This window comes from Thermobia domestica, chromosome 4, assembly GCF_964235325.1.
Source record: "Thermobia domestica chromosome 4, izTheDome1.hap1.1, whole genome shotgun sequence".
NCBI lineage: Eukaryota > Metazoa > Arthropoda > Insecta > Zygentoma > Lepismatidae > Thermobia > Thermobia domestica.
This window is the reverse complement of record NC_137457.1, coordinates 123009015-123297372: the sequence shown is the minus strand read 5'-3', so window position 1 is coordinate 123297372 and position 288358 is coordinate 123009015. Positions and strand designations below refer to the sequence as shown.

The 288358-nt window shown below is 34.4% G+C and overlaps 1 long non-coding RNA gene across 1 annotated transcript; it reads left to right on the top strand.

Annotated features, from left to right (window-relative positions):
* Nucleotides 1–52143: 52143 nt before the first annotated feature.
* LOC145683353 (uncharacterized) lies at nt 52144–264245 on the top strand. Its single transcript, XR_014131059.1, has 3 exons — nt 52144–52276; nt 196574–196596; nt 264090–264245. It is a non-coding gene; the product is annotated as an uncharacterized LOC145683353 (long non-coding RNA).
* Nucleotides 264246–288358: the final 24113 nt, after the last annotated feature.

Sequence of the window (288358 nt, the reverse complement as noted above, 5' to 3'; positions counted from 1 at the left end):
AATTAGTGATCATCGAGGTCAAAGGTCAAAATATTTAAAATCTAATAACTCTTAAACGGAGCAACGTATTGAGGTGCTGTTTCCAAATCTAGTAATAGATCATCAACTTGTACATGTTCCAAAATAGTGACCATCGATGTCAAATGTCAAAATGTTTAAAACCTAATAACTCGAAAACGGAGCCAAATATCGAAGTGGTGTTTCCACATTTAGTAATACGTCATCAACTATTACAATTTTCAAAAATAATGACCATCAAGGTCAAAGGTCAAAAACTCGAAAGCGGAGCCAAGTATTGAGGTGGTGTTTTCACATTTAGTAATTGGTCATCAACTAGTACATGTTAAAAAAGTATTGACCATCAAGGTCAAAGGTCAAAAACTCGAAAATAGACACACATATTCAGGTGCTGTTTCCAAATCTAGTAATAGATCATCAACTAGTACATGTTTAAAAAAGTACTGACTATCGAGGACAAAGGTCAAATATTTAAGCCTTAATAATTTGTAAACAGCGTGTCGGATAAAAAACTTGTGTGACCTATTCAGTTTTGTACCAAGCAAAAAAAGTAAAGAATGAATCAATTTGAGTGGTTTATTTGCTATTTCACTAACGAAAAATGCCATTTTGTACTACTGAAATAAACGAAGGAATAAATTTGTATTAACCTAAGAAAAGCGAAAATTACCCATTTTAATTAAACGAATCAATAAATTTATACTAACCAGAAAAAAGCGAAGAACGACCATTTTGTACTATTCCAATAAACAAAGAAATATTCAGTTTTGTACCAACTAGAAAAAAGGACCATGGTTACTATTTAAATAAACATAGGAATAAATTTGTATACCGAGGAAAAGCAAAGAAATAGTCTTTTTTGGAACTCAAATAAACGAATGAATACATTTGGATAGAGTATTTACTTTTGTACCACCCAGAAGAAAGAATAAAATTTAAGGGGTCTATTCTCTTTTGTATCAACTGGAAAATGAAGAAGAGCCACTTCAACTATCTTAGAATTTTATATCATTAGGTACTGTTTAAACAAACGAGAAATGACAATTTTAACTTGCTCAGAATTGATGTAAGAAAAGAACAAATTTGAATGTTCAGTTTTTGTATCAAACCAGTAGAAACCTAAGAAGGACCATTTTAACAAGTTCATAAATTCTGTACTTTTTCGTGCTATTCAAGTGAAGGAAAGAAATAATTTGTGTCCTCAAAAATGAAAGTTCAATTTAACTCGCTGAGTAATTTATATCATCTTGTAGTATTTAAATATACGAAGAAATAAATTTGAGTGACCTATTCAATTTTGTACCAACAAGAAGTGCCATACTTAACTGGCTCAGAATCTTACACCTTTTGTACTATTTAAACAAACGAAGGGATAAATTTGTGTGGTCTATTTTCTTCCGTACTAACGTTACAAGAGGCGAAGAAGGGCTATTTTAACTAGCTGAGTTTTTTATGTCATTTTGTACTACTCAAATTAACGGTGGAGTATTTAGCTTTGTACCACCAAGAAAAAAGAAAGAAATTGTACCATTTTGGAGTATTCAAAAAACAAAGGACTTATAATTTGTATGAGCGGGAAAAAGCAAAAAGTACCATTTTATATCATTTTGAACTAGTCAAATAAACAAAGGAATAGAGAAAAAACGAAGAAGGATCATTTTAATTAGCTGAGTGTTTTATACCATTTTGTACTACTCAAATAAACGAAAGAATAAAATTGTACTAACCAGAAAATGCGAAGATGGCTCATTTTAATTAAGCGAATCAATAAATTTATACTAACCTTAAAAAAGCGAAGAAGGACCATTTTAACTAACTTACCATTTTGTACTACTCCAATAAACGAAGGAATAAATTTGTACTAACCGGAAAAAAGCAAAGAAGGACCATTTTAACTAACTCAGATCTTTATACCATTTTGTGCCATTTAAGGAAATGAATATATACATACGGATGTCTTATTTCGTTTTGTAGCAACGAGAAACATTCATAACAGGCTTAGAGTTTTATGCCTTTTTGTAATATTTGTACCAAGCAGAAAAAAGCTACACAAATAAACAAAGGTATAAATTTGTACTGACCAGAAAAGCGATGACATTTTTAAAAAAAATAATAAATTTATTTTTGGTGTTCTATTTCCTTTTGTACTAACGAGAAGGAATTTCTATACCTTCGTTTGTTTGAGTAGCAGAATATGGTATTTCTTTGTTTTCCTCTGGTTGGTACAGAAAGTAGAATTTGAGTAGTACAAAATGTACATAAAAATAGACCTCCGCTCTTTTAATTGCAAACAAAGTTTATTCATTCTTCAATAGGTCACTCAAATTTAATAGCACAAAAAGGATAGTTACCATTGAACTTCTTTGTTAACGCCACTCAAATTTATTCTTTCGTTTGTTTGAGTTAGTACAAAATGTTAGTTCTTTCATTTTTCTGCTTGTTACAAAAGTGAAGAGGTCACACAAATTTATTCCTTTGTTTGTTTAAATAGTACAATATGGTCAAGATATTGGGTAGACCAAAAGCACAAAATTTATAACATATATATTTAAAATGATCTTTCTTCGCTTTTTTTGGTTAACACAAAAATGGTATTTCCTTGCTTTTTTCGGTTTGGTACAAATTTTTACAAATAGGTATAAACTTCTAAGCCAGTTAAAATGGTTCTCGTTGGTACAAAAGGAAATAGAACACCCCAAATAAATTTATTATTTTTTTAAAAAATGTCTTCGCTTTTCTGGTCAGTACAAATTTATACTTTTGTTTCCTTTTCTGCTTGGTACAAAACTAAATAATCCATACAAATTTGAGTATTACAAAATGATATAAAATTCTGAGTTCATGTTCACTTTCTTCGTTTGTTTAAATAGTAAAACATGGCCTGGAAAAGAGATTTCTCGTTGATACAAAATTCTGGACCTTTTTCGTTTTTTGTGGTTATTACAAATTTATTCCTTTGTTTATTTGTGTAGCTTTTTTCTGTTTGGTACAAATATTACAAAAAGGCATAAAAATCTACAAATTATAAGTCCTTTGTTTATTTGAATACTCCAAAATGGTACAATTTCTTTCTTTTTTCTCGGTGGTACAAAACTAAATACTCCACCGTTTATTTGAGTAGTACAAAATGACATAAAGAACTCAGCTAGTTAAAATAGCCCTTCTTCACCTTTTGTAAGGTTAGTACAGAAGAAAATAGACCACTCAATTTTATCCCTTCGTTTGTTTAAATAGTACAAAAGGTATAAGATTCTGAGCCAGTTAAATATGGCACTTTTTGTTGTTACAAAATTGAATAGGTCAATCAAATTTATTTCTTCGTATATTTAAATACTACAAGATGATATAAATTACTCAGCTAGTTAAATTGAACTCTCATTTTTGAGGACACAAATTATTTCTTTCCATCACTTGAATAGCACGAAAAAGTACAGAAATTATGAACTTGTTAAAATGGTCCTTCTTAGGTTTCTTCTGGTTTGATACAAAAACAGAACATTCAAATTTGTTCTTTTCTTACATAAATTCTGAACTAGTTAAAATTGCCATTTCTCGTTTGTTTAAACAGTACCTAATGATATAAAATTCTAAGATAGTTGAAGTGGCTCTTCTTCACTTTCCTGTTGGTACAAAAGAGAATAGACCTCTTAAATTTTATTCTTTCTTCTGGTTGGTACAAAAACAAATACTTTATCCAAATGTATTCATTCCTTTATTTGAGTTCCAAAAAAAGACTATTTCTTTGCTTTTCCTCGGTATACAAATTTATTCCTATGTTTATTTAAATAGTAACCATGGTCTTTTTTTCTAGTTGGTACATAACTGAATACTTCTTCGTTTATTGGAGTAGTACAAAATGGCCCTTCTTCGCTTTTTTCTGGTTAGTATAAATTTATTGATTCGTTTAATTAAAATGGGCAATTTTCGCTTTTCTTAGGTTAATACAAATTTATTCCTTCGTTTATTTCAGTAGTACAAAATGGCATTCCTCGTTAGTAAAATAGCAAATAAACCACTCAAATTGATTCATTCTTTACTTTTTTGCTTGGTACAAAACTGAATAGGTCACACAAGTCTTTTATGCGACACGCCGTTTGCAAATTATTAAGACTTAAATATTTGACCTTTGTCCTCGATAGTCAGCACTTTTTTAAACATGTACTAGTTGATGATCTATTACTAGATTTGGAAACAGCACCTGAATATGTGTGTCTATTTTCGAGTTTTTGACCTTTGACCTTGTTGGTCAGTACTTTTTTAACATGTACTAGTTGATGACCAATTACTAAATGTGAAAACACCACCTCAATACTTGGCTCCGCTTTCGAGTTTTTGACATTTGACATTGATGGTCATTATTTTTGAAAATTGTAATAGTTGATGATGTATTACTAAATGTGGACACACCACTTCGATATTTGGCTCTGTTTTTGAGTTATTAGGTTTTAAGTATTTTGACCTTTGACCTCGATGGTCACTATTTTGGAACTTGTACTAGTTGATGATCTGTTACTAGATTTGGAAACAGCACCTCAATACGTTGCTCCGTTTAAGAGTTATTAGATTTTAAGTATTTTGACCTTTGACCTCGATGGTCATTGTTTTGGAACTTGTAGCACCTGATGACCAATTACTAGATTTGGAAACAGCATCTCAATATGTCGATCCGTTTTCTAGTTATTAGGTTATATGTATGTTGAGCTTTGACCTCGATGGTCATTATTTTGGAACTTGTAGTAGTTGAAGACCAATTACTAAATGTGGAAACACCACTTCGATATTTGGCTCCGTTTTCGAGTTATTAGGTTTTAAGTATTTTGACCTTTGACCTCGATGGTCACTATTTTGGAACTTTTACTAGTTGATGATCTATTACTAGATTTGGAAACAGCACCTCAATACGTTGCTCCGTTTAAGAGTTATTAGGTTTTAAGTATTTTGACCTTTTTCCTCGATGGTCATTATTTTGGAACTTGTAGCACCTGATTATCAATTACTAGATTTGGAAACAGCATCTCAATATGTGGATCCGTTTTCTAGTTATTAGGTTATAAGTATGTTGACTTTTGACCCCAATGGTCATTATTTTGGAACTTGAAGTAGTTGATGACCAATTGCTAAATGTGAAAACACCACCTCAATATGTTGCTTCGTTTACGAGTGATTGGGTTTTAAGTGTCCTAAAAAGGGCGTATTCCACATAAACTATAAAACATAGGTAAAAATAAATATGATATTCGTAATAAGCATGTTCGAAAAACCCCATATACCGAGTTTCATCCAAATCGATAAAATTGACATAAAAAGGGCGTATCCCACACAAACTATAAGACCCAGGTAAAATTAAATATAATATTCGTAATCAGCATGGTCGAAAAACCCCATATGCCGAATTTCATCCATATTCTCATAAAAGGAAATGAATACATCCCTGCTTTGTTACATAGGTATTCATTGTCCTCTAAAATAGGGGTTGAAATAATGCTCATAAAAGGGGTATGAATACACCCCCTAAAAATGAACTATGTTAAAAAAGGGTTTAGGAAATTAAGTCACTGCTATGTTTAGGGGTTGAAAAAGTGATCATAAAAGAGAACGAGTATACCCTTGTTATGTTATGTGTTATCTGATCTGCCGTGTGTTACGTAGTCTTCTGTGTTATCTGCTCTTCTATGCGTTTGTAATCTTATGTGTTATCTGCTATGTTAAAATAGGGGTGGAAAATATGCTCATAAAAGAGAACAAGTACACCCTTGTTATGTTACGTAGTCTTATGTGTTATCTGCTCTTCTATGTGTTACGTAGTCTTATGTGTTATCTGATATGTTAAAATAGGGGTTGGAAAATAAGTTCATAAAAGAGAATGAGTATACCCTTGTTATGTTATGTATTATCTGCTATGCTATATGTTTCGTAGTCTTATGTGTTATCTGCTATGTTCAAATAGGTGTTGGAAATTATGCTCATAAAAGGGTACGAGTCTTATGTGTTTTCTGCTATGTTTAAATAAGGGTTGAAAAAGTGATCATAAAAGGGAATGAATATTATGTATTCTCTACTATGTTAAAATAAGTGTTTGAAAATAACCCATACTCTTGTATTAGCTCTGTTATGTTACATAGTCTTATGCTAAGGGGTTGAAACGAATACACCCTTGCTATGTTATGTGGTCTTCTGCTCTTCTATGTTAAAAGAGTGCTATGTGTTATCTCCACTTCTATGTGCTCGTAATCGTATGTGTTATCTGCTATGTTCAAATAGGGGTTGGAGGAGTACACCCTTGCTATGTTACGTAGTCTTCTGTTCTTCTATGTGTTCGTAATCTTATGTGTTACCTGCTATGTTAAAATAGTGCTATGTGTTATCTGCTCTTATATATGTTCGTAGTCTTATGTAATCTATGCTATGTTCAAATAGGGTTTGAAAAGTGCTCATAAAAGGGAACGAGTTCACCCCTTAAAATGTGCTCATAAAAGAGAATGAATACACCTCCTAAAAAGTGCTCATAAAATTGCATGAATACGCCCCTTAAATGGAGGTCGTAAAAGATCGTGGGTGAACGGTGCGTGGGTCATAGCGTATCGTGCGACACTGGAAAATTGAGTACTTGATCTCATGAGACCATGGAAAAAAAAGACGATTTTTCAGCTACCGGGTGTCAGGTGACCACCATCTACTTACATACATAGCAAAGTATTATTATATATATATATATATATATATATATATATATATATATAATAAAATATACGAAACTTAAAGGTAATTTTACTTTTTCTTTAAATAATTACTTTAGCAAACAAAACTATTTTAATGTAATATATTTTTGACTTCTGAAACATTTTGTTACTTATTCATATGTAATCACAAAATTATGGTAATATATATGTGAGATTTTAAGGTAACAAATGTTAACATGTATGGGTGTTCAAACGACAAAATCTTATTTACTTTCTTCCTCAAATCACCTTGAAGAAGTATTGTTTGTTTAGAACGTTTTAATGCATCAGGGACATTTACAGTCTCGTTTCCGTTTTCACGTCTCACCTTTAGTTTTGTTCTTTGATACACTGCAGTAACTACATTTCATTGAGTTTGAGATCTGACTGTTACGGAGAGTTTTACACGTTTTATGGGTTAAAATGATACACAATATTGTGAACAAGAACGTAAGAGTTTTACTATTGTTTTTCCAAACTTTTTCCCGAAATTTAATTATAATAAGAATAATATAATAATAATATTTTTCATGTTTTCGCTTTCTTCTGCAGTTTAAGTGATAGAGAGAAAATGTTATGTAGAACAAAATTAACTTGATCTTTAGTATTTTTAAAGTCATTATCATCCACTTGAGCTTTTTGTTCATGTTCAGAAAACATTTCATATAATGTTATTTTGTTTATTACACAATCTTGCACTGAGAATGTTCTTCAAGGAAATAATAAACTTGATTACTCGTTTCTGATCCTACGTCTCATCACTACTTTCTTTCCCAAGGTTCGTGAAAATGTTTACACGGTTCAGATAAACTTGCAAACTCAATTTCTTTCTTTCGTCTTATCTTTACATTTCTTTCTTACGAAGAGAAAAAATCGAAAGCACTGAACAAACGTGCCCCTGTAAAAATAATTAACTCAAAATTAAGAGTTAATGTATCTTTCCTTGTACAATCTTTCGTTTTTTCTTTATTATTTTATTCTATCATTCATTCACATACACCCTTCTCCTACTATGTTTTCAAAATTCCCAAATTAAAAGTGTAATCCTATGAGCCCCTCTATCATCGAAGAGAACAAATACGGCGAGTAACTAATCTGACGGCATACACGTGGTAGTACTAACTTTTGGCATTTTTTACTCATGAAAAGCAGCTATATGGACAATGTGTAATGTTCTGAATATCCTCCTTATTGTCCTAATTTATAATCATATATCATAAGCGGACTTTTCATGATTATGATTAGAAGTTAACAACAGATAAAATCATCTCCTTTTCACATTGCGTTTGAACAAATTGAATCAAATAACAGTTTAAAATTGCTTGTTGTATACTGTTATAAATATTTATAGTTAATTACTGTATAACATTTGTTTGATGTTACATTTTAGTGTATATAGTTATTATAAATTTCCCACAATAGAACGTCGCTCAAAGGTAATGATCTCTGTGACTTCAAGGTTAAAGTCAAGTCTCCTCTTCAACAGTTATTGTTCCTTACGTTTTATACTTTTTCTTGTTTGTCATGCCTCCATGACAATATTTCCATGAAGAAGATACTTCTCATGAAACTCCACCCAACATCATTGTTTTATGAAAATGTTCCACAATCTTCTCTGTGTAAGAATGCTATTACGGATTTTCCCATTACTCCTAATAATGTTTCCACAGTTTTTCTCGCGTGAAATTATGCTGACTGGTATACTACTCCCTTAAAATAGACTGAAAATTTTCATTATTAACCTCTTCTTAGATTTCCTACAAAAGAAGTTGGTGCACACACAACTAAAAACATTTTCATTACTCGCGAATCACTAGAAGAAACTCAATTAAGACTGCTTTGACTTCATTTTCATATTGTAGCACTTTTTTTCAGATCAGATATTAAATCAACCCATTCTCTACAAAAAAAAAAAACACTCTCTTTCACTTTGGGACCTTACCAAAAGTAATTTACACATTGCCGTGTTCCTTCACGTTTAAGATTTGGGCAGTGTCGGCTGTTCTCATATTTTCCCGAGTTTATCTTACGTCATAATACAGTACAGGATAAATATATATCATTCCTATATAAAATGAAAACAAATGGTACAAATAATACTTAACCTCCTAAAATCAAATCTACTGGAAATTCTACTGATTCTTTCTACAGTCATGCCAATATATATGCCAATATATCATGCCAATATACATGCCAATGTAGTATATATGAGTTCAAACTATTATTTTCTTCGGAAAAACACTAACGCAGTCTCAATCTTTGATCCTTAAGAAAGTTAATTTACCTTTATTCCCTCCGAACTTCTTAATACTGAATCTTACGAAATGAGTAGTCAGCACCATGTACTTCCTGTATGAAGTACAATAATTTCCGACATGACAACTCATGACTACATACATTCAAAATATGTTAGACATCATATATTAGCCATTTATCATAGGTCACGGCGGTCAACGCACTCGCAGCTGAAAAATAAATGAACCGAACCACAGTCAAAATCGTCTACAATTTACAACTCTCGCGTTTTGAGCTAAGTTCAGAAGTTATCATACTCGAGAGTAAATTTTGTCCAATCCAAATAGTCAGCTACGCTATAAAATATACGTATCTTATTTATACACTATACCAACAAGATTGGTGAACCCATAATCTAGTCAAATTTAATGAACAAAATTAATATTATCTCTTATGTTAATTTTTCTATACTGAGTAACTATAGATGCCAAGAATTTAAAAATCAAACTAAATAACAGCCGATAACCATCTATGGAAGCCACAATAATATCACATTTTCATCTTTATTGTACCTCAGTGCTGAGCGCTTCTTTGCAATTTCCTTACACAGTTACGAAATAAAAAGAATTAATTATTTAGCATACTGTAAAAATATTTACCTTATCAGTAAAAATGAAAATAATAGCTGAGGGATCTGTGGCCCTTCTACAATCCGCTTTACGAAACAAACTTGTATTATGAGCTGTGCCTCCTTTCAACTTTTACGATAAATACGACAGTAATAGGAAAGGCATCCGATGTATTCGAACAATATAATGAAACAAATTTATTATACCATAATAAGGAAAATCTTGGTTCGTTCTTATTAAAAAAGTCCCTAGTTATAATTTAAAATGTTGTGCGAGACTAGGACAAATAGAAATTCCAAAGGCAAAGAAAAATGCGGAAACTAAATGGGTAATATAATTATTTAACGTTATGTTTGCAACATTAGGATATAATTAATTGATATTTCAACTTGGTTATTCCTATGTATTTTACTCATCAGTCACCAGGGTGACCTAGATGGTCACAGTGACCTGTAGAGTTGACATTTAATGGGAGTAGCTTACGTATTGATTAATTCATGAAAGGATCAGCTGATGGAGTGACTGTGAGGAAAAACAAGAAGAAGAATCCTTCCAAAACCCAAAAATTACAGTATAAATTAAAAACAATGCTTCCTTAGTTCTGGGCACGTCTTGTTTTACACACATCGACAGCAGTGTTATAGACATCACGGAAATTGTCGCAGAGACAAAAAAATGCATATTATTTCATTATTCGACATGTCATACTTACAAGCAAAGCTATAAAGCAGAACGTTTTTATTCCTTTCCGCTGTATGCAACATTTCCAAACCTATGCGAATGAGTCCTTACCTACTTGGTCAGCGGTAATGAACTTTATCAAGAATCAATAACAACAGTAATCGAAAAGAAAAGACAAATCTCTCAGAATGCACTGTTTCTGCACGATTGGTATACGGAATGTGGTTCTTGTGTCTGATATGTTACCAGCAATAAAACAAATAGCAAACCAACTTCAATCCTAGAAATCATATACTCCTATAGGTACTGATCATTTAGTCTACCTAATTAAAACCTAAATTCCAAGAAGAGACCTTAAATTAAACCGTGGATACAGTTACAAAACACCATACAGACAGAGAAGCAGTATAATGCACAAACAGGAAATTAATTTGGAACTTTTGAAATAATAACTTTTTCCATTAGAGCTTAACACGGCCGTTCCCCAATGAGTGAGAGTGGTCATATGAAAAACAGTTACGTGTATCTGCATACGTATATCTATACAGGTCAGAGACGCAGCAACAGCTATAGAAATTGAAAGAATCTTGTTTGTTAAATTCTTTTCGACTTACAATTTCATTCTTATAAAACGTACCTTTTCAGCTTTAAAAAGTTATATAAACTAAATGAGTATAAGACCTTCTTCTTGTAAAGGATTAATGGATCAAAAGAGTTATCGCCCTAATTTACCTTATAGAATTTAATTTATTAAGGCAAGATTAATATATTGATTTTAATTTAGAATAATTGTATACAGATTAAAGATTCAACCCCTAAGATACTTTCTGCCAGATCAAATATGGCATATTGACTCAAACGTTTAAATATAATAAGAAAAATTATTGAGGGAAACTGTTGATGACCACGTAGATCTTTTAAAATTTCTCCACTTCAGAAAAAAATATTTATGATATATTTTCAAATGTGATTTCTCTGATCTTCTAACAAGAACATTGTTGACTTCAATGAGGGAATGTCTCATTACGTTACCAGAAATTAATCTTGGAAGGCTATGGGGCAAACAAGCAACGAAAGCGTTGTCTTTAACCAGCTTAATAAGAGGAAATGGTGGGGTAAAGTAGAGTGAAAAAATATAAAACGATTTTTGGTGGTTTGATACCAGGGAATGTTAAAAAAGTCATTTTCGTTAATTGAAATCATGAAGAAATGAAAATCACACCTGTGATAGCAACACTCCGGACAAGTAGGAAAAGTATATAATATTGATATAATGATTTAATATACAATATTGATATAATGAGCATGTCAAATATTTGTCTTATTAAAAAAAATGGTTTATATTGAATAACATCTGCCGGAGTTTTCCGTAACAGGAAAATAGGCCTGTGTTTTAAAATATGTCAGCTCGTTAATGCATTCCTTATTCCATACAAATGACATTTCTTCATTCTGTTGGACGTAAAGCTCATGCATACTCAAGCCAATATAGATTCAGTTAATATAGGTCAATTTTATCATACACATTTGATCATCACTTTTCTTAAAGTGAAAAAAATGAAATGAAATCTTTGAGTTTTACGTCCAACGCTTATGCCGGTTAGGGAAAAGGAGACGGTGATTATGAGAGATGAGTGAAATTTTGGAATGAAGAAAGCGGGAGGAAACAGGAGAACCCCGAGAAAACCCACGAGCATGGTGTTTGTCAACCACAAATTTCAATTGGCGTGGGCTGTGACCGAACCCGGGACTCCAAGCGCCAGATTTGAACGCTCTACCACTGAGCCACCGCGCCCCTTCTTAAAAATGATTTTTCCAATGTTGTACAAATGATATTCAACCAAGTGATATGAAGTAAGTGGTGATATTCAACCAAGAAACTGAGGTAAGTAAGGAATCGTGGGCTTTAACATACTGAAACATTACCAATCTCCGGATAGGAGAAAGGGTAATGTTATACTTATTTAGCTGACATTTTATAACAGACAGACTCTAATCTTAACTTGTAACACTTATAAATTAGTATTTTCTTCATAACTATGGGATGTAGCTTGTATTTACTAATTTTAGAAATAAAATGCAATTCGAATTGATTTTTTAATATTTGGCACAGCAAACGTTAAGAAAATGGTTAAGGCAAGATTTGACTTTAACAAACTTAGAAAGACTTTTGGTGTATACGTTCCTGATTGTTTCTGCGATGAATTACCTTTTGAACTTGATGTAGTTCCATCATGCGAAGGGAAGGAACGAACCCTGAGCGTGCGTTGTCTCCTTCAAGCACCTTTCGCCAAGACCCCGATCATTCCGCATCCTCCTGATTTTGTTCATCTTTCATTTCCGGGGTTTGGTTGAAACTCCGCCTCTATCCTCCTCCTATTCCGAACATGGGACGATGGTGTCCAAACTGGCACCTCTCACATTCGTCATGAAGCCCAACGTCAGCTTGATCTTTTGAAAAACGTGTCCGGGGATTGACTATACAAGCGAGCAACAAACCCGGTAGAAATTTTGACACTTAAGCAAGAAAAACCTAAATGCAGCATCACATCATAAATACGGAAGACACACAGCTCAGCAAGTTATGTCTTCCTTGTAGGCAAGCAAAACAGGAACTTTAGATCAATACTTTAGCATTTCTTAAGAATGCAGACCTACAGGAAAGTTAGGACAGACACGAAGAGGATAAAGGAATCCAGAAATGAAATATTAACTAGCTTTAAGCTTGGGTAGAAAAGGACATTTGCCTTGTGCCATCATTTATTATTAACACAAAAAAAGGAGAGAAATTACAGCGTGCTCTTCGAGCCTTGAGACTACAACAATTATTGAAAGAGGAAAAATAAATAAATAAAATCTTCCTTGTGTACATCGTGGGGAATCGAATCCGGAACATCTAGGATGGGTTACGGAACAATACAATCGTATGTAAAGAAGATAACTGACAAATGCAGCAAACGAAGACCAATTGGTTGCAGCAATTTCCTGTCAATAATGATGAAATATTTAGAATAATGATAATTACATGACCTAAGAATCTGAAGTGATTATTATTGCAGAAATAAGAACTTCTACTTTATGGTTCTTGTACTGATGACTGTTTTATTGACAATTGCCCTTTATTGTTACTGATAACTCATTTGAGGGTGGCTTTGTTGTAAATCCAACAATTTAGTAGATATCATAATTTGTACTATCAAGACATATTTCTGTTGAACGCCTTTATATTTTTGAAAAAAAAAATGTTCTACAGCTTCTCTAAAAAGAATCCACATACTTTTCCAAATGAAAAGCAGTGCGATTTTTTGAAATTCAATAAAGAGTATATATTTCTGAATTACCGCGTGAAGTAATTCGGAATTATCCTATTTGTAATGAATACGTCAAACATAGTTTCGTTAAATAAAGTTAGAAAATATTTGTTAACTGGAGTTACGCTAATGAAACATAATGTACGAGACGATGCAGAAGAGATTTCTTTTTACAATCAATGAAACGATCCATTTTATTTCTTTATAAAGGAAATGCGCCTCGACAGAAAACCAAAAGTTGTGAGGGATTCGTTGCTTGCCCTATGCCCATTGAGCGAACAATGAATTAAATAGGACTGCGATGAATTTCAGAATTTTCTTTCTGTCTGCAATTTGTTTTGTTTATGTCTACGATTCCAGAATAACTTCTTTTCCTACTGGTGGAGTATCTCTTAGGGTACCTTTATTAATCTTAGCTAACCTGGATATGTAGAAAACATGAAGGAAATTAGATATTTTAACCAGTAACTTTAGTAATTAAACTAATGTAATTATGCACCTTTAAATGGCATTTCTCATTTGTTGTTTTCTCATAAAACTCGGTTGATGATACAGTTTCTATATAATAATCCAGCCTTCCAAGGGAAGATTTTTTATTTGATGTAACCTCCGTTAATATTAACTTTTGTGATGTAGTTTTTTTTCTATTAGTGTGGCATTGTCCTGAGAAATGTATACACAGCACACTCTTCCTTTGGGATTTCTCTGTATTCATGACATTAAAATATTGCTTCCAATGTTTTAATGAATACAAAACTCTTGGGGAAAGTGGTGAATATTATCAAAACAAACATTCATAGACGTTAGAAATCTCATAAATGTATGATTTCGATTCCGTCTTGCGCAGACATCAGAATGTAGATACAATATTGTATTTAAAGAATTCATAATGAACCTGAAAATAGAAAAACAAATATAATGTATAATATAAGTTTTTGTGCTTGAAAGGGAAATCTCTTTAAATTTTTACTCGAATATGAGTAATGATTACGTTATTTCATGATTTATTTTCGTACGATGAATTCGTACGAAACAGCTGTAAGAACTATATAGCCCAAGCAATACTCAGGAAATGCAACAGCTATTACCACATTACCAGTTTGCAGAATATTAACGATTAAAGTAATATGTAATGTGATTAATATGTTCACAATTGTTAAATTGATTTAGAGTTTGCTGTTTGTCATGCATTCTTGTATGATTATATTCAAACTGAGCTATGTATACTTTAATCTCCATTTAGGCATTTTGCGCGGATAAGAAATTTATTGTTGTGAATATTGAAACATATAAATTTCGTCAGATTATAACATCCATAAATTTTTATATCAGATGTTTCACCTAACATTTGTCAGTAGAACACTGTATTCTTCTATATAAAACATATGCATTTTCTTCACGACATTTTCCACATAGATGAGATTCGGACCTGGGGTGGTTTTTATCATTTCACTTTTACGAAAGAACTAGGGTTGGGAAGTTTAAGGGGGAGATCTAAAAATAAATAAAACTTAATAGCTCTTCACCAAATTTTCAACATAGATGAGGTTGGGACCTGAGGTTGTTTTATCATATAACTTTCACAGTAAAACAAGGGGGAGAGGATGAGATAGACCTATAAAAATAAATAAAACTTAATAATTCTTGAACCAAAGGACCGATATCGATAACATTTCCAGCATAGATGACGTTCAACTCGCGGAATTTTTTCATAACTTTGACGGTGCAACGTAGGAGGGAGAGATATACTTAAATATAAGACAATAAAATGACTATCTTTGTAACTTCATCACTCTTCAACCACCTGGCCGGTCACGATCAAATTTTCAATATAACTGCGGTTCGGTCCGTGATTTTTTCAATATTTTTTTCCTTTCACTTTAGAACCTAGGAGTAGGGAAAAGAGAGGGGAGAGTTATATATAAATATAAATAACATTTAACTAGTGAATCCAAAAACCGATCTCGATTACATTTTCAACATAGATGACGTTCAATCCATTTGAAATTTTGACATTAACTTTGACGGTGAAACGTAGAGGAAGGGGGCAATAAGATGACTATCTTTGTGACTTCAACATACTATTCAACCACTGTAACGCACATTAGAAAATAAAAATAATCTATACAAAAGTTGCAGTTGCACAGAATAGAATATTAGCTTCAGGTCCTTTAAATCAGGATAATTGTTCAGAATAGGAATCTAGCTCTGCTAAATCGGGGGGAATTATTTTTAGTATTATTATTTTAAAAATGACGTGAATTTATATCCTATCGAAAAAGTAAATAATTACTCATCTAAAGTTCAAAACGTCAAATACAAATGTGCTAACTAAGGTTTATATAGTGATTAATTATATAAGAAAAGAAGGTAATTCTTACTGTATGATTTATATATGGTCAAATAGAGTTGAATACAAAAATCTAAGCAAGTGACTTGACAACTGATAGGAATTGAATTACAACAATCTTCAAAATAGATACAAAAATATTAACCTTAAATATATAAATATATTTAAGAACTTACCAATTTACTGTATAAATTGAATAATAGGAGATCTTCCAAAATTCAATAACGAAATACACCACCTTAAATGACCGATTATCACATGTTGATCACAATCAAAATGGTCACTAGTAATGAAACTTACTTCCAAATCCTTTTTCTTACTCAAACACACTTCACGATAAAAAATATATATATTAACTTCATATTAGGATTTGCTCTATATAACAATTCTGGTAATAACTTCACGATTAATTATACTTGGAAATCTCAAACATTGTAAAGACATTTTCTCCGCCGATTTTTACTTCACTTATTAGGTGGTGTTGCACCTTAGCAATTCCCAACTATTATATTTAGCCCAACCCGGAGCTATTCAAACGTAGAAGTAATAGTTCCAAAAATGACCGTTGGCGCTGACAACCAAGCGTACGGAGAACGACACTAAGCTTCCTCTCGACAGTAGCTGAAAGCATTACAGGGTAGGAAACTAAACCAAATTATCCGGACTCTCGGGAGACCTTTTTTTTTAACTACGGTATAGAGATTTAGATCTCTAACCGTTACACACATCCCTTCGTCCATTTAAAAAAATGCAATATTTTTTTATAATAATAATCTAGTTTCTTAAGTCTAATGTCACTAATGTATAACAACCTGTAAGCTACATGCTATTATGAAGTTATATTGTTGTCGAATAATTGTTAATTACTATTAACTACTATAAACTAACCCAAAATAAGAAAACCAAAGGAAATTAAATAAAATTAAATGCAAAACTTAAACAGAATAGAACTAAAGAAAATTCCCAAATAATAACTATGTAAAATAAAAATAACCTACTGTATGACAACAATATACATTCATAAATTATATGTACATAACCAAACTACATATCCAAAAGTATAGAAAATCTGCTCTATACATATATATATTCTCTCCTGTTTTATATATTGATCTATCAATTCTATATATTGATCTCCTATTTTACAATAAATAATAAGCTGAATAATATGTAATATAAATATATAGAATTTTATCATCATATATAACTTCAAATATAAGCATATATATTTGTCTTATTAACAGTAGACAAATTTAATTCTTTCATTTATTTCAAATCTATATATGTGTGAGTATTAATAGTTATCTTGATGGTAGATTTCTTCAGATATTTCCAATTTCTCAATGACTAGATGATAAATTATGAGAGTGATGAGCTCATTCATTCCATTACATCCACATAATAAGGCCAAATACATAATTATGGAATAGTCGAATCAGCGACTTTACATCTTCCAATTTACATTAAGGTCTTTGTTATTCCTGAAAATAAAAGTACTTTAGTATATGTGTACACATTAATTTAAATTTTTACAAGATAGAAACATACAAATTATAACAATCATACTACAATACCTAATGACTGAGTTCCGGAACAATACAAATAAATAACATTTATACAAGAATGATATCAATGATTTGACTATATACATATGTAAAAATGAACTATGAAATTATGATGTATTCATATAGAAATATCTACCAATACCATCAATTTTACATTAAGTTATCTCACTATAACAATTTACAGATTTGTAAACATATATCTTTATGATCGTGTTACCCTAAATTTCTTTGTTAAAGAGACGTGACATTTCCTAATATCACGCTCGTCCGAATCATTTTGTACCTGGACTGTATTTTTCGTTAACAGCTTAATAACAGTGTATGGCCCTAGCCATCGATGACATAAGCTTTTCGTAACCTTATCTGCAAGGGAAGATTGGAATTGGGACTTAATTAATAATTTATCTCCCACTCGATATGATGACACTACTCTGTTTTTGTCGATTAGCTTCTTTCTACGCAGCCATTCTCGTTCCATATTCCGCAAGGCATTCAACCAGATATCTGGATCCCTGTGTCGAACATCAAGTGAATCAACATTCCATTTCACATCTAGTGGATCAAACACTGGATATGTATATACTAATTCCATCGGACTGTGTTTATGTTCTGAGTGGACAGATGTTTTCAGAGAAAATTCAATTTCATGAATGCCTTTGTCCCAATGATGTTGTTTCGTTGCAAAGTATGCTTTCAAAGAGTCCTTGATCACTTGTATCGAAAAGTCACTTGCTTAGACACTAAATTATTAACTTGAAGTTTACGTGATTTAAAAATATGTCTCTTGTATGTAAATATACAAATAGAAACACCTTCTAACTGACATTCTGACTGCTCTATCTTAACAAGGACACTGATTGCTAATATCATTTATCCTTACGATCATTCTCTTAAATAAATTTAAGAAAACTACTCTTATAGCACTTATACAAGGTCTATCCAAAACTTTGGTGCTTGTAAGAAAAGATAATAGTTCGGAATTTAACTGTGTAACGCACATTAGAAAATAAAAATAATCTATACAAAAGTTGCAGTTGCACAGAATAGAATATTAGCTTCAGGTCCTTTAAATCAGGATAATTGTTCAGAATAGGAATCTAGCTCTGCTAAATCGGGGGGAATTATTTTTAGTATTATTATTTTAAAAATGACGTGAATTTATATCCTATCGAAAAAGTAAATAATTACTCATCTAAAGTTCAAAACGTCAAATACAAATGTGCTAACTAAGGTTTATATAGTGATTAATTATATAAGAAAAGAAGGTAATTCTTACTGTATGATTTATATATGGTCAAATAGAGTTGAATACAAAAATCTAAGCAAGTGACTTGACAACTGATAGGAATTGAATTACAACAATCTTCAAAATAGATACAAAAATATTAACCTTAAATATATAAATATATTTAAGAACTTACCAATTTACTGTATAAATTGAATAATAGGAGATCTTCCAAAATTCAATAACGAAATACACCACCTTAAATGACCGATTATCACATGTTGATCACAATCAAAATGGTCACTAGTAATGAAACTTACTTCCAAATCCTTTTTCTTACTCAAACACACTTCACGATAAAAAAATATATATATTAACTTCATATTAGGATTTGCTCTATATAACAATTCTGGTAATAACTTCACGATTAATTATACTTGGAACTCTCAAACATTGTAAAGACATTTTCTCCGCCGATTTTTACTTCACTTATTAGGTGATGTTGCACCTTAGCAATTCCCAACTATTATATTTAGCCCAACCCGGAGCTATTCAAACGTAGAAGTAATAGTTCCAAAAATGACCGTTGGCGCTGACAACCAAGCGTACGGAGAACGACACTAAGCTTCCTCTCGACAGTAGCTGAAAGCACTACAGGGTAGGAAACTAAACCAAATTATCCGGACTCTCGAGAGACCCTTTTTTTTAAACTACGGTATAGAGATTTAGATCTCTAACCGTTACACCACCCGAACGATCTCGATCAAATTTGCAAAATAGAGGGGGTTATGGCCTGGAATGATATTTATTCAGTTTGACAATAGAACTTAGAAGAGGTAGAAGGAGGGGATAAAATTTAAATAAAACTTAATAACTCTTGAACCAAATGATAAATCTTGATCAAATTGTCTACATAGATACGTTTCCAGCATGAGATGTTTTTCATCATTTCACTTCGGCGGTAGAACTCACGGGAAGGGAATACAGGAACAAATTTACAACTTGAATGATGTTTGAACTTGAGGGTTTTTTGTCATATCACTTTCAGCCCAGCAACTTCACGGAGGGAAGATATCTAAAAATAATCGAAGTGAACAATATCAGAGTCCAATTCATAGTTTTCAGCGTCGCTGAGATGAATGATGAGCGATGCCGTCCCTCGCAACATGGGGATGGGAGTGGGATATACAAAAGTCATTGAAAATGATCAATATTAAAGAGCTCTTCAGTAATAGTAAAAGATGACTGGCAGGAGGAATATAATACTACTTTTCTTAATTTAACGCAGCGAAGCGGGTAGTTCATGCTAGTATCATATAAATGAGAATGAAACGTGCTGTTTCAACATTTCTCATTTTCTATGTATAGTAATCAAAAGCATACTACTAATCATAATACATTTGGCCTTACCTGTAACCTTCGCTATACATCTCTTAGAAACATATTTGCGTTTCTTTGCCATTAATTATGATATAGATGACTGTGTTCTCGCCATTATCATTTTATGCTACTCATAGCATTTTATCCCTCTTCCTTCTCTTGGTCATACCGTCTAAAGAACTATTGTCTGAATAAGCCTTTTTATAAAGAATCAGGTATACAAAGTATTTCGTTTTGAATAAAACTTCATGCCAAATGGCTTCCATTTGATTCAATGTCATGCCATCTGGTGGTGTATTTGCAAGTTTTTTGCGGACAACAAGCCATCCCAAGATATACAATGTCTTCAAAGTTTTAAAATAAATTGAGGTCAATAATTTATGTAACAAGTGGTGAGAGATGACTTGTTTTCAGAATAGATATGTGTACACATCTTTTTATCTGGGAATTACAGTAGTCTCAATTTCGTCAATATGTAGAGATGGCTGTAATTTTTAAACCCATCGAGTCTATAACGATTTTATTTCTTCAAGCTGTCTACTTATCATAGGTAAACACCACCCCAGAAAAATTGGTTACTTTACTAAGTAGTACTTTGTGTTTTGTTGAAAATCTTATTAACAGTTCTCGAACACTTTGTTTCACATTATAAATATTTAGAGAAAATTAAAATAAGAACGGAATGATACGCGCTTAAACTTGAAGTACAAGAGTCATACATGTACCTGTGGAATGTTAAAGGAAAGAAGATCACAGCAACTATTTCTGTTCGTTTAGCCAGTTTTTACGCTAGCGTGTGAACTTAATGTATTTGGTATATTATTTACTTGATGAATATGTTAATCTCTTTCCTATATGTATGGATAATATACAACCGTCGTTCATGCTTGCAAATATGGTTTTACGCTTAGCAGTAAGTCCAAGCTCGATTTAGCACTGGTACTGATAATGACATTAAATTTAAGAAAAATTTAACTTATTTCAATACTTGAATGCTCTTCTATAAGATACTTTAAGAAAAAATACATAAATTTACGCCAGTGACATCCATATAATTTGATAAAGGGATGATGATATGGATAAGATTATTTCTAAATACTATGATAAATATAATAATAATGATAATAATAATAATAATAATAATAAAGCAATGTCCTTTTTTGTTTCGAAAATTACATACATTCCTGTTAGAAGAGCTCTTTCTCGTGTAGTGTATGGTGGCAATAATTGTGTCTCTTCTCTTCTTCGGTGCAAAGATTAATTTTATTTCTGATATAATCTACGATAATTTTTGGTCATTATTCATATAACATTCCTAATTGAAATGAGGTAATATCCCTGGTGCCTGAGCATACATGAAGGTGAATCACATCAGAGAGACGAAAATAATTATGAAATAATTCCATGTTTTTGAAATCGAAAACGAAAGGAATTAATTTTGGGATAATTAAACGTCCTGTCTCGGCTATTAGAAAAACCTTAATATTTTTTCTAAGTTACTTCGAAAGAAAGGAATGTACAAAATCAGATAAAACTATCGGTTTGAAAGCGTTTACCGGTTTCCCATTGTGTAAACAAAGTAGAAATTACCTGAACATAATTTTAACCCCTGTTTCATTAACTTACAAAAATAGTGACTTATGAACGCTTTATCGGATATTTGTTTATACACAAAAGAGATAAACACGCTTATGTTGTTTTCTTACTTATGAAGTTCATACGAACGTCAGTATTTGTGCACATTTTCTATGATCTGCAACTGTAGAATGTATGTGTTCTATATTTCCGTTGAATCTCATAATCACGTGTTGTTATCCAGTGATATGTTAGCTAGAGCATTAATTCCTCGTCATAATCAATACTATACGAGGCCTAATATTATAGTTTATAATAGAGTCGGAACCAAATGAGTAATTATATGAAATCACACCCAAATTATATGATGGAATATAAACATAGAACAGGTGAGTGTAACATGTGTCTGGATTTTAGAAAACTCGGAGAAGAATGGTGGTCTTCTTTATAAGAAACTGAGTTTTGTCCTTTTAATACCCTTAATTATTAGGTACATATAATGAAAAGAGTATAAGTAATTGTCCCATAATTTATAAAATGAAATATATTTCTTTTGAAGAAGTCAATACCTGTTACAGATCGTGAGTCGACTTTCTGTGCGGGGGCGTCGTGGCTCAGTGGCAGAGCGTTCACCTCCGGAGCTTCGGGTCCCTCGTTCGATCCCAGCTCGTGGACTTTGTGGTGGACAAACACCGTAAACGTGGGTTTTCTCAGGGTTCTCTTGTTTCCTCCCACTTTCCTCACTCCACTATTTCTTTCATTTCTCATGATCTCAGTCTTCTTTAGCCTAACCGGCATAAACCTGGGACGTAAAACTTAAAGATTTCATTTCATTTTTCGACTTTGACTGGAAAATAAATACTGTGTCCATCACGATATAATGTGAATCCTAACCTATAAGCAGAATAACGCGTATCTATTTAATGTGTAGTTCTATAACAAATTGAGTATCCTGGCTTTAAATAGAAGATAGCTTGGATATTTATAGTATATTAGCGTAAGATAGCGACACAAAAAATAGCAATAAATTGTTGTAGCATCTGTCGAGGCTTCTTAGGGTGAGAATAGGACGAAAACGTTTCTTTTTCAAATTGTGACACATTCCTATACTCGAAGAAATACGGTACTGTTCTTTTTGATAGTAATAAAGTATCGGGTTTTTGCAAATATTCGTGAAATTGATGGCAGTATGGAATTGATGTCTTAAATTTCTTGACAGTTAAAATTTTTAAGCATTACTGATCAGTCTTCCCCTCACTTTTGACCGAATTTCGACGAATACTGAAGACTTAATGCAATTCCTTTAGTTAATTCCTCACTAGTGCCAATTACTTTATTTGCTGGTAAACTAAAACATATAAAATTACAAATTTAAGTTTAAAAAGCTTTTAAAGAGTACTGAATTGGATGTTCTTTATTTTATTTTGTTACCTGCCTCTAAGTGCTCCGTCCTGGGCCGCTGCTTATAAAAACCAGGACAATTTTCGGTTTATGGGATTGGTAATTTCAAAGAATAATGGACATATTTGAAAATTAGCATTTGAATATTTCCGTGAAATACTTATCGGGTTTCATTCTAAATTTATAGTAAAAATTTAACTAGAACTAGCTTAAATACTTCCAAAAAACAGCTGTTATCGTCCAAATTAAAATTGTGAAAACTAGGTAATATGGAAAATTGAAAAAACTGATTTTCTAACTTGATAAATTTTATAACAAACTTTGTGGAAAAATAAATATACAATACAGAAATATTTTCAACAAAATATAACAAAATTAAAGCTATATTGAAAATTTAGAATATTTATCAAAATTTAATTTGCTTTTTAAAGATAGGTTGAATGGTACTGTGATTCTTAACAACAAGAATTACCCCTTATTACAACTTTCGATAATGAATCTAATAAATATAATACCTGCTAAATTATATCAATCCAATAAGAAATCTACATTTGATCTGTAGGAAATATAACATCATAAAGAGAATATTTTATAATGAAAAATAACACTCACCCAAATAATTAAGTATTGAACAACCATTTCCGGGAAGAGTTTTTCGATCCGCCTTTTATAACCCGAATATAAATTCACACCAAATATAGAAATTTTCGAAAATTTAAACAAATAAATTGATTGATATTTTAATAACTATTATCAATTTCACAATATTCTCGATTTTGAACACTAATTTTTAAAACTATACAATTTCCATGAAGACAGTTATAGATTCACAATTCAAGTAGAGATTAACCTTGCCCAGTTTGACATATCGTTTCGAAATGTCCACTAGAGACGCTCGAGTACCCTGTGGTTCAGGAACTGAAAGCATTACATTCTAAGATACCAAGGATCATATTAATTTTTTATATTGTTTGATAAATCATCACACGTAACAAATATCGCCCTCCCGGCTATAAAAATTGAAACAACTTTTTATTTCTATATTTAACCATAATATTAAAGTATTCTAATTCGAAACAATTATCAATAGATAGATTCAGCAACCTTTCTAGGGCTTTATTAGTACTAACTTCCACCTGCTAATTATTCAACTACTGATTCTAACTATACAACTACTATTATTATTTCCACCTTCTAACAAAGTTCTTTCAAAAACTTTATATTTCCTTTTTGGAACTTCGGACCTCTCACTTTCAGTTTTTAACTGTAACCGTCAACTATTCCGGGCAAAGCGTCGTTTATCATTGCCATCATTATATCTAAACTGTTTGTTATAAGTACCCGTACTTTGTAATTCATTAGTCTGAACTCCGGTTCCTATTATGTGAGTAGGAGCCCTTAAACGGTCCCTAATAGCTGCAGAGCGTCTTACCGAATTCACATCCATATTCAATTTTACTAACCTTTTATTTCAAGGTACTGTATGTTAGAAGCACAGTTTGCAATGCGATGTTGTTCAGCACAAAAATGACTCTTAATTTTATTTCTTTGACTTTTACTTTTTTCCGAATTTTCCACCAGTGCAGTATACATTTCTAAATTACGTTGATATTTTTCGTATTCCATAATATTGCCCATAAGATCATCTAATGACATTAGATACCTATATCTATATATTTCAAATTTAATTTGAAGTTGCATCCCCCCATAATAATGTCTAACAATTCACTAGATCTACTGCCATTAATAGGCCCGTAACATATTTTATAAGCATCACAAATATTATTAACCCAATGAAGCAAATTTTCTTTAGGTGTTTTCATTACTTTCTCATAACGATTTATGAGTTCTCGCCTACCTAAAGGGGTTATTAATCTCCGAAACAAAAATCCTGATATTTGCAACCAATTATTAGTTATATCATACAATAGTAGGGGTGGGGTGGGGATTCTGCGCCACTTCATCATTTCCAATAACAATCTAGCACACCATCAATAATAATAGCGCACCCCTAATAACAATAGCGCATCCCCCTACCTCCAAATAACTTCTAAACTACCCCTAATAATTTCTACCGCACTCCGTACTTCCCAAATAACTTCTATCACATCTCAAATAACTTCTATCTTACTCATAATAACTTCTAATGCATTCTATCACTAAATCTAGTTACAAAAATCATTAAATCTGGTTATAAAAAATCACTAAATCTAGTTACAAAAATCACTAAATCTAGTTACAAAATCACTAAATCTAGTTACAAAATTTGGTTATAACCGGTTTTGACTTTTAAAAAAATCACTAAATTTGGTTACAAAATCTGGTTATAACCGGTTTAGGATTCAAAAATCACTAAATCTGGTTACAAAAAATCACTAAGTCTAGTTACAAAAACAAACAAATTACTAAATCTAACAACATTTAACAAGAATAAACAATTGCATTTTAAACTCTGATACATACTCTTTTAAATGCCGTTTGAATTATCAAAATCGGATAAAAAATAACGAATTTAGCATTTTGCCGCCTGTATTTATACAACCCAACACAACACACACGCACACATTTACAATTCAGTTTCCTTCTCTCTTTCTTCTGAGTATGTAATAATAACAACACCAAAACTGTCCGTCCTGGCTGTCTGTCCAGGCTGTCTGTCCTAGGTGTCACGGCTTCTTGTCAGTCCCGCTTTTTTCGATTCACGGTCATCACTTTGAAGAAAATTCTTGATACAAAATCTGTCCGCAAATCTCTAGCTTTTATAATTCTGAAACATACCGCATGCCACACCATCTATTGAGTAGGTGAGTAACTTTTTGATCATAGTCACCTAGGTGGTAAATATAGCTAAAACATTAATGTTCAAAAAAGAAAAAGTCAGTGTATCCAACTCCATATATTTTTTCGGAACGTTCCAGGATTTTAATTTTTCAAGATATCGCTTTAAAACATATAGGGATGAATTCACACCATAACTAATAAATATGATAATTGTTAAAAATGAGTTGGCAACACTGGAAGTCACACCCCCAAATAACGTTATTATTTTATACCTCGGAGTCCTAATTAACCGATTTCAAAAATTCAAACGGCAAATGAATACTAATAACATATCCAATTTTTTTAAAATGCATAGATGGTTGCATAAACCAAAGGATACTTTTCCCATTTTCAATATCTCCACAGACTTTCAACAAATCGAAAAAATAAAAATACTACCATAAGTCAAATAAAATTCTAAGACTTTTTTAAAGAATAACATTTTCCCGAAAACTCAAAAATAAACCCGTAAAAAATTCCCGAAATTTTGAACTTGCTATAAAATCGTCAAATATTAACCGATTTTCAAAATTCAAACGGTAAATGGTTTCTATTTTCTTATAATTTTTTTCTAACGCGTTACTGGTTGTCTATGTCTAAGGATAAAATTATAAAAAAATTAAAAATCTTCACTATGTAAGAATGTATTAAGGAAATTTAAACAGGACATAAATACTAGACTACAAAACAATTATTTTCATGTATTTACTGGTTGTCTATGTCTAAGGATAAAATTACAAAAACAACTTTTATGACTTAAAAATATAAATTTTATCTAAAACTAAACTATACATTATTACTCACTAACACCTATCAACTACACCACACATAAAAGTTAATTAAATTTTACCTAAAACTAAACTATACATAAAAGTTAATTAAATATGACCTAAAACTAAACTATACATAAAAGTTAATTAAATATGACTTAAAAGTAAATTACACCACACATAAAAGTTAATTAAATATGACCTAAAAATAAACTACACCTCACATAAAAGTTACTTAAATATGACCTAAAACTAAACTATACATAAAAGTTAATTAAATATGACCTAAAACTAAACTATACATAAAAGTTAATTAAATATCACCTAAAACTAAACTACACATAAATACATTTTAACTATATCTTATAATGCCCCCAAGCTAATGTACTTACACCACCCTCTAATATATATCTTTTATCATCATTCGAATCTAAAGCTAATTTATTTACAGCTATGGTATATACATCATGCTTACAACTTCGAATTAGATTTATATTTTTGTATGTTTTCACATCATTGAATAGGGTTTGCTTATAATCATCAAATTGTAACTCTTTTGATACTACACATTTTGTTATTCCTTTTGCTTTTTTCTCCTCTTTATTTTCAACTTTAAAGGCATACATTTTCGACCATAACCCAATAAATTCTGTCATTATTTTACCATTGTTTTCATCCTTCATCTTTCCTAATACTTTTTTGTTTACTAATGGTATTCCATATTGATTATCCTTTCCATAATCACTTGTATCAAATAAATCAATCATTTCATTTAAGTCTTTGTAGAAGTCATCTGTCCCAATTTCATATATAAAACTATCAGTATCCGTATAACATAAGTTTATATCAATATCATATTTAGGTTTCATAATGTTGTAATGGAAGTCATAAATTAAAATTTTTGATAAATCTAACACACTCATACCAACATATATAGGTTTGTTGAAGATCAATTTTTCTTTTTTCATATGTATCGCACACAAATCTTCAGTAAATATTGTTCTATAATCAAAGTTCGGTTTCGCTATTAACTTTTCCACCCTCATTGGATCACATTCTAAAGTAATTGATGGCCTCTTTCTAATGTTTTCCATTGTTTTACCAAATACACTATTATTCATTAACTTGTAAAAATCTTTCTCGAAATTATTCTTAGCTTGCGTTCTCATATTTGTATTTAGATCAATATATTCCTTTAACCAGTTTGATTGCTTGAACTCTAATACTCGGTGAATTTTCTTTAATATCATTCCAAGTGACATATATAATTTTAAATTTCTATAGTGAATAACATATCTTTCTTTATTGTAAAGCGTTGTTAATAATTTTGATTGTTTCGATCCTGGTGGGCACATATATTCTGGAGCTAATGGTAGATCTGTATGTTTATCATGTAAGTATTCTGGATATTCTAAATCAACTTCTAATATGTAGCCAGTTTCTGAATCATCTGGAATATTCATTATGTTTATGTAAGGTTGAACCCATTTAAAGTCTTTGTAAGGCCTGTATTGACTCATTGCCCATCGATAAAAAATATTTGCATCTAGATAAGTTAAATACTTTGAAAGTTCATCTTTATTATAACTTTTCATATACTTATTATTTGCTTTTACATACCTCTTAATACATTGTGAAATTCCACCTCTTATACCTTTTTCAATCATTAATATTTTGTCATAGTCAGTTAACATTTCTAGTTCGATTTTAGTCACCTTTAACATTGAATCCCACGATAAACCAGGAGCAGTGAAATACCAAGCAGGATCTAAACCATATGCCTTTAAACACACATCTCTAAAATTTTCAAATACATCGGCTAATATTAATACATCTGTCCTGTTATAAAGTTCTGTATATTCACCTAGTTTTTTAATATTGAATGACTTCCAAACATTTTTCCATGCTCATAATCTTCATCACTGATGTGGGTGTTAGTAAGTTTATTAAAGAACATTTCTTTCGAAGGTAGTTTTGTTTCTTCTAATCTTTCAATTAAGTCAATATAATCATATGGGTACACACCTTTTTTAATTACTAAATCTAATAAATCATTTGTGAAATACTTTGACGTTTCTCTATATTGTTCTTTTGTAAGGTTATTTGCTAGTTCTGCTAAACCCCTTGACTTAAACCTAAATGAATCTAGAAATCGTAAATTAATTCCATTCTTTTTATCAACCTTCACATATTTTGAGTATGTTATATATTTTTCCTCACTATTTGCAATTAGTTTTATTTCATTCTTATCATAAGCAAGTTCTTTAACAAACAGGTGAGTATCATAACCACTTAAATTGTGAATAAATACTCGAATAAAATTAGGATTTCGATTGCTTAAGTTACAATAACTGTGAGCTGCACCTCTAAACTTTCCAGTTAAATGATCATGATCTCTTACTTTTGCTTTATTTATATTTATATTTTTCAAACATTTACCTAATTCATGTTTCCATTCTTCTAGCTTTTCAACCATGCTATCATTATCTTTAGCGAATTTTATTTTCTTATTTAACATATTTATTTGTTTTTCAATTGCTGGTGGTAAATCATTCAAGTTTCTCTCACATATATGACAACTATTGGAATTATTATATCTATTTTCCTCATCTTTAGTTAGGTCAACCATTTCAACTGTTTTGTTATATATTTTCTTTATTTCTATTGCTTCTTGTTTTAACTTCTCCACAAACACCTTTGCTGCATCTAAACCAATATAACTAACAGGACTTTTATACACACCATTTAAGTATTTAATTTAATAACAGAAACTCATTGGTAAATGCTTTTGATACTTCACAGTTTTGGAACAATTATGGTCTACATCCATTTTACATAACAAGCATTCAAAATCGGCATATATCGCAAATGGTACCCTCAATGATCTATTATAATTTTGAAATTGTATTTGATTGTTATATGGGTTTGGAAGTTCTATTCTGACAGATTCATGCTCCTTACAATATAGTTCATGTTCTTGTAATTGTATCTCATTTCTAAAATGTCTTGTTAAACACCTATCACAAAAGTATAATTTTTCCTTATGCTTTGTTACTTGACTTATTATTAATCTTGATAAATCTTTATCCAACAAAAGTGATCATTATTTTCATCTCTTACATATAATAAATTGATGTGTTTATCCTGCTTATTTTTTGTGATTTGAAGTGGGTATATATTATATTCATCATCATAGGTATACACGTTAATGGATATGTTACTTCTTTTTTCAAACTTTACTATATCTTTTAATTGTACAGGAAATTCAATACCCTTACAATATTTCTCTTGTAATTCATCCACAATTTCTGTATAGTTTGAAGGCCGTTGAGATGTGATTGATGATCTATAGCAATAAATAACATGCAATAGAATATAAGAAACATTTATTATCTTTATTTTGAACATTAATCACTGCTTTTTTATCTTTAATTGGTTTAGGAAGGTCAATATAGGAAGAAGCTCGTAATGGTACATATTTATTTAATCTGATTTCTAAATATTTAATTTGATGTAATGACCAACCTGAACCTCTTCCTTGAAATTCCTCCATCTCTCTACATAGTTTTTGTTTAGCATTGGTTATATATTCATCTAAGTCAGTTGATTGTAATATTCTTTCATTCATAGTTTTAAAATTGCGTTCTTGTACTTCTTTATCTTTAATATAATCACAAATGAATACAAGGTTGACTTTTAATGGATGGTGCTTTAATTCTTCCTTGATTTTATTAATAACTACTTTCCCACTTATATTTAAAAACTTCACCGGATCCTTATATCCTCCTATGTTTTCGATTGTGATAGTTTGTAATCGTTTCTGTATTGCTGTTTCCTTTGTTTGTACTTTAATTAGTATTCGTTGTGGTTTGGATTCCTCAAAAACATCTTGTTTAAATGGAAATATGTTTCTAATTTGTGATCTGTTTTGTTCATCTTCATATTTTATAATACGGTCAATAAGTTCAGCCTTTCTTAATTTAGAATAACCTTTTATCCCCTTCCTTTTACAATGGTTTTTTAGTTCATCAACTTTCATTGTGTATATAACTTTCAATTCATCTTGTTCATTTTGGTAATTTTCGATTTTTTGATTAATTCACTCTTATTTAAATAACTATAGCAGCGGATTTTCTTGACTTTACATATTTGTTTTAGTTTTGTAATTGACATCTCCTTCATCTCCTCACCAGTAAAATTAACATTATTCATACTCATTTTATATGGAAAAACACTGTATCGTAATTTTATATTCACTAAATTTTTTAATTCATTTTCATAATATTTTTATACCAACATTAGCATACTTATTTTTCTAATACAGCTGTTAATGTTGACATTAAAAAAATGATACAGTGTTTTTTCATATAATAACACACCTTATATGAGAAAACACTTTATCATTTTTTATATTCACCAGATTTTTTAATTCATTTTCATAATTTTTTCATGTTTAAACAAATTAAATTACATTACAACATTTATAATATTATATTATTTTTATTTATTTAATTATTATGCAAATTATTAAACCCTAACCATTTAATAAACTCTAATTATTTAATTATTATGCAAATTATTTATTTAATTATTATGCAAATTATTAAACCCTAACCATTTAATAAACACTTTATTACCTTTTATGAAAATATTTATAAAAGTTAAACACATTAAATTACACTACATTTATAATATTATATTATGCAAATTATTAAACCCTAACCATTTAATAAACTCTAATTATTTAATTATTATGCAAATTATTTATTTAATTATTAATGCAAATTATTTATTTATTATTATGTAAATTATTAAACCCTAACCATTTAATAAACCCTAATTATTTAATTATTATGTAAATTTTTAAACCCTAACCATTTAATAAACCCTAATTATTTAACAAACACTTTACTACCTTGTATGAAAATATTCATAAAAGTTAAACACATTAAATTTACACTACAACATTTTCTTTATCTATCCAACTATTATTTGAATTATCAAACCCTAACCATTTAACAAACACTTTATTACCTTTCTTTCTCAATATTTTTTCAACCAAATACTCATCCTTATATTTAGTTTTCAATAATTCTGGTTCATAAAATCTTCCTTTAACTTCTTCATTGTTTAAATCTTTAATTTTATATGTTGGTGGATTAGATGGTATAACCTCATTAATAACAAACACTTCTGTTGACCAATTTGGTGTATAACCTTTCTCAAACAAACCTTTAATTTTACTTATACGAACATAATCACCAATTTTATACTTTAACTTAACAGACTCATATTCTTTCTTATACACTTTTTTCAATATCGCATGCTCATTTTTCTTATTCACTTCTACAGGTTTCACACCAATTGTTCTATGTACTTTATTATTATATTCATCAACCAAACCTTGCAATATTTTTAACCACTTATAATTACCTTGAACAGTAAATTTTTTCCACATATTTTGTTTAAGTGTTTTGTTAAATCTTTCAACAACAGAAGCTTTTTTACCACTATATGTTGAGTAATGATTGATATTGTTTTTTCCCATCAAATCTTCAAATTCTTTATTATAAAACTCTTTACTTTGATCAGTTTGTAAATTGTTGGGTTTTCTTACTTTTAGCACTGATTCAAATGCTTCTGTAACATTTTTCCCACTCTTATCTTTAACAGGAACAGTAAACGCATATTTTGAAAACACATCTATAATTGTTAGTAAATACTTATAACCTTTATTTAATTTTGAAACACCTTTTAACATACCACTATCCATTTCCACAAGATCAGCTTGCCATAAATCATCTATACATTTAACAATAACACTTAACCTAGCATAATTCTTTCTAGATGGTTTATGAATTTCTTCTATAATGTCTTCTCTAATACCTTCACCTTCATATAGTCAATCGGGCTTTTTAATGAATTGGGATTTATTAGTACCACATACAACACATATACCTTTCTTAATATATCTTCCATTATTTGTTTGTTCTATTCTAATGTTATCTATTTTTGTATCTGTTGATTTCTTACACTTAACACAATACATCATACTATTTATTATATGGAAAATTATTAACCTCAATCTATAATTCAAACACTATATCAACTAACAACATAATTCTAAAGATCGGCCTAATTCAAACTATAATTCAAACTATAATTCAAGCATATGTTTGTTTGATGCTGTTGCCGATATTTGATGATTAATACTATAATTAACGGGTGTTGATATTTGATGTTTAATACTATAATTAATGCTGTTGTTGATTAATACTATAATTAATGCTGTTGTTGGTATTTGTTGATTAATACTATAATCGTTCATGAACTTCAATCTATAATTCAATCTATAATCAATCTATATAATAACTTCTACAATTCAAACACTGTTCATCTATATAATTTAATCAATATAACATTCTATAGTTTAGTCTATAATTCAAACAATAATTCAATCTATAAAACAATTTATAATTCATCTGTATAATTCAATTTAGAATGTTGTTATATAGATTGAATTAAATTGTTATATATATATATGGATTGAAAAAGAATGTTATATAGATTGAATATAGCAAATGGTTTTATGAAAGTTCTCTTTCTATATACATAATAACTTGCAATGGTTGCCCTTCTTCCATAGCTGAATTCTTATTTGCTTGAAACATAATTATATCACCCTTTTTAATGTTTACAGGTAAATTTTCAATCAAAGTATCACCTAAATATATCTCTAGAAAGTATTTATCCAAACTTAATTCCATGTGCATTATTTTCCCATTATATAGAAATTTGTAACCATTAGAGAGATTAAATATTCTAAAGATTGGTTCCTTAACATTTTTAACTCTCAATCGACATATTAGGGGTATAGTTTCTTTCTGCATAATCAATTTAGTAGTATCCATCCTAATCTTTTGAAAATCATCTTTCTTTATATATGTGTCTTGCAATGTTTTTAATACATCTTCAAATTTGTTTCTATCACCTTCCAATTGACTATTAACATTACTATTTATTGAATCTAGCTGTTGTAAAGTTACTACATCTTGTTGGTCAATTGCATCACTTACATTAACAAGTCTTTTGTTTTTGAAATCAACCCATGTTATATTTGATGTAAAAACTTCACTTACATGATTGAGGTTTGTAGTCCTCGTTTTAGTACTACCAAATATATCCATATTTATTATATAACAATTTAAATTATTTAACAGTAATAAAACAGTTATACGAGCTCCACCAAAATCAATCAAATCACCATTTTCATCTTTAATTGAAACTTTCAAATTATTAAATTTATTGTGATGTATTGGGAAAAATATCTTTTCATTAGGTTCATATATAATTGGTTCTCTAAACTCTGCATTTGTTCTAAATGTTGCAATTAAGTCTGTTTCTTTGTGTGTTGTATCATTGTGTTTTAAAATCATACCTTCTGCTAAATCACAATGAATATTTATAGTATCAAATGGATGAAACCTTGGTGGTTTATCTCCAATATGTTCTATGTTATTAGCCAAGTTTTTATCACTAAAACCTAATACAGTGTTAATGGTATCTAAGGTTATATCACAAACCTCACTAAATATTTTAACTCTATTTCTTTTCCTGTCTTCTGTAATTTCAAAAGTATCTTTGAATTCATCAGTGTAGAATGGAAGGTTTGATTTAATATATTCTTCTAATTCTTTTAAACTATATTGACCAGGTTGAACTATGGCTTGTCTTGTAACTTCAGGTTCTTCAGTGCAAAACGTTAATTTATTGTTCTTTTCTGTAATGTTTGGTGTTAAGTATGTTGTATAAAATCCTGCAACAGCTACTTCTAAATCGTTTTCAAATGGGTAGTGCAAAGACATGCTTAATACAGATGAATAACCATTGAAATTAAATACTTTCATTTATTATATAATAAATAATTAAAATGGATAATTCGGATATTAAAGTAAAGTTAACAGAAGAAACGGCGAAGAGTAAGAGGAATGGAGAGTTGTTACCTGATGATATAAGATGTTTAATAGTTGGGTCTAGTGGATGTGGTAAAACAACTTTTTCGAGATATAGAACGTAATATTAAAGACACAATAGCAATAATAAAAGGAAACAATGAAGAGATTATTCCATTGGATGAATGTGAGGAATATTCTGTGGTAGTATTTGATGATTTCATTTTAGAAGAACAAAATCACGTTAGAGAATATTTTACTCGAGGTCGTCATAAGGGTTTGAACTGTTTCTATCTTGGACAAACATATTCTAAAGTGCCAAAACAATTAATTAGGGACAACTTAAACTTTCTTTGTATATTTAGACAGGACAATGTAAATTTAAAACATATATATGATGAATTTGTTGCATCTGATATGTCGTTTGAAAAATTACAATTATTATGTAGCAAGTGTTGGAGTGAAGAACATGGTTTCTTAACAATAGATATGACTAGGAAGGTGAATAATGGTAAATATAGAAATAAAATTAAAGAATTTCTAAAAGTGTAAACAAAACGTATATGAATGCAGGTGAACGTATATATTATGTTATGTTATGTTATGTTATGTTATGTTATGTTATGTTTTTATTTTTTTCTTTATATAATAAATGGATGTTAATAAAGCTAAGAAGTATATTAAGTTAAAAGAAGAACTTATTAAAATATTTAAGGAAATTAAACAAAGTAATCGAAGTAAGTATGAAAAATTTAAAGAACAAGATCAGCATGTTATTGATGCAATTAAAGATTTAGGGCAAGATATGTCAAAAGTGGCAGAAGAAAATAAAAATCTAATTCAAGAGTTAGTTCCAGTTGTACATAAAAGTGCTAGAGTTGATTCAAGCTTATTAGAAACACCGCCTATGTATGATAGTTCTATAAATGAAAGTGATACGCCTATAACAGAAGAAATAAAACACACGAAAAAACAAATTAAATATAAAGTAGAAGGAATAGAATCTTTAGCAACAACTCATTTTGGTAAGATTGCCTCAAGATATTATGCAACTAGAGATGATAAAAGTTTTGGAATACAACCATATGATGAAGATGGGAAAATTATACATATGATAGGAAATGCGGAAGTTAAAATTCATGGTGATGATTTAGTTATTAATAATCGACATTATACAGGAACAGAAGGTTTATGGGAATTATTGACAAAACATAATCCAACAAATTATAATGATGATGATCTAGAAAAATATAAACAAATAGTAATTGATTCTAGTGTTGCATTTCATAATAATGATCCAAGTACAAGAAAACAAAAATCTAGTAAAGGTAGAAAATATAAAGAAATTATCAAACCTATTTGGGATGAATATATAAACCAACAACACCTTCAAAAAAGACACCAAAATCTGGAGAAGGAATAAAGGTATATAACGAATTATCAAAAGAATACATATGGATGGATGATGTGAGAAAACTGATTGATCGTTTGATTGTTATTGATGGGGAAGAAAAATCTGGAAATGATAACTTTTATAATGAAAAAGTAGGTATTATGGATATGATTAATTCTAAACTTGCACAATTTATTCCTAATGATCCAAAAGGTATATGTTATTTGATTAAGATATGGAATACGCTGCCACCAAAATTTTGGAATAGTGAAAAGTATGGAAAAGGATTAGTAAATGATTTGATTAATAAACTTCCATTTGAGTTGCATATTCCAGGATTTAGATTTTGCGGGCCTGGGACTAAGTTAGAAGAAAGATTAGAAAGAGGTGATGAAGGTACTAACAAATTAGATGAGTCTTGTAAAGAACATGATATATACTATAGGGATAATAAAGATACAGAATCAACACATATTGCAGATAAGGAATTAGAAAATAAAGCTTGGGAAAGAGTTTTTGATAAAGATGCTAATTTAATAACTGAAAAACTACCTGCTCTTGGAACTGCTTTAATGATGAATACAAAAGTAAGATTTGGTTTAGGTTTATAAGTAATGAAAGTAAGATTAGGTTTATAAGTATTTTTTAGATTTAGGTTTATATATGTACTTTTTATGGAATTTTTTCATAAAAAGCTTTTAATTTATATAATAAATATGCAGTTAAAAGGTTTTACATTTACGATTCCTAATCAGGAACTTAAACAATTAAATATAGATCACATCTTAACTAACAAACAACTCAAACAAAAGGAGGCAAAACTAAGTAAAGGACAATGTATGTCTCTATCTCTTTCTATACCACAACTTAAGAAAATAAACAAAGAAATGAAGGCAAATGATAATAAAGTTCATTATGGTGGTTTTATATTTACTATTCCAACGATTTTAGCTTTAATAGGTGCTCTAGGTTCTGTTGCTGGAGGTGCGGCTGCTATTGCTAAGACTGTAGATGATGCAAAAAAGAATAAAATGGAATTAGAGGAACAAAAGCGACATAACTTAGCAATGGAAGAAAAACAAGGTGGTAAGCTTTCAAAAAACGTAAACTCCAAAACAGTAAAGAAAAAGAACAAATTAAACCTTTAAGTAATTTAGGTCTAATACAACTTGTTAAAAAACTTAAGATAAGAAACTTTAGAGGTATATTTATGAGTGATGAATTGCCTAAACAACCAAGGAAGAATGAGTGTGGTATTGTTAATTTTGATACGTCTAAAAATATAGGAACGCATTGGATTTGTTATTGGAAAAAAGGAAATAGAAAGTATGTGTTTGATTCATTTGGAGGTAATCCGCCAAAAACACTCCTAAAATATCTTGGTCATAATATAAAGTACAATAGCAACCGTATACAACATTTTAACGAGGTAATTTGTGGACATTTATGCATTACAGTGTTAAAAATTTTTACAGATGGGTATAGTTTTTCAGAAATTATTAGTCAGGTGAGTAGGAATAAGGATATTTGGAGAAGTTACATTTTAAGTTTTTATGGGTTTATTTTATGGGCTTAATTCATAAAGGGATTATAAATATTTTTTATAATAAATATGGATAAGATAGAATCATATGAATTACAATCCTTTAGACCTAATCAAAAAACAATCGAGAATTTAAATAAGCCAAACAGGTCTATTAAATTTGATATTGACGTGGGTGATGGCTTCATACATCCTTATTATGCTGATATTTATGTAACCTTTGAAATTAGAGGTAGAGATGGTGATGGGGAATATACTACTGGTCAAAATATTAGACTTATTAATAATTTCTTCCCACATTTGTTTTCTCAAATTCAAGTTAGTAAGCATGGTCAGATATTAGATATTATAGATTATCCTGGTTTAACTTCAACACCTATAAACACATGTACGATTTCAAAACCAGAGGCAAATCACTATGATGAATGTGGATGGGAAGGAATTACGTGGGCAAGAACAGATGAAGAAATAGTGTTTTTGCTAAGACTTTTGCCAGGATTTTGTTCAGATTTTAAAGATATTATGTGGAAAGGAGGATTGAAATATACATTTAAAAGAAGTGGTTCTGATGATAATGCATTTGCTATTTGGAAAACAAAAAACAGGATGGAACATATGAGAATGATCAACCGCATCCAGGTAAAATTAAGATTACAAATATGGAGTTAAGAATGCCTATTGTTAATTATGAACCTAACTATGCCACCTTGTTAAGATCTAATATGTTAAAAGAAGGTAATATTCCTATTTCATTTAACAAGTATCAATGTTTACAGAAGTCAGTTAGTGGAAAGTATTTAGAATTCGATTTAACCACACAATTTAACTCAAGTGAATTTGATATGCCTAATTTTGTGATTGCCTTTTTCCAAACTGATAGAAATGATAATCAAGAAAGAGATTCAAGCTATTTTGATCATTGTAAAGTTCAGAATATCCATTTTCGTAATTCTAGAAATGAATCTTTCCCATTAGAATCTTTAAACTTAGATTTTGCAAAACATAAGTATTTGAAAGTTTATGAAATGTATACGGTATATAAGCGAGCTACAATTGGAAATACTGAGATGTTTTATTATCCTAAAGAGCTTTTAGAAAATAGGCCGATGTTCGTAATTAACACAAGCAAGCATAAATCAGTAACTGTAAGTGATAGAACTATTTTGAAACTGACTGTTAATTTTGAAAGCGATGTATCAGATAAAACAATTTGCTATGTTGTTATGATTGGTAAGAAAAATTTAGAGTATGATGTTGAGAAAGAAAAAAATTGAGAAGATATAAATCAATTATATAATATGTTTATTAGATTTGTTTAGTTTGTAAGTGTTTTTATGATATTATCATAAAAACTTATTTAATAAAATGACTATTCCAGATAACATTCCACGTGAGAATTTAATTGTGTTAATTGAAGATACTATATTAAATATTTAGAAGTTATTAATAAAAAACAAAAGAAAGTTTAAGAGAATAAAATGTGTTTATATTACTCTTATTACGTTATCAATTCTATTATCAGCTTCTACAGGGTTCATCAATGTATTTATTCCTGTTACAGTGTATTCAATAATTACAACTGCATTTGCTTCGGCTTCTGCTGTTATCACCGGCCTGTCAACACGGTTTAATATAGCTTCAAAGAAAGAATATTATAAAAATATGGTGAATCGAATTCGGCTGTTTAAAGATGAGCTTAATGTAATTAAGCTCATGAATGGTGAATTAACAGATGAAAATGTAAGAGATATTGTTAACAGAATCAATGACATACTTAATGAAATTCGAGGCTATTAGAAACTGATTTTTAAAAAGTTTTAATATAATAAATACGATGGCGAGTCATATTGAACTTTTAAATAAACTTGGAAGTCTTGAACAAAAACAGGTTATTGGATTAAGAGAATTAGAATTAAATACAGAATATAAGATTGTGAAAATGGAAAAGATTAAAACTAAGTTTGGAAAGAGCATTTTAGTTGAATGTGAAGAGTTTAAGGTATTTCTTCCACCTAGATTTACAAAACACTTAACAGATAAAATGATTGATGAGATCGTTAAAGATGGAATAAAAATCAAATACACTGGTTTAAAAGATAACTATCCAACTGTTGAGTTCTCTATGTGAACCCAAAAAATAATAAAAATGATCAAAAATATGTTGTCAGAAGTAAAAAATGGAGTGAATAGAAAGAATCCTCAAAAGAAATTTATACTTACTAATAACTTCAATATAATTGTGAAAAATGTGCAAACCGAAGTTCAAGTTGTTTTTGATATTAACGGCTGTCTATTCAGTTTGAATTATGATCAGTGGACAGAGTTTAAGAAGTCATTGTTTCCTATAGAGAACGAGGTTAGCAGACGATTCAATTATCAGTATCCGAACTTGTAACTATAAATATACTAATTTGTAAGTATTATGTAATTATGTAGAATTTAGTTAACTTTTATGGTAAAATCATAAAAGTGTTTTGTAATTTTATTTTACTAAATTTAGTGATTTTTATAACTAGATTTAGTGATTTTTTTGGTTTTTGTAACTAGATTTAGTAATAGAATGCATTAGAAGTTATTATGAGTAAGATAGAAGTTATTTGAGATGTGATAGAAGTTATTTGGGAAGTAGGGAGTGCGGTAGAAATTATTAGGGGTAGTTTAGAAGTTATTTGGAGGTAGGGGGATGCGCTATTGTTATTAGGGGTGCGCTATTATTATTGATGGTGTGCTAGATTGTTATTGGAAATGATGAAGTCGCGCAGAATCCCCACCCCACCCCTACTTACAATGATACTAGCTCCTGATTTAAGCGACCATCGGCTATACTTAAAGCTGCTATCAAAACAGACTCAACAGGGAATATTATCAATTTAATTATTCTAAGAACTGCTACCAGAAATTGAAACAACTTTATATCATCAGTTCCATCTGTACTTGGGATATAAAGGTATTTTCACATTAAATAAATTAATAGAAATACTTCCATTTAATTTATCAGCCCGTATTTGAAATGGCATAAAACTATTTATCAAAGGTTCGCTACAGGCATTCATTTCTTTAATTCTGTCGAGTCTTTATCTGCAAAGGGATTTGTACTACGATGTTCTTCTTTTTATTTTCTACCAGCTGTTTGCCCCTTGGTCAATGAACGGGTTTGTGTCTGCGCTGACACAACTTGCACTATCTACAGACATAAGCTGTTGGAAATCGTTATGCAATATTCCACTTCTGCTAAACTCGCAGTTGTGTTGCTTGCTTCAGACGATGACTCAACAATTTCACTGAGTTTACCTACCGCAGAAATATGTAACGATCTTGACTCCCTTCCGTAATCTAAATATGATAAATCCCATCGCTGACTAACAGCCTGCGGTACGACAACTCCCAAATTTCCATTTTCAAATCCATTCAAAAATAAACGTGTTTGATTTCTTTCTTCCTTAATTTACATATTCATTACCAAACAAACAAAAAGAGTTATTTTTATGCAATTTAAATATCGAAACTAATTACTATACCTTACGGTAAGCGACAACCCATTAACAATCACTGACAATTTTATTTCTATAGGCTATATATTTAACGTACTACAAAAATTGTGACATTTAATCAATTCCAACTGATCTAATTTTAATACCCTCCTTAGCATAATTCAAAATAGTTATATATGTATATATATATATATATATATCCTGAAAAATGTTAATATATTTATTAGCTTATTTAACAAGCTTCCCACCTTAGTCAGATTTTGCCATATTAAACCCCGCAATACTAACACGTATTTTACTTCTTTTTCGAAGTTAATTCAAAACAATATGTTTGTTACGTGCCCCTAAGTGCTCCGTCCTGGGTCGCTGGTTATAAAAAGCAGGACAATTTTCGGTTTACGGGATTGGTAATTTCAAAGTATAATGGACATATTTGAAAGTTAGCATTTGAAAATTTCCGTGAAATACTTATCGGGTTTCATTCTAAATTTATAGTAAAATTTTTATTAGAACTAGCTCAAATACTTCCAAAAAACAGCTGTTATCCTCCAAATTAAAATTGTGAAAACTAGGTAATATGGATAACTGAAAAAAAACTGATTTTCTAACTTGATAAATTTTATAACAAAATTTGTGGAAATATAAATATGCAATACAGAAATATTTTCAACAAAATATAACAAAATTAAAGCTATATTGAAAATTTAGAATATTTATCAAAATTTAATTGGCTTTTTAAAGCTAGGTTGGAGGTACTGTGATTATTAACAATAAGAATTACCCCCTAATACAACTTTCGATAATGAATCTAATAAATATAAAACATCCAAAATTATATCAATCCAATAAGAAATCTACATTTGATCTGTAGAAAATATAACATCATAAAGAGAATATTTTATAATCAAAAATAACACACCCAATTAATTAAGTATTGATCAACCATTTCTGGGAAGAGTTTTTCGACCCTTCTCTTATAACCCGAATATAAATTCACACCAAATATAGAAATTTTCGAAAATTCAAACAAATAAATTGGTTGATATTTTAATAACTATTATCAATTTCACAATATTCTCGATTTTGAACACTATAATTTTTCAAACTATACAATTTCCATAAAGACAGTTATAGATTCAAAATTCAAGTAGAAATTAACATTGCCCAGTTCGACATATCGTTTCGAAATTTCCACTAGAGACGCTCGAGTACCCTATGGTTCAGGAACTTAAAGCATAACCTTCTAGGATAACAATGACCATATCAACTTTTTTATAGTGTGATAAATCATCACGCGTAACAATTTTGAGAGATCGTCAGTCTATGATTAACTGAATTTTCACACAACATTTTTGTGATATGTTGAAGACGAGTAGTAAGTATAGAAATGGTGCATTCACTATAAATTTAATGATCACTTACAATCTTGGCACCATGTTCCAAAAACAATAAGCTTTCTCCGATATAAAAATAAAGTGGATGAAGGTTGAATTTTTAGGGATAATAACCCTCAACAGTAACTACAATAGCAAACTACTATAAATTTTTCTGATTTTAGATGTGAAACTTTTCAAGTAAATTTATTTTATCTAAGAAAGTGATTTATTTCTTACTATATTGTAAATCACAGTTGTTAATTTCATTTTTTCATTTTCTTTCTTTCCAGATAGAAGGTATGGATCCGAAGGTCAAGTAACATACTTGTACTCATAGAAAGATGTATATTCACAACTTACTATTGCTTTGTACAACTACAACTTACTATTCTCTTATTATATTTTATTAGTATCTTTTCATTCCTAATGACTTATTTCTAAGAAACTATGTACCACCCTATTTTCTGCACGTACTACTTGTGTAAACATAGCACTCAATTTACTCCACAACTTTTTTGTCCCAAAAAATGAGTTGACTAAAAGTAAGAGGTTCTTGATGCGTTAAGTCTTCTAAACGGACAGGCACTAGTGGGTTTTAATCTAAGAATTTAATTTCTAGGAATGATCCGGATAGAGTTGTAGAAGTCGAATCACTATAAGTAGGTAAACACCTATCTTCTAGGACAATTCTCTTCTTCTCACATTTTCTCATAATTGCAATTCGTAAAGTGTATTCCTTAATTTATGTTAAGGAGAGTGCTCTGCGCATAGGCTTTTATAATATCCATAAAAAATATATATCTCAAACTATTACTAAACTACATCTAAACTATAACTATTTCTCTTATATCTTATATTGGCCCCATGGTAGGGTATTTATTCCATCTTTTAAAGCACATCATTTATCATCTATACAATTTAATGCTGACTTATTTGCTTCTATACTATATATATATCGTGCTTATAACTTCTAATTAAATTTATCTTCTTATAATTCCTTTGGTTGAATAAACAGTCTTTACATTCGTTCAGTATATGATCTTTATATACAATACTCTTCTTAATACCCTTAGTTTTGTACCACATTTTTCCTTATGGAACTTGAATTTAAAGTGTTTGTTAGATAAATCTAAGGTGATTTTATTGATTACATCTTACTTCTAAAACCTACAAACTCTTCTATAATTATGTTTCTACCTTCATTCTCCATCATTCCAAGTATTGACTTAAATATCCGTGGAATCTTGTACCTATTACCTTGAGTTTAATCACTTGCGTCACAGTGATCATTAGATTTTTTCACGTCCTCGTATATATTTTTATTTGGATGTAGTAAATATAACTATCCGTGTCTGTATAACATATTTCGATTTTGTTTTTATATTTTCTCCTGTATCACATTATTATGGAAATCATACATCAAATATTTTGTAAGATCTAATCCAACATATATCAGTTTATTGAACGCCAATTTGGTTTTATTCATGCTTTTTCAAATAGATACTCTGCATAGTCAATTTTATCTTACAATTTCGAATTAGAAGTAAGTTTTTCTACTCTCACTGGGGTAGATTCTATCTCAATAGGGTTGAATTTTTTCTAAAATTTTCCATTGTTTTTCCAGAGTTATTCACGAGATTAAATGTTGCTTTAGTTCTCATCTGTGTGCTAAAACGTATATAATTCTCCAACCAATCTGATTCCTTAAACCCTATAGTTTTCCATAAGGAATCACATATTTTTTTTTTATCATATAGGGTTGTTGATAGCTTTGATGGCTTTGAACAAGGTGTACATATATTTAGTAGAGCTAATGTATAGTCACTGTGATAGTCATGTAATTCTTTTGGAAACTCAAAATCTACTTCTAATATGTAACCACTATATGATTTATATAGTACGTTTGGTTATCATTTTCTTGCTTGGTTGGCGGTTAATCATAATGTAACCCGTTGACCCACCAACATTTGTTACGTTTTGTGTGTTTGGTTTATGCTGTTGTTGCTGTGTGAGTATGATTTAGAAGCACCACAAACTATACTGTAATACAAGAGAATAATTTCGATGTAATGAACCTATACTTTTCCCATTTAAAGAAAGACGTCAGAGAACTCTCCCTTGTATGGGTGATTATATTACAACTTCTCTGTCTCTCTCTCCTACGCTTCCTCCTAGCCGACGGATTTTATATTAATCCGCGATTAGCCTCGAGGTGAGCCAACAAATCATTAAATGAGTTCAATAAATAAATAAATAATAAATAAATAAATAAATAAATAAATAAGAATTACATAGAAAGGATTTATTACAAAATAGTTCAAAAAGAAAAGAAATGCAACACAGTTATATAGAGATTAACTACATTATTCACAATATTACACAATGCTTGATTGAAATTGCATCATTTTACGTTATGTTTTTCTAACCTATAGGCTCGCGAAGTTACCCATAAAATTCATATATTTTGTAAAAAAAAACACGAGAAGAGAAGAAAAGAAAAGACATTCAAGAAGTACTTGGACTCGACCAGCAAGTAAGGTCTTAATGCTTGCTTAACCCATGGCGTGCTAGGCATGTTACCACTTTGGAAATATTTCAAGTTAAAACATGTTGACGACGAACTAAGAAATAATTTCTAAGTTCATCAGCAGACCTGTGTCTTAAGTAGTAGTACGGCTGCTGTTACTTCGACGGATGATCGCCAACTGGAGACAGGACTAACACAGGATGACTTCAGGTCCAAGACAGGATGTAGGCAAAGTCGGACTCACCTATTATATACTCTCGCGGCCGCTGCTATTTCATCATATTTCACCGTGTTTTATCTTATTTTACCATTTACCATATTTCACCTTATTGCATCATATTCCACCACATTGTTCCACGCGTGGATAGATAGTCAACGCCAATCTAGCTTCTTTCCACTGTCTCACCTACAAGGAGTAGGTGGGCAGATAGCCAAGGAAAAGCCAGCACCTTTCAAGGTTCGCTCGGAGGGAAGCTGCACGTGGCAGGAAGTAAAGCACAAGTAGCAACGAAGTTGCCCTAGCAGCCAAACGTGTTACTAGCCCATGTTAGGCTATAAACTACGCAGCGAAATCCATATTTCTATTGAAAAAATGTTTTTATTTTTATCTATTTTTACAGGTGTACTTGTTAACTGTTTCTCGTTTTGCCATCATGGATGGCAAAAGACTCTTTGTTTCGCCTTTTATATTTCTGTTCGCTGCTCTCCGGTCTTACAGCCCATAACAGCCAGGAATACTGTTTAGCCAAGCAGAGTTTAAATAAATCATTCCCGGAAGGATGTTTTCTCCCATGCTTCCTGTCACCACATTACTGCCTCTCTCTCACATTCCAAACCACAGAATCGAAACAAGGCCATCAGTGTTATAGTCTACTTGAGAAGTCAACATCTGCCTCAACCTTTCTTTAAAAAACAATATAATACAAACAATATAACGTTATACGTTTATGAAAGTTTTGTTTTTCAGTAACATGCCACATGCGGCGTCAAAGCCTTAAGCTGTCCGGCAAGCTTCAAACAAAACAAAAATTCTTAAAATAACTTGTCCGATTCGTTGGAAGGATATGTACTTTTCTAATTTGCGAAGTAACAAACCTCTTACAAAAAGAATGATTGTCTTTAATAAGGATTGTATTTAACTGTTGTTACTTCAGATAATTACATAACTCTCTCATGTAGTGCACCAGAACTTGATAATCAGATATACTTGAAACCAGACTAAATCATATTAGATTTAGTGTTTTTTATGAGTTTGTACACTTTTATTTTTTACTTCGGAACAGCCGTGGCGATGAGAGTTCAAACATAATATGTACTCTGGGATGAGACACCAAACCTTATTACCTGTGGGTCATGTATCGAAACTCTTTTCTCATTACACTATAATTTCCTTTTACATAAATTGTGGTTACCATCATTTGAACTAGGCTATTTAAATCCTTGAAAGCATAATCAAGTAAACGATTGTTAGCGACAAGCAAAGGTTTTAGAATCACAATTAGAGGAAGTTAATTACTTCTGTGATTAGTATGAGACAATAAGTGATATTATGACCCATTTGATAAGAATTGAACATTAGAGGATAACTTGAAACCAATTACATCACTGTATTTCCTTTCTCATGATTCTATCTTCTTCAATTTACCTTCCATCAACCATTACAACCAATCAAGAAATTGACACTTCAATACCCTTATTTTATTTATTTTCCTTCTATAATACAAACTCAGGGACTCTGGTTAAGGTATAATCAAAAACAATACTACCTAGGATGAGAATTGATCAATTATTCGGATACTAGTCCCTGCATTTATTTCTTGCTATTGTTTTGTACGTAATCTTAAGCGATAAAGGACGAAACCTCAAGGATTGACATGCCAATGCTTGAGTATGGATGTGTATTGATAGCTATTATAAAGAGTAAGTACCGATGGGCATTACTGAAGGGTATTTTAATACATAAATATTTGCTTACGTTATACTAAGTTTTCCGGATGTTGACATTGTAAGAGCATTACTATACATCATACTGGTGAAGGACGGTTTATGTTCAATTTACAATACTACCTTGTGAAATTAAGTTATATAGAATGTATGACTCTGTATGAACGATACCGTTAGGCGGGTGATCCGCTTTACAGTTAACTTTTAAGTTATACATAGGCTGAATAAAACTAACTACCATATGGCGACTTTCGAAAGTAAGGCTATTTGAATCATGCGAGAAGTTATTGCCGAACAGGAAATTTACATGAATTTGGATCACCAGTCGCATAGATAATCATATAACCTTACTTTTCTTAGTTTGGTTGTTCTTCTTTGAACCTCATTAGCATTCTGAACATTACTGAATTGAAGTTATCGTAACAAGAATTTAATTTTTGGATAAGTTTTTAAAGCTTACATTGAACTAGTAGTTATTTTCATGTTTCAATAACCTTTGTATAAACACCTTATATGTGTAGTGAGACGGAGTCGATTAACGAATTAATGGATTCCTTCTCTATCAGTGCAAGCTCTATGTTCAAAATAGAACCTTTAACCTTAAAACGAATAATAATAAAACCAATAGGATGAAAATGATTAGGGTTTAGTTAGCAACATGACTGGTTTAATATTCATTCCATTGTTATTTTTATAAAATATTAAGTGGCGTATACGAGTGAATCAGCTTCGATCCCGTGACCACAACTTTTGACACCTAGGCGGCAAAACCCTATGATTAGTGCCTATTAACATTTTATATACTATGTTTTTCATCAGTAAGCACTGTGGGAAGGTATTCCCACCAGTAAGTCCGGGGTTCAGTTCCAAGTTGATTCTCTCGCATGGAAAAGAGAGAAAAAATAAGAGCGGAAACAGTTCTTAGCACACAAGTTACTGCGGTTACAAGCAGGATGTAGAGTTTCCGCTTCATCGACTAACTGCTATCCAGCAGCTACAAAAGAAAATTTTTAAGATACTTATTTTTTATAACTTTGCCACATTAAAAAGATAATTGCAAAATACATTATAATATAAATTTTACGTCTTTTGCCTCTTATTAAACAAGGAAAACGAGATATCTGCAATGATTGATTCAACCCTAATTTCTATACATAGTGAGATAGTGGTTAATGATGCATATATGAAAAGTTCCGTGTTCAATGCCCGGTTAACATAGCATGAGGCTCTTAGTGATGTAAACAAAAAGACAGATACATTATAAAATTTTTATAACGTTACCCTCATAGGGTAACGTTGCATTACAACTATAAAGAAGTAAGATAATAAAAATAGATAACAAGACAATAGAAGAATAATGACACGCTTTGATATACAATACACAATATTACATTATTGACAAATGGCGTACAATATACTCATTCAAATTCGGTTTAGTTCACTGTCCTTTGCTTCAGCATCGAAGCTGTACAAGATGCGGAAAGGTAGTTCTATGTTGCATTCCAACCATTTTGGGTGCAACCTGATGGGTTTCTCTCCTGGGTTTGATAGTTCGTAGAAGTAACTATAACTGGAATATTTTGTCAACAAATTGGAACACTGGAAGATTAGATTGAAATATCCTGAATATCAGTTCCTTTAACTGAGGGTCTAATTATGAAGTTGCAAAACACTGATGAAAGTAGTTGTCCTTGCATAGTTGTTTTTAATAAATGATATGATTGAATATAAAAATAATGTCCACTTCCAGGGATCGGTTACTAGACATCTTACTATGTTATAAAATTTTTCACGGGGATGATTTGGCACTGCTACTTATTGCCTTTATTATTATTTTTTCCCTTATGTTCATAACAGAAGATATACAGTGGATATGGTGGCTGGGTATTATTTTTAGAGCATAGCGTTGTTTTCCCTTCTGTCGGAAATTTAGAGTTTTGAATTCTTTTGTCCTCGATAGGGAAAATATAAGTTCTGGCGTAAGGACGTTTTAAGTTTAGAGTATACTGTATCAACAGTATTAAGGTTTGTAACTTCTGCAATGCATTCAGTAGTTTGGACTGGTTGGGTTTTCAAGTATGAGAATGTGTTAAACTTTATTAAAGTCCATCACCGCTGATTCAGCTAGCATCTGTTAACTTTCCTACTTCGCACAAGTGAGAAATTCTTTTGCGTACTGAAGGGTTGTGTTGTATTGAAGAGAGAATAGAATTGTCACAGTCTCTGTCGACGAATATCTGCTTCCTTGGTTAGCCCTTTGATGTGCACTAGTCAGACGGACGGTGATAAACGTTTCTGCTCTGCTACCCTGGAACTGTCGCAGAATCTCAGCTTTCTAGACTCTAAGTTCGGCGGATCATCTAAGGTCCTGGAACCTTTAGGTCACTCGGCAGTCATCCGGACAGCTCAATGGAATGGTCTCCTGAAACAAGGTAACTTGTAACATGCGTACTGTCATTGGTCTTAAGTATCGAGTGCTGGAGAGAAGAGAAGAAAAGACCCGTGAGATAGCTACTATTTTACTCGTTGGATTAACTGATATTTAATAGTTGTGGCTATTACCACCAATATTGTATGCGATTGTTATTGTTTTTCTTTGTGTGACAACTTATAGGATCATTACGGTACAAGTATACTCATATAAAAATTTGGTTAGTTGAAAATCATCAGTGTGGTTAGTATTGCGACAAGTCCGTGCTTTTTGAGTTTGGATAGAAACGTATAAGTATTCTGTGTAATCAGGAGTGCAATTTCTTTAACGAATGTAAACACAATCTTGGACTGCCCCCAAGACTTAGATATTGTGCGAAAGAAGGAGGTGCGTACCACACATTAGTGCGAGGCTATTAACGAAGTATTTATATAGAAAGATAACGATGTTAGAAGGAGAGAGTTTAATTAAGTTGTTTGTCTTTCATTAACCACAGATGAAAGGTGTTCTCACCACACATCGTTTTAGGGATGTCAATTTTACTTCTCTTGGACAGTAAGGCTTACTATACAAAGTGAAGATTTTGTTTTGCTTTTCTGTTAGAATTATCTTTGTTTGAATTCAAAACAATGTGCTGTGCACACCTTACTCATGAGATCTGAGTTATGTTAGTTCTCTTTTCAAGACGTGTGTAGGAAAGGAGTGATTTCTTTCTTAACCTTTCTTTATTCCTAACGAAGGATAATATTTTGATGGTAAAAGATGCGGTGACCACTCGCCGTTTTGTGAGGATCAGATTATTGTGTTAGTTTATTTCGGACTTCAACTTAGGTGGACAAGAAGAAGAAGAACAGTAAATTTTCCGGCATCTAACCAAGGTAATTCTCGGTATTTATCGATCGGTGCAATGGGTATATTGGAGGGATGAATTCCGTTTTCGCTCGATGCTCATGGCTGTGAAGGAAATTATTCGAATTAAGTTAGCCGGATTGATTTCCATTTGGGCCGGCTGCTCCCATAAAGAAAACGAATAGGTTAAGTATTTGTCTGCTTATTCTTTAGATTGAGCGGAAGAAAGGGAATTCGTCCACTGAATGTGCAACTCATTCACCTATTAACAAAAACGGAATAATAATTTCACTAGCGGTTAATGTAACTCACCTCACTTAGGTGCTCCAGTATAAGTCTTCACGGATAATTTAAATGAGATCACGAGGCCCAGTTTGAGAAACCATCCCAAACTGAAGTTAAAAATTATAACTTCCGTTAGTAGGAGAAAAAATATTTACGCAGCTAGCAACTAGCTTATCTGGTCTATGTGTGTAGAAACAAGTTTGCTCATTAACATTTTTTGTGGTGGAAAGATTAGTGTGGGTCTCACAGAGAGATGCGGGGCAGTGTTTTAGCAACTTCCTGGGGCGGTTCCCCCATGCTGTTAAAGTGAGGTTCGCAAGTAAGGCGTTCTCATTCTTCTGTAGCAGCATCCGTTAAATTTAAATTCTCTCATCTCTTTTTGTATTTTATAGGTTGGATCTTAGACTAATTACTTTATGCTATTCAAGTTTGTAATCATTCCTAATCATTAAGAACCTTTCATAGCTATTTGTATCTCTTTTTTCTTTTCAAAAAAAAAAAAAACAAAAAGCTTGCTTGAACTATTTGAACTTTGATATTTCTTATTAATAAAATAAAATATTCAACATTCACTTTCGTATGAAACCAATCTTCATTATGAAGCAACATTTAATACCCTGAATTTAACAGAAATGTATTAGAAGTAAATTTAAAATACTCTATCTGGCTTCCAATATCTAGTTATTGCAAAGTTTAACGCCTAAACCGCGTAAAATAGATAAACTTTATTTTCTTAGTATTTGCTGAGCAAAAGTCGATCAGAGAGACAAAACAAATTAACATATATACATTGCATTATACCATTTATCCAGTCTAGCAATCGTGAATTCTACCGTAGAATTACATTTTGCTTTCCATTAAATTTCAAAACACATCTATCTTTCAATTATTAATTTGTATAGAAGAAGAAAAAATAAACGTGTTATACTTATTACATAATTCCTGTAATTGGTTAGGTGAGCTTCCTTATCTGAGGTCCATGGAGCCTATCACGGTTTTGTTCACCTCTGTATTCTTTCTCTGAAGTAGGTAATCTGTAAAGACACTTACTCCTAGGCAATTTCAAATAACATCTAGTACAAAATTAGCGATGAATAATGATTACCACTATCCCCTCTTTCTTTCGGTATTGCTTACCTTTCAGGTTATATTTATCTCGTTACGGAATCTGTTAGGGGTAGTTAGTTAATCACTTAAAATATTAGGATTAGCGTTAATAATAGTATGAACTGAGGAACCGAATACTTTGGTATCGTGGTGCGTTTTTATTAATATTATTATTGTCATTATTATTATTATTATTATTATTATTATTATTATTATTATTATTATTATTATTATTATTATTATTATTATACGACTAGACAATACATTCATGATTTAATTTCCATACTTCTGTTAGCGCAGTTCTTCATGATTCAGTTTTTTTTTTTTTTTTGTTAACTTCGTTCGAGTTTCTGAAAAGTTAATATATTACACATTTTCTCCAGATGCTTGTTCAGATAACTGATTGTCGTACGGCTTGGCCAAGCTTGAAGTTCATATGTAATTATTCCATGCTATGTTAGTTTTCAGCATGCTTCTTATGCACTTGCTAGAATAGATTTTTAATTGCATATTGTAAATCTATCAATATTAGACTTTGGTTCTCTGTGGTTATATTTTTCAGATTCGCCAGCAAAAGCTGGGTTCAATTCTCGGCGGAGTTCGACTAGGTGTAGACGGCTGATTTATCCAGGTTATTTTTGATCATTTCATGGAAGTTTTATTACATCGCCTCAGGGGGAGACATGAAAAAGCGTCCAGGTGAGTATTACTATTTTACTTATCGTTATTACAAGTGTTATGGTTCTCTGTGCCATACAAAGCCGTGTCACGAGAGAGTTTTCCAGGGAATTGTGAATTGGATTCCAATTTTCCAGTGAATCGTGATACTTCGGTGCTTGTTTTTGTGCCGTATGATTTCGTGGCAAAGAAAAGAAATAAAGTGCGGAACGATTACCATTCCTAAAACTCATCTAAGCCTATGGTGGGAGTTGAAGGAGGGACAGTGGCGGACAGTGATTAGTGTTTTGAACATAGCCTCATGTCAAAGGTAGTCAACTATTTGTATTTAGTGCAAGGTCCATTGTGTGGTTGTACACCAATTATTTCGAATAATGATAAGTTCGACTGGTGGAAGGTCCTTATAATTCTGTAAGCAATTGAAAACTAAAATGGCTCAGTGTGCATTGGTGATTTCTTACTAAGCCTATGTGTTTCTCTTTCTGATAACGAATCACTCTGGAAGCATTCTAATGAGTGCTCTAAAAAGAAGAGAATACAAGTTTTTTTAATGCGGTGGATGTGGTATAGGTTCGTCTTTCGTAATAAGGGAAGAGGATGTTTGTTACCAATTGTAACTAACAATACCAAGATTTGAACGCCGCTGGCTTACTTCTTTCTGGACGGAATGACTGACTTCGCGGTGCGTTAGTGCCATAATTTATAACCTTTGTGAATTGAAATGAAACAGAGTTTATAAAAAGACTGTATCGGTACTAACAGAGATTACAGTCGGCCATACATTAGACTGTGCAGGCCTCGAAGGGAGTCCCTCCGAAAACAAAAATCACCGACTCGTGACAATGGATACTTTTGTCAGTACGTATAATTCCGTGAAGTAATAATACTTTGCATGAATTAAAAAACTAAGAATCGTCTTGCTCAATTGTGAAAGTTTAACTTGGACATTAAGATAAGAGAAGGGTCCAGTTGTGGGTCGAATGCAAAACTACCGGTTTGCTAGTACCGTTGGTGTAGCGCATAGCTAACAGCGGAATTCAGTGATCTCTTCCTGAAGCCAAGACTTCACTATAAGCTTGAAAACAATTTCGATAAGAGTGTCACGATTTATTTTTTTTTTTCATACATAATCGGAGCCGCACGTATGGACCCTCGATTTTTGGATTATTTTATGAAGTACTAATTCAGTTGGATTAGTATCAAACTTCGTCATATTCTAGTGTGTTGAATATATTGTTACTAATACATGAGGAGTGAGCCAACTGATGGCACGCATCATTCAAGCACTGTCCCTAGGATGAAGAGGTCTCGTAAATAGTTTCTAACATGCCATGGGGTTTTCCATTTACGATTAAGACAGCATACTGTGTGTTTCTGACAATCAAACAAAATAGGCTCTTAAGTCAACATAGTGAAATGGTAGGGTAGAGAAGAATAACAAATGGTAATTTTCTTGAGCTTTCCTACCAATTGCATAGATGTGTTTTTGGTTATTCAGAGTTTAATAATTTAGGTGCTTTTCTTTCCTTATATTCTAAGACTAGGTGTTTATTATTCTTGCATCACACATTGAGAAGCCACATACCTGCTACATGCTTATAGCTAGTCAATAGGGAACATGACAACCATGGAACTTTACGAGTCATAAGATTAAAGTTTGAATCCTATAGTTCTAATAGTAATTCAAGGTGGTTTGAAATTTTGGGGAGCGAGCTGGACATCCCCTCTATTTTTTAAATGCATGCTACAGTTTAACATTAGACAATTTTTATTGAGTTTATTCAAGGTTTAATAACTTATATAGTAATGACTATTGACCTCGGTAATATAGACTACGTCCTTGATTAATCGTAAATAATTCCTGTTCATTGGTGTTACTCCACTTCAACGAAACTATATTAAACTTTACGTTTGTTGTTTTTCTATATAAGTTTCAAACTTTATACTTCGTGTTGGACTCTGGATTTATCAAGGGTTACTGCGCACTCTAAAGCGATAGAAGTGAGCGAATGCTCCTTCTTGGAATTAATTTCAACCTTTTGTTTTGTTCAACCACAAGAACCTATAACTTGATGATATGATTGGGGCAGTTGCACGCTTCTGTTTATTAAGTCTTGACACATTTTATATACTACTTCTGTTTACAAAACAGGGGGTACCAAATGCTTAATATTTTTCGTGCCCCCCACTAGTTAAAGTTTTCAAAAACTTGGGTATCACTTATTATACCGAATTTCTTCATTCAGTATTTACTCTCTTTTTATTTTTACCTATAATAGTTATATATAGTCTAGTAAATATGAATTTATTTAATATATGGGGTGTTCTTTAATATGCATTAATGAATAGCTTTTACCTCTATATTTCTAACTTTACATATGTGTATTAGTAACTAGCTGTGGTCTTGATAATATCCATCAGGTAGTACGTGTCATAATTAATACAACAATTATAATTGGTATATAACAAGAATAGCCCTTGTTCGTTATTATTAGTATTTGATTTATTTGTTTATTTATTTATTACAAGTCAATCACTAGAGTGCGCATATGCCTGCCTCACTCGGTGGGAAAAAATAAAAAAATAATAATATGAAATAAAAAGAATCTAAAGGAGAATCTAAAACATCTGGACAAGGTGCTTCGACTTATAGTAAACAAAATGTGAATAAATATAAATATACATGGAAGCTAATATAATAGAATAATAATAACACAAAACGTCTTTCGAATACGTATGAATATATTATGAATATATGAAATAGAATAAGAACTAATGTAATAGAGTAAACTTATAAACTAATATAATGTAGTATGCAACTGAAATATTCAGTAAAATTCAACGTATGTTCCCGAGAACATAACGTACGTCTTCCACCTAGGAAAATATTGTAAACACACAAAATAAATATGCTCCCGTAACATCATAAAATATGTCTCTGCAAGACAAAATACATGAGACCTAAAAGCATGGGACACAAGCACAAAAGCACAGTCAACGACAACCTTCTGGTCGGCTGTAATATCAAAATTAAATTCCCTACAAAACAGTTATGTCATACAACGTCAGTTAAACTTTCTTCGCTATAAAATAATTAAAATGGTCTTAGTAACACATTAAAATTCAGTCATTGAGCATATGAAATAAATGACAAAGTAATTCTCATAAAACGTTATGGCTTCATGCTGTAGGAAAGAAAGAAAATAAGTTTATTTTTCGGGATCTATATCGATATCTCTGAGACAGCTGAAACCTTATGTCGATTTTTGAAGAATGATGGTATGGCTGAAACCTAAAGATTTGTATTCAAATTCTTTTGCCATGTTTATTTCTTCAGGAAATCCTCCCTTCTGTTAGTTATGGCTGAAACCTGAAGACTCGTATTAAGAGTCCTTCGGCCATTTGATTTCTAAAAATCCTCCATTTCGAAAGCAATTTATCTAAAAAATTTCCGATAATTTTGGGACATACTGAGACTAAAAGATACATTTCTCAAAATTAATATTTAAAAATTACAACACCTTAGCATACAAGTAAACGATATAGTTATGACTAATAAAGACTAAAACATTTACCGGGATATTACTAACCGATAAAATCAACTGAAAAATTTAACCTAAAATATACATGCTTAGATACGAGTTACTATAAAGGAAGAAAAAAAGATATTCAAATTTTATATTCTATGCATGAGATTCCATACTGATTTCAATTACATGTATACAAAAGTATATATAATTAAGAACTTAAAAATTTCTCATCCCGGGCATCTCGATACATCGTTTTTAAGGATTCTAAAAAGAAAATCAAACATTAATTGTGAATCATATGTAGTAACGTAATTAAGAATTTTAAAAGGGGAAGTGATTCTAAAAATAATTTAAAAATTTAGATCACCTAATAAAATATAATATAAGACCAAAATATCTCTTACTAGCTAGAGATACGGAACTGCGCCAGTAGTTAGAATTGTTTTTGGATAAATTCAATTTCCCTACGTGCGTAGAATGCGAAGATTTCTACTAAAAACCCTAAATTCAAACATCTGAAAAAAATTAAAGTAAATTAAAAATAAGTTATTAATAAGTTTTGCAACATTATAACATTGGTATATACTTGAGTGTAAGAAGTACGACACTGAGCAATAATAAAAAAGTAAATAATCAATCAGATATGTGTCGCTCATTGTTAGTGAGGATAAATAGGTGGTCGAAAATCCTGCGGTTGTCTCATGAAAAAAGAAGAAACACAAACATTGTAGCTGCTTTCCGTTGAACAGTTACAAGCTAAAAGCAAGAAGAAGAAAAATGAATACATGTTTATCACCTAGGAGTCGAAAGAAATATTAAAAGAAATACGTCGTTTCCCTGGAAGAAAAAAATATATCAATATACAAAGTCTCGATTACCTTTTTTCTTTTCCTATGATTACTGTTTTAATTTTGATAATTACAGTTGGTTTGCCTGTTCCTACAGCGGTTACCTCTATGTACAAATCTACGTTTAATATTGTCACACAAGTTGCAATCCCTGTCTCATTTGTGATAACTGATATTACTTGAACGTTATTTAGTACTCCTTTTATTTCTGTTATTGTCTTTCCGTGGGAGGTCTAGGTTCTTATTCCCTTTAAATTTCATATTGTTTACCTTCTGGTCTGCGTATCTTTGCCTATTGCTATGATTATAACTTCATTTGCGCTTTCTCTCTCTGTGGTTAGTGGTAGTAGCTGTTTTAGACCTCTGTCGTCTAAAATCATAAGTTCGTAATTTTCACTATTACTACTAGCGGTGTCACTAGATTCTGAATAAACGGAATTGTTAAAATATCTATTACGAGGATGATTCAAAAATCTCCCTCTGTTTCTGACTCGGTGCTTCGTTTTCGTTAGGAGTGTCAGTATTTAGTTCAAGTTCCGGTTCTGATGTTTTGTTTACACTAGAAACATCAGTCACTAATTGAGGCTCAAGTTCCGTTGTTTCGTATCCAGTAGGAATATCTGACTATAACTGGGGTTCAGATTCCGGTCTTCTGTTTCCGGCGTTCTCGGTTTCTTGGCTTTTTTCACGAAACACATCTTGTAAACCGTCTATCTTCTGACTTAATTCACTCTTTAACTCTATAAAATTATCTTTTTTCCCTGTTCTAATATATCGAATCCCTCTTCGTTTTTATTTACTTTTTGCTCTGACCTGGTGAAATTCTCTGTAAGATGAGAAAAATTCTCTTTAAACTTAGCACTGCGCTTCATATTTTATTTATATATTCCCTAATCGTCTCTTCAAAAAATAACTTTAGTTTCAGGATTATATCTTCCTCGTTCTATGCCATTTTGAACAAAATAAAATAACCTATCACTAAAACATATTATTAACATCACCTGGAAGAGTTTTTTTAATTCTTGGTAATTAGCTGAAAAGGAAATTGTATATTAAAATCGGGCGTCATTGATTTATAACCAACTCGTGGTCCAGTCTCTGTTCGGTCTGCCATTTATTTGTAACCAACTCGTGGCCTCTGTTCTGGCGGAATTTATTTGTAATTGCCCAGTGTCGCTGTTCCTGGTTCGTTGTCCTACCAATAAGTATTCTCCTGAGACCTAGATTTACCTGGGTAGGACGATGAAGGAACTTTCCAAGGAGGGATTACACATTGTTTCCAAATCGATCGTCGGTCTCAATGATGAGATGAGCATTAGGCGCCGAGAGGTTCAGATGTATCATCTCGAATACCTCACGGACGATCAGGCGGTCATCCAGACCATAATGCACATAAATACCATTCACACATACAACGAAAACTCACTGGATGAAATAAAACTATACTTATTTAATAGAATATTATTAAAGAAGAAAAATAACTAAGAGAAATGATCACAATACTTAACCCAGAATATGTATAATTGTCTTCATTACTAAAATCACACTTTCCCTTTTTAATGCACTGTAGCCCTTTATCACTTTGATTTTTGTATATGAGATTTCAACTGAGATTTCACTATAAATACTTTTCTCACACCATTGACGCACTTGGCGGATTAGCGCTGGGGAAAGTTGCCGGGATGATCCCCCGTAGAAATCTAGTTGCTGCTCCAAACAATCCTGAAGATCTGAGATGAGTGTTCAGAAAGTAATTCTCCAAATTGGAATGCTAATGTTGGAGGGCACGTTTATAATTTACATGTACGCACAACTTATATACACCTGGGACTAGCCGTAAGATAACGTCCTTCACCAGCTACTAGCTTGTGCCCCTTAACACAATGTCATACATAATTACCGACGCGACGTGCGTGGTTACGGCTTCTAAACTCGCAGTCAAACTCCTAGAGCACAAAGAATCGAGCTGCAATAGTTGATTGATGAATATTGGCAGTTCGTTCTAAAAGTCACTCAGCTAAACCATTTTTATGGACATGCAAACAGAATACGAAAAAGAATTTATGTTAATTTTTGTCCACTCCCACGACCGACGAGACATTGCGATAACTCGGGCATGAGAAAGTGCAGATAACGAACAGGAAAACTGATGAGGCTGGTGCCATTCCAGTGCACGATCATCGGGACAGCTAGTATTTCCCTAAATTATTATAGAAAGAACTTAATTCACTTCCAAATAACTGCAGAATATATATTGTGCATATTAATATGTCAGGGGAAAACACTGAGAAGGTTCGTCGCTTACTAAAACGTTCTCGGCAAAAAGCATTATTAAATATATATATATATGAAAAAGCAATGAGAGGATTCTTTGTCCAGTTGCGTGGGAGGGAGGCAATTCCCACAGAAACAATAATATATTTGCGTCGCAGAATAAAGTATAAATCGAAAAAATAATCACTGTCTTTACGAAATATTTAGAGCGTCCACAAAAAATACTTCTATAAACTGGTGGTGGTTATAGGTTCATAACGAGTATACTCGATCTACGGATCGTCTTCCGGCAAACACTTATGGATACCCAGACCGTAGTAGTAGCAGACGACTGCGTCGCCCATTTCAGTGTAAAAGAAACCTGCAGTACTTAATGCTTCCAGCTCTTCTTGCTTCTTTGTCTTAGGCTCGCGAGTCAAGACTTAAGAGAATCTAAACGTGATTGTTCGGTAACATACTGACGATATACAGAACCTCTCACCAGTACTTCACCATTTCCAGACGTAATCTAAGTTCGAAATGTAGGCTTCCACACACAACATGACCTGTTCTATGAGAGGTTGATCGAGAGATCAAGGGTGTCTCCAATCGAGAACCCGCGGAGGAAGAGCAATATGGTGACCAGCGTGAGTTGGCCTTTTGTGCAGTATCCCCTGGTTCAAACGAGCCAATCTCGAGGTTACAGAAGATGCATTTTACGTAGTCGGGTGTACGTAAGAAGTAGAAGCTAGTACGAAAACCTGGCGAGATAAAAGTTAGTAAAGGTGAACAATCGAACTCGTTCGTCCTTGATATCTTGCGTTGATGGAGAGGGTGCGTCCGGGTTGTGGTCAACATCCATGATCTGTATAGTTAGAGAGAACGGAATGTTTGTGCTTGCCAGCTTAGTTTGTACATAATTGGTACTGATATACAACAAACCCGTAACACTTAAATAGTGAGGAGGGGTTGGGGGTGAGGTTCTTTGGCATTAGGGTTGTCTTCGACGGCGACGCCGATGAAGTGCACGTCTATGGAGTGTAACGTCAGTTTTAACAATGGCTGATGTACCAATAATAATTGAAATGAGTACCAAGATGATATTAATAATAAAGATAGTATAATAATCATTTGGCATGAACGACTGATGCCATGTATGTGATTTCATTACTCATGCTACTAACAAATGTGTAATATGCTTCAACCATTGTACTGGAATGAGGTTCACTACTTTTGTAGCTTATCCGTGAGGAACTTTTGTAGCTTATCCGTTATACGAGGATATATCAGGTTGGTGCGTTATGCTTTGTAGTTTTACTGAACATCTACTCCCAAGATTGATTAAGAAACTGCAATAGTTGTCCGATGAAAACATATTTGGGATATCTGCTGCTGGATATAGAATATGAGTCGATAATTCACGACGTGCTAATATGGTTACGGTAGTGAAGTTTAACCTATGAAATAACTCTATTTCTGGTAAATATTGACAAGTCATAGGACAAATTTTTTGACTTGAGGAATACTTAGAATGAATGAGAACCGTGAGCCATGGTAGTGTGTCAAATTCGTGTGGATGAAATTTGCGAGCAAGACGGATGGATTCTTGCGAGCAATGAGAATCCACTGTTAAAAGTTCCTCCTCCTGTTAAAAGTGTAAACGTAGAAGTACTTGGCGTATCGGTAAGTCGACATGACGGAGTTGTTCTTCCATTCAGAAAGGGATAAGTCGGAGATGCAGTAGTTCTAACGTAGATCTACGTTGTCGCAAGGGTAGTTTAATAGCCATGACAACTTTTGTTGGGGCTATTATACACTCACTGAACTTATACGAGTATACAATCGAAATATCAGATTCAGGAATAACTAGTTAATGAGTTGTTGATTGTAGCTTTTTGTCGAGCTCTAATGTTAGGTTATATAATAAACTCGGGGTAAGCATCACTGGTCTAAAATTGTGGGTTACATGGGCTGATACTAGCTGATTCCAACTAGGAATATCATGAACCTTTCTCAAAGTTTTCCTAGGGATCATGGATGAGAGTTGCGCTAGCCGCAATTGAGTAAGAAAAGGTTGTAATTGCGAATTAGTAATCCAATTTTGTTTGACATGAACTTTGGTAACAAAACGAAAAACATAACATTGTTGACTCTGATCTTTCGTCAAAATTTCTAGGTCATTTTGGGCAATTCATTCCAGATGTTAGTTAATGGTGGAATAAAAGATACATATTGGAATTCTAGGACTAAAGGCAATGATGAATCATATAGTACGTCATGTGGATCATGTTCAGTAATGATACTGCGATGAGCGCGTGTTGGGAGTTCTAAGATGTGAGCGCTATTGAAATGTGCCATCATAATAAATAAATCGTAAGTAGCCATAAACGAGTGTTGCGAAGTGAAAGAGTTGGCCGACTTTCTGAATTTTAAAGTTGTTCACAAGTTGAGGGAGGCAAATTAACTCTATTATGTAGAAGTGACATTAAGTTCACCCATCCTTGTAGTAACAAACTAGTATTAGCCCCAACAATGTGAGTCCGATCACGACATATGCTATGGGTTCTGTCCATTCGTGGATAATGCCTTGAACTTTAACCGATGTAGGGATTCTGAATATAAACGGCAATATGTACGTTCGTAGCTAGAAGGCCTAATGATAGTATTCCAAACAAACAAAGTAGTTAGATATGGTCTTCCCTTCATATTTGATACATGAAGGTCGTGAGATAGTGTTAATAGGATTTCATTTTCTGTTTTTATTGGAGGACTCTAATAATTTATCCTCACAAACCAATTTTGATTCAACGTTGTGATGAAGTGCGTAAATTATAATTCATCAAACAGGTTCTTGGGTAGTTTAACAGTTTCAAGGTAACCATGTCAAGTGAAATAGTCGTTTCACTGAGGATTGATTGTATATTGAATCTTGAGAGCAGAGAAACCTTTCAGGAATACGTAACTGTTGTGATATCTCTAATGCACATTTACACTTAAGATTGATCTTAAGAGATTCAGGGTTAATTGGATTCTGTCTGATAACTTAAGTTTTCTCTGGACATGTTAGCGTCATCTGGGGTGGCGGAATAGTGATGGGAAAGTCGTCTTACCGAATAAGCATACAATTGTGACACCAGTGCGTAAACCAAAAATACGCAATGGTGTCACAATTGTATGCTTATGCGGAAGACATTCGAAAGCGCAGAATTGATATCTTTCTGCCACAGAAGATGTACGCCATAAATGATAGATACAGTTAGGAGCATGAAAGGAAGGAAGTATAATTTCAGGAATCTTACAAAGACCATCAGAGCGGTTTAAACAAGATGTGATATCATAGTTGGTTAAGATAATATCTGATTCAGAATTCGTAACTATGATAGCCTGCTCATATGTTATTTTGCATGTTTGATTCTGGTTAAGAAACGGGAGAGAATCCAACGAAGTTACTTGAAGGGCATTTCCCTTTTAATTATGGGAACTTTAACAATTTGTTTCACTCTATTGTCTACTAAATATCAAGTTGGTATTTGTAAATTATAATAGCGGAACAATTCTGTACGAGGTATGGCCAAAGATATTCCTCTTTTCGTAGTCGGATCTCACGTTTTTGTAGATCATGCGTAAGTTGTATTGGATTAACTTCATTTAAGGATGTAGTACCCTCAAAGCCGGAGGAGTGAATATCCTTGTTTTGTCGTTCATACTGCATGGTAGCCAAGCGTTTACTCAGAACATGAGCTTGCAGTTAAATGTAGTATTGATTTCTGAATTCTTGTTCGATTACACAAGTAACTGCTTTCTGGAGTTACTTGACTTTGGATTGAACAGCTTGTAAGGCGTTATTAATTGAACTGTCAGGTTCCTAGTCGAATCTCGTGATAGCAGAATATCCCGGTGATCAAAGTGTACCTGGTTAATCAATTGTTTCAGTATTTCTTATATTTGTCTTTGATTAATTACGTAGTTCTCAAATGTACTTTTGGAGACGGTGTTACAACACCATGACAGAAAATTACCGATCAAATCCAGGATTGCGTTTTTTTGGTTTACTTACGATTCAACATTGTCTACTAAAAAGATAACAACTTGAAATGAGAGCAGACATCCGAATCTGCTCTTTTAGGTAATACCAAATACTCTGAAGACTATATTAGATAGTCGTAATGCCGGTGCGTTAGTAATGAGGAGGATTTATATTTTCTTTAATTTTTTTATTTCATAATTCATTTGTGGTGGTGGATCGTAAGTGAGGAATTACTAATTACTCTTGCTCTTGACTTTACAGAAGTTTTAAAACATGCTCTGTCCTCTCACATGTCAATAGGGTTAAAGGCAGTTCTTATGCAAATTATGTTAGAAAACTAGACTATTCGACTTCGTGAGCGGCTCATCATGTGTCGAAAAGAGGTTTGGCCGAGACCTGTTTCTTTCTTCCGGCACTCAAACGGACAGATCAGTCCAAAATTGCAACTTTTAGATTAGGTAAGATTTTGTAATGAATATTTCAGTCTTGGCACTCAGGAAATAGGGGAAATTAGGTCGCTGGATTCATTCGGTTTACAATGAAATACGTTCTTCTTCTAGAACTTCGTCCAAAGTTCCGGTCTAGATTCTACTTGCAATTAAAGTGATTTATCGATTGTATCCATGACAAGATACAAACGATAAAAGCCGTAGGTGGCACACACTTTTTCATCCGTCGTCTGGTTCTAGATCCGAACCCACGTAACAATGCTTTGAAGAGAAGGGAGTTTCTCCTTTTAGAGAACTTTAATGGGAGATAACATCGCAGATAATAGCGGAAAAAGGGTGGTAACATTATGGATGCTTGCCGGGAGGTATAAAAGCGAAAAGTTGTTCCCAGAGTTGCCTTTCCCTAAAGTGATATATTCCCATATATTCCCAGTGCGATAAGACTTCTTTTATTAATTGTAATACGGGACTTCTGATTTCCAAAACTGGAACTCGTAGGAGTAGCCATTTTCTAATAGAGATAGCCAAACAATGATACCGTAGCCACTGACCTAGAGTGGACATGCTGGATACTAGTTATGATTCCTTGGGCCAGTCTACTGACAGCTTTCGTTAACTCGTCTACAGACAGGTCTCTGCCTTCAAGACTTCTAAAAATTACTTCAAGGAATCAAAAAATCATGCGTTAAGTGGATATACACTAAGTCTCATGAAAGCCTTCGATTGATGGTTGTAAGAATATTAGCAGCAAAATATTTGGCAAAATATTTAAGAGAGTTCATACGCGTTACAAGCTATATGGAGAAAAGAAGTCAGGTCACGTTGTACCTGACTTCGTGGTACCGTGAAAACCGGTGACTTTCTGTGGGTCTTTAAAAAGGGAAAATAAAACTTGAATATATTAGATTCATTACCGATTTTTTTTAATTCTAAGATCTAAGTTAACCCATTAACGCCAAAATTATTTTTTGTTTTTATTGTCGGTGAAATTTGTAATTTTGAGTTATTTAGATGTAAAGACCATTTACGAGAAATTTTAAGTTCGTGACGTAAGCGGTTTTGTTGGGGTGCCCCGTGATCATATGAACACGCTAGGCGTTTAAGTACTTTTGTATATCATGATTAAGTGGATGCCCTGTTAAATTATTAACACATATGGAAAAGAAAAGAGACATTTATTGTGTTAGAAATTTTACACTTTAGAAGACAAAAATAAACACAGCATTTGGACTATGGTATTGTCAGGTTATGGAGCCCAATATCTATGGGACTTTATGGAAATTGAAAAAAAATGGTAGGCGCACAAACCCATGCTACATTTGAAACATTTCGTAGGTACTGTGTTTGAACACAGTGTACTTGCACAACGTTTACGCTTACACCGAACAACTAAGTGGTTTCTCCCATAAAGACAAACGTCATCCCTTACATGGTGTTGTTGACTGCTGGACTCAGAAATATCTGGAAGCCCTGCATCAAATAAAATGGCTTTATAATTTTGCAAATAAGTTTCTACATTATGACTTGCAAATTCTAAGTGTGAGATGCCTGTTCTAGCTTTTCTCAACATTAGCCATGCGATTCCTGCGATACATCAATCATCCAAGAGAGAGGCGCCCACCACCACATTTTGGACGTGATTCTAATTATATAATATGAGATATCCTGGTCCATTTGATCAGTAAGTTTCATCCCCCTTTATATTCGGAGTAAGTAATATTCTCCGAATTCATACGAACGAGTACTTTCTATTTTCAGTTTGGAAATTTTGCTCATTAAAAACAGGTTGAACTCCGTTACACGTAATGAAGTTGTAACGACAGAGTTGTTACATCATCTTCACCAAATCGAGTATTATCTGTAAAAACAACTTCAGCTGACTGGTAAGTTGGCGCCCTGTAATTTCGTCCATTTCCATCCCCCTTTCCCGAATCTTCATCCGAAAAGACGTTAGGTCTCGGAGGTTCAGCATGTCTTGCATGTCATGCATGTCATCCGATTTTAAAATATCAAGAATTTGTTGAAGTGAAAGACCTGTGTATCTAAAGGGAAAACCATACAATTACCAGTAACAGGAGTTGCAAAATAATAATAATAATAATAATAAAGTAAAAAGAATAGAGTAAGTCAACTAAAAGCATGTACAAACTGTTCTAAATTGATATACCTGCAAAATTGTACTGTATTATTGACACCTATACGTACGTACGTAAGAGAGAAGAAGCTACTTAAACGCCTTGCGTGTTCATATGATCACACTGATGGAAAACGTCAATGGCAATGACCCAAATATTTTCAGATGAGTGAAATGTAATCTGTAACAACTTTTGACATCTCTAAAACATAAGCCAGCCGAAAATAACTTGAAAGAATAAGATATAAGATTGTATTTTAATACTTACTGCGAGGACGATGCCATTTTTCTTGTATTTCTGGCGCGTTGTGGGTATTTGTACCTCTAGGTTACATTCACGCAGCAATGTGGAATTTGTTTAGTCTGTATATCGTTAACAGAACCTTCTCCTAGTAGTCAACACACAAAGCGTAAAGAAACCACTGAAAGTATGTTATACAAGGCTTATTTTCATAAATACTAACTGCTGTGATCATATGATCACGCACGGCGTTAATGGGTTAATGTTAACTAAAAATTACAAAGTGTTCGTCAAATTTCGTTTCACAACTAGTAACATATATGCCATCTTATAAAGTTTGATTTTTGGTTTTTTAATACTTGTAATACAAAAAAGAAACAAATTATAAGTATCAAACTAGGTGTCTCTGAGTTGGTCTCTTTCCATATTCATTGATTTATTCCGCCCCATATTCAAGAAAGGTCAACGTTTAGTTCAGAAGCCGGAGGCTCCATCAACGATAATTGAGATACGCCTTTATTGGTAACCTGTGCTATTAGGAATAATTTTATTTCAAGTATTAGGTTTGATTTTCAGATATATTTCTGCTAGTCCTTCGTGTCAGCAATTTTTTTATTGATCGAATCTGGACATGCGGCAGGATTTACCCATGAGGGTAACCCTGACCTCTGCATATACCAACTGTAAATTCTCATAAATTTGCCAACTCCACAGCCATATTGTGTAAATTGATTTGGTGAGTGCGGACAAGGGATAACTGGATCGGGCAGTTACTCCAAAGGTAATAAATGGCTTCAGGTCCATAACGAACAGTTATGGAAATGATTACCTTAAGGTGACAGCTGTTATCTTACCGCTAGTGAATATAATGGATCCCATGGGGATACGAGGTCGTATATCCTCGATGACTTTTTCGAGCTAACACTCCCCTTGTTCATATTCTAACGTATAAACCCTTTCATACACCAAACGGTAATTTTTCCGCTGGTGTGAATTGGTCGAAACCTATATAGGGTTTTAACGTATAATTAAGCTTATTCATTTTGAGTTCCTGGTCGTTAAGCCGCAGTGGCACTAGCAACACTGACAGTTTTTTCAATATATAGACCCCATGTCTTAATTGCAAGCTTTCGAGAGCGAAGAAATAAGCGGGTGCTATATAATATCTCTCGTTCGTGCTTATGTTCTCCTCTCACGTCGCGTCATAATCGTCCAAGTAAAAATCCTCATATTCTTCCATCGCCTGTGCCATTTTAACTTTCTTCTTTCCTTTTAAATCTTAAGAGAACCACAAAATTGTCCTCTGTTGATGCTTGCCTTAAATGTTACTTAACTTAAGTCGTACTTATACTAGTCAAGACATAAATCAATAAATTTTCAAAACCTTCCTTAGGTGATTGCTTAACATTTTTTTCTTTTAATAAAGCGAATAAATTACTGTCCTACCACATATGATTCCATCTAGCTCATCATGTTTTTTTAATCTTTCTTGTTTTGTGTTGCTGGAGAAGTAATTTGCTTATCCATCGGTTGAGATCTACCAGGTTATTTTGGTCGCTGTTGATCTTGGAGAGAACGGTTAGAGAAAGATTGCTTGTTCCTATTAGGAGCAGTTAGCCAGTTATTGACGCCATTAGTCTTAGAACCGTTTGTTTGCGGTTGCTTTGCTGGTGCTTTATCTGTTAAAGATACACAAGAAATGTAGGTGTAAGCCCAGCATTGAGCTCGCAACTGCTTAGTACGTCCACATCTGAAGCACTGTAAAGGACCTGTACTTTAGATTTTTCGACCCAAATTGTTGGTAATTTCCTGCGGGTTGCTTTGGGAGATGGTTTTCGAGTGTACGGAGATCTTGATGCCCTAACTGAAAATTTAACAGCAAGTGAGTAAGATGTCGGCGGTCGTCGAATTGTGAGTGAGGGAGCGCTCTTTCATAAAGTTCCAGAGCGAGTTTGTATTCCTATGGTGCATCACAACCCTTTGCAATGACATAAGTGCGTTAGTTGTAACCTCCGTGACAAGTGTTGGAAATTATCCTCATCCCTCATATTAGGAGATACGCACTGACAATGTTTCATCATTCCAAAATAATACTGTGAGTACGTTTCTTCAGGTTTCTTCATTCTACTGTGCAAACTCGCTTAACTGTCTGAAAGTTTATCTGTATTACCAAATGCTGTGCAATGCTTACTTACGCCCTCCACAAATTTTGCAAGAGATTGTAGTACATCGCAATGCAACTCATAGAAGTTGCGAGCAGGTGCGTATAAGTAAGCTACTAGGTATTTGATACAATCCGTGTCATTCCATTTATACAGCTTTGCGTCTTATTTAAACATCTGGAGAAAATCTTCCAGAGATTTTCACGGTGTTCCAACATAACTATAAATTTCGATCGTAGGGACTTTTGGTGGCATAGTTACTGACTATTTGTAGCCATGCCAATTAATTGTCAAACAGGCAGTTCATGCAAAATTTAGCCAGATTTTGCACTGTTTTAAATTTACTTACGTGACTGAGAAGGCTAACCAATATTTTCAGCTTTTCAAACCGTTGAAGTTGTCCTCGAACAAAAATAGATTTTCCTTAGCCAATATAAACATAAACTGTAAGGTTAGATTTAGTAGAAAAATTTGCTTACTAATACTCTTATTTGGGCTTGTAGCCTAATGGATTTAGATTCATAATTTGTTTCTTCGGTAGTGTCACTGACTTTACTCACCATACGGAATTTAGTTAATGATTGTAAGGTTTTAGCAGGTATAGCTGTCCAATTATTTAAGAGAATCTCCTTGGGACTGTAGTCCTGTTAGACAGTTAACATTGATGTTTTACCTTTTTCGGTGACTTAGATTTGTTTGCACAATGAGCATTTTAAATTCCAATTATGACCAATTGTGGGTACCGTATTCCACACTATTTTTGGTGCCTTGTCACATTCACACAGATTAGCTGCCGACAAGTTTTTCCAACATCAAAAATAGAAAGGAAAAATTCAACTTTCAGTTAATAAATTGAATTGGGATGTGCCATTTAAGAGTAGTTCTGGTTCCCGAGTAGGGACTTCGAGTATGGTGAGAAATGGGCCCGTTCTCCACACTCAAGACAACTACACGGTAACTTCGAATGGTCTATGCTCTTGACATTTACTGCTCGTCACTATCACTGGTCGTGTTGCCCACAGTTGGCGAATATCGATTATAGTATTTCTTCAAAATCTCAATTTTAACTATCTGGGTTTTATTTGTATTGGCTGCAAGTTCAATTTTACAAGCGTTCGTGGGAGAGATATTTCGTAAGTAATAAGGCCCCACAAATTTATGTGCTAGCTTTTAGCTGATACCTTTCTTTGGATGATAGTTTCTGCACAAGACTAAATCTCCATCCTATAGTTTAATCACTTGTCGATTCTGGTCTATACGTAATGCTTGTGTCGTTGTGCTTCTGTCATAGCCTGTTGAGCTAATCGTCGTATTAGACGTAAGTACCTTTGATGTTCTTGTATCTTTGTAAATTGATACTGAACATCAAGCTGATTCGGAAACCTAGCTTTCTGTCCGAACACAATCTCGTAAGGAGAGTACTTCCGGATAGGTGAAGTGGATATTGTAAGCTTATACGCATAACCGTACATACTCTGCCCATTTTGTCGGTTGTTTCGCACTATACTATGCAGGCGCTTTCATGTTACGTAACGGTACTAACCGGTAAAATGGCTAAGATACTCAACCATAACTAGTATGCATATGTAATCTGCAGTCGGATGAATCGGTCCAAACAAATCTAAAGTCCATCTATGAAAAAACTCATCCTTCACCGGCAAAGGAATAATGAAATCCTTTTTTTCCTTCGAAATATTCACTCGCTGACATTCATCACACGAGCGGACATAATCCTTGAAAATTCTTCCTATATTCGGGAAGTAATATCGTTCATTAACTTTTGAAAACGTACGAGAAAACCCTGAATGACCTCCGCACAGGGGTGAGGTATGAACTTATTGTAAGATGTCGGTAATGGCTTTTTCTGGTACTACGAATTTATTTGCGTTATTCATGACTCGGTGTAAGATTCTGTCGATTAAAACATAAGGTTTAAGACGTGATCCGTGGATTTATCCTTCTTCTTCTGGATAAGTTCTTGAATCCCCGAATCTTCGTGTTCAATTTCTTCCCGTTAATTTTAGGAATTAGCGTGAGGTGACATATGTCTACACTGTCTTCATCCTGCCCAAATTTAGATCGCAATCCTGTCTCAAAGGAGATCTTGAGAGAAAATCGGCTGTAACATTGTTTTTACCGCTTACATGTTTGATAGTGAACTGATTTGACTGTAATCATATCACCCAACGCATAAGATTAGAGATTAACATTTTGTTCTCGTTCATCATTGTTCTTTAGATAGCAGATTCCAAAGACGTCTGTTCTCACTATAAAGGGTCGTCTGCAAGCAGAAAATCGAAGTGTAAGATAGTTTTTGTTATTGACAGTGCCTCCAAATCCGGCACGCGGTAACTAAGTTTTGTTGGACTTAATGATTTCGAAAAATACGCGATTGGATGATCTTTATTATTTTCCTTAACTTGGGCCACATAACCTCCGAGGCCGACTCTGCTGGCATCTGATAAACAATTATGTCTTGCTTAGGGTCAAAGTGTGCGATAATTGTGCATATATATGACATTGCTTAAGAGTGTCCCAAGCAGCTTGCTGTGTCTCGTTGAACTCAAATTTCGCACCTTTTTTAGTCAGAGCTGTAAGAGGTTTCCGTATTTTAGAAAATCCTGATACGTAAGACCGGTAAAAAGAACAAAGCCCGATAAAACTTCTCTCCTCCTTAAGTGTTGTAGGGTAGGGTACTCTAGAGATAGCTCCTACTTTAGCGGGGTCTATGCCAATGACATGTTTGCCGGCTATATGTCCGACCCCAGATGCTTCCTTATAGGCAAAGAAACACTTCTTATGCTTAAGTTAGAGATTGGCTTCTCTTAGTCGTGTTAGGATAGCTCTTGTCCTTTGTAATAGAGCTGCAAAAGGTGAACTGTGTCAAATAAGATCATCTAAATATACTATTAAATATTTCCACTTCAAGTCAGAGAACACAACTTCCATCATATTCCGGAAAAGGGCTGGCGCTGTCGCCAGTCCAAAGGATTGCCACAAGAATTTGAACTTACCCCTGCTACAAACAAAGCAAGTTTTCTCTACGTCGCTAGGTTTTACTAGCATTTGGTGGTATCCCGATTCAAGATCTAATGTGGTATTGAGTTGTGTACTATTTAGGAAGGATGGGACCTCGTCTATGAGCGGAATCGGAAAAATATTAGTTTCAAAATGGTGTTAGATTTACTGTAGTCGATACAGAATCGGAAAGAGCCGTCCATATTGGATCTATGATTACAGAACTTGAATACGGGCTCCTACTGCGTCTGATGATTTTGCTATTGCTACCTACCGTTTTCCTTGGGTGCTGGCTCCTGAAGAACTTCCTGAGAAAACAGCTGATAACAATTTTGGTCCAGGCTCATATTCTGTTTGGGCGCAGATTGATAATATTGAAATATGACAAGTGATTTGACATGAGCCACGTTGGTACTTTTGAGACTCAGATTGTATTATACTTATTTTTGCGCATGCACACGAATATATATACGCAACCGGCAAGTCGTCTGCTCGCAGGAATTCACGCACACATGAAGGAAGACGATAACATTTACTTAGGTAAATTCCTATTTATTGAATATGGATATATGTGGATACGGAGCGGAATAAGAAATATATATATATTGACAACGCACAAAATTCTCACTTTACAGAGCTAAATGCTCAAACAGAAGAAATTGCACTGAGGCAGTCGAATGAACGAAATGAAGAATAAAACACTTAATCCTGCGTGTTAAATGTAGATACGCAGACACTATATACAAACACTAGAAACGTAGCCTTGGTTTAGATATAACTGCACTATAAATTTGCTATTAGCACTGAGATAGGAATTTCACTGCTTGATAATGACAAGGGGAATGGGGAAATACAATTGATGAAGTTTCTTGACTTCACAAATATGTTACATGTCCACGGGGTACTCGTTCGCTTTTTTAGCTTCACACCCTATATAATAATGTGGCGACACTATGTTCTTCATACTATCCCCTCCTACGATGTCTTGCACTGGCTCTCTCTACGACGAACTTTTGCTAACTCTTCTTACGACGAACTCCTTTAGCTTCCGTTCTACTCACGCAGGGGAACAACCCGTCCGCTAGACTTAGGGTTGACAATGCATTATGTAAAATAATAAAGAAATGTAAAGTTTTCTGCATTCATACACAAGGTCAATAGGTCGATGTTATAATAGAGAACACTGGCAACATTTCTTTTAGTCCCGTGAGAGTGAAGCTTGGAAATAATAGTTGAAAAAAGTGTGGCAGTTTAAATTAATAGATTCTTCCCATGGTTATAGGATTTTTATACACTACTGTTATACGTAAAATAGTTCAGTGGAAAGGAGCGAACGATTGTAATTGTGTGTATGAGTCATTTCATCTACGACTCCTGCAGGGCATGAACACTTGTTCTCACGGCAGGAAGGATAACGTAATATGAGTGCGTGAGAACACGACAAACACAATATCATTCACACACAATATCAACTTCGTGTCCAAAAATATTCCCAATCTTAATAAATGTTGTTTACAAGAAAGTATATGCGGAACAGTTATGGTGATGAAGACTATAAGTTGGAAACTATTTTAGGGAAAGAGAAAATAAGTTTGCTGCGACGAAGCAACTGGCTAGACGATAAGCGTTGCATTGAAAAACAACTAGTTCTTTGTTCTATCGTGAGAAACGATAAGAACTGCCGAAGAACACCTGCGTACCCAGAAAAAGTTGAAATTCTCACCAAAACAGAAATAGCTTTTCATTTCTATGAGTAATTAATTATTTTGTTGCATGATAAAAGTTGAAAAGAAATACACTGGTCGTCCAAAAACATAGTTTTGTGGCCCGGCAGACGGTCACACTATCCAGAATTTTCTGGACCCCAGCCGCGATTATTTCTGAAGGGCACATAAATTTGTCAGTTGCAGACATGAGACAAGATTTATCCCATGCTACAACGTAAGTAAACTCCATACGTAAGTCAAGCAATTGGTCTCTTTCGTGAGGTTCTCAGTTTGTTCCTATGTTGAGAGCATTATCCAATTCGTCCTTAGTTAGAGGTACCTTCTAAGGTGTGTCAGGTATATCCTCGTCATCCTTTTCTTCCTTGTAAGTAAACCGTATAATGTCGTTAATTACATGACTTTCATCGCAGGGAGATTTGTGCAAGAACTCCGCATGGAGGATAAGCTTTCCTAAGTGTAGATCATTAGGCAAAGTTTTAGTGCGAACAGAACTGGTAACAATAGACAGATAAATCTTCCCTTTCTCATTAAAAACCGGTCCGCAAGGGATCATACAGGAGGACCAGTACTGGAACTCTTTAGAAGGTATAAACTCCCATAATTCAATGTCTAGATCTGGCGCCGTAATTTCAATATCATAGCATGTTGTAGCCGATACACGCAAGGTGGATGTGAGGTAGTTTATAATCTTTCTCAGGGTAAAGTTCAGACACATCCCCACCTACGCCGAGAGGGCTCCCTTCTCGGTTCTTTCCAGAGACGTCTAGAGACGAGATTCCTACTGACGTGGGCACTGTAGGTTTAGTATTGTTCGTACCATACTTTGAAGGTAACTTCCTTACTTCAAATCTTACACCTTTTTCAGGTTCGAGAGACACTTGATGATTACCAGAAGTAGCCTCTGTTTAGAGGTTGAGAACAGTTATTTTAGGGGGTGTAACAAACCATCCTCTATTTGTCACTTCTTATACGTAGTTTCTGACATTAAGTCAGCTTTATTTACAAGCTCCGTTTTACGAAAAACTCTGGTATAAACTGCTGGTAGAAGACGTCTCTTCTTTTTTAGAAGAAGAAAGGTTATCTTCCCTGAACACCTATAGAAACATATGTTCATTATAAGGTAAAGGTACACATGAGGTCATTTTGAGCTTCTATGCAGTTTTAATGTTTTTTTACCTATTTTAATATTTAGAAATATCGTAAAGCAATAAAAAGATTAAAGAACATTTAAATTAACAAACAAAGATTATTAGACATGATTGATAATAAATATATTACAATCTTCAAACCTTTACAAAAGTAGAAACATGTTATTATTGAAAATTATCGAGCATTGACATATATACTGGTGTAAAATATAGTTCACAAATTCCCTCAGTACATATATTTCCAGGTTGCACTTGATGCATTCGTGCTACCTTGGTGCATTTTTATTACTTTCTGATGGGCATTTCTCACATGTTTTCCTTTTCCGAGATCTATCATCAGACACGCATTCAATCTGGGGAGCTGTATTGTTTTGCGATATTCTGCGTGGTGATAGGGGCAGGGAAGACAGGAAGGTATTGTGAACGACGAGCGCCAAAATCAATCAGTGTTGCCAATATCAGAACGTAAAAATGCCCATCGATCAAATTGACAGGTGTGTACTTATAAGTGTTAAGGTAGACGGGCGACCGCCCTCCGGTTCATTAGCATTAACGCATTGCCGGTTAATCCTACGCCCATGAAACTTCTTTCGTTTCGACAGGTATCTGGAAGAATTACTTATAGGTTCCCGAAGAGGCGTTTTAAGAGCTCCTCTTGAGCGTACAAATTAACGATCTGTGATTTAACTGTGGTGGAAGGAGCTATTCGTTTCCATTTTCTTCGACTGTTATCAAATTGTCGTCCCTTGGGACGATCAGCTGTTAAGTTAGAATATGATTGATTAACCTTGCCGTTATGTTTCTCGATCCCTAAATTTTCTTTTCTCAGGGTGTTCCCGAAAGTAATGCCCTGTTCACGGTTAGTTGTTCTAGTTTACTAACATTTTGACAGAACATTACCGTACCTATTAACCTTACGCTTGGTACGGGTATATTTCTCAATATGAGTTAAATCTGTGTTCTGTACTACTTTCCTCCTCGAGTTCCTAAAATCTCTCGGTACCTCGAACCACAAACCCTCGACATGTTTCCATTCCTTGTCTGCTAGAGAAAGGTACCTGGGGTGAATAGCCATCACGCATTTATGATGAAAATCAGCCCCCAAAATTACGTCGTAGGAAGAACTCCCATAATTGATAATGGCTGCATCGATATACCTCCTACGAGTGGTTTTTAAATGATCTTTAAAGTAACAAGATGTAGTACGAAACAAGAAGTAATTACGGGGAGATAATCCCATGTTGCAGAGACTACTCCTTTTATCTTTACGTAGCCCTTTAGTCTGTCAGAAGTATATTTATTGGACACACACGTTATTTGAACTTCACTATCTATGAGACAGGACGGCAAAACGATCTCTTATCTTGATTCTAAGCATACTAGGCTGACCTTTACACCGCCTGATTCCGTAGTCATTAACGTGGGTGTTCTGATAGCATTTCCTGTTCTTTTCTATCAAAATGTAGTCTGAAGAATATTAACAAATTTGGACGAGATCGGGACACGTTTTCTCCTTACATTTCTGCCAATCCGAACGCTCATTTCTCCAAAGCATATCTTCTCCACTATTAATTTGCCTGGCTCTTTAGGTTGATTCATACTTCCGTAAACAATCCTCATACTGATCTAATTTATTTGCATATTCGACATTTAACATTAGGTAGTACAACACATCTGGTAACAGACTGGCCCTAAGTTTGCCTAACAATTCCATTAAACCTAAATGCCCACGAACTTATATTTATGTCCTTCATTAACTTGTACGAAACCGATATACTATATTCTAAATCTGCACGATACGCAATGTCCGGAAAATTAATTTTAATTTATCCCTTATTACAAAGTAACTCATTTCAGGTTGAAAACTTATCTCCACTAGCACTCAACCGTATGCATGACCTGTAAGGCAACCAGGCATTATCCCGACATTATCCCGATCGTATGCTAGCTACCCATTCGTAGGATTGTAAGAAAATATCTACCAACTCATAACTACCGGACGAAAAACGCGGTATCTTAACATTCGAATAGATACGAAATTCTCTAATTTGATTCGTAGTAGCTCTAGGAGTTTTATCATGGCCCTCGGGCGGAGAAGAACGAGTATGATCTGTCAATAGTAAATTTGCAAAATGAGATTTTTCTAAACTAGGAGGAAAGGGCGGCCTACTGGCCGGATTACCTTTAAATTCTTTCTTGGATTTTAACAATATACCAATTTCTGGTAACTGTAACTTTCGTCTGCATATGACATATGTTAGAAGGTGTCATTTTTCATTTCTCTAGGGTGTTTCGGAGAAGTTCAAGGCTCGACGTAATTCCAACCGGAATGAGTTCTTAAATCACTTAAATCTGTACTGTATTTTGAAATGAAATCTTTGAGTTTTACGTCCCAGGATTATGCCGGTTAGGCTAAAGGAGACGTTGATAATGATGGATGAGTGAAATGGTGGAATGAAGAAAGTGGGAAAAAACGGGAGAACCCCGAGAAAACCCACGAGCACGGTGTTTGAGCACCAAAAAGTTCAATTGGTGGGGGCTGGGATCAAACCCGGGACCCCAAGAACCAGAGGTGAACGCTCTACCACTGAGCCACCGCGCCCCCTGTACTGTATTTTGAATTAGAGGCGAAGTTTGCACCTCATTAGTTTCCATTTCAGTGGGGGGCCGACTGTACAAACTGGGGAAATGAACACAATTCGGGAGCGACCGTGCCCTTCTATCTCATGCTATTGTTTTAATTTCTTTAGTTGCTGGAAATATTTATCAGTATGTTTAGAACTTGTATTACTCGTAGATGATAAATTATTACCTAAAGAGGCTAAATTCCAACCTGTAGTATTTTGATCTGTATTAGTTATATTCTGACGAGGAGGGGAGTGCTGAAGATTTTTCTTCCTCATTTTCTAATAAGCAAAAAGACTCGCCATACTTGGCATAATCGAATATCCTTTGTATATTGTCAAGCAATCGGCTTTCGGAAGACGAATCGTTATTTTCTTCTTTTTCTACGTTCACTCTGCAAATCTGGCTACTAGTACCACGGTGAGTGGGGATAGTATCCCTCTCTTCTTCTTTCTCTTGGGAAGCAAAACATCGATATCTTCTTCCTTATCATTGGGTAAAAGTCTTCCATCGTTCGTTGATGTGTTGAGGAGATCGCTGGATCCCAGTAATGATATGTGATATCTTTCTCATGGCTTCCTACAGAGAATGACGTTTCATCGCTATAAGTTAGTATCGGTGCCATGATTGGACAACTTGCAGGTAGATGCTCCGTTTGTTCTTCGGGAAGCGAATTTTCTTTTTCCAACTCTTATAGTTCATAACCTAACCACTTGTCTTGGAAAGACTGATCAACGTCCGAATCTTCACTACTAACGTCGCCATTTGACCATCTAACGCCATTAACAGAACTAAGTAAATTACCGATTTCGCCTAGCTGCTCTAATTTATGTTCCAAAGGGATGTTTTTTTTTCAAACGTAATACCACGAGTTTGCGAAGCGACGGAACGCAGAAACTTAAGATCGGAGTCCGTTTCAGTGCCTATCATTTTATATTAATCCGATTTTAAAACCTCGATCTGAGCGCTCTCTTCGGCCACTAGTCTGGAATTAAGTATCTGGTACCTTATTGAAAGAGAAATAAGATAGAAGTTCGTAACTCAGAAGTTTAATTTTAAGACTATACCTGAATGGCTCGGTACAAATGTGAGAATTCTTAGCTTGCATTAGATGAGTCCAATGAATACATAAATAATTAAATAAGAATTCCATAAAAAAGGACATATTACAAAAGAATGCAAAAAGAAAAGAATTACAACACAGTTATATAAAGATTAGCTTGATTATTCACAATATTACAAAATGCTCGAGTTTGATCAACTTACGTTATGTTTTTCTAACCTATAGACTGCTCATAGACTCGCGAAGTTACCCACAAAATTCCTATATTTTGTAAAAAACTGTGAGAAGAGAAGAAAAATAAATAAATTCAAGAAGTATTTGAAATCGACCAGCAAGTAAGGTCTTAATGCTTGCTTAATCCATGGCATGCTAGTCATGTTACCACTTTGGGAACATTTGAAGTTAAAACATGTTAACGACCAACTCAGAAATAATTTCTAAGTTCATCAGCATACCTGTGTCTTAAGTAGTAGTAGGGCTGCTGCTACTTCAACAGATGATCGCCAAATGGAAGCAGGATTAACACAAGATGAGTGCAAGTCCAAGACAGGATGTAAACAAGGTCGGACTCACTTCCTTTATACTCTTGTGGCAGCTGCTATCTCATCGCCATATTTCATCTTATTTCACAATTTACCATATATCACCTTATTGCATCATATTGCAACACGTTGGTAGACAGTCAAGGCCAATCTAACTTCTTTCCATTGTAATTACTACCTCTATCCCTTCTCCAAGGAGCGCGTGGGCACATAGCCCTTTCAAACCAACACCTTTCAAGGAGCGCTCGCAGGAACCTACACGTGGCAGAAGTAGAGCACAGACCTAGCGGCCAATCCTGGTACTAGCTGCGAAACCCTTATTTCTATTGAATAATTTTTTTTTCATTTTTATTTATTCTTTTAAATGTTTCGTTTTAACTGTTTCTCGTTATGCCATCATGGATGGCACAAAACACTTTGTTTCGCCTTTTATATTTCTCTTTGCTGCTAAACGGTCTTACAGACCACAAAGACCAGGAACACACTTTAGCCAGGCAGTGTTTAAATAAATCATCCCCGAAAGGATGTTTTCTCCCATGCTTCGTGTCACCACATTACTGCCTCTCGCTCACATTCCAAACAAGAGAATCGAAGCTCGGTCATGAGGATTACAGGATACTTTAGATGTTAACCGTTTGTAAAATCTATTTCTTTTTATTTCTTCCTTTCTTAACCATCTAAATCCCTTATACTAGAGATATTGATCGCAGCCTATCCATATAAATTATTGACGTCTAAGCACATAATGTAAGACTCTTATTTATTCTCATCGTAATCTTCCATATATTTATTATGCACTTTTATGAATCTTTTGAAACGTTGACAAATCCCACGTTTCTACCTTTCTCTATCATCAAGACCATATCATAATAAGTTGATAATTCTATTTTTTTCTTTTTATCTTTAACATCGCATCCCAAGCTAAACTTGGCGCCTTATTATACTAAGCTGGATCAAGACTATAAGCATTGAGACATGTTTCTCTAAAATTCTAAAATACATCTTCCAACAACAACACGTCAGTTTTTACATATAAATCATGGCGTTGTCCGAGATTAATTTTAAATGTCTCACAATTTCTTTCCATGTCCCTAGTCCTCATCACTTATATATGAAGGGCTCGGTGCAATAAGGAGCTAACCCTCAAAAAGTTGTTTCCGAGATAATAGCTTTTGAAAGTTTGAAAAAATCCATAAATCGGAATTATTATTTTTATGTTGTGCAGTTCATTCGAAAAGCTTCACTAAAGTTTCTAGTTTATATAAAGACATACAATTATGTACAATTAAAATGAAAAGAGGTTGAATTTGTTCTTTTTGTAATTCAATATTACTCATTGTTGGTTAGCTCCTTATTGCATCAGAATTTTAGGAGTCAGTTCTGTGGGATAACAACTAACATAAATGCACAAGAATTATATTGTGAACAAAAAATATACATAATAATGAAAAATCAAACTGATGTATGTAAGGAAAACTAAATACTTTACAAGTTTAATGAATATGTAAGTCAGTCACAATGCTCTTAGCGCTGACATGAAATAGTGGCATATTATTGCAGGTCACAAATTACATTGAATTCAACCAAGGTTGACCCTTCTTATGCATCAATCATCAAGTCCATCCAACATTTCTACACACTCTTCTCCAGCTACTTCCGTCGGAACAAAGCTACGATAAAAATTATGGTATATTGGGGGGATCCATTCCAACAGAGACATTAGATCAGAGTATTTCCGGATATCTATAGGAATTCCTTCCTGGTACTTGCATGGCAAATCGTTGAGGTTCACTTCTGGCTGTGGGCGGCCTCGTTTCTTTAGGTTGTACGTAGTCCATACAGGTGCTTCCTTCTGGTACGAATAGCTTACATGCAAAACATAGGGAGTAGCTGATTCCATCTTAAACACGGCTGCATCTGAAAACTTGAGAGGCTGTTTGGTGTCTGTGGTTATTTTCTTGGAAATTGATGACACAAGTGGTGTGAAATCCTTGAAGTCGGTTTGCTGCATGCGAGTTACATGAAATACTTCTTTCTGTTGGCACTGCTGATTACATGTGCCCAATCATCTGTTGTATACACAATGGGGTGATGCCTACGTGCGTACAGTTCTTTGCGGCCAAAATCACGATCGCATGGCAGTTGTGTGTGGCCTACGACTGGAAAATGATGAAAAATTTTCTTAAATCGTCCACACCAAAGCAGTGCTTCATATAAGGCAATCAAGGTCCAATTCTTATTTTGCCCTTTGCAATTGTCACTAATAATATGAAGTTCTTCACTTTGCACGTTATTTCCCATAATGTATTTAAGTATGCAACTAGAAATTTCAGAGGAACCGCGTTTAGCTATATTTTCACTCCAGAGAAACATAAAGCCAATGTCCGAGCCACAATCATGAACTGCGAAATTATAACTCCAGAGTTTTCTCTTGTAGAAAGCAGGACCAACCGTTAATTTTGGAGTTGGGAGTGTCTTTTGTAAATCAACGCAGATTACATGATATTTCGTAGGATCTGAAGAAGCAAGCTGTGAGAGATAGGTGAGTTTCTCCTTAGCGGCTTCTGCCCTAGCTATGTGTAGCGCTCTACTGGCTTCTAACTGTTTGGCTTCGTTTTCGTCATGTACAGATTTAGCATGATCCAAATTTATTTTATTCGAGTCGCAAAAGGAACAAGTGTCTGACTTAGGTAATTTAAACCCTATACAAAATTCCTCACAAAAAAGCCTTCGGAATCTGTCAGAACTAATGGACGTTGTCTGCTGAGATGCACACCACGGAATATACCTTGTCTCATATAGAGAATTTATCGTGAGATCGCAGTCCAGGTACTGCTTGTTCGCGTTTTGGCTCCGGCTGTAGTGACTGGCATATTTCGGTATGGATGTTATAAACTTCCTTGCAGATTCCAAACTGGCTTCTGTAAAAGCATTTGGCCGGTTGTGATGCCTACCCCTTCCATCACTATTGGCTGTGATGTTTCCACCCTTGATTTGTTCCTGAAGTAGCTGTATTCGTTTTCTGCTGCGGTGAAGTCCATGAACTGCAAGAAAGGCCTTCTTGCACACACTAACATCTACACCATTAATTTTCAAATTATAAGAAAACGTGAATGATCTCCTCGAAGATTGTCCTTTTGTGTAGGAACGTTTCGTATTCTGAATTCTCATATTTTGCATGAGGTAGGTCTTTTGTGTTGCATAATCAGCCAAGTCCCAGAATGAATGAAAAATAAACTCTATGTCCCCTTTAATTTTTTTCCAGCAATTTTTTGGACATTTACATGGTTCACCCACTTTCCTGGCTGAAACAACATCCTTCGAATGACTGGAGGTATATTGCTCCTCTTTATTTCTTCTTCTCTTACGCTTCACTCTCTCCCAGTTATCCCTCTCACATCGTCTCTTTCTGGCTGGAGGACGTTTGATTGGAGATCCCTCTGTCGTCCTTGTGATGTGAAGGTCATTCTGAAAAGGATAAGAGTACGATTTTAATAAATACACACTAGGTTCTTTACAACAGGAAATTAGAAATACCTAATGAAAATATTCTGGCCATAGTGCTATTGAATCTACTGTATTTCTAAACCGATATGACGTCTCAACCCCACTGCTATTCTGCGTGCGCGAAATTTAGCAAAAATCCTAGTCAGTAACAAAAATTATTTCCATTTGATGAAAATTGTTTCGTAAATAACTTCAGAATGTAAGGGAAATTTGAATACATTTTTAGCAAATTGAAAAGACTGTAATTTTCTGTACATTCCAGCCACACTAGCATTATTCCCAAAATAATTTTACGAAATGGAAAGAACTTTTATCACTGACTGTACAATCCACTCGAAAATCATAAATATTCGAAACAAATTCATTATTGAAAATGACAAAACAATTCTGATCATTTATCGTGACACAGTGTTGTCACACTTGGTGCAATTGTACCAAATTCAGCACTTTGTCATTCAACGGCCCATTTTCATCCCCTTTTGTGAAAAAGTTGGTACAATTGTACCCAATTGTACCCAATGTAACAAATACTTCTCACATTTTCAAAAATGTCAATAAGACTTTTCCTACATTTTACAGTACTCATACTGTGTGTTGGACTCTTAAAAAATGCTGTTGGACATTCATTCTTTGACGTTGCATCGCTTAACGCTAGAAACTATACCAGGAAATAAATGACGATACATTGGCGCATCCGAGCCCCGTATGAACTAGACGAGAAAGTAACAGTGTTGTGGAAATATATTCTTAAAATAATAATAATAATAATAATAATAACACACAAATACGTTGAACCAAGTGTTGAATATTCTGAAGAAAACCAGCCTATGCTCAAATAAGTCTATAATTTATGCGTCGTTGCAAAGATTTTACACCAAACGAAAATAGCACGAAAAATATATTGACATAATTCCTGCCTTACCGCGGTAAGTTGTTTCTAATTACGCCATATTGACGTATATAAAGATACCCGAACATTTCTCCGTTTTATAGATCTGTATCGACGCGTTGATTTGGACCCTTGAAAGAGGGGGGGAGGTCTAGAAATTTACTTATTTTAGTTTCGTGTTACAGAGTCATGTATTACACTGGAATAAATTCAACCCTTTTTGTTTCAATTTGGTACTATTTTTCAGCTCCCTTCAGACCTAGGACTGTGGAAACACTGTCCTGACATGATTGCTTTATTACCTTTCTCATTTCATAGCATTTACAGCACCGTTCTTGACGCTACATTGTCAGAATTTGTCATAATCAGAGAAAAATGTACATGTGTAATGTCGCTTTCTTTGTGGTTAATTATTTCAGCAATATGGCGCTAACCAACATTCATTATATTAGCAGCTGTTGTCATCAGAAAAAGTTCAAGATTTTTCTGTACCAACTCGCTAGAGTCCTGACGAATGCATAGGGAATTGATTTGCGTATTAAGATGCACGTAAAAACTCACACTTAAAGACCGTTTTTTACAAGCCTATATCTGAGGCAATAAGGTGTTAACCAACATTTTAACAAAATAACAAAAATAAAACTCGTTTCTTACCTCAGAGTCGGTGCTGTTGTTGCTTGACACTCCAAACACATACTCTGGGTCATCAAAGCTGTTTTCACCGAGTAGGGGGCCATCTTCTTCATCAGAAACACTAATATGTGCGGAGGTGCTCTGCATAACATTCTCGATAACTGACATTTTCCTGTGGCTTAACACCTTGTTGCACACAACTTTCCGCTTGTACGTTTCTTCTCAAGAAGGATATCACGTGATTGCGCGCGATGACGACACAGCACAAGCACCATCTGTTGATGAATGAAGCAGACCTTCATGCCTAATGTAGTACACTGTTTATCTCAATTTTGACAAAAGTGAGGGTTAGCTCCTTATTGCACCGAGCCCTTCATATGTGTGTTTATAAGCTTGTTGAAGAATGTTCTCCTTTGTGATATTTGCCTGTCTAAACTTATCCGAGTCACCAACAAAATCATAAAAGCATAAGTAGAGTATGAATGTAGGTTCTGCAGACAACTTCCCCCTCCCAATATTTTTCGACCAACAACAGGAAAGCACAGAACTTTTAACATAAGGTTCAACTAACTATACATAGCGCAAAGTATGTAGATGAGAAGCGTGAATAAGATAGAACACTTTAAGCCAACACACTTGATGTTGAAAAAGAAATAAACAATCTACACCTGATACAAGAAATCACTAAATCTAGTTTAAAAATTACAAATAAATCACTAAATCTAGTTACAAAAATGAAAAATCACTAAATCTAGTTACAAATTTTAAAAAAACCACTACATCTAGTTACAAATTTTAAAAATCACTAAATCTAGTTACAAAAATGAAAAATCACTAAATTTAGTTAAAAAATCACAAAATCCGGTTATAACACTGGCTTACAGTGGTTTTGGTGCCGGGTGTTTCTTAGCTGATTTGAAGTAGAATTGGGACGCTGAATCCAAATGTGGCGTTAGTTTTCCCCTAACAGGTTTAGTTTTTGAGATATAGGAATTGCAAGACTGACCTGCTACAACGTTGAAAATTGCATAGGTGCTGTTTTACTGTAAGTGAAAAGAAAACTATGACATTTAAATCTGTTATTTGGAACACTTTGAAAATAATGAAAACCATATAAACACAAACATCAAGTACATAATAACTCTGTAACTACATTTTATAATAGTTTTTATGAATAAAAAATCAAATAATTTGTTCAAAACGATCTATTCAACACTTCGGAAGCTTCGTTTTCGTGACATCCTTGAATGTTTCTTTGCACAGTCTCTTTTTAGGTTCCAGCAGTAATCTGCCATCATATGGGCATCCCATTTTCCTTGGTAGCGGTCCTCCATTGTTTTAATATCTTGGTGAAATCTTTCACCTTGTTCTTCACTCAGACTGCCTACGTTGTCTGGGAAACGGTCCAAATGGCTGTGCAGGTAATGAATTTTGATACTCATATTACATCCAAGTTTTTGGAATGCATTAAGCATCTGGTTCACTAGCTCAACATAGTTATCAGCTTTATTATTGCCAAGGAAATTCTTGATAACTTCTACAAATGAGGTCCAAGCTCTACGTTCAGTCTCATTCATGGACTCCACGAAAGCCGGATCTTTCATGAGTTGTCTTATTTGGGGACCATCAAATATTCCAGCTTTTAATTTTTCTGTGCTGATCTGAGGTAGCTTGTTTCCCATGTAAGCAAAGCACGGCCCGTCCTTATTTAGCGCCTTTACAAACTGCTTCATCAAACCGAGCTTGAGATGTAGAGGTGGCAAAATGATTTTGTCACACTCAACAATAGGCATGTTAATAATATTTTTCTTACCAACAACCATGTCGTCTCTCTGCGGCCACTCTTTTTTTGACCAATGGTTTGCTTTGTCTCTGCTATCCCACAGACATAGAAAACAAGGATATTTTGTGTAGCCACTTTGCTGTCCAAGAAGAAAGTTCGCCATCTTTAAATCCACACAAATCACCCACTGATGGTCCTGATATTTAATTTTTTCCATAACCAAAGCAATTGCTTCATATTCTTCTTTCAGTCGTGTTGAATGAGCGATTGGAATTGAGCCATATTTATTGCCATTGTGTAGAAGGACGCATTTTAAACTTCGCTTGGAGCTATCAATAAACAGGCGCCAATCATCTGGATTGTATTCTGGAAGACCCATGTGTTCTAGGAGACCTCTAACATCGTGACAGAATACGAGATTTGTGTCTTCAGTGAAAAATGGTAAAAACTCCTTTTCCCTTGTTCGGTAGCATGTGATTTTAGTTCCTTGTTCTAGTACGTTTTTCTCCTTCAATCTGTAAGCAAGTAATTCAGACGATTCTTTTGAAAGATTAAGGTCCCTAACTAGATCATTTAGCTCATCTTGATTAAACTGTTGAGGAATTGTTGACATTCCCTCATAATCACTGTCACTTCCATCATCCATGTCACAAGAATGTTCACTACGTTCGTTTTCAGTCTCACAAAGCTCTGGCAAGTGGTGAAACGTTGGGATTGGTATTTCATCGGAATGAACAACTGGACGTCTTGCTGAAGGCAGATCAGGATATGTCCACTTGTTCCGGTTATTTCTATTCATACCCGTAACATTTACCAGGCAGAAATAACAGTCATCAACATGGTTTGTGGGTTCCCTCCAAACCATTGGAACACCAAACTTAAGACGTTTTCTTTTTCCAGTTGTCCACTGTCGCAAGTGTTCAGTACACATTTTACACACAATATGTGGAGCCCACGTTTTATCTTGGTCCCCTAGGCGTACACCAAAATATGCATGATATGCTTTTTTTACAAAGTCACTGATATGTTTTCTATTGTCTTTAAATGTGTACTCACCACATATGTAGCAAAACACATCAGGATGGTTAACACAACTTCTTCGACTTGATCTCATATTATGTTCAGGCCACTAACATGGATGTTAAATATAAAGCCTTAGTATACGCGATACAAGTTATGATTTCAGAACAAAACTCACATATTCCAACATGTCACTCCACCTGCAAGACAACAACTACGATCCACTAGCCAAGTAGAATACCAATGCAATCTAGTGGACGTTCCTGGAACTACTATATGACTAGTTTCCGTTTAGTACCGACAGATAGCAGCACTAATGAGAAAAGAGCGCCGTTCTTCCAAATAGAAATCTCTATAGAGCACAGTAGGATTTATTTGAGTTGCAGAGTTTATAAGATCATATTCAAACTTGTTATTACGAGAATATTTGTATTTCTTTTGCTTATTTTGTATACTATTGCAAGAAGCATGCACAAATAGTGGTTACATCATTTATAATTTACATATTTATTTTGGATTGTAATATTTCTTCCACATACATTGTAACGTAAATAACACTACTGGTACAGTAGCCTGTATCTACCAAAGTAGAGCTGATAGAAAAAAACTGCTTACATTATTGGATTCAGCGCCCCACACATAGTTAAAATCAGCTCTAAAATTTTAGGCACCAAGAAAAATTTTTTTCTGTAGGCCTGTGAATCGGTTTTGACTTCAAAAAATCACTAAATATGGTTACAAAAAATCGCTAAATCTAGTTAAAAAAATGAAAAAATCACTAAATCTGGTTACAAAAAACATTAAATCTTGTTATAACCGGTTTTGACTTAAAAAATCACTAAATCTGGTTATAAAAAATCACTAAATCTAGTTATAAATTTAAAAAATCACTAAATCTAGTTATAAATTCAAAAATCACTAAATCTAGTTATAAATGAAAAATCACTAAATCTAGTTACAAAAACACTTTTATAACTTAAAAATAGCATAAAGTTAATTACATTTTACTCAAAACTAAACTATACATAATTACTCATTAACACCTATCATCTACACTACACATAAAAGTTAATTAAATTTTATTTAAAACTAAACTATACATAATTACTCACTAACACTTATCAACTACACTACACATAAAAGTTAATTAAATTTTACTTAAAACTAAACTATACATAATTACTCACTAACACTTATCAACTACACATAAAAGTTAATTAATTTTTACTTAAAACTAAACTATACATAATTACTCACTAACACCTATCAACTACACTATACATAAAAGTTAATTAAATTTTACTTAAAACTAAACCACACATAATTATTCACTAACACCTATCAACTACACTACACATAATAATATTTTAACTCTATCTTATAATGACCCCAAGCTAATGTATTTATACCATCTGAGGAATCTAATGCTAGCTTATGAACGGTTATGCTAAATATATCGTGCTTATAACTCCTAATGAGGTTTATGTCTATATGTTTTTACATGTTTAAATAAACTTTCTTTTTAATTATTAAACTGCAACTCCTTGGCAACTACACATTTAGTTACTCCTTTAGCTTTTTTCTCTTCTTTATTTTCTACTCTATAAGCATACATCTTTGATCTCAATCCAATAAACTCTGTCATGCTTATGAACGGTTATGCTAAATATATCGTGCTTATAACTCCTAATGAGGTTTATGTCTATATGTTTTTACATGTTTAAATAAACTTTCTTTTTAATTATTAAACTGCAACTCCTTGGCAACTACACATTTAGTTACTCCTTTAGCTTTTTTCTCTTCTTTATTTTCTACTCTATAAGCATACATCTTTGATCTCAATCCAATAAACTCTGTCATTATCATACCTTTATTCTCATCTTTCATCATACCTATTACTTTTTTGTTTATTAGTGGTAGTCCATATATGTTATTTTCCTTGTATTCACTCGTGTCAAACTGGTCAACTATTTCTGCTATATCTTTATAAAAGTCATCAGTTTCAATCTCATATATAAAGCTATCAGTATCCGTGTAACATAAATGTATATTTTTTCCATATTTTGGTTTCATAGTGTTATAATGAAAATCATACATTAATAGTTTTGATAGTTCTAATACACTCATACCAACATATATTGGCTTATTAAATGCTAATCGCTCTTTTTTCGTATGTATAGCACATAAATTCTCTGTAAATATTGTTCTGTAATCAAAATTAGGTTTTGAAATTAATTTTTCTACTCTTTCAGAATCACATTCTAATTGTATGGGCTGCCTATTTCTAATATTTTCCATAGTGTTTCCAAATTCTGAGTTATTCATAAGCTTATAAAAATGTTCTTCAAACTTGTTTTTAGCTTGCGTTCTCATATTTGTATTTAAATCAATGTATTTCTTTAACCAGTCTGATTGTTTGAGTTCTAATATTCTATGCACTTTCTTTAATCTCATTCCAAGTGACATATATAGTTTTAAGTTCCTATAGTAAATTACATATCTTTCGTTATTATAAAGTGTCGTTAATAATTTTGATTGTTTAGACTCTGGTGGACACATATTTTCTGGAGCTAATGGTAAATCAGAATGTTTGTTGTGTAAATTTTTCGGATATTCTAAATCTACTTCTAATATGTAACCAGTTTCTGAATCATCTGGAATGTCCATTATATCTGTGCAACGCTTAATCCATTTAAAGTCTTTATAAGGAATGTATTGCCTCATTACCAATCCATATAAGTTATTTGAGTCTAGATATGCTAGGTATGTTGAACTCTCATCTTTATTATAATCTTGCTCATATTTATTGTTAGCTTTTACATATATTTTACTACATTGTGAGATTCCTCTTCGTATACCTTTTTCTAGCATTAGTATTTTATCATAATCAGTTAACATTTCTAACTTAATTTTAGTCATCTTTAACATTGCATCCCACGATAAGCCTGGTGCTGAATAATACCATGCAGGATCTTATCCATATGCCTTTAAACACACATCTCTAAAGTTTTCAAATATATCTGTTAATTGAAAGACATCTGTTTTGTTATAAGGTTCAGTTAAGTCCCTCACTAACTTCAGATCGAATTCTTTACAAACTCGCACATGAAGCTTATGACGTTCAGGACTCATTTTTTTTCCTGTTAATCTGTTTGTAAATTTGTCTATAGATAATGGAACACATTCTTCTAATTTTTCAAATGAATCAACATAATCAAATAGATAATCACCTTTAGTATTAACTAGATCAAGTTTATCAATCGGGAAAAACTTTAATGTTTCTCGAAATTGTTCTGGCTTTAAATTACTAGTTAACTCTGCTAAACTCTTTAACATTAATATAAATGAATCAACAAATCTTAAATTTATTCCACCTTTTTCTAGTCCTGCTTTTACATATTTTCATATGTTATGTACCTTTCTTCATTATTTGCGATCAGTTTAATTTTCTGTGTATCATAAGCTAACTCCTTAATAAACAAATGCGTATCATAGACAGTTAAGTTGTGAAGAAGTACAGGAACAAACTTGAGATTTTTATAATTTAAATTGCAATAACTGTGAGCTGCAGCTCTAAACTTTCCAGTTAAATGATCATGATATCTTACTTTTGCTTTATTTTTATTTATCTTATACAAACATTTTCTTAATTCGTATTTCCATTCTTTTATTTTTTCACTCATATCATTTCTATCCTTATAGAACTGTATTTTCCCCTTTAATTAATTTATTTTTTTCTCAACAGCTGGTGGTAAGTTATTCAAGTTTTTCTCACATATGTGACAAGTATCCGAACTGCTATAAGCTCCTATTTCCTCCTCACAAAGCGGGGTCATATCAACTACCGTGTTATATATTTTCATAATTTCTATTGCTTCTTTTTGCAGCATTTCAATAAATACTTTTGCAGCGTCTAGACCTATATAACTAACAGGGGCTTTATAGTCCCCATTTGAATATTTGTCATAGTAGCAAAAACTCATTGGTTCATGCTTTTGATATTTTACTGTTTTAGTACAATTATGCTCTATTTTTAATTTGCACAAGATACATTCAAAGTCGGCAATTATCACAAATGGAACTCTTAATGATCGATTATAATTTTGAAATTCTATTTGATTGTCGTATGGTTTTGGAAGTTCTATTCTAACCGCCTCATGCTCTTTACAATATAGCTCATGGTTTTGCAACTGCTTCTCATTTCGAAAGTGCCTCGTTAAACATCTGTCGCAGAAGTATAGTTTTTCCTCATGTTTTGTCACTTGACTTCTTTTTAATCGTGATAGGTTTTTATCCAACAAAAATGACTGTTTTTTCATCTTTTACATATAATAAATTGATATGAGTGTCCTGCTTATTTTTTGTGATTTGAAGTGGATATACATTATAGTTTTTGTCATAGCTGTTAACATTGATGGAGATATTACTTTTTTTCAAATTTTGGAATATCTTTTAATTGTACATGAAATTCAATGTTATCACAATACTTCTTTTGCAAATCATTAACAAGCTGTTTATAATGTGAAGGTCTTTGATACTGAGAACATCTGTCTATAGGTTTTAAATAGCTTGCAATAGAATACAAGAAACATTTATTGTCTTTATTTTTAATATTAATCACTGCTTTCTTATCTTTAATTGGTTTAGGAAGTTCAATATAGGAAGAAGCTCTTAATGGTACATACTTGTTTAATCTGATTTGTAAATATTTAATTTGATGCAATGTCCATCCTGAACCTCTACCTTCAAATTCTTCCATTCTTTTAAATAGTTTTTGTTTTGCATGATGTATATATTCATTTAAGTCAGTTGATTCTAATATTCTCTCGTTCGATGTTTTGAAATTGCGTTCTTGTATTTCTTTATCTTTTATATAATCACAAATGAAAACAAGGTTTACTTTAACTGGATGAAATTTTAATTCTTCTTTAATTTTGTTAATAGCAACTCTCCCACTTGTATCTAAAAATTTTATTGGGTCTTTATTGGGTCTTCGGTCTCCTGTGTTTTCAACTTTAATAGTTTGTAAACGCTTCTTTAATGCTGTTTTTTCTAATTCTACTTTTATAGGTATACGTGTTGGTTTTGATTCTTCAATCACAGCATCTTCAAATGGGAATATCCTTTTTAATTGTTTACTTTTTACTTTTGATTCTTGTTGTTCTAGCTTTGTATTTTGAAAAATGTCTTCATTATTTTTCTTGATTACTTTTCTTATAAGTTGACCTTTTCTTAACGTTCTATAATTTTGTATATTTAATTTTTTCGCTTCTTGTTTAAGCTGTGTTACATTCAAGTCACTATAGTTATTGACATTGTAGAATGGTAGTTGTATAAGGTTGTCATGTTCAATAAGTTTGTCAATAAGTTCTGCTTTTCTTAATCGGGAATAACCTTTTATCCCCTTCTCCTTACATCGTCGCCTTAACTCCACTACAGTAAATCTAATATAATTACTCATCTTTTAATATATATAAAATCCTACTACTCAATTTTTTATCTTCGCCGTATTATTTATGTTCATTTTTGAACTATTTTTACTTCCATTTATCCTAATACAACACTTAACATTGTACATTCCTGCCATTGTCTACATATTACGCGTTGTATTAGAACACGACTTTGATGAGAATAACCCATCAAAATTACATATACACATATTAAAATTAAATCATTTTGTAAACTTACTCATCATCGTCATAATCATCACTACCATATTTATATTCATCATCGTCATAATCATCACTACCATATTTATATTCATCATCACTACTCAAATCAGATGTTTTTTGCTGCATTATTAATAATTCTTTTTCCTCTAACAGTATTTGCTTCTCTAGTAGTGCTGCTAAGAGTTTAAGATCATGATGAATTAGTTTAAGTCTATCATGTAATAAATCAAAATCTTTCTCCATATTTATTATATAGAAAACCAACAAAAATGAGATAAATTTTAAAAATCTAAGAATAAAAACGAACTTGACTAGTGGTAAGGAAATATTATCTTACAAACCTATATTTGATTGTGTATGTAAACATTTAGATATTGGTGGTTATAATGATGAAGACAAAATAAATTTTAGCGTATCCATAGGTATGTTAGATCATTTGTTCAAGAAAGCCACTAAAGAAAACAACTCATTTCTTATACAAAACATTCTCTATGCAAACGTTATGAATTTGTCTGATGAAATATTAGATTCACTGACTGATGAACAATGGTTATCTATAGGTTATGATGACTATGAGGAGGAATATAACTATGATCACATTACAGAAGATTCCATACGCAAATATCAGGAGAAAGTTAATTTGATTGAAATATGTTCATGGAAAGAGTTATCAGAAGAGTTTATAAGAGAAGTTTATAAGAGTTTGATTTTGTTGCTATATCTTATGGAAGAAAACTCTCTGAAGCTTTTATAGGAAAACATGCAGATAGAATTGATTGGTGGAGCTTATGTAGGACTCAGCAATTATCAGAAAACCTTATAAGAGATTATGCTGATAAAGTTGATTAGGAGAATATTTCAATATTTCAAAATTTAACAGAAGAATTTATTCTAGAGCCAAAGACCGCGTTTATTGGGATAACGTTTCAATCTATCAAGACCTATCTGTAGAGTTTATATATGTATTTAGACACTTTGTGGATTGGAGAGTTATAATAAGAAAATATCGTAATAATTCTGATTTAGGTAGTATATTGAATTTAGCATTCGATGTTACAACAGATAGTTTTGTTTAATGTTTAACTAATTACCTTTTATGACTATTATATCATAAAAGTTGTAACCTTAATTATTAATTACCTTTAATCTGTTCGAGCCTTTTATGGTTATTATTCCATAAAAGACAACATTTATATATTTACATAACAACATTACTTTTATCTATCCAGCTATTATGCGAATCATCAAAACCTAGCCATTTAACATATACTTTATCACCTTTCTTTCTTAACACTTTTTCCACCAAGTATTCATCTTTATGTTTCGTGTTTAATAGTTCTAGTTCATAAAATCTACCTTGTACATCCTCTTCTTCTAAACCTTTAATTCTATATGTAGGCGGATTAGATGGAATAACTTCACTAATAACAAATACTTCTGTTGATAAAAAATAATAACAAATACTCCTCGCCTTTCTCAAATAACCCTTTCGACTTATACGAACTTGATCACCTAACTTGTATTTGGGTTTAACACGCTGATATTCTTTCTTATACACTTTTTCCAATATTGTTCGCTCATTCTTTTTATTAACTTCTAAAGGTTTTAAACCAATTGTTCTATGTACTCTATTATTATACTCACTAACGAATGTTGGTAATATCTCTATCCATTTATAATTTCCTTGTATTGTGAAACTTTTCCACATGTTTTGTTTAAGTGTTCCATTAAATCTCTCAACAACAGAAGCTTTCTTACCACTATAGGTTGAGTAATGATTAATCTTATTTTCTCCATTAACTTCTTAAATCCTTTATTGTAAAACTCTTTACCTTGATCAGTTTGTAAGTTACTAGGTTTTCTTGTTTTTAATATGGATTCGAATACTTCTGCAACATTCTTACCACTTTTATCTTTAACAGGAACAGCAAACGCATATTTAGAGAACACATATATAATCGTTAGCAGATACTTATAACCTTTATTTAATTTGGAAACACCTTTTAATACTCCACTATCCATTTCAACAAGATCAGCTTGCCAAAGATCATCGATACCTTTAATCACAATACTTAGTTTAGGACAGTTTTTCCTGGCTGGTTTATGAATTTCTTCTATAATGTCTTCTCTAATACCTTTACCTTCTTCTAGTCAATCGGGCTTTTTAACAAATTGAGACTTAGTAACACCACATACATAACAAATACCTTTCTTAATATATCTTCCCTTTTTTGTTGGTTCTATCCTAATGGTATCTTTCTTTGTATCTGTTGTTTTCTTACATTTAACACAATACATTATCATTATTTATTGTATCGAAAATCAAGAAAATAATTAAAATTTACCATTACCTAATACTATATTTTTAATATCTCTTTCTATATACATAATAACAAACAAAAATTGACCCTCTTCCATAGCTGAATTTTTATTTGGTTTTATCGTTATTATATCATTCTTCTTAAAACCAAAAGTATATTTTCAATCAAAGTATCACCTAAATATATGTCTAAAAAGTATTTATCCAAACTTAATTCCATGTGCATTATTTTCCCATTATAGAGAAATTCGTAACCATTAGTGTGATTAAATATTTTAAAGATTGGCTCCTTAACTTTTTTAATCAATCGATATAATAAAGGTATAATTTCTTTCTGCATAATCAATTTAGTAGTATCCATCCTAATCTTTTTAATATCTTCTTTCTTTATGTATGTGTCTTGTAACGTTTCTAATGCATCTTCAAATCGTTTTCTATCGTTCTCTAATTGAGCTTCTATTGATCTAAGTTGACTTACGCTAACAACATCATTTAAATTCTCCAACAATTTTAATTTTCCTTCACTAATATTAACATCACCTTTTCTATCTTTAACATTACCAAATATATCCATACTCATTTATTATAAAGAAAATGTCCATTCTAAGTTTTCAAAACATTTCTTTAACATCTCTATTTGTTTAGGTGAATGTTTAAAATCAATATCAACATGAACATCAAGCTTTTTCAACAGATGGTACAATACACATTTTAAGTAAATAAACAATACTCTTTTCGGATACAGTTCTTTAAAGGTTTCGTATAAGTTTTCGAAGTCGTTTATAAGTGTTTCTTCCATATGTCGTAAGTTTAATGGTTTTTGATCGGTAAGGTGATAGTGTATTAAATAGACATCATCATAATATTTTCTGTATTTGTTTTTTTAGTACTTCTGGAACATCTTTTGTTAATATTAAATCTTTTGATACATCTCTAAATTCATCATTTAACACCTTGAACACATCTTCGGGGATAATTCTATCCTGTAAAGCTTGTAAACGAGTTAGCTGTAACTTAAATCTTTTTATAGTATCATACCATGGTTTTCTTACACAAGCAGCTCTCATTGCTTCACAAGTACTGTAAACCCAACCATTCGCTACAGAACAATAATCACAAATGTAACTGCTCATAACTTTTGTTAATGACTTACTACCACAATTACTGCATTTTAATTGTCCGGTGTTATAATTTGATAACATATCCTTTAAGATAATTATTGGATATAACTTTACCAACTCTTCTTCCGTGTACAAATATTTAGGTATTAACATTTTCCACAACTGAACAACTGTATATGCGTTGTTTTTATCTTTTAAGTCTATCTTACAGACATCCCGAAAATACCAATTAAAATTAAATCTAACTAGTGCATCTAGTTCATCCTCATGCTTCTCAAAATAATCTAAAAACCTATTGTGTATAGCTTCCATATTTATCTTAAAACAAAACTTTTATGAATATAAATCATAAAAGCACTTAAACCTAATCATATCAATCATATACATAACATCACTAAAAGAATAACCTTGATTTAGAAGATTTAAAACCTTAACACAAAGATGACCACATATAACTGAATTAAAGTCTTGTATTCGTTCGTCATTGTAAAGTAAGTTTTCGGTACCAAGATATTGTACCAGTTGTTTAGGAGGAACACCAGCATAAGAATCGAACACGTACTTCATGTTGTTATCTTTCCAATAGCATATCCAATGAGTACCAATGTTTTCTGATTTATCGAGGTTAACTACAAAGCAGTCATTTACATAGGTTTTTTTGGAAGTTCGTCACTCATAAATACACCTCTAAATCGTTTTATCTTTAATTCTTTAACCAACCTCTCTATATCGAAGTTGGTCAATGGTTTTAGTTTTTTGACTTCTTTGGTTTACCTGCTCCCTGCTTTTCCTCCATAGCCATATTGTGCCTTTTTTGTTCTTCAAGTTCTTGTTTATTCTTCTTAGCATCAAGTACAGTTTTAGTAATCGCTGCTGCACCACCTGCTAATGAGCAAACTTCTCCTAAAGCTGCTAAAATGGCAGGAATTGTAAAGATAAAACCGCCAATATGCTCTTTCTTAATCTTTTTCATTTGTGCAGTAGTTAAAGTTAAATCCATTCCTTTACCTTCTTTAATTTTCTTAGATTTATCGTTAAGTTGTTTCTTTGTTAATACATGGTCGATATTTAAATCCTTTAGTTCGTTATAAGGAACACTAAACATACAACCTTTAATAGAACACATCTTCCTATTTATTTAAGAGAAAATCTTAGTTTGTAAAAGTACAGTTGTTGTTGCTTCACCAAATTCAATTAAGGAATCATTCTCATCTATTATCCTTATTTCAAAATTGTCAACCTTGTCTTTGGATATAGGTAAAAATAATGGATAATTATGCTCATAAATAATACTATGTTTAAACTCGGCATCTGTTTTAAATGATGCTATAATTCCTGTTTCTCTATGTGTGTATTCTGTATCTTTAACAAACATACCATCTGCTATATTACAGTGAACATTAATTGTATCGAATGGGTGAAACTTTGTTATCCTATCTCCAAAATATTCTGTGTTTCTAACTAACTACTTCTCACTAAAACCTAATACAGTGTTAATGGTGTCTAAGGTTATATCACAATGCTCTCTAAATATTTTAACTCTATTTTTTCTCTGTCCTCAGTAAATTTAATATTTTTAAAAGCATCACAAGTGTATGGAAAATTTGATTTAATATATTCTTCTAATTCTTTTAAACTATATTGACCAGGTTGAACTATGAGTTGCTTTGTAAGATTAGGATGACGGTTACTACAAAATGTTAGTTTATTATTTCTTTCTGTAATGTTTGGAGTTAAGTATGTTGTGTAAAACCCAACTAGTCCTATACTTAAATAGTTGCTACTGTAGTCTAATACGTAATGCAGTTTCTTCTTTAAAACAGAAGTACCACCCGTTAACTTAAATACCTTAGCCATTTATTATATAATAAATGAATGAGTTTGATATACCTAGAGATATTCCAAGAGAGAAAGTAATCAAGTTAATAGAAGATATCATTCAAAAGTTAGAATACAGTTTAAAGAAGAAAAAGACAAAACTACGACTTGTTAAATATGCATACTACACTTTGATTACGTTATCAGTTATACTTTCTGCAACCACTGGGTTTATTAATATTTTTATACCTGTAACAATTTACTCAATATTAACAACGCCTCTTGCAACTGGAAGTGCTCTAATAACAGGTTTGTCTTCTAAATTAAACATAAGCAAAAGAAAAGATTTATATAAAACCATCGTCACTTGTATTAACTCATTTAAAGAACAGTTAGAGATGGTAATAACATTAAATGGTAAAATAGATAACGAATATACAAAAGATACGTTGCTTAAGATCAGAGAACAACTTAAAGATATAAGATCATAAAAGGTGATGATTTTCTTTATAATAAATGAGTAAGAAAACTATTAATTAGGATGTAAAAGAGATGATAAAAGAAACAACAGCTAAGAAAACAAATGGAGAACTTATACCTGATGATATTCGATGTCTTATTGTGGGTACATCTGGGTGTGGTAAAACTTTTTTGTTATTTAATTTTTTATTACAGCCAGGTTTGTTAAACAATAATTACTTCTATATATATTCTAAAAGCATGAATCAGCCAAAGTATGAGCAGTTAAAAGATCGATTTGAAAAAGCAGAACTAATGTTCAATAAACATATAGCAACGTTCTTAAGCGGTAACGATCGTATTGTACCTATTGATGAATGTAAAAAATACTCTATAGTTGTGTTTGATGATTACATTTTAGAGAATCAAGATACTGTTAGAAATTACTTTAGAAGAGGTAGACATAGACATTTAGACAGCTTCTATCTTGCACAAACATATTCAATAGTGCCTAAACAGCTTATAAGAGATAACGTTAATTTCCTATGCATATTTAGGCAAGATTATATTAATCTTAAACATGTGTATACTGAGTTTGCTGGAGGAGACATGTCTTATGATAAATTTAAAGAGATATGGTCAAAATGTTGGCAAGATGATTATGGTTTTATAGTAATTGATATGAAAAGGAAGGTAAACAATGGTAAGTATAGGAACAAGATAAAACATTTCTTAAACGTTTGACTTTTTTCACGTTTATTGATGTTCTTTGACGTTTATTGATGTTTGTTCGTTTTCTATATAATAAATGGATGAGAAAGATATTAATAAGAATATCAAGTTAAAGGAGTTCTTGATAAAGGGCTTCAAATCTTGGAAGAAAGAAAGAGCAGGTGTATATGATAAATTTAAGACGCAAGAACAGCCTGTAATTGATGCTATTCAAATCTTGGGAAGTGAGATCAAAGAAGTAGCATATCAAAATAAAAATCTAATAACTGAACTTTTTCCAGTTTTACATAAGACGGCTTCAATAGATCCTAGTCTACTAGCAACACCTAAAAAGATAATTTATGATAGTTCCCCAAGTAGTAGTGATACGCCTATAACAGGAGAAATAAAACAAATGAGAAAACGAATTAAAGATAAAGTCGAAGGAGTAGAAACTTTAACAACAGCACAATCATTTGGTAAGATTGCAACGAAATATTATAGTAAAAGAAATGATAGTGTATTTGGAATAAGAACTGTAGAAGAAGATGGAAAAATAATAAATAAGATAGGAAATTCTGAAGTTAAAGTGAATGGTGATGATTTGATAATTAATGGTAAAACGTATAAAGGAACAGAAGGTCTATGGGAATTGTTAACGATGAAAACTAATAAAACCATTGAAGATTATGATGATGATGATTTTGAACAGTACAAGGAAATAATAATAGAATCAGATGCTGCCTTCCAAAAATATAATCGAGATAAAAAAGTAGCATCTAATAGAGGTTCTAAGTACATTAATATTATCAAGCCTATTTGGGATAATTATATTGAACCATCTTTACATCCAACTTCTAAAAGGACTGGTGAAGGAATTAAACAATATACAGAGATACCTAAAGAATATATATGGATGGATGATGTGTGAAAGTTAATTGATCGTTTAATAGTTATATATGGAAAAGAGAAGGCTGGTAATAATAACTTTTATATAAAGAGAATGTAGGTATGGTGAGTATGATTAATAATAAGCTTTCACAATTTATTCCTAATGATCCAAAAGGTATAGGTTATTTGATTAAGATCTTAAATACGTTACCACCACGATTTTGGAATGATGAGAAGCTTGGATAAGTATTAGTAAATGACTTAATTAATAAACTTCAATTTGAGTTCCATATTCCTGGTATGTCGTACTGTGGTCCGGGAACTAAGCTACAAGAAAGATTAGAAAGAGGTGATAAAGGCATTAACCCATTAGATGAGGCTTGTAAAGAACACGATATATAATACAGAGACAATAAAGATACAGAGTCAAAACATATTGCAGATAAGGAACTAGAAACTAAAGCATGGAATAGAGCATTTAGTAGTGATGCGTCAATTGGTGAACGATTAGCTGCTTTTGGGGTTGGTACTGCTATGACTGCTAAGGTTAGGTTAGGATGGGGATTATAAGTTTTTAATTGTTATTATGTATGATTCTTTTATGGGTATATCCCATAAAAGCGTTGTTTCAAGATTTTCTTTATAATAAATGGATAGTGTTTACAGTTATGTGTTACAGAGTTTTAAAGCTAACCCGAGAACATTTAATAATTTGAATGAAGCTAACAAAGATATTGAGTTTGATTTCGATGTGGGGGATGGCTTTACACATCCACACAAAGCAGATTATCATATGACTTTTGAAGTTGTTGGAGCATCAGTTGGAGGAACATTTGGTGCAAATGATGCTATAAAACTTGTAGATAACTTCTTCTTTTCTTAAATTGAGGTTAGAAAACATGGAGTTGTTATAGATAAGATTGAACTGCCTGGAATAACATCTACAGCTATCGGAACATTAAAGATTTCCAAACCAGAAGTTGAATATCTAAAACAAGCAGGATTTGAAACAGATAATAAACTTGGTCTAAGAAAGGACTTTAGCGTTTTGTATCCATTAAGATTAATTCCAAGCTTCTTAAGTGATTATAAAGAGGTTATGTGGAAAGGTGGATTGAGAATAATATTTACAAAAGCTAACAACAATAACGATGTCTTGTACAAATGGACTAGATCAGGAGTAGGTGCAGCAGATCCTCATGATGGAAAAATAACAATAAAAGTATGGAGATAAGAATGCCTATTGTTGAATACGAATCTAATTATGAAAACAAGTTAAAGTTGAATATTCTTAAAGAACCTAAAATCATGTTTTTATTCCATACTTATCAATGTGTTCAGAAGACTGTTGCAGGTTCTTTCTTGGAGTTTGATGTTACTACTCAATTTAATTCTAGACAATTTGATATGCCTGATTTCGTAGTTGTAATGTTCCAAACTGATAGAAATGGTAAACAAACAGCAGATGCAAGTAAGTTTGATCATTGTAAGGTAAAGAATATCTATCTTAAGAATGGAAGGAATGAGGTATTTCCAAAAGAATCAAGAAACTTAGATATTGCTAACAAGGATTATTTTAAGTTGTATGAAGATTATACTGCATTTAAGAGAATAACATGTTGCACTACCGAAATGTACTATGATCCTAAAGAGTTTATAGATAACAGACCAATGTATGTGATTAATTGTAGTAAGAGGAAGAATGTATCGGTAAATGAGAGAACAAACATAGAGATTGTAGTAGACTTTGCAGAAGCTGTGGCTGCTGATAGTATATGCTATGCGATTTTAATTGGACAAAAGAACTTCACATATGATCCTAAGAATGAGAAAGTAGTAAAAGAGTTTTAGATAGTTACATGTATTTTTGTAATGTTTATGGAGAACTTCCATAAACATTACAAAAATAATTAAAAAGTTTATAGTTAAAGATAAAAATAAATTTTCTATATAAAAAATACGATGGCGAGTCATATTGATTTTTTAAATAAACTTGGAAGTCTTGAACCAAAACAGATTATTCAATTAAGAAAATTAGAATTATATACAGAATATAAGATTGTAAAAATGGAAAAAGTTAAAACTAAGTTTGCGAAGAGCATTTTAGTTGAGTGTGAGGAGTTTAAGGTCTTTCTTCCACCTAGATTTACAAAACACTTAACAGATAAAATGATTGATGAGATCGTTAAAGATGGAATAAAAATCAAATAGACTGGTTTGAAGGATAACTATCCAACTGTTGAGTTCTGTATGTAAATTTCAAATGAGGATCGGTTTTGTGAATCCAAAAAATAACAAAAATAAGCAAAAATGTGTCGTCAGAAATAAAAATGGAGTGGATAGAATCTATCCTCAAAAGAAATTTATACTTACTAATAATTTCAATGTAATTGTGAAAAATGTGCAAACCGAAGTTGAAATAGTTTTTGATATTAACGGCTGTATATTCAGCTTGAATTATGATCAGTGGACAGAGTTTGAGAAGTCATTGTTTCCTATTGAGAGCGAGGTTAGCAGAAGATTCCATTATCAATATCTGAACATGTAATTTTAAGTATGTTTTAAGTGTAAAAGTGTTTTTGTGGTTTCATTATCAATATCCGAACTTGTAATTTTAAGTATATAAGTGTTTTTATAGCATCAAGACTATAAAAAACTAAGACCTTTGGGTAAACAGAACAATGCCGTTTAAATTTTAAAAATATATTTATAAATAAGGGATGTATTTGTGTTTTTGTAAGTATATCCTTAGAGTTATGCAACCTTCAAAACATTCGATAGATATTAAATTTATTTGCCTATTGATTGCCGTTTGAATTTTGAAAATCGGTTAATATTTGATGAAGTTATATCAAATTCGAAATTTCGGGAATTTTTTACGGGTTTATTTTTGAGTTTTCGGGAAAATGTTATTGTCTATAAAAGTCTAAAAATTTTATTTGAATTATGGCAGTATTTTTATTTTTTCGATTTGTTGAAATATTGTACATATATTGAAAAAGGGAAACATATCCTGATGGTTATGCAACCATTTGTACATTTTATAAAATTGGATATATTATTAGTATTCATTTGCCGTTTGAATTTTTCAAATCGGTTAATTAGTTACGAAGCTATTGAATTTTAACGTTATTTGGGGGTGAGGCTGCCAGTGTTGCCGACTAACTTTTAACAAAAATAATATTTATTAGTAATGGGGTGAATTCATCCCTATATGTTTTAAAGCGATATTTTGAAAAAAAAAATCCTGGAACGTTCCGAAAAAAATATTGAGTTGACAACCTGACTTTTCTTTTTTAAACATTGATGTTTTAACTAAATTTGCCCGGTTAGGTGACCATATTTAAACAGTTACTCACTTATTCAATATACGGTGTTGCATATCATTGTTTGTTGATGGGAAGGAAAGATAGAAATTTCGACTCGAGAGATATTTCGTCACTGATTCAATGACGTCATGTATTGCGTCGTCTCCCCAAAGGAGACTGCGTCATTGATATACGGCGCCCTCTCGACTGCTAGCTAGAAGTTCTGTTGAAGGAAGAGAGGCTAATGTGTATATATGTATGTTGATGTGAGGAGAAGGAAAGAGAATCGGATTAGACGGTCCTGTGCTGGTACTGCAATCGTTCAAATGAATCAGTGACAGATCACCTATTCCAGTAAATTCTATTTTATTATACATTCCTTCTCATCAACTTTTTAAAGTTAATTTTTAACGGATTTTAATGTTTCAAGTGTCAAATGAAAGCTTAGAAACACGAGATTAAGATGGAGTAAATATACTTTGTGTAGGATTCCATTGTAATATTTTAGATTGTAAGTTTTTATGATTTTAAATATAATAAAACAGATGTTTATTTAGCTTTACTTCCAATTTGAATAAGGCATCATCCTTACCATCCATTTTAAAAATGCATTTATATAATCAATCCACTTCTTGTTATTAATATGATTGATAAAGATATGGTGATTATTAAAACTGAAATAGTGGTCTAAATTCTTATAGGGTATTGCATTATTCCACAGCTCAGCTCATTTATTTTATTAGGATGATGTTTTGCTCTTTCATCAAGTTGAACTTTTCCATTCTTATAGTCGATGTAAAATTCTAAAAACATTAGTTTGATATAATTCAGTTCGTTTTGTAAGTCTATAAATTATTTTTCAGATAATTGTTCAGGATTTACAACATGATAAGCAAACAGCTAACAGCTTCGTGTGAAGAACAACCTTTCTCATGTTTATCTAATGCATCTTGTGAGTAAAGGTATAATAAACATTTATCACATAAATATTTTCTTGATCTCCATTTACTAAGTTGACTAATTACTAATCTACTTAAGTCTTTAATGTGTTCTTTTCTTCATTTACTTATAATAAATTAACATATTTTTTGAGTGATATAAAATGTACATCATATGTTTTCCTTTATACGAATATGCATATATGTTAATGGATATATCGAATCTTCTTTCAATTTTTGCAACACCTCTTACTTTTGCAGAAAATCAATAATTTTTTATTTTTCTCTAAGTCTACACTAACATATTGTACATTGATGGTCGTTGGAGATTTTTTTCAGCAGAATATTATCGGGAAGCAATTGAATGTAAGAAAAACACTTTATCTTTGTTCTTTACATTTTTCATCTGACTTTTTCCTTTTAATTTCATCTTGTAATTCTGTGTGATGAAATTTTATAAAATGCATATTTATTAAGAGTTAATTGTAAATAGTTTGTATTTATTAGAGACCATCCAGAGCTTGTAGCTTTTAACTCATCCTTTCTTGTTCTTAATATTTATTGTAGCATTTGTTGCATTGTAGCTTTGTATTCTTGTAGCATTGTATTTCTTTTAGCATTGTATTCGTAGCATTTGTTAAGAATTAATTAGATTGGTTGTTTGGAATACCTCTTTGTTATTAGTGGTAAAGTGAAAGTTCTGAATTTATTTGTCTTTCTTATATTGACAGTTAGATAGTATTAAATATTAATGTTCCGTGTTTCTGTAAACTCATTAATTTATTTAAGCCTTTGATGTTGGATTCATATATTGTTCTCGATGATAATGTTCTCTAAAACCTGCTTTAGATCTACATGTTTGTAACTGTGATCTAATTGCCGAATTTTCGAGGTTTATGGTTGTGATTTACGTCTTTCTGGTTCTGGCTCTTCAAATTCCTCTTGTTCAAGTGGAAATAACCTTTTAACATGTTGTGGTATTAATTTTGGTAATCCTTGTGCAACCTTATTTCTGTTGATTAAGCTTTGAGTAAATGGGAATATTTTTAGAAAATGTTAATCTGTCCTCAAACATTTTAATACAATCAGTAAGTTCGGCTTCTCTTTATCAAGAATAATCTTTTATCACCTTCTCTTTCCGTATATAATTTAACTCTACCACAGTATATTTAACTAAAAATTTCATTTTCGTTTTGTCTTTGTAAAATTTGATATAATTCCATTTGCATTTTATCTTTCCTAACAATACTATTAATATTTAAACTCATCTTTTTTGTCCTTGCAAAATTTGATCTGATTTTATTTCTATTATATCAATATTAACAGTACTATTGCCACAATCAATAAGTTCTACTTTTCTTAATCGGGAATAACCTCTTATCCCTTCCTCGCAAAATTGATCTGATTTCATTTTTGTTACCAGCACTCATCTTGTTTATTATAGGAGACTTTTACGAGATTATTAGCTAAAAGTCATAAATAATTACGTTTTAAACCTTATATTTAAAAATCTACCTAATCATGACGTTGCACAAATTCATTTTGTTTATCATTATCCCAATTTGAAACTACTGTACTTCATTCTAATGCGGCATTTTCTTTGCCATATCTCTATTTGTTTTAACAACATTTCTTCTTTTTAATTCTATTGGTTTTTCTATTAGGCCCGTTATATGTTTAAGATCTTTATGTATAAGGTTTAGTTATCATGTATTGAATCATAATGTTTCTCCATACATATTATATACAACATCATTAAAAATGAAAAATATTTTTATATACTCAAAATCGTAGTCGAACATGTCACTTGCTAAACCAACATTATTTGTTGCACCTGTATTCAATCAAGTGTGATATTATTTAGATTTTGATTTAATTGATGTTAGGTATGATAGAAATTATAGTTTGTATAACGTAGATAGTTTAGATGACAATAACACTTTTGGAAATACCGTTTTAATTAATTTCTGCATTGCTGTTGATATGTTAGATCATTTACATGAAAAACTGTTCAGAAAAGTAAACACCTTATACAAAATATTATTAACAACCATATTAGAATTTTTTAGATTATATCTTAGATACACTGTTAGATGAGCATTGGTGCAATATGCGATTTACTGATATGTTACAGAATATCTTATACGTAAATATAGGAATACGATTAATTGGGAAGACCTATCATACAAAGACTTGTCAGAAGATTTCATTACAGAGTTTGCAGAAAGAGTTATCTGGATGAGTATAACATACAACGACTTATCAGAAGATTTCATGAGAAAGTTGGCTGATAAGCTTGATTGCGAGATTATATCATTCACCAAATTAACTGAAAACTTTAGAAGAAAGTTTTCTCATAAGGTGGATTGACAAAAATTTATCACATGTTTAACTTTGTCAAAAGATTTTATTAGAGAGTTTGCTGACAAACTTAATTGGGATCGTATATCATAAAATCAAACCATATCTGCGAACTTAGTAAAAGATTATACTGATAGATTATGCTAGATAGGGATTTCAAGAGACTACGTTTATTAAACATTATTGTTTAAGATAAGATTCTTAGAGATTTTTTTATATTTATTTACTATTTCGATTAAAGGAGATGTTAATGTTTTTATGTTTGTTATTCAGAGAAAATACACAGACCTATGCTTTGCGAGGAGATTTAAACAGGTCATAACCAATCACATAATTTTCAATTTTCTTCAAATATGTCTTCGTACCACGGTGGTGTCCAGTTTTTCTTCAGGCTATACTTGTCTAATAATTTTTAATTTTTAATTTTCTCATTCACTCTTCTATTTACCCATTTTATTTTCTTATATGTATATACGTATTTAAAAAAGAAATGACAATAACTATAAGCGATAAGGGAAAGGAGTATACACTCGTTTATGTTTGGTTTATTCTACCTAAAAAAATAAATCCTCCTCCTCATCTCGAAATGGAAATGCACATTGATAATATTTATAAAACACTGTACATAGAGAAACGTAATTCAGAATGTAATATTAAAACATTGTGTATATATATTTGTAAACGATCATTTTTAGTTCTCCCTTGTATTTCCTCTTTTTTCTCTGTTTACGTTAAATCAAATTTAGGATGCCGATGAAGCAAAATATACTCAGAAATTGACTTACTTACACGGGACACTACCAGTATCATACGCGTACTAAAAAGTTTTTTTATTTTTATTTTATTTTTTTTTTTTTTTGCTTCTGCGATCGTGATGAATATGTTTTTGATTGAAACAATAAAACGTGAAGGGAACAAGTGTATGCTCACAGTTTGCTTCAAGTGCGTTTTCTGGCTGGACAAGAAATCTGTGATGTTGTTACAGATTACTTCTACTTTCGTTGTGTCCACGTGTTTCTCTGTAACGCAGTTATATGATTACCTTTATTAATCATTCAATTTAAGCAGAGATTCAATGATAGAGCGTGCATCTTTGGTGTATATCATTCCTGGTTCAATCACAGCACAGAATTTTAAAGCGAGCAAACACCATATGCGTTTAATTTCTCATTTCACCATTTGGTTCGTCAAAATTATCACCTTCTTCCTTAGTTTCAAAGAATAATCGTTAAAATATTTCTAACTAGTATCCTAATGATAAACATGAAGCGAGAAAAATTTGGATTTGACACTAATATCAGTCATTGCCAATTATTATTTTACATGTCACGAAAACCCATCTATTAAGGCTGTTCCTTAACTCTTAGCACACTAAATTTCTAAATAAACGTGAATTTGAGTTTCACCCCGACAACTATGGATTTCAAACTAGTATCACTCTTTTTGAAATATTTTACATGTATCACCACACAATGACCACAACTAGACCGTAGCCAAATGTGCTGGATCCGATCGCAGTTTCAACATTGATCTCAGCGACCTCGAAAACTATGAATTTTATATTAATATCGGTAATTTGGCTTTATTTTTACTTGTTACGGTTAACACCCAGCCAATCCTCACGCTTAAGGTCTACTGATTCGAATTTTTAAAAAAAAATCCTTCGTCCTGGTCTAGGGAAAGAATCAAGAACACCTGACGAACATTTGATAATCTCGATTCACGCACACAGACAGACAGGCAAACATACAGACAAACAAGCGCATTAGATAGGTGCTGGGATCGCGGTTTCAGTGTTACAGCATTGAACTCTGGTGTATCAGGTCCCAGTTCTCACGAAGTGCGTTTTTATGGATGAACTTTCTCTCTATTTCCCCTTTCACTCTCCGTCTCTGTCTCTCCATCTCTCTTCCTTTTCTTTCCATTTCCTTCCTTCCCATCCTTTCGTTCGTACTAACTATAGATTTGGCACCAATATCGGTCATTTGGTATTTTTACATATCTCGGTATCACCCTATTCCCTCCGGTTACCACCGACCCGTAGCCGAATGGGACAAATGCGGTTCGGGTTTCACCATTGATCTCAACTACCCAGAAAGCTATGAATTCAATACTAACATACGTCATATTCTACACCGTATCACGGAGTACTCACATTTCATCAGTTCTTCTAGCATCATTCATGTTCCTTAACGATTATTTCCCTTAGCAAAGGCCTTCATCATGGGACGATACATCAGTACAAACTATCTTGAGAGAGCTCGGACTATTTACCCCATGCAATAGATGTAAGCGCTGGTCTGTCACTGAGCCACTGTGGCCTCCAGCTAACAAGTACACTAGATGTATATCTGATTCCTTCTCTCTTCTCTGAGACTCGACGATATGATGCTATTAGCAAGTTGATATTCAACTTAGAATTCATATATCAACTTTTAATAAGTTACTGACTTCCCACTGAAAACCGCCACTGTATCGTGGAGTACTTTCCTACAATTTATTTAATTATTTCATTCGTTTTTCACCATTCACTTGCTTCAATCTCGTCTTCCATAACATTGTTGGCTTTCCACTGAAAGCCGCCAATGTATCATAGTACTCCTATTGCGTTTCTCTTTCTTATTTCATTAGTTTTTCAACTGCCATTCAGTTCCTTTAATCATCGGTTCTCTTAGTAAAAGGACACGATTATGGGACGTTACATAAACTTTTATAATATTAGTGTCTTCCCTGAAAGCCCTCATTTTATCAGACAATTCATTTTGGTCCAGCAAATACTGTTAGAATGTCGAGTATTGGCTCGTATCCCAATAATTTGAAGTAATTGAAACCAGGCCCGTGGTGGGATGCTGACAAGGGCAGTGGACAAGTCTACCAAGAGCGCGCTCATATAAACATTAATACGTAATTATTTTTATAAAAGGCACACAATAGGATACTATTTTGATATATTCACAATACCAATAGAGTTTTGTAGTTCAGTTCTAAGGAACGGTTTGCTGAGTCCAAGGAGGAAGAAACACTCCTCAAAAGTACACTTGGAACAAGATTCACATAAGATATATATAAACTGATGTATATGTATGTTTCAACATAATTCTGATATGTCTAGACCAATTTAAGCATACTTCGTACAGTCTGGAAAATAGTACTGTCGGAATACATATCAAACATGCTAGAAAAGGATCGATATTAATATCGTATCCATACCTTCCTGGTCGCTTAGGTAAATATTTCTAGTTTCAACTAAAGTTCAATTGAGCTCCCATTAGCACCCAGGGAGTGCCTACGTTGCGACATAAAAATATTGAAATCAACCGGTATTGGAGTCGATCCGTATGTTTTCAGAGTCGCGAACGGTATTGCTTTTCCTGTTAGTCCAACTAGGCCCGTGCCTAGAAAGCAACATATTTGCTGAGCGCAAAATTTAAAAGTTGAATAATATTTTGATTTCTTCGTATAAAAAAGTTAAAAAAAACAAGAGCAAATGTACTATTCATGAACAGTCGTCTTTTACTATGCTAATAGTTTTAATGATAGCCCAAGAAATCTAAATATAATTCAGAACATGTTTCACATTTATTCTTTTTTGATACATAGTTGTAGCATCTAGTGAGTGTTATTTAACTGTAATAAAGTAACTAATTAGGCACATTCGAATTAAGTTTTATTTTTAAGTTAGTGATTAAGGGGCTGAGAAATATGTAGTTATTAGAGGCGCCGAGAGCAAAAGTGCGTAGGGATGCCGAACCTCAAATTCCGTACTGGTCGCTAAGTTAATTGGTAGAAATTTAAGACCAAATTTAGTTCAAGCGGTGGCAGTATCCGTTTGTTCTTCATGGAGGAATTAAAGGGACTGACATCAAAATTATAAGAAAAAGACCAACATTAGTGTCGAATTTTTAATTTTGGGTGTCGCTTAGACAAAGAGTTGCACGCCAGGTACCAGGTAAGTTAAGCCCGCTTTATCACGCTGAAGGGGTGTGTCAAATTGTGACATGTAAAGGTAAATGAAAATGATCAATGTTAGTGACGAATCTATATCTTTCGTGGTTCCCAAGTTCATTTGGAGCAGTTCTCATGACCTTTAAGTATAGGTTCTACTCCCAGTAGAAGTAAGATCCGCTACCACATCTAATAAGGGAAGTCAAAGATAGTAGCATATAAAATCATTCAAAACGACCAATATTGGTGTAGAATCCATAGCTTAGTTATCACTGATACCAATAGCAATACTTCTAAACTAACATGCCAGCTTGATTTTGAATATACAGGAGCATCATCGAAGGGATTGCTCTCAAAGCTCTAAGTATTTTAATATTTCTATATACATGTATATTACAGGGTAACTCCGGAATACCTGTGGCAACCTTTACCAAACTTTGGAATCATATTAATTTTAATCTAAGAAGAAAATATTCTGGTAGTGTGAAGTAATGGGTTAGGAGGTGTGACATGTAAAAATAATTTAAAATGACTGATCTTAGTAACTTTATCCGTAGTTGTCTCGGTCGTTGAGATGGATAGTGATGCGCAGATTGGAGTTTACACCCATATTCAGCACCATCTTTACAGTATGATCTCCTTGGAGAGCTAAAAATAGTCTCAAAACTTACTGAATTCTTTGTCGAATTCATAGTTTTCGGGGTTGAGAAAGCGTTTCTAATAGCTTTGGAATGTAGTTGTACTAACTTCAAAATGGACGTTTTAATCATATAAATTTCTGACCATGAGAGAAAATGACCATATCAACTATTCTATAAAACAAACCTTTACAATTGAGGAAAAATGGTGTGGACATATGATAAACGAAATAAGACATATCAAAATCAAAGATAGTCCCACTTATGTTCGCACTTCGGCAATTTTTACACTTTTTATCTGTTTAGCAGCTGTTTCTGTCGTCCTTCATTTACACTAACCACTATTCGTATTCACAGCTCGTGTTCTCAACAATGTCTTATTCAGATTAGAATTGTCTTCTTGCCGCTCAGTAAACTTTTGATTGATTTAATTCTCATAATCACCATGGCTGGAGCGCAAGACGCCAGACTCAAACAACAGGTGTACTCCACTTTCCTGACAGACTGTACATATTAGAATCGAAAATTAATTTTTGCACTGATATTAATATTTATAGTGAATAGTACATATTACTATAAAGATTGAATCCTTGACAGATATCATGAAATTGTGTTTGATAACTTTGGTTCAATACACAATAAACGCTACTATTTTTTCAATCAAAAGATTCGTATTTTATTTATAACATAATGAAAACAAACTGTTTTTTTGCTAACATAAAACAAATACAATGTACTACTATGAGCAAAATAAATGACGCGTCTCTTTATTTTGAAGTTTTTTGAAAATATCTCCGTTTTCTTTATATGTTGGAAATTTCGGGAGGTTTCCCCAGCAGGACAGGTTAATAACAAACCCATTTTTAATATTTGTGTTAGATATTAGCTTAAAATAAATAAATTAGAAGCAAAAAACATTAAATCCACAGAAATCTTAAGAATTACCAACTCTGCTAAAGTGGGAAATTTTCAAGAACGCGAGGGAATTCTGCAGTTCAACACAAAGCAGCGACATCTATGTCATTGAGAGAAGCGTGGATTAGATCTACAAACGAAAATTTTAACGAAATATTTCTAATATGTCTTATTATATGCATTATAAGCGAACTCCAAATTCAAGACCTTGGGTGTAAAAAGTGATATCCCACATTTCATGAAAATTTTAGTTCTGTGCATTAACAAGGCGACAAACCTCTTCTCCGTCTGTTCCAGATGATAGATCTTTGATTTTTGTATGTAGATGGCAGGAAAGGGCACGGTGACATGCCACTTTGTCGAAGTTTACGCACGTAAAAGGTGACAACCTGTAGTGAAACATGGCGTCGTGCTCAAGGCAGCATACTGTTCTATCAAAAGAAATTGCCGATATGGTGGACATTTTAAGTGACATTAGTGGTGTGAGTGATCCAGGCGATGCGGATTATGTTCCTGAGATGAAAGCGCAATCATCAGCATCATCTGAAGCGAATTCAGTAAATATTATTGCAAATCTTATATAATGTGGATTATCACAGTTTACATGCACGAACTGTGATGGTTATCTCCTTGTACATGCAGAATATGTAGCTAGTTCATAGTTCATAGTTCATAGTTATTGGCATATAAAGATCATTAAATTTTTGTTATTTTAAATCGCGTACAAACATTAGCTATGAACATACGTGTAGATGCATAATGAAAATACATTATTGTATTCTACCTTTTTATAATTTCTTTGCAATGAAGAATTAGTCATAGGAGAACGTCCTGGGGTCTGCCAAAGATTATACGTAATATAAAACAAGTGGTATGTTCAGTAGCATTCAACTGTTGGTATGTTTCCCCTTGGTCCCTCTGTAACGTGTCGATCTCAAACCTAGCCCACGAAACGATAAATATGAAGCAATGACGTCATGAAAACACCGTAGGAGGAAGTCATTGTTTTGCGGTTGAAACTACGTGGGCTATTATATCGATGTGCTGTTTAATTTTTGAAGAATCACAATCAGCTATTTGTAGGTCTTGATTTGATTACTACATGATAAGCGCGTTTTATTTCACACTTGCAATCAATGATATTTGTTCTTGTGGGGGTAAGAGAGGAGAAAGTGAGACAGGGGAACAGTGAACAAAGGTAATAAATATTCGAATGATCTTAAGAAGCAATATGTGAGATGGATATGGTTGTCTGAAAATTTTCTTCTCCTCCAACTAGGTTATGCTTCTCTGTTGAGAAAGAAATAGAATGAGAGAGGTAGAAAAGGGTCTCTTTCTGAGAGGCGCACTTCCTTCGTGCGTGGGCAAATAATGCTTGCTTGCTTGTTTGTAGAAATGATTCAGTTTCATCAACAAGAATGATTATTGCAACGTGTAAAGTGCATTGGAGTTATGTTGGTATAATAGGATGAAATAAATTGTACTGTTTCCGAGTTAGAAACTCTCATTGGGGTCACTCCAAAATGCAATTTGTAACTATTTGTAACGTTTTTGTTTCTTTTACTTTCTCTCCATTTTTACGAGATACGTGATGTAGTATTCTTGATATCTTATGGCCTTGCTATAAAAATAAGGTATGATTCATTATTTTGTACGTTAATTACTGTTGCAGCTGTGAATTTGATTTTACAAAATGGAAGTATTGTAAAAAAACGCTGGAAAATAAAATTCCGCCAATATTTACAAAATATATTTTTAACCCTTGCGGTGCGAGGTCGGTTCGTTGAGCTCACAACCAATTGAATTGCGAGTTGTGCTTTTGTGCTTCAACAACAAAAATTCTAATTCTAATTCTAATTCTAATAATAATAATAATAATAATAATAATAATAATAATAATGTTTCTGAGAATGAATGAAAGAACAGAATCCTACTTAAATACTATCTAAATGACTATCGGTTCACTAAGGGGTTTTTAGGGTTTCACTCAGTCTAATCAGTCAAATGACATTTTTATACCCACAAAACTAGGGTTTATAGCCACTCGGTACATCAAGTAAATGCCGAGATGGACCTTCAAATAGATCAGAGCTGATTCCTTTCTCCTCTCTATCCCGATCTGTGTCACAGGTACTTACAAGCGTTAAATAAAACTTCAAATTGAAACATCAATAAAAGTATTTTTCTTATAAAAGATAATAACTAACAATGCATATGCACGTAAATGGTGATAACCATCAATAAGTACAAACAAACTATTTTAATTTTCTTTTTGTATAATTCATAATTCGAATGCTAAATTGACAGAAATTTAGAATAAGCAGAAGAGATACATGTTCTTCAGGAAGCTGTAAACTTAGTAGTTTTTTGCAGCAGATTAAGTACATGCAATGCTCTTAAACATTCAATTCCATTTTTCCAAAAATAAGGGAACTGGGTTATCGCCTTATACAGCAGAGGTCTAGCTAGGTATTAACGTATAGATAGAACAGAGAGTGGAAATTACCTATGGAAAAAGGCAAATTGCCACTACTTTACAAGAATATAAACCAAATACGTCAGAAGAAAACGCATTATGAAATTTATTTTTGAAGCTCGTTTTGGCGCCGCTCTTTCTCTCGCGCCCCGGGCAGTCGACCGGACCTTGGTCCGTCCTTGAAAGTACGGACGCATAACTAAGTACTGCGGAGGAGAGGTTAACCTTCATGTTATGCCATTGGTTTGACTTGTTTGAAATGTTCAGTAAGTGATCGTTTAGTGAAATAATTTCGACGGTCACTGATGTTTAAAGTTTAGGTAAGAGAAAGCTACCTAACCAAATACATTTGATATCGCGATGTCACAATTTGATTCATCCTCACATAAAAAAGATAAAAACAATAGTAATAAAAACCCTCACTCGTACTAGGCTCGAATTCGTACAGACTAGTTGCTCTGTCCAACTGAGTTTCGATTTCTTACTAGAAAGAACTCTGTTATATTAAGAGGCATGCTTTTCATTATGAAAATTGTTCGAAGTAATACGAACATGGCTCTTGAACAGAGACGGAACTGAATTACCACTCGCTTGACCTTGAGGGAAAATTACCCAACGGTAGTTATAAACAAGTTCAGCATGCATTTCTGTGGAGTTATGTTCAGTATTCCTATCTGCCAGTCATGCTTGTTCTTAGGAGTAATATTTTGCAAACCTAACCTTTCGATAGAGCACAATGGCAGAGAATCAATGGAAAGGAATTATTGCCCTTGTGAACGTGGGATACTACCATGTGCAATAAAACTGACGCGTCTCCTTGAAGTGATATTTCATCGAAAATAACTCGTTTTCTTATATACAGTCTATCCGAAGTTTTTGAGGGTTTCAAAATGAGGAAATTATACTGACAGACAAGGACGCATTTAGGGGAGGGTGAAGGGGCTCCGGACCCCCTGAAACCCCAACTTTTCTGTAAATTTAGCCTAATTTTGGGGATTATCTTTTAAAATTTTATTATAATTTATTCTAATATTGAAGTCGGACCCCTCCCCAAATAAATTACTGCATACATTTCAATATATTCGTTAAATAATAAAGTAAATTAACTAAATTAGGAGAAAAAAGCTTCAACACGGGCTAACTTTTGTCCACTGCCAATGTTGTTAGAAGGGATATTAATAGCAAAAACTGCTAGTCAATGCTGTACCTTGGAACGTCATCCCGAGCAAGAAGCCTATTATTGAGAACTACATATGAAACATGTTATCAAAACTTATCAAATTTTTATCTGGCATGAAATTATTATATACACCAAAATTCACTCTCCTAAAATGTGTATCTAAACATTGCTCTACATATCTACGAAGCAATGATTTTTTTTCGGAATATGTGAGCAGGAAACTCGAATAGCCAGCCATTTTATTTAAATCGTAATAAACCCTGTAACCGTGTGTTACCATCTTACCCACGACTTACACATCGACCTGACGTCAAACTTGATTTTACCAAAAAGGAATATATGTTAATTGCTTTACTGGCTTTATACATATTTGAAAAAAATATTATACTCTTTACCTGTTTTCTGCCAACAGCACCTGTGTGAATGTATAATGCACAAACTGGTATACAGAAGAATTTTAAATATAATACTAAAATAATTTTACATCCGCATTATTTTAGTATTGTAGCAGTGTACTCCAACAGTTATTATATGAATTAACTATACAGAACTGGTACCCAGAAGAACAATTAAAACTATTTATCTATCATGCGATGTTTCGCAGGGCGCTCTACGCGCAGGGAGCATCGGACCCTCCACGAATTCTTTATTAATAGCAACACTATACATTTTTTGTACAGAACTGTGCTACACAAAGGAAAAAATAAAACCATATATCTTTGATGTGGTTCTGTAAGTTCGCCTTATGTAAAGTGTATACTGTTCTTATCATTGGTTCTTTACGAATAACAACTCTAAGAATTATTTTTTATAAAAATAACATGTATCTTTATTTATAATGCAATGTTTTGGAGGGCTTACCGGGACATATCCCGGTGTCCCAGTGGTCCAACAAGAGTATTCTTCAAACACATCATTTCTGTGAGATTCCAACTAGTTGCTCTTGTTTATGTGGTGGAAAGTGTTTCCTGTGTTTTCTATCAACTAGATGAATCGTAGTTACAGAAGACTCGAATATTACATCACCCATAGGCTAAAAAGGAGACGTCCATCCCATTTCATTTGTCATATCACATATTTCCTTTAACGTAAATGACATAATCATGGAATTTGAAACTGAAGATTTCATCTCATTTTCGAATTGCATAAGCTCCATACTATATGCAGAGCTTCTTCTTCATCATATTCTAAACAATTCTTTGCTACCAATCAACCAGTTGCCATGCGAATTCAACCAACCTAACATATTTCGCTTTATCATATCTTTTCTGAAGCAGTTGTCCCTTCAGCGTTCTTTCCATTTGAGGCGACAGATATTGGAAATAATAGACGAAATCCTTATACGAAGAAATGCAACTGAAAATGTTTCTTAAGCATTGTCCAGCAGATTTGACCAGGGATTGAGTAAGCAGTTATAATTTGTCCCTTCCAGACAATTTGAGTAACGCAGTATATTTCTCAAAGCCTCCGGAAAAACTAACTGGGTCGGCATTAACTTGCCCATCATACTTAAGAATATCCCGGATATCAAGATGTTTTAAATGATATGACTCCTCATAACAATCATCCGCATCCATTGTACGTTTACGCAAATTGGCCAACGAAATATTATCATGCATACGATTAGTGTGCATTTAATAGTTTCTGCAATCTTCGTGGGACTTTTGTTCCCAGTTGTTCTTATCGGACTTCCTAAATTAGTCATAGTCTTATAGGCGTTTTGTGAATTTATTCGAGCGTTACAATGACAATTATCTAGTAAGCCATTAACAAGAGATGCATGACGTCACATATCGATATGCATGACGTAACAATGACGGGAATATTATTAGTTCCGTTCGCGGCTGAAACCAAAGAATAAAAATTTCCAATAACCGCTTTAGAAAGGCAAATTAGCAACAGTAATATTTGCACATATATGATGGTTGGAACTAAAGCTTCTACCAAAATTTTCCTTGATAATAATCCATTCTGGCCAGTTAGATTCTCGCCAAGTTGCTCTATCTCCTTATAAAAACTACATATTCTTTCAGATTCATTATCCAAGACGGTCTTAAAAGATTTTATTCCCTGTTCATCTGTTTTTGTAGCTTCTACTTTTGTTGTATCTATAGCTTAGTTTGGTTCCACTAATTTGAAGGTCAGTGATTGCAGTCTTCAGCTTAATAAATTATTCCTCCGTTTCCCTCTTCAGTTTGTCATTCATCACATCCATAGCCATTTCTAATTTTAATATTGCATTTGTTTGTGGTCCTTCCATTCGTTGAATTCAATCCTGGTTTTATCCCGTCCCTTTTTATCTGTTCCAAAATATTTCTTACACTGGCGAATTACGAAAAGTTTTCATCTACATGTTTATCCAACCATTCTGCTAATAATCTAAATTCAGGCGTCACTTACACACTTTCAGATAACGCTGCTTTAGTTCGAAAATGTTCACCATCATTAACATGTACTAGAAAAACTGATTCATGAGACTGTACTACATCGAGGTGAAAATTTTGACATGTTCATGGACATCCTTGCTTCGATAACTGTTCATATATTTCTGGTTTCAAATCTAAGCAGTCTAGATGAAAAATACTCTTTTCGCACTGAGACTTTGTTTGCGGACCTACAAGGATAACAACTACATCCGCATTTGTTCTGGGTTTCAATATTTCTAGGAACAGTCTTATATCTTTTCAATTCATCACTCTTTCAAAAATCAGGTTCCCCAACTATTTTTCGCTCACAGTTTTGCTTAAGATCTTCACAAATCCATCTATACAATTATCAATAACCAACATAGGATTACCAACATCAAGGAAGGTCACCCAAATGTCTCAGGGTCACCTGCCGATATCAAGGCTGGGTCTTAATTTTTGTTACCCAACGGCCTTATCCGCACATGTCGCCTTTCCCATACAACAAGCAAGTGAAACTCTAGACTAAACGTTTAATATAAAAATTAAAATTTCAAGATGTCGTATTCAAGGTCACACAGATGTGGTTTTCTTTGTGTACAAGGTGTCCTATAACATATAATTCTAATGCCTAGATAAACAGGATGTAGATGACGTAAATCCAATATAACTAAGCTTTAACGCTTGAGTAAATATAGGCAAAACTGTGGATGACGGCTATACATTGAAATAAAGCTGCTAACTTTTGAGAAGTACACACCTAGGAGATGGAATCTATAACACGACAGTGACAACACAGAAAACATGATTACTTTTTGACACAGATATGATTAATGAAGAGGATAAAAAACACGACATTCATGGAAAATAGTTCGGTGCGTACTTAGCTGGAACTATTAATCTACAAGGCAGCTTCCTTCCACAAAAATATCGTGACGACATAAACTATACATCAACCTTATGAGTTGCAGATGCTAATTTATAGACCTTTCCTGTAGTTAACTCATATATGGCATTTAGTAGAATATATCACGACGTCATCATACTCACGTTAGTATAAATGCATGATAGTTAACTGAATAAATTTTTCAGTACAGATATCTACAATGATGGTATAAAGGATTTGAGCGTATCGTTAGGTGAGATTTTAGCAGCTGGGGGCCCTGCATTTAAATTACAACGATTAGAGCATATAGTTAGGAGAGCTTTTAGCAGTTGGGGACTCTGAACTTAATTTACTCAAACATAGTTTCAATTATGTTAATCATTTTGAGCTATATTTTTGTATTTTAATAATAAAATATAAATTCACCCTGAAGGTGTAAGTGTCTTTAATTAACTTATAGCATAGTTGTAACATCCGTGAAAATCAACAAATAACTCGAATAGTGTCAGACAACTCGGAACTATGTATATATCATCTTACATATTCGACGACGAAACATCTATATATCTTTTAGATTCATCTTCTTAACGTTAATTAAATTACTGATTTATATTCTTTTGGAAAAAATACTTACTTAACATATTGTACATATGAAATCATTGTAATGAACGAAATAGATTTTATAAAGCATTTTTTTATAAATATTGTACATTCAGTGTCTTGCACACTTTCAATTGTGTTACATCTTAAAGATAAATATACAATTTTTTACTAGTATGTAATATTTTACATTAGATAAATAATGACTGCCATAAGATACTAAATTTAATATTTTCTTATTTCTCCCGGACAGGGCTACTCAAAGAAATGTCTGAGTTCATTTTTCAGCAATGGAACTAATCTAAAATTTGTTTTTTACATTGCAAGACTACGAATACTTGACGGTGGTCGGTGCTGTCTGGAAGTGAATTGGCACAGGAGGAGCGCATTTCTTCGGGATCAGTATTCCGCATGATAACACAAGATATTGGCATGTTAAAAATTACAGCAAAGTGGTACCCAATGGTCTGATCGAGGTTAAAAATGGCATAGGTGAAAATGTGTGCGTTACAATGAGGAAGGTGATAACTTCTTGCACTGCTTTATTGGAAATGACGAAATGTGGGGAAGATCCTACGAGCCTAAATTAAAACGTCAGTCTAGTAAATGGTGATACAAACAATCTCCACGAACGGAAAACCTTAGCCAAGAGACATCAAACGTGAAGGTGATATTGATAATGCCATACGACAAAAGAAGCATTATCCTATGTTTCAACGTTCCAGCTGGTGTTATCGTCAACGCCGCATACTATACTTCTATGCTTCATATCTCAGAAATCATTTGCGGTCAATATTGCTGCGCAAACGTCCACAGCTCTAGAGTCTGCAACAATTCACCTACACGACATCGTCAGATGATATACAACCCATCCAGTACAGATTCTGTTACGACGATGGGGTTGGGAGGTACTGGAGTACTCGCCATAATCCAAAGATATGAGCTCTGTGACTTTGTTCTTTTCCCAAATATGAAAGAATCTCTCACGATCAAACGTTTCAGAAACATTAGCAGTATTATTCGTGCCATAGGGCGCACTGTCAAAACCCTGTCACAAAGTGAGGCTTTGACAGTAATCAACGGTTACCAGGCATTTGGCGAAGGGTTCAACAGGCTGGCGGGGACTACATCGAAGGTCTGTAAGTTTCTTGCGTGATTCACTACATTGAACTTCACAAATATGTTGCCACTTCGAGTTGCCACGCTCGTATTTACGGTGGGAAATAGTATGTCAGTTCATGCACTATGAATCTGGTTTGTCATCTATAATATTTCCACCAACATATTTTATGCCTTTTGTCTTAATAAAATCTATAAGGGAGCAACATACCTACTACAGAAAAGTAGTCTGATGACTGTGTTACTACATTCATGATTTTACATACAATTTTTGCATGTCCACGACTGAAAATCAGTTTGAAGTTTATCGTACATAATGTCATGAAATTTGATGCGTCAGACTCTAGTTCAAGAATCAAGGTCCATATCATATTGTACCCTGTTTTGATTTTATGGTACTAAGGTAATAACTGCCAGTCATATTCCCATAGTTGTTTCTTTATATGTTTTAATAGAATTGGCTTTCTATTCTGTCACAATATGATCAGACGAGAAATGCATTTGTTTATTATAATCCCCTTCGTATATTGTTTCACTTTCTGCCTAATTAATTTGCTGTTTTCCCATATCGTATCTTAAACGTTGATTTACTTAAATCATGTACTTTCACAAATAGTGAAATCACTTCTCTCAATTATCAGTATTCCTCTCGCCATCAAATAATGCAAAGTCTATGGCAACAGACCCATTTACCCGTGCTGAGTTTGTTTACATACTATAGCTACTGATTTAATTTCCTTGTTTAATTAGTAAACCTAAGGTATATTACTTCAACCTGATCACTGTCGTCTGATTTAAGTCGTAGTATAAATAAAACCTGAACGGAGTAGGGGCAGAATTGTATTTTGGAATTCAATTTGTCATAAGGTTTATTAGGTTGATTAGCTATATATAGCAAATATCAATTCATTCATGGGCATGTTATAGAGGCTGGGAATTATTAGTTGGTTTCAGTTTGACTCCCATCGTACATAAGATTTATAATTTAATGTGTCGTGAAACAACTTTTAACTCATTCATACCTTTTGCGAAAAATATAAATTTTGATAATAGTGTATAAGTGAAAATTTTCAGATTACAGGTTTCGTTATCACCTTCAGTAGAAGGAGAATATAAATGATTTGTGAATCAGACTCTTGTTATCTTTCTGGGCTTATTTGCGACTTCGTATCAAAAGTTTGCTTTATTTTAAAATACCTTTCAGATTATATGCTGAAATCCTTTCTATGCAGAGACTGGTTTCCTCGGTTTTGAGAGCTATTAATTGTTTGTTATCTTTCTGGGCTTATTTGAGACTTAGTATCATAAGTTTGCTTTATTTTAAATACCTTTCAGATTATATGCTGAAATCCTTACTATGCAGAGACTGGTTTCCTCGGTTTTGGAAGGGATTACTTGTTTGTACCGTTTTCCTACTCTGTTGAGTGCAATGTGCATAATCTCAGTTTATTATATAACGACCTTTCTTTACGTGGCGAGAGTTTGAACTTAGTAGAGATTTCAGAGACACAAAAATTCTTATTCCAAGCTTAAAACTGATCCATTACATCATAACATACGAGGGTCAGTCACTATGAAAATTTTGAGATAGGCATTGTTGTGGCACAGTATTTGAATTCCAACAATTGCGTTCGGTACTGGTACCCAGAGCGAAGAAGCGAAGCAAGTTTAAACTCGCCACGCTTATCGGCGTGGCCGTATCGCCCTTCACTTGTTTGTTGATGTGAGCAGTATCCGGCTGTCTAGAATGGAGCTAGAAACGGAATATTTTCGGGCAATGATCCTTTACGATTTCAAAACTGGTTTGAACGACACACAAAGCCATGACCGTTGCAAGGGGGCATTTGGGGACCTTGGTCCTTCGTGTGCTTTAATTTTTCGGTGGTTTGGTGAATTCAGAAAAGGCGGGACATCAACTAAAGGTGAAGAGAGAGCTGGACGTCCGGCAACAGCTGTGTCAGATGAGAACATTGCCGCTGTGGAACAAATCATTCGAGAAAATCCTCGAACAACTTTCAACGACATTGAATTTACTGTGAACATTGGATTGTCAGCAGTAATAAAAATTCTTCATGTTCATCTTCGGCTCAGGAAGGTTTCATCTCGTTGGGTGCCTCACACTTTGACTGAACAGCTGAAGCGCATGCGTGTGGAATGGCGTGAAGAAATGCTTGAGAGATTTGATGGAGGCAATTCTCGAGAGGTCTCTGACATTGATATGGTGATGAGACTTGAATCTATCAATCTGACCCTGAAAATAAACGCCAGTCTATTTGGATCTTTCCAGATGAAATTCCACAGACGAAAGTGAAGCGACCGCGAAGTGTGGGGAAGAAGATGGTCGCAACTTTCTTCTACATTCTGGCCATGTTGCAACTGTTCCACTTGAACAACAAAGGATTGTTACTGCTGAGTGGTACACCACTGTTTCCCTAACAAAAGTGTTCCAGAAGCTTCGGGAACAGCGTCCAAGAACTGGATTGTGTGGGATCCTGCTTCATCAGGACAACGCGTCCGCACACACGGCCAACATCACAATTCAGTTTTTAGAATCTACGGAGGTCAAACATATAACTCATCCGCCGTATAGCCCTGACCTCGCCCAGTGTGATTTTTTTCTGTTCCCCAGGATCAAAGATCACATGCACGGGAAGAAATTTTGCAGCCCTGAAGAATCTGTAGTTGCTTACGATAATGTACTTTCAATACTTGAAGGGAAAGACTGGCAACACTGCTTCCAAAAGTGGTTTTCGAGGATGCAAAAGTGTGTACAGTGAAATGGTGAATACTTTGAGAAAATGTAAGTGTTAGATTGATTTTAAGTATGTAAGTTATTTCACACCTCAAAACTTTCTTAGTGACCCTTGTATTGCCTTCGTTAAGTGAACCAACACTTCTAACAGGATTAAAAATATCGTATGCGTTGGATTTTGTTTCCTTCTTTTTCCTGTTTCTTCATTAACTTTTAGCTCGTGAATCATTATGGATCTGGGAAACCACCACTTTCAGTTAACGTTAATTTACCGCTAATCACGCTAACTTCTTGTTGAGGAGGCGTGACAAATAAATATTTTCCTTCGCTGAGATGTGTGAAATTTTCGTGGGGTTTTTTAATCCACGTCATGATCGTTTAAGAAAGACACATCTGGAAATTGTATGTATCTCCGTGACTTAATTATGGTATTGGGGATTAAAGGGTATTTAGGACTAATTTCCTGCTTTTAGTGTCTAGCTTCCTTTCTAAGCAAACACACTATTCTATTAGTTGTCAGCTAATTCCCAGAAGAGAAAATCAGTGTATGCCGTGAGTTTTTCTCAATGTCATTCTTCTGTTTCCCCAGGAATAGAATATGAACTGTCGAACTATGATCTTGAATATTTAATACTACTCATCATTTTAATTTGAAGTTAACAAGCTTCAGATGGGAATATTATCGTTTCTGAACAGGTCTGATGACGGAGTTCTACCCCAACATATTTATTATAAAGTAATTGAAATAGATAAAAAAAATATCAGTCGAATATAAATAAAGAGGATATGGTCGAAAGATTGTTTAACTTAATATTAGTTATAATGAAATATTTTTTCCGTGTTAATGAAGTAAATTGTCTCAAGTTTTTCAACTCAACAGATTATTTGTTTGAACGTAACTAATATTTTAAACCAGATTATTGTTTTTCCTTTTTTAATAAATTTTTTTTAACTGAGAATAGTAATCGCAGAACATAACTATCCAAGTGTAGAATGTTGTGTATGTTAAGGAGGATAGCTGAAATTACGAGAGAAATCTACCTATTAGCCAGTATCTCCATAAACCATTTCCACGAAAAGCACATAATTTCCAATTCGGTTATTGCTACAACGGGTTCTCCCCATCTTGTGGAAAGCAATCATTTGTTAGCAGTACCAGTTAATGTCTCAACTATTCATCCTCAAAAACTACATCCAAAGACATATTCTAGGAATCGTTCCTAGCTTCTATCTGAGATCAAAAATTAGGGGTCTTTTGAACTTACTTGACCTTTTGAGGCGGCGTAATCCACTGTGCTGCGAAGTGGTAAATAGTTCGGACATACACGAACACATACACAGACACACACTTACACATACACATACTCGTATACCGGAATTTGCCATTGGTACTGGACATGTGCAGTGATTGTGTAGTCGCTGTCTGGTATAGCGTTGTATTTTTAAGTTGGAGTTCAGACATCATAGAATTTGGTCCACGTGAAACTCATTACTTAATAGATATACATTTAGGAACTGAAGCATGTAAATTTTGTCTTGGGTCCCATATGCTAGACTACTATAGTGTCTATTGATTATTTTGAATACATTAATATATATTTTTCAATTCTCGTTCCCCCTACAAAAATTGGATATTGTTATGATGATTATTTTCAAAGCCACTTTTTTTGGAAGTACCGTTTCATGTTTGTATGTAACAGCCTTAAATTTATTCTTGGTGATCTTTGAAGTGAAAGTGTTTAGTTGATATTTTCTCCCCAATGAAGCCTCTGTTCGTTACTCCGACATCTTTTTTGTCAAAATTACGTTGTGGAAGGTATTGTTTCACGTGATGTATGTGTGTGCGTGATTAAATCTTGTATGAGATTAATCTTCGTTATTAGTTGATGAAGTCTGCTCGTTTGAGAAAGCTTGTTTCTACGTCTTTGTGATACGAATAGGTACGTATAAGTGATAACTTAAGTTTCATATCATATATCATAATATTGAATTGCAACCGAACAAAGGACTTACCCAAACGTGTATCAAAAATAATGAACGTATGTTTGCTCATGAGAAAAAGTTCACTTAAATGCTTGTTCGTGGAGGAGAAGCAAAACTTTTCTGGTTGTAGTTGAAGAAGAATGAATGGATGAGATTCAATTTAGCGTTTAAAAAGACACAAAAGCATTGTGTAATTTGAAGAATACAATACGAGATTACTGAATGTCTGGCTGAGATTTCTCGTTTCACATTTAATTGACAATGCAACTCGTTTGTAGCTACTGTATGTGGAACGTGTTATTTTGACAATACGATACCTGTACACATAGAGAGAGAGAGAGAGACGCTAATATCTTTCTCAATTGTCATATGTTAGTATAAATCATTACTATAATATGAATGAATATATATGTGTTTTAGCTTTTATAATATCTAAACATTGATCTTATTAAGCTAAAACCTTATCCTGGATCTTAAATCTTCAAATATTTCATTTAATTTTATTATATCTAATATTTAAGAACCTGCCACGCGTCAAAATTGTATCAACCTTACGTTCGACCCAAACTCGAATATGCGATTCATGTATGGAACACATATACCAAACTTAACTCACTACAAATAGAAAAATCAAGTCCAAATTTCTTAGATATCTTGTATATAAGGAAACAAACATTTTCCCAAGAATTGAAAACTCTAAATCATTAAATACGAATTTTGAAACTCTATCTCTCAAACAAATGAGAACGTTATCTGACATGATATTTTTATACACGATACTTAATAATAAGCTAGATTGCAACGGATTACTCTTGAACTATCAAATAAACGTACCAGGTAGAAAACACGTCCAGAAAACGACTAATTTTTTATTGTTCAAAAGCAAGCACGAATATACTAAAGAAGTCATGGAAATGGAGGATTAGCACGACCTGAAACAGACTATTAAATATATGAGATAATATAGATATATATTCTGATTGCCTCACAAGGTTTAAAAGGGAAATTGCAAATATATTATTTCATGAAAGATCAGCACTCTAATTGGTATAATACCTGTTATGTTCTGTTTCAATAAATAAATAAATATGAACAAAAATTCTGATAATACTCATCAAGCAAAAGAGAATAAATCATTTAGTTTTACGTGCGACAAATATTACCTTTGCACTAATTGGATGCATGATTAAGGCAACGCAATGACGATGGAGTAATTTGTGGTATGATAATGGAAGTAGAGTATCCTGAGAAAACTAACGGATACGATGTTGTCCAGCAGAAATTTACTGGCTCGGATATCGAACCAGGGACGCTAGCACCAGAGGTAAGCAGACGGTATCATTGAGACACCGTGCCCCTCATTAAGATTAGTTTGTCTGTTTCATGATAGAATTGAATCATGAAAGCGACACAATATGTACTATTGATGCTGGAGCTTATATGATTCGAAAATGAAATGAAATCTTACAGTTTAACGTTCCATGATTATGTCCTTTACGTTAAGGGAAATATGTGAATACGCCAACGGAAATAAGATGGACGTCTCCTCTTTAGCCTACGGGTGATGTAACATTCGAGTTTTCTACTACTACTATTCATCTAGTTGAGCGAAAACTAGGGAAACGCTTTTCAGCACATAATCCAAAGCAACTAGTTAGAATCTGACAGAAATGATCTGTTTTAACCAAACCGTGCTGGCCCACCGAAACATCATATTATAAATAAAGGTATAGTTTTTTTTTCATAAAATTAATTCTTATAGTTTTTATTCGTAAAGAACCAATGATAAGTACAGTATGCTCTTTACATAAGGGCCCTTGCAGAATCGCATCAAATATAAATGGCTTCAATTACTCTTCTGTATAGCACAGTTCTGTACAATAAATGTATACTACTAGTGTTAAAAAATCCGTGAAGGGTATTGTACGCCCTGCGCGTAGAGCGCCTTGTGAACCATCGCATCATAGAAAAGTGGTTTTGTTGTTCTTCTGCATACCAGTTCTGTGTAGTAAATTCATATAATAGCTGTTGGTGAATAACCTTCGCCCATATAAAAGGCGGCCTGGAAAATATCAATTTAGTAATATTTTTAAAATTCTTATTTATACCAGTATTGTATTATGCATTCACATATATACTATTGGCGGAAAACAGGTAAAGACTACAATCATTTTATGAAATATATATAAAGCCAGTAAAGCAATTAACATGTATTACTTTTTTTGGTAAAATAACATGGGAGTTTTTTCTGTTACTAATCATTCATTGTCGAAAAACTTTCAGCATCTAAACGCAATTGATAAAATGCAGTTTAAACAATTCAAAATTATTAAACATCTTTAGTCAAATTGATTGTTCCTGTGTTTTTAGAGCAGTGTCCGAATAATAAACGGCATTGTATTTCTAAATTATAGCTATATTGGTTTATTGGTGTATATTTAGCTTCACAAAAAAGCAAAACATTGCAGATATATTTAGCTTTGACAACAGTTTATTATAAGATCCAGAAAGTGTTTCCCTTGTAAAGACGTTTTCATAGGTGAGATATTTACACTAATAAACAGATTTGGTGGTTTTAGTACATAAAATGGGAACTTTATACCCAGAGCGTGTAAATTAGTTAATCCTTTCACTATAAGTGTCCACGTGATGAGACGCAATATTTAACGCTCATCATTATAGCTCTTGCTCGTATATCCACCCTTCACATAAAATGGGACATGTAAAAAATATTTTGACGCGATTCAAGCATACGAGAACAGAATGATCTGGCTCCGTTATATTGAACTGAAGATGGCGGAGGGTCAGAAGAAAAAGACAGATACGTTGCATGTAATTACGATATTGAAAATATGCATAATAAAATTTTTTAATATATGTTTTTGGACTGCAAATTAAATACCCCTTCTTTGCTTTGGAGTATAAAATATCTACAATTAGTATCGTTTTCTTGTTCGTTTCATGGAATGAAATACCATTTCCGTGGAGGGGACATAGGCAACAACAGATTTTCACAGAATATATTACGCAATGCATGCATTTTTCTTCAGCACGTCTGAGAAATATAAAGATATACACTGATCACTAGTTGATTATAAACATATAGCTACCTATTACCGTGTAGCTCTTTCTTTCGATGTGATAACGGCAGCTGCCCACCGGTCATGGACTCCAAGAAGCTCCACATTGTTGTTGTAGCATCTTAGTCAATATCTGTCGCAAAGTCTCCCACAGAAACCGCAAGTCGATCGGAAGAGGTTGTTCAGCCCGAAGGCGCCGGTCCATGGAATCCCATATGTGCTCTATTGGCATTTAGGAGCAGTGAATGTGATTTCCAGGACGTGTTGCCAGATCGCAATAGTGGTCATCAAATCTGTCAGATACCATCCTTGAGAGGTGGGCCAACGCATTGTCCTGGTGAGAGGTGAGGTCACCACTCGGAGTTGCGACTAAGCAAATAACAGGACATGCTCATCCAGAAGTTGGCCTAACGTTCAACTGTGAGCGACCATGTCATAAGTATTAAGGAACTCATTTCAGTCCACGTAAACACGCCCCAAATGAAAATACCATCACCACCAGCTCGCACAACTGCCTTCTAGCACGATAGATCCGTTGACTCGTGCGGTTGTCAACACACCCGTACCCGTCCATCAGTCTACACCAATGGGAAGCCTGACTTATCTACCAAGGCAACCTTTTTCTGACAGTTCCACTGTCCAGTGGCAGTGTTCCTTTGTCCAAGGTAGACGTTGTTTACTGTGTTGTGGGGTTGAAGTTGTACTCTTGTGGTCCAACAGCTTCAGTACCCAATGGCGAGCAGTTGGTTATGGATTGTGTAGCTGCTATCACGGTGTTGTTGTACTGCATTGAACTTCTCCGCAATTTGACGCACTGTGGCCCACCTATAGAACCTTAGGTTGCGGGCCAGTTGCGGTTACCTATATGATTGACATGCCATGACCGCGGCAGTTTGCCTGTGCCGGTGAGGTTTTACCGAAAGCCTGGTACTCACGATACTAAATTTACAGTGTTGCCTTTGAAAATATGGGTGCAGCGGCCACTTTGGAAATAGAGCCACCCAGTCGTTAAATGTTTCAAACCTAAATGTGAATCGAAATGACTATAAGAATATTAAAATTACGAACATTAATTTCCTATACACATTATATTACTTTTATATTAGCAAAAGAACACAGTTTGTTTTCATTAAGTTATAAATACAATACGAGTCTTTTTAAAGAAAGAATAGTAGCGTTTACTGTGTATTGAACCATACTTACCAAACACAACTTCGTAATATCTGTCAAGGTTTCACTGTTAATAGTAATATGTACTGTTAATAGTAATATCAGTGCAAAAATTAATATTCTATAGTAATGTGTACTTTGCTATGCATACATAATGTTGTCAGTACAATATTCTAAGGCGATGAACATAAGAACTCTGTCACAAAGGTAAATGATTATAGTATTCCTAAATTCCATGCCATTTTTTCTATTTAGTACTAAATTTCCATTTACTACCAATGTCTACCAATCAAGTAGAAGATTACAACAATCAAAAATAATACTACACCGTTCAAGTTAGAAGAACACGTAGAATTCAAAAGACGGAGATATACACATATACGATTGATCTATTTTTTCTGATAAACTCTTGGAAAAAGTAGTTAAATGAAGCGAAGTTTTTAAGTTATCTTCTAGGTGACGGACGATAAATTAACGGCTACCTGTCTAAATTAGGAGTATGTGAAAATGGAAAAAATAACTTTGATTCAGATTAGGTTTAAAACAACTGTGTATAGAAGTGTCGGGCGGCATTTGAAGAAACATAACATGTAGTATCCAAAACTGAAAGTATCCTATGCGATGAATAACCAAGGGATTCTCCACACGACACAGAGTTTCCCAAATATGCATGAATACATGTTGGGCAAAAGTGAAATCGATTTATTGGTTTTCTCCTCGTAATATGTAATTCTGTGGAATATGATACTTCGATGCGCAGAAGCAACAAGGATGGGCGAAACACGAAATGTTCATGCATTTTGCATAATGATACAAAGAAATGCGAAATGCGCTGGGAAATATATATATATATATATATATATATATATATATATATATATATATATATATATATATATATATATATATATATATATATATATATATATTCATCCTCACGGCATTGTCAAGGCTCTATATTTGTATTTTACATTTATTATTGCAACCGGGTGTTTTTGACTTCCGTATACGGTAGCCCGATCATCACCCTTGCTCTTCGCGCGCACAGTCATTCGAAGAACTGAAAACGTACTCTGTACACAAACAGTTTATGGTTGTGAACTCGGAAAGCCTGGTACTTCTGCTTGTCAAGGTCAAAAAGTGGGAGAAAAAAGGATGTGTAGAATGTAAAGAGGGTGCAACAGTGACTGATGCTTGTAAGGGAACATATTCATTTGCAGTTAGTGCACATTCCACCTGTAGCGCTACTGTGGCACAATGTATATTGTAACTATATAACTCTTGTACACCGCTTGTAGGTCTATTGGCGTATGTGACGACCGAAACTATGTTGTCAGCTCTGACTGCGATAAGGCACTGCCGTGCTGCTTTTGCTTTTCTTTTTTTCCCCTTTTTCATTTGTGAGACGCCAAACATGTTGTTTTGCTTGTCGCACAAGCTGAACGGGTTCCTGCGAGCTAAGTATTTAAGAAGTTGACTACATATTCTTGTTTGCGATAGTTTTAAATTGGTTATATTTTGAAAAATATACGAAAATAAAGCTGTACTTGTTAAGGTTTGTTAGTCGAGGACGTAGCTACTGACAGTGTTGATTACAGATTTTGTCGAGGAAGAATTTAATTACAGTAGAGGTGAAAAGGAGACGTCCATTTAGACAGCCCCCCCCTTTTCAGACTCAATCGGAAATGGTCTCAATCGTTTGTACACAAATGTGCAGGTGAAATTTTCGTTTGTACACAATTAGGGGCGCCGTCAGAACGAAAACAAAGTGGGGGCTCTCTAAATGGTAGCCCCCCACCTATATGTCCTATTCAATCACAAATTGTCCCAATCGTTTCTACATCGTTTGTACAGAAATGTGAAGGAGAAATTTTCGTTTGTACACAATTAGAGGCGCCGCCAGAACGAAAACCAATTGGGGGCTGTCCAAATGGTAGCCCACCCCACCATGTCCAATTCAATCACAAATTGTCGCAATCGTTTGTACATGGTTTGTACAGAAATGTGAAGGCGAAATTATCGTTTGTACACAATTAGGGGCGCCAGCAGAACGAAAACAACGTGGGGCTGTCAAAATGGTAGCCCCCCACCATGTCCAATTCAATCACAAATTGTCGCAATCATTTGTACTTCGTTTGTAAAGAAATGTGCAGGCGAGATTCTCGTTTGTACACAACTAATGGCGCCGCCAGAACGAAAACAAAGTGGGGGCTGTCTAAATGGTAGCTCCCGACCATGTCTAATTTAATCACAAATTGTCGCAATCCTTTGTACTTCGTTTGTACAGAAATGTGCAGGCGAAATGTTTATTTGTACACAATTAGGGGCGCCGCAAGAACGAAAACAAAGTGGGGCTGTCTAAATGGTAGCTCCCGACCATGTCCAATTTAATCACAAATTGTAACAATCGTTTCAAAATCGTTTATAGAGAAATTTGTAGGCGAGATTTTCGTTTGTACACAATTAGAGGCGCCGCCAGAACGAAAACAATGTGGGGGCTGTCTAAGTTGTAACCCCCCACCATGTGCAATTCAATCACAAAAATTCGCATTCGTTTCTACATCGTTTGTCCAGAAATGTTCGAAAACAAAGTGGGGGCTGTCTACGTGGAAGCCCCACCATGTCCAATTCAATCACAAATTGTCGCAATCGTTTGTACATGGTTTGTACAGAAATGTGAAGGCGAAATTATCGTTTGTACACAATTAGGGGCGCCAGCAGAACGAAAACAACGTGGGGCTGTCAAAATGGTAGCCCCCACCATGTCCAATTCAATCACAAATTGTCGCAATCATTTGTACTTCGTTTGTAAAAAAATGTGCAGGCGAGATTCTCGTTTGTACACAACTAATGGCGCCGCCAGAACGAAAACAAAGTGGGGGCTGTCTAAATGGTAGCTCCCGACCATGTCCAATTTAATCACAAATTGTCCCAATCGTTTGTACTTCGTTTGTACAGAAATGTGCAGGCGAAATGTTTATTTGTACACAATTAGGGGCGCCGCCAGAACGAAAACAATGTGGGGGCTGTCTAAATGGTAGCTCCCGACCATGTCCAATTTAATCACAAATTGTCGCAATCGTTTCAAAATCGTTTGTAGAGAAATTTGCAGGCGAGATTTTCGTTTGTACACAATTAGGGGCGCCGCCAGAACGAAAACAAAGTGGGGTCTGTCTAAATGGTAGCCCCCATTTCCAATTTAATCACAAATTGTCGCAATTGTTTCTTCATCGTTTATACAGAAATGCGCAAGCCAAATTTTCGTTTGTACACTATTAGCGGCGCCGTCAGAACAAAAACAAAGTGGGGGCTGTCTAAATGGTAGCCTCCCATTTCCAATTTAATCACAAATTGTCGCAATTGTTTCTACATCGTTTGTACAGAAATGCGCAAGCCAAATTTTCGTTTGTACACTATTAGCGGCGCCGTCAGAACAAACACAAAGTGGAGGCTGTCTAAATGGTAGCCTCCCACCATGTCCAATTCAAGCAAAAATTGTCGCAATCGTTTCTACATCGTTTGTACAAAAATGAGCAGGCAAAATTTTTGTTTGTACATAATTAGGAGCGACGTCAAAACTGTAACAAATTGGGGGCTGTCTAAGTTATAGCCCCCCCAAATGTTCAATTCAATCAAAAATTGTCGCAATCGTTTCCACATCGTTTCTACAGAAAGGTGAAGGCTAAATTTTCGTTTGTACATAATTAAGGGCACTGCCAGAACGAAAACAAATTCGGAGCTGTCTAAGAGATAGCCCCCACCATGTCCAATTCAAGCACAAATCGTCGCAATCGTTTGTACATCATTTCTACAGAAATGTGCACGCGAAAGTTTCGTTTGTACACATTTAGGGGCGCCGCCAGAACGAAAACAATGTGAGGGCTGTCGAAATCGTAGCCCCCCATTTCCAATTCAATCACAAATTGTCACAATCGTTTCTATATCGTTTGTGCAGAAATGTGCAGGCTAAATTTTCATTTGTACATAATTAGGGACGCCGCCAGGGCGAAAACAAAGTGGGGGGCTTTCTAAGTGATAGCCCAATCACCATGTTCAATTCAATCACAAATTGTCGCAATCGTTTGTACATCGTTTGTACAGAAATATGAAGGCGAAAGTTTCGTTTGTACACAATTTATGGCGACGCCAGAACAAAAACAAAGTGGTGGCTGTCTAAACGGTAGCCCGCCCCCCCACCATGTGCAATTGAGTCACAAATTGTCGCAATCGTTTGAATATAGTTATACAGAAATGTGCAGGCGAGATTTTCGTTTGTACACAATTAGGGCGGCGCCAGAACGAAAACAAAGTGGGGGCTGTCTAAATGGTAGCCCTCCCACCATGTTCAATTCAACCACAAACTGTCGCAATTGTTTGTACGCATTTGTACATAAATGTGCAGCTGAAATTTTCGTTTGCACATAAATGTGGCCTCGCCAAAACGATAACAAACTATGGGCTCTCTAATTGATAGCCCTCCCACCATGTCGAATTCAATCACAAACTGTCACACTTGTTTGTTACGGTTTTGTACAGAAATTTGCAGGCGAAATTTTCGTTTGTACACAATTGCGGGTGCGGAAAAACGATAACAAAGTATTGGCTGCCTAATTGGTAGCACCTCCCTACGTCCGATTCAAAAGAAAATCATCTCAATTGTTTGTACATCGTTTGAGCAGTAACACGCAGGCGAAAGTTTTTTTCTAAGCTATCAGGTGCGTGGACAGAACGAAAAAACGGGGAGTTTTCTAAGTGCTAGCCCCATTATGTTCGATTGAACCACAAATTGTCGCGATCGTTTATACATCGTTTGTGCAGAAATGTGCAGGTAAAATTTTCGTTTGTATTAAATAATATACGGATGTGAGTATTTTTAATATCTGCGATCAACGTTAACCGGTTTGAATAACGGTTGCTGAGTTTGAAAATGGTACCTATTACACTAGTCGAAAAAAATTCTTTTATCTGGCACACGGAAGAAAATACCTGATTCTGAAATAACTTTTCACGTAGAATTCGAATCTGCAATCAATTTTTCTCCATCACTCTCAGTTTTCCCGTGACAGAGGTTTTTTTCGGAAAATTTCCTCTCAAATATCTTTTTTTTTCTTTTTGTAAAAACCATTTTCATACTTGTAGCTTGGGTACCTTAGGTATATAAACGCACAAATTATATTGTATGTTAGCATGATTTATACTTAGTAAGCCCTCTAAGTTTCATAAGAATAGCATTATTCTATCTAGAGAAATAAACATATTTATATTTTAAAAAATGCTATGTGTACTGTTTATTTTACACTATTCATTAGTGCAGATAAAATCACATATAACTTCCACGAAAATTAAAATATAAGCACGGTTTATATCTTATTGGATTTGAAATAAAACATATTTTCAATGATGTATACACAGTGTCACCATTTTATATCTACTTAATAAATAATACAAAAGAAGTGAGTGGTATCTTCTTAATAAATGGACACTTACTGACCTCAACTAATATGTTTTAGTTGTCGACTTTCTTCTGTGTTTGGTTTCTGGAACATCTCTTTTAAGTATCCATCAGTAATCAGCAAGCATTTTTGAACTTCACTGTCACTGGTATCTCTTCTCCATGGAGGAAATGTCCTGATGAAAATGTTCCCCATACTCATCTTTAACAGCACCAAGGTTTTCAGGAAAGAAATGCAGGTGGGAGACTAGAAAGTGAACTTTAAGGGACCTGTTGCAACCCATTTCATTGAATGATTGCCGGAAATCACTCACAATTTCACGGTAATTTGTGGCTTTCTTGTTTCCTAAAAATTATCTGTTAAACATTTAAATGGACACCAAGCTGCTTTCTCAACCAGAGTTAAGAGATCCTCAAATTTTTGGTCACGAATCAAACATCTTATTTGAGGATCTACAAAAATCCCTAGCGTCACTAACCCGAGGAATTTTTTCCTTGAGGTAACAAGATCCTGCATTACTTTTGTCCATTGCCCTAACAAAGTTTTTGAAGAGCCCCAACTTTATGTGAAGAGGAGGTAGAATTATCTTATCAGGGCTCACCAGTGAGGAATAAACAGCATTCTTCTGTCCAGGAGTTAATACATGCGTTGGCCATTCCTTCTTGATGTAATGTTCCGCTTTGTTCCTGCTGTCCCATTCGCAGAGGAAACAACAATATTTCGTATAACCAAGCTGCAAACCCATTAACAAAGAAATGACTTGTAAATCACAGCAAACGGTCCACTTGTATTTCTCATACTGAATTTTTTCTAACACTATTTCGATGTTTACATAGGTTTCCTTCATATTAGTTGCATAAGCCAAAGGCACTGAAGGAAATTTGTTGCCATTGTGCAAAAGGACAGCCTTAAAACTAGTTTTCGAAGAGTCAATAAGCAATCTCCACTCTGTACTTATATGTGCATGTCCAAGTGTATACATCACAGCACAGACAATACACTAAATCATTTTCTTGAGAATAATAGTTTTGAAACTCTGTATGAAGGTTTCGAAAAATACACACTTTAGTGTCACGATGGAGCAGATTCCAGCCTTAAGTTTAGAATCAAGAAGTTCTGTCTGTGTCTTGGAGAGTTTTAAATCCCGTACGAGGTCATTTAGTTCACCCGGAGTTATCAGATGGGAATCCAATGTAGATGTGCTTCCTACATAAGTAGGATCATCATCTTCATTTGGAACTTCAATAGTTGCCTCAAGTACGTAATCCTCATTTACCGTAAGATGAGGAGGAGGTACTGGTACAGGTAATTCTGCACTGTGTGGAACTGGCCTAATTGCTGATGGCAAATTAGGGTACTGTACTGTGTGGTTAGATTTACTGCTTATTTCTTTTATCTGTGTCATACAAAAGTAGCAGTCTGAAGAATGATCTTTTGGTTCCCTCCAGATCATCGGTACTGCGAAGTTCATGTTTCGTCCATCACTTGCCCACGCAGTCAGACTTTTCACGCAAGTACAACAAATGTAGTGAGGAACCTAGTTCTTATCCTGGTCTCCTACACAGCAACCAAAATATAACTTATAACACTTCCTCATCGACGTTGTGATTTAAATATCAGCTCCCCACATACATAACAGAAATTGTCCGGTTTATTTACACACTTCCTCGACATCTTGTATCCTGTAAGGTATCACACACACACACACACACGCACAGGAATCTACACTCCATCAAATTCCCACAAAATCCCTTTAGAAATTCCCTCATACAAAAATGGTGACATGGTGTACACATCATTGAAAATGTTTTATTGGAAGTCCAATAAGGTATTAACCGTGGTATATTGTAATTTTCGTGGAAATTATATGTGTTGAAGACCGACCCGACCCCACCCGTGACCCGAATTGACTGACCCGACCCGACAACCCGACCCGAGCTGACCCGATTGGCCCGACCCAAAGTGACCCGAGTGAACCAACCCGAGGTGACCTAACCCGACAACCGACCCGAGTGATCTGACCTTACAATCTAACCAGTTTGAGAGAGCTAGAACCTTACAAAACTGCCACCAGAAAAAAATGCTGACCAATTCTTATGCATGAACCATTGTTTCGGCTTTTTTTTATTTCTAGTATAATTATCCTCCTCCTCCTCCTCAGTGTTCTGCCATTAATGACAGGACAGTTTCTGTGAACTAGGTAAGAAGCTTCCATTTTTGCGATTTCCCGCTAATATCTGCCTCGCAACCCAACATAAAGTACCACCATCCTTATTACAATCTATCAATTGCAACCTTCTTACACACTCTCGCTCTCCTGATATCACCTCCGTTACTACATCTCTCAGAATGCAATCCCTTAGCAAGATCGAAACTTGTGATCCGTCCATTTTTTCGCTTCCTTATATCGTCTAATATTGCTCTCGTCCCTTGTATTTTTTCAGCATTTCCTAATTCGTTTTCCTCTCTACTCTGCTAACCTTCTTTATTTTACTTCACATCCAAATTTCCAAGGTTAAAATTTAGGCAATCAACTTCGAAAGTCAAAATAAAATTTGACTGAATTCTGAAGACAAGTTCTGAAGACTAAAAGAATAAAAGTTCTGAAGACAACATTTTTTTCTAGTAAGGAATGAATATAGAACTTCTTTTAATATTTTTTGCTGTGTAACAAACTAAATTTTCAACACGTTAACTTTCCGATTTTTCTATTTAAAAACAGCGTTGCTATTTCATAGAATCATAAGGAATTAATTGCACTGAAATATCATTCTGTAGGTAATTACCTTTTATTTTTTCTTGATTAATTTATCTAGAAGATATTTGGAACGTTATATAAAATTAGCAAGTATTTTATTGCGGAGAAAGTCAAATCACTACCCCAGCAATAATAATAATAATAATAATAATAATAATAATAATAATAATAATAATAATAAACAATAAAATATAATTTAAATAATAATAATCTAAAGGTGACCAAGAAAGTTATGTCTCTTTGTGGAGGTCTGTGTTCAATTGGCCCTCACACCGTAAGTTGAATGCGAATGGATATAAGGTGAAGGTCAGTTGTTGGGCGAGACGAGACGAGACCGAATTTTCATGAAGGGGTACGAGATGAGACAGAGCTCTTTCAATAGAAACATGTGCACTTTTCGAGATGAGACTACCTTCACCTACCCAAACCTGGTCTCGTGAGCAACACTAGTAAGTATATCCAACATACTACTTGGTTGTGGCTGATCAGATACACCGTGAACGTGCGTAAGGACTGAGTGAACATGGGACGTTCACAGAGCGTCATAAGGGCTTGTTTGCTGCACGAGTTCAAAGTGCTGCTCCGCGGGGCGGAAGATATGACAGCCCTTTGGTGAGGGTGTCGTGACTACGCGGAGAGTGCAGTGGTATGGCGGTTTAAGGACGGTGACGAAACACTCGAAGACGCACCACGTGCCGGAAGACAAACAGATGTTCAAAATAAAGATCTTCAGGCAGCAATTGAGGCGAAGACAGACATGCGAGGAACTGATACTACATTTCAGTGTGAGTGGAGAAACCATTCGGCACCACCACCATCAACTTGGGAAGCACTGTATATTGGGTTGATGGGTCCTACATGATTTGACTTGGAGCAGAAAGCAACGCGAGCAGACACCTGTGTTTCTTTGGTGTCTCGTCTGAGGAAGGAGCAATTTCTGGACAGGGTGTTGACATGTGATGGGAAGTGGGTCCTGTACGAATCTCCACGGCGCCTTCATTGTTGGTTAGCATCCCAAGAACCGGTTCAAAAAGCCAGCACTACACCAGAATAAGGTTCTCCTGTGCATTTTGTGGACTGCTCGAGGCATCGTCCATCGGAGACTGCTACCAGCTGGTCAGATCATCAATGCAACTGTGTACTGTCACTGTGTACTGTCTGGATCCAGCAGTTCTGAATCGCAAAGGGGTCCTCCTGTTAGAAGGCAACGCTAAGCTCCACGCGGCTAAAATGACCCAGTACATATTCTACGCCTTGGATGGGAAACACTATTGGATCCGCCATACTCCACGGACATTGTACCGTCCGATTATCACCTGTTCCATTCCTTGGACAATCACCTTAGAGAACGCCAATTCAAATCGCTAGTAGACGTTCAATATGCACTTGAAACCTTCTTCACTTCATGTCCCACCAAGTTCAACTGCGATGGAATCCATAGCCTTCCAGAACGTCGGCAGAAGGTCGTCGAGACTGATGGAGACGAATTTTGATATTCCAGGTACCTCTTAGGTTACATACCAATGTTCGAAGGTGTTGGTGAAAAGGCGGCGGAACTTTATTGGGCACTCTTAAAGTTATAATAATAATAATAATAATAATAATAATAATAATAATAATAATAATAATAATAATAATAATAATAATAATAATAATAATAATAATAATAATAATGTGTCCTGCCCAAAGGCAGATGTTTGACCAGAAGGTCCATGGGTATTGATTCCAGCTCATACCAAGTAAGTTTTCTGGTGGACAAACACCATGTCCATGGGTTTTCTCGGTATTCTCCCATTTCCTCCCAATTTCTTCATTCAACCACTTCAATTATTTTTCATCATCACTGTCTCTCTTAGCGTTGGTGCATAACGTGGGACGTTAACTAGATATTTCCTTTCAATTTCACTTAATGTGACATTTAACTTGAAATAGAAACGCAGAAAGGAAAAAAGTCAGTAGTAATATTAATTACAATTATAATGCCAATTAGTAAATATAAGGTTAAATTAAAATTTTATTACTATTTCACCTTGAATTAGTCACAATTATCATTCATTCACCAACTTCGAAATGAATTCTACAACAAAGCTCTTTATAGTATTCCGTATAGAAAATAAGTGAAGAATGTGACGACCCGATCCGAGTGACCCGACACTAGCTAACCCGACTGACCCGACCCGACCCGTAGCCCGACCCGTTTGAGAGCACTATCAGAGGGGTACAATTTACAGTACAACTTATTTTGTATGGTTTAGCATACTTTAAGGCTACCATACTTTTTGAAAACAGAAAAAACGGGACATCTTACAAATTAGTAGTAAATATTGCATTTTGTATTAATTTTATCTTTCGAATTTTACTACAGCATCGCACTAGTTATACAACTTGAAATAATGTATTAATATAGTCCATACTTAATCAACAGTGCTAAAAATTATTATAGAAGCTAGAAGCTGTTATACAATAAAAACGCAATCATTGAACTTACAATATTTAGGCAAAAGTTATATTTTCAATATTATTACACATACCACCTTTACATGCTTTACATGTCTATAAAAAAATATCCAAATTTATGAAGTTGTTTCCAAATTTCAATAGACTGATTTATTTTTGTTAACCTAAAATGCGAACTAAAAGAAAGCAATTTGCATAATTGTTTTTCTGAAGCAGAAAACAAATGTGTTTTTGGGGCTGGTCTGCAACGTCACAAGATTTGTTGCCACCTCGGAGTGAGGTGAGGGGTGATTTTAGTTTAGCGTCCCGTTCAGCAGCTAGGCTATATGAGACGTGGACCTACTGATTAACGTGGACTCCGAACCACATGAGCTCCCGCCGGGAATTGAACCCGGGTCTCCCACGCCAAAGGCGCGTACGCTAACTGCTTAGCGACGAGGGAGCTCAGCCACCTCGGAGTATACATTCTTACTTTTAGTGATAAAATTGCTACTTAGGAGGATTTAAACATTGCATGTTATATCCGGGGAAGCAGCGATTGGAATAATAATAAAGATTAGAATGAAATTGTTCCTATAGTATTGTCGGAATTGAAAGCAAAAGGAGTAAGTCGATTTTATTATCTTTTCAGAAATTTTGATATGTAATTAATAATAATGATAAAGAAAAAACAGGACAAGAAGGAAAATTTCTGCACACCGGGACAAATTTTAAGAAACCGGGGCGTATGGTACTTATTTGCATGCGGAGTGTCCGTTCGGAGCCACTACGTAGCAGAGTTGAAACAAAACCTCGTAAATAGGTTGCCAACTCAGGAAAACAAAATTACCGGCACACCCTCAAAATTCTCTGTACAAATGAGAAACTGAAGACTGTATTGATCGTTATTGTATTTACCAGCAATTGCCACTTGTTTAAAATTATCGAAACAGATGAATAATACTGGATATTAATCTTTATGTAACAATAGTTGATTCATAAAATGAAATTAACTCTATGAACTTACACTTCAAACAAAGGAAATTGCTTTAAAAAGTCATTTTCTACTCTTAATAAATGTATAAAATTCTTTTACAATAAAATATAAGTGTTATCAAATTTGTTATGTTAAATAAATAAAAAAACTGCCATACATTAAAAAAATATCGATAATGTATAATACAACGGAAATTTGTGTTTGTAAAGGCACTGTTGAAAAATTTCGATGTTCAATGTTATATTCTGGATTGCAGATTCCAAAATACCGGTCAGAAGGGGGTAATAAGAAGTTTGTACCGGTCACCGGCCTTAATCAAAATCACAGCAAATACCGGCCAGTTAGCAACTCTACTCGTAAATCAGAATGCTGAATGCACCAAAATACTTCAATATGCATTCTATAGTTTCTGCAAAATGAGTTTAATGAAGATGATCAAATAAAACAAAATACTGTGTTATAATTTTCCCTTTAACAGCCTACATTGTGAATTTGTTATATCTTCCACTTATCAATTTCCTGTACGAGATGAGAATAACGGTTTCTGCGCAAGATAGAAAAAAAAATAAATTTTTCTCATAAGGACTCAGCTCACGTAAGAAATAATGAATAAGTTTGATAATAAGAGCCGAGGAGCGATAAACTAACTCAGCAATAATGATTGTAAGTATAAATATAAATATAAAAAAAAACAAAAAAAACATTTAATTCCATCATCGTTAGAATAAGATCAATATAGTGAATCACACGATAGTGTGAACATACCAAACCACACAATAGTCTGAACAAAGTCCTGTTAAAAAATACTCCATAAATGTGACACATTTTTTTTAATGTTTCTACCATTTATACAGTCCTCCAAATTGTTTTTGCTCTGGCTGCGCCCCTAATAGAGTACAAATAAAAATTTCGCCTGCACATTTTTGTACAAATGAGGTACAAACGATTGCGACAATTTGTGATTGAATAGGACATGTTGCTTGGGGGCTACCACTTAGACAGCCCCCAATTTGTTTTCGTTCTGGCGGCGCCCCTAATTGCGTGAGAACATACATTTCGCCTGCACATTTCTGTACATACGAAGTACAAACAATTGCGACAATTTGTGATTCGATTGGATATGGTGGGAAGCTACCACTTAGACAGCTCCCATTTTGATCTCGATCTGGCGACGCCCTTAATTGTGTACAAACGAAACGTTTCCTGCACATTTCTGTACAAACGACGTACAAACGATTGCGACAATTTGTGATTGAATTGGACATGGTCAGAAACTATCACTTAGACAGCCCCCACTTTGTTTTCGTTCTGGCGGCGCCCCTAATTGTGTACAAACAAACATTTCGCCTGCCTGTTTCTGTACAAACAAAGAAAACGATTGCGACAATTTGTGATTGAATTTGACATGGTGGGGGAGGCTATCACTTAGACAGCACCACACTTTGTTTTCGTGCTGGCAGCGTCCCTAATTGTGTACAAACAAACATTTCGCCTGCACACTTCTGCACAAACGATTGCGGCAATTTGTGATTGAATTGGACATGGTCGGGAGCTACCACTTAGACAGCCACCACTTTGTTTTCATTCTGGCGGCGCCCCTAATTGTGTACAAACGAAAATTTTGCCTGGACATTTCTGTACAAACGACGTACAAACGATTGCGACAATCTGTGATTGAATTGGACATGGTCGGGAGCTACCACTTAGACAGCCACCACTTTGTTTTCGTTCTGGCGGCGCCCCTAATTGTGTACAAACGAAAATTTTGCCTGCATATTTCTGTACAAACGAAGTATAAACGATTGCGACAGTTTGTGATTGAATTGTACATGTTGATGGGAAGCTACCAATTAGAGAGCCCCCACTTTGTTTTCATTTTGGAGGCGCGATTCATTGTGTACAAACGAAAATTTCGCCTGCACATTTCTGTATAAACGACGTACAAACGATTGCGACAATTTGTGATTGAATTGTACATGGTCGGGGGCTACAACTTAGACAGCCCCCCACCTTGTTTTCGTTCTTGTGGCGCCCCTAATTGTGTACAAATAAACATTTCGCCTGCATATTTCTGTACAAACGAAGTACAAATGATTGCTATAATTTGTGATTGAATAGGACATGTTGGTGGAGGGCTACCAGTTATACAGTTCCCCACTTTGTCTTCATTCTGCCGCGCCCTTAATTATGTACAAACAAAAATTTAGCACGCACATTTCTGTACAAACGAAGTGCAATCGATTGCGACAATTTGTGAATCAATTGGACATGGTGGGGGGGTTCCAATCAGACAGCCTCCACTTTGTTTTCGTTCTGGCGGCGCCCCTAATTGTGTGCGAACATATATTTCGCCTGCACATTTCTGTACAAACGAAGTACATAAGATTGCGACAATTTGTGATTGAATTAGGCATGGTAGGGGGCTTCCATGTAGACTACCCCCCACTTTGTTTTCGTTCTGGCGGCGCCCCTAATTGTGTACAAATAAATATTTCGCCTGCACATTTCTGTACAAACGAAGTACAAACGATTGCGAAAATTTGTGCTTGAATTGGAATTGGGGGGTCTACCACTTAGACAGCCCCCATTTGTTTCTGTTCTGGCGGCGCCCCTAATTGTGTACAAACGAAAATTTCGCCTGCACATTTCTGTACGAACGAGGTACAAACGATTGCGATAATTTGTGATTGAATAGGACATGTTGGTGGGTGGCTACCAGTTAGACAGCCCCGAAATTGTTTTCGTTCTGGCGGCGCCCCTAATAGTGTACAAACGAAAATTTGGCTGCAGATTTCTGTACAAACAATGTACAAACGATTGCGATAATTTGTGATTCAATTGGACTTCGGGGGAGCTACCACTTAGAACGCCCCCTGTTTGTTTTCGTTCTGGCGGCGCCCCTAAGTTTGTTCAAACAAACATTTCGTCTGCACATTTTTGTACAAGCGATGTACAAACGAATGCGACAACTTGTGATTGAATTGTACATGGTAGGGGGGGCTATCAGTTAGACAGTCCCCAATTTGTTTTCGTTCTGGCGGCGCCCTTAATAGTGTACAGATGAAAATTTGGCTGCACATTTCTGTACAAACAATGTACAAACGATTGCGATAATTTGTGATTCAATTGGACATCGGGAAGGGGGCTACTACTAAGACAGCCCCCACTTTGTTTTTGTTCTGGCGGCGCCCCTAAGTTTGTTCAAACAAACAATACGCCTGCACATTTCTGTACAAACGATGCACATACGAATTCGACAACTTGTGATTGATTTGGACATGTTGGGGGGAAGCTACCACTTAGACAGCCCCCATTTTTTCTGTTCTGGTGGCGCCCCTAATTGTGTACAAACGAAAATTTCGCCTGCACATTTCTGTACAAATGAAGTACAAACGATTGCGACAATTTGTGATTGAATAGGACATGTTGCTTGGGGGCTACCACTTAGACAGCCCCCAATTTGTTTTCGTTCTGGCGGGCCCCTAATTGCGAGCGAACATACATTTCGCCTGCACATTTCTGTACAAACGAAGTACAAACAAATGCGACAATTTGTGATTCGATTGGACATGGTGGGGGGCTACCACTTAGACAGCCCCCATTTTTTCTGTTCTGGCGGCGCCACTAATTGTGTACAAACGAAAATTTTGCCTGCACATTTCTGTACAAATGAAGTACAAACGATTGCGATAATTTGTGATTGAATAGGACATGTTGGTTGGGGGCTACCAGTTAGACAGCCCCCTCTTTCTTTTCGTTCTGGCGGCGCCCTTAATAGTGTACAAACGAAAATTTGGCCAGCACATTTCTACAGAAACAATGTACAGACGATTGCCGCAATTTGTGATTCAATTAGACATAGTAGGGGCTACCATTTAGGGGAGCTCCCTCGAGAGGAATCACTCTACTTATTTATTGCAAATAGCAGAATTTAAAAATTCGCATTCGTCCAAAGTTATCGTGTGAAGTAACAGCCGTTTGTATGTACGTACTAATATCGATAAGTTCCACTACGCGATCCCAATTAATACTTCATATACTCGCGCCACACACACACACACACACTAGCATATGTACACACGAAAGTATACCTGGTAGTATCCACACGCTTACGCCGGAAACTAGAAACAAACACACACACACACACAGAGAGAGAGAGAGAGAGAGAGAGAGAAAGAATATCTTGTTGTATCTTTATACTGAATGCACCATTACTCGCAAAATCAGTTAAGAAAGAAAAAGGAAAAAAGTTGTAAAGGAAACTTTCAAAGATTGGTACCACTGCTGCGTGTCACACATGAGATTGTTCCATAATGATTGATTCGTAATATGATGTATGTGGGTTTCTTAATGGTAGTATAACAAAATGCCTTCACATTGACCACTAAATAAAAAGTGAAATTTATTTCTCAAATTTTGTAAAATCGAAGTCGGTGGGCATTATGGGAACCGTCTACAATAACAATATATGCAAATAAATATTAATATACTTCACGTTTTCCAGTGGGTGCAAGAAAGCTTCGAATAGTGTTTGTTGCCATAAGCATTAGCTGATGTATATATATATATATATATATATATATATATATATAAAGAGCGAGCGAGACAGCGACCCAAGGCGTCAGATTGCAAAAGCATATATCATATATTGAATTTAACATCTATGTAAAGACTTTTTGTTGTGGCATCCTTCATAAGGGCAATTCAACTCTGTTCACGTGACCCATGGGGTTCATGATTTTTTGTTAGTGTTCCGACTTTGGATTCTCTGTTTATACCCTCTTTTTCTGCCTCGAATAATTTTTCAATAACATAAATGGCATGCTGTAATACGAATGTTGAGAAGTTACCTCTGTATGAAAATTAACTGTAAATAAATACTCTAAATAATTTATTTATTGCTATTAAACGAACTTCTCAATTTGTATTTGGCATTTTTGTATATAATGCCGAAGTAATCTGAACAAATATCTCAGATACTATATTTTAAACATAATAATTACTATGCTCTGCAACCATTATGTTATATATATATATATATATATATATATATATATATATATATATATATATATATATATATATTCATCCTCACGGCATTGTCAAGGCTCTATATTTGTATTTTACATTTATTATTGCAACCGGGTGTTTCTGACTTCCGAATACGGTAGCCCGATCATCACCCTTGTTCTTCGCGCGCACAGTCATTCGAAGAACTGAAAACGTACTCTGTACACAAACAGTTTATGGTTGTGAACTCGGAAAGCCTGGTACTTCTGCTTGTCAAGGTCAAAAAGTGGGAGAAAAAAGGATGTGTAGAATGTAAAGAGGGTGCAACAGTGACTGATGCTTGTAAGGGAACATATTCATTTGTAGTTCGTGCACATTCCGCCTGTAGCGCTACTGTGGCACAACGTATATTGTAACCGTATAACTCTTGTACACCGCTAGTAGGTCTATTCGCGTTAGTGACGACCGAAACTATGTTGTCAGCTCTGACTGCGATAAGGCACTGCCGTGCTGCTTTTCCTTCTCTTTTTTTCCCCTTTTCCATTTGTGAGACTCCAAACATGTTGTTTTGCTTGTCGCACAAGCTGAACGTGTTTCAGCGAGCGAAGTATTTAAGAAGTTGACTACATATTCTTGTTTGCGATAGTTTTAAATTGGTTAACTGTTGAAAAATATACGAAAATAAAGCTGTACATGTTAAGGTATATTAGTCGAGGACGTAGCTACTGACAGTGTTGATTACAGATTTTCTCGAGGAAGAATTTAATTACAGTAGAGGTGAAAAGGAGACGTCCATTTAGACATCCCCCCCCTTATCAGACTCAATCAGAAATGGTCTCAATCGTTTGTACACAAATGTGCAGGCGAAATTTTCGTTTGTACACAATTAGGGGCGCCGTCAGAACGAAAACAAAGTGGGGGCTGTCTAAATGGTAGCCCCCCACCAATATGTCCTATTCAAGCACAAATTGTCGCAATCATTTGTACATTGTTTCTACAGAAATGTGAAGGCGAAATTTTCGTTTGTACACAATTAGGGGCGCCGTCAGAACGAAAACAAAGTGGGGGCTGTCTAAATGGTAGCCCCCCACCAACATGTCCTATTCAAGCACAAATTGTCGCAATCATTTGTACATCGTTTCTACAGAAATGTGAAGGCAAAAATTTTCTTTTACACAATTACGGGCGCCGCCAGAACGAAAACAAAGTGGGGCTGTCTAAGTGATACCCCCACCATGTCCAATTCAATGACAAATTGTCGCAATCGTTCCTACATCGTTTCTACAGAAATGTGAAGGCTAAATTTTCGTTTGTACGCAATTAGGGGCGCCGCCAGAACGGAAACAAAGTCGGGGATGCCTAAGTGGTAGCCCCTCCCACCATGTCCAGTTGAATCACAAATTGTCGCAATTGTTTGTACTTCGTTTGTACAGAAATGTGCAGGCGAAATGTATGTTCGCACGGAATTAGGGGCGCCGCCAGAACGAAAAAAATTGGGGGCTGTCTAAGTGGTAGCCCCCGACCATCTCCTATTCAATCACAAATTGTCGCAATCGTTTGTACTTCGTTTGTACAGAAATGTGCACCCGAAATTTTCGTTTGTACATAATTAAGGGCGCCGCCAGAACAGAAAAATGGGGGCTGTCTAAGTGGTAGCCCCCCACCATGTCCAATTCAATCACAAGTTGTCGCATTCGTTTGTGCATCGTTTGTACAGAAATGTGCAGGCGAAATGTTTGTTTGAACAAACTTAGGGGCGCCGCCAAAATGAAAACAAAGGGGGAGCTGTCTGAGTGGTAGCTCCCTCCACGATGTCCAATTGAATCACAAAGTATCGCAATCGTTTGTACATTGCTTGTACAGAAATGTGCAGGTCAAATTTTCGTTTGTACACTATTAAGGGCGCCGCCAGAACGAAAACAATGTGAGGGCTGTCTCAATGGTAGACCCCATCCCATTTCCAATTCAATCACAAATTGTCACAATCGTTTCTATATCGTTTGTACAGAAATGTGCAGGCTAAATTATTGTTTGTACATAACTAAGGGCGCCGCCAGAACGAAAACAAAGTGGGGGGCTGTTTAAGTGATAGCCCCCCACCATGTACAATTCAATCACAAATTGTCGCAATCGTTTCTACATCGTTTGTACAGAAATGTGCATGCAAAATTTTCGTTTGTACATAATTAGGGGCGCCGCCAAGGCGAAAACAAACTGGGGGGCTTTCTAAGTGATAGCCCAATCACCATGTTCAATTCAATCACAAATTGTCGCAATCGTTTGTACATCGTTTGTACAGAAATATGCAGGGGAAATTTTCGTTTGTACACCATTAGGGGCGACCTCAGAACGAAAACAGTGGGGGCTGTCTAAATGGTAGCCCTCCCACCATGTGCAATTGAATCACAAATTTTCGCAATCGTTTGAATATAGTTATAAAGAAATGTGCAGGCGAGATTTTCGTTTGTACACAATTAGGGTCGCCGACAGAACGAAAACAAAGTGGGGGGCTGTCTAAATTTTAGCCGTCCCACCATGTTCAGTTCAACCACAAACTGTCGCACTTGTTTGTACGCCTTTGTACATAAATGTGCAGCTGAAATTTTCGTTTGCACATAAATGTCCCCCCCTCCCAAAACGATAACAAACTATGGGCTCTCTAATTGATAGGCCTCCCACCATGTCGAATTCAACCACAAACTGTCGCACTTGTTTGTTACGGTTTTGTACAGAAATTTGCAGGCGAAATTTTCGTTTGTACACAATTGCGGGCGCGCTAAAACGATAACAAAGTATAGGCTACCTAATTGGTAGCACCTCCCTACGTCCGATTCAAAAGAAAATTATCTCAATTGTTTGCACATCGTTTGAGCAGTAATGCGCAGGCGAATTTTTTTTTCTAAGCTATCAGATGCGTGGACAGAACGAAAAAAAAGGGGAGTTGTCTAAGTGCTAGCCCCACCATGTTCGATTGAACCACAAATTGTCGCGATCGTTTATACATAGTTTGTGCAGAAATGTGCAGGTAAAATTTTCGTTTGTATTAAATAATATACGGATGTGAGTATTTCTAATATCTGCGATCAACATTAACCGGTTTGAATAATGGTTGATGAGTTTGAAAATGGTTCCTATTGCACTAGTTGAAAAAAAATTCTTTTTCTCTGGCACACGGAAGAAAATGCCTGATTCTGATAGAACTTTTGACGTAGAATTCGAATCTGCAATCAATTTTTCTCCATCACCCTCAGTTTTCCCGTGACAGAGGTGTTTTCGGAAAATTTCCCCTCAAATTTCTTTTCTTTTTCTTTTTTTCTTTTTTTAAAACCATTTTCATACTTGTAGCTTGGGTACCTTAGGTTTATAAACGCACAAATTATATTGTATGTTAGCCTGATTTATACTTAGTAAGCCCTCTAAGTTTCATAAGAATAGCATTATTCTATCTAGAGAAAAAAACATATTTATATAAAAAATATGCTATGTGTACTGTTCATTTTACAATATTCATTAGTGCAGATAAAATCACATATAACTTCCACGAAAATTACAATATAAGCATGGTTTATATCTTATTGGATTTAAAATAAAACATATTTTCAATGATGTATATACCGTGTCACCATTTTATATCTACTTAATAAATAATACAAAAGAAGTGAGTGGTATCTTATTAATAAATGGACACTTACTTACCTCAACTAATGTGTTTTAGTTGTCGACTTTCTTCTGTGTTTGGTTTCTGGAACATCTCTTTTAAGTATCCAACAGTAATCAGCTAGCATTTTTGAACTACACTGTCACTGGTACCTCTTCTCCATGGAGGAAATGTCCTGATGAAAATGTTCCCCATTCTCATCACTAACAGCACCAAGCTTTTCAGGAAAGAAATGCAGGTGGGAGTCTAGAAAGTGAACTTTAAGGGACATGTTGCAACCCATTTCATTGAATGATTGCCGGAAATCACTCACAATTTCACGGTAATTTGGGGCTTTCTTGTTTCCTAAAAAATTCTCTGTTAAACATTTAAATGGACACCAAGCTGCTTTCTCAACCAGAGTTAAGAGATCCTCAAATTTTTGGTCACGAATCAAACATCTTATTTGGGGGTCTACAAAAATCCCTAGCGTCACTAACCCGAGGAATTTTTTCCTTGAGGTAACAAGATCCTGCATTACTTTTGTCCATTGCCCTAACAAAGTTTTTGAAGAGCCCCAACTTTATGTGAAGAGGAGGTAGAATTATCTAATCAGGGCTCACCAGTGAGGAATAAACAGCATTCTTCTGTCCAGGAGTTAATACATGCGTTGGCCATTCCTTCTTGATGTAATGTTCCGCTTTGTTCCTGCTGTCCCATTCGCAGAGGAAACAACAATATTTCGTATAACCAAGCTGCAAACCCATTAACAAAGAAATGACTTGTAAATCACAGCAAACGGTCCACTTGTATTTCTCATACTGAATTTTTTCTAACACTATTTCGATGTTTACATAGGTTTCCTTCATATTAGTTGCATAAGCCAAAGGCACTGAAGGAAATTTGTTGCCATTGTGCAAAAGGACAGCCTTAAAACTAGTTTTCGAAGAGTCAATAAGCAATCTCCACTCTGTACTTATATGTGCATGTCCAAGTGTATACATCACAGCACAGACAATACACTAAATCATTTTCTTGAGAATAATAGTTTTGAAACTCTGTATGAAGGTTTCGAAAAATACACACTTTAGTGTCACGATGGAGCAGATTCCAGCCTTAAGTTTAGAATCAAGAAGTTCTGTCTGTGTATTGGAGAGTTTTAAATCCCGTATGAGGTCATTTAGTTCACCCGGAGTTATCAGATGGGAATCCAATGTAGATGTGCTTCCTACATAAGTAGGATCATCATCTTCATTTGGAACTTCGATAGTTGCCTCAAGTACGTAATCCTCATTTTCCGTAAGATGAGGAGGAGGTACCGGTACAGGTAATTCTGCAATGTGTGGAACTGGCCTAATTGCTGATGCAAATTAGGGTACTGTACTGTGTGGTTAGATTTACTGCTTATTTCTTTTATCTGTGTCATACAAAAGTAGCAGTCTGAAGAATGATCTTTTGGTTCCCTCCAGATCATCGGTACTGCGAAGTTCATGTTTCGTCCACCATTTGCCCACCCAGTCAGACGTTTCACGCAAGTACAACAAATGTAGTGAGGAACCCAGTTCTTATCCTGGTCTCCTACACAGCAACCAAAATATAACTGATAACACTTCCTCACAAGTGGAGTAAAACATCGACGTTGTGATTTAAATATCAGCTCCCCACATACATAACAGTAATTGTCCGGTTTATTTACACACTTCCTCGACATCTTGTATCCTGTAAGGTATCACACACATACATACACACACACACACACAGACACACACACATACACACACACACAGGAATCTACACTCTATCAAATTCCCACAAAATCCCTCTAGACATTCCCTCATACAAAAATGGTGACATGGTGTACACATCATTGAAAATGTTTTATTGGAAGTCCAATGAGGTATAAACCGTGGTATATTGTAATTTTCGTGGAAATTATATGTGTTGAAGACCGACCCGACCCTACCAGTGACCCAAATTGACTGATCCGACCCGACAACCCGACCCGAGCTGACCCGATTGGCCCGACCCAAAGTGACCCGAGTGAACCAACCCGAGGTGACTTAACCCGACAACCGACCCGAGTGACTTGACCTTACAATCTAACCAGTTTGAGAGAGCTAGAACTTTACAAAACTGCCACCAGAAAAAAAATGCTGACCAATTCTTATGCATAAACCATTGTTTCGGCTTTTTTTACTTGTAGTATAATTATCCTCCTCCTCCTCCTCAGTGTTCTCCCATTAATAAACAGGCCAGTTTCCGTGAACTAGGTAAGAAGCTTCCATTTTTGCGATTTCCCGCTAATATCTGCCTCGCAACCCAACATAAAGTACCACCCTCCTTATTACAATCTATCAATTCCAACCTTCTTACACACTCTCGCTCTCCTGATATCACCCCCTTTACTACATCCCTCAGAATGCAATCCCTTAGCAAGATCAAAACTTGTGATCCGTCCATTTTTCGCTTCCTTATATCGTCTAATATTGCTCTCGTCTCTTGCATTTTTTCAGCATTTCCTAATTCGTTTTCCTCTCTACCCTGCTAACCTTCTTTATTTTACTCCACATCCAAATTTCCAAGGTTAAAATTTAGGCAATGAAGTTCGAAAGTCAAAATAAAATTTGACTGAGTTCTGAAGACAAGTTCTGAAGGCTAAAAGAATAAAAGTTCTGAAGACAACATTATTTTCTAGTAAGGAATGTATATAGAACTTCTTTTAATATTTTTTGCTGTGTAACAAACAACAATTTCATCACGTTAACATTCCGATTTTTCTATTAAAAACAACGTTGCTGTCTGATAGAATCATAAGGAACTAATTGCACTGAAATATCATTCTGTAGGGAATTACCTTTTATTTTTTCTTGATTAATTTATCTAGAAGATATTTGCAACGTTATATAAAATTAGCAATTATTGCGGAGAAAGTCAAATCACTACCCCAGCAATAATAATAATAATAATAATAATAATAATAATAATAATAATAATAATAATAATAATAATAATAATAATAATAATAATAATAATAATAATATTTGAAGGTGACCAAGAAAGTTCTGTCTCTTTGTGGAGGTCTGTGTTCAATTTGCCTTCACACCGTGAGTTGAATGCGAATGGATATAAGGTGAAGGTCAGTTGTTGGACGAGACGAGACGAGACAGAATTTTCATGAAATTGTACGAGATGAGACAGAGCTCTTTCAATAGAAACATATGCACTTTTCCAGACGAGACTACCTTCACGACACATTTTCGAAACGAGAATGCCCCAAACCAGGTCTCGTGAGCAACACTAGTAAGTATATCCAACATACTACTTGGTTGTGGCTGTTCAGATACACCGTGAACGTGCGTAAGGACTGAGTGAACATGGGGCCTTCACAGAGCGTCATAAGGGCTTGTTTGCTGTACGAGTTCAAATTGCTGCTCCGCGGGGCGGAAGATATGACAGACCTTTGGTGAGGGTGTCGTGACTACGCGGAGAGTGTAGTGGTATGACGGTTTAAGGACGGTGACGAAACACTCGAAGACGCACCACGTGCCGGAAGACAAACATATGTTCAAAATAAAGATCTTCAGGCAGCAATTGAGGCGAAGACAGACATGTGAGGAACTGGTACTACATTTCAGTGCAAGTGGAGAAACCATTCGGCACCACCACCATCAACTTGGGAAGCACTGCAAGTTGGGTTTATAGGTCCTACATGATTTGACTTGGAGCCAGAAAGCAACGCGAGCAGACACCTGTGTTTCTTTGGTGTCTCGTCTGAGGAAGGAGCAATTTCTGGACAGGGTGTTGACATGTGATGGGAAGTGGGTCCTGTACGAAGCTCCACGGCGCCGTCATTGTTGGTTAGCATCCCATGAACCGGTTCAAAAACAGCCCAAGCCAGCACTACGCCAGAATAAGGTTCTCCTGTGCATTTTGTGGACTGCTCGAGGCATCGTCCATCGGGAACTGCTACCAGCTGGTCAGATCATCAATGTAACTGTGTACTGTCACTGTGTACTGTCTGGATCCAGCAGTTCTGAATCGCAAAGGGGTCCTCTTGTTACAAGGCAACGCTAAGCCCCACGTGGCTAAAATGACCCAGTACATCATTCTACGCCTTGGATGGAAAACACTATTGGATCCGCCATACTCCACGGACATTGTACCGTCCGATTATCACCTGTTCCATTCCTTGGGCAATCACATTAGAGAACGCCAATTCAAATCGCTAGTAGAGGTTCAATATGCACTTGATACCTTCTTCACTTCACATCCCACCAAGTTCGACTGCGATGGAATCCATGGCCTTCCAGAATGTTTTCAGAAGGTCGTCGAGGCTGATGGAGACGATCTTTGATATTCCAGGTACGTCTTAGGTTACATACCAATGTTCGAAGGTGTTGGTGAAAAGGCGGCGGAACTTTCTTGGGCACTCTTAAAGTTATAATAATAATGATAATAATAATAATAATAATAATAATAATAATAATAATAATAATAATAATAATAATAATAATAATAATAATAATAATAATAATAATAATAATGTGTCCTGCCCAAAGGCAGATGTTTGACCCGAAGGTCCATGGGTATTGATTCCAGCTCGTACCAAGTAAGTTTTCTGGTGAACAAACCCCATGTGCATGGGTTTTCTCGGTGTTCTCCCATTTCCTCCCACTTTCTTCATTCAACCACTTCAATTATTTCTCATCATCACTGTCTCTCTTAGCGTTGGTGCATAACGTGGGACGTTAACTAGATATTTCCTTTCAATTTCACTTAATGTGACATTTAACTTGACATAGAAACGCAGAAAGGAAAAAAGTCAGTAGTAATATTAATTACAATACCAGTTAGTTAATATAGGGTAAAATTAAAATTTTATTACTATTTCACCTTCAATTAGTCACATTTATCATTCATACACCAACTTCGAATTGAATTCTACAACAAAGCTCTTTATAGTATTCCGTATAGAAAATAAGTGAAGAATGTGACGACCCGACCCGAATGACCCGACACGAGCTAACCCGACTGACCCGACCCGACAACCCGACCCGTAACCCGACCCGTTTGAGAGCACTATCAGAGGGGTACTATTTACAGTACAATTTATTTTGTATGGTTTAGCATACTTTAAGGCTACCATACTTTTTGAAAACAGAAAAAACGGGACGGCTTACAAATTAGTAGTAAATATTGCATTTTGTATTAATTTTATCTTTCGAATTTTACTACAGTATCGCACTAGTTATACAACTTAAAATAATGTATTAATATAGTCCATACTCAGTGGCGTATTTAGGGGGAGGGCTTCCGGGCTCAAGTCCCCCACCGAAATCTTACTTACTATAGTAAAGTATATGAAATATCTTGCAGAATTTTCATATTTTCAGGCAAAGCACCCCCGGAAGTTAGCAAAGCCCCTCCCGAAACAAAATCGTAAATACGCCACTGTCCATACTTAATCAACAGTGCTAAACATTATTATAGAAGCTAGAAGCTGTTATACAATATAAACGCAATCAGTGAACATACAATATTTAGGCAAAAATTATATTTTCAATATTATTACGCATACCACCTTTATATGCTCTACATGTCTATAAAGAAAAATATCCAGATTTATGAAGTTGTTTCAAAATTTCAATAGGCTGATTTATTTTTGTTAACCTAAAATGCGAACTAAAAGAAAGCAATTTGCATAATTGTTTTTCTGAAGCAGAAAAAAAATGTGTTTTCGGGGCTGGTCTGCAACGTCACAAGAATTTGTTGCCACCTCGGGGTATACATTCTTACTTTTAGTGATAAGAGTGCTACTTAGGAGGATTTAAACATTGCATGTTATATCCGGGGAAGCAGCGATTGGAATAATAATAAAGATTAGAATGAAATTGTTCCTATAGTATTGTCGGAATTAAAAGCAAAAGGAATAAGTCGATTTTATTATATTTTCAGAAATTTTGATATGTAATTAATAATAATAATAAAGAAAAAAAACAGGACAAGAAGGAAAATTTCTGCACACCGGGACAAATTTTAAGAAACCGTGGCGTATGGTAGCCTTACATACTTATTTGCATGCGGAGTGTCAGTACGGAGCCACTACGTAGCAGAGTTGAAACAAAACCTCGTAAATAGGTTGCCAACTCAGGAAAACAAAATTACCGGCACACCCTCAAAATTCTCTGTACAAATGAGAAACTGAAGACTGTATTGATCGTTATTGTATTTATCAGCAATTGCCACTTGTTTAAAATTATCGAAACAGATGAATAATACTGGATATTAATCTTTATGTAACAATATTTGATTCATAAAATGAAATTTACTCTTCACTTCAAACAAAGGAAATTGCTTTAAAAAGTCATTTTCTACTCTCAATAAATGAATAAAATTCTTTTACAATAAAATATAAGTGTTATCAAATTTGTTATATTAAATAAATAAAAAAACTGCCATACATTAAAAAAATATCGATAATGTATAATACAACGAAAATTTGTGTTGAAAATTTTCGATGTTCAATGTTATATTCTGGATTGCAGATTCCAAAATACCGGTCAGAAGGGATCTAATAAGAAGTTTGTACCGGTCACGGCCTTAATCAAAATCACAGCAAATACCGGCCAGTTAGCAACTCTACTCGTAAATCAGAATGCTGAATGCACCAAAATACTTCACCATGCATTCTATAGTTTCTGCAAAATGAATTTAATGAAGATGATCAAATAAAACAAAATACTGTGTTATAATTTTCCCTTTAACAGTCTACTTTGTGAATTTGTTATATCATCCACTTATCAATTTCCTGTACGAGATGAGAATAACGGTTTCTGCGCAAGATAGAAAGAAAAAAAAATAAATTTTTCTCATAAGGATTCAGTTCACGTAAGAAATAATGAATAAGTTTAATAATAAGAGCCGAGGAGTGATAAACTAACTCAGCAATAATGATTGTAAGTATAAATATAAATATAAAAAAAACAAAAAAATATTTAATTCCACCATCGTTAGGATGGATGCCATTAATTGTGTACAAACAAAAATTACGCATGCATATTTCTGTACAAACGATGTACAAACGATTACGAAAATTTGTGATTCAATTGGACATGTTGGTGGGAAGCTACCACTTAGAGAGCCCCCAGTTTGTTTTCGTTCTGGCGGCGCCCCTAATTGTGTACAAACGAAAATTTTGCCTGAACATTTCTGTAAAAACGACGTACAAACGATTGCGACAATTTGTGATTGAATTGGACATGGTCGGGGGCTACCACTTAGACAGCCCCACTTTGTTTTCGTTCTGGCGGCGCCCCTAATTGTGAACAAACAAACATTTCGCCTGCCCGTTTCTGTACAAACGAAGTACAAACGATTGCGATAATTTGTGATTGAATTGGACATGGTGGGGGGGCTACCACTTAGACAGCCCCCTTTCTTCTGTTCTGGCGGCACCCCTAATTGTGTACAAACGAAACTTTTGCCTGCACATTTCTGTACACACGAAGTAGAAGCGATTGCGATAATTTGTGATTGAATAAAACATGTTGGTGGGGGGCTACCAGTTAGAGAGTCCCCCACTTTATTTCGTTCCAGCGGCGCCCCTAATTGTGTACGAACAAACATTTCGCCTGCCCCTTTCTGTACAAACGAAGTACAAACGATTGTGACAATTTGTGATTGAATTGGACATGATGGGGTGGGCTACCACTTAGACAGCCCCTCACTTTGTTTTCGCCCTGGCGGCGCCCCTAAGTTTGTTCAAACAAACATTTCGCCTTCATATTTCTGTACAAACGATGCACAAACGAATGCGACAACTTGTGATTGAATTGGACATGGTGGGGGGCTACCACTTAGACAGCCCCCATTTTTTTCTGTTCTGGCGGCGCCCTTAATTATGTACAAACGAAAATTTCGGGTCACATTTCTGTACAAACGAAGTACAAACGATTGCGACAATTTGTGATTGAATAGGAGATGGTCGGGGACTACCACTTAGACAGCCCCCAATTTTTTTGTTCTGGCGGCGCCCCTAATTGCGTGCGAACATACATTTCGCCTGCACATTTCTGTACAAATGAAGTACAAACAATTGCGACAATTTGTGATTCAATTGGACATGGTGGGAGGGGGGCTACCACTTAGACAGCTCCCAATTTTTTCTGTTCTGGCGGCGCCCCTAATTATGTACAAACAAAAATTTCGCTTCACGTTTCTGTACAAACGAAGTACAAACGATTGCTATAATTTGTGATTGAATAGAACATGTTGGTGGGGGGCTACGATTGAGACAGCCCCACTTTGTTTCCGTTCTGGCGCTGCCCCTAATAGTGTACAAACGAAAATTTGGCCTGCACATTTCTGTACAAACAATGTACAAACGATTGCGATACTTTGTGATTCAATTGGACATCGTGGGGGGAGCTACCACTCAGACAGTTCCCCATTTTGTTTTCGTTCTGGCGGCGCCCCTAAGTTTGTTCAAACAAACATTTCGCCTGCACATTTCTGTACAAACGATGCACAAACGAATGCGACAACTTGTGATTGAATTGGACATGGTGGGGGCTACCACTTAGACAGCCCCCATTTTTTTCTGTTCTGGCGGCGCCCTTAATTATGTACAAACGAAAATTTCAGGTGCACATTTCTGTACAAACGAAGTACAAACGATTGCGACAATTTGTGATTGAATAGGACATGGTCGGGGGCTACCACTTAGACAGCCCCCATTTTTTTTCGTTCTGGCGGCGCCCCTAATTGCGTGCGAACATACATTTCGCCTGCACATTTCTGTACAAACGAAGTACAAACAATTGCGACAATTTGTGATTCAATTGGACATGGTGGGGGGCTACCACTTAGACAGCCCCCATTTTTTTCTGTTCTGGCGGCGCCCCTAATTGTGTACAAACGAAAATTTCGCCTGCACATTTCTGCACAAACGAAGTACAAACGATTGCGATAATTAGTGATTGAATAGAACATGTTGGTGGGGGGGCTACCAGTTAAACAGCCCCAATTTGTTTTCGTTCTGGCGGCGCCCCTAATAGTGTACAAACGAAAGTTTGGCCTGTACATTTCTGTACAAACAATGTACAAACGATTGCGGCAATTTGTGATTCAATTGGACATGGTAGGGGCTACCATTTAGGGGAACTCCCTCGAGAGGAATCACTCTACTTATTTATTGCAAAAAGCAGAATTTAAAAATTCGCATTCGTCCAAAGTTATCGTGTGAAGTAACAGCCGTTTGTATGTACGTACTAATATTGATAAGTTCCACTACGCGATCCCAATTAATAGTTCATATACCCGCGCCACACACACACACTAGCATTTGTACACACGAAAGTATACCTGGTAGTATCCACACGCTTACGCCGGAACTAGAAACAAACAAACACACACACACACACACACACACAGGGAGAGAGAAAGAGAGAGAGAGAATATCTTGTTGTAACTTTATACTGAATGCACCATTACTCACAAAATCAGTTAAAAAAGAAAAAAGAAAAAAAGTTGTAAATGAAACTTTCAAAGATTGGTACCACTGCTGCGTGTCACACATGAGATTGTTCCATAATGATTGATTCGTAATATGATGTATATGGGTTTCTTAATGGTAGTATAACAAAATGCCTTCAAATTGACCACTAAATAAAAAGTGAAATTTATTTCTCAAATTTTGTAAAATCGAAGTCGGTGGGCATTATGGGAACAGTCTACAATAACAATATATGCAAATAAATATTAATATACTTCACGTTTTCCAGTGGGTGCAAGAAAGCTTCGAATAGTATTTGTTGCCACAAGCATTAGCTGATGTAAATATATATGTATATATATATAACATAATGGTTGCAGAGCATAGTAAAGCAAGTAATGTATTTTAATTTAATTATTTTATATATTTTTTTTGCATTGTGGAAAATATAATTTCATTAAACAATATTCACCTAGATGGGATTCGATCTCACAACAGTACGATTTGAATTCCGATAGCTTACAACTGAGCTAACGCAAACTATCTCCAAACATTCTTCTAGCGATGTATAACGGCTCTCAAGATAATTATGATATCCATATCCACTGCGAACACTGTTTTTGTTCAACATTGACTTTTATTTTAGTACTCTGGCGAGAATTATGTTCTATGTCTTATATGATCTTCTATGTCTTATTTTTGTGCATTCTTTTAGATATGAAAAGATTCGTTACGTATCTAAATGTTCCATTACGTATTATAGCTAAATGACAAACAAACATGTTCTGACATTAATATAAGGTTTTGAATGATTATATCACTAAATATTTCAATCAATGTTTCTTTTGTCTATACTTGGTAACAGGTCTTATTATATTTAAAAGAAGAAAAAACATTTTGCAAAATTTTTCACGATTGCAAAGGTTGATTTGGATGTTCCAACTTTGTTCACTTTTTTTCCGAAGATACCAGAAGTTGGACTTTGCAACGTTTGTTTCAAAATAGCAATAAAGAGTGCGACAAACCTTTATCAGACAAGGTGTACATCGTCAGAAGCTCTTTTCTTATGTATTGGTTTAAATTTTATTTTCTTTGTCTCCACTTTCCGCGTACTCCCCTCAAGGCAAACTGTAAACACATATTTTTATTGTTTCAATGTTTTTGGGATAAGTAAATGATGTCCAGCAAATATTTCTAATATTAAAAGTTTCCTAAACAAAATAAAACATATTTTAGAATTATTCACACTACTTTTTTTCTACATTTTCCACAGTACCGTTTTCAAAATGCTGTGTCTCTGGCGACAACTGCAGTACAAACAGGCCTATCAGCACTAGACAACAGGTACCCTGTTTCCACTTTCATTCCTTTATTGTCCGTGTTACCATATGAGAGGGAACAAGGTTGTCCCAACTTACACAAAAAGTGGACCAAGTGGGGACAGGAACTGATTTTTAATAAATATTTTATTCTGGAACAACTATTTACGTTGGTTCAAAATGGATCCTACAGTTATCAAGTGTACAAACCTAAGTTAATATGACCACATTTTATGTTTGAAAATCCGAGAGCTGTTACTGGTACAGTAGTAGAAATTTGCACTTTGAAAAGTGTCCCCATTTACCTCAACTACACCTATTAAATATACAGTTATGACATTTCCAAACTAAAGTAGGATTACTAATGTATTAATGGAAATATTGCTCTCATGAATGCGTAGTGGAATTGGAATTCAGAGGAGTGATAAGGTACGTAGGTCTCGGGATTATTACATCAAGATGATCGATTTTTAAGCATTCAGCAGAGTGAATGTTACGTTTATATTGTCCGTGTTAGGCAATGCTCTGGTTTTATTATGAAGGTTGTTGTGTGCAGATAAATTAGGAGTTATGGACCAGGAATAAGTCTGCAAAAAAGGACTTAAAAAGAAGATAGTTTACCTTCATATAATGCTCGATTGCGTAATTCAGTATTCAGGATTGTGAAAAAATCGAGTTCACAAATGACTCAGGATGGTCTTGATGGCAAATTTTGAGCCTTCAAAGCAAAGGTAGTCTGCATTAAAAGATAACCATTATTGTAAAATTTGAAAAAAATGAAAATTCCTGTTTCGTATAGTGTGGATAACAATTCCGAAATTTGAAATAACCTAAGTGTTAGTAGTATACTTAGGTTATTTCAGGCGTACTTTTTTCTTCAATGTGTAAGAAAATATTTTCCGCAGATCAAATCTCGGAAGCATTTACGCTATACAAGCATACGTTTATAAACAATTTACACATATACTTTAGCAACAAACACTACAGTATACACACATAAATGCAATTTAGCATCATAACAATAACAGTTTCCATATAAATTATTCGCTTTAACAAAAATCTATACCAATAAAACAGCTACAGATATAAAAGTAAAAGTTTCCGTATAGATAATCCGTAACAGTTGCTTCGTTAATAATTTAAGATCGTACAGTGGGTTTTCTAGTTAATAGATTTAACAAGAACATTAACATCACTTATAAAATATGTTACTTTGTGCAAAATTATCCAGTTATCCATTTCTAGAATAGTATTACAATGAGTTTTCACATTAATAGCATATTTTACAAGACAAATTACATCAGTTTTAAAAAGATTACATTGCTGAAAATTCTGTAATTGTTTATTTATATTCTAAATTATCTTGTAAGGTTTTGTAAATTTATTCCTCTTTGTTAAACTTCTCTTTCTAAATTGTTTCCTATAGAGCACATTTTCCAAGTTTTTCCTCGTGTCTACTAATAAAAGCGGAAACAACACAAAATGTATGCTGGATGAGTGGATTCTTAAAGGGGATAAGTGGATTCCGCATATCTTTTTTTATATAATAAATGGATTCTAATAATAATTTTTTTGTCTTACACAGTTATTTGGTAGGGACAAACCAGCAGCAGAGTGTTTTAACTAATGGTTACACGTTACTAAAGGAGAATTCACACGATAACAATTGACTTACAAACATTGGATATATCACTTATGCTAGGGAAGAATAAAAACTTCGTTCTTTAGAAAGAATTACACCAACATTCTCTGATAAGTTGTTACTATTTAAAGTAAGTTTTTCTTATAATATTGTATTGAGGGGGAAATGGTTAGCAATAAATATATAAATAAAAATTATATTTGTAGCTCTTTTAATACACGATCCAACTTTCTTGAGTATTACTTAGTTTTACTTGGTGTTATGGAAAATTTATCCTACTTTCTTAATTATTCTACTACCCCAGCAAGAGGTGTTCAACAAATTGTTGAAAAATATTTGGAAGATATAACTAAGTAATACATGCATCCGATCATTATACCATATTTTGTATAATTAGAAGATATACCAACAAAAAGTTTACTAAACCTTTAAAATAGACCTTAGAACGTTTAGAAAGGTGATATTATTTTATTCTAGACTTTATTGTTGCACAGGATATTGCAGGTATATTAAAAGAGAAATGGAAATATATATTATTAGTAATTTTAATTTTATTATGGAATGTCTAATCTAATTTCAAAAGGGATGTGCCTATTAACACTATTTCTAACAACGATGATACCCTGTGTTTAAACTGTCTTTGGTGGTATACAAGAAAACCTTCTATTAACATTTACTACCAATTCGTTTCCTAGATTACCTTTTACTTGTATCTAAAATTTAGGCAATTACCTAATTAATTAGGTTAATTTCCCAGACAAGCGTCTGCGGAGTAGTATCGAGACTAAGTTAGCAGATCATGGGATTACTAGGTTGAAAAATTAGTACTCCGCAAACGGAAAATTAGTACTCCGATACTATTTGTAACTATTGTACTAACGAATGGACAAATTCTAATCAGTGGGTGCTGATACAGCAAAGCTTACGTCTAACTTTATACGCCAAATAATATTTTATAGAAACTACGTTTTATAAATTTCCGACTTCTAAAATGTGCGCAAAGCTAACATATACTTTAGATCAGTTGTTTAGTAGTTAATAAGACACAAAACATTTTACCTTAAGGTTATTGGAATAATTTTCATACTAAAAATGAGAAGTTTCCAAATGCAGGTTTCAGGAGAAAGAAATGTCCAGCAAAATTTGATATTTTTTGTAGTTTTTACTTTTAGTTTATCTGCCAAGTAGTATGGTTTGTGTCAGATAACTGGAGTACATATTTCTTAGATTGTCAGTTTAGCATGTTTTGTAGTAAATGGCTTTAGTTGTCAGTATCTACCACCTTTCCCATACTCTTTCAAAGCTACTTGTCGGATAGTTCCACAGTGGAATGTTGTCTCTGGGTCTGTTTGACAAGCTCTATACCTTAAACTATTTTTTTCTGTAAGTTACGATTTTGTTTTATTCACATAGTGTTCTATTTCTACGTTGATCAAGTAAATTTGTTGTGATTGTTTTCATTATAGTGTGTGAATAGTTGTAGTGATTATGGCAGGTAGTTCAAGAAAAAATATAGCTTTTTACGAGGAGATAACCCTGGCTGATTTGGATGAATCAGAAGATTAGTGCAAATTGATTTATTGATTATGAAGACCACCGAGAGAAAGGTGATCATGACACAAAAAGTGAAATTCCGAGAAAATGAAGACAATCATGTTGATGACAGTGTCCGTGATGTTCCTTTCGTGTATGGCAAAGAAGCGTATTCTTTGAAGTGGTAAGCTAATCCATTGTAAAGTGAGAGCGTAAGGAATCCTGAACACAATATTGTACGTAAATTTGCAGATGATATTAGTGAAGTGAAAAATCTTGAGAACAAATCCAATGAAAAGTTTCTGGTCTTGCATTTTTACTAAAAACATGCTACCCAAAATTCTACACATAAGTGAATAGACCTTGCCCCAAAAAATCCCTGGTCATTATATCAATTGACATTATAGAAATTAAGGCATGCTTAGGACTTCGTTATATAAGCGCGCTTTCAAATCTGGCCATGAAGTTTGAGTTCATTGTTCAGAAATGAGAGGACTCGCCGTAACATTTTTCTTGCAACAATAACTCTGAAATGATTTCTGCTCTTACTGCACTCTCCGATTCTGCACAAATTGTGACCAAACATAAGTCTGGTTGTTCCAGAAAGCGTTTGAATTTAAAACCTTGATCTTGTTATTTTTCTAAATGTACAACCAGCGTCAAGTGTAGTACGATTATTTTTACAAAAAATAACTTTACTACATATTAGAAAGTGACTCTGTGTTCTCAAATGGATATTTTTTGACATCTGTAAGAAAAAGTATTGAAACCGTTAAAATAAAATTATTTTGCGTAATAACATTTTTTATATTTAGTAGATAATAAAAAATGAGGAAAAGTGTTGTGGGCCGATGGTTACTCTTTGATTACAGAAAATAAATAAAAAATATATATCTGGATCTTTGTGACCATATCATGACAGTTATGCAACATAAACTGACCATACAAATTATAGGTTAAATATATTGGCCATTGATTATGTACTTGTAAGAGAAAGTTTGGGTTATAGAATTTCTATACAGCAAAAGTTATATCTAAAGGATAGAAGACACAATTTACCAATTCATTTTACCTTTTCTCTACTCTTTCCAAAAACATTTTGTCTTACAACTTTTGGTTTAGCGGATACGAGTGATGTTCTTCCACATGGGTTTCGAAAAAGATTTAATATTGCCAACTGTTTGCATTTATTTATTGTTCAGGAGATATCTTCGCCAATTAAGGATGATTTGTAGTATGTTAAGAAGAGGGCTTAACAATTCGAGGCGTTAAGAATACAACAGATGCAAGCAGTATATCGGGCTTTAAATACTAGAAGCAAAGAAAAAAATGAAATGAATTTTTTGAGTTTTACGTCCCACGTTTATGACGGCTAATTAAATACTAGAAGCATAGAAGAAGGGAAGAGTAGCTATCTAGAATTTTTACACTTTACTAAAGAGAGAGAACAACAACAAGAAGAACTAAACGATTTATTTTCTAATTTTTGGAGCGAACTGGTTGTTGAGTCTTCTTATTTTGTGTTTGATCTTAGAGTTAAACAAGGTGAATTTTAAAATATGTAGGTGCATTATTATCTAACAAGGAAGGGTCACGCAGTGGCTCCGCTGAGATCTGAACGAGACAATTGTGTTTGCATTTGATATGTTATAACTAGATGAATCCCAAAGTTATACGTGCCACCGGGCGGAATATCGTGAGTTACAACATATTTTGTAATATAAGAACTACAAAAAAAAATTACCTGGCAGAATAGTTTGAACCGAGTCATTTGTTCGGCAACGGTTGGTTAAGTGGAAAACTCAGCCAACACGTATTCCATCATTTTCAACGACAAACGTTTTGGGGTGAAAAACGTTGTCCCAGGGTCCCCCGCAGGGTCCCAGATGGGGTTCAACTCAAACTTTTCAAACGGGAAAGGGGATTAAGTGGCACATCATTTGAAAGCAGTTGCGAAATGGAAGAAAATGCAACAAGTCTCGACTCTCTACAACAGCCCTGTGCAAAATGGCGACGGGTCAAAGTGTAAACAAAAACTTAATTGAAAAGTCCATGGTCACCCCCATAAATCGGAAACGGTGAGACAATTGTGCAAACAGGAAAGGAAGTGTGGCATTATTTTCATAGTACAACTATTTAAATGAAAACGTTTTGTCCCAGGGTCCCTACATGGTTCCAGGTGGGGTCCAACTAAAAAGTTTCAAATGGCAAGAGAGGTAGAACATTGTTTGAAAGCTCTTGTTAAGTGAAAGACGGTAGAGCACGTCTCGACTTTCTACGACAACCCTGTCCAAAATTGCGGTTGGTCAAAATGTAAACAAAAGCTTAATTGAAATTCTATGGCCACCTTGAATCCAAGATGGCTGCTTAAAACCTATAACGTAAGGATAAGCATATACAGTCTGTTGAAGATAGGAAAACAAATTTGGCATTAATGTTGATTAAGTGACTAAAATAAGCAAAATGTTCAAAAACGCGACGTCTTGAGTTCAAAATGCCGCACTATGTATCGAACGCATATCCAGCGGTGTTGGAGAAGGGAAAGTTTATGGTTAATAGTAGATATCCACAAACTATCAAAGAATATAATCTGTAATCCAATATGGCTGCCAGCGTGAAAAATGAGTTTGCATATAAATATGTTATTTCTTGGAATAACGTGAAAAAGTGTGACGCAGCTCGATGTACTAAAATGACTTACACATATTTGGTACTACTCGCCAATCTTGCAAATGACTTTTCTTTTTTCTTCTTCTTTTTTTGTATATTTGGTATTGCTTGAAGCATTGCGATCAAATAACGAATGTCATACAAATGTAACCATCACGAATACGTTAAAATAGAGCCCCCAACCTACTGGTGCAGCAAGTTCTTTCTGTATGAACTACGTATGACAAAATTAGAAATATACCCGAAGGTATTCAACTTTTGTTTAGCAGTATGAGTAGGAAGTCAGAGTTGGGTGTTCATCGCATATTCGTTATATTCAAGTAAATAATGTTGATAGAACCGTGACGAAGATGCATTAAGAACAAAACATATATGTGTTGTTACCGAATGAAATAATAGTTGAAATGAATCGAAATTCAATTGTTCTGTAGTCTCCCTATTCTTTCTAAATACATAATAGAGAAAAATAGAGATTTATATTTGTACTGTTATGAATGACATAGGTTTTAAGCGGCCATCTTGGATCCAAGGTGGGCATAGTTTTTCAATTAAGCTTTTGTTTACATTTTGACCCGCCGCAATTTTGGACAGGGTTGTCGTAGAAAGTCAATACTTTCTCCATCTATTTTCATTTGTCAAGATCTTGCAAATGATGAGTTTCTTAACCTCTCTTGCCATTTTAAACTTTTTAGTTGGACCACATCTGGGACCCTGTGGGCACCCTGGGACAAGACGCTTTCACTTAAATTGTTGTACTTTGAAAACAATGCCACACTCCCTTTCCTACTTTTATATTTGCCTCACCGTTTCCGATTTACAGGGGTGACCATGGACTTTTCAATTAAGTTTTTGTTTACATTTTGACCCTCCGCCATTTCGCATAGGGTTGTCGTAGAGAGTCGAGACTTGTGCATTTTCTTTCATTTTACAACAGCTTTCAAACGATGTGCTACTTAACCCCCCTTGCCATTTAAAAAAAATAGTTGGACCCCGTCTGGGACCCTGCGAGGACCCTGGGGTACACTTTCTTTTATCCGAAAAGTTGTCCTTGAAAATGATGGGATACGTATTGTCCGAGTTTTCCATTTACCCAACCATTTCCGAACAAATGATTCGGTTCAAACTATTCTGCCAGCTTTGTAGCTTTTATATTAGAAAATATGTTTAACTCACGACATTCTGCCCGTTGGCTCGTATAACTTTGGGATTCATCTAGTTATAAGATGTCAAATGTAAACACAATTGTCTCGTTCTGATCTCAGCGGAGCCACTGCGTGACCCTTCCTTGTAAGAAGATTCGCCCAGATATCTGGGTGGTTTGTTATGTAAAAAGTTCCAATAAAAGTATCTTTTTACAGTTATATTCCGACACAGATAATCTAACGAATTGGGATTTTGTTTCCTAAAAGGCTAACTGTCTTACAATTGCTTATTTTCCAAAACATATTAGTTTCGTTGCTTTGGTAAGGGATGGTATGAATTATAATTTTATTTTTTCCTCTTTTACATATATTAGTTGTGTTACTGTGAACGCTCAAGTTTTTAAGAATAAGTGGAACTTTAATCAGAACCAGGAGACTTTGGACGAAATCAATACTTTATTACTGGGTAAAATATATAATTCTTTTAAAATGAGTTATTGCCGAAGATTAGGATATTTAGTGGAGGCACAAGAGTTATTAAAACAAGCCATTCTATTATTAGAATATAGAGGTAAAACTAGGTATTTTTGGTAAAACTCGGTAGCTTGGTTAGTATTTTCAGGTATTCTTCAATTCTATATCTCTAATTGTTGGTTGAAGCACGAATTATAAAATAAGCAACTAGATTTATATATTAAGTTTAAGATAAAGCTTGGTCCACTTAATACGTGAAGCTTGGTCTTCTTTTTTGCCTTCTCTTCTTGTGAAATGGAGAGTAAGTTCTCTGGCTATGCTTCTAAAAGAAAGGAATTGCGCAATATGAGGAAAATATTTCTGTTGTGCCGTGTGGTTCTCGGAAGTTATCTTGACCCACCTGCCTTACTAAAACGCAAAATGATATTATCACATATTGCACAACTGTAAGGCAATGCACTTTTTACAGTTGTGCAATATGTGATAATATCCTGTTGTGTTTTAGTAAGGCAGGTAGGTCAAGAGAATTTCCGAGAACCACATGGCACAACATAATAAAATGCACATCTTAGAAGGAAACTAATAGATATTAAGCAAGCTAAGACAATGCATTTGGTACAAGATTGCGTACTGGATTGCACCACAATTTGAAATAATCAAAAACCAACATGAATGAGATTTTGGCATAAGGTTTCATGAAGAGAAACTAACAAAATATGATTACACAGAATGAATTTTTATAATGGTAGATATAGCAAACCAGAAATCAGTTTAAAGTAACATAAAAAATAAAACAAGTTCAAACTTCAAGATTTTCTATTTAAATATCGCTCGTCTAAACAGTTAACAAGATCCACCCCTACGAAAATTGTCGAAAACTATCCACTTTTATCCATATTTAAATTTACTTGTCTCTCAATTAACATATAAAATTTAGAATTATAAGGAATTTCCTTTGGTACAGAATTTCATGAACTTGGTACATAATATCGAATGTATTAGGGAGCTCAAAATGATCATTCTCTAGAACACAAATGAAAATATATGGAAACGAATCATTAGCATTGTTGTTTATAAAACGATTTAAGGTCCTCCTCGGCGATAACAATCAGAATTTTCTCTCGAGAACAGTTAATCTTATGTCTAGCTGTGGAGTCATCTCCAAATTAATTCGGAAAGAAAAAAGTAAAATCATTCGTAAGAATATCACTTTGGATATTATCGGTGACAACGTTATTTTTAAAAATAATTAAGGCTACTTTTCTTGGCTCTACTCTTGTTTATTGTGTTCTTCAGTTTAAATTTATAAGGAATTGATGGCTTAAAACCATAAAGACAAAAACGTAAGATTAAAAAACTAATTTTACTTGTTTTTCTACTTAGTTTTATAAAAACGTAAGGTAAAAACCTAACTTTACTTGTATTTCTACTTTGTTTTATTCATCTTGTTATATTTTAAAGTTACCCCAATTCTTAAATTCTTCTTGTAATCTAGGTTCAGCAAGCTTTACTCTGGAATGTTTTCCAGGACCAATGTTCTGTTTTTTTTTTTTTTTTTTTATTGCACAAAGGTATTTCTGAATGTATAATTGAACGTCTTTAACAGGAGTAAATCCAGTGGTTAACACTCGTAAGCAAACTAAGGTAAACAAAAAATATCAATCTCTAACTTAGCAAATCTTTATTTACTTTAAAACAGGAAGTAAAACTCGTTTCTATAATAGATAATTAAGGAAAGAAAATAAGTCTCAATTAATAACTTTGCATCTCTAAAATAAGGTATAAACATGCCTGAAAGTAGTAAAATACAGGACATAAAAATAGACTAACTATTTAGTTTTTTCCTACTACCGATTCCTACTTTGTTATCCTATGTGACTGCGGCATTTAAAGAACTAGTGTCCTCTTCGCTACTAGAATCATCTTCTTTTCAGTCAACAGCGATAAAAACCTCGTGATAATATTTACCACTACCAATCGAATTTTTATCTTCCTACACAAGATATAAATGTTACTTGCTTAAGCTTATTTTCTTAATTAATTCTAGAGTAAACATATTTAAATATTTATCCGGAGGAGAGACTAAATTTTTGCAGATATGTAGTATTACTTTCGTTCCAAGTTTTGTTTTTAAAAGTTTAACATGTTTAACTAAATACTCGCTATTAGATGTGAGGTCTCTGATACGCACAAATTGCTTATATAAATTTACAGAGCTTTATTGTTTAGCATTTATTCCGTAATTATTAAATACAAAAAAAAAAGATTTTGCATAATTATAATTTTCTTATATGCTTGCATTGTCGCTTAAAGTCTCTATGCATTAATTCCTAGAAAACGCATAATAAGATAATGCTTTCTACAATGCGGAAATAGAACTTAGAATCTAAATATATATAACAAAACAAGTACAAAGAAACACTCTACCTTCCCTATTCTTGGAAGGTATAACATTTAACCAGCCTAGCTTAATTATAAATTCAATACCTGAACCTAATAACTAAAGCAAGACACAAATATGTATTAAATAATAGTGAATATTACCATTTCCGTATGTTTATTGGGTGCAGTCTTAAGAGATACAAGCTTTGTATATATATATATATATATATATATATATATATATATATATATATATATATATATATACAGTTTGGTCCTATTAATATATAAATCTATTTGCTTAATTTTTAATTTAGACTTTAGCCAGGAATTAGATACATACAATTAGGGAATACCTCTAAATTTTAAAACATGAGTTTTACCCCTATATTCTAATAATTGGATTGCTACTTTTAATAAATCTTGTTCCTCATGTAAAACTTCTAATAATAGAAGGCCCGGCGGATAGCAGTATTTGACCTTTGACACTGAGGCCCAATCTAAACCGGCAGAAACTAGTATGTTGCTCTGCAGAAATAAGGTAGAATACCTATGTTCATGCTTTTGGATGCCTATCATTTGTATAAACAAGATGAAACATGCTTTTTCCTCTTCTTTTTCTCGTCGTGTATTGCGTAGTTATTTTGGACTCCCGCCCGTCCTGCGAAGAGCGTAACTAACTTGGGATGAGAATTCGTATATGAAGGTGTCCCCATAAACATTGTTGAATTGTCATTGGATTCCACGAAGAATACAGAAGCAACAGCATCGAAATTAAGCCTTTGTCTTATTCCCCTGGAAATGCCTCTATAAACAAGATTAAACATGACTTTCCCAAGTCTTGAGTGAATAGTTCGTTGTTTTGGATGCCATTCAGCATCATTTAAGAACGAAAGCTGAGATATTGAATGGAAACTTCCCACAGAATTCCATAATGTTTTGCCAACATAACATGAAAAATGGTATATTCAAGTCCCAAGTAAAAAGTGATCTTGTATTCCACGTTACTTTCTGTTCCACGTTAAAAGTGTTATATGAAGAACTACATCAACTAAAACAATAATATATGATGGTGATGCCCGTACTGAAGCTGTGATGAGATATTTTTTCGGAACATATCCCCATAGAAAACGATTACATTGCTTTGACTATATTCAAAGTCAGTTTTGCATAAAGCCGAAGCATAAAATTATGTCAAAGAATTGGAAGTTAGTATGGCCTTGAGGTCACACGAGAAGTGGATTGTGGTTAATGTGGCTCCGAATATTTGGAGACGTGTTTGAAAATGAATACTGCTTTGACTAATAATTCAAAGCCACTGATTTAGTCTGAATGACATGAGAACGTAATTACTTCTTAGATTTCATAGAATAAACCCCCAATTGAAGTTATGATATGTTTTGTTGAAGACAATCACATGTGTGTGTTTTGTGTGTGTGTGTGTGTGTGTATGTGTTTGTGTGTTTGTGTGTGAGAGAGAGACAAAATGTTGTATAGAACGGGAAAAGAACTATAATAATTCATATGTGAAACAGTGTAGATGTGTGCAGTGCCTACGGTAAAGTCAATATCTGAATTGCGTTGCTGTTTTCACTGAAATAAATAAGTAAAAAAGAAACTAGAAAAATTAATAGTAAATAAATAATATGCTCAGTGTTCAGTGATGTTCAGTGATGAAACTTCTATCATATCATCACATCATCTTGTTCTTAGTTCGATCTATCGCACTCATTGAAACAATGTGCCTTCGTAAAAAGAGAGATGAAATCCTTTTGTTTAACGTCCCACAAATATGCTCCTTATGCCAAGGGAATGTATGATTAAGACAAGTGACGGAATACAATGTGGAAAGAGACTACCCCGAGAAAGCTCACTGTTAAGATGTTGTACACCACATTTACTGGCTTAGAGATCAAAACACGGGATCCCAAAAACCAGAGATAAACACATCCATTGTATGGTGTCATTAGTTCGATCTCTCGCAATCATTGAAGCACCGTGTCCACCCCCGAAAGAGAGAGATAAAATATTTAACGTTCCTTACGCAATGGGAACACAAGATTAAGACAAGCGATGGAATACAATGTAGGAAGAGAGCACCTCGAGAAAACTCAAGGATACGATGTTGTCCACCTTAAATATACTCGCTTGGATATCAAACTAGGGGATCCTAAACACCAGGGATAAGCCTATCCATTGCATGGTACCATTAATTCGATCTCTCGCAATCATCGAGACACCGTGCACACCTTGGTAAGAGAAAGTTGAAATATTTCAGTTTAACGTCCCACAAATATTTCAGTTTAACGCTTTTCTTAGTTGACATCATAAAGTTCTGTTTCCTTAACATCATAAAGTTTTGTCTTTCCTTTTTCTTATGACGGATTAAAATATATGTGTACTCTTTTATAACTATTTGGAATGTGTTAAGTAGTAACAAGATGAATTTCCATTTTATTTTAGATTGAACGAAGACAATTGTATATGTATTACGGTGTCCGTTATTTTGGGTAATTTCGTGTTGCGATACCCACTCCCCTCAAATGTATTCTATGTGACCATAAACACGCATTAGTGAAATAGTAGCTCCCTACGGGAACGTTAATGCGTGCCGACTTGATGACAAAGAAATAAAATTGATTTTCCAAATTTTAATATAAATTAGAATTTACAACCGTTATAACGGAGAAACTGAAGGAGACAGAGAAACGAAACTTTGCACGAAGCAACTAGAGAAAGGGCGACATTTGCAATTCATTGACAAACCGCACCGGATGAATAGTGTTGCCAACTCAAGACAAAGTTGTGTTTTTGTAAATGGAATGACCCAAACTGAATATCATCATTGGAAGCAGCAATGAAACTAAAGACAAAGGAGATTGTAAAGGAATATCTGTGGGCAAACGTTTCGAGGAATAACGTGTAAAATATGTTGGTGCTCACATGGAGTGAGATATTAACGTTTTGTACACCTTAAATTAGATATAGATAAGAACTGTTAGCGTTGACTCTAAGTCTAGAAGCTTCCACTGAACAGTGTTGCCATCAACAGAAGAGAGAAATTGAGTTCGGACAACTCGGAAAAGATCACTAGTTCTGTACGCCCTATAACCTATACTTCAAGGCGGTAAAGCATTAGAAGTAGAACCATGGTTATATGAGATGGATAATTGACAGAGATATACAATATCTTTTTAAAGCTGACAAGTAAAGTTTATGAAATGTGGTTTACAATCCGAAGAACCTGGTTAAAATACGAAAATAGCGTTCAATTGGCATGGATTTTTGTACTCGTAGGCTTTCGAGAACGCTGATAACCATGATAAAATCAAGAGTAAAAATGCCGCGCTATGCAGCGTTGCCATATTTTACAAACCCCAGTTCTCTACTTTAACAAAATACCGAATATATCTGTCAGTACGTGAGTTATCTATCTCACATAACCTATAGTACTCATGCTCTTGTGCCTTGCATTATAAGATTTAACCATACAAAACTGGTGACTTTTCCGAATTATTTTATCTCTTCCAAACTCAATTTCTCCCTTCTCTTGAGGGCAACACTGTTCAGCGGATACCTCTAGACTTAGAGTCAGCGTGAACAATTATTATAATATCTGATTTAAGGTGTACAAAACGTTATCATCTCACTCCCCATGTGCGCCAACACATATTACACGTTATTTCTCGAAAAGTTTGCAACACGGATCTGCATTTACAATCTCTTTTGTCTTTATTTTCGTTGCTCCTTCTAATAATGATATTCAATTTAGATCATTCCATTTACAAAAAAACACAACTTTGTCTTGGGTTGGCAGCACTGTTCGTACGTTGCTATTTGTCAATAAACGAGCAGATGTTGCCCTTTTCTACTTGCTTCCTGCAAAGTTTCGTTTCTCTGTGTCTTTTACTTTCTCCGGTATTACGGTTGGAAATTCTATATTATACTAAAATATGGAAACGCCATTTCATGATTTTGTCGTCAAGTCGGCACAGGTTATCGTTCTCGTAGATGGTTTCTAATTCAGTAATGAATGTTTATAGTCACATAGAATACATTTTATGCATGTGTGTATCAAGACACGAAATTACCCAAGGTAAGGGACAGCTAATATATATACTTACATCAGTTAATGATTATGACACCAAACACAATTCGAAGCTTTCTTGCACCCATTGAAAATGTGAAGTATATTAATATTTATTTGCATATATTGTTATTATACACGGTTCCCATAATGCCCACCGACTTCGATTTTACAAAATTTGAGAAATAAATTTCACTTTTTATTTTGTGGTCAATTTGAAAGCATTTTGTTATACTATCATTAAGAAACCCATGTATATCATATTACGAATCAATCATTATGGAAAAAATTCATGTGTTACACGCAGCAGTGGTACTAATCTTTGAAAGTTTCATTTACAACATATTTTTCTTTTCTTTCTTCCTAAATTGATCTTGTGAGTAATGGTGTATTCAGTATAAAGGCACAACAAGATTTTCTCCTCTCTCTCTCTCTCTCTCTCTCTCTCTCTCTCTCTGTCTGTCTGTCTGTCTGTGTGTGTTTCTAGTTTCCGTAATAAGCGTGTGGATACTACCAGGTATGCTTCCGTGTGTACATATGCTACTGTGTGTGTGTGGCGGGGATATAAGAAGTATTAATTGGGATCGCGTAGTGGAACTTATCGATATTAGTACGTACATACGTTTGGCCGTTACTTCACACCATAACTTTGGACGAATGCGATTTTTTAATTCTGCTTTTTGCAATAAAAATGTAGACTGACTCCCCTCGAGGGAGTTCCCTAATGGAGGTGATTCGCCAACTGGAACTGGTAAAAATGGGTCATTTCCGATTTTAACGTTGATCAGTAAAGAGAGGAAATGGTAATAAATAGTAAGAAGCAGTGTTCGGCAATCGATAAAGGGTATCAAGGATAACTTTCAGCTTCATCCTTAAAATATTGGTAAAACCGGAAGAGATAGAAATTAACCTAACTATGACTTCTGGCTTCAAACTAATCTACATAGTGTGATAGGAAGAAGCTGTTTTAGGAATTAATACAGCGTTGTGGGAATAAATGTCGTCTTATCTCTTAAACTTCTAATCAAGTCGGAAGTAGCAAAACTCAACTACTTTCCATTTTAGTGTTGATTACAACAGATTAAAACTATACTAAATAGCGAGAAGAGGTTTTCCGAAATCAATTAAGTGTCCCAATAATGTTCTATCTCGACTCATTTAACTAAAACTTGAAGTGGTAGAAATCAATCTCTTCCATTTATAACATTGAGTGTTATAGAATGGATAGAGACAAGGCTTTTTAGGTAATTCATTAAATGCTCCAAGAGATTTCCATCTCGGCAGTAATCCCTCTACTCAAATCGGAAGTGAAATAAATATACTAGAGCTTCTGGTTCCCAAACCACTACAGAAATTATAACATGATCCTCTCTAAGATTTTATTATTATTAGGATCACGTAGTATATACAACTCTTTGGCATTTATACAACTATTTGGCAACACTGACGAACTGAGATCCTTGGGAGAGGAATACGTCCCCAGTATATTTTCTATAGTAACGAATGATGTTTATGCCATGTTCTATGGATATGCATCCAGTGTTACAGAAACCATCTGCCACATTATATTTACAATTTGTTGGCAACACTGACCAAATGGGTACGTTTGAGAGCAAAGTGATATTATCAAATCCTTGCCCGAGTCACGTTCAAGCAATTAGCCCCAAAGTAGTAAGATATTAACAGGCGCTTACGCGTGGCACATCGTAAAATTCGTTTTTAGTTCTGTTTAATATGCCATACATAGGGTCAAAAACATCAACAAAGTGGCCCCTAATAGGGTCAAGTTGCGGTTTTGCCAATGATTTGAATACGGTTTCGTACTTCCAACGGCAAGAGCTTTCACACGATATAAAGGATCTCCGCAAGTACCTGGTCCCGGAATGGAATCATCCCTAGTTAGTAATAAAGGGGAAGGAAAAGTGAGAATAGGAATTATTACTCACATAGTAGCATATCGGTATCTCAGAATCTCTGAAAGTTACAAACATGAAATTTTGCTTTAGGACTTCTCATTTAAAACATAATCTCTTAAAGACAGTAAACAGGACCACCCAATATTTTTCAATTAAAAGTGAAACCAGAAGTTGTAATAGATATCTACCACTTAGTTTTATAGACTAGTGATTAGAATGGAGATGGAATATATTCCAGTGACGCTTAATCGAATACAAAAGCCGTGCCTATTTATTGCCGTTTGTCATATACAGTCTTGTTCAAGAAAACTTTGCCACTCACCTCTCTTTGAAAAGGCCTGTAGTCTTACCTACATTTAAAATTACATCAAATAAATGTGAATTTTGTTTCGTCGTTTAAGAAGTTTATTTAGAGCCACAGCATTATAATTTTCTTTTGCGGTTGCAAGAGTGTCATCTTTCATAGCAGGGTGAGTGGTTAAGATTTCTTGACAAGACTGTACAGCGATGAACGTTAATATCGGAAGTGGTTGATTTCTAATAATTACGTTTGATTACAGGGTAAAAGAAAAGATGGTACATATTTTAAGAACGCTAACCCCATTTTTCTTTAAAAAAAAAAACTCTTCTCGCTGTCTCTTATAGGTCATGTTCTATGTATATTACATTGAAACTGGAAGTCATACTGGATTACCAGGGTGTCTATCGGCCACGAAAGGGATTTTAAAAAGTCACGAAATCAGAAAATTATCATGAAAGTCAAGAAAAAGTCACGAAATTTTGCGTTTGGATCACGATTCATTTTATGTGTACAAATATAATTTCATACTAGAAAATGCTGTTCTATAAAATGTCAAAATTCACCACCAAAAACGTCTATGGCTTTACACGCTACCAAATCACAAGTAAAGCACGCTTCTATCACTCAAGTCGCACTCAAATTCGCTTTTGAGAATGTTGCTAAATTTAATGGTTTGTTAAAGAAAAGGTCATGAAATTTCATTTTGGAATTTTAGTAGACACCCTGTCATTTCTGATTTTATTAGAGTGTTATGGATAGACAAAATGTATTTTTGAGATGCTCAGTCGATTGTCAAAATAGTTTCTTGCTTTCTATTACAGCTTTTGCTCCCAGTAATGAAAAGTAAAACGAAAATTGTTGGTTCCTACCGCTTATAATTTTATCAAAGTGTTAAGGATAGAAATGAAAGGTGTTCTTGGAATCTTTTAGTCGATTTCCCAAAACTGCTTCTCGCTATACATTGCCGTTTTTCCCCGTTAAACGTTAAAGCGGGAACTAGTTTATTTCTCCCACTTTGTATTTCAATACAGTATTAAGGATGGAGTTGAAAAATATTCTTGGGATTCTAAATCAACTGCCGGAAACTGTTTCTTGCTATCTATTACCCTTTTTGGTTTACATTATCAACGTAAAAGCAAAAATGGTTGATTTCTACCACCCCTATTTTCTGATCCAGAATCTCCTGGTTTATGATCCTCTACTAACCAACGCTTTCGAGATAATTACTCTAGCTATCAATTGCAAAAAACAGAGTAAAATTCAGTTTCGTTCAAGAGTTTTGTGCGGAGTAACAGACAGGATGGACCAAAGTACTAACTGTACAATATTATTATAAATCTTACTCTGTAATCCCAATAATTAGATACATATTTCAGCGTTTTTGATTGTGATCTAGAAGGGAAGAAAAGGGTTTGGAAGAGAATAGAGGTGGATATTACAATTATTATTATACTAAGATGTTTATATCTCGGGATCCCGTAAAGTTGAAGACATGAAACGTGATATTTGAATTGAAATTGTTATGCTTCCAGATATATAATTTGCAAGGTCATAGGCCGAACAAACACGGTGGCCTGGAGCAAAGCCTCCACGTATTTTAACTGAAATTCCGTTCAGCGAGAGGAAGGCTTGTATTCAATAAACACTGATGAAGACACTAAGAAGGCTCACACAATAATTTCTTTATTAATAATGAAATAGGAAGTGATAGTAGGTTTATACAACTTCCGGTGTTAGTAGAGCGATTGGATTGGTGACACAATTATATTCTTTGGATGCTTAATTGATTGCAGAAAACTGCGTCTTGCCATCTACTTCCGTATAGAGGTTGATATCTACCAGTGCCAGTTTTAGTAAAGGGTAAAGGATGAAGATGAGAACGGACGGTTAATGGATTATGGAAAACAGAGCTTTGTTATCTATTACAGTTTTTCTTCAATAGTAATCAACGTTAAAAACAGGAAATAGTTAATCGCTACCACTTCCTGTTTTAGTTGTAGGTTAAGAACAGAGATAATATGCATTCTTAGGACGCTTAACCGATTTTCAGAAACAGCTTCTATCGTGTTTTGCTCTACAGTGGTCAATCTTAAACCGGAAGTCGGTGATTTCTGCCACTTCCATTTCAAGTGTCACCTCAATTAATTTTAAAACATTTTTTCCTACATAATTATGTAACACTTGGTTTAATTCCAACTAAACTTGATACATATATGTCTTACAATCTGGAAAGAAATACTCGGGACGGTAAGGAACCCCTAGCATCCCAACGAGCGGGGATGGGAGAGCTGACATTTTAGAAATAATTGTATTGATTGATATTCGTGTTGAATTCATAGTTTTCGGGTCAGTCGCTGATATGGATAATGACTGCCGTTCAAGTTTCCATGTCGTTCAAGTTTATCCCTGAAGAATCGGGAAGAGTTACATTTTAAAAGTAATCGAAAATGACGGATATTAAAGGTGAATCCATAGTTCTCATTAGTGCTAAGACGAATAGTGCTACTTTTGATACAATTTAAAAAGAAGTTAGAATGCAGCTTTGCATTTAATTAATGTAAACTTATGCATTAAGAAAAACTAGACTATATGCTATCCAAAGTTGAAGGTGCGACTGTAGAACTTTTTTTATTATTACTTTTAAAGTATACTTTTTAAATAGCACCACGACATGGGAGGGAAAGAGAGTGAGAGATTTCTGGCCTTTTCAATATATTCTTAAACATTTATAAAGATTTTGTTAAGAGTTTCTTATAATTTTAATTTATGTTTGTCTCTTATGTTGCAAGTACACACAACTTGTAAGATGTATATACAAATTAATTTTGAAGAGAATCGAAAGTGGTGACGCCATTTCCGTTGTTCTAGTAGCTATCACGCGCACCTTTCGTGCACGTAGTCACACGTTCGATTCCCAGTGGGAGTCTCTAACAAAATTTGGACGATTACTGTGTTTGAATTTCATCATAATCTTTGAGTCTACGTCTCATATAACTTCGATGCAGAAAGGGAATCCTAAACTGAAATAATTAACTAACTCGAAACCGATGAGAATACAAAACTCAAGGTTTCGGCAGAAAACTAGCACAAAAATTTGGAATAGAAAAATTATCAAGTATCCATTTGGAGGGGGAGGGAAAGGATGGGAACACGGGCATAAGACCATCAAACACATTATTGAAATGGCAGTCAGTGATGATTATAGAGGTGGCTCTTGGGAATAAAAATTCGAAATTCCCTCTAGGGCATTTCCCGAGCGTGCTTAATCTGATTTACCAGAATTTTCACAAAACTATATTCATCCATTGTTTATTCAATCTAGCCGCCCTGGAAAATCTGAAATGAACATTGTCTCCGATCGTGCTCAATATGAATTACATGTATTTTTGCAGTACTGCTTTTCACATCTAGTGTAATGAAATTCTTCCACGTGAAAATCTGTAATCAACACTCATGCACGTAGCCAAGGGGAGGTCCGGACTCTCCCCCTTCGAGACCAGAAATGAAAAATTAAGGAAGCATAAAACAAAATGAAATCACAAAAAAGGATGAGCGTTAAAAAGAAAACTACAGGAAGCTTTTTTTACTCTTTCTTATGAGGAGGTTTGTGTTACTTGCAATATGGTGGGGAGGTAAGTGAGGTATTCTGGAAGAGTCAGGGAATTTGAAAAACCAAGAAAAGTTATGGAATTCTCAGAATTCCTGCTACTAGTCAGGGAGATTTCAAGCTTTCGAAAGCATAAGTGCCGTTGTGTAACAGCGTGCACATTTTTAATCATAACTTTTCGTCATCGCATCCTTGCAGTATCAAACGTGTTATTTCAAGGACAATTTTCTGTTGTTCCTTTAACCTGTCATTTGAAACCAACAGTAGTTGACGGAATAATAAAAACAAAAAATCATGTTGAAAGAAATTTCTGTTAGCATTTGATTCAACAGAGAAAGGAACGCAAATATTGTAAACCTAGTTGAATATACATATGCTTCGCACAGGGGCTGTATTTGGAAGTCAACGCCTGTGGTAGTATCACCATTGACCTCAGCGATCGTGAAAACTATGGATTTGACACTAATATCGGTCATTTTAGATTACTTTTATATATCTTGTTATCTCACCCCCTTCCGGTGACCCCCGGCCCGGAGCCGAATAGCGTGAATTTGGAAGTTCATGCGACTAGAGTTTCACCATTGATTTCCGCGACCGCGGAAATATGAATTCGACACTAATAGCTCAAGAGGTAAAGCGTTGGCCTCGCATTCGGGAGGTGTGGCTTCATATTCCTGCTGCCTACCATCCTGACTGAGGTTTTACAGGGTTTCCCTCAGTCCTACCAGGCAAATGCCGTGATGGCACCGACTATCAAGCCCTAGCCGATACTTTCCCAATTCCCTTCCATTGTTAATGTTGTTGGATATTTAATGTATTATAAAATCACCTCTGAGCTGTATATGGTGATTGTTAAATAAATAAATATCGGTCATTTTCTACTACTTTTACGTGTCCCGGTAAACGCCCCCTGAGACACCCCAGGTTCGAATTTCGACACAAATTCTCATCTGGAGCCTGGAACAAGCTATTCGTGACTAAAATGTGATAACTCTCGGTCAATTTGTCTGGTTCCCAAGCCGGTTCCGGTAAACGCCCCCTGAGACCCCAATGTTTTGAAATTTAAAAAAGAAACCGCTTCGTCGTGATCTGGGTCTAGTACAAGGTACACCTGACCAAAATTCGGTAACTCTCGGTCCACTCGTCTGGTCCCCAGGCCGCACACAGACAGACAGACAAACACACAAACAAACAAACAGTTTATTTTATTTATATTAGAAGATTCAGTACGTATTTTTTTATAATAATTGAGGTCATAACGAAAGGAAAATTGTTATATTAGAATAAACAGGAGAAGGACGTAAATATTTCAAAATCTTTTTCAATACTTTTTTTTATTATTTGGCTCAAAATTTCTTCATAGTTTGTTATTAAAATACTTGCCAATATATCCTCATTTTATTGTCCTAAAAAACCAATTTCTGTTGATAGTAAAGTAGCTTAGATTAATCGTGTTATTGGGCCTTCAGAATTTTATGTCCCCCCCCGTTACGAAATTCTGGCTAAACGATATATATATATATATATATATATATATATATATATATATATATATATATATATATATATATATATATATATATATATATATTCATCCTCACGGCATTGTCAAGGCTCTATATTTGTACTTGTATTTTACATTTAAAATTGCAACCGGGTGTTTCTGGCTGCCGTATACGGTAGTCCTATCATCACCTTTTTCGTCGCACGCACAGTCATTCGAAGAACTGAAAACGTACTCTGTACACAAACAGTTTATGGTTGTGAGCTCGGAAAGCCTGGCACTTCTGCTTGTCAAGGTCAAAAAGTGGGAGAAAAAAGCACGTGTAGAATGTGAAGAGGGTGCAACAGTGACTGATACTTGTAAGAATCATATTCATATGTAGTTCCTACATATACATTCCGCCTACTGGGGCACAACGTATATTGTAACTGTATAACTCTTGTACACCGCTTGTTAGTCTATTGGTGTATGTGACGACCGAAACTATGTTGTCAGCTCTGACTACGGTAAGGCACTGCTGTGCTGTTTTTCCTTTTCTTTTTCCCCTTCGTCATTTGTGAGACGCCAAACATGTTGTTTTTGCTTGTTGCACGCGCTGAACGGGTTCCTGCGGAGCGAAGTTAACTACATATTCTTAAGAAGTTAACTACATATTCTTGTTTGCGATAGAAATATGATAAGTACTTTGAATTATAATACGGTTTTAAATTGGTTAACTATTGAAAAAATACGAAAATAAAGCTGTACTTGTAAATGTATATTAGTCGAGGACGTAGCTACTGACGGTGTTGCAGGCACGTAGCCAGAATTTCGTGAAGTGGGAGGGTCCGTGACATGAACTACTGTGGTCATCACAAAAGGGGCTCGATCACTCTAAACTGTATTACTGGGATATATATGGGAAGATACCTTTCTTGAATTACTTATATATACAATGGGAATAAAATGCAACACAAGAAGAGTACGCAAGAATTATTAAAAGTGATTACAGAACGATAGAGAAGAAGAAGAAGAAGAGTACGTACGAACTAAACAGACGCTAGTTCTTCTAAGGGAAATACATGATAAAAATCGGGGTAGAAGAAGAAGTGGATCTTCATGAGAGGAAGGAAGTAGTCGCTAAGCAAGATGAAGATCAAAGGAATAGGAAGAAATGAACACGTAAGAAAAAGTAAGATTACCAGCAGATGAAAGAGATGAAGTTAATGAATTTGAAACAGAAGAAGAAGAAGAAGAAGATAAAAAGAAGAATAGATTATGTACATTGCCGAAGAAGAAGAAATAGATGAACTTAATTAAATTCAAATAGGAGACGAGGAAAAAGTAAAAAGAAAAATAGATGATAAAAGAAGCTGTGAAAGATGATGAAGAATAAGAATATAAAGAACTATTCAAAATATTATAAAATAGTGTTAGTAGTATGATAACACAAGAAAAGGAAAAGGAAACATCCGTGTGTATTGAAAAAATAAAAGCCGAATAAAAGAGGAAGAAGAAGCAGAAAAAAGACGTAGAAGAAATCACAAATTAAGAAGAGGTGTTAAATCTTAAGTTTTCACAGATAATAGAAGACGTGTACAATGAGGAAGAATAAAATACAGAAAAAGTGTTTAATGAACTACAAAATTGTCTTAACGATTTCTTTACCAACTCTGGAAAAGAGAAAGAAATAATATATCCATATTTTATGGAAATACTGCATTAGCAAAGGGTAATACCTAACAGGAAGAGAGAGAAAATGACTTATACGAAATAGAGAAGAGAATAGATGAATTGCTATCTGACTTTCAAAGAGAATGAAACACAAATGTTCAAGTGGTATTTGGAAATCACAGTCCTAATCATGATAGCAATAGATTTCATATAATACAATAATGTAGAAGACAGTATCGAAGATCCGGTATGGAGGGTATAATGCTAAGAATTCGTTTAGTCCAGTGCTTGCAGATGAAAATCCCTTTATTGCTATTGAAACAAGTTTACGGGCTCTAATAGATTATTTGTTACGTAATGTGAACTAACATGATTACGAAGGATTAATAATCACAAATGAAAGAGAAGGACATCGCACTTTTTGTAATCGTTCAGAGAAGCTTGAAATCTCTCAGCAGAAGTTGTATGGACATGTTATGATAAAGCACTCCAAAGTAATGCTTCTCTTCTTATAAATGGCCTTAGTATATAGACAAGCTCCTTTCAGACATCATGTTATGAATAACAATGAACATATAACGCAAAACGGGGTAGTATTACAATTAAGAACAAAGCAACAAGATGTTTAGCACATGCAATCGACGTTGTCATAGGATTAAAAACACACAAGGAAAGAAATCAGGCAAATACAATAAATATAAAATCAAAATAAATATATAATAGAAAAAGAAGCAAAAGACCTGTGCAAAGCTGCCGGTGCAGATCTCAGTCATTGTGGTGGAATTCTGGAATTCGTAAATTACAAGAACATATAAAGGATTATAAAATCATTCACAGTGTATAGAGGTTTTTCAGGATGTGAGGTTATGTTAGAAGCTCCACCGAGTGATAACGAGATGATATATTTAAATTTAGTATTCATAGATAATTATTACAAGGTATTGGAAACTTTAAATTCATGTTTTAGCTGCACTTTTTATTGCAAAGTTTGCCATAAGAAATATGAAAAGAAGCATGCACATTTTAAACATTGTACAGCTGTGTGTTACCGATGTCATCAGAGCCACCATGTGATTATATGCAGTGATTGTAATCGATAATTTCACGGTCAATCATGCTATGCTCATCACAAGTCAGCTCCTTATCAAGATGGAAAGCTTTCGCGTTCAATTGTAAAATGTGGTGCCCAGTGTTTGAAGATTGATGTGGTGAAAGAAGAATGATCCCACGTAAGTGCAGAAATGTATTGCATTATTTGCTGTAGTATAAACATACACGCGATTGTTACATGAAAGTGAATCAAAAAGCCAATCAAATGATTATCATGGACAAGACAGTTATGATTGTATGGTATAATACTGAATGTAAGCAAGATACTAAAATAGAAGAAGATGACGCAAGCATGTGTCAAAATATACCTAATGAGTTGGTCAGTCAACATGCATTTACCGTTGTTATGAAAATAACATGGATAATGATTCTGTCGTGTGTAAAAAAACGTGAAATTATATTTGATGGAGAAAATATAATAGAAGACTTCTTGGTACATCTATATAAACAACGTCCAAAAATTAACACAATAAAATGAATTACTGGTAATTTGAAAGGCTATGATGCACATTTCATCATTAAGACCACACTTGAGAAGATGAAGTGGACTCCAGAAGTGACCACAAATGGGGAAACATCTTATCTCTTAAAGAAGAAAACGTAATCTTCATTAATTCCCAAAGTTTCTTCGTATGACCTTTAAGTGGTGCATTTGGACTTCAACCCTGCTAAGGATATTTCCCATACTTTTTCAATCAACAAGAGAACCAACGTATGATGGTACGCTTACAGGGGTTAGGTATTATGGAACAGATACCATGAAAGTAGACCAAAGATTGAAGTTTCTGCAACAGTATTCTGGAAACCAAAATTGCACCTTTGAAATGAAAGAAGTCAATAAAGTATTAAAGAAGTTTTACGTCAAGCATGTATTTTGTTTTATGAATACATCTAAGTTAGAAACGAATGGAAATACCTTACTTGAACCTATTACAATGCTAGAACATATAAGTAGGTGCATAGATGAAATTTCTTAAAGGAAAATACTATTGGTATCATACCAAAAATCGGCCATCGATGGAGAGATATACAATCAATTGAAGCAGTACAATGAATAGGTTGGGAAGAAAAAAACAAGGAACATTCTAATTACCAATACTGCAAGGAACATTCAAATTACTAAGGAAAAACGAATTGCGTCAATGAAAGTAGATGGTGAATACACATATGAGAGTTTGAGGGATGCTTTAAAAATAGTTTTATTTTTTTTACAATAATGAAAAAGTTAAACCTATATATAACAATCATACAGACAGCATGTAATTACGGTGTGAAGAAACAAAGGAAAAGATTCAAAAATTAAAAGGTCTGGGCTGTGAAGTTCAGGTAATATGGAGTTGTGAACTAAAAAACAGTTGATAGGAAATGAAGGAATGAAGAAGTATGTTAGTAATCACCCATTAACAAAGAAAACACCATTGAATCCTCGGGACACTTTTTATGGAGGACGTGTGAATGCCATACGTTTGTGAATGCCATACGTTTGTATCATAAAGCATAAGAATCTCAAGAAGAAAAAATATATTACAAAAGTGTTATTAGATTGTACCCTTATGTCTCTAAATCTAAGATATTTTCAATTCGACACCCCACTATTTCTTTTCCTGGAGACTGAAACATACCCAGTATTGAAGAGGTAGAAGGATTAGTTAAGCTTCCTTCCACCAATAACTCAGGTAGAACCAAAAACTTTCTGCCTGAAATTGGACCTTATTTTATAATTATTGATGATCATATATGTGTAAAGTCAACCGCAATATAGTTGCGTTTTTAAAAAAGGTATCAGAAAAATCTTAGTGTAATATTTATTACACAAAACATATTTCGTCTGGAAAAAGGAAGCAGAGAAAGTGAGATTGGATTGTTCTTATCTAGTATTATTTAAAAATCCAAGAGATAAATAACAAATTAAACTTATGAGTTATCAGCTAGCTCCTAAGAATCCAAAATTGTTTCAAGAAAGTTTCAACGATGCAACAAAGTTACCATTGGATATTTATTTATTGATTTAGAACCTGATACTCCAAATTAACTTCGTTTTCAAAAAATATATTTTCTGATGACATTTAACATTACGTTTATGATCCAACGAAATAAATAAAAAGAACAGCATGTTTTTATAATGCTACTTCCAAAGTGTGTTTGTTTATCATGTCAGTATGTCTCCAAGAGTAGAACACGGAGATTTTACGCTGAGCAAAACAAATCCTATGCTGTTTAAAACAAATCCTAAATTACTAAAGTTATAGTGGCAAATACAGACTCTTCAGTAAATCGTAGTATTTGCGAATGTTGTTATAATGTATTAAAATGGAATGCACCTCTTCTAAACACACCGATTGCAAGATTTAAGAGATAAAAGAGGGCGTTTCGATATCTTGCGAACAAAGAGAACTTCATCGAAAAGATGAAGAAGCGTTTATTAGTTCAACAGGGTGAATTCCTACCAGCATCATTAGCTCCTATTTTAAGTGGTACATTATTAAAGTTTACTATTCCGTTAGTGCAATAGAGCACACAAAGAAAATAATTTTAGTTCCACCTGAAATTTTTAATCGTATACAAATACCACCATCATCATCATCAGCTATCGACAAGCCATCATCATCAACCATGAATCTAGTTTGGATCAAGAAATGCAAGATATGTTATGTTTATCCTCTCTTTGTGATGAAGAAAAATGGAGTCAATATAATAATGTCCTTCAAAAATATTTAGAGTTAATGCGAAAACAAGAAAATCCTGTGAATCTTCAACAAAATCAGGGAGGCCTGAAGTATAAGAGGACATATTGTTATCTGTACCCAAAATGTTTGGTAAGAGAGTTGAGTTACTACAACATAGAATGAAAAATGATGATAATATTACGTGGGGTAATAAATGAACTGTTTACATCAAAGTTAATAAACTAGAAGGATCTCACTTGGTAGATTAAATTTATAGGTTTAAAATCTCCCTAGAAGAAAAAATGTTGTAATTAATTATCTTCTAATAACATGCCCCAAGAACTTACTGAAAATCCAAAACGTTTCTCATATATTTTAAGACAAACTAAAGCATCACCAGTAGCATCATGTCTAAGGAAAAATCCTTTTGAAATCATTTATAGAAGGCGAAGAAAAAGCAGAAGTAGTAGAAGAAGAAATTGAAAAGGTAGTATTTCCTGTAAGGAAAGGGAAACGTGCGTTTAAACATCCATTATGATCAAGATGGAAGCCCTAAATAAACAGTTATGCAAAATTTACTAGAATCCTTCAGGTCCTACTTCGTTTTCATTTTCTAGAAATTGAGGATAGTTACAAAGAAAAAATCACATATACTGTATAAGAAAATGGTTACTGAAGCAATCAATATCTGTGTTACACAAACCAGTATGTCATCGTTTTAAAAGATATTTCTATGTAGTGAATAACATTGATGATGAGTGGGGAATTAATATTAATGAACTTCAGTCTCTTCGTAAATTTAATTATGGATATTGTTATATTCTTACAGTGATAGATGTGTTCAGTCGATAATGGAACTGAGCTTACTAATAAAACAATAAAAAAGTATTTTGAGGAAAACCAAATGAAACATACTATAACTAAAATCCTGATATGAATGCGTACAGCGATTTAGCAGAATTCTGAAAGGAGAATGTGGAAGTATTTCACAAAACATCAAACGAATTATCATATAAATGTATAACCTCTTCTTGTGAAAACATACAATAAAGTTTAAGATTTAAGCATTAAGATGCCACCTGTAAACATTTCTCAAAATTATCTATTACAAGTATGGATAATCCGTATGATAATAAAATACAGAAGAAGAAAAAGAAGAACAGGGTTCGGATTTCTCAAAACACCTTAAAATGTTGATTCAGTACGAATTAGTAAAACTAAAAGTACATTTGATAATGGATACATGCAAACTTTTAATTGGAAACATTTGAAGTGAAGAAGATAATACCTCTTTATGAAATAGAAGACTTAAACATGAAACCACTGGATGGATTTTTATAGAGAGGAATTACAACCTGTGACTATATAAAAAACGGTTCACGTAAATAAAGTCATACACGCAAGAACAAAAGGTAGTAGAAAAGACTATGTTGTTCATTGTGTCCTCCTTCTTCAGATTCCTGGTCATTTGCACCATTCGTAAAGGAGATCAAGAAGTACAATGGAACCAGACGGAGACTTTTACGTTACACTTCCCAGTAATGCTTCTATGTACTATTTTTCTGCTAATACCTGCACACTGATAACATCATGCACTACTAAACTTCATCAAGGAATGGAATTCCGACTGCACAAGATGATTAATGGCAGTTTATAACTATTCCTGTTCTTTATTACCCTGATATTTCAAACTTGGTAAAGATAATTAGAACATACAAATATTGACCAATTTACATATTTCTTATATTCGTAAAAATAAGACATGTTTTATATGACGTCTTCAATAAGACATAGATGGAGTCGTTGGATTATCACCAAGTGTTAGTTTGGTGTTGGGTTTTGATCTAAACGTTGGTTAAATGAGAATGCAAGAAGCCCAAAGAATTCTAAATTTACGTTTAAGACTACCATCTACATCGTATTATATTGTGATATAATTCAATCCACATTTGCTGAAGATACAGTAGCACCATTATGACGTATCATAAATATGAATCCTGTAGTACAGGATGTGTTCTGGCATTTACTTTCGGAACTTTATGTACTGAACTACATTTTAGACCAGTGGGCGAATTTCATCAGTTATGAATTATTTTAAATTAACAATACTATCAAAAGCAATCTCTTTCTGGAACTGAATTGTTTGCGTTGGACCACCATATCAAGTTAGACATGGTATTGGGAGTTTTCTAAGATTACTATTTCGTTCTTCATGACATTAGTAAAACAAGGAGCTAAAACATTAGGGAAGGAATTATTAAAATCTGAAGTTAACGTTATTAATGAATTCGTCATCTATGTACAACGTTTTAACGAACCTTTTATTAGCGAATGGGTGAGATGAGGACCATCTTGCAAGAAAAAGCTGAAATGACAACTTTGATTAAACTTTCATCATCATGGCTTTCTTATATCATAAATCCTACGAGTGTGTTCATTTCAAACATTTTGACATCATTTTGTTCATTCTATATTGATGGAGAACCTGTACCTTCAAAACGTTTACAACCAAGTTTCGAAGTCAAATTATATGTTTCTTCATCTGATATTTTAATTTGTGGATCAGGTATTCATTTTTCCAATCATGCCAACAACATTCCTCGCTTTGACTTTCCTCAAGGATATAATATTTTATTTTGTTTTCGACATTACGCATGATGGAGAAGCCACCGTTGTGCAGAGTAGAACGCTACTGCAAGTTCATTTTAAGAACCCTCTACAGGCATCTGTCTCATGCATCACATACGGAGAGTTCTAGTCTCTCTTAGAAGTGGATCATCGGAGGAATATCATAATGGATTTTTAAAGGTACGTTCTAATTTAAATATCGCAATTTATATTTGAAAGAATGCAGTTTTATTCATGATGTCTCTTTACACAGAATTATTGAAAGCCCTTCAAACAAATTCTTTATTACAAAATCATTACGTTGGCGTATTTGAAGAGTCCACGAATTACCAACACGTGTTCCACTACCTGCAGCTATAATCATAGATACAGATACAGCTTGTAATATCGGTACTCATTGGGTATCCATATAAATTAATATTAATAGGCGTGCCGACTACTTCGATACATCTTAATTTCCTCCATATGTATTGCAACATATTATGTTTCTAAGTAGAAGTTCACTTTCTTACACGAGTATATTCAACATTTAAAAAAATCATAGTGTGAAATTGCCCTAGTGGACATTATTCATACATATTAATATGTTTCAAAGGTAAAGCAAAGTCCTCAAACGATTTTTGCTATATACCTTCCCATGTATACCGAAAACATGTTAGAACGTGTTATGTATACACATTATCATTTCTACGTTCCTTTTCTATACTTTTTATTTGTACATGATTGTAAATAAATTTTAAGTAGTTTTTAATTTTGTTCTTTTCAGTTAATATAATATCGACAACGTGTATGGGCAGCTTCATTGTACAGTATGACTTCTAGCTATGTTTCATCATCATCATCAACATGAAAGTTTTAAGTGTACATTTAGACTATTATTATACTGTATGTGTAAAAAGTGCCAATTTAGAAATAATTCACGCAGTGAGCATATAGAATACATTGATTAAAACTGTTTTATAAAAAGATACACTATACTTACCGTGTTTGTTTCTTGTGCAAATATTATTATCATCATCAATAAACGATTTATATTTATTTCTTGTCTTAGAAACAAAATGTTTTGTTTATTTGTTTCATCCATCTCCTAATAAATGTTTTAAAATAAATTATCTAATTAAATAAATATAAGATAAAACATTATTTCTGCCTTTTCTAAAATTGAATGTAAGAATTTCATACTCTATTAAAAAACTAGAATTTTATATTCATTGATGCACTCTTAAATAATATCTAAATAATAATAATGAATGTAAATACTTAATAAATTATTATTTCGTAAAAGGAAGCAAGTATGTGAATTCAATATTATTATTACTAGTATAGAATTTTATTCTAAATTTAGTATTAATTATTTTAAAGGTTTTTCTCAAAATACATAGCCTATCATACTTACGACAAAGTTCTATAATAACAATGCATTCAATCACAAACTTTTATTTATTTTTATCAAACATTTCATGTATATGAATTCATTATTATACATAATACTTATAGTATAAAAGGAAAAACGTGAGAGAATTTTCTTTTCATAAAGAAATTTTAGTGCATTGATAAAAACAATCCTATCATTTTGAAGTGATTCATACAAACGGAAAACAATTTTTTTCCTAAATAAATATTTGAATTACACTACATTTTTATTTTTAAATTTAATACTACTTTGTTCAGTACAAAAAAAATATATCGATTTTCTTCTTTAAGGACAGAAGTCCACTTCCTCGATACCCTGCACAGGTTGACTATCATCTTCCCTCCAACATGACTGTGTTTGTACACTATCAAATAAATCAAACATAATTGAATATATTAGTTTCCGTTTGCAAAATACTATCATTTCCAATTTTAGTCTTTCAGGATCAATGTTCTCATCGTTGTTTTTTATCAAGAGATACATTTGGAAAACTGATGTTCATTCCATTAAAAAACTCTGTTCATCCACACGTTTGAATTCCGGTAAGTAACTCATGCGATGTAAGTCGTTCATACACGTAAGACATTTCGATTGTATATGAATGCGAATAGCATTTATACACAAATCAAAATATTCACGTAGTACAACACTGCAAGCTTTACTGTTTTTCACAGTATGTGTAATACACTGTAATATTTCCAAGAAATAAAGCCTACCACTTGAATTTTAGTACACATTGTACGAGGAACATAAAGTATTCCTTTCTTTTCTGACATCACTATTTTTCACCCATTAGTTTTCGCACCACCAGTTCGTTTTCTCATACAAGAGATTTTATAAACGTAATTTCCACTCGAGAATTTCAATAGTCCGAAGTAAACGGGGTTGAAAGCACATGCTTCTCCAACTCTGCCCCACTTAACTTGACTTAAAACAGAAGTCCTTTACCAGTACGAATCACTATTTCAAATGTACCGCAATCCAATCCAATACAATATAGTTTGGTTTTCATTGAATTAGAACCATATTCAACATTTAACAAGTACTCTTTCGTGGTAGCCATAGTTGATGCACAAGCACCCAAAGACTCTTGTAGCTGATCAACACAGAATAACGATACTCTGCATACAGGTGTATATGTATGCATGAAGGGGAGGACTTAGAGCTCAATTCATGTTCCATCTTCTTTATACATGCCACCATACACTTAGTATCAAGATATTAATCAGTGAATTCAAGATCGTGTATATTACGTACTGATAAATTAATATTCATTTTTTACATGTTAAAGGTACATTTTCACTTTGTAAATACGTTAATAATGTACAATTGTCTGCTTCCAATTTTTCAGTAAAGTATCCTGCTAAAATTACTTTTTCGCCTCCTTCAAATGCCACACATGCCTTACTGCCATATATCGTTCTAATTATCTCACAGTTAACAAAACGAAATGATAGGCTGATTTTCAAATCTCGAATTTTTGTACAGGGAACCAATGACGGCACATTAAGTTTGTCTAATAAATTCATTGAAGATGCTATCTTTAATTTGACATTCCTTCCTTCGCAACAGCTGCTAATGGAATGATCTACAGAAACGCATATTGTACGCTCCACGTATGAGAGGTGGACCACATAACGTGGAATCCGAACCACATAAGCTCCGCATCGAACGCATGTCTCCCAGGCCATAGAGGCGTACGCTGCTATTCACTAAAGACCTGGGAAATAACCATTGCACATATCAACGAGAAATAAGTAATATTTCATCTTGTTTTAGAGACGTTTCGGGAGAATAGGACCAAGGCTAAATTTCGATGCTGCTCCTGATGTTGCAACAACTTCCACGTTTCACCCGAGGCCGGGCACTTGCATATACGAATTCTCATTCCAAGTTTTCAAAAAAATCATTAAATGTGACATTCACTTTAGCAACTACGACGAATTCGATCAAAGGACCAATTTCATATAGTCTGGTAAGAAAACCTGTTCCCATGGACACTCACATGAAGGCCTATTCAATGTCTATGGAAGCACCTGCATATATGAATTCACATCTCAAGTTTCTTGCGGTCCTCGCAGGAGGGTCCTGCGAAATAAGTACCCAATACACGACGACAAGAGGAAGAAGAGGAAAAAAGCATGTTTCATCATATTTATAGAGCTGGTAGGCCTTTTAGAGCATTACAAAAGTATGTTACCTTATTACTTCATAGAAACATACAAGTTTCGGCCGGTTTAGGCTGGGCTTAAGGGTCAATGGTCAAATTGTGCTCTCCGCCGGCTCTTCTACTCTAATCGTCCGAAAGAATTCACTTTAAAACAAGTTATATTTTTCCATTAATAAACTGTCGATTTCGTCCAATGTGTCCTCGTTCCAATTAATTTTACCTTTATTCTTAAATACTTCACCGTCTACACTAACGCTACTAATACATATAAAAGAAAAACAATTAAAATAATCTATACCATCCATTTCCAAAATGGCGAAAATGCAGTTGGGAAGTAAACAATAGTGAGCCTTAAGAAATAAAATTCCTCCTTCTTTAGGTTATTAGTGACAGAAAATAATTGATAAAACATACTTTTATAGGGAGAGTGTAACTAAATGCACGCGTAATCAAACTAAGTAAATAAAACTAGCGATTTATAATAATTCTAACTGACGAAATTGGTAGTCAAGCTAATGCACCTGTACATTTAAAAGACTTAACTTCTCTAACAGTGAATGAAAACATAAAATAACCGTTTCGTAAAACATAAAACATAAAATCGGCCAGTTTCTTCCAAAAATTAGAAAACAAATAATTTGCTTTTCTTTTTTGTTGTCTTCTCTCTTTAATAAGGGCTAATAGTTCTAGAATCCTACCCCTCCTTTCTCCTAGGTTTCTTTTATTTAAATACTGCATCTATCTCTTGTATTCTTAGCTCATCTTATTGTTTAGTCCTCTTCTTAACAGACTACAAGTAAACCTTCTTAGGAGGTGATATCTCTCGAACAGTAAATTGATACAAACGGTTGGTAATATTAAGTTCTTTTCGAAACAAATGCGGAACAACATTACTCGTATCCAATAAAGCAAAAACTGTAGGACCAATGGTTTTGGGGAAAGTAGTGGAAAGAGAAAATTACTTGGTATAATATTCTTCCCCTCCTTTAGATATATCTTCTGTTGTATAGCAATTCTGTAATGCACACGCTGTGTTACAAATACGTAATTAATAGGCAATGTAGTTATATTAACAGCAGAAATTATAAACATTATTAAGTTCTCCCGAGCTGCTCTTTAACCCGACAGTAGGAAGACTGTCAACTTTTAGTATGTAAATTAACTCTATAAACATAGTTTTAAAGCTTTTATCTCTTAATAGGTAGTAAACAACAGTCCTGTAAAGGATCTGTTAGTTTTGTCCAGAACTTAGAAATCGATACATTATAAGACGGAGTTTCTGAAGAATATTCTTTGGTGTGTAAAATTAGATCTAAATAGTCTTGTACCGGATCCCACTTATTAGAATTTGTTTTTAAAAGAAGTAACTTCTAATCTAACAATTCCATGATGTTGTGTTTACTTGCTGTCGAAAGTACTCTGTAAACTCTTGTCTCTACAAATAATGTCACCATTTAGGCGATTGCCTAAATTTTGAAAATTATCTTGAGAAGTAATGTGGCAAATGAATTCATCGTAAATGCTAATAGAAGAATTACTTCTATTGCATCTAAGGTAATTTAAACCCCAGGAATAATACACAAATAATGTTACATGGCTCATCTCTTTTAAAATTATATATGAAAATAAATACCACCAGAACTAAAATTAGTTATTGACATTCTTCCATTTATCTCTTAATAAAAATACATTCAAAGTTCTGTGTAATATCCAAATCTAGAGGAAAAAATATGTTGACTGTAAACGTTCTGAGATATATGTTAAATCCTTTAAAATACCCTTTAGTAATCCTTCAGTAATCCTAAATCCTTTTTATTGTTTTTATTGGTACATGTGCTTTTTGTATTTTTTATGATATAATCATAAGATCATTGTGTTACTTAGTTAAATGTCCCAAATATTCATATGCAATTTTTTGTACACGTCTTGCTCGGTTAGTAGAAGAATTCAGAAAAAAAGATAATATAGCCATAACACCATGTAAAGCTAGATAATACTCAGAAAAGTTAGATCGTACAAAATTATGTAGTTAAGCATGTTTCTTAACTAGAAATCAATTTTTAACCCTTCCAACTACACAACATAGTTCCCAGAATCTTACTTTAAATAATAACTGGTTCTCACAATTCTTTGTGGTAGACAAACACCGTGTGCGTGGGTTTTCTCGGGGTTCTCTCGTTTCCTCCCACTTTCTTCATTCCGCCATTTCATTCATTACTCATCATTACCGTCTCCTTTAGCCTAACCGGCATAACCGTGAGACGTAAAACTCAAAGATTTCATTTAATTTTTCATTTTGGTTCTCGCAGTTATAGTAATTATCACAGTATGTTGGTCTAATTGGATCTAAAAATCGAAATCTTATCTCTCCTCCAACATAAATGATATCTATTATCCTTGTCGAAGGAATGAATTATTTGTATGGAAGTATTGTTGCTGCATATGTGACTAAATTGTGTGTGCAGATAATTCTCGAAGTGATTGTAACAGATTAACTTTATGGCAACTATTCTGTTTGAAGGTTCTACGTGCAATAATAGCTGCGATATAGGCCTGGCGCGTTCTATTGAATCACCTGGTATATATATGAAGAATTTTGAAACAAAACACTCTGCATATGAATAAAAATCGTAATGTTCCAAACAGTATTCCACATTTTTCATTTGGCGATGTTATTTATCATTGTCTAAACTTTCAATTTCCACAAGATGGCTACAGACAGCGACATATGGTCGTCGTGCGCAGAAAATTAATCACTTTATTTCTTTGACTGAACAAAATTATGTCATCATCTTTAAGTATAATCGTTGGAAATATTTTTTTCAGATTAGTGGTACTAAATTTATAATTTTCAGTATGACTAGGTACTATCATACTTATTGCAATGTATTATCGCTTCTAACTCTATTACTTTTGCTTTTATGAAATTTTATTTCTCACACATATTTTTTTATTTATTTAAATTTTATCATTGATCATTGACGTAGTTATGTTTACTTTTTCTAGATTTTCTTTAATCTGTAATGACATCTATTTTGCAATACACAGTATGGTTCAGTGATTTGTTCAGAGGATAGATAGTTCCTCAATTTAATGTATTCCTTTACCGTTTGATATGATGCATTAAATTACTATAATTTTGTATTCAAATTAATGTTCAGATAATTTAAAATAGCTTTCATTTGTAATTTAATTCTTCGCTCAAATCAAAATTAGAAACGTAGCTAATATCTCATGGGTTTGATGAATTATTCCATTATAATATTTGTACTACAACTTTACGAATATTATTTGTTTTCGTAACTTTTTGTGTGCAGTGAGGATGCCTTTCCACTAAATTTATTATTTCTTTCTCAAGTTGATACTACGCTTGGTTTTTAATTGATTAGAGTCTTTATAACATGATCAGGGTTTTGGATACGGGTGGCCTGGCTGAAAAGATAGAACATCTAACCGTAACTATTATTTTATTATTTGTTAATTTAAATATGAATTTATGCATAATTTCTAATAATAACGAATGCAAAAATTTTAAAATAAATTGAAAGCAATAAGAGTTTGGTCCATCAATTATCACTACTCCATAAACACAATTTTAAAGACAGGGATAATTTTGATTAAAAAATATAGTAGACATATAATATATTTTAAAAAGAATAATCGTTGAACATAAGAGCAAACGGAAGCTCCTTGTAGAACGTTCGTATGTGGTGCATGAGGTTCTTAGCTCGCTCCCAACTTGTGCCAAATGAACTTTATGATTGACACGCACCGTGCCCATGGGTTTTCTAGTAATTGTCTCGTTTCTCTCAGCTTCTTCACTCCACCATTTTGTTTGCTTTTCATCATCACCGTCTCCTTTAGCCTAACTGGCATATGCGTGGGACGTAAAGCTTAAAGTTCTCATTTTTGTTGAGCATGTTTAGAGAAAGAATAACTTTTAATAAAATTCATCTCCATACATTGCAGATCTTCGAAGAGAATGAAGAACAGTAAGTACATGATATTAATTTTTTCTGTTAGGATGATAATATATTTCCAAAGGTTCATTTTGTTTAGTAAATATTAAAAAAATGTTATATTGAATACACTATTACTATTACTATTACTAATTATTCATAAATAGTGTTAATAACAAATTGTGACATAATTTATATTTTAGTTTTGGTTTGACACTCTTATCCAAAGCGAGTTCGAATTTGTATATTTCAACTTTTTAATATATTATTTCAGATAGTAGCAAATAATATTCTGCTTAGATGTACGGCCAACGACACCTTGCCTCAAATCCAATTTTGTCTACATTGTTCCATTTGGAGTAATGAAACTCTCATCACTAATGGCATTGTCTGATTCCACTTTTCATCACTTGGATATAAAATGTAGTCTTTAGGTTCAGCTTCACTTCGGTTCCCATTCCTTTTACTGAAATTCTTTAAATTGTCACAACTTACTTCATACTATTCTTCTGAGATATCATGTATAACTCGAAGTCGAGGACATGTTGAAGTCTTACTGTAAAACGTCGCATTCATGCAGTTCACCTTACCAAATACACGTACACACCAACTTGTAGTTATTGGCACGTGTACCTGGACTAATTTGTTTCTGTACCATGAAACACTGCCAGATGTTATGTAAGACAATCAAGAATGTATAAGGAAGTTATCGTTGGAAGTAGATATCAAAGTTTAAGGAGTAATAAATCACCATATTTTTAAGTATCCAATTATCATCAATGAAAGTTTAATTTTTCTCTTCTCTCCAGAAACAAGATGTATTTAATGCTGCCATCTGTAAACTAGAAGCGGAAACATTAAGTTCCCATACTCTTCCTAAAGAAATCAAGATTACTGCTTTGTGCATCTAGGTACAATTGACAATAGTATCACTGTAAAAAGGATATAAACTTATTGTTAATAGCGTCATCAAGCTTGCACAAAAATATTAAACGTCAACGTATTTCAGGCATTAGAGGCATTACAGAAGTGATAACGAATATATATTTATTGAAACAGTCAAAATGGTTTCTGCTTGTTTCAAGTTCTACATTATCATTGCCGAAATGCAAACATGAACATGATTTTCGACAACCGGTAAAGAATCAAACTATACAATATCTAATAAAGAGATTATAACGTAATTTCAATTTTTAAGCTTTCTTTATAAAAAATATATAAAGATGATACTTTACAGCAACTTTCCATTACAAGAAAAACAAAACAAAACAAAAAAAGGATACGTTAGAGAAAGTTGTGCAATTTAAATTTTTAAGCTTTCCTTATAAAAAAATATAAGGACGGTACTTTACAGCAACTTCCTATTACAAAAAACAATACACAACAAAAAGGGATACGTCAGAAAAAGTTGAAGATTACTGAAACTCGCTGACTCAACTAATCTCCAACTTTTTCAAACTTATTTTGTTTGTGAAGTTTTGTCGTGTTCTTCAGACACGACGTGGCTGCAAATTCCTTTGGATTATCGATATTTTTTTTTGGAAAAAAAATACTATCCAAAGTTTATCTCAGCACAAAGAATACAGGAGTATAACATTTCCAATCGAAATCATGGCACCTAAATATAAAATGATTAGATGTTAAATTTATATATATATATATAAATTGCGTCTGTCTGAAAAGAGTACTGGTAGAGCAGTAGCAAAGGCTTCTCATATAATAATTACGAGTCCTAAAACAGCGACGAAGGAAAGGAATGAGTCTACACTTGATACTAGATTTCATGTAGTGTAAGCGTTGGAATAATCTGAGTATCAGCGAGGCATTCCTCTTAAACCTAAGAAATGTTGAGGGAAGAATGTAATATTTACTCCTACAATTATTGCTAGGTTGGATTCATTGTTGTTCCTCTGAATAAAAGGAATCAGTGGATAATTCCTGCAGATAGCAAATACAGCCCCAACAGTCAGCACATATTGAAAATGTACTACTACATGTAAGTGTCATGTAGGACAATATCTAGAGATTAACTTGCTAGCATAACTTGAGTAAGACCTCCTACAATGAATAGAAAAATGAATCCTAAAGCTCATAGAATAGAGGAGGAGTAAATTATTTGCGTCCCATGATGTGTAGCAATTCATCTAAATACCTTGAATCCTGTTGGAACAACAATGATTATTGTGCCCGCCGTAACGTAAGCGAGAGTATCAACGTCTATGCCGACAGTGAATATATGATGGGCTCATACGATTAATCCTAGAAATCCAATTTCTAGTATTGCAAAAATTATTCCTAAGACACCCAAAGTTTCCTTCTTACCCCTTTTTGAGTTACAATTTGAGAGATTACACCAAATCCTGGGAGAATTAAAATATATACCTCAGGGTGCCCAAAGAATCAGAATAGGTGTTGCTATAGAATAGAATCACCTCCTCCGGAAGAGTCAAAGAAGGAGGTATTAAGATTTCTTTCAGTTAAAAGTACTGTAATAGGTCCTGCTAATACAGGATGGGATAATAGAAGTAACACGGCAGTAATTACTATGGATCAGACGAATAATGGTATTCTTTCTAAAGTTATTCCAAGATTACCTATATTAATAACAGTTGTAATGAAGTTTACTGCTCCGATGATTGAAGAGACCCCCGTTAGGTGGAGGGAGAAAATAGAAAAGTCAGCAGAATCTCCAGCGTGGGCAATAGCTCTAGAGAGTGGAGGATATACAATTCATCCAGGTCCTGCACTACATTCTACAATTCTTCCAGTTAAGAGGAGAGTTAATGAGGAAGGCAGCAGTCAAAATCTTATTTTATTTAAGCTGTGTAATGCCATCTCAGGTGTTCCTAATATTAAGGAAACTAATCAATTACCAAACCCGCCAATTATGATTAGCATGACTATGAAGAAAATTATAATGAAGGCATGGTCAGTTGCAATTACATTATAGATTAGGTCGTCTCCAATTAGGCAGCAAGGACGGCCAAGTTCTGCTCGAATAAGAAGACTTAAAGATGTGCCTATTATTCCTGCTCAGGCCTCAAAAATTAGATATATTGTACCAAAGTCTTTATGATTTGGGAAAAAATAATCATCGTTGCCATTAAATAGGATGGCCAAAATGTTAGGTAGGTATATTTATGGTGTAATAAGCCTCCTGTTAAATCTTAATGTCAATATTGTGATGTCGGACAGCAATTCCCGAGTAATAGTTATCTATATCTCTCAGCTAAAAATACAAAGGCTACTAAAATTAAAGCCGGACTAAATTAATAAGAAGTGGTCTGCGCAACTGGCCGCAACCCCCCTAAAACGAATATGAAGAATTAATGAATCAGCCAGCAATCATTACAGTATATACACTCATTCTAGTACAACACAAAAAACAACAATCTTAAAGAAAAGTCAGTTTAACACTTAAGTAAGGAATTCTCAATCACGCCAACTAAGAGAAAAATAAAGATATGAGCTAAATAATAAGGATACGGTAGGACAAACTTGCACCCTAGTAAATAGCTTGATTGCATCCGCATAAGGTTGTGGCAAACCCTAAATCCCTACGTTGTTAGTACCTCGTCGGACCAGGATATAGCACGGACCATTCGCACCAACAAAGTCAAAAATACAATCCCAATTAAAACACAAATAATCAAAATTAAGTAAGAAATAACACCTATAATATAATCATAATACACTATTACCTGGACTTACTACATTCATTATTAGATCCTAAATCTAAAGCACTTATCTGCCAAAGTAATATGTACTACTTCATGTTCAATGTGTGTGGCTTCAGTTCTTCCAATGATTCTTTTATGTTTACGATGCATTTTGCTATGTCATTTTTTTTCCAGCGTTCCATAACATTCATACGAGGATTACATTCCATATTATCCAATACGATTTTCAAGGTTCATCTAATGTAATATAACTTAAAGGCCTGGATTATTCCTTGGTCCATAGGTTGAAGCAAAGCCGTCGTGTTGGGAGGTAGAAATGTCACATTTATATTTGGATGCATAGTTTCAAGTTTGCGAGGATGACCTGGTGTTTTGTCTAAAACTAGAACTGCTTTAAAGTGAAAATTCTGTTTTTTATATATGTTTCAACTTCAGAAACAAAACAATTCCGGAACCAGTCAAAAAAAAAAAGCGCTTGTAACCACGCTTTCTTATTAGCACGCCAAAACACTATGAAGGTCGTCCTTGTTTTGATTTTTTAAAGCCCGAAGATTTAACGATCTGTGAAGCATCCGTGGTTTAATAACACAATCTACAGATGCATTAGAACATAGCAGCAGTGTAACTCCATCCTTTGCTGCCTTAAATGCAGTAGCAGATTTTTCGCTTTTTGAAATGAATGTTTTGTTTGGCATTCTCTTCCAAAACAGTGCAGTTTCATCTGCATTAAATACTTGCTCAGGTTTTCATCCTCCATCAGCTACTAAGTTTGCAAATTCTTCTGGGTATTGTTCTGCTGCCGCAGTGTCTGCAGATGCAGCTTCTCGAACGATTTTAATGTTATGCAATGATTGTCTCACATTACATTTATTGAACCAACCTTCCAGCGTTTAAAATCCTCCATCTGTACATTCACCAAAACAACTACCATCAGGTTCTTTAAAATCAGCGTAAAAACGTTTTGCCTTCTCCCGGACCATTGGACCACTCAGAGGCTCCCTTTTTTGTTGCGGTCTTCGATCCATAATGACAATGAGACTTCCATTTTTACTGTTGCTGGATCACGAACAATTTTCGCTGACAGTGAAGTTGAAGCTACAGACGACCTTATTAAATCTTCGGATTTTTTTATCGATCGTACAGTTGAATCGTTGACATTGAATGAGCGTGATATGGATGCAAACGACTCTCCAAGGCGTAAACGAACAAACATTTCTATTTTCACTTTAAGCGGTAACACTGATTTTTGGGAACTGGTCAAAACTCTCACAGCCAAAACCCCCACACTCAAGGAATGTCAAAAAACCCACACAAACGGTCATAACCCCACACAAATGTAGAAATCTCCCAAAAACACGAACGGTCATAACTCCCACAGCCAAAACCCCACACTGGTAATCGGTCATAACCTCCAACGGTCATAACTCCAACACAAATGGACAAAACTCCCACATATAGCAACGGTCACAATCCCCACATAAATGGACAAAAACCCCACACAAATGGACAAAACTCCCACATGCAGAAATTGTCACAACTACCACACAAATGGATTTTCGTGGGAGTTATGACCGATCGTGTGGGCGTTTTCACATTTCTTGAGTGTGGGGGTTTTGGCTGTGGGGGTTTTGATCGTTCGTGCATTTGGGAGATTTATCCATTTGTGTGGAAGTTTGACCGATCGGGTGGCGTTTTGACATTTCTTGGGTGGGGGGGTTTGGATCTGGGGGTTTGACCTAGACCCTTGTGGAACATACCCCGCGAATAAAGAGTATGTCAAGAAATAATTGTTATAAGGGATGTGCTTAGGTATACGTGGGTAATGTAGTAAAAGCAGACCCAAGGTCGTTCTTCCTCGTCTGACAGGTTCAAAATTCTTTGCATTTCTGATAGATGTATTGTTTCATTTTGGAAAATACATATATTTTTCTAAAATGACATACGTCTTAGAAAAACCTCTCTGGCTTGAACCAATGGCAGAGGTATGGGCAGCATTACAAAGTATATAACGGTAGGTACAGCAGCTAATATTTTCTTACCGCTACATGTTTCTTTTTGTTTTCCATACAAAAGTCCTTGTTTAACAACAAAACGGAAAGTTTGTCGTTCCATTTTCGTGCTTTTCTTGTCTACCAAACAATCAAAAATACTCTTTTAAAACTTAAAGTTGGCCCTCTGACCATCACTAAGAGAAGGTCAGAGGGCCGCGGTATTCAGTAGTAGAGCGTTCACCCCTGGTGCTTGGGGTCCCGGGTTTGATCCCAGCCCCCGTCAAGTGAACTTTGTGGTGGACAAACACCGTGGGCGTGGGTTTTTCCTTGGTTCTCCCGTTTCCTCCCACTTTCTTCATTCCACCATTCCATTCACCACTCATCATCATCGTCTCCTTTAGCCTAACCGGCATAACCGAGGGACGTAAAACTCAAAGATTTCATTTTATTTTTCTAAGAGAAGGTCCGTCATTTAACATATTAATACACTTTGTAACAATGGAAGAGAAGACGCGAGATCCTTCCTCATTGTGTTGATAGTCAGAAATATTTCTACGAGCACGACATAAACGTGAAACGGAATCTGCCTATATAATGGACAATCCAGAAATGCGTATTCCAGTAAAATTAAATTGTTCAATGACGTTAAATCATCTCTAATTTAACAACGTTTCTTTTGTATTTTTTGAACACAAAAGACACTTACAGTTAGCTTTTAGTTAAAGGTGACGTCCTAATAGAAAATAAAGAAACGGAGTCAAAAAATGCTCAAAAGCTCAAGTCGAACCGGTAGTAAATGTGTCGAGATTTTTTATTTTTTCTTAAAGTACGGCTACAAGAAATAATGGGGTCTAACCCTAGATAAGTAGAAGAAGGTATAAATTGCTTGAGCACAGAAGCCAGGCATCACAGAAGAGGTGTCCAATGTGTTTCGCATGCGTCAGGTATGAGTACTGTATTATAATGTTTTTAATCTTCTCGAATGCATCTTGTTTTTGTGTCCATTCAAACGGTACGTCCTTCATAATAAGCAAGATAAGAGGCTGAGTAATTCCTGAAAAATGGGGCAAAATCGTCTCACAAAGCTACATAAACGTAGAAAAAACGCCTCCTACCTCCATCTTTTTTCGGACGTTCATAATTGCGAATGGAGACAGTTATTCTCTTCGAAATTCTCAGACCATTGTACGAGATGTCATGTCCCAAATTCGTTAATCGAAATAAGTCAATTTGGTTTCTTCTGCTGTCAGTTCGACATAATGTTTCCTAGTTCATTGAAATGACCTTTTAATGAGATCGTCACGGTGCTCAAAATTGTTTGCAAAGCTTGTTCTGATTCTAGTCCTTCTAAGAGTATCTTTTCCAATCTGTCTATACCAGCAGAACTTATGACGAAACCCTGGGAAAGAACGTGAAAACACTAGTAAGCTACTCATGAGATTGAAACTAAGGACATGCTTCAAATCCCCATAAATCCTAACTTGGGGCAAACCTGATAATAAATCCGTGCACAAAGGTAGCGACACCTACTAAGACGCAAAATAATGTGGTATATGGAAGGAACCGAAAACTGTCAGGCGTTATGTGTTTCATGTTGTGGACATTTTAAAACTGAATAATCCAGAGAAGAATGGGGAATTGTTACGTGGAACAAATCTCCAAAATACACCTTGTTTGACTAAAGTTTCAACCTGCTCTTAACCGCTTATATGAGAATGATTAGAAATTGGTTTGTGTTTACCGGGGTATTATTTAGCATTTTGATGTCATGTACACCTTGTCTCAAAAAGGTTGAGAGCATTCTTTATTGGTGTTTTGAGGCAAAAATTTTCAAAGTCCAACTTCGGGTATCTTCGGGAAATAGGAAACCAGGTTCGAACCTCCAAGCCAGCCTTTGCAATCGGGAAAAAGATTGCAGATGTGTTTTTCTTCTTTTAAATATAATAAGACTTGTTATCAAGTGTTGAAAAAAAGCAACATTGATTGAAATACTTAATGACACAATATTTCGAAACTTTGTATTAATGTCACCACATGCTTGTTTGTCATTTAGCTCTCCATACGTAAGGGAACATTTAGATATGTAAACGAATCTTTCCATATGTAAAAGAATGCTCAAAGTTAAGACATAGAACATAATTATCGCCTAAGTACTAAAATAATAGTCAAAGTAGAACAAAAACAGCGTTTCTAGTGGGTATGAATGTCATAATTTTCTTGAGAACCGTTATACATCGCTAAAAGTACCTTAGGAGAAGCCCTTGTGTTAGCTCACTGGTAAGCTGTTGGATTTCAAATCATAAAGTTGCGAGTTCGAATCCCTTCTGGGTCGAAGTTCTTTTAAAATTATATTTTCCGCAATGCATGAAAAATTATATAAAATAATGACATTAAATACATCAGTTGTATATATATAACATAATCATTGCAGAATGTAGTAATTATTATGTTTAAAATAGGTAGATGAAATAGGTAGATGTCCACAGTAGGTCTGTATTATATATATGAGAATGTTAAATACAAGTTAAGAAACTCGTTCACTAGCAATAAATAAATCATGTAGTGTATTTATTTGCAGCTATTTGTCATATAGAGGGATATTCTCAACATTCATAATACAGCATGTCATTTATGTTCTTGAAAACTTATTTGATGCATAAACCGAAGGTTTAAACAGAGATTCCAAAGTCGCAACGCTCGCAAGAAATTCATGAACAACAAAGGTCACGTGAGCAGACTGGAATTGTGCTTATGAAGCACGCCACAGCAGAAAGTCTTTACATAGATTTTCAATTCAATTCCTGATATATGCTTTTGCAATGTGGAAGTGGTGATGCCTTTAGTCGCTCTCTCTCGCTCGCTCGCTCACTCTCTATTTCTACAGAATATAAAAGTTAATGTATGTGTGTGTTTCAACATAATTCTGATATATCTAGCGCAATTATATTTCTTACAGTCTGGAAAAGAGTACTGTCGGGATACATATCAAAAATGCTAGAAACTGGTCGATATTAGTGTCGAATCCATAGCTTCGTGGTCGCCTAGGTGAATAGTTCTACTTTCAATTCAAGTCCAATTAAGTTCCCATTAGCACCCAGGGTGGTTACGTAGCGACATAAAAATATCGAAATCAACCGATATTAGAATCGAATCGTAAATTTTCAGCGCCGCTAACAGTGTCGCATTTCCCATTAGTCCACATTAGTCCACATTTCACATTAGTCCCATTGCCTAGAGGGCAATATATTTGCAGAGTGCAAAGTTTAAAACTTAAATAATATTTTAATTTTTTCCGTATGAAAAAGTTAAAAATCAAGAGCAAATATACTATTTCATGAACAATCCTCTTTTACTGTTCTAATATGTATAATAATAGCGTAAGAAATCTAAAAATAATTCAGAACACGTTTCACATTTGTTATTTTTTGTTAGGTAGCTCTAGCTGTAGCATGTAGTGAGTGGTATTTAAATGTAATAAATTCACTAATTAAGCATATTCGAATTAAGTTTTATTTTTAAGTTACGGATGAAGGGGCGGAGAAATATGTAGTTATTGGGGCGCCGAGAGCAAAAGTGCGTAGAGGCGCGAAGCTTTTAAATGCAACACTGGTCGCTAAATTAATTGGTAGAAATTTTAATGTCATTTAAGACCAAATTTAGTCCTAACGGTGGCAGTATCCGTTTGCTCTCCTAGGAGAAATGAAAGGGGCTGACATCAAAATTATATATATATATATATATATATATATATATATATATATATATATATATATATATTAAAGACCGACATTAGTGTCGAATCCATAATTTTCGAAGTGGATTAGATAAAGAGTGGCACTCCAGGTGCTTAATGATATAGAAAATTAGTTTTTCTTTCTTTTTTTACGTTGGTCTACTTTTCCTTGATGTGAGACTTTCAAATTTCATCCTATTTTCTACTGAAATGTGTCTGTAAGGCAACAAAGAAATAATTATATATGATAAATTTAAATTCATTTTAATTCGGAAGTTGAGAAACACTTTGCCATTATATATCGTAAAGGTCAGACCCACCAGCATAGTAACAGAGAGGTGCTTGAGCCATTGACGGTAGAAATTCAAACTCCGGTAAGTGATAATTTCACAGTCTTGTTTTATTACAAGTGTAGCCTCTTTAGTCAACGGAGAAGAGGACGTGGATCATGGGTCAGAGTTGATGTCGATGGGTTGGAGTTGGTCGCAATGGTTCAGAGTGGTTCATAGTTGGTGGTGGGTCAGAGTAGATGACGATGGATGATGGGTCAGAGTGGGCCAATGGGTCATTTGGGTGGTGGGTGATACTGGATCATGGTGGATCGTGAATCAAATTTTCATTGACCCACACCATCTCTGTTTAAAATTGTACTAAAGATAAGAGGCACCGAAGATGCATGTCGGCTATTATGCTCAAATTTTGCACATAGATAGTACCCCACCAGAAAGCAATAAATCTGAAACGGTTCACGGTATCACCTCCTAGAACTCGAGATGTAGGGGTTTGTCTGATTGGCTAAATTAAGACGTCAATGATTTATCCATCAACAAGCAAGCTTTTATGATCCTTTCCGTAGGGAAATCACAAGAACACTTGCCTAGTAATCGTAATATTGATAGTTCGCGTCCACCCCGGGGTATTTGTTTTGTGTTTTTTTGACTCACCTAAATATAAACAAATCACACATATAGGCATTTTAACATATTTTGGGAGAGTAATTTTGTGGTTCGTTGTCGTTTCACCGCGTCTCTGCCGCTGGTAGTAAAGTTTTCAAAATGGAACTGGGACCACCGCGGATTGTCGCTGCGGGGCCACCAATTTTTGGCGAGAGGTCAATAGTTGACCATCTGTAGTCCACCGACGCTTACAGCTTAGGGTAATGAACGATGTCTTTGCCTTGTAGACGTCATGACTACGGACGTCGGCAGTCAACTAGCTTTTAGTATTTCTTTACTAACCATCTATCGTTCATGTTTATACACGGTGTTGTAATAATAATAATAATAATAATTATTATTATTATTATTATTTGTAGTAATAGTAGTATAATTGATAATAGAATAATTATATTGTCTATGTATTGTCTAGGTAGGACTACACACAGGATTTTGCTCGTTTTAGTTTGACTCGACTCTAATCCGAGTCGAGTTGGAGGATATTTTTCGCGCCGAGTCCTAGAGTAGACCTCAAAGATGTCTGTTTCGAGTCGAGTCGAGTTTCAAAGAAAAGTCGCTCGTGCCCATCCCTACTAATGAGAGCTTAATCGGAGTTAAGCGAAATCGAAAGTCACACTATGTATCTAAGTGACCCCGAAAACTATGAATTCGACACTAATACCGATCATTTTCTAGCAATCTTTTATATGTATCCCCCTCCCATTCACCATAGGTAACCCGACAGCACTCTTTTTCAGACTATAAGAAATTTGGTTAAAATTACTCTAGGCCAGTGGTTCTCAATCTAATTCCTATCACGATCCCCTTTTATCACATCCTCTTGCCAGCGACCTTTTTATAATTTGTGTTTTATAATAAGCTTGTGTGTAATTTTTAACATACCTATTTCTATAATAGTTGAATCCATTTCTTGTTTATAGTGAACAGTGCCGTGGTATGGAAAATCAGCGCTCGGGGCGAGAGTATACGACGATGTCTCCGTACATATGAGTGAGGTCGACCGACTAGCTGCGAGGCGCCACCATGGTTGGCACGAAGCTCAATAAAATTTTCAAAAGTAAACTCTGCCTCTTCTTGATTTTGAGCACATTTTATTACGTTTTTCCTTCTATTTTATACATGTGCACATGCACTTTCCTATAGGGATGCACGCGAGACGCGAGATGTCTCGTCTCGTCTCGCATTTGCGATACGAGACACGAGACGAGAGTGAAAATTTTATGCGAGACGCGAGACGAGACTAAACTATGCGAGACGAGACGCTAGACGAGACTCGGTTAAGTCTCGCACGAGAAGTCTCGCGAGACTTCTCGCAGTCTCGCAACATTTATGAATTGCATTTAATTGTATATTTAGTAATTTTACATTTATTGAGTTTTCTAAGTTGAGCGTTAATGCCTCCAGGAACAAAAAAGTGATTGGGGCAATGGACATTTTATGAGATTTATTATTAATCAAGGTTAATTTTCAGAATTAAAGCCTTCTTTAGTTTCTAGAAAAGAAAAGCTTTGTAAATTGGAAATTTATTACAGCATCGATTTATGACTTTATTTTGAGACACAAACATATACACGCGGGCGCGCACGAATATATGAACTTCTGTTTTTGGTCTGAAAAGCGAACAAGACTCCCTATTGCTGCGAAATATGATATTTCTGTTGTTTCTGTCTTTTTCACATTACTACTAGCGATTAATGTTGGGGGATGGCGGGGAAATCCCCTCTCGTCAAAGTTTATCCCCGGCCCGGCTCGCAGAAATAACATGATATTTTTACATGGAATAAGTATTTTCTTTCTATATATTTATCAAAAACATCCCCCTCTAGTTCGGAAGTTTAATTCAAATACTGGTTTGGCAGGATGTCCCTATAAGTTTCGTGGGAGATGGTAGGAATGGCCCTATATCTGTCAGTAATTTTATTTTCTAGATCTGGCAGTATAAGTTGAAAGCGAAAGTTGATAAAATGCGATAATCCAACATTACTACAAGCCCAAACGAACCAAAAGAATTGGGTCGTATTGTGTTGTGAGGAGTTCCTTTGTTGTGTACAAGCGCTTTTGGTGTTATAAAAACATCTTTATACTGGAAAATCACCCTTCAAGGAAACGACCAAAACGTGTAAATGTTGATAGTGGCGACGATATTTTAGAAGAGGAAAATATTGCTGGAGACCTATAAGCTGGAAAACAATGTTGGATCCAGCAACAATTTATGCTGGTTTTGCTGTAAATTATGCTATTAATTTGACGAAAATTAATGGTCCAGCGATCAAATTCCAGCACAACTTTTCTTTTAATTTGGAGCGGAGGGGACACAAGTTCGGATACCATATTGAACTCTAGGTTCCGTCTCCTTAGGATGTTATGAACATTCATCCCATGGAAAGCAATGGCAAACCACCATTCACCTTGCCAAGGGACTTTTAGGTCAAATACCTGCCTTCGGACAGAATATCACATCATCATTCATTAATAGCCATAGAATAACACATTGCAAAATTTTGACCTAGAATATATGCGAGACCATGCAAGAAAGTCTCGCTCGAGACGCGAGATGAGACTCAAACTTTTATGCGAGACGCGAGACGAGACTTCACATTTGCGAGACGAGACCTTACGCGAGACGAGACCAACGCTTGAATTTGCGAGACGAGACGAGACTTTTTCATTTCTCGTCTCGTCTTGTCTCGCGTACATCCTTACTTTCCTAACATGAGTAACACACTTTCTACGAAATTTGTGCCCCCTTTTTTCGGCGCCCGGCATTGACAGTGGATACAGTAACTGTACTATCTATATTCCCAACGACGAAGGTGCTGGTTCAAGATGGATGTTAAACTCCTTCTTTGAAGAGGCCATTAACGTATCTGATCTAAGCCCACAACTTCTTAACCAAATAATAGAATGATCATGCTACAAGTCTTTGCAACTGGTTTTCTGTAACAAAGACTTGGACAAGTTCTGCCTGATCAGGAGAGAAGAATATCCTGGTCTGGTATCTGCTGCTTTAAAAGTAATAATTCCATTTGCTACATCGTACTTGTGCGAAAGTCTTTTTTCATGGTAAACATTGAAACAAAGACAAGAAATCGCTTATCAGTTGAAAATGGCTTCATAATGTTCCTCACGAAGATTGAACCGGGCATTGCTGCACTAGTGAAATTACACCATGCTTAGGTATCTCATTAGGTTTCAATTTTAATTGTATTTCAATGTGCAGGTTTTGTTCAATGTGTATTTTTCTAGTATTTCTATATACAGTTCTCATTAGTATCATATCATACTCTTTTATTTAAATTCATTTTTAAACAACTCTGCACCCTTTGACAATGTTCAGTAGACTTATTTTTTATTGTTCTGTACAGTATGTATTTGGTCTAGGAATTAATTCGTGCGGTTGGTACGCACACATTGAAGCTGTAGTACAAACACAAAATACATAAATACCTTAAGAAAAATATTGTCCATCGCTAGCCACCACTTTCGCCCATCTGTCAGGCAATGTACGGATTCCGTGGCGAAAGAAGTCCTCATCCTTGGAAGCGATCCAGTCAGAGACCCATGTTTCGATATCTTCTGAAGAAGTAAACCGCTGTCCAATCAAATCGTTGTTCATGCAATCGAACAAGTAGTAGTCCGAAGGAGCAACGTCTGTTGAATACGGCGGGTGGGGTAAAACGTCCCATCCGACATTTTCTAAATAGGTTTTGACCGGTTTTGCGACATGTGGGCGAGCGTTATCATGTTGAACAATAAGTTTATCATGTCTGTTCTCCCATTCTGATGGTGTTCTGGCCAGAGCTTGCTTCAAACGCATTAATTGTCGTCGATAACGTTCTCCATTCATAGTTTCACCCGGTTGCAGCAGCTCATAGTACACCACACCTTTCATATCCCACCATATGCACAGCATAACCTTTGCACAGTGAATATCTGGTTTTGGTTGTGATGGACCTGGTTCACCTGGTTTCACCTAGGCCTTTTTTCGTTTAGGGTTCTCGTAATAAATCCACTTCTCATCACCCGTAATAATTCGATGCAGAAACCCCTTTCTGCTCTGTCGTTGAAGCAGCAATTCGCAAATGGTCTTTTGTCTTTCAACGTCTCTGTCTTTCAATTCATGTGGAACCCAATGTGACATCTTTTGAATCATTCCCATGGCTTTCAAGCGTTTGGAGACTGTTGTTTGATCAACGCCTAATGCTGCTGCAAGTTATTCCTGCGTTTGACACGAATCCTGCTCGAGCAATGCTGTCAATTCTTGGTCTTGAAATTTTTTTGGCTGTCCAGCTCGCTCTTGGTCTGCCAAGCCGAAATCACCACTTCTAAACCGTGCAAACCACTTCTGACACGTTCTCTCAGCTAGAGCATGGTCACCATACACTTCCACCAAAATACGATGACTTTCAGTCGCACTTTTCTGCATGTTAAAGTAATGCAGCAGGACACCCCGCAAAAACACTTTATCAGGCACAAATTGCGCCATGTTCACTTAACTACAAACTGGTGTTGTTGACGCTTTAATCCACTGCCCTATACTACGAACGATACGCGATGACAGGGGTTTGCAACACATGTGTGGATACACGGAACTGTGGGACGCTCCGTTCGTTGCGCCATCTCTTGTCCACCCGCACGAATTAATTCCTAGACCAAATATAAAAAATAAAAGTATGCCTATCAGAACAAAATTCAAAATAATTTCCAGTATTAGATTCTAACTATATTTATCTCTTCCGCTTATCTTCACGACCTCCTAGGGGCCACGACTCCCAGGTTGAGAAACCCTGCTCTAGGCATACATGAGTTATGTTGGAACATACATACATACACTTTTATATGTATAAATGCAGATAAGAGAGAGTTGAGAGAGAGCGATTAAGGTATTACCGCTCTCAATCTCTTCACTTTACTTTTGCGATTCGTGAATTTCTTACGTGACAGTTTGGGGCTAGCTAGTTTTTTGTCTTGAACCACGATCCGATTTTCGATATGCTCTACCTAAATGCTGTAATGCGAATATTGAGAAGTTACCTGCATGAAAATAGCTGCAAATAAATACATTACATAACTTATTTATTGCTATTACACGATTTTCTTAATTTGTATTTAATATTCACACACAACATACCGACGTTCTGTCAATACCTCAAATGTTATATTTTAAAGATAAGAATTGCTTATGTCGTGAAATGATATGAATATATATATTCTACTGATATATACAACTGATGAATTGTAATGTAACTATTTTACATAATTTTCATGCATTGAGGAAAGTAGAATATCATAAAAGAATCTCACCTGAACGGGTATCGAACTCACGATTTAAACGCTCGGGTGTGTACCACTGAGCTAACATGACCGCTTTTCGGAAGCTGCTTCTGAAATATAACTGAGCTCATACGTAAATTATTTTTTTCGTATGGAAATCACAATGATGAAACGAGAGTGTGAATATATAGTTTCGAAATATTGTATCATTAACTATTTCAATCAACTTTACTTTTTTTCTACACTTAATACCATTTCAACATGTCTTATTATATTTAACAGAAGGAAAAACATATCTGTACATTTTATCCCGATTGCTAAGGTTGGCTTGGAGGTTCGAACCAGCAGCTTTAGTTTACTATTTTCAGAAGATACCCGAAGTTGGACTTCGAAAGTGTCGTCTCAATACAGCTATCATCATATCGCTCAATCTGTTTGGTATATGGTATGTGTTTTTATACGTGTAAAGTCAGTATAACAATTCATTCTTTAAACAGCTTTTCGTATGTATTAATACTCCTTTATAAAAACTGTTTTTACTATTATTATTACGGCGCACCATTTTCAGATTTCTTTCGCGAGTCGTTGAACAAGTCGTTCCCCACAATAGGCGTGTCGTGCAATTAACCAACCACGCGTCAGGTACTAGCTTTTACCTATTGCTTCCTGCTCACAGCTCAGAACTTTGGTAACTATGGATAGACGTACAGCAGTAATTACTTTATGGGAGTTGGAAGGCTATTCTGCAACTGCAGCTAGCAGGCGAGTAGGTGTCCCGGCCTCTACAGGAAAGCGATGGATTCGGAAATATGGCCCTACACGTCAAACTGGTAATTTACGATCTCCTGGTTGTCCGCATGTGTCAACCGAAGCGAGATTAGTAAACGAAGCTCGGCTAGACCCACTAAGGACGTCTAGACAGCTAAGGGAAGCTTCTCTTTTTCCTGGTAGTAAGCATACAGCTCTGCGAAGGATTCGTCATGCCGGGTTACGTGACTGTGTTGCTGCCGTGAAGGAAAAACACTCAGACGACCACAAAATTTACCGTCTCGCGTTTGCACAGGCGAATGTGGGTCGCAATTGGGAAAACGTGGTTTTCTCAGATGAATCCATATTCACAACATTAAATGAGGGACGCCGTTTTGTGTATCGCCCGAGAGGCACCCGATATGACCCTGGATGTGTTGCTGCTTGAAATCGCAGTGGCGATGTATCTATTTCATGTTGGGGTTGGATTTTCAGGCGCGGAGCAGAACAGCTTCACAGAATTGAAGGACACCTGGACAGTGCTCAGTACTTAGATATTATGAGTAATATCATGGTGGCATCTGTACGAGTATTTCAGCCTGATGGTGTAATTCAGTTCCAGCAAGACCAGACGCAAATACATACTTCCCGTGTGGTTTAGGAATGGTTCGCAGGGCAGCCTGAGATTGATTTAATTGACTGGCCACCTCTTGGAGCAGACCTCAATCTCATGGAAAATATGTGGGCAGAAGTGAAGAGTACTCTAAGGGATAGTTGGCCTGAGGCAGATCCACCAGAACCCAAGATGACCTGTGGCATCTTGTTTCCGAAGCATAGCTGGAGGTAGGGGAAGGAGATAAATTTGTCACCCATTTAATAGATTCTATGCCCAGAAGAATAGGGCGTGTAATAAATTCAGAAGGGTGATTTTTTTTTATTCTAGTGTTTGTTTTAAATTGCTAACATAGATGTAATATTTTATGTAAGACTCATGTAATTGTGATTCTCTTGTTGGAGTCAGCGGATTTAAATAAATAAAATAAGTATTGGACACAATGTCCCCGCCTTAACTCCCGAAAAAAGTCCTTTCCAGGGCTACCTAAACGCTTCTGGAAATATTTCTGGAAGTAAACCACTCCTTGAATCCGATTTCTGTGCAATTCTACTAACAAAAAAAAGATAATTCTCTGCAGGCTTTGAACTCAAGACGACCTCATTAACAAGCCTGTACTCTACCAGTGAGCTAACATGAACACGCAAATCCAACCTGAAGAAACACGACTTTCAATTTCCGGTATTCCATTACACTGATGGTCATATACTTTGCAAATGTTGTATTCAACTTGGGATATTCCGCAACACATAAACAAAGCGACAGAGAGAGAGAGAGAGAGAGAGAGAAATGAATATACAAAAGCATATTCAACGTATTCGAATGAGACTCTAAGTAACGATATTTCGTTCTAAAGAGAATTTGTGTTTCTTCCCGTGACGTTAAGGGGATCGGGAAAAGTTATGTGTCTTGAAGCAGGATCCGACTTTGGATACTCTGTTTACACACTTTCTATATTCGTAGGAATATACTGTATTTCACGAATGTAAATGACATGCTGTATTGAGAATATTGAGAAGTTACATCTGTATGACAAATAGCTGCAAATAAATACACTACATAATTTATTTATTGCTATTAAACGGTTTTCCTAACTTGCATTTAACATTCTCATATATAATACCGACCTACTGTGAAAATTATCTCAGATTTTATATTTTAAACATAATAATTACTACATTCTGCAATGATTATGTTATATATATACAACTGATATATTTTAATGTAATTATTTTATATGATTTTTCATGCATTGCGGAAAATATAATTTTTAAAAAAGGCATTGACCCAGAGAAGATTCGAACTCATAACCTTATGATTTCAGGTCCCACAACTTACCAGTGAGCTAACACAAGGACTTCTGCTCAAGTACTTTTAGCGATGTATAAATATTCTCAAGACAATTATGACATTCATATCCACTACAAACGCTGTTTCTGTTCTATTTACTTTGACTTTTATTTTAGTACTCAGGTGATAATTATATTCTATGTATTAACTTTGAGCATTCTTTTACATGTGGAAAGATTCATTTACGTATCTAAATGTTCCATCACGTATGGAGAGCTAAATGACAAACATTAATACACAGTTTCGAAATATTGTATCATTAAATATTTCAATTAATGTTGCTTTTTTTCTACACTTGGTAACAAGTCTTATTATATTTAAAAGAAGAAAAACACATCTGCAAACTTTTTCCCGATTGCAAAGGCTGGCTTGGAGGTTTGAACCTGGTTTCCTATTTCCCGAAGATACCCGAAGTTGGACTTTGAAAATTTTTGCCTCAAAACACCAATAAAGAATGCGTTCAACCTTTTTGAGACAAGGTGTACATAACGTCTAACTACACCAAAATCGTCCTCTGACTAAGAAGAATAGCCCCTAATGCAGAATAAAACTCTTGTTTCTGACTACCAGAAATTGGGGTGTTAATATGCTCATATTTAACGTCAAAACTGGTAGAACGTTACAAGTTTCTTGCTTCCTGACTAAACCATGATTTTGAATACTGTTTTTTTTTATTTGTCAATGCCTAATATCAATAGTAGCATATAAGTAAAGATGTTTCTCTAAGCCCAACTTGTTGTAAGTAGGGTTGATTATTCTTACGAAATGATTTTCAGATCTATTCTAGATTGATTCGCAAAAAATCAGCCATGCAACAGACATTTTCATTGAGTTGTAAAATATTCTTAAAACACACTAAATCATTAAATTTAAGAACAGGCACTAAAACAGTAGATTTTGGAGGGAAGATAGCAGATTTTGCCGAAATAAAATAAGCTGCATTAGCTTTGCTGTCTTGTTTGGAAACTATATCTACAGCATGACTTTCAGGTAGCGTGTTTAGTGGGTTTTCCAAACCTAACTGTGTGGACCACGTAAATGTCCGGGTTAATAGTAACATGTTGAGGAAACAACCAACCATTCTCCAACAAAAGGGAAGAAGCAAATTTGTGCACTACTCTAAAATTATGCATAAAAGTATACTTATGCATAAAGTATTTAAAATATATTTTTAATTTTCACACAGCTAACGTGTTAGTTTGAACGCAAGGATTTACTGAAATATCATGAATAATAGTACAAGCCTGATATTACGAGGAAGAAGCTCCCTTCAACAGATTTAAATTTAACTGGCAGAATCCAACATGGCCTTATACTCTTTTGTCCAATATTAATCTTTATGCAATTAAGAATCCAATCACTAACAATAGGCATAGCAATAATGTGAGTTCTAAATGCTTGCCTCCCTCTATTCCCTGAAGTATTTTTTTTTTAATTTCAACTATCGAAATTACTCCTCCTGCCATTGCACAATCTTGTCCATGTAGTTTATATTATTACTTGAAACGTGCTTTAATGTGTTATGTTTTTGTGATAATAACATATGAACTCGTAGGAAAACGCATTGTGTTACAAGTATTATTACTCAGGTAGCTCTTACATACAGATGTATAAAAAGAACAATAAAACATATTTTGGTTGTTCAAGCGGAACACAATATACAAGGTACTGATTACTGCATTTTTCCCAACGGACGTCTAAAAGTGCAAGCTCTTCTTTTCTTCACAGTTGTTTATCGAGAGGAAAAAATAAGAGTTTTCACGCAACGAAACGTGAGCTATCTTTGCTATAAATCCAGTGTGCTGTATTGCAAGACTTGTTCTTTATACTTTGAACAAGTATGCCTGTTATGGTACTTCTATATACCAGCGTTTTATAATTAGGAATTAATTCAGCTGACTGTTCTTGTAACAAACATTCATACAAGGCATCCACAGATATGAACGATTAATTATATGCTAGTTTGAGAAAATTGCGCAACAACACTTCGATCAAAAGTATGATCTGTTCCTGAATAGGAACTGCTTTATCAAACCTAAGTTTGAGGTAATATTTGTCGTAAATATAGCGTATATCATGATGGGTTGTCCCCCAGGCCCCTCTCTATGTGGTCACTTGATCTACTAGTGTGTTCAGTAACCAGCTTATATACAAAGCCTCCAAACGATGTAACCATAAGTATCTTAATGTCAATATAAGATGAGTTTAGGAATCCATGTGTCCTGGTTATTACTGAAAACCAAGACAGAGCAACGTCCTCTAAAAGATGTGCAAGCAAATGTCACTTCTTCTTCATTTCAAATTAAAAAAAAAAAACAATGTCTCTCATATAGATGACATGAAAAAATGTTCAAGGCATAATTTAATCACATTAATTGAGCATGGGACATGATACCAAAATTAATATGTTCAAAAAAATCTCTAAGAATCAGTAGTGAATAATTCACCCAGGGAACGTTCCCTGGGCGGTGTTGCTAAGCTAGTATACGTATGCTCATAGTCTTGGACGCCTACCAGATGTAGAAACATGCCTTTTCGTCTTCTTCTTCGTGTTCTCGTCGTGTATTGGCTAGTTATTTGAACCCCCGCCCCCGCTCCTCCTGGAAAGCCGAAGAGCATAAACGCTTTAGCTCCTTGGTAATATTCACACGAAATGACTGTAGGTTATGAACGGAAGGCGTGATATTCAAATGATCGAATCTTCTCAGCAGATTGTATTAAATTGGTCTTAGTTGCTAAGGTAAATATTATATTTCATGATTTTTTTTAAAACGTGGGATAAAAGATTATATATGACTCTCATAGCGAAACACACACCCATATGAAATCGTGCTGCTAAGTGTCAGGGTCACATGTGGAAACATTTTAGCCCTGGGATCGTTCCCTGGGTTTGCTAAGATGAATATGATTGTTTTAAAACGTATTGGATTCCATTGATTGAACATAATCTAATAACGGAAGCTTCCCATATCGTTTGATAATGTTTTCACAACGTAAGATGAAAATCTGTATACTCATACTCGACAGGGGGATACTTGTATTGCTTTGCAACACATTCTCATAGTGATCGCTGTATAAACAAAATGAAACATGACTTTCCCAAGTCTTGATGTAAAAAAAGGTATTATCTTATGTCTGTATTGAAAGCATGACTTGATATGTTTTCGATTACTAGTATGCGACCCCGGTTATTGAAGACGTGTGTGAACGTGTTATGACATGTTTGGTAAAGGTAATCAGGTATGTATGTTGTGTGTGTTTGTTTGTCTCTGTGTGTGTGAGTGTGTGTGTGTGTGTGTGTGTGTGTGTGTGTGTGTTTGCAGACCTGAAAAAAGAATAGTTGTAAGTTAGAGTTAGCAGAGAGAAGCTGTAATTAGACTTCATTGTTTTTCACTTCATATTTGTAATAGTGTGTGTGTGTGTTTGTGTGCGCTTGAACCGTTGGATGTCTAGAGCTATGAATAAGTGTTATCATCAGACGTTTTTATGAAAATAGGTAAGTAAAACAATATATTATTAAAAATATTATGGTCTATGATTATCCCTGAAAGAATAAAACAGTATGATATGTCTTCATTTAACTATAAATGCACTCAAGGTAGTGTATTTACTTTGTGTTTCCGTATTTGAAAATGAAATGATATTCTAACGTTAAAAAACATACCTATAAGCAAACATGGACTGTATGATGCTTCTGCTCGTTGCATGTTGAATTCTGAGAAAAAAGATGAAATTCTTGAATCTTTTCTGACTCGCATTGCAAGTAGATTACAGCTGACGTAAGAAATGTCTGGAGACTTGTATAAAGCAGCTATTGAACGAAAAGTCGTATCACTTATAATTTAACATTAAAATAATATTATAAAAAGAAGAGGTATATTATGTGCTTTAATTTTGATAATATCATGCCTACCTCTCTTTCTATCTGTCTGTAGTATATTCTCAGGGACAGCAAACATTAAAGGTACAAACAATGAAATGAAATCTTTGAGTTTTACGCCCCACGTTTATGCCCGCTAGACTAATGGGAAACCTTTGAGTTTTACGTCCTACGCAGGGAAATCTTTGAGTTATACGTCCCACAGCTATGCCTGCTAGGTTAATGAAGACAGTAATGATGAGAAATGAATGAAATGTTGGAATGAAGAAACTGGAACGAAACGGGAAAACTCCGAGTAAATCCAGCCATATGGTGTTTGTCTACAACAAAGTTCACTTGGTGGAAACAGGATTTTGAATATGGGACCTCTGGCTCCATAGGTGAACGCTCTACCACTTAGCAGCCGACACCCCTGTTGAAAAGGCATCAAAATATGATTAAAAACGCGGACCCGAGATAAGATCGAACGAGAGAATCAAAGAAATGAAATCTTTGAGTTTTACGTCCCACGCCATGACGATTAGGCTAATGGAAAACATTTAAGTTTTACGTTCTACAGCTATGCCGGCTAGGGTAATGGAGACGATGATGATGAGAAATGAATGAAATATTGAAATGAAGAATGTGAGAGGAAACGGGAGAACCCAGAGGAAATCCACGTACACGGTGTTTGTGAACACAAAGTTTACTTGGTTGGAACATGATTTTGAACTTAAGACCCAATGCACCAGAAGTGAACGTTCTACCACAGATTGCACCGAGACCCCCTGATGAAAAGGTATCGAAATATTGTCAGAAACGCGGCCCCCGAGCTAAGATCGAATCAACGTCCCACCTAGGTACTGAGCCACCGTGTACCCCTAAGTGAATGATGCTAGAATAAAAAATGTAGAACGAGAGAAACAATGAAATGAAATTTTTGATTTTTAGGTCCAACGCTTAGAACGATTAGGCTAATGGGAAATCTTTAAGTTTTACGTCCCACAGTTATGTCGGCTAGGCTAGTGGAGACGGTGATGATGAGAAATGAATAAAATGTTGGAACCAAAAAAGTGGGAGGAAGTCCAAGTACACGGTGTTTGTCCAACATAAAGTTAACTTCGTTGGAACAGGATTTTGAACCTGGGACCTTCTATGTACACGGTGTTTGTGCCCCTCATATTTCACTTGGTGGGAACAAGATTTTGAACCTCGGACCTTCCACCTACACGGTGTTTGTCACTGCAAAGTCCACTTGGTGGGAACAGGATTTTTAACCTAAGACCCCATACACCTGAGGTGAACGCTCTACCACTTAGCCATAGAGGCCCTTGATGAAAGGGTGTCGAAATATGGTAAGAATCATACCCCCTCGAGCTAAGATCGAATCAACGTCCCACCCAAGTACTGAGCCAACGTGTCCCTCTAAGTGAATGATGATAGAATAAAAAATATAGAACAAGTGAAACAATGAAATGAAATCTTTGAGTTTTACGTCCAACGCTTATGACGATTATGTTAATGGGAAATCTTTAAGTTTTACGTTCCACAGTTATGTCGGATAAGCTAATGGAGACGGTGATGAGAATGAATGAAATGCTGGAACGGAGAAAATGGGAGGAAATCCACGTACAGGGTGTTTGTCCAACACAAAGTTCACTTGGTGGGAACAGGATTTTGAACCTGGGACCTTCCACGTACACGGTGTTTGTCCACCACAAAATTCACTTGCTGGGCACCAGAAGTGAACGCTCTACCACTGAGCCATCGAGACGATGAAAAGGTATCAAATATGGTCAGAAACTCGGCCCCCGAACGTGAGAAACAATGAAATGAAATCTTTGTGTTTTACGTCCCAAGCTTATGACGAATAGGCTAATGGGAAATCTAAGTTTTACGTTCTACAGTTGTGACGGCTAGGTTAATGGAGACGTTGATGATGAGAAATGAATGAAATGTTGGAGTGGAGAAAGTGGAAGGAAACGGGAGAGCCCAAAGGAAATCCACGTATACGATGTTTGTCCACTAGAAAGTTCACTTGGTGGGAACAGGATTTTGAACCTTAGACCCTCCACGTACACGATCTTTGTTCACCACAAATTTTACTTGGTGGAAACAGGATTTTGAACCGATGACCCACAATACACTAGAGGTGAACGCTCTATCAGCCGGACTCATAGAACGAAAGAGAGAGAGAGGTCAAACCACAACACTCATGCAATAATTGTTCTGGCACTCCATGAATGTTTTAACAAAGAACATTCGTTTCTATACGTATTGAAATATAAATAAAAGTGTATATCTGTTTTCCTGTCTGTGTGTCTGTTGTGTGTGTCTGTGTGTGTTTGTGTGTGGTCTGGGGATCAGAGAAGTGAGAAATTGAGTTTCAGTATTTGCTACAGAATAAAAATATCATATTAAGTTAAGTGATAGCTTTCGTATACATTCAGACATCATACCCTCGTGTGTGTGTGTGTGTGTGTGAGAGAGAGAGAGAGAGAGAGAGAGATATTTCAGTTTGACGTACCACAGATATGCTCCTTACGTTGTAAAACGGACGATATTAGTGTCAAATACATATTTTTCGTGATCGTTAAAACTCTGAAAGAATAAGTATGAATTTCACGTACAGAACGTTTATACATTAGACAACACACTCGAAGCAAACTGTAAACATATATTTTTTTCACTCCCATAAAATACGAAAAAAGTTACAAATCATCTTAACTACTTAAAAGATATGCTATTTTATTCCCTTGAAATTTCTGCCTTTTCCGTATAACGAATTGAAATCTATGTGTATATATACTGTTAATATTTATTTGGAATATGATTATAAGTAACGAGATGCATTTCTTTTTTATTTTAGATTGGATACAAATAAAGGTACCGGTATAATAATTTCCTTGCCCTTACTGATATTATTAATCCTTTGTTAATCACTTATATAGGCCTATAGACATTTTTTATTTATTCGTATATTCTTTTAAAACACTTTTATTTATATTCCATTTTAAATAATACTTTTATATCGTCTAGTTACTAATTACATATACATATTGGAAAATATATTTTATTTTGCATTATATATACATCTGGGGGTAAAATTGAAAAAAAAGTGTACACAAGATTTATTAAAAGAGATTACCGCATTTATTAATGACATTGAAGAAGAAGAGGAGATCGTAATAAATAATGAGACGTAAGTTCTTCTAAGAGAAATAGATGCCGTAATCGGAATAGAAGAAGAAGAAGATCATCATAAAATGAAGGAAGAAGAAGATGAAAGGAAGAAAGGAACCCAAAAAAAGAATAACAAAGAATAAGGAGAAGGAAAAAGAGAAATAGAAAAAGAAGAAGATATGATACGAAAGAGAAGAAAGAAATGCAGCTAATGAAATTCAAATTGCAGAAGAAAAAGAGGAATATGAGGAAGAAGGAGTAATAGAAATATTGGAAAATGCAGATAATAGATTAATAAGAGAAGAAGAAGAAGAAGAAGCATCCGAAAGTATTGAACAAATTAAAAATGGTTACAAGAAGGAGCAAAAGAAGAAGAAGACGTCGAAGAAAGGACAAATGAAGAAGATGAAGAAGAATTGCTAAATCTAACGTTCTCCCTAATAATAGGAGAGAGTAACAATGAGGAAGAGAAGAAGACAAAAGAAGATGAGTTCTACGAAACTGAGCTGGAAAAATGGATTAACAATTTATTTCCAAATCCTGAAAAAGAAGAACAGGAAGTAATATATCCATTAATTATGGAAATATTAGCAGAACCTACAGAACATTCTGAAATAGGAATCGATTTAGACCAAATAGAAAAATGGACGAATTGCTACCAGTATTTGAAGCAGAACGAAACTCAAATGTACAAAAAGGTTTTGGAAATAACAGGCGTAATGATGGAAACAATAGATTGCATATAATAGAAGCACGTAGAAGACAATACAGAAGACACAATATGGAGGGTACAATGTTAAGAATCGCTTTAGCCTCCGTGTGTGCAGATGAAAATCCTTTTACTGCAATTGAATCAAGTCTACTGGCTCTAGTAGATTATTTACTACGTAATGTGGACCAACATGATTATGTAAGAATAACAATTACAAATGAGAGAGAAGGACATCGCCCTTTTTGGTTGTCGTTCAGAGAACCAAGAAATCTCTCAGCAGAAGTTCTATGGACAAGTTATGAGAAAATACTGCAAAGTAATGTGGCTTTTCTTATAAATGAAGATTGTATCGTGAATATTCATCATGTACAAATGCCAAGAGTACAAGGTCGTTTGAAACAACATATTATGACTACTGAGGAATATGTAAAGGCAAAACGTGGTATTATGACAGTTAAGAACACAGGTACAAGATGTTTAGCGCATGCAATCGTCGTTGCCATAGGACAGAAAAAATAGAAGGGAAGAAATCAAACTGAATACAATAGATATGTTAAACATCTAAATAAATATTTAATTCAGCAAGAAGCAGATCTGTGTGAAGCTGCCGATGTAGATCTCAGCCATGGTGGTGGAATTTCTGAAAATTGTAAATTTCAGGAATAGTTACAGGATTATAAAATCACGGTGTATAGGAGCTTTTAAGGAAGTGATGTTATGTTCGTAGCTCCACCAAGTGACAATGAGAGAACACCTTTAAAGTTACTTTACATAGATAACCATTACAACGCCATTGAAAGCTTAACAGCATGTTTTAGCTGTGGATATTATTGCAAAAGCTGTCCTAAGAAATATAAACAAAGCATGAACATTTGAAACATTGTACAGCTGTATGTTATCGTTGTCATCAGATGCTACCATGTGACTTTAAAGAAGCCCATATTACATGCAATGATTGTAATCGACAATTTTTTGACCAGTCATGCTATGATTATCACAAGTAAGCTCCTTATCAAAATGAAAAGCCTTTATGTTCCATTGTGAAATGTTGTGCCCAGTGTTTGAAAATTTATGCAGTGAAAGAAAAATGATCTCACGTATGTGGAGAAACGTGATGCAATCATGAATGTTACAGAAATTGAATGAAAGAAGAAAATCAGAAAAACCAATGAAAAAATTATCATGGAGAAGAAAGTTATGATTGTATTTTATGATATTGAATGTACACAAGATACAAAAATAGAAGATGAGGACGCAAACATATATGAGCATATACCTAATGTCTTGGTTAGTCAGCATACGTGCTACCGTTGTTATGAAGATAACAACAAACAAGATGATTATATCGTTTGTAGAAACCGATAAAATATATTTGACAGAGAAAATCTAATAGAAGACTTTCTAAAACATTTACAAAAACGACATTCAATCATTAAATTAGTAGCATGTGCGGCCCATAATACTAAGAGCTATGATGCACATTTCATCGTTAAGACCATGGTCGAGAAGATGAATTGGGCTCCAGAAGTAATCATGGATGACGAAAATTCTATCTACTAAAATAGGGAATGTTACCCTAATTGATTCACTAAGTTTTCTTCCTATGCCCTTAAGTAAATTAAGTGCTGCATTTGGTCTTCAATCGTGCAAAGGATGTTTCCCACACTTTTTCAATCGACGTGAGAACCAAACATATGAAGGTACACTTCCAGACATTACATATTATGGAGTAGATACCATAAACTAGACGAAAGACGCAGGTTTCTCCAATGGTATACTGAACATCGAAACGACTCCTTTAAAATGAAAGAACTCATCAAATATTGTATACAGGATTTTGAGGTATTACATCAAACATGTATACCCTTTATGGATACATTTGAATCTGAAACAAATGTAAATTTCTTACTTGAATGCATTACAATCGCGAGTACAAGTAATTTGGTGTATTGAAGAAATTTCTTAAAGGAAAATACGATTGGTATCATACCAAAGTACGGGTATCGATGGAGAGATGTACAATCAATTGAAGCAGTACAAAGGATAGCATGAGAAGAAAAAAAGAAACACAAATTACCAATGCTGCTAGTAGTAAGGATAAACAAATATCATCAACGAAAGTAGATGGTGTATGGACAGATCCTAACACAGGAAGAATACATGTGTGGGAATAAGAGGGATGTTGGGTACATGCTTGTATTTTCTGTTACCCTAACGAAAGAGATAAAGCGATCCATAACGATGCTACAGATACCATGGAATTTCCATATGAAGCAACAAAGAAAGTTGGAAAATTAAAAAATTTTGGGTGTGAAGAGCGCGAACTATGGTGTTGTGAATTTAAAAGAGAATTGGCAAGAAATGGAGAGATGATGAAGTATGTTAGTAATCATCCATACAGAAAGAAAACACCATTAAATCCTCGTGAAGCTTTGTATGGAGGACGTGTGGATGCCATACGTTTGTATAGAATCTGAAAAAGAAACAATCGAAAACAAGGATGTTAGTTTGTTATACCCATATTTTTTAAGACTAAGAAATTTCCAATTCGTCCTCCTACTATATATCTGCCTAGAGATTCAAATATTCCCAGCATTGAAGAAGTAGAAGGATTAGTTTAACTAAGTATTCTACCTCCAAAAAATCTCTTACACTCAGTACTCCCTTACACATCAAATGATAGATTGATGTTTCCACTTTGTCGTACATGTTGTGATTAATGAAATAAGTCATCTTGTAATCTCAGCGATGAATCCGAGCTCTACATGGTAATGAGTAGCAGATGAAGTACGAAAAGCATTAGAAAAAGGATACAAAATAATAGATATTCATGAAATCTGGACATATGATGTTGTACAATATGATGAAGAAACAAAAAGTGGCGGCTTATTTGCAGAGTGCATAAAGACCTTCCTGAAAGTAAAAACGGAAGCTAGTGGATGGCTAATATGGTGTGAAACAGATGAATTAAAGGAGAAGTAAATACAGCAATTTTATGAAAAGGAAGGAATGCGTATAGATAATAAAATTCAACATAATCCAGCACGTAGGAGTTTAGCTAAATTAATGATAAATTCATTAAGGGAAAATTTGGGCAGCGTGAGAACATGGGTCATGTAAGCATTATGAATAATCCAAATGAATTATATGAGAAATTAAGATCTCATGATATAGACGTTCATGAAGTATTTCAAGTATGATGTACGTATATTGGCAATACATAGATGAAGTTCATGTTTCATAACCAACAGTAAACGTTGCCATAGCCGCATACACAACAGCACAAACAAGATTAGAATATTACAAATATTTAGAACAACTACAAGAAAGAGTATTGTATTTTGTACTGACTCAGTCATTTATACGCAAAAACCAGGTGAAAGTACAATTCCAACTGGTGACTTTTTAAGCGATTTAACAAATGAAGTACTCGAGAATGGTAAAGACACCTATATTTCAGAATATGTCTCGGCTGGACCCAAGTACTATTGGTTACATATTTTTGATTCCTGTACGAAGAAGGAGTTTCAAGTATGAAAGATACAGGGCTTTTAATTAAACTATGAATCTTCAAAACACATAAATTTTGTTTTAATGAAGAAAATGATAGTACATAATGAAGGGGAAGCAGAAGAAGAAGAAGAATCACTTAGTCGAAATCACCAATAAGAAAAAAATTGCCCCAAGAAAGACCATACTATCGCCAGCAGGCCCGAAACACAAGTTTAAAAGATAAGTTATATAAAACAACGTAGAATACCAAATTCATATGGTACTCTTCCATATGGCTACATTACTTCTAACAAAAGAAGAAGAGAAATGTAATACGACCTTTTATAATTATACGCATGAAGAAAGAATGATCAATATCTTTAACATGGACACAACGTGGAAATATCCCTTTTCATGAATTGTTGCTGGACCAAGTGGTTGTGGAGAAAACTTCGTTTGTAATACCATTCCTGTCCAATTTATCACGTATGGTTAATACATCGTTTAGTCATATTTATTGTTACTATATGGAATGGCAAAATGCGTACAGTGAAATTTCGACAGAAGTACAATTTATTGAAGGATTACCTCGAACAAATGATTTTTAACCTGAAACTGGACCACATCTTATTATTATTGACGATCAAATGTGTCAAGTGAACCGCAAAATAATTTATATCTTTACAAAGGGTTCACATCAGAAATCTTAGTGTACTGTTTATTACACAATACATATTTCATCAGGGAAAGTGAAGCAGAGATATTATCTTGAATTGTTCTTATTTCGTATTATTTAAAAATCCAAGAGATAAATCACAAATTTAACATTTGAGTTACCAACTACCTCCTGAGAATCCAAACATTTTTCAAGAAAGTTTCAACGACGTAACAAAGTTACCATATAGATATTTATTTATTGATTTAAAACAGGATACGCCAGATGAACTTCGTTTTCAAACAAATATCTTTCCTGTGATATTTATGTTCAAACGAAATAGAAGAAGATGTGTTAAAAATGTTAGTTTTAAACTGTGCTTTATTATTCTGGCAATATGCCTCCAAGGGTTAAACACGGAGATCTTTTTCGTACGCTGAGCAAAGCAAATCCTAAATTACGTAAAGCTATACTGGCCAATGCATACTTTTGAGTGATTCGTAGTATTTGCTAATGTTGTTATAATGTATTAAAAGGGAATGTACCTGTTACAAAGACACACAAAGCAAGATTAAAGCGATACAGGAGGACGCTTCGATATCTTGTGAAGAAATGAAACTCCATCCAAAAGAAGGAGAACCATTTATTAGTGGAGCAGCATGGTTGATTCATATCGGCATTATTAGCTCCAATTTACCTAGTGCATTATCAAGTTTACTTTTATGTTATTGCAATGGAACACGCGAAGAAGATGATTTTAGTTCCAACTGAAGTTCTTAATCGTATACAAACACCAGAAGCATCATCATCAACTTTTCTGGAAACGTGAATCAAATTTGGATCAAGAAATGTAAGAGATTTTACAGTTATCAGCGCTTAGTGGTGAAGAAAAGTGGAATCAATATAATAATATTATTCAAAAATATTTACGTTTAATACGAAAACAAGAAGAACCTGTGACACTTTCTGTTACGTCAACTAAATCAGAGAAGCCTGACGTAGAAGAAGAAACAATATTATCTATACTCAAATGTTTCGTAAAAGAGTTGAATTACTAATACATAGAATGAAACAAGATGATAATATCACGTGGAATAATAAAGGAACTGTTTGCATCACAGGTGATAAACTAGAAGGATCTCACATTGTAAATTTAATTTCTTATGTTTCGCGATCCCGGAAACAGACACATCCACCGGGATATGAGAACTTTTGTAATTATTTATCTTCTAATAACAGACGTCAAGAACTTACTGGAAATCCAAAACGTTTGTCATATACTTTACGAAAATCTAAATTATCAACAGCAGCATCATTGTCAAGTGAAAAATACCTCTGAAATCGTTTCCAGAAGACAACGAAGAAGAAGCGGAAGAAGAAGAAGAAGAAGAAAATTAAAAGTAGTATCTCCTATAAGGAAAAGGAAACGTGCCTGTAAACGTCCAGTATGGTTAAGATGGAAACCTTAAACAAACAGTTAAGCAAAATTTACAACCTTTCTTATCCTGCATCGTTTTCAACTGTTAAAAATTGTGGATAGCTACAATGAAGAAAATTCCTATACATTGTATTAGAAAATGGTTACTGCAACAAACAACATATACGTTACACAAACCAGTACGTCGCCGCTTTAAAAGAAATTTCTATGTTGTGAATTATATTGATGATGAGTGGAAAGTGATATTAATGCTTTTCAATCTCTTCATAAATTTAATGATGAATATCGTTGTGTTCTTAAGTGATAGATGTGTTCAGTCGATATGCCTGGGCAGTGCCACTAAAATCTAAAAGTACAAATGATGTCTTAAAAGCATTAAAAATTGTTTTCAAAGAAAGAAAACCAATTACACTACGAACATATAATGGAAGTGAGTTTTCTAATAAAACAATACAGAAGTACTTAAAGGACAGCAAAATAAAACATTATACAACTAAAAATCCTGATATAAAGGCTAGTATTGTAGAACGTTTTATCAAAACTCTAAAAGAAAAAGTCTGGAAATATTTTACAAAGTATCAAACGTATAATTGTTTAGAGACCATACAATGAAGGTTATCATTCAAGCATAAAGATACCACCTGCAAATTTTTCTCAAAATAGCCTATTACAAGTATGGAAAAATCAGTATGATAATAAAATAAAGAAGAAGAAGAATCCAGATTTCTGAAAACATCTTAAGATTGGTGATACAGTACGAATTAGTAAAACTGAACGTACATTTGATAAAGGATACATGCAAAACTGACGTATGAAATATTTAAAGTGAAGAAGATAATAACAAGAGATCCATCTGTTTATGAAATAGAAGATTTAAATAAGGAACCACTGGATTATTATTTTATACAGAGGAATTACAACTTGTGACGTTATCAAATAAATTTTTCATAGATAAAATCATACGTACAAAAAAAGGTAGCAGAAAAGAATATGTTTTTCATTGGAAAGGATATCCTTCTTCTTTTGATTCCTGGATACCTGCATCATCCGTAAAGAAGAATTTAGAAGTACAATGGAACCTGATGGAGATTTTTACGTTACGCTTCCCAGTAATAGTTCTATGGAATATTTTCTTGACAACACCTTAACATCATACACTACTAAACTTCATCAAAGAATGAAATTCCGTGAAAACTGGGAAGTGGCTATTGTTGAAATTCATTATCATCATTCAATATTAAATATTAATGAAGAAGATAATTTTTTACAAACCTGCAAAAATCGATGAATGGAAAATTGTAACTATTCCTGTACGTTATTACATTGAAATATCAGAATTGTTAAAGATAATTACTACGTAAAAAAGGTTAAAAAATTTAAATATTTTCTACACTCGTGAGAGTAATACCTGTTTTATACGACGTCTTTATAAAGACATAGATGTAGACGCTGCATTATCACCAAGTGTTAGTGGGATGTTGGGGTTTGTTCCAAACATTGATTTAAAGGATATGCAGCGAGGCCAAAGCATTCCAAATTCACGTTTGGGACCTCCATTTACAATGTATATGTTCTGCGATATAATTCAATCTGTATTTGTTGGAGATACAGTAGCAGGATTATTACTTATCATAAACATAAATCCTGTGAATCACACATTTGGAAGTAGTGTTATAGAAATTTTTAGTCCTCCACAATATGTGCCTATAGAGAAGATGCATTTTGAAATCATAAAAAATAGATAAAAGAAATAGTACAGGCTCTCCACTGACATTCACTTCGGGAACTGTATGAGTTAAACTACATTTTCCACCAGTGCATCAACATCAACAAGTATGAATAATCCATATTTAAAATATTATCAAAAACAAGCTATTTTTGGAACTGGAAAAGTTTATGTTGGATCCCCTTATCAAGTTGGACATGGTGTTGGAAGTTTCCTTGGAGGATTATTTCGTTCTGTCATGCCATTAGTAAAACAAGGAACTAAAACAGTAGGAAAGGAATTATTAAAATATGGAGCTAACTTTTTTACTGCTGTCATTATCGATAAACAACCTATTAACGAATCCTTTCATCAACGAAAGGGTGAAGCGAGATCCGTCTTGCAAGAAAAAGCAAAAAATAATCTGAAATTTTTGCTATGACCTTGATATCAACAAAGAAAGATAAGAACTAAACATCATTCCATCTTTAACACTTCATGATTACACATCATCAAGCGCAAGTCGAAGAGGACGAAGAAAGGCAAGAGGAAACGTACTCAGAAAACAAAGAAAAATCAGTCGTATAAGAAGAGGAAAGTATCACGCGATATCTTTGATTAAATCATCACCATCATGGCATTCTTAAATCATCAATTCTGCGAGTGTGTAAAAAGTGAACTAGGTAATTTTCTACAAAACCAGCGCAAACCAGCATATTGGATAATCATGCCGTTACATACAAACCAATCAGTTCACTAGCTGCTAATGCCCCTATAGAGTTTGTCATCCCTGGCACAAGTAATGAGTACATAGATCTACCACATACTCTTCTTTACACCGAAGCTCAAATCGTTAAACATGATGGATCAGCATTTGGTGAAAGTGATAAATCCGTGGCTCCTATTAATGACTTTTTAAATTCTATGTTCAAAGAAGTGGAAGTGTATTTAAATAACAAACTGATTTCATTTCCATCTCATAATCATCCATATCGATCATACATTGAAAAACTGTTAAATTATGATGATACTGCTAAAAGTACTCATCTTCAATCTGCATTCCGGTTTCAGGATACTGGTGGACATATGGATGCAACATCTAGTGGTAATAGAGGATTTCAACAACGTTATGAATTAACAAAAAAGTGCAAAATTCAACATGATTGAACATCTTCATTGTGATATTTTTAACCAAGATAAATTTTTAATCCAAGGAGTAGAATTACGCCACCAGATAATTCCTGAAAAGTCAAACTTTTGTCTCATCGCTAGTGATTCGAATGTTCAGGCTAAAGTAAATATTTTAATGTTATTCCTACAATAAAACTAGCACATAATAAGCTTCTTCAATCAACAACAGCCAAATATCCTCCGACAAGAGTGCAAATGAAGTTATTCGTCATTCCGAAGGATCTTCAATCAAAAAGAATCGATAGTTAATTTATGGGAGGATTACCAACTCAAGTGATGCTTCAAAATGATGCCTATACAGGAACAATAACTTCAAATTCATTTCATTTCAAACATTTTGACATCAATTTCTTCTCTCTATACATTGATGAAAAACCTGTAACTTCAAAATCTTTACAACCGAATTTCGAAAACAACCTCAATGTTTCCTCATATCCTACCTTATTCTGTGTATCAGGTATTCACATTTCCAATCATGGCAACAATATTCCTCGCCTTGCCTTTCCAAAGGATACACTACTTTGTTTTCTACATTACTCAAGATGGAGAAGCCAGCGCTGTGTAGTATTGGAATCTCATCAAACATGGATGTGTTCGCCTGGAAGTTCATTTTAAGAAACGTCTACGAGAACCTGTCTCACTCATCACATATGGAGAGGTATAATCTCTCTTAGAAGTGGATCATCAAAGGAACATCATCATGGATTTTTAAAGGTACGTTATTATTATTATTATTATTATTATTATTTAATACCGTATCATATATGTACATGTTTGCATTTTTATACATGATGTCCTCTACACGAGATTTATTGAATACTTTGCAAACAAATTCTTTATTTCACAATTATTTCCTTGGCGTATATGCAGCCAATCAATTACCGACACATGTTCCACTACCTGCAACTATCATCATAAATACAGTTCCCTCGAAGAAACTTGGCACACACTTGATTTCCGTATATATTCATACTGATGGACGTGCCCACTAGATTTGGATTTCCTCCATATGTACTGCAACATATTCAATTTCTACGTAGAAATTCCATTTCTTATACATTTAATTATAAACAAGTTCAAAGTGTGAAATCGTCCCTATGTGGACATTATTCATACCTTTTCATATGCTTCAAAGCTAAATTAAAGTCTTTAAATGAATTTCATTACACTTTCTCATCAACTCCAGAAAAAAATGATCGCCGCTTGCTGTATTTGCTTTTACAGGTAATCATTTCTCCCGTATACATATCACCATGTCTTCATTCTTCTTCTATGTTTGTTTTGAATATTTTCGTATTATAGATAAAATTCTACCTATTATTATTGCAGGTAGTAATTTCTTCTTTTCCTTTTCCTTCTTTATTATAAAGTTTTTGTATATGTTATCATTTATTCTTTTGTTTGTTCATGATTATAGATAAAATAAATTTTAAGTTATGTATTTCATTTTCTGATTTCAGAGAGTAAAATATCGTCAACGTGTGTATGTGCAGCATCATTGTACAGTTTGACTTCTATCTACGTTCCGTCATCACCATCAGCAGCAGCAGCAGCATCGTCATATATGTCATCTGTAGAGACATCAGCAAGTGCTCAAAAAAGACTTCAAGAACCATGTGTATTGTGTAAAAAGTAACATTTTAAAAATCATTTGCACTATACTATACGTAGAGGAAAGAACTGACGAAATCCTTTTTTTTTTAAAAAATGATGTACTATACTTACCGTCTTTTTAATTGTGTAGATAGTACCATCATCAATAAATACTTTGTATTCTTCTTTTTTCTCCTTGAAAACAAATGTTTTATTTCTTATTTTTCCATTTTATAATACATAAATATGTTTTCTGTACAATTATGTAATTAAATAAATATATATCATAAAAATATTTTAAACTCATTGAATTAAAGAATTTTATACTTAAAAAAAGAATCTAAAAGAGATATTTAATTAAATGATGTAATCACATAACTACATAATAATGATAATAATAATGGATTCAAATACTTAATCAGTTATTTTTTCGTAAATTAAACCAAGTACGTCAATTCAATATTATTATGATAGGACATGTTTTTTAAAAAAATATATATATATATATTATTTTAGTTCCTATTTTAAAAAAGAAAAAAGTTGTATCATTCTTAAGACAGAGTTGTATAATAATAATAATAATAATAATAATAATAATAATAATAATAATAATAATAATAATAATAATAATAATAATAATGCCAAATACTAACTTTTATTTTAACATTCATTTCAAGAATTTAAATTCATTATTATTATTATTATTATTATTATTATTATTATTATTATTATTATTATTATTATACATATCGCTTATAGTATACGAGGAAAAATATGTTAGGATTTTTTATCGTAAAAAAATAGTACACTAATTAAAAATCCTATCATATTGAGGTGTATGAAACGAATAGAAAACACACGCAAGTAGAACATTTCATTTTCACTTATACTTTTATTAAATTTGTTATTACGTTGTTTTGTGATACATCAAAAACCAAATCAATTTTCTTCTTCTCGATGAAGATACTTTTACTTCATAGATACCCTGCGAAGGTTGAGTATCGGTTACCCCCACAATCGCTGTGTCTGTACATTATCAAATGAATCAGCCATATTTAATCTATGAGTTTTTGTTTGCAAAATACTTTCATTTCCTGTTTTAATCTTCCACCATCAATGTTCACATCACTGTTCGTATCAAGAGAGACACTTGGAAAATTAATGTTCATACCATTTATAAAACTCTGTACATCTACAAAGGTATGGATTCCCGCAAGTCCTCTGCATGTAAGACACTGAGATTGTACATGATTGCGAATAGTATCTGTACACAAGTCAAAATATTCAGATAGCACAACACTACAAACTTTGCTGTTTTTCACAGCATGTTCAATTGTACATTGTAATATTTCCAAGAAATAAAGCCAACCACTTGAAGTTGAGTACATAGTGTTTCCAGGGACATGAAGTGTTCCTTTCTTCTCTAACATCACTAATTTTTCACCCATTAGTTTTCGCACCACCAGTTCGTTTTTTCGACCAAGAGATTTTATAAACGTAATTAACACTTGAGAGCTTAAATAGTCCGAAACAAACGGGGTCAAATGTAAAAGTTTCTCCCACTGTGCCAAATTTAACTCCACTCCAGACACAATTCCTTTACGAACACGAATCACTGGCTCAAATGTATCACTATCCAGTCCAATACAAATTAATTTGGTTTTCATTGAATTAAGGCCATATTCCACATTTAACAAGTACTCTTTCTTGGTATTCATAGTTGATGCACAAGCACTCAAAGACGTGTTACTCCAGTAGCTGGTCAACACAGAATAAGGACACTATGCATACAGATGACTGCGCATGCATGAAGAGGAGGTGGCGAAGAGGAAAATTCATATTTCATCTTATTTGTACATGCCACGATACACTTACGATGAGTAAGGCAGTTTGGTAAATTCAAGATCGTGCATGTTACTCCCAAATACATTAATCTTCATTCCTTTATATATTAAATAGACATTTCCACTTTGTAAATACGTTAATAATGCACCATTATCTGCTTCCAATTTTTCAGTACAACGTCCAGGTAAAATCACTTTTTCGCCTCCTCCTTTAAATGTCACACATACCTTCCTACCATATACCGTTGTAGTTATCTCACAGTTTACAATACGAAATGGTACTCCAATCTCCACATCTTGCATTTTTGTAAAGGGTGCCATTGATGGCTTATTAAGCTTATCTAATAACTCATTGACGAAGACATCTTTAAATTTGACGTTTCTTCCTTTGCAACAGCTGTTAACAGAATGATCTACACAAGCACATACGTTCTTCTTACGTTCTTCGCAGGAGGGGTCTGGTTTGAGGTTCAAATAACTAGCCAATACACGACAAGTACACGAAAAAGTCATGTTTCATCTTGTTTCTACATCTGGTAGGCGTCGAAGACTATGGGCATACGTATACCAGCTTAGCAACAGCACCCAGGGAACGTTCCCGTGGGAAATATTTTTGAAAATTTGCTCCCGACCCAAGTGAATTACTCACTACTGAATCATTTGTGAAAAACTCAAAAAGTTAGCTTCAAATACGAAATGTGGATGGTCAGTTGTACTAAGAAATAGAATTTCAAACCATTCTAACTGTGAGCGGAAAAATGTAGTAATAAATCGTAATTATCCTCATCTCGATGAGATAAATTACACTATGGAAATATTGCATAAAATTTCAGCTACCAATAGCACAAACAAAAGAGAAAAATTGTAACACAGGTGTAAGCCTCACAGCATTCCCCATGTGCAGCCCTCTCTTTCCATCTCCAGAGCTAAGATAGCATGGGATTGGGGTGTCGAAACTTGCAATTTGCGCCCAAAATTTTGTAAAATTTGTACATGGTAAGTCGCAAAGTACGGGATCTGACCTGGGTGGGATTTAGATTAAACTGAATATTTACAAAAGGACTGTGATTTTAAAAGATTGAAATTGGTGCGAAGAGAAATAACTATTAGGATAGGTTAATATAGTTGTACTTACTCGCATTTTTCGGTGTTTCTTCCCTCACAATTCCTTGGGAGGATCGACGTTCGTCCAATGACAAGTCTACTTGAACTCTCTTCTCTAGTAAACAACGAAAAGGGTGAAAATTAAAAAGTAATGCCACTGAAGCAGAGAGGTCAGTGAGCAGAGATATATTTACAGTGCTCATCTCAACCGAAATTAATTTACTTTGAAAGTGACGAGACATTGTCATTAACAATTTAACAACGTTAAAGGTAGTAAATTATCTCAAAGGTAGAGCAATAAATAACTTTTTGAAACTCAAAATAATTGTTCGCACTTTTATATGTCGATTCCTTCGAAATCAAACTTGGATACTTCTTCAAAAACTCTTCCAATGCTTTGTGATTTACATCCGTTTTGCGTTATTTCCCGGTTCATCGGCAATAGCTTCCGTGACTTTGAAAACTCCAGACTACATGGATTAACTGTAGGAGAGGTTATTGCAGTAATGTGGACAGCGGAAACAATCTTCATCTTGTTAATTAAGAAACAATATATGTAAATGACAGGCAGCAAGAAAACTCGTCTGTCTGTAAGGTAAATGAACTTTAGAAGAAAAGGAACTGAAGTGCGGATAGTTTATTATTATTAGAAATTGCGTGTAATTCCTTAGTGATATTGCGATAGATTTTTACTTCATCTGCAAACAATACTGTGTCGGAAGATCTGTGTAGTAAATCGTATAATATAGTATAAATAACAGAGGTCCTAATTTCGGTCCGTTAGGCACACCAGAGTCTACGACATTTTCCTTAGTTAAAATATTTTTGAACGAACGCAATGCTTTCATTGGCAAAGACAGGACGCTAAAACTTCTTGGAGATTTTGTGAAAAATTGAATATCACAAGTGTGCTGAGAAATATATCACGATTAATTAGTTCGAACGGGTTGAAAAAAATTACATCTACATCTATAACCTACATCTAGATGTAGCTTTTTATATGTTTGATTAGCTATACAATGTGAGTTGTGAGAAATTTGTTAAATTTGATCTCTTTTGCATGAAACCACGTTGAAGGGGAGATATTATTGACCGTAAATGTGATTTTTTTCGTATATAATAATTTCAAATACCTTAGATGGGACAGATAGTAGTGCGTCCGATCGATATTTTTTTTATTTTGTCACGAGGACAGCCTGTTTTAAGTTGAGACAGGCGTATCCAATCTTCCATTTCGTAGGAAATATAGAAGAAGCTATTGACGTGTTAAAAATAACTTGCAAGGAGTGTTTCAGTATATCTGAGCAGCCTTTAATGATATATGGTGGTATATGTCCAGTCCACAAGATAACCGGGGTTTAAGTTTTTAATAGCATTCTCCACATTTTCGATTTTCATAAAGTTAATGTTTAATTTATCCAGGATTCCCGAATTATTGTGTTGCTCCTGGAATAAGATTGTAGCTCGATTTCTTGTGTGTCACTTGAAAATTTGCCATAATAGCGTTTGCAATACCTGCATAATCACTCAATGTATGACATTCATAATGAAACATATTATTTCACGAATTACATTTTTTGTTCTTAACACACCTCCAGAAAGACTTATGATTAATTATAATATCGGCTCACAGTTGTTTAAATATATATTGTATGCACTAGAAAGTGCGTCCCGAGATTCGTGCTTTAATTTCTTGTGGTGATATGATTTGCTCTTAATTAATCTGACACTTGAAAACCAAGTAGGATATTTAAGTTTCTCTCTTTTTCTCGGTATTCACCGGTCAAAAATAGAATAGAATATATTATAGTAAGAATCCTCCTCTTGCTACATACCCATTCAACATTCATATTTATTAAAATTGTAGAACTACTACTTTGTTTTACCTTGTGATATTTTTAAAATGAAAGTTCAAATCATCATTTAAACTTTGGATGGGACGAATATATATTCACCATTGCTTAAGTGTTTGGATAGAATAATGGATGTAGAAAATTGAAAAATAATCAAGTTGGCCTCTGCATCACACTCAAAGGGTATGTGAATATTTTAATCGTAGAAACAAATTGGAATAAAACTATGAGAAGGCAATCTTCAAATGAATCTAATTTAAATTAATTTTTGATTGTTGAGGGGACAACGACAAAAGAATAAATTACCAGACGATTATTCTATCTTATATAAAGCATATTTCATTTCGGACTTGCTTACATAAAACGAATATCAACAAGAAAATATCAAAAGAAGGTGTATCATCAGAGGATATGTCAAGGGTTAGGCAAGAATCGTTCTTAATGAAAGATAACCTTAATGATAGGTATTACATGCCAAGTAAAAAAGGAAAACAGCCTTCACCTGAAGATAAAATATGTAATGTCTGTTGATATACCGTTAAGAAAACAAATACACCATCTACATCTCGGTACAATAAGATAATATTCCGTCAAGCAGATATTTTTCTTTCCTGAATTTAGTGAGTTAACTTACTTATAATAATGATTGTATTTTAAAAAAAAAATACTGTACATAACGACGAGTATAGTTCATTTACTTTCTAGAATTCATTGGAGAGACAGAAAATGGAAGGAAATTTAAATATGTTTTCATAATGCAACTTGAACAAGAAAATGACATGAATGTTTTGAAATGAAATCTAGTGTAGAAAAAAATACATTTTTGACTTGATTCGTCGTAATGAGTTTTATATCAATATCTAACAAATCATATTTAATTTCCCAAGCCCTAGACGAAAAGAAAGTATAACGATGATCATCATTACGTATTAAGTTGCATGCTTGAAATATTAGAGTAATGGATTGGTGTGCATGAGATGAACACAACTTTGAGATATTTGCATCAACTGCTGTTTAAACTTCTCAACGTAATTTTTATAATTATTTTCAATGACGAAGCAGAATTCTAGAAACATCAAAAGGTAAAAAAGGATCTAATGAGTCTTTTGATCCTAGATTATCAAATTTAGTTCTATTTTTATATAATAAATGATATCAGTATTAACATTTTAACAAATATTTAGTTATTCAACACTTTCAAAAATTTTTCTATTAACTATGTACAAGCACATATTTATATTGTTAAATTATAATTTATTCACTTGTAGAGAGTTCATGTTTGCATATATGAGAAACATGCATTGCATATAATGATAACTTGTATTGTCATATGTATATATTTTTTTATCATTATATGAACGTTGTATTAAAATTAGTTTCATAATTTTAGTGATACATTCTAAATTGAACAACGTATCTGTAATTCAGCAATTACCGCAGCCATCTTTCATGAGAGGCATCGTAATTGCTCCAGTTCTAAAACCAGTTACTTTCAAACTTTCGAGATGTTCTGCTTACTAGTGAATAAACCTGAATCACTAATAACTTATAATTGTGTAATGAGACATTAACTATGGAATGCTTCGTACGCATATTGTTAAACACTTGGGACTTACACGTCTACGTAAGAATAATTGTTACAAAAGTTTAATATATAATTAAAATTAACCTCCCAGTGCCTTGACATCTAACATTTTGTCACAAATGAGCCAAAAAAAACTATAAGAAACAAATTACTTTAATTTACACAAGTTTAAGCTATCACATCATATTAATAAGCATATTGCAGTCGTGTTCTTCATGTAAATCGTTTGAAATCAATTATTGTACATTATAATAATGTTGCGACCATTTTCTTTCCGACTTGAACGTTAGGCTCAATGTCATTCATAGTTTGACAGTAGTATTCGTACTAACGATGAGTAATCGTGTCACCATAACAACATCCATCATAAGATTGCTTGAGGTAAAAAGTAAATTTGTACCGTATATGTAACGGAGAAATTAATATCAACATTTAAAAGGAAGAAAGAAATGAGCTGTGACCTGCCTACTCATTTAATTAATCAGAATGGAAAGAAGTTATAAAGCAATTTAGTGTTGAAATTGTGGAAAATTCGTGAAGGAAAGGAAAATGTTCGTTATTATAATGAGAGACTCAGCAATAACTGAGGAGGAGAGTAGAATGGAACGAGATCATACTTATCCAATCAGGGTCGAAATAAGCGTTAAATTGTGTCGATAAAATGAGCATAAAAGGAATATTAGCGCCTTCATTACAACAGGGGAATATTCGCCAAAATTTAAAAGGAACAGTGGGAAGGGTGGGCCTAGACTTTCCAGTTCAGTAACTTAGCCGAATAGAATTGACACTATGAGAGGAATTAGTTTTGAAAGTGTCCTAATTATTGAGCACAAAAAAGTTGTCCTTATATTTCATCGGAAAAAAATTGCTCCAAAATTTGGAGGATGGAGCAGAAGCATGAAATTGACCTTATTCAGCTAACCAATCAGAATTTATTTATTTTAATTTGAATCTAGTTTCCATTACAGCAGGCTATTTGAGATGTTGATGTACATCCAACCACAATAGTATCTAACCCCATAAGTGCTCTAATTCCATTACTTGGGATGCAGGTAATTTGCAGTTGTGAGAACGCCTAGATAGATGCAATCCAACTTACACGTACATTTTCTCAGCACTGACAGCAGTTGGTAGCCCTAATCTAGGTGCTTTTTCAGGTAAAATTGTAAAGTAGGTGAGTAACGAAACAGTTCTCGATTCTAAGATGAATATCTATTGTTTGGATCTTAATATTGCTGGGTATGTAATGTATTACTTCTTTATATACAGTATGCTTAGAGAAATAAAAATACTGACCGTGCGTTTATCAGCAAATGCTTGAAAATAGCTGAAAATATCAAACTTATAACAACAGCTTTGTAAATGAGTTTGTAAATGATTCCCTCCATTGAGAAACCTTCTCAAATTCTCGTCACTCCAGCACAATTTTGTTGCATGAAACATGAGTATGTATTGATGTGAAATTGAAATATCTGAAATAGTTAGAACCTCACCGGGATTCGAACCCGGATCCGTCGAATAGAAGTTGAATTCGCTAACCACTTACCTACTGCGTCACTTCATCTTCCATCTAAACTACTAGCTAGTTATAAGCATTGCATGTAAGACTATATACAAAATACTCGTACTAATACGCATATAAGGAGACGTTCCTTATGAGTGTCACAATGACAGAGTCGAGGTTTCTTTCTATAACTCAAAAAACAGTGACATAGACCTTCATCAATGAGGAAAATATCACGAAGGTTCTTCAAGATGAGGCTACCTCATTGTTTTAACTGTTTTCGATTTAAATTACTGCAATTTTTCCTCGCCGTAATTTCTAATTTCTAAACAAGAAATGCCGGCATACATTATTTTCGCATTCCTTGAATTGGATCAACACGTGTAAAAATATTGTGTGCTATCATCGTCTAACATAGCTGCTAGTTGTATGAATTTAGATGACAACTGTCATTTGAAACGATCATTTGAAAGTGAAGTTCTTATCTTTGTATCAGGAATTGATGGCGAAATGTGAAAGCAAGGAACTGCCATTTCAGTGACCCGAGTTGGCATTTATTATTTTTTATTTATTGGAATGTATTGTTTACGTAATTAATATTGTAATTCTGTTATACCTTTATTATTATTATTATTATTATTATTATTATTATTATTATTATTATTATTATTATTATTATTATTATTATTATTATTGCAAAGACGAGAATTTTCTGATAAATTTTAAGATTGGAGTTTATAAATTTTCTGATTGGATTTCACTTCTTTTTGTAGAATAATCAACTCACTCCATTGAAGGGGACTTTACGGATAGAAATATTATCATCCTGTTGTTTTTTATTTGTTTACTTGCATTCTACACCAAGCCTGGATACTACATTTCACCTTTGTATATCTGTGAGAAGCACCCTAAAGGTTTTGACGACTATAAGAGAATAAGTGAGTAAATGATGAGATCAATGAGCTTTGCGTATTAACAACATTTAAAGTATCAGGTGTCGAAAAAGTCATAACGTATTTCGGTAAAATATGACAAATGAGGATTTGTGGATACACTGGAGTTATTCGGATCACGCAATAGTTATGTCATGAATAGCTAACGTGTTGAGCGTTTTGTGTATTAATATTTCTCTCTGTTTGGTTTGGTTTGGGTTTACAGATTTGAAAACATATGGAACATGGAGGACCAAAAAATGCATGTTCTCCGTATTGTATTGTTTTACTTTAGGCAAGTGAGAACGTGAGTATAGGGTTTGTGATTTTTACTGTTTTATATGTTTCTATGTTTTTATCCCTGCTCTTAAAGGGTTAGTGAAAATTGTAAAAGTGAGTAAAACATGTAAAAATAGGTACTAAGGAAAGTTCGTTAAATTAGTTAACTTTAAAAATAATCCAGTGCCCACAAACACCAGATTCCAGTCAATATGAGTATATGTCCAATGCCATGCCGTGAAAAATCAGGGCCCGAGGCGACAGCATACGGCAGCGCCTCCGTAAATGTGAATTGTAAATTTGAAGTTAATTTCTCTGGACTATCCTTTTTACATAATACTTCACCATTTTACCGTGACTGAAATTAGAAAATTTCAGTATTATTACACTTTATTCTTAAAAGTGTGTAACACTGCATTCATTGCAGCTACTTTTTTCCTTCTCAGTGAACAGTGACGTCTCAGAGTAGTGACTTAACCGCTAGTTTCATAATGTTGGTAACGCGAGTTTGATACCGGTTGTGGCAATTAAGCATTTTTTTTTATAATTTGCAACTCTAAGGTCTAAGAGTTGAGACGACTTCCCTCTGAGGTGAAATGCAAATAACACAATCCCTGGCTCTACATCATAAAGTGAAAATTATTGGGTAAGTGCGTATAATTGTATGAATTTAGATGACGACCGTCATTTGAAACGATCATTTGAAAGTGAATATGGGAGAACCATGAAATAAAGTAAACAGACGCGCACCATTTTGTTTTATATTACATGGCGAAGAACCTTATCTAATCTTAAACGGTTACCGTCGAATATACATGGTTACAGGAGCACTGTGATTAGGCAAATTAAAAGTACTTCAAGGGTTTATGTTCTACAGGCGACCATTTCTTCATCACCTCCCTGGCCAAGTCGGAAGATCACGCGCCTAGTAATCCAAAACTTTGCGCCCACCCAGGGACACTTTTTAAAACTTTTTACTGTTTTCAGACTCTCCTTAGTGTAAACAAATTACGCATATAGGCGCTTTAACCTATTTTGGGGGAGTAATTTTGTGGTACATTATAGTTTCGTCGCGTCTCAACCGCTTGTGGTATATTTTTTAAACGGAAGAGGAGTCACTGTGGATCGTCGCTGCGGGGTTGCCAATTCTAGGCGAGATGTTACTAGTTGCACATTGGTGGCCCACTGACGCATGAAATACGGATGAACGTGAATCTGAACCATATGATCTCCATTTTGTATCGAACCCAGCTCTACTTCTTCTTTCTCAACTTGTTTCTCAATTAAGATCGATCGTTTTCGATAATTTTTACAAACTACCCCATTGTCATTTAACATATGTAGAAAGTTCCCCCAATCCCTTAAAGGAGAATGTTAATAATCCTAGGACAGTGTTGTTCATTTCCAATAAAGAGTTAGTATACTGAATTTCAGCTCCGAGACATTAACGGCTTGTGAGATACTTCTTTTTTCGTAAATACTCGGATACCCACTATTCCTGAGGATATTATTATAATGAACGCATTATGATAACCTCACAGTTTGAAATAAGGCCTAACTATATACCTAAAGCTATTTTACTTTACTGCAATTTGGCCGTGTTGATTAGGCACACATCGTTACATTTAATTTTTATATAATAATGTATATATTAGAGAGATTCAAAAAATTTTTTTTCAGTAGTTAGGTCCTCTAAAACTCACAGCCTGTGTATCGAAAGCCAAGTAATAAGATACGTACTATTGCTATTATTAAAATTACAAATATCAATATCCAGAATTGCCTCAAGTTTTGTTTTCACTTAGAGATAGTCAACTCTGATAAGTAAACAGAAACAAATGAAAAAGGGAAATGGAGGCATTCAAAGTAAATCGTAAACAAATTCACAAGTTCTCAGAAGCATATTTTAAAACCAATCTCGACCCTACACGTAGGAGCTAAATGGACGGTTCTAGTAAGTTTCTCGCCACGTACCAAAAATATAGAAAAAAAATGAAGTGTCTGGTTCTGGCGGTCTTCGTGGCCGAAAGCAATAGCGCAGTGGACTAGCAATTATAATTGCTATTGGTGCGGGTTTAAACGAGGTAAGGAAAGTTTTTTATTATTTTTACATTTTATTTTTAAAATATCCAAACCGTTTTCCATTATAATAATATGATATTAACATCCAAAAGTGATTTCGCCATGTGTGTGTTGCTGTACAAATTCACAGTATAAGTATCAGTAGTTGTAGCAGTAGGAGCAGGACGAGCGTGTTACAAGCCCCGCAGGGCTCGTTTTTCCCGTCTTGAATGCCATGATGTAAATATAACTTCATCTGTATTTCCAATTGTCTTCTATTTCAATTGCAACAAATTGACAATGTTCTTTTATTACTGCTATAGTACACAACACATACACCAGAAGTTTAGGACAATCACAAGCTGCAACCAATCAGAAACGTCTTTTTGGTTTCTATTGCTAGGGTCGAGTGTGAAGAAAATATATTCTTCAAAAGCTGCTGTCTACAATGCAGTGAGCACAGCAGGTCTCTGACTCCGTCTTGGTCACGGTGGGTGGTGGGTCGCAGAGGGTCAGGCTGGACGTTGGATTGCAGTGGGTCGCTTTTGACCCACGACCCACTCGGATAACTCGAACCAGTTGACCCACTGACCTACTCGATCTCGGGATTTGACACTTCATAGAAGGTAGAAGACCAAAAATTCCAAGTTCACCATATTTTATTGTTTTACTTCAGCAAGGAAAGAACGCGCGAATAGTGTTTGTGATTTTTGCTGTACTGAATGTACCTCTCTTTTTGATCCTGTTTTAAAGAGTTAGTGGAAAAACTGTAAAAGTGAGCTAAACTCGTAAAAATAGGAAGCAAGATACTGAGGAAGGTTCATTAAATTACTTAACCTAAAATATTAATCCAGTGCCCTGAAACATCAGATTTCAATCATTATGAGTATCTGTCCAATCTTATTCCGTGAAAAATCTGGGCCCGAGGCGAGAGCATACGGCAGCGCCTCCGTAAATGTGAATTGTCAGTTTAAAGTCGATTTCCCTGGACTATTCTTTTTACATAATACTTCACTATTTTATCGTGACTGAAATCAGAAAATTTCAGCATTATTACACAGGAATCGTAAAAGTGTGTAATTATTGAATTCACTGTAGCTCCATTTTTTGCTTCTCAAAGAACAGTGACGTCTCGTAATGGTGACTTAACCGTTAGTTTCATAATGTTTGTGACGCGAGTTTGATAACGGTTGTGGCAATTAAGGAATTTTTATAACATCATGCAATGCGATATTTCTGATATATACTAATATGAAAAATATTTAATTTATCTGGGTCTAAGAGATGAGAAGACTTCCCTCTGAGGTGAAATGCCAATAATACAAAATTACATCATTCGTATCAACTTCATTTTTAACTGTCTGGGACATAACGCGTTTGGACAAGAATTGATGAATACACCTCCTTGCTGCTGTACTATGGGCCAAAAATGAGTTCTAAGGAATTGTTCCTAGCTGTGCACAAATTGCAAATTGTGATTGTACTTACAACGCTAGTAGTAAGGGCGGAACAAAATGCATTACTGTTATTAGCTAACAAATATTTATATTCCATTTCTTCTTGTCATAAAATGATAATTCTATTTGTAAATCCATGAAGGTAACAATATTATTGCGTTCATGTGTAAACCTTAGAAACATCTGACATACTGTATATCTTTTCTGTTCCTATGAATACCTTCAACTGATACTTTTTCTTTCCTTCTGTTGTAATAATAATAATAATAATAATAATAATAACGTCATTTTAAGTGTTATGAACAGCTCATACAGCACAATGTTAAAATCGTTATATAATCATTTTAAACAGACCAGAAATGACTGTTAGAGCAGGTTCAGGCCTTTGTCAGAAGATTACTATATATTAAAATTATAAGGTTCAAACTGATATATAAAACAAAATTAACTTAAAAGAAAACAGTCAATTTCATAACATACTCTTGAAAGAACTATGCAAATTAAAGTCTCATTTAATTAATATTTAAAATAATGAAAGTCTTACTTAAAATTGCACATTCACACGAAAAAATCTCTTTCACTTATTGTCATATTTGGCATAAAAGCCTGGTTCTTTGAGTAAAAGATAAGGATACACAGAAAATACACAATAACAACAAAATAAAGATAAGCAGCTAGAACCCTTGTCATAAAGTTAAAACATATTATTGTTTGTAGAAAATACTGTGATATTTATCTAACAATGTTCATTTTACATTGTAAGATATTGTCATCCTTCTTAGTATTTCACTTTTTAAGTTTAATGCAACCAATGTCGATCGATTCCTAGCACTACAAGTTTACACTCTTATTCCTATATTTTCTAAGCAATATTCGGTACTATATTTATTATCTAACACCATTTGAATAAATAATTTATTAGTAACTTTCCTCCCTTCCGATCGGTCTTGAAGTTATCAAAATGTTAACCAATATTCCTATTCATGTGCATAGTAAACCTTTTTCATTTTATAGCACAATAGCCTTATGAAACATTTCTGTACTACTTCGATTTTTCTAACAAGTGTGTTGGATAGACTGTTCCAGAGAACTGATCCAATTTCCAATTTAGATCTAACAAGTGTGTTATATAAGTACACATTAGAATTACCATTTATAAAATCAGGCCATTGATAAGGTACAAAACCTATTGTTTATCTTGCTGATTGCACTATCTAATTTATGTGATTAGCAAATTTTAATTGTCTACCATACAAAATAACGAAATCTTTAGTTAGCTGAACTGTGTATATTATTACTCCATTAATTTTATACTTGCTAACAAAATATTAGTTTTATTAGTGAACGTCATATGTATAATTTTCTCAGAGTTAATCATTAATAAATTATTTTCACACGAATGATTTCTTTTTGCAGCAGATAATTATCATACTCATTATTTACTACTCTAAAAAGTTTAATGTCATCTGCGTAAAAAAGTAGTTTTGAGTATTCGACTTTCCTGGTAAATCATTGATAAATTGAGAAAAAGAAGTGGTCCCAGGGGAGACCCTTGAGCTATCCCCTTCCCAATTTGACCTTGACCAAATTTTAATTCCCTACCTTTAATTTAAACGTTTTATTTGATAAGCAATTTTCAAACCAATTAACATATGACAATGATATTCCAATGTTTGATAACTTACATAGAAGTAATTTGTGATCAATGGAAGCAAAAGGTCTTTGACATATCGATATATACAACATCTACCTGTAGGTTACTTTTCATTGCAAAGTATGTATAATCAATAAAATGGATAAGATTTTTTGCAATTTATCTACTTTTATAGAAAAAATGTTGCGTAACACTAAGATATTCTTTCCATTAAAATATAAATATTTGTGTACATTTATTTCAAAACTCATAGAGGAAACACTTACTAAACTTATAGGTCTATAGTTTATAAGGTCATTTTATTCACCATATTTGTATATTGGCACTACATATTACTGCTTCCATTTGACAACATTTGCTTCTATTTTCAAGGAAACATTTCAGTCTTTAACGACGCGTTATATATGTTTACTAAATTTGACGGTACTTCATTAGTACAGCCTTCAATTACATAAGTTATCAGGTCCAGGTATAGTACTCCTCTTAATTTTATTAATTGTTCCAATTACATCTTTTTGCGTAATGGATGGTATAAATACCGACATATAATTAACATATATTCTGTCAGTTTCGTAACCTTACATTTTTATTTTGGTTGGAGTCAAAGTTATAAAATACAACTTTAAGACATTCTGTTATGTCAGCAATTTCTAACAATGATGTATCATTATATTTCATTTGTTTTGGTATTTGTTCATGGTGAGATTTTCTTTAAAGATCTCCAGAATTACAGACTGCATTTAAAAATACTGTTCTCCAATGATAAGAATTAAAATTTTTTGTCTCTATATAATTTTTTCTCACCACCGTTCTTAAATCGGAGTATCTCTGATACCAAATTTTATTATTTTATTGTCTGGCGTTTGTTTTCTTATCAATGATTTAAGATCACTAGTCATCCACGGGACCCTACATGTTATATTATTATTATAGAGCGTCTTCTTTACGTGAGAATCAAAAACTTCATATATATTGTCATACAAGGTTTCAGAAGTTTTATCGACATTGTTGGTAGGATCATAATATCATTTATATTGTGTATTCCGTAATAAACCTGTAAGAAATCAGCTTTCATAGTCATAATTGCTTGTCTGTATTCTTTTTAAAGTTATTATTAATTACTAGCAGCGTTCACCCCGCTTCGCTGCGGTCACCCCGGAACGCAATAAACTTTGTTACTTAGATAATTTTTACTTTTTCGCTTTCAAGTGATATGATAAAAACCATAGAAGATTGCAGTAAATCTTAACATTATATCGCCTGTCATTTATGTTAACCCGCCCCGCTTCGCTGCGGTCATCCCGGTGCTGGCATATTGTAAAAGTGTCTGTAAAAATAAGCAAATAAATTAAAAAATTTTAAACAGAAGATTCAAGCTATTTTCCGCTGTATATCGCCTGTCATTTATGTTAACCCGCCGAGTGACACGGTCATGCGGGTTGCATATAAATACGTTTATTTTTACCTATGATGAACTAATAACAAAGGATTTGTACGTTATGGACACTTGAATGGTCAATTATCTCAAGACACTGGTAATTAAAAATTAAAGTGATATGATAAAAACCATCTAGGGTCCAAATCCTAATAACCCCCCAAAAATGAAAGAAATTGGTTCAGCCGTATTAGCGTGATGAGCGGACAAAGGATTTTGTACGTTCTCTTTTATATATATAGATAGTATTCCTTTAGTACACAAAAGGTGGGTGAAAACGAACAATTTATTACAGTATTTTCTGTATTCGTAAGCAACAGTTCTAATACCTTATCCTTATTCATGACATCGTATGACTTATTTAGCTGATTCAATTTAAGAAGTTTGCTTAATAATATTAAATTTTTTGCTTTTTTCTTAACATAAAAATTACTAACGGTTACAGTCTCAGTTTCACAGTCGATTTCTCCAGCGTTAAAATCACCTAATGTTATAAAATTACCGATTGTTGTCAACAAGTAAGAACTCAAGCAGTCACAGTAATTTGTAAAATTCTTTAACGATAGAATATTTGGAAAATAGTGCAAACAAAGTAAAAGTGGCTTATGGTCAGGGATTAAAATGTTAGTACTAATACATCTAACCTATCGTCAGGGACGTATTGATATTATCAGGTATATAATATTGTCAGGGACAGGTATTAAATAATTGTACAAAATGTACATTTGTTTCCTTTAGCCATGTTTCTGTGATACAGTAAACACCATAATTCTGACAATTTACTTCGTCCTTGAAAGACAGCTCTTTCGTAATAACACCATTTAAATTTTGATAGAATAAGTGCAAGGTACTCATATTTTGGTTTAAGCTACAATGAAAGACAAATTTATCTACTTGCCTTTTCCTTCATTCATTTTCAGGTGTTTCCACAACCATTTCAGTTTTCAGACGGTCCATAAACCTAGTAAACAATACACCATATGGACATACATTTGCATTACATACAGTATCATACAAGTTTTCTTGTACATTTACATAAAATGATGAGTAACTGTTATTTTGGTCCTTAGTTTTACGTACTTTCCAACTTCAATATTTATACTATCTTTAACGAACATAATTACAAGAAACAGTTGAGTCAAGCCGTGTAACGAATAAAGCAGAATATAATAATAATAATAATAATAATAATAATAAACTAACTAACTAACTCTATGGCCTATGGAACCCGGAGGTTCAGTGCCGCGTTCACAAAAGCTCTCCACTGACTTCTATCCTTAGCTAATTGCATCCAGTTTCTTCTTTGTATTCCTATCTCTGCGAGATCCCTCTTAATATTGTCCTCCCATCTGCGCCTAGGTCTTCCTAATGGTCGTTTTCCTATGGGTCTACCAGTCAAGACTTTGAAAGCGTTTCTACTTTCTTCCATTCTAGCTACATGACCTGCCCACCTAAGCCTCCTAGACTTGACGACCCTAACAATGTTGGGTAAACCGTATAAACTATGTAGTTCCTCGTTATGAAGCTTCCGCCATTCCCCATTCTCGTTCCTCTTGGGTCCGAATATTCTTCTCAGGATCCTGTTCTCAAATACTTTCAGTCTATGTTCTTCTCTCAGAGTAAGCGACCATGTTTCACAACCATACAGAACAACAGGCATGATTATCGTTTTATATATTTTAAGCTTCAAATTCCTCGACAGAATTCGCGACGACAAAAGATTTTGAACCGAATAGTAACACGAATTCCCTGCTTTTAGTCGACATTTAATTTCTTCGTGAATATGATTTTCGTCTGTTAATATTGATCCTAAATATTTGAAAGTATCCACTTTATCAAAAGCATTATTTAATATTTTAACGCCTCCACAATTTGCCGTATTACGGTCCCGACGCACTTCCATGTATTTAGTTTTCTCTGCATTTACTTCTAAACTCATGTCCCTGCAGGCGTTTAATAAGATCTCTGCATTTATTTCTACTGTTCTCCTATCATCCCCTATTAAATTTACATCATCAGCATATGCCATAACCTGGTGAATGCCGTTCAACTCTAGGCCCTGGTTGCTATCTTTGATTTTCCTTATGGCGTATTCCAGCACAAAGTTAAATAATAATGGCGACAACGCATCTCCTTGTTTCAGGCCATTTTCGACGTGGAAGCTCGTGGACAAAAATTTTCCTACCCGGACTTTACTTTGGGATTCACTTAAACATATCTTAATTAATCTAATCAGCTTTCTCGGTATTCCAAGTTCTGTAAGAACGTTGTATAATGTTTCTCTCCTAACCGAGTCGTAAGCCTTTCTAAAATCAATAAATAGTTGATGTACCGGGGTATTGTATTCCCACTTCTTTTCGAGTATTTGGCGAATGGTAAATATTTGGTCGATAGTTGATCGATTTCGTCTAAATCCGCACTGATAATCTCCAATAATTTCATCTGCGTATGGGGTCAATCTTGCTAACAGAATATTTGAAAGGATTTTATAGGATGTTGACAGAAGAGAAATGCCTCGATAATTATTACAGTCAGTTTTGTCGCCTTTCTTGTGAATTGGAACAATGATTGATTCTTTCCACTCTTGTGGCAATTCTTCCTTGTTCCAGATAAGGAGAATGAGTTTGTGTATCTTGTTCCACAATTTTTCGCCTCCAGCTAAAATTAACTCAGCCGGAATTTCATCTACACCCGGAGATTTGTGTTTCTTCAATTTCTTTATAGCGGCTTCTACTTCTATTCGATTGGGTTCTGGAATATACGGTTCTGCGGTGTGTATCTCCTTTTCTCCACGCACATTAGTTTTTGGTTGCGTGTTAAGCAAATCGTCAAAGAAATCCTTCCATCTATTTAAGAGGCTATCCGTATCGGTGAGAATAATAATAATAATAATAATAATAATAATAATAATAATAATAATAATAAAGGAATAACATAATTACAATACCAGTTACGAGAACATTATCTACTCATTTAAAAAATAATTGCCACGAAAGGATTTCAACCCAGTTTGCTGCAATGTTAGTGTCCTGCTTTCAATTTTTTTCTTAAAAAATCGCCCAAACCGGAGTATTGTCCGCCACTGCCAGTGCATGCCCTTTCGACTATTTCAAACACTGAAAAGACACAAAGTTAGAAATATTGAGTATGGTTAAAATTCCAACCTTGCTCTTCAGAAGAATTACAAACCGTAGCGGATTTCTCCTCATGATCAGAAGCCGAATGCCCGAGATCACTCGGCTAGTGCGACGGGCTTAATTTGCCACAAATATCTCATATGAATATAATAAATTGAAATAGTAGTTGTGGAACATAAACATAGAACTGTCTATTTCCACACGTGTTGATACAACTCAAAGAATGTAAAAATAGTTTCTTCTTTGGAAGTTAAAAGTTATGGTAAAGACGAAATGCAATGTGATTCGGTATAATCCCTGCAAAAGATTACCAGCGCCATAATTTAGATTTTCTCTAGAGACAAGCATTATTAAGTGCATTTAAGCCCCCTAGAAAAAGTTGATTTTCTCATTCTTGTTTCTAAGTTTCTCTTAATTTTTATGGCTCCCCCGGAACCTGTGGGCTATGCCGCATATCAAGGTCATCGGTTCCGTTAGATACTCCCTCGGTCCATTCCATACATGACAAAATTATTAAGTTGACAATATTGATAAATCTCAAAGCCATACGAATAAATATTATTTCTACAGCCCCTAATAGTAAACATTTTTACTGAAATGGGTCCAAAATGTTCTATTTACCTTTTGTGTGCTTTTTTGTTCGTGTAATGTAGCGACCCTATTTGATCCTTCATTTGTAATTCCATGTTCGTATCTTATATGCAGTAAGAAAATTTTACCTCAAAATCCCTTGAACGGCGATTTACTTCTCTGGGGGGAATTGCCCCCAAAAGTTACGGCTTTGCCTATGACATAGCCTTAAGTTGAAGAATGTTTCATGATATTTTCCTCATTGAGGAATTTATATAAACTTTTTTTAGTTAATCAAGGAAATCTCGAGTAAGTCTTGAAGACACTCACACACGTTGCTTATATGTTCCTGTTTATATTTGTTTGTTTTTGTTCTATTTGAGTATCTTTTTTATATTTTTCCAAGAAACGATTTTAACTAGGTATTAGTTTGATTGGAAGCTTAAGTGGAGCGGTAGGTGAGTGGTTAGCGCATTGAACTTCTATTTGTTAGATAAGGGTTCGAATCCCGGCCAGGCTGAAACTTTTTCAAGTGTTCCTGTTTCAATTTCAATTTCAATGCATACTCAGTGTGATAAGCAAGATCTTCTCTTCCCTAGGAAGAAATGATTTTGAAATAAGGAGAACTGGAGAAGGTCAGTTAATGGAGACAGTGATTTACAAACTTATTTCCAGCAGTTGTTCTAGATTTGGTATTTTCGTCTACTTTGAAGCATTTTCTGATTCATGTGTGAATATTGTTTTTATTTCTTTGAAAATACAGTATATAATGAAATAAAACATTATATACATAAGAATACTGATATTAACATATGATATTGATTGGAAATGAGCTCTGAACCACAGAGATTCATTTTCAAATGGATAAATGTTTCGTGCGTCATCTACTCAGAATTTTACTTGCATAAAGATTTGTCTCAGTGCTACCAACTACAGTCAGCGCCGAGAAAAGTTAGGTGTAAGTTGGGTTGCATCTGTCTACGCGTTCTCACAACTGCAAATTGCCTGGACCCCAAGTAATGGAATTAGAGCATTTAGGGCGGAGATACTTTTGTGAGTAGTTGTGCAACTAAAGATGGGAGCGAAAGAGCATGAGCTCACGCGCGCAATCAAACTCGTGACTCCTGTGCTTTAAGCGAATGCTACCCACACAACCAAATAATATTTCTTGAAGGGATCGGAATAAAAATTGACAGCTCAAAATAAGACTGGATAAAACTACGACTTGAAGAAACAATTTAAAAACATAACAAAATAATGAAAGATCGCGTCGTCACACAGGGCCATAAATGGAACACACAGGATGGAATCAAAGTCGATTTTCGTTATCACCTACTTTAAATAATTTCAGCTGTATTGAAACAAAAGATCATGATTAATTTCTATATTGAGATAAACAGCAACAATTTTGCTATCAATGCGATTCCATCAACACTAAAGTTTGACATAGTTTACAAAATTTGTTCTGATAACACAACACAGAAAGAAAATTAGTGCTATTTATCATATCCCCAAAATGGAGCATAAAATGTGTTCTTTGTTGATGCCGCAATAAAAGATTTTCCTGTATCTTTCGGCTCTATATTTATTTCTCTGTTGTATCGTCAGCATAAAACTAAACTGTGACTGAGTTTCGTCTCAACCGAAAATTCTCTTTTTCAGTTCCTGAAATAGCATTTATTCCTATGGATGCAACTATAATGATGCAACTATTTTTGTAAGCTACCCCATAATTAGTACTGACAATACTACATAGAAAGGAAGTTGCTCCTATTTATCTCAATACAGAAATGAGGGATCGGTAGTTTTAGCTCACGATCTCGATTAAGTTTTGCCTTCTGAAAATAACACCAATTCTATTTATATTCCGTATCGTTAGCACTAATTTAATTTTGTGTAAAGTTTCATCACGAACAATTGAGTGAATGGGGCTAGCGTCCTCATATTTCTACCCGAAATCTCTTATGGTTTTTGACATTTGTGTAACATCGCTCATTTAGTTAACGTAAACTAAGCTCCAACAAGAATATTTTTTGTTTCTTCACTTTTGTGTAACAGCACAAGTTTCTCAACACTATTGATCATCAGCATTAACTGTACCCTAATCTTGCCATAAATTTTAAGATTAATGCACGTGTGTGTTGGGTCATGCTCACGGACATGTTTGATAAAGCAACTACGCCAAAAGATTCAAATAAAGAATCTATTATTATTATTAAGCTATCTGCAAGCAACAAATGTATTCCGAAACAAAACCAAATACCATTGAACGCTATACTAAGTGCATTAGTTAATATTTATTTGAAATATAATGATAATTTACACATTTATTCAAATAATTATGTCTTATATAAAAACAATATTAGACCAAGGGACAACTATAACTCCCCCCACTAGGGAACTTTTGCCCCTACATTAGAAATGTTCCATTAGAATCAAAAAATAGTTCTTAGTCAACATATAAGTGCAACACCTAGGCCTTGGGACCCTAGCACCCGAGTATATTTATGGACATCCATTAGATCTCTTTAAATCACCGTAGTTCAGAATATTAGTTCAACACTGGCACAAGTTATAACTCAATCGATTTGTAAGAGTGTAGGATTTCAGTTTACGTAATGAACGGACATTTCTGTCTCCAAAGAAAACACAATTGAGGGATACTTACAAAATTTCCCTTAAAATCGTCCCTTGTGGTGATTCTTTTGTTATTACGTGGAAACACTGAAAACTAGGTGAATAATGACATGTATTTATATGTACTATCTTCTTTTCAACTCAAACTAACATTCCATCTTGATAAATCAAATAGCAGCAAATGAAATGTGATTCTTATATTTTTCACAGTGATCATGATAATAGATTTTCATGGAAGTACAAGCATGACTTTGTGTCAATGTTTCAACCGTCAGTGCAACACTGGAACAAGTTATACCTCGATCGGTTTGTAAGAGTATGGGTTTTCAGTTTATATAGTAAATGAGCCATTTATGTGTAGAAAGGAAAAGTAATTGAGGGAAACTTAATTTTTTCCCAGAAAATTCATCCTTGGAATTCTTTTAGTTATTACGTGGCAACACTGTAAACTAGACCAATAGTAAAATATATGTATTTTTCCTATCTTCTCTTCAACTTAACCAGAAACAATCGTTTTGATTCATCAAATAGCAGCAGAGGTAATTTGTATTCTCTAATCTTCACAGTGTTCATAATAATTTATTTTCATTTAAGTACAAGTATACCTTTGTTTTAGTCTTATGTTTTATTTTTCTATAGAAACCAAGAGATACGAATTGTTCTAGTTGATTTTCTCATTCGTTATATTAAACGGATTTCCAGTAGCGTGAAATCTCCCAGGAAGTTTGTATGGTTTGTTGGTGTACGGTATAATAGACAATATTCCAAAGTAATAATTTTACTGTTGTGCGGTTACGTAATGTTGTTTGAAAATACTTGTTGTTCTGGTATGCTACAATGAATACAACTTCCAAGCATATCTGCTAGTATATGAAGTAATGAAAAAGTTCTCAAAATTATTTGGTAGAGCGTGTATTCTTATTACATTTGCACACAGCTAATCGCACTTTGTATAATATGTAATATATAGTTCTTTAAGTGCCGTAATATTGAAAAAATTGATATATTCTTTATGATCCTGCCTGTCTGTCTGTTGATAATAGTAGCACATTCGCCCTGAAATCCATGTGTTCTCAGTTATGGACGACAATTGCAACGAGAAAAGAGATTGCTGTCGTGAAAAATCGAAACTTCTCTCTAACACACTACGCATAAAACGAAACTGACATTAGGACGACAAATTTCATCTGGTAAAGTTTCTATAAAAATTGTTAGGTTAAAGAAATGCGGCAAGAGAATAATACTTAAAACGCCACAGTTGAACATTAATTTGCATCCACATTCCTACAGAAAACGACACAAACAAACACGGTTTATCACTGTGTGACCAAACGTTTACTAAATTACCACGATTGCTTAGTCAGTCTGCTGAATCAGGTGTTGGAAAAAATTGTACAGTCTTAGTGGATAATTAACCATATTGGGATCGTACAGCTGTACAATAGTATGTAGCAAAAATCCTATTTAATGACGAGCAGTGCGTATTTTGCCAAAAATAAAGCTAATAGTTATCACGGAGAAAGGGAAATGATGTTTTATTGGAAACTCTATGACATGTGTCAGTAGAATACATAGCTGAACCAGCCATTAAATGAACTCCCTATACGATAGGGAAATGAATCAATACCGCTACAGATTAAAGAAGTTGATTCCATAGTAGCCGGAATCAGGTATCATATCATGTACCAAATTGTTGAGCTGAAATTGGTAATGGAAGAAACTTTCCTAAAGATAGAGGTATTGAAGGTGCACTCTGTGCAGGTATGCCAGTAAGAGTTTTGATTATTGAAACAGATTTACTGTTACTGCGAGCTGTTCTTAATCACCATCAAGTCCCTTCGTGATCACCCATGGCGGGAATGTTACATTCCAGGAGCGTAGATGTACATCTCTCACGCAGTTTACATTTGCCCTTTTAACTGTAAGCAATACGTAAATCCCATCAAGAGGGTGAGAAGACCGATGAATCTGTTAGCAGTGATAGCTGGAGGGCACCATCACCTTGAACAACATAATCGTTTTTGCTGTTTCTAATTCAAATGCTTGTGAATATGAAGATATGTAACCCGTACGGTTTTGCAGAGTAATTAATTTTGTACTGCTTATGAGATATATGGTTGCTATACCTAACAGCATCTGTTTTCACATTAATCGTGGTACATTTGAATCGGCTGAACAGACATCTTGCGTTAAAGATTTGGAGACACTGGTTTCCTGTAAACTTGGACCTGTATTACTTGCTCCTAAAACGATAGATATAAACTAAAAATGGATGTGCGGTATGGCTCAGCCATTGGGATGTAACAATTTTCCCGTCGGCAGCCCCGAAAAATCAGATGCTGTCGATGGTGTTTAATAAAAGTTCTCAGTAACAATAAAGCTGCCTCAGTAACCAAAACACTTACTGACATACCTGTACACAGTGCAATTTCAACTAATTTATCTTTAGGTATGTTTCTTCCATGAACAATTTCAGCTCGTCGACCCGGTACAAGTTGTGGTACATCATTTCGACTGCTATAAGGTTCGCTTCTTGAATCTGTAATGGCAGCGAATGATCTTCCTATCGAATAGGTGTTCCTTTAATTGCACGTTCACCTGATGTAGTGATACGTGCCAAAAGAGTTTCCCATTAAATATCCTTTCCTTTTCATCTTGAGATCCAATTTTAGGTCTCTTTTTCGAAAAATAAGTATTCCTCCTCGTTAAACTCAATGTCTGCTACATATTGTCGTATACCAGTATGCTCTAAATATGGTGAATAACCTACTGCTAAGGGTATACAATCTTGCCCCACACATGATTCAGCAGACTTATTTAGCAATCGTAGTAATTTAGTAAAACTTCCGTAGTCCCAGCGAAAAACCGTGTTTTTTTTTGAGTAGTATTCTGTAGGAGTTTGAAAGCAGACTGACGTTCAGCGGTGCTATTTTGCAGTGTCACTCTCTTGCCGCACTTCTTTAACCTGACAGTTTTTGTAGAAGCATTTCTAGATGAAACTTCACGTCGTCATATCAGTTTCTTTTATGCGTAGTGTGTTATTCAGAAGTTTCGAATTTTAACAACGGCATTTTTTCCTTGAAGCAATTGTCTATCTGACTGGCTTTTCTTTGTTTGTCATTCATCTTCAGATTAACTGATAACACTTGGATTTCATTGAGAATGTGCTACTATCATCAGCTTACAAACAGACAAGATCACAAAGAATATATCAAATTGTTTAATATTACGGCAATTAAAGAACATACTATATTCTTACTATGTTACATACTACATTAAGTGCTATCATCTTTGTTCAAATACAAGCCCTACGAAATAACTTTAAAAGTTTTTTTGATAACTTCATATACTAGCAGAAATGTTTGGATGGTAGATAAGATGTATTCATTGTAGAATATCAGAACAACAAACAATTTCAAAGGAACATAACGAATCAGCACAACAGTAAAGTTAGTACTTTGAAATATTTTACAACAAGGACCAACAAGCCATAAAATCTTCCTTGGGATTTCTCCGCACTGGGAATCCGTATTATATAACGAAATAGAAACGAACTAGAACAATTTGTATCACTGTATTTCTACAGTAAAATAGAATACAGACACAAAGTTACACTCGCACTTAAATGAAAATCAATTATAATGTACACTGTTAATATTAGAAAATATATATTCCTCTGCTATTACTAGATGGACCAAGACGAAAGTTTCAGGTTAAGTTGAACATAAAACAGAAGACATATATACATTTTATTATTCACGTAATTTCCAGTGTTGCCACATAATAACTTTACGTTGAGACAAAGTCATACTCGTACTTAAATGGAACCAATTATGAATTTTGTGAAGACAATAAAATACATATTTCCTCTGCTGATATTTGGTGGATCAAGATGGAAGTTTCAGATTAAGTTGATTACATAGCAGAACACATAAATACTATTTATTATTGACCTAGATTGCAGTGTTTCCACGCAATAACTATAAGAATACCAAGAAGGGACTTTTCTATTGAAATTTTCATAAATGTTTCGTTAATTAGGGAAATTGAAGCCCATACCCTTACAAATAGATCGAAATATAACTTTTCTGGATCTAATGGATAGTCATATAACTAAAAATCTAATTCTAATATATAACCAGTATCACAATCATCAGGTATATATGTGAAATGTGTTTCTCTTACCTCGTTTTTACTTAACCATCTAAATGCGGTAGATATTGATTTATAGCCCAGCGTAGAGGTTATTGGCACACATATGCATAATGTAAGAGTTTTCTTTATTCTCATAGTAATCTTCTATATATTATTGTTTGCTTTTATATATCTTTTCGAGCATTGTGAGATTCCATTAAAAAAAAACTTTTAAAAATGAAATCTCTTATATACATAAAGAGAAATTTCAATCAAATATATCGTTCGCGAAACAAATTTTATCTCTTTCACATGTATTTAATCGAGTACGTGATTATATAACTACCATCGTAGAACTAAGTGATTTTTGCATCTCTATTGATCTGTTACATAATTTATTCAAAAAGCTACTAAACAAAATGTCAAGTAGCTTATACAAGACACTCTTGATCGTCATGTTGTGAAGTTATCAGATAAGCTATTAAACGCATTAAGAAAGGAGTAATGATCTCCTATATGCTACTACGATTACGAAGATGAATACGAATTGCAAACAATTACGGAAGATTTCATAAGTAAATATAAATAATGGTAAATTGGAAAATTATATGAGAAGATTTCATTATAGTTTGGCGATAGGATTGATTGAGGACAGGAAGCTATATATAATCAATTTTCAGAAGATCTTATTTGTAAGTTTATAGATAAGGTTAACTTAAAAAGGTATCTTTCGTTTCCAAGCTTTCAGAAGATTTTATACGTAAATATGGTGATAAACTTAATTGGTGTCATTTCTCCTAATATCAAACATTATCTGAGAACATTATAAGATATTATGTTGATAGAAAATGTTGGATAAGGATTTCAAAGAGACAGCGATTATCGAATCATTTTGTTTTAGAATTTAAAGGTACCTTGGGAGCTTCTCTTTCTTTATTGCCACTATTTCGATTAGCGAAACAGATCTGTTCTATTTATATCACGATTCACGATGTACCTGATGATCCGAAACTTCCAGAACCTCTTTCGCTTTCTTTATCAAATTCTGTAACTACTTCGATTGGTAATGACTCATGTTTTATTAAAACTAACTCTGCAATCCCTTGAAATCTTTGAAGTACAGTTTCACCATAAGGAAGGAAGTTAAAATATCTAATCATCGCGTTAATTCCAATTAGTTCACAGACATACCATGTTATCGATGTTCTTTTCTTAATTTTTACCATAACTTCTCAGTGATATCCACTGCCTACAAAACCTGCACATGCATCTATAGCTTATTTTAAATTAAAATTGATCTAGAAGGATTTTCCTTTTTGTATGTCTCTGTTAATTCCAGTTATAAGTATATGAAAGTGCCCAGGTGTTATTATCACAGTCTCTTTTCAGAATCTTTTCAGAATCAGAATCTTTTCCATAACTCTAGGAACAACACTGTATTTATTTAGACAAACAACTTTCGAGAGACATAATGTGGTTCTCATTTTCATAAATTATCTCATAAAAGATTTCATTTTTTACACTAAACACATAATAACCAATCATATAAATAACCTATTTCTTTAACTAGGTCGTCTTCTGATAGTTCTTTTTAAAAATCTCATTAACTTTACCTTTAGAGATATTTAGTTCTTGTATTATTTAAATAGCTTAGCAGTGTTAGGATCTCTAAAATTTTCATAAATCATTTTGATGATTGGATATTTCTCATACGCTTCATTCAGATACATGTATAAATTCCTCTTCTGACATCGGATAACATAATAAGGGAAATGATCATCTAGTCTGTTCTTCTTGCATATGATTATACAATTAACTTTTAAATTATTATTAGTATATGGTGCTGCTACTTCTTTTCAAGTATTTTTCTGAATGTTTAAGTTGTCCATTGGTTGTTCGATTTCTTCTAACTTTATTCTAATTTTTATGTTATCATGGTATTGTCTAAAGTCTTCAGTGAAGTAACTTTCAATAATATAACAATTATCACCGAAGTTTCGAGATATAAATAATGCAATAGGGGGCTATAGAGCATTTTTATATACATATGTCCCGGAAATTAATAGATCTTTTTCTTTTGTACCTTTTGGTTCAATATATTACGTTGAATTTAGCTGGCTAGTTTTATAGACAACTAACGTTTCATTATAATATTCTAACAGCTGCTATGACTCATTATATTTCAACTAGTTACCAATTCCATTACCGCCATCTTGCACAACTTAGTAGAGTTAAAGTGTTCAGAACTTTTATCTATGATTAACTTGAAATCACCAAACAAACCGTACCAAAGGTTATCTTTAATCTGTTTGTAGCAGATATCATTTAAACTGTGAGTTATTCATAGCACCCATATTTTAAATGAATAAGTGAATAGTTTTATTTAATTTTTGTGGAATACGAAGCAACTACTTTTACTAAATATTTTTAATTGGCCGACCGTCGCTTTATCCGACCATTGCTAGAATCTTTTTATGAATGATAATCATAAAAAAGACAAAACAAACTAACACTAAACTACAATATTATCTCTATCTATCCAACTATTATGGGAATCATCAAACCCTAGCCATTTGTTATATACTTTATTACCTTTCTTTCATAAAACGTTTTCAAAAGGTACTCATCTTTGTAGATAGTTATTAATAATTCCTGCTCATACAACCTCCCTTATACATCATGACTATCGAAATCTTTTTTTCTGTATGTTGGTTGATTGGATGGAAAAACCTCTTTAATAACAAATACTTATGTTGACCAGTTAGGAGTATATCCTTTCTGAAAACACCGTTTAGATTTACTTATACGAAAGTAATCATTATTTTTATGTTTAAGTTTAACATGCTTATATTCTATCTTATACACTTCCTTTAATATTATTTGTTCAGTCTTTTTATTTACTTCTACATGATTTATACAAATTGTTTTATGTAATTCATTATTATACTTACTAACTAATGTTGGTAATATCTATCCATTTATAATATCCTTGCGTAATAAACTTTTTCCACATGTTTTGTTTAAGAGTTCTGTTTAAGCGTTCTACGATAGAAGCCTTTTGAACACTATAATTTGAGTAATGATTGATATTATATTTCTTCATCAAGTCTTTGTTATAAAATTCTTTACCTTGATCAGTTCTTAAGATATTATGTTTTATAAATTTTAAATACTGATTCAATGGCTTGTGTAACATTCTTTAGGTACTTATATTCTTTAAAAATTTTAATTGCTTTTCAATAATAACGTCATTCTTCCTACTTTTAATATTACCAAAGATATCCATATTTATTATATAACATTTCAGATTATTTAACAGCAAGAAGAACAGTGATACGAGCTCCAACAAAATTAATCGAATCACCATTCTCATCTCGAATTGAAACTTTGATGCTATCAAACATGATGTGATGTATTGCGAAAAATATATTTTTTGTGTTCATATATCTATCTTTCTGTGAAGTCTGCATTTGTTCATAATCTTGCGATTAAAACTGCTTCTGTGTGTGTTTTGTCATTGTGTTTTAAAATCATACCAATCCATCATCTGCTAAATCACAGTCAATATTTATAGAATCAAATAGATGAAACTTTAGTAACTTATCTGCCACTTGTTCTGCATCTTTTCTAGTTACTTTCTTCACACTAAAACCTAAAACAGCATCAATGGTATCTAAGGTTATATCACATCTAGTGCTCAATATTTGAACTATATTTTCTTTCTACCTTCTGTAAATGAGTATTATCTTTTATTGTGAAATATGGAGTAGTTGATTTAATATTGTCTCTTAATTCTTTAAATTATACTGACAAGTTTTAAGTATGGGTTGCAGTTTAAGTGCAGATGTATTAGTACAAATCGTTAATCTATTCTATTTTCTGCAATGTTTGCAGTTAGGTATGACGTGTAAAATCCTGTAAGAGCAATTTCAAAATTGTTTTCAAATGGATAGTGCAGCGACATGCTTAATATAAAGGAATATCAAGGATATACTAAGCGTAAGTCTAGATATTTTACGACCAAAAATGAAGTTCAGAAAAATTTCTAGAGAGAAATTGATACGTTAATATGGAACCTCAAACGAAGTTTATCATTAATAACGATTTTAGAATTTTAGTCAGGAACATGCAGGACTCAGTTCATTTTTTTTTATTATTAACGTATGCTTATTTTCATTAAACTACGAGCAATGGACGAAGTTTATGATGCCACTGTCTCCTATAGGACCCAAAATAAGTGCAAGATTTCATTTTCAGTATCCAAACTTGAAATCATGTAAATATACACTACATACATACATAGAATTTAGAAAGCAGTTTTTATGTTTATATCATAAAAGATATCCTTACTAAATAGCAATCTATGTATGGATCAGCTTATTTTTACTTTAGCAATATTACTGTGTACAACTTAACTAAAGTTTTGCGCTATAATTCTGTGCTAAATAATATTGGGAAATTGCATTGGTGTACTACGGTTAGGGGCGTGGCCCAGTTAGGGTAGGCCTGGAGGGTGAACCAAAAGCTGTTGATATTGTTTTAGTTCGTAACAAGTTATGCTCTTCTTCATTTATTGAAAATCAAAAAAGATCCTTTACTAACTGTAAGCATAGCTCAGTCTCTTTCATTTTTATGTGTAAAAGATCTGATTCAAAAAAGTGGTAAGAATTGCACTAGAAGTGGGCTACCTTATCTACTCATGTAATAATTGAAAGAATCCGGACACGGGAAGTTTTCAAATGAAATTTTCTTAAATATCCCTCAATTAGTTTTTGTTTGGAAACAAAAGTGCTCCGTTCGTTATGTAAACTGAAATCATATACCCTTACAAACCGATCCAGAAATAACAAATTCCAATGTTTCACAAACCCTCTTATCTAGGTTTATTTAAATAAATACCATCGATATGTGTAAATAGACACAGTCGCTAAAAGGTTGAGAGTTTAAGGACTCACGTGTTGCACTTACATGTTGACCAACAACTATTTTTTTTAATCTAATGACCCTAAGGAATATTTCTAATATAGTGGCAAATAAAACTCTAGTGGGGGAGATATCAGTCCTCGGCCTTTGGTCTATATTCTTTTATGGGTTACTAGTAAATCTTAGAAATTTGTGAATTACTTACTGTAGTTTAAAATTAACATATTTTTTTCTTCTAATTGCAGTCTTGCACGGTGAAAAATGCAGACATCATGACTTGCAGTTTACAAATGGTGATCTAGCACTTTAGGAATAATATTTCACTTTGAACTGGATGTATCGTATAATGATATTGATTCTAAATCTTATGTATGAGAAGAAATAAACTTATATAAGAAAAACCTAGTTTGGTTTTCTTAAACATTCTCACCTAACAAATTTTCTATTGAACTAAAAAGTTAAGCACCTTATAGAATGAACATGAATTTCCGTACTATAGCAAAATTCAGTAAAACTGCATTTAATAATTCTCGAATATATAAACTATAATTCATACTAGTAAGTAGAAAACTAGAATAAAAACAGATAATATATTTATTAATAATTATAATAAAAAGTTTAATAAATATGTAAATTACAATAACATATAAATGTTGTTTGTATTTATTACAATTATATGGCAGGTATATCCGCCAGTCTTTCTCATTACCCTACCAGTATGCGAGTGCTAGGAAAGGATTAATCTGATTTAAAAATCAGGGCTGAAAAGCTTCTTCAGAACTGGCACATCAAGGCCGCTGGCCTATATGAAACTTATAGCGAACTTGCTAGTCAGTATTTTTATAACTGGAGATGAACCTAAAGCGTGAAGGTAATTTAATTATATCCTTTAACATCAAGTCTTCACTAACACTGATTACTACTTTTGTTCACAATTTACGAAGTAAGAGGGGAATTAATGTGCACAGAAAAGTTAATGTAGATATACCAATGAAGGTTGAGAGAAACCCAGCCTTTGAGGTGCGGTAATTCTAATGAACAAATGAACTGTAATACTATTCTTAAACTTCAACGCTTTGCGAAAAATACAGTACTGCTACCTGTATATGCTGGCTCAAGTGCATTAAATTGGCGAGATACGGTGCACCAAGTCCGTAAGAAAATTTCTTTAAATTTTAAATTTGTGTCCAAGTTGCAGCATATTAGCTTTAAAATTGCGTTGCATTTGAGCGCATATTATCTAAACCTAGTGCATAGCTCCTTTCTCTCCATACTCAGTTATGAATGTGAATACAGGTAAATTTTAAGGAACTTACCCATTCCCGAACTTAGAATGATGTGAACTTTGAATTTTAGGTAGTTGTATCTTTAAAGCTAAATCGAATGTGTTCAATTTTAAAATTATGGTTATCAGAAAACACAAAGGTGACGTGCTCTCACTTCAGGTGCGATAGCTGATTATCGTTTACTACTACTCATATTCAATTTAGTATTTAGGCTTGACATTTCTAGGACTTCTGCGTCTATTGAAATGTTAGCCCGTCACGTATAGAGAATGACGTCCCTCTGTGATTATACTATCCTGGTAATGTGAAGGAAGAAAAGACGAGGGAAGGAAGGTAGCGGCCAGGGACCAGTGAATTAGAACCAGCGATGCATTTGTCTGGTATGAGTGAGGAAAATCAAGGAAAATATCACGCAAGATGGTTGCTCTGAAAACGCCTTTACACTTTCTCGATTGAGTTCTTCACCGAAAATTGAAATGGAAACCGCTCATACCATAAACGAGAGTTAGCGGAAAATAGCCGATCATGGTGCAAAATACCTAAACATTTGCATTAATATACCCCTAAATATTGCAATGAAAATTCTCGTATTGCTCATACAAAACAAAAAAAAGTAAGTAGAAGAATAAATATATTGGTCGGGTATGGACTTTTGGGTTTCGGATAGAACAACGACGAATTTCGAAAAACTACTTATTGGGGCTTAATAACAATTGAAAATGTATTATTATGCAAAATTTCGTAGGTACCCCAATAGGGTTCGGGGGTATCATGGGGTTCCTAACTTATGAATTTTTAAATATTATGAAACACATGTCTACGAAATCTTTCAAAGAACGTTACAAATACTAGATAATCGAAAACAACATCTCGCTACACCTCTTGGTTACCGAAATATGGGGAAATAAACAGTGGTACCATAGACATGTGGGGTTTTCGTACTAGATGGAACAATTTCGAAAAACTAAACACTCATTCCTAATAAGAATCTCAAAGCGCGTTTAAACCCAAAGCAAACATACACAGCTGCGGGATTTGGGGGATACCATGGGGTCGAAGACCATGCATTTCTAAACATTAAAAAAACACGTCTTAACATACCTTTATAGAACATTACAAACATGTGTTTACCGAAAATCCCAAGTCAGTACACCTAACTGTTACCGAAATATAGGGAAACAAAAAACCGACACCATAGATTAGTGGTGTTCACGTGCTAAAATGTACAGTTTTGGAAAAATAATTATTGAGCACTAACAATAATACCAAGGATATTAACAATCCAAAAAATCACACATACTGATCGGGATTAGGGGTACCACGGGGTTTGTGAAAACCCACATCTACTTCAGTATTCAATTTCTTTCGGGTGGCTTAAACACCACCCTCAGCTGGGTAGATTACCGAAAACTGCATGTTAATATCTAAGAAAGTAACCGAGATTTTAAGAATTGTATTTTAGATGACGTCATAAACATAGAGATTCTTATGGATATGGACTTTTGGGTTTCTACTATAAGGATTAGAAATTTCACAAAACTAATATATGTGCATTAATATACAATCTAATATACATTCTGTAGTAAAATATGGTGGTACCCCTATGGGTTAAGTGAGAACACCACTATAATTTCTATAAAAAGATTACGTCAATCATACATTTTTTCGGGTACCTTAAACATGCACTCAGCTGTGTCGAATACTGAAAATTGCATGTCAATATCTAAAAAAGGAACCGAGATTTTAAGAATTGTATTTTTGATGACGTCATATATAGATTCTTATGGATATGGACTTTTGGGTGTCTACTATTAGGAGAAGAAATTAAAAAAACTAATATATGTGCATTAATATACAATCTAATAGACATTCTATAGTAAAATATGTTGGTACCTCTATGGGTTAAGTGAGAACCCCACTATAGTATCTATAAAAAGATTACTTCAATCATTAATTTCTTTCGGGTATCTTAAACAATGCACTCAGCTTTGTCGAATACTGAAACCTGTATATCAATATCTAAAAATGGAACCGAGATTTTAAGAATTGTGTTTTTGATGAAGTCATAAATATCAATTCTTATGGATATGGACTTTTGGGTTTCTACTATAAGGAGGAGAAATTTCACAAAACTAATATATGTTCATTAATATACAATCTAATGGACGTTTTGTAGTAAAATATGATGGTACCCCCATGGGTTAAGTGAGAACCCCACTATAGTTTCTATAAAAAGATTACTTCAATCATTAATTTCTTTCGGGTATCTTAAACAATGCTCTCAGCTGTGTCGAATACTGAAAACTGCATGTCAGTATCTAAAAAAGGAATCGAGATTTTATGAATTGTATTTTTGATGACGTCATAAATATAAATTCTTATGGATATGGACTTTTGGGTTTCTACTTGAAGGAGGAGAAATTTCAGAAAATTAATATATGCCTCTAGTATGCTGCTTAGTATGTGGTACCCCGATGGGTTAATTGACAACCCGAGCGTTGTTTCTACAAAAAGAATTTAATTCTTCGAAAAGATTAATTTAGAAAGCATCTCTAATGACTCCGTATTTTCTTGACCGGTGAGAATTGAAACATCCATTCACCGCTGATCCCGTTGGCCTGTTTCGACCAATGCTTCTGCGAAGTTTGGTTTGTATAAATTTGTGTTTGTGTGTGCCAGGAAACACATTGAACTGTGCCTCCCCAATAATACACTTTTAGATACGAGCCTCCTGGATATCAAAACTAAGAACAAGAATGGGTTCAAACTAGAATCAAACCGAGCTCACCATGGTTCGAAATAGCAGACAACGGCCGCTTTGAGCTCTTTCACTGGAAAAAATTTACATGTGACAGCAGGTTTGCATATTGGGAAACTAGCGTGTCATCCCATAGTTCCTATACCCACAATGTCTAAGGGGCCCTTCTGTATCCAGAAGTATGCACCCCTTCAGGTAAACAATTCGTGCTTTTGGCCGAATATTGATACTTGTTGTGATGATCCTGCTGGATATCCGTGTGTTCATGTCTATCCTGCGGCATGGAATTACTCAGCGGAATCAGATGAGGATAGATCCAAATATCTCCTATGGAAGCCTCTCCAATGGTGCACGGTGACCCCGAGAAGTGACTACAACTCTGTTGGGACCGTCAATCGGATTTTCCACTCCTGTTCGAACACACCTCTCTTTGCGAACGTGTTCGTGACCTACAGAATCTACCGGTTCTGTACATACTCCTATCAATCATTGTACTCACAAGTCTAGAAAGTAGGGAGTCAGCAATGCATTGGGAGGAGATTCCCTTTCTTTCAGGCATTTTAAAGTTTGCGCGGATCTTCAATATCTAGAATAATTTTGCTTTTAGTAAATATTAGTGGTCATTTTGATAAGACTTAGTTGATCCAAAAATCAAGATAAATTTTATTCATTTATATTTAGTTGTAGTTATATCGAGAAGACCTGAGTCATGCTCTCGTGTAACTTATGTCTTTATAATACCCCCACTAGGGATTAGGTTGTTAAAGTAATGGTTCTTTTACTTATGTTAGGTCTTATTTATGTTTTGAAACGAACTGAAAGGAATTTGAGTTTGATTACTCTGAAGGTCGATATTAGTAATTCTTGTTCTTTCTTAAGTTTGTGTGATGTGGTCAGCGTACGACCTGTTGCTTATTTGTTGATTCCAAGTCTATTTTAGGGATTGGCATTTTGAAAATGGTAAAAATTCTTGTCTCGTTACTGAGAGACTGGGAATAGAGAATGGTCTATGGTTCGGACCATTTTCCTCTTAGAATGCCCTCGCTGGAGACGAAATAATACGTGTATAATAGAATAATAAATAGAATATCATCAGCAGTGCCCCTGGGAATACTGTGATCCTCAGAAACATTGTTTCTGAAAGGAACACTGGTGATGCCCCATCTCTAAAGCTACATATGTTTCTTTTTAAATAGATGAGTATCGTCTCGAAGCTTCACACGAACATACTGCCTAGTTTGAAACAATCTCAAAAGTTACCGTAAAAATATATCTTTCCGTCTATGTCTGTAATAAAGAAAATATTTTGTTCACGCAATACCAACAGAAACTATTTTGCTAAAACGAAGCAACGGTGATAAGAAAAAGAAATAAAACGGAAGACAAAACAAGATTTGCCTGGGAATCGAACCCAGACCTGCTACTTAGAAAGCAGATGCTTAACCGCAGAGCCAACTTACTACGTTGATTTCTGTTTGTTCTATTACCCTCAGCATATCACATAACTCGAATAGTTTCTTCACCAACGATTTGTTTCTTCACTTAAACTGCACATGATCTTTAATAATATAGGGGAATCTGACTTACCTACCTTGAGCACAACTTACAATTTTCATGCTTACAAATTTTTCAACCGCCATATTGTATCGAAGATGGCGACTTTCAAAACATGTCCGTTTTTTCCCCTTACTTATGCTAAAATCTACACATTTGAACACAATTTCGTCTTTGCACCATATCTACAAGTTGTCTAGAATTAGACGCACCTATAAAACATTTCTAGCACTTCCTTACACCGAAGATGACTATTTCTTTCAATTTTAAGCAAGCATACGGAGACTACGCATCAGAATAAACATGCTCTCGAAATTTTGAAATTCTAGCAACATATATTAAAAATTTAACATTTTCTCGATTTGTGCCTCGAAATGAAAACGAATTTTAATGCACTTTTTTTCTAGCACAAACTATGTTCCTAGCTTCACTGCCTGACACAATATGACGTTTCTATTATGTCTGCAACTACTATAAGAACCAGAATTTCGAAACGACGAAAAATTTCGACACTTCATTTACATGGAAAATGTTGGCTTTTTCAAGATACCGGAATTTTCCCGTTACTCACATTACATGATGAACTGGTATGTGAAATTTGGTGTTTCTATGTTTTGTGGAAGTATGCCAACAATTAAGTGTGATTGCGACTTTAGAGGTACATAATTCTATTGCAATTATTTAGTCCTGGACCTAACGTTAAGTAGTAAGGTGGGCCGATCTTTTTTTAATTTCCTTGGCCTGGTTGCGGGAAAGTTGCCTCGTGTTAGTGGAAGTCAACACACATAATTTGGATTTTTTCAGTCAACCCCTTCCTTTGCCTCATGGAACTTGAATATTTTTATAGCTGCGGCTATGCAACTCGCACGACGCTACGATAAAGATTCTGCTGCACAGCTTTAACCGTTGGTTCTTTTTCACGCTGAAGCATTCTGAGACTGAAAATAAAACGCAAAATAAAAATGAGATCAGATATTGTTCTTATATACTTAAAAAAATATAATCAATTAGACGAAAAATTGTATTTTTATGTTTCAATTCATGTTTATATATATCGTGAAAAATATACTCTTAACCTTACATTGCAGCAATTTCTTTTAGACCCGTCGATATTATAAAGGAAATTTTAATCAAGTAATCTGATATCAAGTAATTTTGAAATCGGCTGTGCAATAACAGAAAATATATATTTATCTACAACATTGTACACGACTATATAAATAATAATAATAATAATAATAATAATAATAATAATAATAATAATAATAATAATAATAATAATAATAATAATAATATAATACGTAAAGCATTTTTATAAGAAGTCGGTAACATTGTAATTTTATACACAGTCCAGCAGCCTGTGTCTTTCGGCTGATCGTTAAAAGCTTTGAGTAACGATCAGCAATACGTTTTGGATATTTGCAGAGCCGTTTCAGAAGATTTGTGTCCTCCAGACTTTCTGAACGAAAAGCCTGAACCAATTGTCATGTCCCAATGGTTGACGACAGCTTTCATCGCATTCTCCGATTATATATTAGCACCGAAAATCCCGTAAAAGCACTTCGTTGGCTTGCACAGTATGTCAGCAAAGTATTTGCTCAGGTTTGTTTTGAAATAAAGGGAAATTCTTCTCCCTCTCACCAAGAGGACGCGACACTTGAATCGCTCGATCTGTATCCTTTCTTCCAGACTGTGTACTGTGATTAGCTCCAACGCTTACTTTGAACATCCGGAAAATTTGTTACTGGCAATGATCACCGGCAGGAGCCAAGACATCCAAATTTAGGATGGAGAAAAATTAAAAATAAAAGTATCGACAGAGAAAGAGATCAAGTCTTCCTGAATTTGTTGTTCCGACAGTAAACATAGACGCAAGTAAAAATCATGAGATGATTCACTTGTTCTTAACGGCAGAGTTGGCGTGGGTCAATGAAAACTTGACCCACGACCCACTGACCTACGACCCACCACCCACCGTGACCCACGACCCACTGACCTACGACCCACCGTGACCCACTCTGACAACCGAAACACCATGACCCACCACCCACCGTGACCCACTGTGACCCACTACCCACCATGACCCACTGTGACCCACCATGACCTACCACCCACGGTGACCCACTCTGACACACCGTGACCCACCACCCACCATGAACCACTCTCATCCACTTTCACCGACTCTGTATCACCAAAATCCATCGTCATCAACACTGAATACGATCCACGGCCTCTTCTGAACTGACTAAAGAGTTTACACTTGTAATAAAACAAGACTGTGAAAATGTCACTAATCGGAGTTTGAATTTCTAGTAAATCGCTCAAGCACCATTCTGTTACAATAACGGTGGATCTGACCTTTACGACATATAACGGTAAAGTGTTTGTTAGTGAGGAAATTGAAACAGTTCGAGGTGGGGGAAATTAGTGTGTGCCTAAAATATACTTGTACTAAGAGAATATTCTTGCAAGTGTTAATTTCTGAACGCATTTGCAAGAAACTTCTATTCGTAGGAAAATATCCCTGTACGGTATGGAAAAGGTTATGGTTTCTCAGTTCACAGTATTTATGGGTTGATTCCCTGTGCTGTAGGCGCTCCATGTAATAAACATAAGCTTCAGCAATTATTATAACAGAAAGCAATGGATATATGAAGCCAAGCACTGTATTTTTTGTTTCTGATTTTTTTCTTAAATAACATCGATCGTTTTCGATCATTTTTACTAGGGATGGGCACGAGTCGAGCTGAAACTCGACTCGACTCGAATTCGAGTCGAATTTCGAGCCGTGTCAAAGGTAGTTTTCTCGAGTCGAGTTTCGAGCAGAGTTACTGTTTTTGAGATCAAGTTTCGAGTCGAGTCGAGTTTGATACAGGGCTCGCTCGTTTAACTCGTTTTAGCTCGATTTGAAATCGTGGCCTGATTAAACTGGAAAGCGAAAGCCATGAGAAACGTAAGCCGTGTTGTGGAATAGTTTTGGCTTTGCTCACGAGAGGGGACACTGCTTGCATCTCATCTCCTCTCGATAACGAGACCACAATAGATTTTTTAAAAAATAAAAGTACAGCCTCAAATGTCGTGAGCACCAATATATGTATATACTGTAGTTCTTACCATCAAGGCTGGGACCGGCACGGTTGTATTTCTGAACCTAAGCAGAAGCCCAACTCGGGTAGTGATCTCAACGGGCTCGGCTCGGTTCAACTGAGCAAACAGCTCGAGCCGGCTCGGTTGGGATGAGCCATCGGCTCTGCTCAATTGCAGCCGGATGAGCCACCGAATCGGTTCGGTTCGGCTCAGGTGAGCCATCGGTTTTTGCCGTCTCGGTTAGATGAGGTGTTGACTCATTTCTCGGTTCTGATCGATAGTAGATGAGCTGTGAGCCGAGCCACTCGATTCGTTGACAACCCTAAACCCGGGCGGAGCACCGCGGTGATTCAGATAACTACTAACTCCAAAACAGAAAAATAACAGGGTTGCCGGGGTATTCTAAGATGGATATAGGCTTATACATGATTTGTGGGTATCAATTTATCATACATGTGGGTATCAATTTATCTCCTGGTATACACCTTTATGCTATAACCGTGTTGAAGCAGCTCTCACGTTACGAATACAAGTAATTAATTAATTAATACGTAAAATTTACCATATTTTCCAATATTTTATATATATATATATATATATATATATATATATATATATATATATATATATATATATATATATATATATATATCGAATAACCCCTCCAACCATAATTATCAACATCAAATCTCCTTGTCTTTATACTGTATATATAACTGTGTATAGCTGTGTTGAAATGGCTCCCATTATGAATGATTAATAAAAGGGATAATTCAAAATTGATCACTTTTCTTAATATCATATCATAGGCTATATGGAGAAATTACTAATTTTTCAGTATTAACATATTGCTTTACTAGTCTCTTTTTCTGTTAGTATCAATCATTATAAAGAATTCTAGTGTCAAAAGAAATCATACTTAACCTTAAATTATCTTCATAATACTCTTTCGTAATATTCCTATACTGTCTTTAGCTTTATAATTTTCCTATGGTACTTTTAAATTCCTCATATTTAGAATTTCTTGCGAGAAGAATAATCGTCATCTAGCTTCTACATATTATTATTATTATTATTATTATTATTATTATTATTATTATTATTATTATTATTATTATTATTATTATTACCACTATTATAAAAAGCCTATTCCTGATAACAATATTGTTATTTGTATAATATGGGCAGCTCGTGGAAGCATAATTGTATGCCACATTTTCTGACTTTCGAGTAAGTATGAAAAGAAAGTTCATCATTCCTATGCAATTCGATACAATGACACATACCAAATAAGTTTCCCTCTTAGTTCAATACCAATCCAGTCCACCTAATAACGTAATTTTACCAGAAGTGACAATTATCATGATGTTCGCTAAATCCTCTTATATCATGGTAAAAACGAAATGAAATTTTTAAGTTTTATGTCCCACGGTTTTGCCGGTTAGGCTAAAGGAGACGGTGATGATGAGAGATGAGTGAAATGGTGGAATGAAGAACGTAGGAGGAAACGGGAGAATCCCGAGAAAACCCACGATCACGGTGTTTGTCCACCACAAAGTCCACACGACGTGATCTGGGATCGCACCAGGGACCCCAGGCAACGGAGGTGAACGCTCAACTATTGAGTTACCGCGCCCCCCACATATCATGGTAAATAAAGAGCTGACTTCGCTTCTTCATATTTTGTATGGCCGGAAATTCTCTTTTATCTTATTCATTGGAGGCAAACGTTCTTACACATTTAGACTGGACTGTAACTGAACACGTGTGGTTTATTGTTCAACAGCCCTGCAACTCTGCAATTAAACAAGTTACCACCAAACGGAATCTGTAATCAGAGGTCCCTCCCTACAGAGGTTCAGACTTTTCTTTATTGAATTGTTTTAAGCTCTTTCCTATTTTATAGTGGGCAATAAAAATAGGAGAAGAACAATATTACTTTTCTGCGGCAGTGTGTCATTTACTTGAGCAAAGCTATGGTAGTCAAAATTTGCAGACACTCCTCAAATAACAGGAAGAATCCCACAGGTATTTACAAAGGCAATCAGAAAAACAAGTTCATTTCTCTGCTTTCACGAAATATTTACATGTGTGACACTTTGCGTGCTGAAATTAATAAAAATAATAAAATAATAATAATAATAAAATAATAATAATAATATTATTAATAATAATAATAATAATAATAATAATAATAATAATAATAATAGTGAATATCTACAATATATTATCATTATTCATACTTTATCTTATTTCTGACAGCAGTGTTACATACATAATTTTGTCTTCTTCAATCACAAGCCACTGTAGTGCTTATCCGATTCAAATCTCTCCCCCATATCGTTCTGGTTATTTACTCAGTAAAGTACTACTAGACTAATATTCATTCAAAACAATTCTTTGATCCAATGCTTGATCCAAATTTTTGTTGTATATACCCACATTCATGTCCAGTTCCATCTAAAGAAACTAGTGTAAAAAATATTTGTTCCCGAGCGTTCCCGAGATTGAATTCCGGATATATGAAGGCCCATAAATATGCAAATTACATATGGCCCATTAAAAATAGTGCGATATGCATTGGGCCGCGGAGAACTTCGCATTTGAATCAATTTTACACAAATACCGAGAGAACACTTCGCGAATGTAGCATAGATTGTGTCTTAAAGTTACAAAGTCTAGGAGACAAAGTTTGTGACTGTCTCGTATCGAGAAAGTATAATAAAATGGTGGTCTCTTAGGAACTGTATATGTACCTGGAAACATATGACTTCATGCCCACCATCAGCCATCTTTTGCAGAATTAAGTGAACGAGAGATATATTTATTTATTTATTACTAAGCTACCAGATACAATCTCAGAGGCCATTTTACACTGGAGCCCTCAAATCAACAATAATAACAACATTGGGAAAGGAAGTGGAAGGATGGCGACCAGGGTCTGTATTTTAAGATACCATCTCAACATTGAACTGGTGTAACTGAAGAAAACCCTGGAAAACCTCAGTCAGGATACTGAACTCTTGATTCGAGCATGGGACCTTCCGATTGCGAAGCAAAAACGCTGTAATAATAATAAATCTTTGAGTTTTACGTCCCACTCTTATGTCGGCTAGGCTAAAGGAGATGGGAATGATGAGAAATGAATGAAATGTTGGAATGAAGAAAGTGGGGGGAAATGGATGGTCCCGAGAAAACCCATGCACACGGTGTTCGTCCACCACAAGGTTCACTTGGCGGGAGTAGAGATGGAACCCGGGACCCCGTGCACCAGAGGTGAACGCTCTACCAATGAGCCACGGCGGTCCTTATAATAATAATAATAATAATAATAATAATAATAAGAAGAAGAAGAAGAAGAAGAACTGTCATTGATAATAATTGTATTGTGTATGTATGATACTTGAAGAGAGTACTTGAGCTACGCACACGATTAGGCTCGATTTGGCTCGTTTTGGTTAGACTCGACTCGAAACTCGAACCAAATTCGAGTGGAGTTTCGAGTCGAGTTGGAGGAAATTTTCCGAGCCGAGTTCTAGAGTCGAGTTCAAACATGTCTGTTTCGAGTCGAGTCGAGTTTCAAAGAAAACTCGCTCGAACTCGCTCGTGCCCATCCCTAATTTTTACAAACCAACTCACTATCAATTTTCCATATATAGAAAGTGCCCCTCCCCAACATAAAAAAGAATTTTAAAAAATGCTATTACACATTCTGTTTATTTTTCAATAAAGAGCTAATACACTGAATTTCAGCTTCGTAAGTTTAACGGCTTGCGAGATACTCATTTTTTTTTCGCAAAAATTTGGACCCTCACTACCTCCTTAGGATATTATGCATTATAATAAAAACAATATAACATCCCAATTTGGATTAAGGCCGAACTATATACCGAAAGTAATTCCATTTCACTTTGCAATTTGACCGTGATGATCAGGCACACATAGCTACATTCTATTTTTTATATATTACAGTGATTCAAAAATGTATTTTTTCCAGTAGTTAGCTCTAAAAACTCACAGGTTTGGAAAGCCAAGTTATAGTGTAAGTCATATTGCTATTATTACTATTAAAAATATCAATATCCGAAATTACTTGAAGTTCTTTTTTTACTTGGTTAGATATACTCACCTCAGGTAAGTAGACAGAAACAAGTGGAAAAGGAAGGGAAATGAAGGTCTTGAAAGTAAAACGGAGACAAATTTGCCAGTCTTCAGAAGATACTGTCTACAATGCAGTGAGCAGAGAGGGTAGGTAGATCATACTGAGTCGGTTGGTCGCAGTGGGTGGTGGGTCGCAGTGGCTCACGGTGGGTCACAGTGGGTCATGGTGGGTGGTGGGTCGAAGTGGGTCACGGTGGGTGGTGGGTCGAAGTGGGTCACATGCTGTTGACCCACGACCCACTCATAAAACTTGACTCACTTGACCACTGACCCACCGACCCACTGACCCACTCCATCTCTGCTTAAGGGGATGTCTACCCACTTGCAAGTGCTTCAGGATCCCTATAAGATAACACGTAGATATTTCTATGTGAATATTTAACAAGATATTGCACTTACCGTCTCAAAATTTTCCATGATATTTTCCAACAGCAATACCTATATGTTCATGGTTTCTGTTTTTGATTTAATGCCCTAGATCTATTTAGATTAATTATAATGTATACTTCCGTTTACACTTGGCAACGTAGAGGATAGAATTTCTCCAGGAATTGAGAGCTCTCTGCTGAACCTAGCCCTAATAGTCTTCGCGTCACGTGGTAGTGATTTATGAGCGTTTCTGGCTAAAAACAAATGTTGTCTCTGTTTCTTCCTTTTCTTTTTTTTGTCAAAAACTTGTTTTGGGCAGCTTTGTCCTCAGTTTTGTCCACTGCCTCTATCGAGATAGCAGTTATACAATGGAGATCGTTTGCAGATTCATAGCAGATAATGTAACATTCTTTGAAGAAACTCGAAGACTGACATACGAACCGCGTGACAATTTGGGTAGGGAATCTGGAGCGTGGCAATTTTGTGTTCTGAAGTCCGCCTTATCACACAAGACGAAATGACCATAAACAAGAGACTTGTGAAGGAAGAAGGAAAATGTTCTTAGTAATTGTATCCAATTGTTTCCACATTTTTCACCTTTTCCCCCGAAAGATCCCTTCGAAAAGGGAAAGAGGGGAGGGTGATTTAGTGACCCTTGAGTTTTAGAATAGTCTTGAAACGAACTGCAAAGTGCACTTACTGGAAATTCTACTGTCGTTGTGCTATACTATCTGTGTTGCAAGAAGTGTGACAAAATGAAGGAATCAAAGAGGAAAAGAATTTGGTACTCTCTCCTTCCAAAAAAGAAGTCTCGCCAAGCTAATTCATATGTGTGGTCGATCTCAGAGTATGGAGTTCAGAGACTGGATAGTTAATATTTACCATTCAGGATTACCTTACAACCAATTAAATTCCATTTTTACCTAGCTTGGGCTGGGTTTGGGCAACTCCCTCTTGTGCAGTCGCCTGGACCCAGATCAGGCTCGTATTTATGGACATGTGTCTATTTCCGGATCACTTCGGAATTGATCCTTCGTTAATAACCATTCAAGTTCATTACTATATTTCCTGAATTATCCAGTAATCCTTTCTCCTCCAATCCTTTATCTTTCTTCATTCTTTCTCTTTTTCTTTTCTTCCCTGCCTCCCTCTGCTACTCTTCTTTCTCACTCTTCTCTTTCCTAACACTAACAAAACTGAAAATCGGTGTCGTGACGGGGAGTAGTCGCTATCAGCACGGTCAATAAGTTGTTTCGATAGGTTTTTTTTTTCTTCGGGAGTCCGATATGGAATGATTAACTCGAAAATGAACATATACAGAAAGAATAATAATAATAAAATTTATTCATGATTTTAATTATCAGATAGGAGAGTATTGTATTTCTTCATTACTTGGGGCGACTCCTCCTTCCACCCACGAATAAAATTACCCGTATACATGACAATAGGAAGGTATTTCGTTGAAAAATATGCTTTTTGTAGGATCATTTTAATTTCAGGCATATAGTCATTCTACTCCTTTTCATAATGTAATTAATATAGATGTATGCACAGTATAAATGTAATGTGTTAGAGATGTAATAAACTATTTCGTTGATAATTGTTTTTGGTAGAATCATTTGAATTTCAAGCATAACGTCATACTAAGGGGTTCCATAGTCTTGTAATTAGAACTTTTGACTCCTGTTCGCGTGATTCTAGGTTCGATTCCCTACTAGAATACTCAAATCATTGGCGTTTGCTCATCGTTGTGAGCCAAGCTGGGAAGCCACGTGATTAAAAGACGTGACAGTCTATAGAATTAATATAAATGTATACACAGTACAAATGTTGTTTGACAGTAGTAAGGCATTTCGTTGATATGTATATACTGTAGAGATATTGGATTTCCCTAATATTTTTAATATTCAGTATATAAACAAATCAAGATTTAAAAACGATATTATTTTTTATTTTTTTTCTTTCTTTATTTTCTGTGGATGATGAGAGACAGACACAACTTGGAATAATAAGACAGTCAGCAAACATTTCAAAATTCTCTTTAGTAGACGATTCCTCATTCTTCATTCTTGGTAAATTTATGTAACTTATGTAATCTGATGTAACCAAAGCGTTCTGTAACTGTTGACAAATTATTAAATAAGTCGAGAATTCCATTTACCTTGCACTTTCCTGAATCCTACACGTGCGTACTTTGGATGTTTTTCCGTAATTTCGTCGGCCATCTTCCTACTTTGTTTGATATAAAAACGTCCCAGGACCCGGAAGAGGGGAGTAGCACTCGAGAAGCGGTGAAGTACACGAGGAGCGGTAAAGTTCACGAGGAGCGAGTGTGAGCAACGACAGGAGAGACCTATACCAAGTTCCTCACCAATTCGACACAGAAGCCGAGACATGGAGACCACCAGTCGACGACCAGGAACGGAGGTACGGAATACACATCCAAGGTCCTAAACGCCCAAACAACCTTCCTCTTCTTTCTTCCTAAACAAACTCTCGACTCTCTTTTTTTTTAAATATTTGTTTTTATTTATTTCTACCCACATGCCCTATAAACTAAAACGCTCGTCGTCTTCTCAGTTACCTCTCAATTCTACCAGTGAGCTATATTTCCCAAGTTAACGATAATAGTTTCCTTTCTTTCTTCAAAACGACGACGAAAGCATTCCTACCGAATGCACAAGCGTAAGATGATGGAGATGCTGATCTTTTTTCTCGCATCAGCGTAAGAAGGTGATCAATGCTAGTTGTCTTTCAAACTTCTAAACTGTTTTCTCTTCATTTTTTAGGCTTTTTAGAATCACCTCCAACTTCCCCGCCACCAACCCTCTATGAAACTAGTTTTGTTCTCTTTTGTTTTTTATTTTTGAGCAATCTTTCTTATGCTATTCTATAATTACCTTTCTTTTTCTCTCCTTTTCGGAGAGTGGTGGAGCCCCAATACCTCTTGTGTATGTTTTATGTGTTGTATTTAGTTTTTAGTGTAGGTATAGCATATTTAAGGTCTTGACTTGTGCCCAATAGTTTTATTACTTGTGTTATATGTTGCGAAGACTAGCGGACGAATTTTTGATACCTTTAGAGGATATTTTTAACTTAAGTGATACTGTCTATTTCGATCCCGCGGCCTGTTCGTCTCCTAAATCGACTAAATTTACACGTAATTATTTAGAGCAACTTAAAAAGAAGCTAGAATTTTCGGAATCATTTTCGGATATTTCTCCTGATTCTTTAGACGTAACTGTTCGTGGTTCTAGTTCTAGCAGTATGGCTACAGGAGGAAACGATCCACCTCCGTCCATGCACGGCACGATTGTGAAACCAGAGCCTTTTTATGCCCGGTTGGGTGACGATGTAAACACGTACATCAGACGCTATGAGACCATTGCTAGCATTAATTCATGGGATGGTATGAGACGAAAATTGGTGCTGGGGAGCCTACTCCGTGGCCCCGCTGAAAACTGGTTTGCTGGCATAGAAAGAAAGCCAGAATTTGCCCAAATGACTTACGACCAGTTCAAGCAAGCTTTTATAAACGCTTTTAAGGATAATTTGGTGCCACAATTATCTGAAGCTCAGATGCGAGCCCGTGATCAGAATGAATCAGAATCCGTTCTAGAGTACGTTTATGCGAAGCAGGATTTGATTTTACGCGCAGACCCGACTGCCAATGAAAAGAAACAATTACAATTTATTGTGGAAGGACTTTTACCCGATTACTTTAAAGTTGTAGTACGAAAGGAGTACAACACGGTCAGTGACCTTCTGAACGACCTAATTATCGAGGAAAGGACTAAATTGTTATTGAAGCGTAAGGAATTAGAGAAATTCTTGAAAAAGAATTCTGCTGTTTTGCAGTCGTCTTTATTTTCTCCGACTAGCATAGATGCTAATACTCAGAATAATGCTGAAGTAAGGGTTCAAAGTTCGATTACTGCTCAACCATATAATACACAGTCAGCATACTTGCAAAACCAGCAGACTCAACAGAACCAACCGGTAATCGACCCGTTGACTGACATACAGCAACAACTGTCAAAGTTGACGCTGCAGATTTCAGCCTTAGCTCCTTCAACAAATTGTGAAAGAAGCGATGATTTTCAATATAGGAAAAAGCAGTTTAATCAGCCGAAAAATGTAGGTCAGGATTACCAAGGAAAACGGAACGGTAATCAAAACAACAGAAGTCAGAATAATAATGCTGATACTAATAAAAAGTCCAGCAGTGATTTTGCGTCCTCAAGTAATAGTAATTCTTCGCCAGGTCAGGGTTCGACTCCGGATAGAGGCCAAATTATTTGTTACAAATGCAAATTACCGAATCATATTGCGAGATATTGTCGTATGCCTTCTTTAAACACGCAGACAGAGTAGATGGTCGGGACGAATCTACTCAAGGTTCCGTTATAGTCCCTATAGTGTCCTTTAACGAATTGCCTCATGTGTCAGCTTTAATGAACGGGAAAGTCGTAGAACTGATGATTGACAGCGGCAGCCAGATCAGTTGTCTGGGGGAAAATTTGGTCCCGGAAAATGCTAAACGTTTCCGTATTAATACTAGACTTCGGGGAGTAACAGGGAAGTTTATACAAGTTTCTGAGATAGCTTTATTAAAATTTAGGATTGGTAAAAACTGGTTTACTCATGTATTCAGAGTTATTCCAAATTTTGATTATGGGCCTTTGATTGGCGCCGATTTTTTGGAAAAGCACAGGGCTGTTTTAGATTACAATAAGCAAAATTTAACTCTTTTTCGATTCGGACGCCCTCCTTCAAAAACGTTACCTCCGAGGAATTTAGAAGTCAATTTGTCAAAAGTCTTAACATCCAGGCTTGCGCAGGGATCTCGGGCTATTTTTAGAGTATTGGAAAACACGATTTTACCACCTCGCTCGCATACTCTGGTGAAGCTACGCAGTTGTTGGGATATTTTGGGGAAGAAGTTATTATTGTCACCCTCTCGCCGGATAGAAGAAATACTGGACATTTTTATTCCATGTGCGATAGTGAATGGAGGATGCCCCGTGGTGTATGTTACGAATCCCACCATTAAGGAGATCAAACTGCGACAAGGTACACACCTTGGGGATGCTGAAGATTTTGAGGAGGTCCCAGAGGAGCCTGAGGAAAGGAGTTTTTCGTCGGTAGAAGAAAGCCTACCGTCCCCGGAGAAGATGGAGCTTTCCAGGCGACTTTGTGATCCTAGTCGTGTCGATGTCAACCCCGAGCTATCTCCAGAAGAGAAAGAAAGATTCTACAGTCTCATACGAGAATTTCCTGATGTTTGGAGTTGGTCTGAGGAGGACATAGGACTCGCACGAGGCTACCTTCATGAAATTCGTCTATCCGATCCTACACCCGTGAATAAGACGCCCTACTCAGTGCCTTATCATCTTCGTGGAATACTCAAGCAGCAGTTAGACACGATGCTTCGTCAAGGGATTCTGAGGGAAAAAATCTCGCCCTGGAACCACCCCATCTTGCTGATTAGGAAGCGTAATAATCAGTTCCGATTTGTAAGTGATCTGAGGGGTCTAAATCAGCAGTCCCATCCTTCGAACTTTGCGACACCGTCGGTGGATGACATAATCAATCGTATGGCAGGACATCTCCTTTATACCTCGAGTGATTTGACCAAAGGATTCTTCCAAATTCCGATTACAGAGGAGTCGAAAGAGTGTACAGGCTTCTCGATACCAGGCATGTCAAGTTATCAATATTGTGTCCTACCTATGGGACACATTTCTTCTGCAGCAGCGCTTAATAGACTGGTCAAATTGACGTTAGCAGGCGTTCCAAGTACAAATATTATGCATTATGTGGACGACTTCTACATTATCGCGTCATCTGTAGACGAGATGGTGCATTGGTGCAAGGTCCTTTTTGAAAAACTTAGAGAACGGGGACTAAAATTGTCTCCCGAGAAGACAAAGATCGCACATTATTCTTTGATAGTGTTGGGACATCGTTTATCAAAATTTGGAGTACAAGTGTCAGATCGAATGTTAGCCACGATTCAGAATTTCCAACGTCCACGCACGAAGAAGGATTTAAAAAGTTTTTTAGGGGTGTGCTCCTTTTTGCGAAGGTATGTTAAGGATTTCTCGGAAATCGCTTATCCTCTTCAAACTCTGCTTCGAAAAGACCAAGATTTTAAGTGGGGAACCCAGCAACAAGAATCTTTTGAAGCTCTGAAAAAAGCAATTTTGGAAGCCCCAACATTGATGGCATACAAACCAGAGAGGGATCTACATATCTACACCGATGCGTGCAAGAAGGGCCTCGCAGCTGTAGCAAAACAACCTATTTCAGACGATCCTGAAGCTGAACTAGTACCGATCGCATATGCCAGTCGAGCAGTTGGACCTTCAGAAAAAAAATTGTCAGTGTACCATTTGGAACTCTTGGCTCTGCTGTATGCACTGCGATCTTTCAGATATTTCGTGGTGGGTCGACATTTCTATCTTCATACGGACTCCAAAGCTATTACGTTTCTTCGCCACAGTAAGAACCTGACAGGTAAATTAGCACGCTGGATGTCTGAGATTGATTGTTACGATTTTACGATCGCCCACGTGAAAGGTACCGACAACATAGAAGCCGACAGTTTGAGTCGCTTTGTTAAGCATAGTCGCGACAAGGAAGATGAAGAAGAGAGTGCCTCTGACCCGATAATTTTCCTAATCGAAGACATGGACCTCATTGATATCGCAAAAGAACAGCGAGAAGATGCAGTACTGAAGAAAATTATTGATCACTTGGAGGATCAAGCAGAAAAGGATCCAGCCTATGAAAGGCAGGCATCGTATTTTGTTTTGAAGAATAATGTAGCATACAAAGTGAATAAGACACCATTCGGTAAAGTCTATTTGTTAGCAGTACCATCGAAATTGCGAGACATTGTATTTGAGAAACTGCATTGTGGGAAACTGGGTGCGTGCCATGGTGGATTTTCGAAAACATACAACCTTTTATTAAAGTCTGTCTATTTCCCCAATATGAAAAAATTTGTGTATGATAAGTGCCAATCTTGTGTAACTTGTCAATTGCTAAAAAAGAGGAGTGGAAAACAGTTCGGTAGTCTTCAGACACATCCTAGCGTTCATCCTTTCTTTAGAATCTATGTGGATCTTGGTGGGACCTACCCTAGTAATAATATCTTACGCCACAAATTTCTAATTATAGTCATAGATGAAGGAACTCGTTTTTGTATTACTGGTTCTCTACCAGATGCTTCTGCAGCTTCTGTTAGTGCTTTCATATATGACAACGTCATATTGAAGTATGGGATACCAACTCAAATCTGTTGTGATAGAGGTGTTGCATTTACCAGTCAATTATTTAAGGAGTTATGTAAAATACTGGGGACTCAAATACATTTCGCTGACGTTCAAGGGCATTTTTCTATTGGGAGTGTAGAAATCGCAGTAAGAAATATAGAACAGCAATTGAAGATCGCCTTAGACAAAACTGACCAATCACGTTGGATTGAACTTCTACCAGAAGTAACCTTTGCCTATAACGTCACGTGCAATTTGAGCATGAAATATTCTCCTTTCGAACTCCTCCACGGCTTTTCTCCTCGGTTGTTGCATTCCGCCATGTTGGGTATGGAATGTCAATTTTCAGAAAACCAAGACAGATTGGAACGAATGAAGTATATACGCGAAAAAGCCCAAGAAAATTTGTACAACCGACATCTGACGTCCAAGAAGTCTTACGACAAGAAGCGAATACAACAAGAATTCAAGCAGGGTGAAGCGGTTTGGATTTTTGATCTGTCTAGAAAACGAGGACAATGTGCTGCTTTCTCGGGAAAGTATTTTGGACCTGGTCAAATTGTGTCCAAAAAACATGACAACAGCTATTATGTTAAGTTTCGAACACCTAGAGGACAGATTAAGATAGACTCATTTTCTATAGACCGGCTTAAGAAGTATTATCCACCTGAGAAGGGAATATCTAAGGACTTGCAAAAGTTAGAGAATCAGGATGCACAAATATTGGGTGAAGGAGTCCAGGAAAAGGATTTTCAGCAGCAGGAGGAGTCCACTTCTTTTTTGATGGAGTATCAGGAAGAGGAAAGCACGGGGGAAGCGGATTCATTGTTCATTCGAGATGTGAAATTGATGACCGAAATTCCGTCGTGGGACGAGACCGGACCCGACACCAAATCGATGGCTGATGTTGAAAAACCGAAGTTTGCCGTCAACGAGGAAATTAACCGGAAAGTGGCTTTGTATTATGGGTCTATTACGTCACTGGCAGGACAAGCGATCGTAAATTCATCCAACACCCAGTTGCAACCAAGAGGAGGTGTAGACTTGATGGTACAGTCTTTGGCGGGAAGTGAAATGAGGCAGGAGTGCAAGAAAATTGGTCACTTGAACCCAGGTAATGCCGTATTAACCTCAGGATATAATCTACCTGTAGATTATGTTATACATGTATCTGCACCCGATGATAAAAATGCTAAGCGCCTAAAGATGTGTTATGAGAAATCCCTACAGTTGGCTATGGACAATGACATAACGACCATTGCCTTTCCAAATATAGCTACAGGAGTATTTAACTACCCGAAATTAGAGGCTGCAAGAATTGCTTTGAACGTAGTAAGGGAATATCTCGAGGAGTACCTCGATTATTTTGAAAAAATAATTTTTGTTCAATTCGATAAACAAAATCAAATTATTTACGAAAAAGTGATGCACGAATATTTCCCGAAATGAGTTTTTTGTCCTTTACAAGAGCATAAAATTTATATAATGTACTTAACCTAGAGATTAGTTTATTACTGGCCTAACAGGGAGTTATTTCTATGTTAATTTGCAGTATGTTAGTACAACCTTTTACCACCAAAAAAAAAATCCTGTGTCTATTATTCTGTTAAAGTGCAGGTCCAGAGGAAGTATTAAACCATCTCTCAAAAACAGTTTTTGCTATGACTTGTCTACCTCCATTGTTGAAAATAAAATTAGGTGAAGTACTGAGATGAACTAGTAGGCATTCCACTTACCTAGAAAAGAAGGAAACATTGAAATTAGTAACGCAATTTAACAGGAACATATATACTTAGGCTAACAGAGATAATAATCAATAGAACATGTGAAAATTTTAAATTTCTCATTATATTTAATTTGTGTTTCAGATAACCTATTTTGTTTTAAGCTGCATTATCCTATCTTTCTCTTTCCCACATGTGACGTCTAATAACACCGAGTTCCAAATAACATCTGGTTTATTTTTCCGTAAACTCCCAAATGTTATTTTGTACCAACACTCATTACCGATATCTTTTAATTTGACATTTTCCTTTCCGCATGATGTTAAGGTTTCTTCTCTTTTTGAAGCTCTGCTTTGCAACGAAAATGACACTCTAGCTCCAGATGTCTGCGAAGCTGCAAAAGACTTACATGATCTGAAAGTCCACATTAACGATTATTTTTTAAAGCCTCCAAATCCACGATTTCATCGATTATCAACCAGATCTCCACGTGCACTGTTAGGGTTCATTGGGAAAGCATTGAATTGGTGTTGTGACGTAGCTGACAGTTCTTCTATTGATTCGATAAATAAGAAGGAATTTCATTTGGAACAAACTGTACTGGGTTTACAAAAACAATTGTTAAAAAACAATTTATATATTCAAAACACAACTTCAGAATTTTTAAGTTTTCAAGATCAGATACAGGATAATTTTCAAAAAATTAGAAACTTTTCGGCAAAAATATTGGATCAAGAACATGATCTGGGAGATCATCTTAATAAGCTTGCAAATCGAGTACATAAAGAGGTCATTTCGTTCATTCAAGAATTTTATTCGATTTCAACGCAGTTTGTACAGTTTCTACAAATTTTTAAATATGATCTGACAATTCAGATGTGTACAGATGCTAGGCTGAACCCTAATATAATTCCTTATAAAGTGTTGCACGCACATTTATCTGAATTTGAGAATATCATTTTGAAAAATGGATATAAGTTAGCCATAGATAAGTCGTTATTGGAGATGTATTATTCAATTAATGTTTTGACTTGTTCAATCACCGACACGTACATTTATCTACAGATGAAAATTCCGATCGTTGAAATACAGCCTTCATTTGAGTTATATGATGTGCAGCCACTTCCGTTTGCTGTATACAACCAAACTTGTACCGTTGATATCCAGCCTTTAGTTATGGTAGTTCAAGATAAAAAAGATCTTATACCAATAACAGGAACAAGCCTACTTGCTTGTCATTATAGCCAATCAAAGTTATGTAAGATACCTACACACACTGTGACACGTTCTCGTTTAATAAATTGTGCTCACGCAGCTTTCGTTGCCAGTACAGTCAGGGAAATATTACACAACTGTGACCATACGTGCTATGATTCGAAAGAGGCACAGATTATAGACATTGGATCGCATGAGTTTGTTTTAATACACCCACCAGAATTTCTAACTTTGAAGACTAGAGAAAATGTGTCTACCATTCGAGTTCCAGAAGAAGCCAGATTATACGGAGCCCTTAAAATTCGAATACCATGCAATACTAAATTAATTGTGGAGAGAAATCTTTTCGTCAGATCGGATTTTCCGTGTCTCGACAATGATCTTACAGAACCTGTATTTTTACATCTTTTTCCGAGCCAGCTAGTCTCTAATGATCTGATGCTATTACGATCTACGTATAAAGGGAATGAATTTTTTAATGTTTCATCTTTACTTAACGATGTTTGGAGTTCTTCAATCCGACATATGAATATATCAGCATTTACGATAATTGACCAGACGCCCATTAAGATGCCTATCTATAAGCATGAATATTTTATACCAGGAATTATTATTATTTGGAATATCATCATCACTCTTCTACTTATTTATTTGCTAAGAGAACATGGGATTTTCAATTTTATATGGTTTTGTAGAAAATGTAGTGCGTCTACGGAATTTTCTTTGCAAGAATTGAGCTACTTTTTAGACATTGTGCAAACCGTTATTGCAATTGTAAGTCTAATTTTGCTCTATAGAGTTATGAAAAGTTTAATGAAAAAAATTGGTGATGATACGCCACTGCAGATGAAGAGTTTTGAGAATAGATGTAACGAGAGGATTGAAGAAAGAGATCAAGAACCTGAAGTGACCCCAGAAAAGTTCACCACTTCGAACAGAAATGAGGATGCACATTCAGTGTCAGAATTGAGTTTACCTCCTCCTCCGGAAGAATTGATAGTTAATGACGGAAGTTTTGGTACAGAGATTATAGTACCACCTTCTACCGTCCTGGAATTAAGGAATTCTAACGTAAAATCT